The sequence below is a fragment of the Numida meleagris genome, chromosome 1 (genome assembly GCF_002078875.1).
Source record: "Numida meleagris isolate 19003 breed g44 Domestic line chromosome 1, NumMel1.0, whole genome shotgun sequence".
Taxonomy (NCBI): domain Eukaryota; kingdom Metazoa; phylum Chordata; class Aves; order Galliformes; family Numididae; genus Numida; species Numida meleagris.
In genome coordinates this window covers 174,262,038-174,510,599 of record NC_034409.1, presented here as the reverse complement: position 1 = coordinate 174,510,599, position 248,562 = coordinate 174,262,038, and the positions used below count along the sequence as shown (strand labels likewise).

General features: G+C 41.4%; 3 protein-coding genes and 3 long non-coding RNA genes across 19 annotated transcripts; 5 read left to right on the top strand and 1 right to left on the bottom strand.

Annotated features, from left to right (window-relative positions):
- Window positions 7-1,477, top strand: LOC110389134. Its single transcript, XR_002433071.1, has 3 exons — window positions 7-129; window positions 319-528; window positions 1,307-1,477. It is a non-coding gene; the product is annotated as an uncharacterized LOC110389134 (long non-coding RNA).
- On the top strand, window positions 5,912-71,034 carry CDK8 (cyclin dependent kinase 8; the record flags this gene model as incomplete). 3 transcript variants are annotated; one of them, XM_021379032.1, is given in 13 exon segments in its annotated part: window positions 5,912-6,214; window positions 22,924-22,999; window positions 30,256-30,366; window positions 31,855-31,995; window positions 49,302-49,359; window positions 52,128-52,259; window positions 54,720-54,863; window positions 56,853-56,922; window positions 57,983-58,055; window positions 63,526-63,623; window positions 64,992-65,070; window positions 65,193-65,348; window positions 69,745-71,034. In XM_021379032.1, coding segments are annotated over 13 exon segments (1,567 nt in total), but the record flags the coding sequence as incomplete, so codon positions are not given.
- LOC110389078 lies at window positions 80,381-107,714 on the top strand. 5 transcript variants are annotated; one of them, XR_002433066.1, is made up of 5 exons: window positions 80,381-88,238; window positions 88,447-88,652; window positions 96,028-96,117; window positions 105,082-105,150; window positions 106,854-107,714. It is a non-coding gene; the product is annotated as an uncharacterized LOC110389078 (long non-coding RNA). The 5 variants fall into 5 exon arrangements; XR_002433068.1 differs by lacking the exons at window positions 80,381-88,238; window positions 88,447-88,652 and adding exons at window positions 92,261-92,571; window positions 92,962-93,005; XR_002433065.1 differs by having other exon boundaries at window positions 80,381-88,652.
- On the top strand, window positions 116,127-183,165 carry WASF3 (WAS protein family member 3). Of its 6 annotated transcripts, XM_021378939.1 has the most exons (11): window positions 116,127-116,227; window positions 119,448-119,488; window positions 133,742-133,834; window positions 157,731-157,873; window positions 164,553-164,687; window positions 166,886-167,039; window positions 168,688-168,805; window positions 174,472-174,647; window positions 177,207-177,470; window positions 179,083-179,432; window positions 180,504-183,165. In XM_021378939.1, the coding sequence occupies exons 4-11, from the start codon at window positions 157,741-157,743 to the stop codon at window positions 180,659-180,661; spliced, it is 1,488 nt and encodes a 495-aa protein (XP_021234614.1). In that variant the 5' UTR covers window positions 116,127-116,227; window positions 119,448-119,488; window positions 133,742-133,834; window positions 157,731-157,740; the 3' UTR covers window positions 180,662-183,165. The 6 variants fall into 6 exon arrangements, with proteins under 6 accessions (XP_021234614.1, XP_021234633.1, XP_021234610.1 ...); XM_021378958.1 differs by lacking the exons at window positions 119,448-119,488; window positions 174,472-174,647 and adding an exon at window positions 176,333-176,499; XM_021378935.1 differs by lacking the exon at window positions 119,448-119,488.
- On the bottom strand, window positions 182,571-215,245 carry GPR12 (G protein-coupled receptor 12). Of its 3 annotated transcripts, XR_002433060.1 has the most exons (5): window positions 214,987-215,245; window positions 197,121-197,274; window positions 193,695-193,892; window positions 192,978-193,071; window positions 182,571-182,834 (listed from the first exon to the last, which is right to left on the bottom strand). XR_002433060.1 is itself a non-coding variant. In XM_021378978.1 (2 exons), exon 2 carries the CDS (start codon window positions 214,580-214,582, stop codon window positions 213,584-213,586), a length of 999 nt encoding a protein of 332 aa, XP_021234653.1. In that variant the 5' UTR covers window positions 214,583-214,595; window positions 214,987-215,175; the 3' UTR covers window positions 206,948-213,583. The 3 variants fall into 3 exon arrangements, 1 of the variants encoding a protein (XP_021234653.1); XR_002433061.1 differs by lacking the exon at window positions 197,121-197,274 and having other exon boundaries at window positions 214,987-215,244; XM_021378978.1 differs by lacking the exons at window positions 182,571-182,834; window positions 192,978-193,071; window positions 193,695-193,892; window positions 197,121-197,274 and adding an exon at window positions 206,948-214,595 and having other exon boundaries at window positions 214,987-215,175.
- On the top strand, window positions 214,602-216,816 carry LOC110389074. Its single transcript, XR_002433064.1, has 2 exons — window positions 214,602-214,866; window positions 216,459-216,816. It is a non-coding gene; the product is annotated as an uncharacterized LOC110389074 (long non-coding RNA).

The following is a 248,562-nucleotide window of genomic DNA, read 5'->3' as shown; positions in this document are numbered from 1 at the left end:
GGCTGCGCGGTGGGGGGCGGCTCCGTCGCGGAACGGCGGCGTCTCGCAGCGGAGCGATTGGAGGCTCGCTGCCCCGCACACGCTCGCTGAAGCTTCTAGCGCCCTTACCGGTCTGTGAGGCGGCCGCAGGTGATCGAGGGCGAGGACCTCGAAGAAAAGGCGTGGCGGATTTCCCGGGCGCCCCAGCTGTCCGCGGGCAGCCCGTGAGGTCCCAGCCCAGCGCCGCGCGGGCCTTCCCTGTCCGTGTCCGCGCTAAAGCCGATCTCCTCTCTCCTAACCTTGCCATTCTCTGCATATTATCTCTCCCTTTAAACACAGAAGGAAGTCTTTTTAGGTATTGGCATTTCGTTGGCCCCAACTCGCATCGTTATCTCCCGGTGGGTGTGAGCCCTGACTGAAGGCAGATAAACCTTCACGGGGAGGATTCCACCATGCATCCCTGCTCAGCTCTGGGGTATCCTCACGATACCAATGACCACTGCTGCATGTTAGTAAACCAGCATAAGACTGCGGCTTCAACTACTCTTGGTACTCCATAATCTTATTCTTTACAAGAGATTTTTTTTCCTGCACTTCCCTTCCTAGATTTTTTTCTTTCTTTCTTCCTTTTGCATGGGATGATTCTGTTTTCCACATGACTCTGTGCCTCTCCTTTCTGCCTTTCCATTTCTTTTATTCTTCTGCTGTTGTCTCCCTTCACCTTTTCCATTTTCTGAGAAGAACCACCAAGTGCTCAGCACCATCTCAGAAGCTGTGATTTCAGTCATTTTGTAGCATACAGGCTGTAAACTTTGCACACGAGATGCAAATGCTTTTACAAAGTTCACATGCACATTGCTGCTATGCTAACAGCATGCACAGGCTTTCTCTCCTGTGTTGCTTCTGCTGATTGCAGAATGAGGACAGGCTGAGAGAGCTGGGGCTGTTCAGCCTGGAGAAGAGAAGGCTGCGAGGTGACCTGAGAGCGGCCTTTCGGTATCTGAAGGGGGGCTGTAAGAAAGGAGGGGGCAGATTCTGGAGCAGAGTGTGTTGTGATAGGAAAAGGGGAAATGGTTTCAAACTAAAAGAGGAGAGATTTAGACTGGATGTAAGGAAGAAGTTTTTTACAATAAGGGTGGTGGGGCACTCACATAGGTTGCCCAGAGAAGTGGTGGATGCCCCATCCCTGGAAGCAATTGAAGTCAGGCTGGATGGAGCTCTGAGCACCTGATGGAGCTGTAGGTGTCCCTGTTCATGGCAGAGCAGTTGGTCTAGATGGCCTGTAAAAGGTCCCTTCCAACTCAAACGATTCTGTGATTCTACGCAGGGCAGAAGCTGATGGGCCGTGACAGAGGAGCGTTCCACATCACACTGAATCAGCAAAACAGGAGGATTTCATGAGGAGACCTCTCTAAAATCACCTAATTCCTAGGATATCCAAACTGCTGATGCTTTTGTTCAAATTTCCTTAGAGAAATAAAATATGGATATTGCGTAATTGGACTTGATGCAAAAACAATCCCTCACTAATGAGGGAGGTGATAGGAAGGGCTGAGGCCAGTGTCCAGGAAGACACTTCTGCTCCCTTCTTTACAGACTGCACAATTTGTTTATACGTTTTGAGAAAGGAGGAAGTGGTACATTAAGGTTTCTTACTAGTTTATACTTCTTTTTTTTTTTTCCCAGTACATTGTTTATATGTAGGCACCCAACAGGAGGGACACATTTTTAGCACCTAAGCTATTCTGATGCTCAGGGCTACTCTTTTCGACTAGGTGTATTCCCTAAGTTGAGCCCTTGTTATTCACGTTCCTCCAAGAATAATTAGTGATTGCTGAATTGTGCTTTGGCTTCCTTTGCCTGGTATAATTAAAATATGTCTTTCCTGAAGACAAATTCCAGTCTTGTAATAGGAGTCTGAGTACCTGCCTTGCATACAGAGTAATGCCCTGCTCCCTTGAAAGTAGTTAATGTCTTCACACGATTTTCTATTGTTCTCTTCTGGCAATCTTCTCTTACAGTCTGATGTTTAGTAATCACAGTCAAACTCAGCATCTTCTCTGGTATCAAGGCACATATGAGCTGCTCATCCAGAAGAAGGTTATGATATGTTTTAGGAAGATAGATAAATAAACCCATATTTCTTCATTCAAAGCTTAGATTGAAACAGTCCTTTTTCTACGGTGCAGAATTCTCTGTTCATTTCCTATTCATATTTATATTTCACAAAAGTACAGTGTAAGTATTTATTTTACACTCTTTTATGTTTATTTCATGCTCTTATTTTGTGTTAATATAGAAATAACAATAGTAACTCTTTCCTCTAACATTATTATAGTTCTGCAGTAACTTTCCCAACCACGAAGTACTTCTTCTAGGACGATAATAAAAATAGCCTGTAGAGGGCAGCAAACCTCAGGAAACCTATTTTAAGTTTCTTAAAATAAGATCTATAAGGCTGGTTTCATTTGATTGCTCAGTCATTTAATTTCTTTAGAAAGTAGCTTTATGCTATTATGTAGTGTTTTTTTTTTTAATTCGTGTTTTAAATATAAGCAAGGCAGAGCCTTTTAATCAGTTTTTTTAAAACAGTACCTTTGTGCAGATGGCACCAAAGTAATGAGATGGAGTTGAGATGCCCGAGGGCAACACTGCTGTTCAGGGTACCTGGGCAGGCTGCAGGCATGCTTGGGCCACCAGGAGCTTCCTGGAGCTCAGCAAGGACAAATGCTGTCTGCCATCTCCGACTGACCAATGCTTTGGGACAATACTGAATGGGGCTTACCAACTGGGTTGTGTTGCTGCAGAGAAGGGCTGGGGCTCCTAGTATGCAGCGGGACAGACAGGAAGCAAGAGTGCACCCCCACAGCAAGGAAGGCTAACAGCACAGATGGGTTGTTGGGAAGTGGTTATTTCGTCTGACTTGGCACTTGATTGTCATCATGTGGAATACAATGCCCTGTTAGGGGGGAATCTTCAATATTCACACTGAAAAATATTGACAAACTGGAGGGAATTCAGCCGAGAGCACCAAGATGGTCATGTGCTGCACACTTCTTTGTGAGGCTGTAGGCACCTGGGCTTGTCCAGCTGGGAGAAGGGGCAGCCTGCCAGCACTTGCAAGAAGTTGCTGAGAAGACAGAGCCAGACTTTTTAGCCAAGTGCACAGTGGGAGGACAGATGGTAGCCATGAATTTGGTAGATGTTCAGCATCAAAATAAGGACAAGCATTTTCATCCTGAGGACAGTCAGGTCTAGAGGGGCTGTGGAATCTCCCTCCTCAGAGTTTTTCAAGACAAGGCCTCAAGCAACCTGAATTTAATAGAAACCCTCCTTTAAACAGGATATTAAACTAGCAAACCTCCAGAGGTCTCTTGCCATGATTCTTTTTGTTGAAATAATATAACATTCTAACATAATAGTCAATATTAGGATTTATTTCCCTAAAGAAGGGCTCTTTTCAGTAATAAGAGTAGCCAGATGTTTTTTCCTAGGTAGAATTTTGGAGTTGAGACTCTTGAGGACTAACACTCTGGCTTCTTCAGGAGCATAAAACAATCAGACAAATAGTGACGATGGTCATGTGTCTGGCAAACAGATGTTCCACCGCATGCTGACACAGCTCTCTGAACCAGGATCCAAACAACGGATGTTTGTTTGTGTGTGTCTTGCACTCATGCCAGAATCTAAGACGCCTTGTTAAGCACATCACTAGTCTGATCACCTTACAGTAGAGTGCAGTTGCACACACAATAAGGAGTAGTTTATATACTGAACTGTTTGTAGGAGTAGCACTTCAGCTTCTTAAATGCTGTCAGTATTCAGCTAACACAGCTGCATGTTATCAGCTGCAAGGTTCCTCGAAAATGCTCACACTATACAAGTATGATTGCTTTTCTTTACACACAGAAAACTTAAAAAAAAAAAAACAACAAAAAGCAAACACCACATTGTTTGTTTGCTTTCAGCTTTCACTGTTCTAAGCAGAAGATTTACAGCATTTAGCAGGATTGGCTCTTTTTCACTCAATACCAAGCTGGGAACACAGCTACAGAATATCACTCTGGGGAAATAAGGAAAATTTTTAGCAGGTAGCTACTCTGAAATGAAAAAGTCTCCAAAAAGCTGAAATTCAGTCAAATGTGGCAAATTGGTAAATGGAGCAAGTGGACATTACAGTGTCAGGGGGATGTGTCTTGGTAATAGTCTCCAACCCTCTGCACATGATCAAAGCCAACATGGTAGCGGTTGCTCTTCTATGGAGAACTCTCATTTTCTTCAGAGGTGTGATTTCAAAGAAAAAATGTCTAAAGTATGTACGTGCCAGAAACATTAGAAACAACACAAACTTGGAATAGAAGGACATTAAAACGTAAGCCACAAATGTTAGAAGAAAAAAAGAGAAAGAGGAAAGTAGATGTTAAGAATATATTTTGAAATTGACTTCTGAGACAGCATGAAAGGAGAGAATGCAAGAAATGTTATTGATTAAAAGAGCCGTTGTGGGTACTTGAGGAATAGCAGATCGTGGCCTGGCCATCTCTTTCTTTTTAAGAATGGATTCCTAAACTAAACTTTTTTTTTTCCTTAAAATTATGTCATATTTTGACAGATTTTTTAAATAAATCACACAAAAATGTATTTTTTTTCATGAAGCAGAATAAAAAGTTGGTCTTGAAATGTCAGTGTTGATTTCTTGTCATTAAAAAGTTCAACTTGTGCTTCGTTTCAAATTTCTTATGACTTCAGAACCACCCTTATGAATTGATAAAACTGAATGTTGACAACAATTGAAGTACTTGAAGTGCAGAGTGAAGAAGCAGAAAAAATCCACTAGTTCTGGATGCGTGCAACCCCAGTGCTGGGAAAAGCTAATGAAAGAAACATCTGCAGAAAGGCAGACTTCTAAACATTCTTAGAAAAGGACTAAAAATCTAAAAGAGAAGAAAAAATCTTTTCTGTTGTGGTTTTGACTTGTGAGGTTTTATTTGTCAAAGATGGGATTTCTTTCCAAATGGTTTATGCAAAGAAGTCAAGGAGCACGAGTCTTCAAAAAGCCATCTGGCTCCTGCATCCTTGGGTTTATTCATGTGCTCATTGTTCCTCCTCCACGCCCCTTTGTGTTACATCTGGGACAGGCTAACCTCACACATTTCTACCCCCCCAATAACTGCATCTATGTGAAGGAGACTACAGATTTATTGCCTCTGTGACAATGCTGCATGATGTCATCCCAGGGCCGCGCTCACTGCTCACAACCGGGCCAGCAGAGCTGAGGGCTGGGGCTGGCCAGGAGGGGCAGGGTGCTGGACAAGGCCACGCCGGCTCGGTCCGCTCATGATGCCTGCCCAATGGCCTTCCCAGCGGGTGCCAGCTCCCTCACAGCAACACAGCAATACCACAGGCCACGGCGGGCCTGTAGGATAGTGCCAGCACAGGAGGCTCATACAGCCATTCCTCCAATTTTTGGGAATCCACCTGAAAGTGTAAATTAAACAGAAACGCTCTCAGAACGTTCCAGAAAACGCTGTGTCTTCTTTCAAGACCCGGGAGCTGGGCCCGCGGGACTACAGCTCCCAGCAGGCAGCGCGCCGCCCCGCCGCTGCAGACTACAGCTCCCGGCATGCCACGCGCCAAGCCCCTCCCCCGGCACTACACTTCCCGGCATGCCACGCGCCAAGCCCCTCCCCCGGCACTACACTTCCCAGCATGCCACGCGCCCGCGCCGCAAGGCAGGCCGGGCCGGGAGGGGGCGGGGCTCTGCTCGCAGCCCGCCGCCTTCCACGCGGTGCGCTGCCCGCCGCGCCCCGGGCCGGGGAGGCGCCCGCTGTTTGCGACGCTTCTTTGCAGCAGTGCGGCCAGGCGCGGCCGCCGTATTTCGCGCGCAGCCCGGCTGTTGTGCCGCGAGCCGGCGGACGGGAGGGGAGCGGCCGGGGACGGGGCGCGGAGGGAGGGAGCGAGCAGCCCCGCCGCCGCCGCCCGGCCCTGCATGCTCCGCGGGGCGGCCCGAGGGCCTCCTCCTCTTCCTCCTCCTGCTGCTGCTGCCGCTGCCGGGGGGCGGCGGGGCGGGGTGCGCGGCTGCCGAGAGGCGTCGCGGGGCGGCGAAGATGGACTATGACTTCAAGGTGAAGCTGACCGGCGAGCGAGAGCGGGTGGAGGACCTGTTCGAGTACGAGGGCTGCAAGGTGGGCAGGGGCACCTACGGGCACGTCTACAAAGCCAAGCGCAAGGACGGGTGAGTGAGGAGCGGGGCTCCCTTCTGACCTCCCCACTCCCGGCCCCGTCCCTGCGGCGGCGGCTGCCGCTCGGCCCCTGCAGCTCCTGCCCGCCGGGAGCGGGTTTCGGCACCACCGCACCCCCTCCCCTCCCCCCCGTCACCGCTGCCGGAGCCTCAGTGCCGGGCTGGCGGCCGCTGGAGGAAAATGCCACGGCTAGGATAAGGGGCTGCACCCGGCGGGTTTTCCTTTGGAAGGAGCGAGCAGTCCCCAGACGTCAGCCCGGCCGCCGGCTTCGTAAAGCCAAGCTCGATTCCTCTTTCTTTTTGAGTGCTTTTTGTCAGGTTTATTCCTTGTAGTCACCATTTTGGGTGGTGTTGGTGGCTGTTCCTGTAGCCTAAGTCTGCTTTAGGATGCTTTAAAAGGCCTGCGTTTTAGCACAGACCAGGGTAAATGAATTTCCCCGCAGAAATCCTGTAAAGGAAGGTGCAGGCGTGGGTCACCTGGGTCTCAGTGACACGGCATCGGCACCAGAACAATGGGAAGTGGGGAGCGAGGGCAGCGGGAGAGGCAGCGCTGTGCTGTAACAGGTCCTGCTGCTCTCTCGCACCCGGCTGTTCCGTCCCTCTCATTGCGCTCCGCTCTGTGTTTTGTCACTGAGTCACTGAAAGGATGTGTGTCTGAAAGGCTGGGTGTTATTTCTACCTGTGGTAGATCAGCTTAGAGCTGTGCTGTGGTCAGCTACGGCAGAAATGCGATCAGGTTCCCTTTATGTAAGCTCTCAGCGCTGCCTGCAGAGCGCTTGCGGTGGGGCTGGCTGCTGCCCAGCTCTGCACGCACCGCTGTTCATCGGAGTGCCGTTATTTCAGCGTGGGTTTGTCTGCTGCTGGGATTCAGCTAACTACTTCTCTTCTCACACCTTATATTTGAATCCTCCCGACTATTCACAGGAGTAATTCTTAGCTTGTCTGATGTTTTTTTTTTTGGGGGGGTGGAAAGGCATAAACTGTAGTGAGTTAGGTAAGCTGTTGCCTCAGATCTCCTTATCTGCAGGTGTTCTTCAGTGCCTCTTTTTCAGTCTCTTCCCACAGCACTTCTCATTTCTCTGCCAGATTGCTGAGAGCTATCTTTCAAACGTGCTGTGTAATTGCATTCTCTGAAACATTTAAGATATAACTATCTGTGGATGCTTTTGTAGCGTATGGTATAGTGGTACATAGGTGGCCTTAAATGATGTGGATGGAATTAGGATCGAAGTGAAAGATTCCATTTTGATTCCTTTATCACAAAGAAACGAATTGCAGCAGCAGATCTCTAATAGCAACTCAGTTTCCTGACGCTATGATAACGTATGGGTAGACATTGTACATCTTACAGTGGTGAGCGCATGGAAGGTAGAGCTCAGTGTTTGAGTATTGTTATATACCAGACATCACTGCTGAAATATTTCCCCGGATGTTATATAGTGCTGGAGAAGAAACCTTTTGGTTTGTAGTTTGTGCACAGCTCAAACTTTCTTTGTGTGTGATGTTCTTTCCATTGAATTTGTATGCGTTTTTCCCTTTAAGATATGCATTTACTTTAAATTTCATTTATGATTCTAAATTTTATTTAAAATAACTGGACTCCCATGTTTATTAATATACATGGCATTTTTTTTTAAAGAGCTTGTGCTACAGGACTGCAAATGTTTCATTAAAAATATTGAGGCTGCACTTTCTTAAATGACATTCTACACACGGATGTCTAATGAACAGGACAAACACAGAAAAGAACTATATTTTAATAATTCATCTTGCGCAAACATGTTTAAAAACTCTCAGTGATGGAAAATCCAGCTTACAAGCAGAAGGAGCCAATGCCTTCTGTGTAGCAGCGGTCTTCACCCCTTCTTGCTTATTGCCTTTGCAAAACTAGATAAGCAGCTATGGGTCCAAACAGAAGGAATATAATTGTATGTCATTAAACTACAAGAGGGTGCTTTGGGGGACAGTTACATGGCCGTTTTGATACAGTAAGGAGCCATAAAAGGAGTGAAGGAGGCTGTGTGTTTTTGAGATACTGATGAAGACATAACCTGGCTTTTATGCCCTGCTCCAACAAAAAAAGCCAATCCTGCCATGCCTTGTCCTTTGCTTCAAGGTGAGGCTTTGGGACTGGACTGGTTGTGTTGAGAATATTGCACAGGGAGTCACCAGGTGCACTTCCGTGGATGTTTCTAATGTATTCGCTGCCAAAACTTGAGCATTGCATCAGCTGAGTACTTACCTCTGCTGTAACAGCTGAGCTCTGTGTGGCACATGGCCTGTGGGAAAGCAAGTTCCCAAGTTCTCATTTCCATTCCTTTTGTCATCAACTTTGTAGCCCCTGTGTTTGAAAGAATCTTCCTGGCTTTTTGAGTGGTGCTGCCTTTCACCAGCGCAGTTCCTGCCGTGGACTCTGCACCTGCTCCAAGCAGGCTGACTGTGAATTGGTGAGTGCTGTAGCAGCTAAGTGCACGAGGTGCCAGTTCCTTCTAATGGCAGGAAGGGAGCGACGTGCCATGCTCAGCATCAGACTGTGCTTAAGGAAACTTGCTCTTGTCTCCAGTGGCAGTAGGACAGTTTACTTGTTACTGTCTAGAGAATTTCAGTTATTTCCTGCATTAAAGCTGCTCTGCGTGCCATTTAGGTGCTCATTCAGGAATGTTGCTCAACCCAGATTTTAAAACTACCTACTTGACTTACAGCAGAACTGGAAAATAGGCCTGCATTTTTTAGCTTGTTGGGCTGTCATACAGACTTGAGCGGGTTGGTTGCTTTAATTGGCAGGATCAGACTCCTGCAGAGTTCCTTGGAGAATCTGACTCCCGGCTATTGGCTTCACTGCACTGAGGTGCTGGGAAACCAGAGGGCTTGCCCTTGTGCCCTAGCGCATGCACTAGGCGCTTTGTTTCCTCTCAGACTGTGGTTTCTGTGCTGGCAGAGCACGGTGGTGGTGTGCTAACTCCTGAGCGGTGTCTGACTTCAGTGGAATTGATCTTGCACTGTTTTATTTGCTGTCCTTTCCCTTCAGTTCTTACCATACTGCTAACGTCTGAGGTCTCTGAGAGAAGCCTGTGGCGTCAAGCAAGGATGTCTGCTTCAGTGGCAGTTTGGAGCGTTTCCAAATACTCGTTCTTCCTGTTTATTGGTTGTGGTTTGGATGAGAATAAGAAACTATTGAATGTCACTGTTAGGCAGTGTCTAACTCTTTAATTACAACAGCAGAAAATGACATAATTGAAAATCCCAGTCTGTAGTAACATCCCCAATGTGTTATTGGAAGCTGTTCTTACTCTTTGGGAAAAGGGGACTTTGGAGGACATGCTTCTGGTAGAGAGCACACGATAAGTAAGCTCATGCTCCCCAGCTTCTTCTCAGGAAATGCAAGGAGTGATCTAAGTGCCAACAGAAGTACAACTGTTATTTTTTTTTTAAATTAATCTCATTTCAGCCATTAGTTCCATGTTGGAAGTATTTCTGAAGATGGAGGGACAGATTCTTTCTTTTGGATATACTAACACATCGTAGCTGAAAGCATGAAAATACATTCATGTATTGAACTTGTTTACCTTTCAAACCATCAAATCCATTCATGCTTTTTTTTTCCTTGAGAGTCTGCATGAGTTCTATTAAAAAAAAAAAAAAAACTAGTGGAAAAAGTAGTGTTACCCAGTGAACTACTGGTTTGCTTCATCTTCAGTATGATAGTAGTATGATGTAGTTTCTGCTTGCCTGGAAAAGGGTATTGTAAGAATTACGATGATTCTATCTCAAAAATTTGTGGTTTGAAGCTGAAGAGATGGAGACTGTGTTTAAGCTGTATGAAATAGTGCATGTTGTGGGTGAAAAGTGGTGGTGCTAATCTTGTTCTGTGTTCCCTTCTTCAAATTCTGTGAGACATGTTTTGCTGAGCAAGGAAATGTTTGAATGCAATGCGGATACACTGCACAGCCTAAAGGAAAATATAACAGTCAAGAGCTTAGTAACTATGTAACTTCCGTAATGTTAATCAAGAACAGTCACTTCTGACTGGCTTTTGTAGCAAGATGAATGCTCTGCTGCTCTTGAAGTTAAGCTGCTCTATTTGTGATCAGTTCAGGGCTGTGGGGCATGCAGAAGACTCCTCCTTTGGTTATGTCAGGGATTTTGCTTTGGGAAGTTCTTGGCCCTTTATAAGATGGATACTGGATTCGTTTAGCCACATTCCTTTTAGTTGGTATTACTGGATATGTGTTGATTGAGTTACTTGATATCATAAATCATTCACTTATTTTGGTGGTGTTAATATAAAAACTGACTTTGAGAGGAATGTGGAGTTCAGAAGTGCCACAAATAGGGGTAATGAGTGAAGGAAACTTTGGCAAGAAGGCAAGTAACGGATCGAGACTCCGAGCTTGTGGATTAATTCTGCATTGAACCTTTGCAAGAGCAGTATCATGGAGTTCATTCTGTTAGCTTTCAAACTGAACTGACAGACAGCTCGTCTTCTCCCTGTTTGAGAAACACAACGGATTTTTTTCTTACCTGTGTTCATGTATCAAGTAGAACTCCTTTGAACAGAAGCGGTGGGTGCAAATGATGTGCATGGAGTGAGCGCTGTGAAGTCGGCATGCAAGCACTTGGCTTGCTGCTCCCATGAACAATAGGATGGAATTTTTAAATGCCACAGACTTTATTTAGTGCCTATGTAATATGTCTGTATTATCTTGTTAAAATATATGCCCCGAGTCTCTTTTGGATCCATTACCATAGTTGTTAGAAAGCTCCTAATTAAATTCTATCTGCATAATGAGGTACGTGTGCATCGTTGCATCAAGTCTTGTGCTCTTCAATTTTTCCTGTAAAACGCTCATATAGCTAGATATCTTCCCATCTGCTTCCTTCCCTTCTCATCCTCTTAGGAGTCTCCAAGCTTTGTAGCTTTTAAGGTCAACTTGCCCATCTTCACTGTGAGCCCTTTGGTGACCCTTGTGCTTTCTTTGATATGATCTTTTTGCAGTCTTGCCACATGCCTTGATTAGTTTTGGTAGCCAGCAGCGAAGGTGGAGCTGGTGTAGCCTTGAGTGTTTCATTGCTACCTGAGGCCATTAGCAAGCACAGAGAGGAGGGTGTGAGAGCAGAGATCAGTATCTGCTTTATTCTAGGTTACAAACTGGAATAATAGAACATGTAAATAACAGGGCCATGTACTGCTGTGCCTGGTTTCTCATTAACAGGTTTTGAGGGTGCTGATTGTAGAGAAAGTGTGTGTTGTTGGAGAGTGCTGCCCTTGGTCAATGGCACTGAGGTAGTATGTTTGCTATAGTTCTTGGGTATTCTTTGATTCTCGTGTTTAAACGTTAGAGGTTGTTTAAAAAAGGACACAAAACAACTGTAATGTCCTTTAGTAGCAGTGGAGTTGGAAAAGCTGTAATTTGCAGACTGGAGTAGAAACTGTGAAATCTTTTTTCTTAATAGGTTTTTTTTTAGTTACAAAGTCTCTTCACTACAGTAGATACACCTATAGGGCACAGTAGCTGGGATTTGTGTATGTGAGGTTGTAGCCCAGCAATGTGTGATGATGGCTAGTATCGGGATAGACGCTTCCCCAGGACTCCAAACTACCAAAATTACCTCTCCAAATTAGAAGAGGTACTGGTAAGACAGTTTAACATATGGAGAATTCTTCTGACGTCCCCTAGTGCAGGTGTTTTGCATATCCTAGCAGAAGACTGTCTCAAGCATATGAAGATCAGGATGTCAAAGGACTCTTTTGTGATACTTGAACAGAAAGAGGCTTCTGTTCAGGCAACAGTTTCCATTTCAACTGCTTTTAACTACCTTGAGTGATAAGTGGTGAAGTGTGTTGGGTGGTTAATTCAGAATTTGCTGGAAAAGAATGGTAAACTGGGATTCAAGCTGCAGATATGTCTTTAAAGACCAAAATGTTCGAGAGAACATAGTGATTTTTATCAACTACAGATGATAGCCTAAACATCCAGAATTAAAATGAGTCTTGAAAAAAGCACATGTTCTGTCAATATGGAAGAACATAACTAAAGGTCACTGAGACAATCTGCCTGTTTTTCTGGGAATGCTCTATTCTGTGTGCTTGTAACACCTTGCGTACAAGATGTTGACATTTGAATAAAGGACACTTGAGAGTTCCTGTAAAAAAAGAAGACTCAATTCATTACTGTGTGTTTGAATAATATGTGCAACTGAACTCAAATACAAAAGGATCTGAATTGCATTAAATCACCAGATTGTGCCTTGTGTTTCTGGCTAAGATGTGTTTTCTGGGAGAGAAACCTTGTCCTGTGAATGATAGCCCTTGCTGCAGGTGTACTTTTGCATTCAGACACTGGATAATCCCCCAGTGAAGCTTCAGAAAATCAGGTTTCATGAACGCAGTTGTTCTCACGGAGCTACTGTACAAGGTATGGAGCATAATAAAAGTAACTGGGGCGAGTTCGGCCTGTGTGGACTTCAAGGCAGCAAGTTTGTCCCAGAATGTAATTTGAATCTTATCTAACTTCTTGTACTTGAACTGTTTGGAGTTCAAACTCTTTGCTTTTAGAGTGAACTGCAATCCTACTTAAGCAGGGTTGAACAAAGCAACCCCTCACGAGTGAGTGTCCCAACAGTGCCATTCACTCTTGGGTTAATTCAGTTTTGTGAAAGCTCAACTGGAAGCTTATATGACTGCCAGATGAGTGTCAGATACCGAAATAGTCAGTTCAACCCCCCCCCCAAAAAGTACCTGTTGCAACACTGGAATCTATATGGGTAGAATTCCAGGCATATGTAAGCCACACACACACACACACACACACACACACACACCCCATTGCAGCTGCATTTCCATCTGCGTGACTCTAGTTTGCCTGTGTAAGATTAGAGTGGCTACAGAGCAAGCAGTTATGAAAAGCTTGTTATCCTAATTTATTCAGGTAGATGCTTTGTCAGAGGGAGATACCAAGAAAATCCTGGGGATGGTGAGTAGCTCCTAATGAATCAGCTGGTCATGGGACCCACATCAGGAGAAACAACTCATGGCTCAGGCTGCAGTAGGATGTCAGAGCAGATTCTGAGTATTACGGTTGAGGGCTGTGACAAACATGATTTGTACTTTGCGTTTGGATGGATGCTGAATCTAAACAAGGTTAAGCAACCCACTAAAGTACCACATAACTTCAGTCATTCATTGATTTGTTTTTAAGAAAGGAGGTGGTGATGGGAGGAGGATACAGCTTCTTAAGGCTAAAAGAGAGCTGAAAAGGTGAAACATTGCAAGCTGCTTACTTGGTGGGTATGTATCACTCACCAAGATACTGTAAAACCATAAAAGAAAAGGATCTGGCATGGCTAAATAGTACAGCAGAGGAAGCCACTGTGAATGAGAACATATTTTCTGAAAAATTAAATATTACATTTTCTGTGTGTTACGAATGCAGAAAAGAATGAAAGTAATGATAGGCTAAGTATGAAAATGCAGTGTCATAGCCCTCTGGCCACCCCCTCCATCTAACCCTTCAGAACACACACAGGTCTCCTCTCAGTCTTGAGATGGGCATGAAATTAATCTTCCTTTTTTTCCCCTTTTCTGAAACATCTATAGTGCAATACTACCTGTAGAACCAGAGGACCACTGAGCAGGAAGCATTTAGAGAAGGTGAAAAAGCAGCAGGAAACAAGCTTTGCTTTTGTGTGTTACAAAACAAAGCACTGGAAGTTAAAGAGTGCCTCAGGAGATCTCAAGTTGCATTGTTTGGAGGAGGCACTGCCTGAACAAACTGAAGAGCGGTCACTTGTCAGGATGAAACATGTTCACGTAGCTGAAGGAGTTCAAAAATATAATGGATTACTAACTATAAACCATAACCCAGTGCTTCAAATTGAGCCATAGATGACTAGAAAGGGGCAGTGGTGACTTTTTCTTTTTCAAAGGAGTTATTGAAAAAGTGGAAGGCACCAACTAGTAAGGTGGGCCAACAGTGGAGATGGTGGACCCATGAAAGGTTCTGAGTTGAAAAGACAGCAGAAGTTTTACATGGTCTGGAAATTACTTGTCATAAATAGTTGGAAAACAGCTTTGCCTGGAGATAGTTATTTGGGTTAGTAAAGGTAAGGGCTGATTGTGAAGGCTCAGGGAAGGACCTTGCAATACTGAGGGATATCTTGGAGGGGGTGAATCAGCTGGTGGAGGAGTGTGGCACAGCTCAGAGCTGTCAGAAGGGAGGGATTTTCTGGCTCGGAGCAGGAAGGGGGAGATGTCAAGGAAAGGCTTTTCTTTTGACAGCAGCAAATTCTTGGGTCAGAAGAACAACATGTACAGTGTATCATTAAATTTACTCCTTTACTTTGAACTTCTTGCCAAACTATGTGTCGTGGCAAAAGGTGTTAATTAAAAAAATAAATCAAAGAACAAAAGGAATAAAGTGATAAATTGCCATTCACCATATAGTATTAGCTGTCTCAGAAGTGCGGTTTATTGGTTTGTTGTTGCTGGTTTTTCCTCCAGCTGTAGAATATGACATTTCCTGTGCTCACAAAAAGGTCTGATTGCTGGAGGATTTGTTCTGAAGTAGAAAATGCTCTCTGCATAAGCCTTGCTCTCTGATAAGAATAGTGATGCTCTTCTAGCATATCAGTTGTGCCATGTTCTGCAAGCATCCTGGTGATGCAGAAAGCCTTGAGTTAGACCTCCAGTTAAGAAATTCTGCAAGCACATCTTTCCCTGCCATGTTTTCTTTGTGTTACTATTTTGTTGAGTACTATGGCCTTTTATTTTTCCACGACATGTTGCAAATTTAGTTCCGAGTCCATGATACGTGCTTCAATCACAAACTGTGTTCCTTGTAATCTTGTATTCTTTTGTAAAGGTTTCTTTGTCTTCTTAAAGAACGCTATATCTAAAAATCAAATACTGAAGACTTAGCAAGATTGAGTGACACTGGAATATTTCAGGATAAAATGTATGTTTCTGAAGTAGGAGTGTAGTAGTAAAAAGAGTGCAAAACTTAGAATATGCTGTTTTACCTGTTCTCATTTTTATGATTAATAGACATACCTTAGAAGGAAAAGCATGCAAAGTTGTTGAAGTGCATCTTTTGTTTTTTTTTCCTGCTAGGTCATTTAGTATTTAAACTTTAATTGTGAGAAATTATTGGTGGACAGATAATCAGTGTATTACTTTCTTGATATTAGATATGTTAGTTCTCTAGATGAAAGGGAGAGAAGAAGGCAATTAAATGTTTCTGTCAATAATTTCTCTGAATTCTGAAATTTATTCACATGTATGTGAATACAAATGTGACTATCTGAACTCTTTCTGACTCTTTAAAATTACTGTGATCATGCATCACATAGAAACTTGAAGTGAATAACATCCACACAACTTGTGACAAGCCTTCATAAAATGAAGGGATGTAGTAATTATTAAACAGTTTTCCTGGGTCGTAGGAAAGGTCTACTGACTTGTCTTTGACGGTTAGCTCTAGCAGATCTTTAGAAAGTAAAGTAAGATGAGGGCGTATAGTGTTGATTTCCTAGTGACACGTTCCTGCTTCATCAGCTATCCACAGGTGTTGTCTCAGAGAGAAATGAAAATTAGGGGTCGTGGGTTTCCACTGTAGTGTTCATTTTCTGTTGCTCTTGCACTCTTTAGAAACAAAGGAACCTCAGACAAGAAAGAATGTGGTACGTATGTTATTTTTTACCTTGAACTAATTGTATTGATTAGTTGTTGAGTCTGTCTTTGTGGCACCAGACAAGATATAGCTGATCTTCCCAGTTGTAGTTGTGGTCCAGTGTCAGTGAGCGCCCTTGCACATCAGCGACACCTGGAGAAATGAAGAGATGCCCTGGAAGTACACACATTGTAGTAGCATGGCTCTGTGGGTGTTGCACTGTGGTCTTGTTATAGACCAGAACCCAGTGCCGAGGTCATTGGTGGTGGTGGGACCTGGGGTGAAGCTGCAGAGCAGGTGCTGATGCCAGCAGCCATGTCAGGAGCAGTACGAGGCTCCAATTCTAGTGGTAATCACAAACAAGTCATAATGTTTTGGCAACGGAATTTGTTGTTCTCTGCAGCTGAACAAGTACAGACTTCTCTTTATTCTCCTCACCTGTACCTGGGAAGTCTTCAGGTACCGAGGAAACTTCATAGTGAAGATAAGGATAGTTGTGAACTATGCTTCTGAGCTGACATCTTTTACAAAGTAGCTTTTCTGACTGGCAGACATTATCCTTCCTCATTTATTAATACATAAGAGGCTTTCATGACAGAATCTGGTTTTTATCTGATTTTTGACTGATATCTTCTGTGCAGGAAACAAGCAACAATCCACGCTGGGATGAACCATAAGCTGGTTGTAAATACTTTTAAATACTCTGGGCTTGCTTTCGTTGTATATCAGAAAATTTATAGTAGAGAAGACAATTTTGTTTTCTGTGCATTTAATGCATGCTAAATAACTACTCCCTTTTTCAAAGTGTTTTAAAATTCAGTCAAACGAAGAACCAGTTGTTTGACTTAATGTAGTTAATTCAATTTTGCTTCATCCAACTTGTTTTAGGTAATACAGTTTTCTTTTTCTTCTGCCTTTAAAAGTGTCCCATAGAAAATTCAGGGATTTTTAGAATTATCTCATTTTGGAATTGTATATGTAATGCAGAGAGTGCCAGTGAAAGTACAATAGCTTTAAAATGACCCTCAGCGAGAAGTACATGACGTAGTTTTACTTCAGGTTGTTTCCATATGTTGAAAAAAGCCTACTTCAGCCATATTGAGCTTTCCCTCATCATTGCAGTGGGTGTAGAACTCAGCTGCAGCTTTCTGCGAAGGTGAATGTAGTGTCTCAAGCTGACTTGGAAGGATGATACCAGTGCTAGATGTGCTAACTTAATCCTGAATGAGGCAGCTGTGCCTTTGTTACATCTGATTGATCTCTTTCTTCAGACCACTTCAGCACTTATCTGAGCATACAGCAGCCCCTTTCACCCTTTTGGTGAGGTTTTCCTCAAATCTTTTTCTGAAAGTACAAAGTCATTGATCAGACTTGCTGTGTGTGCTAATTAGTTTTGACAAGTGTTTGGATTCAAAGTGCTTTCTGGAAGTCAGGTGCCTAATATGCAGTTTCTCTGACTTTGTACCAACTGCGTTGTAACAAGCACTTTGTCAGTATGCAGTGATCTTTGGGGCTGGGGGTGAAGGCAAGGTATGTTAGTCAACTTCCTGTAGGGGTGGAAAGGATTTCATATCATCTTTGTGTAAGCTCAAAGTAGAGTAAGGTAAGTTTATGGGATCTAAGTCAAAGCTGTTGAATTCCAGCCCAGGCTATTTCATTAAGGTTGGAAAGACCACTAAGATCATGGAGTCCCACCATCAACCCATGCCTGTGACTGCTCTAGACCATGTAACTCAGTGTGACAGCTCTCCTTTTCTTGAACACATCCAGAGATGGTGATCCTACCACCTCCCTGGTCAGCCTGTTCCAATGCCTCACCACTCTTCTGAGAAGAATTTTTTCCTGATATCCAACGTGAACCTCCCCTGGCACAATTTGAGGCCATTTCTTCTTGTTCTATCGCTGCTACGTGGGAGAAGAGGCCGACCCCCACCTCACCACACCCTCCCTTCAGACAGTCATAGAGAGCGATAAGGTCTCCCCTGAGCCTCCTCTTCTCCAGACTGAACAATCCCTATGGGCATGTGTTTTGCTAATTTCTTCCTTCCATCTCACATGTGCAGTGAGACCACATAGCTGCTATGTCCAGCTTCTCTAGACCAATTTTCTTCTCCTCTCCTAACTTGAATGCTACAGTTTAATTTATAGAGTAATAGAATTGTTTTTAATTTCATGTTATCTCTTTCTTCATTGGTAGTAAATTAAATCTTTGCTATTGAAGGCCATTTTGATGTTCATCAGTATAATAAAACCTCTCATTCATCCATGCTGTTCTTTGAAGTTCTAATAGGTAGGTAGGGGAGCACTTAATGTTTCTTGCATGGCTTCCTAGCATATATGAAAGTTACTGTCCTTGTTTTACCGTCAATAGCGCGGACATTCTGTTGGTTGCATGGTTTTGGGTTCAGTGTTACTTGACATTCATCTGATAAGCTGTTCAAAGCTAAGATGTCTGTAGCACAAATTCACTTTCAGCTGGGAAAAGAAAGGGCACTGTCGGTAGAAGCTGGGGGATGTAAGAATGGAGCACAGCCCTGCCAAAAAGGACCTGGGGGTACTGGTGGATGGCAAGCTGGCCATGAGCAGCACTGTGCCTTCACAGCCCAGAAAGCCAACCATATCCTGCGCTGCATCCGAAGCAGCGTGGCCAGCAGGGCGAGGGAGTGATCCTGCCCCTCTGCTCTGTGCTGGTGAGGCCTCACCTGGAGTACTGCGTCCAGATGTGGAGTCCTCAGTACAGGAGAGACATGGAGCTGTTGGAGCACGTCCAGAGGAGGGGCACAAAAATGATCCAAGGGATGGAACACCTCCCTGTGAGGACAGGCTGAGAGAGCTGGGGCTGTTCAGCCTGGAGAAGAGAAGGCTCGGGGGAAACCTGAGGGTGGCCTTTCAATATCTGAAGGGGTGGCTGTAAGAAAGAAGGAGACAGACTCTTTAGCAGGGTGTGTTGTGATAGGATAAGGGGAACTGGTTTCAAACTAAAAGTGGAGAGATTTAGACTGGATGTAAGAAAGGTGTGTAGGTTTTTTTTTTTTTTGCAATAAGGGTGGTAAGACACTGGAACAGGTTGCCAGGAGAGGTGGTGGATGCCCTGTCCCTGGAGACACTCAGGGTCATGGATGGGACTCTGAGCACCTGATGGAGCTGTGGGAGTCCCTGTTCACTGCAGGGGGTTGGACTAGATGGCATTTAAGGATCCCTTCCAACTCAAACTCTGATAATGCATTCAGGTGATTTTAGATTAATACTGCTGAGACTGAGTCACTTTAACAACACTATGACAGCTGTACTTAGTTTTTTGTTATTTTTATTACTATTGATATTAATGGAATTCTCAAAGGTAGAATTAAAAAAAAATTTAATCCTATGTTGTATTAGTATCCTTATCTTTAATTATCAGGATTTTCAAGTTCTTTTGGGAATAAGAACCATAAACAATTAACAGGTTCATTAATTTTCTACGGAATAGATGCTGCATTTACAGTTCCTTTTGGTAGTTTTAAGCTGGTAGAAGCTGTTTCCCTCAGATATTTAACTGCTGACAAATTTTACATTTCCTTATTTTTAAAGAACCGTTCTTAAGTTGTGACTAGTTAATTTCAAATTTCTGACCTTCTTTAACTGTAATGTAAATTTGGAATAACAGCCACTGATTTTTAAGGCTTTAGTACTTTTGCTATTTTGATTACTCAGTTTTTAACTAATCTCATGATCAGCATTTAGGATATAGTATAGCTCAGTATCAGTACATTTGTACAACGTGCATGATAAGAGATGAAATAACAGTAGAATTGATGTTTATTTAAGGTGTCTTTTAGGTAACAAGCCTCCTTTCCTTCCGAGTGTAGGATGTCTTCTCTGACTTGCTTGACATATGTATTCTTAAAGTATCCTTTCTAACAAATGATAAGAACACCAGGCATTACAGTACTACAGCTTTGCAAAGTGCTTGCATTCAGCAGTCATCTCTTCCTACTCTTTGCTTCCCAGCAGTGGTGTGCCAAGGAAGTTCCTTTATTCTTGTCACTTGACAACTGTCTGTTACTCATAAGGAGTATTCCTGTGCTGAAGATGCCAGCCTGCTGAAATGCAGGAATACATGATTGTAATGGAATATAATTGTGCATATTCACCATCCGTTCTAAGTATGCTGTGCTGTGGAGGATATGCTTGAACTTACTTGAAATCTCACTCTCAGGCGACTGAGAAAGCGGTCACATTTTCCCAACAGGATCCTTGTGTTAGAAGAACTGTAGTTAAATTATGGTTTGAGTCTTTCTGTGCCCTTAAAATGCAAGCTGCTAGATAGCCACTGCTGTTGCTTAGTTTGCTGGGAAAGGTGTTTACAGTTTATTAGTTTTTTTTTTTCCTGCCTTGTCACACTGAATATCTTCATCATGGTTTTATGATTTTCGGTCATTGGTACTCCACATCATAACATCATGTAGTGAATGTACCTGGTTCTCAGAAGAGAAGGACTACTACATTCCCCATGGCACTTTGCTCCTCTGTTACCATTTTCCAGCCGAAGGGAAAAGATAAAAGCTCACAGTATAAAAACCTGCAGATCACGAGACCTCGTCCCTTTTTTCCGCCCGTCTCTCGTCTTGGCAGCACCTCGCTCTCCAGCCGTCTTATTGTCGGTAGTAGAGTAAGGCCTACCTTGATTTTGGGACATTCTCTCTCTCTGTATTGGATTTATCAGCTTAAATTGTAATTATATTGTATTATAGTGTGTTGTTTTGCATTCCGATATCTTATTTAGTAAATTAGTTTGTTTTCTCCTCAGATTGTTGCCACTGTTCTTTGCTCTCAGGGCCATCTCCTTACCCTTTTCCCCTTTTCCCTTTTCCCGGGGCGTGGACCCGTGGATCCCCTGTCCCCTTCGTCATGGAATCGGGCCTAACGCCCGTAAACTGTTGACAATCTTCAAAGAAAGTGATTGTCCCAATGCAAAACCACAGGGAGGCTCTTCGGAGTGTGTTATGATAAAAGCAGACTATGGGTAAAGTGTTTCTAGAAGTTGTGTAAAATAAGCTCTGTCACTTTGACCTTTCCTTTGATTTCATAACACTTTTTGAAAATGTCTATCCCTCCCTTTAAAAAATATTTTCCTAATTCTCACAAGTCCCAAGGAATTACAGTAAGCCAATCTAGCTTGGCTCGATCAAACTTGGATTTTCCTACTTTTGTTAATGGAATAGCTGATACTGATGGTGTAGTAGGTAACCATAGCAGGTTTCTGTTCTCAGTGTAGAACAGATGTTGGAGGATTAAGAACTGGTTTATTGCTTTGTAATTCAGCTACATGTGCATCATCTGGTGAATTTAAGCCTTAAGTCTTTTGTTATTTTTTTCAAGATCTGGAGGAGACTGTAGTGCAGCACTTAAAATGCACTTTACCCCTAAATTTTACCTTTTTCTTTTTTTTAATTTTTAAAACCATGCTTACATTTCCTCCAAAACATCTGAGTAGTGGAGAAGAGGGCAGAGCCTCCTTGCTCCTGGTAGCAGAGTGCAGCGTCCTGGCAGCTGGGAAGAGCAGAGGAGCGAGTGGTGAATGGCACACAGCCACGGAGTGTTGAGGGGTGGTGGGGGGTAGGGCAGGGCTGGGCGCGGCGCCTCGGAGCTCAGGTCTGAAGCTGCCCTTCAATGCAGAAGTCTTATTTTTCCAAACTTCTTATTTCATCCAATGTGGGTATGTTCTTGCGAGGAGAAAAAGGACGCAATGTTAACTCCCCCCTCTTCCCCCCCAATTAAAGTGATAATTGTAGAACACTCAGCATGAACAAATGAAAGTGTTTTTTTTCCAGTTTTGTTCTAGGAAACAGCTGAAGTACTTTTTTTCTAAGAATTCCCAGAGAAAATGCCATCTGGTATGGAAAATTTTGATCTAGACTTTTAATTTGGCAAAAATTTGATCAGTTAAAAATAGAGTTCTACAATCCTAAGTATAAGGGAGTCTTAATTGTAGTCAGTGCTACCAGAAGTGCTTGTAACACCAGTTGTACGGCAGCACTTCTCTCTATACTGAGTTCTCCTTCAAATACCATGAAGTCAAAGCAGGCAGGTCAGAGGGAGAGACCTTCAGTCTGAGCAGTCCTGCGCCACGTCCTGTCCCTGGCAGTGCTTGTAAGAGCTGCGGTTGTGTGGTAGCACTTCTCATGCAATAAGGATCTCTCCAAATGCCTTGAAAACTGGATGTATAAGTGAACAGAACAATGAGAATAACCTCTTGTCCAATCCATTTTGCTTCATATTTACATCCAATAGTGGCTGTAAGCCATTGCAATCTAAGGGAGGTAGAAAAGACAGAGGGAAATTTTTCCAGCTCAGCATCATTTCACCTTTCATCAGCAGCGTAGGAAAGCCCTGTGCTGGAGAGCTGAGGTGGTGCTCAGCAGCTGCCTGGAGTGCTCTGTGAACCCCCTGTCTGCCATAGACGTCTCATTTGATTTAAAGTCCACTTATGCTTTTCGTTCCTATAACAATGTCATCGTTAGGCACACGGTTTAATTATGTGCCTAATACTGATAGTTTCTTGTTTTCAGGCTTAACGCAGCTACTTTTCCCATAGGGTGAAAAATAGAGACTTGCTCCATATTTGGATGTTTTTCGTTATGTATGAATGAGATTGTGCTCAGTGTTGGCTCTGTTTATTTTCCAGGACAGAGAGTTTAAAATTTTTATCATATAGAAGCATTTTAATGCCTTCTGTCTTTGTCCTCTTTGCTCTTTTTTCCTGTGTCAGCTCTTGTATGTCCCCCTTTTATCTCTCTGATTCAATGTAATTGCCCTCTTACTGAAATCTGCTCTCGCCCACTCACTGTTTCATTCCATTCTTCCTCCCCATTAACCGTGTTCATATTTTCTCCATTAATCTCCTACTTTTTCCTCTTTTCTATTAGAAAGGTTGTTGCAAACAGTGGGTTGTCTTTGAGGCCTGTGAAAAATCTCTTGGATGGACGTGGTGGTAAAGAGCTCTCATTGAATTTGTAGTGCCATTTAAAAAAAAATTCTTTTCTTCTTTCACAGGAAAGATGATAAAGATTACGCTTTAAAGCAAATAGAAGGTACTGGAATTTCTATGTCTGCATGCAGAGAAATAGCAGTAAGTAACAGTTCTTTCTACTAGCAAACAGACTTATTAAAAGTACTGATTGAGTGCATGTTTTTGTTTGCTGAATCATGTTATTCTGCTATGGGTCCTATATTTTTATCATGGAGGTATCAAATAAATACAAATGTCATGGAAACGTGCACCTGCTTTACTTGCTGCCAGTGAATGGCTGTTTTTCAATTAAAGTTTACTGCCTGCCTCAGGGCAGATTAAAAGCAGAGTTTAGAGATGTGATTGGAGTCAGTGGTTTAAATGACTACTTTGTTCTGACTTTTGCATTACTACTTCAGTTATTTCTTAAAGAGATACTAATTCTTATTGGCTCAGAACAATTAAAACATGCTAGCTTTTATTTAAATGAAGATTTCAAACTAAATAGGCCTGATTATTGCCTTGGAGGTTGGAGCATACCCATGAATATTATTCTTGTATTTTCCTAGGTTATTCAGGTTTATATTTTTATTTTCTATGTTGTTAGATGAACAAGAATAACGTGTTCTAGTTTCTGTGCAAGCTTGTCACAAACCATAATTGAAACTAGATGGGTAAATGCAGTATGTAGAAGTTTCCAGTTAATTACCAATGTTCTTCTGTTGGGAAGGTGTTGGATTTATTGAAGTGATTAATGAAAGGAAATGCCCATAACCTGTGAGGGTGAGGAAGGCAGTTGCTTGTTTTCAGTCCATATTTTCTAAGGATTTGCAACCTGTGGATCTGCCTCAAATTTGTTTTTGCTTCAGCTGGGTACCAGGCTTGAAGCTGAATTCATAGATTCAAACAAATTAGTTATTGAACTGAATGAGATGAAAAAGAAAATGAGCTGAAAGAATATTCTTCAAGAGAAGGTATTTTTACCAGTTTTTGGAAGCTGACCCTTTCTGTCACATTAGACATCCATGTGGAACTGAAGGAGCTGAAAACAGGGTCTTAAATTCTGAACATTCCAACAATTATGACAGAAAATATTCCAAATATTGCAACTTCCATTTCAGGGGATTTGGGAAAACATTTTGCTTATATTTTTGCAGTCATTTCCCTGAAGAGTTTAAAGTTCGTTCGTTCTTCTTGAACTTGGCAGGAAAGCTTGGCTACTTTATTGGGGAAGTGTGGTCTTTTGACGCTAGAATGATACTTATGCAATTTGTATCTGTTACAGGAGAATTGCTAACTTGGCTGACAGTCAGGAGGGACTTGGCCTCTTTGCATGACTGTTGTTGAGCATCAGGGTCTCCTGTAGTGATAAAACATGAGCTAGAAGCAGGGAGGCTTCCTCCTTGCTCTGCGCTGCTGTACTTGCAGCACACACCCTTGGAAGAAAACAGCAGTACAATGCAAAATTGACATGGGAGAGTGTTAGAGAGGAAAAAGGGGGAATGCTCTGAAGGCACCAAAATCACAGTGGAAGTGCGCGTCAAGACCAAAGGGTGGAGTGGAGCCCAGTAGTTATTATGGAGATAGAAAGTTGGAGTAACCTTGAGCACTTGTTGGTTCTGCTTCGTTTTCCGTCTGGCTTTCACCGTGCTGATGTGGTTGAATTTTCCTGCAGTTGATTTAATAATTCATCATGGAATTTATTGTTTGGTTTATTTATCTCTTTTTTTCACTGTTCTTGTGACATTGTTTTTTGGAGTTAAGAGGAAAATTACCTCCCTATTCCCTCCAAATTCTTTATTCATTTTTTTAAAATTCTATTAAACAGAATTCCCTGTTCCTGTAAACTAATGTTGTAAGAAAGAAAACCAGGAGCTTCATATGGAGAAGGATCAAATAAAAAGTAATACCTAGATTGTTTATATTGATTATGTAATTGTAATGTATACATGAATGTACTAGTGAGTTAATCAGAAGTGTTGTGTTCTAAAATGGAATCCGTACATCTAATTAATGAACTTATTATTTGTCATACTTAAAGTTCAAGTCTGAATGACAGACTACAGCAATGTGTTCTAGACTGTTCTAATGAATGCTTTTTACGTGCACAGTGGTGTTGAGAGGAAGCTAGACACAAGCTTCTGTTGCGAGTGAGATGTATCCATTTCACTTTCTCTGGAGACTGAAGCTTTTGTATGTTCGTCACAGTAACAGAATCACTTAAGCAATCCCTATAATGTATATCAAACTGCAAACTAATTTTTTAGAACTATACCGTGAATTTTGTCTTTCTTACTACAAACTAACTTTAGGACTCAGGTAACCTATATGTATAAAAATGCCCATAGCCTACTTTTCTAAGTCATCTATTTGAGGCAGGCATCCAAGCTGATGTCATCAGAAAATAGAATAGTTACTGAACTACATCAGTAAAAGTAAGAGCTGTGACTAGGACAGGAACCAGAGCTTAAATGACTGCCTTGGTTATGGGATGAGCTCAACCTTGTGTGTGTGTGTCTGAAAGAGTCTTGCACTTCTGTACTTCGTGAAGCTTGAGAAACTCGACATAATGTTCCAGCTAATCTCTTGTCCTGTTGAAAGAAGAGATTTTTTTTGTTAAACTAATTAGTAGGTAGAATTAAGGGGTTTTGCTAATGATGCTAATTGAGTATAATATCAAGATAGTTGCAGTTGGAGACATTTGAGCATTCTTAGGATTTTGTAGTGTGGTACATTAAGTTCATCAATGGAAAGTTAAGTTTTGTTGGCTTTCCATTGTGTGAAGAAGCTGAATTGAACCCTCCTTCAGTCATAGCATTTCGGCTTGGATGTAATGCAGGCAATCTAATGTTCACATGTCTGAGTGTAGACAAAAGACAGGTTGATTTCTGTCCCCAGGGCAGGAGGCTCAGCGCCCACTGCAGCCCTCCTGCTGCCCTTACCTGAACAGAATGCCTCTGCAGCCATCCTGCCAGCTGCGTCATTGTGGCTTTCTGCTCCTGTGCCAGAAGGTGGTGGGGCAGTAGGGACAGGTGAAGCAGCAGGCCTGTGCCTGGTCGGGTGAGGAGGAAGCCTGCCTGCCTTTAGAGTCGTGATCTTGGCTGAATTGACTTCATTGGAAGAGGCAGGTTCCCCAGTTCATGGGTGGCTATCATGTTCCTTCCACATCAGCAGTGAAAGGAGTCTCCCACAAAAGAAAATATAGAAGTCATTTAGGTGAGTACAGTCCTTGTTTTAGAAGACAAGTAGTGGTTTTCTTGACAACTCTTCTGTGTGGTAAGAGGTGGGAAAACACGTTTGATTTGACTCCCTTGGACCAATCTAACGACTCTCACATACTATAGTTTAGTAGTATGATATGTATACAAGCAATATGATTGAGGGATTTTGTATAAAGGGAGGGTAGTAGTAGGTTTAGTGATGTGAAAGTGGAATAAAATACCTGTGAACAGCAGAATCTGTTGAGCCTGGTGGCAGGTGCCTGTATCACTGGGATTTTTCATCCAACTCCTTACTTCTAGTGAATCCTGAACATCTCAGTAACTTCTAATAGTTTGAATGTGCTTGGACATGAGAGATGCTGACAAATATTGACTTGTATATATGATCGTGGAAGACTCAATTGTTTTGGAAACCACAAAAGTTAAATCTGCAGTGTGCATTTTTTTCATGGGATGGCCCATCAGTGTGGAGTGAGTATTTCTGCATCTGAAGAAGGGAGATCGAGGAACCTCAGTATGAGCCCAAGACCTGCTCATAGGAATGTTGGTTCTCTTGCTGTATCTTGAACTACGTTTATGAAAACAAGGGCGAGCCCAGATGGGACGGACATGGGGGTTATGGCACTGAAGTCGAACAAGATGTATCATCATCAGCTGCAGATTTGTATTTCTTTGAATGTGAGCCAGGTTTCCGTTCCTAATCTAAGAGAAACCTTTCTGACTGGGGAAACAATCTTGAATCATCGTATTAATTGCAGGTGAAAAGGACAGTCATTTGCTGAGAGCCAGGTGAACAATTTTTGTCTACTTTCTCTGTGTTCTGTAGAACTAAACTAGAATATAGAAGGAGGTATCAGAGTCCCTAGACCAAGAAGCAGCATCTTGCTGGTTGCATACTGTGCTTCTTGCAATCTGTTTTTTGTTTGTTGATCTCTGTCAGCTGCTGGACATGAGGCAAGTCATTTGGTAGGAAAGGCACCTGCCATTTGTGCTCGAGTGGCCTGGTTCATGGAGAGTGAGGTTGCTGGAAATCCTGCTTACGGTCTACATCATACATAAGCTCTTCTGTCCTGCAGACAGCGTCTGCATTTATTGCTCTGTTAGCTCTGTCCTGGAGCGTTTCAGCCTTTCCAAGACAGTGATTCAGGGATCATCTGTCATCACTGCAGCAATAATTTCCTCATTCTGATGGTTTTGCTGATGTACATTAGCCATCCTGTTCACTGAGATGCTCGTGGCTGTCTAGCTTTGACCAAATGTATCAGCTTTTAAAGCGGGCTGTAAGAATATGTGGTTAACAGCTATTCAGCATAAAAGGCAAGGGTAAAAAACCAGCAGGAATGAGAACACAGATGCATGAATCATAAACAGCCTTTATCAATGGTAGTAACAAAAGCCAGAACTCTTACAGCACTGATGATAATGATGGGCCACAAAAGGAACCTGTCAGGCTTATCCTTGAATAGATTCAGTGAGGGCTTTGTAACTGATGAGGCGGAAAGTAGATTGCCACAGATGTTACAGGAGAGTGCAGAGATGTTACTTGGTATTTGGGAGGGATTCTGGGACTGTGTAGAATTTACTGTGGGATGGTCAGGGGAAGGACAAAAGTCAGGAAGGGTCGGGATCAAGGTGGGTTTGGGAGAAATATGCGTGTAGAAATGGAAAGGGAATGAGGATCTGATTTCATGTGAGCAGGCTGATGGGTATTGGCTCCTTGCTACTCTGTGGCTACATTGCTCAGGGTGGTGGTGAAGTTTCATGTCTAAACCGGTGCCTGCAAAGGAGGTGCTATTCTCTTGCTTGTGTTATCTGTGACTGGTCATGCGTACTCGGTGTTTTTACATGCACAAGTCTATATGTGTGCGCAGTTTAGAAATACACCCTCTGCTACTTACACATGGCCTCCGGCTGAATTTGGAAGTGGGAAAGCAGCAGCTTGGCATGTAGCAGATCAGGAGGAATGCTATGAATTTAGTAATCCACAGTATTGGCTATTTCTGGCATGAACAAAGGAAGATTATGTTTATGTTGCTTGGCTGTGCAGACAGGGGACCCTTCTGCTGGGTTACTGGAGGTTTCTCATCTCTGAGCTGTATTTTGGACCAGCTTTGATGATAGATTCTTTGTGTTCTTTAAGATGAATCCCATTTGATGTGAAGAGGATGGGTTTTTAAAGCTGATGATTTTTGTTATGTGGAGAACAAGGAGTAGGATGGACTTAAAATGTTGACTTTTTCTTACTTTTCCCTCCCAGTGGGAAGGCTGAAGGTGGGCAAGAAGCTGGGAGGGGTGACAGCAGGGACAGCTGAGCCAGATTGGCCACAGGGATAGTCTATGTCTTGTAACATCATTCTTGGCATTAAAAACTGAGGGGAGATGGATTTGGGGAAGGAGCCATTGCTGGGAGGCAGTCTGCATCAGTCTGCTCAAGGGAGGTGACAAGTTAGTACTTCTGTATTGCTTTATTTTCCTCATTCCTTCTCTTATTAAACTGCCTTTATCTTGACCCAAAAGTATTCTCACCTGTGCTCTTCCTCTTCTTTTCCTTCCTGGGGCTTAGCTGCTGGCTAGGGTCAGCCCACCACCAATGACCCCAACCTGTAACTGAAAAAAAAAAAAAAGCAAATAAGCATTTCTGTGGTGTTCTCCTCCCCGCCTCAATAATTATGTTGTGTAGGAATTATAGACATTTACAGAATTCCACACTTGTTCTTTCAGATCCTGCCTTAAAATTCCTCTATGTAATGCTTTTAAGCATTTTAAGAAGTTTAACATACTATAACTGTACAGCTCTCCTATGTACAAAATATTGGCAGGAAGGCTCAACCTCTACTGCCACACTGCCATTATCCACCTCTGATGTCATGGGCCAAAATCATAAAACAGGAGGCGTTACTTTTAGAGCAGCCCTTCTACTTCCTTAGTAGTAGCTAAAATGTTAACATATATGACTGAAGTATCAATGGAAAGGAACTAATTATCTTGTTCTCTCTATTATCTAAGGGAACAAAATTCTCCTATTAGATTCAATCTCAGACATAAAATACTAATTTTTATACTCAAGGACTAGTTTGAATTGTCCTTGGCTTTTAGAAAAAAAAGCTAGCCACTGCTTTTATTTAAAATGTCATAATTTCCAACAGACTTAACTGTTCCATTCACCATGTGTGAGCTGGCAAAGAGTTCTTCCAACCTTGTGTATCCATATTTGAGAATAGCTTGCTTAGATACTTGTAAGAAGTTTTTTTGTTTCTTTCCGCAATTGGGTGAGTACAGTAAAGTGTAGCATGAGTAGTAAGGCTCAGACTCATTCTCTCTGCATACAGTGTTTGTGCTGTCTTATGTTTTCCTTTTGGAGGTGGTTAAGCCTACAGTTTCTAAAGGCAGCTGAGCTGATTTGATGGCCCACTGCTGCTGAAAGTCCTTGCTCCAAGCTGTGTTCTGTCCCTTTGCTGCTGCTGGGTCTGCTGTTAGTGCCATGAGTCATTGCAGCTCCGTAACTCAGCAGAAAATTGCCACCTTTGTGTGTCTGGGTTAGTTTTCTTCTGAACTGGTGAACTGTTTGATGGATGGCTTCTGTGGGTGCCATAGCTGGTGCACGTTGTGGGAGGGAGCCGGGCTACCTTCTTTTGGTGGTGCTGGCCTTTTACATCAGCTGACTCCATCCTATGATCCACAGCTTCATTTAGCTGGCCGCATTGACAGGAGCTCCGTGAGTCATGAGCTTCTGCCTGGAATGACTGCAACCAAAGTGCAGGGTTTCCAATTTGGAATCAGGAGAAAATTGGATACCTCAAATGGCTGTATCAAAGATTAGAGCCTATGGGAAAGGGCAGCTGCCACAGCTGGCTGTTCAGGGAGCATTGTGATCCTGGATAATAGTGAGATTTACTGAGATTTAAAGGAAATGAATAGGAAGTGTGTGCTCTGAGGGGGGTTATGAATTGTGTGTTCTGCTTTGGTTTCTAGCTTGTGACTGATTCTGTCATTTAGAAAAAGAAAAAAGGGGGGAAAAGGTGCTGTTTTCTGTCAGTTTTTTTCTTTTTGTTGTTTGTAGAATACATAGCAAATACTATTATTATTCATTTTTCTAGCCCTTCCACAGCTCTGGATGTGTGGCTATAACTGTTATGGACTTTGTTTATTTTGCAGTTGCTGCGGGAGCTCAAGCATCCAAATGTCATTTCTCTGCAAAAGGTGTTTCTTTCTCATGCTGACAGGAAAGTGTGGCTTCTCTTTGACTACGCTGAGCATGACCTCTGGGTAAGGTGAATTACTTGTAGATAAACAGGCACAGAGTTTCATTTGCAGAAAAGAGACAAGGTCAGAGAGGAGGCATTGGTTTAGAAACAGTACAGCCTCTTACTCTCAATGTTTGTTGGAAACTTTTTCAGTATTAAAGGAAAAACAATGGAAAATGTTGGGCAAGCATACAATACAGTTAGCCTGTGAACTCCTTAAGAAGATAGGAATCTGCGTTCAGTCCTCAGTAGCTAAAAATCTAGTTATATACAGATATAATCCTTTGCTACACCTAAAATGACGTGTGTGGGAAAATGTAATTGATTATACAGGTGGATCGCCTTGGAAAAATGACAAACATTGACTAAATAGGGTAGTCTGGAGTTTTACCAGCAGTGCATGTCATCTATGATTAAAAGTCGTCAGAGTAAGAGCAGTGCACAGAATGGGGACTTCATTCATATGTTTCAGTAGAAAGAGCTTTCTACTCAGTCATCTCATGAAATTTCACACATGTGCCAAGCACAGCTAGTGCAGCAGTTCGCTATAATGAGACTTGGGAAAGGACACAGTGTATTAGAGGAGAAGCAGCCCCAGGGGTTGAGTGCCAGGTACCCAAGGGGCAGTTGGAACATGGAACTTGAGGAACGCAGGGAGAAGAAAAGACCTTCCCCACAGTAGGAAGAACGTGTGACAGCAATTTAAAGCCAGGTTTTGGTTGGATGAGGTGGGCAGGTCTGTTCTGATCTTATCTCTCTCAAAAGGACAGAAACACCGTAACGGTAACCAAGACTGGTGCACATTATGCTATGGTATAAGGCCATTAATGTTAGTGGCACCTGGGATTTGAGTGTCAGGACAACATGAGTTTTTGGTCTCTTCTATGTTGCTAGAGGTCATTGCCTGTGTATACGGACAATTGTTAAAGGTTTTTCTATGTGTAGCCTGGTGGCTGATGTAAATAAAGATAGACAAACTTGCAGATTTGCTCAGTCAACAACTTCTCTTCTGTGTGATGTTTTTTGCGAGTATGGATTAAGCTCAGATTTATTCCTTGTTTAATTTAAAATTATGAAACTCCTCATATAGTTTAAAAGAAACCCTAGTTTCTGGCATTAAATCTTGAATGTTAGTGTCGTGACCGTAAAAGAAAACCTAAAAGTAAAATGATACAGGAGTTAAGTAATTTAATTTTAATTCTGTGATACACAAAGATATCAGCCTCAAATAAAAATATTCTCCAGAAACTCTAGACCTACAAAAGATCAATGCAAGGCAATTTGCATTGATGATTTCATTTTTGAGAGATTGTGTTAATCTTACTTCATATAGTTCTCATTTCCTAGTACATAAGGGTACAAGTTTTCAATTTGGAAAATGAATGATGAAAGTTGGCAAAGAACTGTCATCTATGTAAGGATTTGCTGGCAATGTTTTTGTATAATGCTGTGGTTTTAAAAAAAAAAAATTACATTTTTTTAAAAATTTTGATTTCTCTCCTCTTTACAGCATATAATCAAGTTTCACAGGGCTTCTAAAGCAAACAAGAAACCAGTTCAGTTACCTCGGGGAATGGTGAAGTCACTGTTATATCAGATCCTAGATGGTATTCACTACCTGCATGCTAACTGGGTGTTGCACAGGGATTTGGTAAGTTGATCTGCAGTGGGTTTAGCACTGGGATGACTGAGGGCAAGGGTTTTTTTTTGTAAAAATCCCAGGGAAACAAACTTTTGTGCTAAGGGCAAGTAGCCCTTCATTAAAAAATAAAATGAATATTTTTATACAGTAGTCAGCCAGCCCTGAGTAGAAGAGCAAATATTTGAAGCCTGCTGTGTTGTAATAAGCTTGTGGAAGTGAAGTATATCAGACGGCTGGTTTACGTTTTTTGATTTTCTAAACAAACTATTTTTGAGTGTTCATTTAAATGGCAGGCATGTTGAAATACAGAATATGCCTCTGGTAGTATGACTGCAGGCCTGAGAAATAGCTAATACTGCATGCGTGTAGGTGTGAGAGAAGATGGTTGGCTACAAGAGCTGCTGAAATGAAAATTAAAACAAAAAACCTACCTTCCTAACACTGTCAGTTTTACTTAAGTTAATGGCATTGAAGAGTTACCTTCTTCTTAGAGTATTTATAATATATCAGAAATACAGCCATTCCAACTTCTGAAGACTTATGTTCATCCTAACTGCGATGTAAGCAAAGCATTTGAACCTGAACTAGTATTTCTTAACTAACAGATTCTATTAAGTGCTTTAAATGAGTAAGATTCACCAATTCTTACATATTTGCCTCTAAAATACTCCCACACTTTTGTTTTGGCATATGACAGTGTTCTATAATTCTAAAGTCAGGTCATTCTCCTGACCCAGTTGTCCGCACCTCTTACTCTGTGATAGCCTTCTTCAATGTAATATGATACTGTATGTGATACTTCTAATTACTGAAATTTCACTAATACATGAGAGCATAGTGAGTTTCACCTGTCATTCCCATGAGTAGATATTACCGGTGCTATTCTATGCGTGGTGCAATAAATCTGCCTTCCATATTGCTCCTCGGGTTTTTGTCACTTTTTGTCTTTGAAATAGCTTTAATAGTGTTCCTTGAAGTATAGTCAGTGACTAATTATTTGTCTTCTATTTTCATGCCTAATAGATGCTTCTGTAGTGTGCTAGTCTCTTTAAACTGATGGTAAAACATCTATATTTGAAAAATAATAATGGTTTCAGAACTGAAGTACAAGGAAGTTTTGTTTTCTTACAACAGTTGCATGGATATCGCTTCTAATTTGATCCTGGTTTTAAAAACAAAAGGTTCAGCACTGAGGGGAAAAAAAATCTTGTGATGGTTTTGTCATGACTCCATGAAATAGTGGAGCAAGAAGTAATATAAGAATATGTAGTATGTTACTGCTTAGACATTTGGTTTTAAACCAAAATGTAATGTCTTACCCTTATTACGTGACTGCAACAGTACTCTTCAATTTTTGAGGCATATGGAAAACAAATGACCAGTCGTCAAGAATATGAATTTTCTGCTGTTTTAAAAGGCTTCAGAAAATTTATGAACTTAAGTATTAAAGTATTAATGTAATTGAGTGAAAAAATAATGCATGTTGTTATCTGGATGGCTCAGGAGATTGGCAATTTATTACAGAGCCTTTCACATCTAGGTCTGTAGCTCAAATACGGCTTGCTGGCAACAGCCAAAACAAGTACCATCTCATTTTCTGACCTACGTGAAATGAGTTGGTGGTCTCAGTCCAGCAAGCAGTTTCCTTTCCAGCAATAAAACACCATCACAACTGAGTATCTTCTGGTAGTCTGAAGAGAAGGCAAAAGCTTGAGGCAGAGTCTGAGAGGTCATTTCACTGGAATCTTGTCAAGCCATTTTGGCGAGAAAGCATAGAAAAGCTGTTCAGGGGCTGCATGCACTGTCCTACTCAGAGAGACTGCTGGTTCTGGATTGTTGTTCTGAAAATGTTCGGTTAGATCTATGTGACTAGCAGAAAACTTGTGGAATATAGAAGGCATGTATTCCATGCAGCAGAAAAGACAGAATTGTATGTCAGGTACTTTCTTCATATTTTCAGTTTCCTGGAAATAACTTGAGTTAGGGAAGGGATTCTTCCTAAGCATATTGGTGCACGGTTAATGCTTATAAGTTGAGACTTTTAATAGCATGCACATTCCAATGTGAAGCAGAATCATCAAAGTTAATGCTTATTCTGAGGTGTTTCTGTTCCAGGATACCTGTAATATTAGTCTTCAGGAATGTTAGTCACCGGTTTCACCTCCTGACAGGGTTACTAGATGGATTGTCTTTTAAGTGGTGTATTTGTATCTGAACATATACGCTTGCTGACACAGTGTTGAAAGCACGCACGTTACTTGGTCATTTCACATGTTAGCTATGAGTGATATTGTTTGGGTGTGATAGGGAGCTAGACAATATAATACTTTAGCAGAAAAATCTGTTATTTGCTGCATCTATCTTGTAGGATAAGGATTTTTTGAAGGTTATGGTTAATTTATTGAAAAATTGACCTCTGAAGGGCAATTTTGTAGTGTGTTTTTTAAGCTGCATTATTGAAATTAGCATTAGGTAGGTCAAGTTTTGAAGGTTTTTTGAGATCTGATTTTTGTAACCAGAAACAAAACATAGTGTAGAGCAATGCTCTTGCTAGCATCCACAAAACGGACAGTGAAACTCAATGGTTATTAAAACCACATGAGCTTAGATTGTGAAATGTCTTCATAACAGGGGAACTGGAGAAGCTTAAATCATATGAGATTTGTATAAATAGAGTATATCCTGTATGAAACAGTAACTGCAGGAAGACATTTTAATCTGTTCTTTTTAGTCCTGAATTGTTTTTCACAAAGCAAATGAATGCAAACCTTAGCAATAACTTAACTGTCTTCCCTGTTTCTTTTTTTTACTACTTCTCAAAGCCAGTTCTCCATTTCTATCAGCAAGCAAGGTGCTGACGAACTTTGAGTAGTGCTGTGTCAAAGCAATTAGCTTTTTCATATCTTTGAAACATACCCATAAAATTTCTCAACAAATAAGTGTCATTCCTTTCAAAATTTCATATTTGACTTGCATATTCTTTGGCATTTTTAATTTCATGACTGCAAGCAATTGAAAACAGATTGTTTATTCATATTCTGTAGCAGGAAGGAAATAAGAACACTTCATATAATTACCACAAAGTGGATCAATTTTAGTTTTAATATTTTGAATTTAGTTATCGAGTGTGCTTGAAACACAGCATTTTGCTGACTACTTTTCCTCATCTTTGTTCTGCTTCATTTTATCCAAGTATCAGACTTCTTCCGGTACTCTAGAAGCTTATTCTACACTAAAAATAAGCGTAAGTAGAAAACTGGCCATAGATCTGTTTTCATCAATCTGCATCCTTGGCAACATAGGAAAGAGGGGATGGTCTTTGCAGCGTGTTTGGAAGACTTGAAGTACTGGACTCAAAATAGAGGTCCCTTTGCATGTTACAGCAACTTTTATGCTAACGTTGAAAAATGCGTCATTATTTAATGTTACTGCATGGTAGGCCTGCCCGAAGGGTCGAGTCCAGTCTCTGCTAAGAGATGAGCACTTCTCCATTGTTTTTGTGTGGTGACAGTAAGATTAAGCTGTGATTTAACTTACGTTGATTTTACGCTGAAAATATTTAATGTACTCACCTGGTACAGCAATGCTGAAAACAAAACAAGAGAAAATCTCATAGCTCTTCCTTTTAAGTTCTGCAGCTGAGAGACTGTTATGAAGCACTTTTTGTTGGCAAACGTTTGAAGTAGGTTCCCTGGCCTGTTACTTTGTGCATGATGTGAGTGGATGTATTACCACTTGGCAAGCCAGGTGTGGATGTTGGTAACAGTGTTTTTCTGCTTCCCATTCCCGTCACTGAACAGTCTCAGTCAGGCTTTGTCAATAACATTCATGTCCTAGTTAGTCTGCAATTGTGTTATGGCCTACATGACCATATGCAAACTAGTGATAGCATGTGATATTGCAACCTTTTTAATGTGTTCCTAGCGTGCAGCTCAGCTCAACGGCTGTTTTGAGATGAGCGCTGCTTGGTAATGAGCTTTCAGGTGGGTAAGCTTTAATACAGTGCTGGTTGGAACCTTGCTTCCTGAGACTTGGGTGCTTCCCAAGAATGCCTCTTGCCAGATTTGGGATCAGCAGGAATATTGAAGATATGCTTTCAACAGTAAGTGAGGAGAAGCCTCTGCCAGGGTGGTTTTTTTGTGGGCCAACATCTTAGTCACTTTCCTGGCTCTGGTTGTAAATTACTTATGTGCCTTAGGCAAAGTGAAATATATGGAGCTTTTACAGTGCCAATTCACCATTTTCCACATTAGAGCTCTTGAATCAAAGGATGTCACTCTCAATCAGTATTCAGGCACTACTTCAGAAATGCAGAAATGCCCTTCAGTCCTGCTCTAGTGCTTACAAAACTAAGGTCATTTACACTGATAAAAGCTATACCCATTACTAGGAAGTAGTTAACACCTTTTAAAAGCAGGGTGGTCTTTCACTCTCTTTACACCTATAACCAGGTAATAGGCATTGTTTCCTAAATGGTGTTTTACTGACTTACTGGTGATTTACTTTGAAAGGAGTAAAACAAAAAAAAAATCACAACTTCAGTTGTTATCTGTTGCCTTTCCAAAGTTCTTGATTCTAAGGTATGCTTTTCATTTCTGTGCATTTTCTGTGCGTGAAAGAATGCTTCTGGCAGAAAAATTTTTTCTTGCTTAGGTTATAATAACTTAGGCTTTCCTATGAATTGTAATTTACTATAATTCTGAATATTCTTCAAATACTGTTGTGTAGTGTTTATTAATAAAAATCTTTACAGCAGTCACAACTACTTCCTTGCCTGCCTTTCTGAGTGGTTTTTTTTCCTTTTTTTAATATTAGACTAAAAGTTCAAAACAGTTAAATAGAGTGGAAAAGATCAGAATAGACTGCAAAAACAAATATCCCATGCTCATATCAGTGACTTTTCAAAAAAAAAAAAAATAGAAATAAATATGTTGAGGATCTTTACTGTTTTTAAGACCAGCTCTGCTAACTGGAATCCATTTGACTTTGTTTTCTTCTTGGCCCTTGTTGTTGACAGTGGTCTCCAAGGTTAAAAAAATGGTTCATTCAGTAAAGTCTGTCAGTGTACAAATATGTGCAAATGCAGATTTGAAGCTAGAAGTACAGTGTGTTGCTACCATACTACCAGCCTTGTGGTCAGAAAAGTGGAAAGCATTCTTCTCAGATCTTTGAATTCACCATTGAAAAGCCTACAGACATATATTAAATCACTAGCTTCATAAAATCAAGTCATTGTAAGGCCACTCTTTGAAAGGTCATAGCAATCAGTGGAGGTTCCTGGGAGGGGGGGAAAAAGCAAATGTCACTCCAATGTAAAGAAGGACAAAAAGGAGGATCTGGGAAACTACATGCCACTGCTCTCACCTTGATCCCTGGGTAGGTAATAGATCACATCTTGGAACCCATTTTAAAACATAATGAAAGACATGATGGGAATTGGGAGTAGTCAGCATGGATTTATGAAGGTAAAATCATGCTAAACCAACCTGAAAGCCTTCTGTGACAAAAATGCCTAGCCTGATGAATGAGAGAAGAGCACTGGATGTTGTTTATCTTGGCACTAGTAATGTTTTCAACACTGCATCTTGTAACATCCTCATGGACAAACTTAGTGAAGTACAGGTTAGGTAAATGGACAGGGAAGTGAATTAAAAACTGTTTGAGCAAATGGGCTTAGAGTGTCATGACCTGCATCATGATGTCAAGCTGGACACCAGTCAGTAGCAGACAATCCCTAGGGGTAATACTGGGTCAATACTGCTTAGCATCTTCATTAATGATCTGGATAATGGGACAGAGTGGACCATTAACCAGTTTGCAGAAGATTCCCAGAGGTGCCTTCCAACCTCTGATTGTGCTATACATTCACAGATATGTTTAGAGAAGTTCACTTACTGCTTTCTCAAAATCTAAAATCCAGCTCGTAACAAATTAGTTAAAGAGATTGGGATGGGAGAAGGATTGGGATAGGTGTCAGTTAGAAAATGAACGATGAAATAGCTTATACAAAATGTGAAGACAGACATTTTGTATTGAAATACGAAACCTTTACATCAAAAGAGAAAACTTCTGCTATTTCTCCTGACTGTGGCAGGGTAAGAGAAGAAATATATAGTTTTGATTTTTATTTTTTTTCCCTGGGGAAAAAAGATGCTGTATCCCAAGAAATGTTTTTTGAAAGCTGTGTGGCCATGACATGAAAGATGTCTTACTACTGGATTGTCAAATTGCGTGAGAAAGTAGGAATTCGTAAGTGGGAGAAGGTCCACTTTTTATCTGAATCTTTAGGGTTTTTTTTAGCCAGGAATTCATTGTCTTTTCTTTTAAGATGCTAATTAAATTAAATATGCTGAGCATCATGGTGACTCATTAGTAAATTTCTTTTCCAGCTGCTTGCTGGGGGAAAAACAAAAACAAAACAAACTTGTCTTTATGTGGCTTTTTACCTTTATATATTTGAGCCAACTTTGACTATGAAAAACTTCCATAACCACAGTAGCTCTAGGAAGAGATACTTGAGTTCTGAGAGAATAAAAAATGAACAAGTTCTATATAGATAGAAGCGTTACTGAATTTCGTATTTTTAGAGCTCTCTTGGATTAGCGTGCTCTCTTATTCTTAGCTAGAATATTATTCCTACTGTGCTAAAGCTAGTTATCACTTTTCATTTATCTTTTCAAATTTGATTTCACAGTATTCAAGTGCTTCTCCATTGGTACGTGGATTTCCATCACTTCATTTATTAGTGTTTTTTTTTTACAGATGGACTAGATTTTTATAAAATTCATAGGTCAATTCATAGAATTTAGAGGTTTCTCATCTTTAATCTTGGATGTGAAACTACAAAATGGATTATAATGTGCAAGATCAACATATACTTGAAAATAAGTTTTTTATCCATGCAACCAATGCTCATGAAAAATGGGAAACCACTACTAAACATGTTTGATCTTTTATCACACAGTGGTGTTAGATTCTTGTTAAGGCAAGTGCTGAATAGGTGGACTTTTGGTAGTGAATTTTCTGATTGCAATTGAAAAGCTTGTCTAAAAAGTTCATTCACGAGTGCAAGGGAAGGTCAGAAATGTCACAACTTCAAGATCACTTTCCAAATCCACCTCTTTTAGATTACTGCTTTTATTCCAGACTATATTGACTTGCTGATGAAGTCCAACCTTATCTGACTTATCATAACAATGACTAAATCTATTAAGCCTTTCATTTTCTTATACTGATAGAGTCTGACTCTGATCGTTTGTCATGTATCAGTATTGAGTTGTGGTTATTCTTTTTTTTTTTTACTGGAACCTAAATTTCGGTTATCAATACCTGTCATGGTTTTTAGTTCAGTATTTTTCTTTGTAAATAATTTTAAAAATAATTAGAGATAATAGCAAAGTCCAAGATCATTGTAATTTTCAGCTGACAGCACTTTGGCTCTATGTGAAATTATCTTACTTTGAAACTACAGTAAACGCAGTCTTTGCCCAAAGCTTAAACTACAGATCAAGGGGGAACAAAATTATAAGAGGTTCGCTGATTAAGCAAGGCAATAATGTGAGCAGTTTTAAACTGTTGTTACTTTGAGTAAATGCATTTAAAGATTCTCAATTTGGAGCTGTATAGTTAGTGAAAGCTTTCACATCAGCAACATACAAGGTGTAAAAAAAGGAATGGAGAACAGAAGGCTGCTTATTGACCACCAGATGGCTCAGGGACCAATGATTATTTGGAGACATGAAGTTACATTGCACTCACCTAACGGTGGGGATAATACTTGCAAACCTGCTGTCATTTACAATTTGTTGATATTTCTTTTGTGAGATTTTTCACTTATCTGCTGCGGTATTGTCAAACATCAGCAGTGCACACAGCATACGTTTTCCTGATGTTTCAATGTCATTGCAAATCAAATTATATTTAAACTTTGACCTCAGACCAGTTAACAGGTAGTGAAGAGTCTTACTACCCGTAGAGGAATTGCAAATCAGGGTATTGCTTTTTTTCTTTCTCACCTCCTTCCACAAGAGCCCTTCAGTGCAGGATGGAATGTTTCAGGACTGATGTTTAAAAATGTTCACATCTTCTCCTTGCTATGAAATCAGGGAAGGCCTTTTCAATGTCCCAAAGAATTAAATAATGTCTCTGTATTAGTTTTAGAGAAGTTTGTCCTTGTTCAGTGGAACATATTCAGTAACAGTGCTACAAACGTCCTTGTCTGCTTATTGTTAACTGATTTCTGTAATGAAAACATGGTGGTACTTTAGAGCTTTTTAGAAAAAATGACAGCATTGCTACTACAGTTTCTAGCAAAGTAGCTGGAACAATGTAAATGGTGTTTCTTCCACAATAACAAGCCTTCATGTTGGTCTCCCAATATTGTGTGTCTTCAGCCTGATTTCTTAAGGAAACAAAGCTTAAATAGGCATGCTGGTTTTTGCTAGTTCCCCATGTAACCTTTGTATTTATCAAATTTCAAATATATTTGATGAAAAGATACAGTATCAAAGCCATCAGGTTCTTAGAAACTTCACAAAAAGAAGTGGTCAAATAAAGGAGGACATGTTCTGGAAGTAATGCATTGAGAGCTGTAAGAGGGCCATTTCAAGGTGGGCTTGCCTTCATTCCCATGACAGTGGTTCACTGGTCATTTATACCACACACCTCTCCTGGCTCACTTTACTTGGTCATCAAAGCAGATAGGGGATGGGAAGGGTGCTAGAAGATTGTGGATGTGGGCAAGGAAGACAGGATGGCACTGGAATGTGTGCAATGTGAAATGGAGGGGAATCTAGGACTTCGATGCTGAGAATGTAATGTTGCCTTCAGGAAAACACCTCCACTTGTTAAGATGCTTCAGACTGAAATATGTAATGATACAATAGAGAAGACGTGAACTAATTAATATATTAACTCTGTGGAAGTTTTTTTTTTTATTTCTTTTCAGTGAAGGCTTTTAAGATTCCATGTCTTTATTCTTTCTTGGAGTTATTGAAAGCTCACAACTGTCCTTCACCTTTTCCCCAATAGATTGAGGACTGCAGTATCTTGATTGGTGCCTCAGACATTAAATCTGCCAGAGTTATTACCAGCTCCTGTAAATAGTTCTTGAATGCTCAAAAGGGCTCCAGTCTATTTAAAACAGTGCATGGTGTATCTGTTTTGTTGGATCTCTGACAGGATGGAGTAGCCTTCAGGAGCCTGATTTAATTGAGAAAGAAGGGTAAATAAGTGGCAAAGCAGAAAATGGAATACACTGACAATTCTTTATAGCAAAAGTAAACCGCTAATGCAAAAAGTGCTTGGAAGGTGTTTTCCAAGTATTACTATGTTTAAATGGAAAACATTAAGGATATTTGTGGTGAATGTTTGGATAAGAATATATAGAATGGAGAAACTTCTTTAAGAATACGGAAAAGTGTTTGAGGGGATTTTTTTAGTCCTTATATTGCTTACAAAAGCAATACATCTTACATTCTATGTAATTGTATACTGTTTTTTGTTATTTTGATCACGAGAGGAGAATTTGACCATTGAAAAGCTTTCCACAAGTATTTTCCTTGGGAAGATTTATGAGCTCTTTGTGGAAGTTACCTTCACTGTTTAACTGTCCAAAAGGCTTGGGGTTTCTATTAATGGCTCTCTGCTAAGCAGCTTTCACAATTGAGTGTTTAAAAATGCAATGTTCCAAACTTCTTTAGTCAGCTGCCCAAAATTGTCTGACAAATGAAGGATCCCATCTCTTCATACAGGCATTTTCAGTCAGTCATAAACTCATTTAGTAGTAGTTATTGCAGCAGTCTCACAGGCTGTTTTTACTGCTTCCACAAGTGCTTCAGAAGAGAAAAGTAAGTTGTTTGCAAAAGGAACGTGCATTAAAAACTGTGCTTACTTCATTCTGCCATCCTATACAAAACATGGAAGCAAGGGGAAGAGGCAACAGAAAGATGCATCTGTTTGGATGGACAGAAAGATGGTCAGATGACTGTACTGTTTTCTCACTTGTAGTCCATTTCCTGAATGTTTATTTTGCAGCTGTCATGTTGAATGTTTTCTATATTTCACAGCTATTTTTAACTGAAGTGTTAGAAAATGTTCTACTTTCTGCAAGTTTCAATAACTGAAGATTTCTAATCTATTCTGATGCTTGATCTATAGCTGAAGATTTCAATAGCTGCATGGAAGATGCTTTCCAAACAGGTGCAGTTATTATATTATTCTGTCCTGGACTTTTGCACCTTTCAGAAAGCAGGAAGACTACGTGCAGAACTAGCATTTTTTATGATGCTGTTTTGTCAAATGTGCACTTTTTAAAAATACTTTTACTACTTTTTTTTTACTTCCTATGGATTGAAGTATATTGATAATTGAAGAATTATCTTAAGTGTTATATAGGTAATATATTGAAGGATATAATTCGTGTATGTATAATCATATCTATATCATTTATATGTGTGTTTGTGCATATATATATATGTATATTTGCGTGTGAAGACTTAAAAGTAACTTGAGTGTTTTTGTCCTTTTAATAGCAGAAGTTCTGCCTGAGTTAGGTTAAATTCTTGGGATGCAAATACATAAACCAATGGGCAGGCTAGACCAGATTTTTCTTGTGTATAGTTATAAACCTGTTCTTTTGTTACTAGCCTGGTTTTTCATGTGATGGCTTTGCAAACTGACCAGATACCTGATTATGATGCTAGGCAAAGATCCTGCTTCCAGTGTATTCACAGGAAGCAGCTGTCCAGGCCTACGGAGATGGTGATCACTTGCAGCAAAATACACAGGAAATATATATTTTTTTGCCAATGACATCCACCTTTTTGTCTTCAAAGACTTTGCACAGAAAGTTGCACCTTCCAGCTTGTCCTGATGTACATTTTTAGGAGATGGGACAGTTAGCCTGAAAAGTGTAATTACATTTTTTTTTCAGTATAATTCAGATCTAATCAAAATGATAGAAAAGCCTGCGTATTAGGCTATGCATGGATCTTAATAAATTACATTCCTCCATGTTTTCAGTAATTGAATAACAGTAACTGAAAGACATTCTTGAAGCGTGTTGAAAGCATAAAAAATGTAATAGTGAGGCCAGCAGCTTTCATCAGGATGAAACAGAGGTGGAATATGCTGACAGTACCTAGCAGAAGGATTCCCTGGCACAGATATGGCATCCATGTAACTTCTGTCCTATACAAATACCTTTTGTACCTTGAAAATGTAACAGTTCCTGGTTTAAATGTTAATTTTTAAATGTTTGAATATTTTCGTATCTCCAAAACAAAAGAAAAAACCCACAACACACAAGAAACCAATAGCAAAAAAAAAAGAAAAAGAAAAATCCTCTGAGCTTTTTTATAAGATAATTAATATGTTGTTAACAAAATTCATATACTTTTAATTAAAAGACGTCAGTGATTAGATTTAACAGATGTTCGATTCTGTGGAGTATTGTTTTCCATTGAATGTTACATTGTTTATGGTGGTCTTTTGATAATTCATTTTAAAGGCCAGCTCAGTTAATGTATCACTAAAATTATTTTATTGGTAAATGCACATCTTTTAATACAAGGAAAGAAATTAACATCAGAAAATTGCTGATGCTATCAGCTGAATACAATAGTACTGACATTTTCACTGTGCTACAGTGCTGTTTAGCATCGCAGTATTGAGTTTTTTTCAAAATGGAAATGTAACTGAATTATTTTCTGTGACCATAAAATGCTGAAAAATCAGGTATAATTGCTAAGAATGCAATACAAGCACATCTCACATGGAGGAGAATATTTTTAGTGTATGTTATGATTATTTGAAGACCAACAAGGTTGCTCACAAACCACTGTAGCTTAAGAAGTGCGAAGCTTTGCAGGTCACAGACCGTGAAATTGGGTGTGAATTTTACCAGGCCAACTGAAGGCTCCATTTTTTTTTTTTGGAGTACAGCTTTTCTTGTTACAGGACCTCACTGTGAAGTGATAAATAACATCGGGATTTTAGATTTCTGCCTCGGTCACAAAAATTGTTTTTCCTGAAAGGTAACAATTTGATACTGGAAAGCCCTTGCAATGGGCAACTCCTTGTGGAGTTGTCCAATTGAATCTCTTCCTATATGACTTAATGCTTAAGAGTGAAATACTAAGAAGTGATTAATTCTAAATCTTAATAGAACCATTGCTGAAACTGATTGCAAAGGCAAAATAATTTAGAGATAAAACAACTGTGCTTAATATTGTTCTTAAATAAAGCTGTTGTTTCAAATGAAAACAAGTGTTAACTTTTTCAGCTGTCTTGGCTCATCGCAGTTAGGGAATACACGGCACAATCAGTTCTGAAAACTGGCAGTGTGACCATCAGTGACACACAATTGTTAGTGGTCAGCAAAAGTCAATGCTGTAAGTCACCCCTCTACGGTTTTAGTAGCCAAACTATGGGATCCTAGAATTAGGATAAGACTTAAACCTTGATAGGAGGTGCATTAAAATGGAAGTAACAAAGAAGGTCAGGCTATTCTTTCTTTCTGTGTCAGACTACTGCAAACATTTAATAAGTGGCAAGCAAAAAAAAAGTCACATCTGCATTATAATACCATAGATAAATCAAAGGAATTCTGGTTATTCATTGATAGATGTGTTTAGCCTTTAGAACAAACCAGTTCATATGCAGCCTAGAAGCCAACAATATGTGGAGTAGTAGTTTCTACAGTCTGGTTCAGTGTTAAAAGCAGTAACGAAACAATGGTTAAGCTTTCCAAAACCTCTATTTTTTCCCTCCTCACTGCTTTGAGTGAGACTTACTGAAAGTAGATTCTGACAGAATGCTTTTACTGGAGCACAAAAAATGCCCCGTGATTTCCAATCACCTAGCATGAGGACATTGAACAAGTAATCATTTCCTGCTCTTATTTATAACTCGCTGCAAGCAACAAGAATGTCTTTTGATATATGATTACATGTTGTCAAGACGGATTGGTATAATTTTCAGGTTGTTTGCATTTTTATCTTCAAAATAGAAAATGGAATAAGTTTTAAAGCCCAAAATTCCCCTCTGAATGAACCTGAACGTTTTCAGTGTATGTTTAGAAGCAGTATTGGAGTGTAATGTTTGTTCAAATGGAGGAATGTTTTTAAAAAGTAGTTGTCCTGCTGGAAAAGATGTGAAGAAAATGTATGGCTCATAATCTCAGTGAATCAGACACCTTACATGGCTTTGCAAAACCATATACCCTGCTCGGATTGTATGTAAGGGAAGATGATATGCCAAGCATGTAAAATAATCGCTTGTATTTAGCATTAGCGAAGCCTCAACAGGAGCAGTGTGCAATTTGGAGTGGTTCCAGTTAGAACAAATAGGTGGCCGTGAGGCAGAACTGGAGGGAGGGGAATCTGGAAAAAAAAAAAACCTATTAGGAAACACTGAGCAGAAGAGTTCTTTTAATCAAGATAAAGGGACTGAAGAGAGATGTAGGTCTTCAAAAATGTAAGAAGTTGTTGAAATGAAAGGGTGGTTATCTTTCAGCTGAAATTTAAGAAAAGAAGCAATGGGTACAACAACATTGCTTACATTAAAAGTTGAGGAAAGTTATTGCAGTGATGAAAAGTGAAGGAAGGTAGACTGCCTGGAAGGACTGCGCAGGGGTCGGGGTAAGGAGGCAATGGTATATATCACGTTAGATGAGGCAGATGGAAGAGGAAGACTGCCTGAAGATCTTTGATCCTATCAGTATATTCTCCATTTCGTTTAGCTTCTCTATTTGATATTAGCTTGCATCTTAGGATTTGTATTCAGTTTGCAAACACTGATTAAAACAGAAGTATATAAAAATATTTCAGTGAGGATCTTTTTTCTCTCTTTAAAGATATAGTGATTAATTGCAGTAGATAGGTCCTGTCTAGAAATCTCACAACAAGTCCTTCAAAGTGACATTTTGGATAAGATTTAGTGCTCTGCCATGGTCACAAACCCGTTTGCCCATGAGATTGAATTATTCCTTTACTGATGAGAGTGGGGAGGGGGGGGGGTTGGGTGAGGAGGGATTAATTTTCATCCTGTAAGGCTATCAGAATGTTGTTTTATTAGTCTTTGCCAAGTACTCAGCTCTGCATTGCTGCATGGCTCTTCACGTTTGGTTTAGGGTCTCAACAGCTTACTCATTTGTGTTTGGCTGGCATGAGCAAATTGTTTTATTTGAAGGCAAAAGTAAATATGTCTCTACTGGAACAAAAACAAGTGACTTTCAAAAGTCGTTTATTAGTCATTATAACAAAAGATTACTGTTTTAAAATAGTTTGCTTTCAGAACTCAGTGTAAAAATTGCTGTAAGATTTTTTCTTCACTTACATAGCCCAAGGGGGTTGAATAAGCACTTTAAACTTTCATTTTCTCTGAATAATGAAAATTAAATGAAAACGAAATTAAACTGATGTTTGTCTGGGTTTCTCCCTTCTGTTTCTAATGATTGCTTATTTTCCTTCACAAATAAATAGAGATTTCTCATATGTACTCAATTTCTTCCAGTCTGTCTCTTTTGGCAGTGCTTTTTTCTCCAGATTGTGGACTTGGGTTGGAACTAGATGATCTTTAAGGTTCCTTTCAACCTAAGCCATTGTATGACTTGAGACAAATCTTTACAAGAATTCCTGACCCGTGTTTTGGCTTTTGTTAGTCGACTCAATTGTTTTTTTTTGAGAGTTTCCAGAAGTTATGTTTCAGGAATGCCCATGCTGTCCCTGTGCTGCTTTCTGGTAGAACCTCCGCCATAAAATTTAAATGTTGATGAACAGGCTTGTTTGGAAAATTCCAGGTTTTAATCCTTGGTTTCACATGTGATGTTGTCTCTCTTTACAGTGATAAATATTGTCTACAATAAGAATCTTTTTTTAAACAGTGCTTTTTCAGAGAAGGGCCTTTGACTCTAGAAAGAGGTGAACTGCTATGAATGGTTATTCAAGATTGATAGCTGAGATTTTTTGGTAATTTGTGGCTTCCGAAGACTGCTACACGGAATTTTAAATTGTCTGTGGTTTTAAACTTTTTTCTGTAAATCCTGAGAGGAAAAAAAAACCCTGAGTATGAATCAAGTTACCTGTTTTACTGTTACCTGTTTTGCTAACCAGTTCTGTCTCATCTTTGTTTTCTCCTTTGTACCTATCTTGAACTAAGGGTAGAAGCTTTTGGTGCAGGAGTTGTTACCCAGAGCTGTGCTGATTAATCATCTGGTGTATTGGAGCCCGAGTGTGAGAATGGCTCCTTGCCCCCATCACAGTCCTTGTAGTAAAATGTTTTAAGGTAAAAGCATAAAGAGGATGTTATAAGCATTTTTATAATGAGTGTTACCAACTTGTGAAAGTACAGGGGAAGAAATAATATTTCAGAATAACGTACTATTTACCTGAAAAACTTTGGTGCTTGTGTAACCTATCTACTAAAAATGTAGAAATTAGGCAAGTAGCTATTTGGGATGCAAATAATCCCAGATACACTGAAGCTGCTTTCATAAAAGAAATGCATATTTTCTCCTTGAATCAATGTGTAGCAATAGGATGGTTTATGTGGTGGAATTGTCTTCCTTGAGTAAAAGTTTGAATTGCTTTAAACTTCAGCATTACCTCTGGGTTTGAAGATTTATGTGGCTTGCTTATTTCTGGGACTTTCCTAGAAACAACCAAATTTGATGCTTTGTGGGCTGTGTGCACACATACTGTGTTCTTTTTTGTATATGTTGAAGCCCTGCTCACATGGAGTGTATGCCTGTAAGTAAAGAATGAATAAATATAGTAAAAAGAAAAAAGTGGGGTTGGTGGTGTGGGACACAAGTTTTTCTGCACATCACTGAGCCGGTACAGCTCAAGTCTGCTCTCTTGAGCTGTAATTGCTGTTGGAAAGTCAATGGCATGTACCTTACCTCTTTGATCAGCCAAGCTGTAACGCCTGCTTCCATCTTCAACCTGCGCTCCGAGAAGAGATGCAGCAGCTCACGTTCCATTTATGTATTCTGTACATGGGCTGTACATCTTCAGAAACCCACGTTGGAGCTTTTCATTGGCTATAGTAATAAAGTTTCCCAAGAACTTTTTTTTTTTCAGTTATTACCTTTCACTTGGTTTTGTTCAATATGAATTATTACTAGATCAGTATTAAACTGTGGTCTTCTAACTCTTTGAATGCGCTTTATGCCAAAACCTAATAGAATCTGTAATAGTGAATGTTTGGTAGATCACACTTCACTCTCTACAAGAGATACTAGGATTTATTCTTTTAATTTTTAGGTAGCCTAAACTTTCTTGCTAGACCACTTCCTTTCTTCAGATCCAATTAAAGTGGGAAAAGAAATCTAGAGCAGTAACTCAGCCTTATTGCAGATCTTCTAATGATTAGGTCCTGATTAGGACCACCTGTTTTGTCCAGGCATTATAGTATGAGTAGGCATCTAAATCACTCAATTAAAGATAAAATTTTTTTAAAAATCCACAAATCGGTATAAATTTAAAATTTGTGAATTTCCTGAGTTTCTTCCTCAAAATAAGCAGTGCAGGCTTGATTTATATGCACCATGTTAGCATTTGAGGAATCTTCTGACTGCAGGTACAGAGACTGGGCTACAAGAGCTTAACTTTTAGAACAGAAAATAGAGGATGGGGGAACGGATTAAGGAGCGAGTGGTTGTCTTGCTAATCAGTTGAGCTCCAGCTCAGTTCTGTAAATCACCTCTCTAGTAAAAGAAAGAAGGGGAAAAGAAGGGGAAGAATTGGTATTTTGCTGTCAAAATAACGGAGAGAAAGACAGCACTATGGGAACGCTTTCTGATTTCACAGCTGTCTAAATTGGTGTACGCTTGAAAATAGGAATAATTCAGATGATTTTTGTCTCCCATATAAAACTGTATGGCAATGTATTTTCTTCATGGAAAATGTGTCTGCAAAGGTACCTGACGACTCCTGCGCCAGTGCCCTAGGCCAAGGGGTACTGAGCAGCCACGGATGGGCCTCCTGCCCAGCTCGCCAGGGGCAAATACCAGGGGTTCAGTAGGAATGTGGGAGGCTGGAGAGTGCCTGCTGGGGCGGGCTGACAGCAGGGCATCAGCGTAGGGAGCACAGTGCTGGAGCGCAGCCGTGCTGGGAGGAAACATGATGGAGTTGCAGTCAGGGAGAGCCCGTGGCTGGGTCCTTGCACAGCTTTCCCGTGGCGGAGAAACTTGTCATTTTGATCAAAACAAAATTGGTTTAAAACTGGCAAAACAAAGCTTAACTAACTTTTCAGAGACTGATGTTTAGGTTTATCGTGGTATATGTATTGTATATTTATTTTTTTTTCCACAGAAACCTGCTAATATTTTAGTTATGGGTGAAGGTCCTGAGCGAGGAAGAGTAAAAATTGGTATGTTGATATCTTTGATAAGTCCCAGTGTAGCATTTAAGTTAGAATGTTCTGGAGGTGCGGTTGTACCCCCTAAAGTAGTTATTGTCATACTAGTATTTGCTGGAGACATTGTCTAAATGCTGTGTTTGAGTGACTGGCTTCTCGATATTAGATCCCTACCCAGTTCTGCCAATGAAATGTGGTAGCCTCACCAATCAAAACTGGAAAATGTCGATATGCTTTGTTTAAGTGGGTGTTTGTGTGGGGTGGTGGGTGTTGATGTGGGGGTAAGGGAGAGAGCAAGGGGGGAGAGGAGGAGAAAGAAATGGGGTTTTAAAACTTCTTCCGTTTGCCTCTGTAACGTCATGACATTATCTTGCTGCTGATTCCAGAATCTAAATAGGAACTATCCACTCCTACTCCCAAAAACCTTAAAATTTTATAATGAAATCAGAGGTGGCATCAAGCCTACAACATGTTCTTGAAAGGGTAGTCAGGTCTCTTGGAGATGAGCACAAAGGATCCTGAAGTCCAGAAAACACAGAAATTCAGACAAAATGTTTGCTGAGAACTCCTGCTAAATGCTCCAAATGAGCTGTAACTGGGTAGGAGTGACCCAACGCTTCCCCACCACTGTAGCATTTTTTCATGGGAATTACTGCTCAGAGTGAGGGGATAATTCACAGAACTTCAATTGTTTTAAATTAAAGTAAATAAATACATAAAAACTAACTGTAGCCTAACAGTACTAAGTGATACCAGGCTATGCATTAGTGTGGCAGTGCTGTGGGAGCAGGCTGCTAATGCACAGCCTCCTTATATCTGTTATGGTAATGCAGCCCCATCCGAAAGGCTTTTATTTTATTTATTTATTTTTTTAAGATAGTTCATCATTTTCACTTCCCTCTGGCTTTCTTTTATGAGGTGATTCTTCTGCATTGTTGCTGTGTACACTTACTGTTTTGTTTATCTGAACTATAATGCTAATCACTAGTGTAAAGGATAGGGCTAGGATTTCCTGGGAACATTCGGTGCTGCTCTAGCTGTGCCCTCCCTTCTTGAAACCCAAGGAATAGATAGGCCAGGGCTGAACACTTCTGCACATCCTACCCTGAAAGATTTTAAGGCCCTTCTGAGCTTTAGGGTTGACAGCAGAACTCGAGGTCTTCTGTGTACAAAACGGACAGCACAGACAGCGGAGGTGACTAGTTCTTCCTATGCCATATTCTTCATGGAGCAGTTGCTTCCAAAATGGAGAGCGTAGGTCATTCTCTGGGCACGTGCAGTTTCAACTGTGGAGGTGGTGCTTGCTGTACACAACTATTTGCTAGTAATTGCACATAGACCACCCATTTATTTCTTAATGTATAGTTTTGGATTCATTTGGGAGTAAGTTAGAACACAACCAAATTTAGTCAGACTGATTGTGGACAGGTGAAAGATTCTGTATTGTACCACCAGTCCTCTGAGCCATCCATTCCCGGGGTGGGAGAGGGCGGGGGACCCTGCATTTCTAAGGCTGTTATCAAAATGTAGATTTTTTTCTTATATTCTTAAGATGTTACCACAGCAGGAAAAGAATGCAGAAGTTATACCCATACCAAGGGCTTCCACTTTTCCAGTGCAACTAATTTCTCTAAAAAATACATAACTGGCATTTAACTTAAAATAACTTTTATAAGCTTTTTGTGTCATTTTGAGTCAAAAAATTTTTCTGCAAACAATTTTCTTAGTTTTTTTATAGATGCTAGTGACTTGATTGTATCTTCAGTAATCTATAATTTAGAAAATTGTAAAATGTTTCTCTTTTTAAATGCATTAAAACAAGCATAAATAGGAATGCATATGAAAAAGTATTTCAAGTTGTCTAGTCGAGTTAGAGACCCACATTACACTGCAGATTTCCCCCAACCAGTGAGCTATAGCATGTATAACCCTAACCTTTGCCCTCAGAATGGCTCATCTCATTTCAGTCTTCCTCAGCATATGTATATCCCTGGAGTCCCTGTTCCTTGGGATTTGGGGAGTGCTGGGTAGAGAAGCAGATCCAGTAGGAGAAATTGCTAAGTTTAGTCTCTGCCCATTTTTTTTCTTGTATCATTTATATTATTAGCTCAGACAGCTTTCTAGGAAGATATATATTACCAATTCTAAAAAGCAGTTTTTAGTGATACAATCCCCCAAGCACAGCTTAAAATCATAACCTTAATGGTGTCTAGTACTGTTGTCTTGGTGCTGGAAATAACTTCTTGACAGAATGTTACTAGGGAGGCAGGTGCTGTAGGCCTAGTTGCTTTTTCTGTGAAGGAAAACTTGCTGCAGCTAACTTCATGAGGAAGTAGCTTTTGTGGCATGCATGTATGTATTATAAATCATTCTAACCTATGCAGAACTTGCGTTTTGCTCACGTGTAAAATGCTTCTTGAAAGACCATGCAGAATAATGGATTATTTTACCGGAGAACATCAGGTAAAATGAGTCAGGATTTACCAGTGTCCTGAGAGAAGTGAATGATACGCTTTTTCAGAACAATGGTTAATTCTTTGTTCTAAATGGCTCGCGTTAGTAATGATTTATAATGATGTACTTTGTAGGTGATGGCATCCAGTAACTTCTACAAAAGCTTTAAGAACATGAAATCTGCTCACAGAATTCCTATCTGCTACAGTCTGTGTTTATTTAGCACAGTGATGGTAGCGCTAACAAAGTAAACTCAATCAGTTCATTATAAAAAAGATACGACAGTTTTCCTAAAAGTCTAAAACACCTCTCTTTGAATTTTGCAGCTGATATGGGCTTTGCCCGATTATTTAACTCACCTCTGAAGCCTTTAGCAGACTTGGATCCAGTAGTTGTAACGTTCTGGTATCGAGCTCCAGAGTTGCTTCTTGGAGCAAGGCATTATACCAAAGCTATCGGTAAGTAACATGGAGCATAACCTGCTATACTGCTGTTCATGCAAATTGTACCCAACTACCTAAGCACTGTTAAATAGTGCAAAGGACAGCAGCTGTGTTACTGGGTTCTTGGGGAAACATTTAACTTTGACAAGTTATTTGTGGTATCTGGCTAGCTGTAGGAATGAAACATTTCTGGGTTTGGTTCAAAGTGCCTGCAATGCTGTGTACTAGCTTCTACTCAAGGATTTCTTAGATGCTGTTAGAATTAATACGTGATAGGGATGCATCTTCCAACTGTCAGTAAAATCCATGTGATGATGAGACATAGTACGTTAATTTCATTGCAGAGATTTTCATCTAGTTTTATAAATGCATGAAATATACTTGGGGGAGCACAGGATGGAGAACGTATTGGCTGCACTGAAACTAATCTGTAATAGTGAAGTTTAATGCAGTGTGGTGTTTTATTTGCTACTCCACACTTCTGCACCTGTGAAGAAAGTATTGAATTTGCTTGTGAGAAATTAGTAATTTTAAGTTTGCTATTTGGTATGTGTTTCTCTTCAGTAGATGGAAGTTGCCAGTAATAGGTTCTGCTCCATCAGGCCTGTGTTTTAGCCCCATCTTTGGAGGCATTCAAGGCCAGGTTGGGTGGGCCTGGGCAACCTGATGGGTGTCACCCGGCCTGTGGCAAGGGGTTGGAGCTCAGTGATCTTTAAGGTCCCTTCCAACCCATGCCATTCTATGATTTCCTCTCTGTCTTTTTCAAAGCACAAGAGTGCCTCAGAATTGCTTGAGGCAGTGGGATGTGGCCAGTGCCCTGCACCAGGTGCAGCTGTGGGCACACCCAGAACTGCAGCCTCACAGAATGCAGGTGTTGTGAGGATGGCATTCGTTCCATCAACCTAATGCTGCCAGCTCCTTAGTTCATCACTCCTACTCGCCAGCCTGGGTGGCCATCACTGTGCTGGCCTCTCCCCTTGCCACTGGGCGGTACGAGCGTCCCCAAAGGCCGGAGCCATGGTAGGCTGTGGCTGGAGGCGGGGGAGCACACTGGGGCAATGTTCACCTCAGTGGGGGAGTGAGAGACTCTAAAGAAGAGAACTGGGAAGTTTTCCCTCTCCAGGCTGCTCATTTTTAAATCTGTGTTAAAGCTTGACAAACGTTTCTGGGGAAACAATTTCCCCTGCGGGGCTCCGCTTATTTTGCACAAACGTGGAGGCTGTGCGTTGGCATATGTTATTATTTCTGTAACCTGATGTTCTCTCCTCAGACTTCTCCATTCTTTTCCTAATATCATGTCAGTGCTTTTGTCAGAGATTTTAATCTTTGACTCAAATGTATTTTCAGTAACTCTGTTAATACCGTATTTCTTTTATTAAAGATATTTTATATATTCTTTTAAACTGCTTTTTTTTTTGTAGTGTATGCATGTTCTTTTGCTTTATTGGCATTTCCTTCTGCTTGCAGCATGCGAAACAGCATGGATAGCCATGGCCTTTAGTACATAATTTTTTTCAGCACTGATAGAAACTGAGTGTATGCAAGCATTGAGCAATGGGATTATGCTTTCTGCATCATTGGCTTTTGTCCTTGTTCCTGATCTTTCCTTGCTCATTCAAGGTTCAATGTGGCTTCACCATGTATAACTTAGAAACTGCATTTGTATATACTAGAAAAAAATGGGGGAAACAATTCAGAAAATTTAGACTCTCTGATTTTGTGGATTGGGACACAACGGTTAAAAATGAAAGGTGTTTTTTTTTGTTTGTTTGTTTGTTTTAATAATAACAATAAAAAAATACTGAAGGTGGGAAGAACATTGTCCGGAAAGAAAAGCATAGCAATTTTTTTTTTTTTAAAGAATGTTATTTTTATAAAAGAAGGTAAGATGCTTGCATGTAGAGCAATTGTATTCTTACTCTTTTACTGCAAAGTTTTATAGATAGAATTTGACTTGTTTCTGTATCACTGCTCATATTTTTAGGGACCTTTTAATATTTATTACATGGGGGGGCTGATCAGAGAGAGCAAATTTTTTGATGGAGTCAGTGTCACCTTGAGCAGGTGACGTGTTGGTTGGCTCTTCTTCATTTGTGTTTTGTGTGGACAGCTACTCAAATAGCTTCTGTTGTTTTTTTAATTCTTTTTAAATCAAACTCATTTTTTACCATTGTGGTACTTGCGCTTAAAAACAAGCAAACAAAAATAAATGAGGAGCAACAACAAACACACACACACAAAAAACACTAGAACAGGACACACAAAACAAACAAAATACCCCACTAAACTTGTGTGGTACTTGTGTTACTGAGTTATGAACCTGTAGCTAAAAGGGAAAGTCTAGGCAGCATTGTACAATAGAAACTTAAAATTTTCCATGCAGGAACCTTATAAGTGAAGAACTAACATTTTACCTCACCAAGATGCTTTTGGAAAGATTCATTTGATTTCTATTTCTGTTCTCCTTTTCTAAAGATATTTGGGCCATAGGGTGTATATTTGCAGAGCTGCTAACATCAGAGCCAATATTCCATTGTCGACAAGAGGATATCAAAACTAGTAATCCTTATCACCATGACCAGCTGGACAGAATATTCAATGTAATGGGATTTCCTGCAGGTACATGTTGTATTTTTTATCACTGCTGTTCAAAGAAAGATATCTGTATTGTATTTTTTGCATATAAAGGTGGCAGCTGACCAAAGCAACAAAGCTGTTTAAACGTAAACTTTGTCATGAGTCACCTAGAATGTAATAATCATATCTGATATTTTTCTGGTTATTAATGATATGTTTATCTATGCTTATAAATGTATCAATTTTTTATGTTTTTAAAAGATCTTGTTTAATGATGGGTGATTAAAAACAATGTAGAATATTTCTGGATTTCTCCAGGACTGATTTTATGTTTGAAAAGTGACCCATGATTGTATAACACCAAGAACAATCTCTACATTTGCTGAATATTTTGCAGATGCTATATTAAAGATGACATTTGGAATTAGAGGAGGGTATTTTTTTTTTTCCCCTATAATAGGGTTATCTTCTGGAGAAATAATCTTTTGTCCAAACCAGAACAAAGAACTGATCACATGAACCAAAATAAATTACAATGTGGATATCTCCTGTTGCGTTTTCCCCTCAGTGTTGGTCATATCTTTTATTCTACAAGCTATCTTGAATACTTTCATTTAAATATTTGTCTTCTAGTATTTACATGATTGCAGATGTCTGAATAACAGGGGGCTTATTATTACCTTTCAGTCATCTTTCTGTTCACTGCTTGTGTTCTCTGTTGTTTCTATTCCCATTTAGTATTAATAATCTCTTTATTTGTTGCTGTGGTAGACTTTCTCCTCCTCACCGCACAAAGTTTGTGGTCTTTATTTCTGTGTGGTTATAGAACTTTGTTCTTAAAATTATTCTTATCTTTCCCTTTGACTATCTCTTTTCCTGTATTTAGTTCCTTGCTTCCATACTGCTGTTTGAGATTGCTGGCAGTGTTGTCTTTGCATATGAAGTGTTTTTATTGTCATGAAAATCCCCCTTAATCTATTTTCTTTAAGCAATACTTAACTTTTCAGCTTCTAGCCTGGAATTTTATCATTTTCTTGTGCTTTTCCTTCCTGGAGTTTATATTGACTTTGTGTAGCTTACATAAATAGATAATAATTGCATTGTTTTCTTTTGGGTTTAAATAGTGCTGTCTTATGGTTTATGCTTGATTTTGTGGGGTTTTTTTCTCATGGCAGATTTTTTTCAATTAATGGCAGCATTTTTTTGCTTTTTGATTGACGCTTGCTATATTTGAAAGTTTCAAGTGTCTTTAGAAGGGGTAGGGAGAGAAACAGAACAACAGGAAAAGAAGAGAATATTCATGGATTTATTTATTAATTTGATATTTCTGAGCTCCAAGTGTTTGAAAATACGATGAGTTTTGGTAAAGATTTGACTTGAATTGAACTACTTGTCCATAGAATTTTTTTAGTAGTTACAGACAGTAATCCATTCGAGGCTAAGAGGTGATGTTACTGAGTGTTGTTTTAATTTAAAGGCATTTCAGGCTTTGTCCATATAAGGAGTTAAGATTAAATATTCTTTAATTGGAATGTGCTAATGTTACTTTACTTTGACCTTTTCTTGACAAACAGGATTTCTCTTAGGTTGAGACTGGCACAGGTTTACACAGTAGCTCCATGCATTTTCCTGTAACAAAACACAGTGCTATCAGAATGAAAATGAATGTTTACTAGACTCTGGTGTAATCCTGCCCAGAGATCACTATTATTCCTGAATAAATTAGGTATCAGTCCTGAAGGGTGCAAGTGCACTGGGCTGACATGTTTTTCTTCTGTGTTCTCCTTTGATCGTATGGAGATCTTTACTGTGGCTGGTAGTTTTTTTTAGAGTTCTTGAGTTACACACAAATGGAATGTCTTAGATGTTGGGAAGATTGATTGTGAAGAGGTGATGAAGGAATACAAAGAAATAAGTAACTACAAGCTTAGAGTAGCTGAATGAAGAAAGTAAGGTCTACAGCAATACTTTAAAAGCCTTCCTTGTAGTTAGGAAGAAGAAAAATAAAGTAATAAATACTGATTTTTGCAGATAAAGATTGGGAAGACATAAAAAAGATGCCTGAACATTCAACTCTAATGAAGGATTTCCGAAGAAACACGTAAGTCTGTGTTGAGATGAGCTTTCTTAAGAAAGCCTATTTTACTTCTCTCTCCTACTCTATAAAGTTATTATAGCATAGGTTGTTTTCTGTCCTAAGCAGTGACTATGAAATGCTTATTTCTGAAGAAGTAGAAAGTAAGTTGATTTTTAATGGTGAACTTGATCTATTGAGTTGGTGTGAATCATAGAAAAGTGGGAAGACATTGACTGCAAATGAGTGAGTAGCAGGTGTGAAACTGCTGATGCCAGTAAGACCTCAGACAGATGTGAAGATTACTAAGCATAGTTTTTCAGAGCTGTTTCCAAAACTGCAGTACTAAAAATGATTATTCTATAGCTGCATGTAAGTAGTGTAGCAGCCTTATAATGTTTCTAACAAGCTGAGTATAACTGTCAGTCTTGATATCTAGGGTAGCTTATGAAGGAAAGAATATCTTAAACATTTTGCTGTCACGTTGCCGGATTCTAATAATTGCCCTTGAGACACCACCGCTGTTGTCTTTTTACTTCCCTTCTGATCAAATTGAGGGATTTGGGGCACTACTATTATATATGTTTCTTGCGCCTGCAATGCTATTGCAACAAACCATTTAGAAACCTTGTTTTTGAGCTTGTCCTCAAAAAAAGTGAGATCATGAATGTTCTTGTAACAACCTATACATTGTAGGACACTGTTAAGATAGATTTGGCATTTATCTCCATGTATCCTGGCATTAGAAATATACCGAATTCTCTGAATAGAATGAAACTGTGCAGATGATACAGTAAAATGGCTAAAAGGCAGTTTAAGTCCAAGTGATAGTTTGCTGACTGTATATGGTTTAAAAGTGCGCTTTTTGTATTGATGTGATGTGTGTTACACAAACATGTAAGGGGGAACAGATGAATTTCTGCAGCGTTTGAATGGATTTTAAGCAGTCTTCTGGTCTTGGTAGTTGCTTTTTTTCTGTGCTTAATGGATTAGCAAAGACAGTTATTAATATGTTTCTTGAGTGCTAAGAAAGCTCTGTGGTATCGATGCTTTGACTATTAGAAATTTCATTTTTTTTCTTCTCTAGGTACACCAACTGCAGCCTTATCAAATATATGGAAAAGCATAAAGTTAAACCAGACAGTAAGGCATTTCACTTGGTAAGTTCCTGCATTCATAAAATAAAATAAAAATCCTTATGCAAGTTAAAATTGTTTAAATTGGTAGCCGGGCTAGTATCAGTTACTCTGTGACTAACTTTATTTTATAAATATTATACTTTATGTTTTAAATAAAGTTAGCAATAAGTGATTTACAATTTGAAAGTTGCAAAAACATGCTGTCTTCTAACATTAGTATAATTCTGTGAGCCATTCATTGGATTAATTCATTTATCAAGTGTATTAGAAGTTTTCAGTCCTTAAATTGTATTAAATGTGCAGTTATATTTGCAATATTACTGTAGTTTTAGCTATTTCACTGCTTTAAATACTTCTAATAGCCTATTTTTTATTTTAAAAATATCCTTAATCAGATTATTTTCTATATATTCATTTTAAACTTACCACTCGTGCCTGTTTGAAAACAAAAGAAAATGAATTAAGAAAATAGCTACCAAACAAAAAAACCCCGACGTTTTACTTGAGACTTGAATGTTTAGTTTAGAAAATTACATTATGTGTGTGTTCCCAGTGCATTAATCTTTAATAGCTTTTTTACAGAAACTTCTTAGTATTCTTCAGTATTCTTACAATAGTTAGTGATCTCTAGAACATAAAAGTTATTTTTGTTAAGACTCCCGTTAAAATGATACACTTGTAATTGTAAAACATCCCAGCTAATTCCAGGATTGGTGAATTCATAGATAAGTGTGGTTGCCAAGGATGAAATGCTTTCATTTATCAGTTTGAACTAAGTAGAGTTTTTCCTTTCCTGACACTGATGCACGAGGATCCTTGTCACACATAGAAGTGATGTTACATGAGACAACTTTGACTCCTTTCTGGTTTTTCAGCTTACCTTTTTTTCCCCATTCTTTTCTTGGTTTCTATTATCCTATTTAAATGTTTGTGCCCTAGAACATGGAGACCCAGCTGCTGCTCCTGGTTGATTTAGTGATGCTTATTTTTCTATTTATCCCGTAGCATGCCGTCACAAAGTCATATGAAGTATACTATATTTTTATTATGTCATTCTGGCAGGTGATCTTCTGGTTCAACAGTTCTTTATAGAAAATATTTGTAATGCTAAGTGAAAAATTCACTTCTGTTCTCTTGCCTGAATAAGGGGACGAAGTAGTTTTCATGTCTCCCACATGATAATGGCTACACAGTCATTAAACTTCTCTTGTGGTTTCTGTTTCCTGTTACTGATTATGACAAAGTTTGTTCACATCTTGTCTGCATATGATGGAAGATTTCATAAGCCAATTCCAGATACAGTGCCAGAATTTTGCAATGTTTTTTATGCTTGTGGTGTTTTTTCAGTGTGTTGGCAATTTTCTTTTTTTCCCTTATTTTGACTCCTGCAATTACTTTTGAGCTGTTTGAGAGAACAATTCTACAAAAACTATGTGCAGACTCAGGGAGTTGAAATACCTGTTGTGACTTCTGGTCAGTGACATGAAAAATGAAGCTGGATTGATGGTAATGCTGGGAGGCCTATGCCAGGAGGTCTCCATGGATCAGCAAAGAGCTCCTGGACTTAATTAAGCACAAAAAGAAAGTCTGTAGGGAGTGGAGCGGGAAAGGGTTACCTGGGAGGACTACAAAGAAGTTTTCCTAGCAGCCAGGAATCAGATTAGGAAAGCTAAAGCCCAGATAGAATTAAATCTAGCCAGGGACATAAAGGGGAACAAGAAGAAATTCTACAGGCATATCAGTGATAAAAGGAAGGCCAGGGAAGATGTGGGCCCTCTCTGGAAGGAAACTGGAGACCTGGTCACAAGGGATACGGAGAAAACTGAGGTGCTCAATGACTTCTTTGCCTCAGTCTTCACTGGTAAGGGCTCTGACCATACCAGCTAAGCTACAGAAAGCAAAGGTAAGAACTTGGAGAAGGAAGATCTGCCTGCTGTTAGTGAAGATCTGGTTTGAGACCAGCTAAAGAACCTGAAGGTGCGCAAGTCCATGGGACCCAGCGAGATGCATCCATGGGTTCTGAGGGAACTAACGGATGAAGTTGCCAAGCTGCAATCCATCATGTTTAAAAGGTCATGGCAGTCTCGTGAAGTTCCCATTGATTGGAAAAGGAGAAACATAACCCTCATTTTCAAGAAGGGAAAAAAAGATGATCTGGGAAACTACAGGCCAGTCACTCTCACCTCTGTGCCTGGCAGATCCTCCCGAAGGCCCTACTAAGGCACATGGAAAACAAAGATGAGGTGATTGCTGGTAACCAGCATGGCTTCACCAAGGGCAAGTCATGTCTGACAAACTTGGTGGCCTTTTATGATGGAGTTACAACGTCAGCGGATAAAGGAAGAGCAACGGACATCATCTACCTGGACTTGCGCAAAGAGTCCCACATTACCTTCTGGTCACCAAATTGGAGAAGAATGGATTTGATGGATGGACCACTCGCTGGATAAAGAATTAGCTGGATGGTTGCACTTGGAGAGTTGCTGTCAATGGCTCAATGTCCAAGTGGAGACCAGTGACAAGTGGCATTCGTCAGGGATCAGTGCTGGGACCAGTGCTGTTTAACATCTTTGTAGGTGATGTGGACAGTGGGATTGAGTGCACCCTCAGCAAGTTTGCAGACAACACAAAGCTGAGTGGTGCAGTTGACATGCTAGAAGGAAGGGATGCTATCAAGAGGGACCTGGACAGGCTTGAGAGGTCAACCTTACGAAGTTCAACAAGGCCAAGTGCAAGGTCTTGCACCTGGGTCGGGGCAATCCCAAGCACAGATACAGGTTGGGCAGAGAATGGCTTGAGAGCAGCCCTGGGGAGAAGGATTTGGGGATGTTGGTTGATGAAGGATTCGGCTTCAACTGACAGTGTGTGCTGGCAGCCCAGAAGGCCAACCACATCCTGGGCTGCATCAAGAGAAGCGTGACCAGCAGGTCAAGGGAGGTGATTCTGCCCCTCTACTTGGCTCTCGTGAGACTCCGCCTGAAGTACTGCATCCAGTTCTGGGGCCCCAAGCACAAGAAGGACATGGAGCTGTTGAAGTGGGTACAGAGGAGGGCCATGAAGATGATCAGAGTGCTGGAGCACCTCCTTTATGGGAACAGGCTGAGAGAGCTGGGACCCTTCAGCCTAGAGAAGAGAAAGTTCTGGGGGGAGCTTATAGCAGCCTTCCAGTACCTGAAGGGGGCCTAAAGGAAAGGTGGGCAGGGACTTTTTCTAAGGGTGTGCAGTGACAGGATAAGGGGAAATGGCTTTAAACTGGAAGAGGGTAGATGTAGACCAGATATGGGGAAGAAATTCTTTATTGTGAGGGTGGTGAGACACTAGAACAGGTTGGCCAGAGAGGCTGTGGATGCCCCCTCCCTGGAGGCATTAAAGGCCAGGCTGGATGGGGCTTTGAGCAACCTGGTCTAGAGGGAGGTGTTGGAACTAGATGATCTTAAAGGTCCCTGCCAGCCCAAAGCATTCTATGATTCTATGATTTATTATGTTCTTAACCATGCCATTAAAACTGAAGGCTGAGGAGAGGAAATGTACTTTCTAACTTTAGATGTCTGCAACGTGGAGGTCTGCATCGTGGTAGTATATGCCCACTTAAATACCTAGTGAAAGGAGATGACCAACTCATACATACATCATGACACTAGATTTTTATTAAAAGGTTAATTTAAGCTCATGGGAAGTATGAAGAGCAAATGTGAAATGTGCAGAAATTACATATGTAAATAGCATTCATCTTGTTAGATGGATGCTTATTTTTTAAAATGAAGTGCTGTAAGCTGAAAGTGCAGCATTTCTTTTAAAGATTGTTGTCTTTGACAGTACGTCTAGTGGGGAACATCACTGCCCATGGCAGGGAGGTTGGAACTGAATCATCTTTAAAGTCCCTTTCAACTCAGACCGTTCTATAATCCTATGGTCGTGATGTAGTTTTGACTTAGGTGCTGTATTCCATGATAAAATATGAAGGATTTCTATTTTTCTTTCCCATTAATATCTGAAGTTCCACTCATTCTGCTCATAAAAACTGTGTGTCTAGCACAGCTATATTCCACAAAATCACTGCTGGATGGATGGGGAGAAACAGATATATCTATATCATCCTTTTGAATAAGAGACACTTTTAAAATGCAGTATTGCTATTTCAGTACTGGAGTTATACAAAACCTCTATGGTCTGCATTTCCTAAACTAGTGAGAGATCTTAACACACATGGAAAGAGCATTTCTAATGTGTTTTTTATTGAAAATTGCTGTTGAGATGCCACAGTGGCAGATGTGTGAAGTCCAGACAGCTTCTGAAAATGTTCAAGTGGTTGTGAAATGAGAGTAGAACAGGAAAACAAGTTCAAGAGTTGTTTTTCAAACCACCTTTCAGTCTTTAATGTTATGCTGAATTTAGACTTCATGTCTGTTACTGGTATTTTAAGTTGGTATGGATGAGATTCTGGTTATGTATCCTGAACATTTTTCAAAGGCCATGCATCTAAGTACCTATGTTTGAAATTCTCTCCATATACTTGGTTAGCAGTTTTTTTTTTTTAAAATTTCATCTTTGTGTGTTACCTTAGGATTTTTGATGTGTTCCCTGTCACTGAAACATCTTGTACGCCATTTTAAAAAGTTAGGCGTAGGGCAAATACCACGTGTTCTTCTTAGCCGTCTGTTGATACATTCCAACGAGAGCTGGAGAGGTGCCATCTCAGAGGGTGAGGTTTTGCTGTTTTTTTAGTTGAACTGAGTTCAGCTATTTTTCTGAAATATACTTTGCATTGTCTTTTGCATCTTCATACTTTATGGGTGATGGTCATCTTCAGTGTCTTTAACCAGCACAGATGTTCTGAATTTTCTTTTTTTCATGTATCTGGCATTTGATCTGATTTATCAGTTTTACAAAGATAAAGGCCTAGGTCTTGAACTGATAGAGAAATGGCACCAGAGCCATTTTAGCATAGCAACAACGTGTAGAAAACAGATGTGTTGGAGAGTCTGTGTTCACCCGAAAAGATAAATACATGCAGGAGTGGGTGATAAATGTTATCTGGCCAGGTGGAGTTTTTGAATGTGCTGATGGCTGCTTTACCACATTTTCTGAAGAGTGACTTTATAGATCATCTTTCAAATACTGTGGATGACAATGGAGACATACAAATGTGGCAGTGCTAAATAAGGAATAATTAATTTGGCATCACTTTTGCTTATCAATTGCTAAGTATTACTTAAATGGATGTGATGTTACTTTCTGCTAAGTGTAATTAAGAAACCGATTATGCACGTTGCATCTTGCGGGAAGTGAACAGGCCGTTAAAACTGATGGTTTGTTATGGGTGCTCTTTGTATGGAGCTATTTTTTTTAACAAGAGAGAAGAATGTGGTTCCTGCCATTTATGGTCAAGGTTCAGACACATTTGTATCTGTTGATCTTTCAGAAATAATGCAGTGAAGATTCTGTAAACAGTTTTGATGATGCAGAGCTTTTTATCTTTAATTTTATGTAGCTTCAGAAATTGCTTACTATGGATCCAATAAAGAGAATTACCTCAGAACAGGCTATGCAGGATCCCTATTTCTTAGAAGATCCTCTTCCCACATCCGAGTAAGTGGTCAGTTTATTAACCTATCAGTACGTCCAGGGATGCTTTAGAAATGCATGCTTTCTCTGCTGTAAATGTTTGTGATTATTGAGCTGAATGCGTACTGTCTAACATCCAAGGAAAGCTCTAACCACTAAAATGCTGTTTGAGGTTTTTGAAATTAAGTAGCATTCTTATTAATCTCTTGCTTTATGGAACTTTGATCGTGTTAGTTGCAGCACTAATCTTGTTATTCACTGACAGGTTGATTATGCATGCTACAGATCTTTGTAGACAACTGCTAAGTGCCCGCAGGTCCACTTCTCTGCTCCAGAATGCCAAGTGACACTCACTAATGAGTTTACATTTTTCTGTTGTAGCCTTTGCTGTAAATTCAGTGGTGAAGAGTGTCTCTGTGTTGTCATTCTTAACAACTTAAACCTATTTTCTGTAGATGCTCTTTTTTGTTTAAACAGTGTGATTACAAAAGGAAGAGAATTTAGAGACAATGAATAATTTCATTTTTAATGAACTTCTTCTCCCCTAAAAAAAAAAAAAAAAAAGACAGAATGTGAATGTGCACATTTTTAGAAAAGTGATTAGTGCATATTGTGTATCATTCTCTACGATTATTTAAGGAAGAATTTGTAAAATGTGGTATGTATATTTAAAAGCACTTAATTAAAATGGCACTACTTCACTAAAATCTACTAAATTATTTATAACCTGACCTGTCTCTGTTATTTAATGTTATCATGTGAATGATTTGTTTGTGCATAAACTGCTTTTAGGTCAGTGTTTGGCTTCTTTCTTATATTAAGTTGGCATTTTACAGCAAATACACAATGAATAACGCTAACAGGTGCACAGGAACATTATTACAAGTGGTTTCTACTGCTTAAGGGCAGATAAATCTTAGCTTGCGCTAGCAGTAGCAAATTATGTGGTCCATGAGATATGAATTGACAGATGAAACTTCCAGTTATTTTTAAGCTTTGTTACAGGTGGTTTTATTAATAGGCAGTGGACTTTACAGGGCAGTGTTTAACTAGATCTCAGACAATGAATTACGGTGTGGCTGGGTGAAGGTAGTTCTGTGAGCCTCTGCAGATACCTTTCCAGCCATCAGTTTCATCACCAGTTACCGGAAACACTGAAAACTGTTAGGAATTTAGACAAGTTCATCAGAGGCAACGTAAAATTTAAAATTAATGTGAACAGGTTTACTACTTCTAGTGTATGATGAAAGTAAGAAAGGGAGAACAACTCCATTTGTTGTAGATACAAGGCTCTCAGTGAGCAACTTGAAACTAGTGTGGGTGGAGTATGGATCTTACAGGTCTAACTTTTCTGTTCTAATACAGTGATAAATAGACTTTTCTGGGGGGCAGTGTTTTTGCAGGTTGTCAAATCCCTTATCCAAAACGAGAATTTTTAACAGAAGAAGAACCAGATGATAAAGGAGACAAAGTAAGTACTGGAAGAACGGTATCATTGCGCTTCACTGGCTTTCACACTATTTCCTGTTTTCATGTTTTTTCATGTACTGCTTTTGAGTTGAAATTTTTCTTTGTGTTTAAACAATTGAGAAGAACCAGCAGCAGCAGCAGGGCAATAACCATACTAATGGAACTGGTCATCCAGGGAACCAAGACAACAGTCACACACAGGGACCCCCACTGAAAAAAGTGAGAGTTGTTCCTCCTACCACTACCTCAGGTGGACTTATTATGACCTCAGACTATCAGGTATTTTTTTTTCTTATATTGCGCGTTTGATTCTCATGTTCACAACAATATTTCTTCAAGCTAAAAAAGTAATCTTGTAAATGGTATTTTTTTGCATCCATCAGATCAACTGCATTTAGTTGATGGTTTGCCTGTCAATTAATATGCTGTTGCTTCTTAAGTTTGCAGCCCATTTTAAGAAAATTAGGATCAGAAATTATTATAGCTACTGATTATTGCCTTTGTATTAGGCAGTGCTGATTGTGGATCAGGGGCCCGTTATGCTTCTCTCCCTATGACCTAAAAATAACATTTCTTATTTTGACAAGCCTGCAATGCTAGGAGGCAAAGGATATTGCAGTAAACAAGCTGAGTCTGAACAAGAATTTTAGTTGGGCAAATCGGTTGAAAAGCAGAATTTTGGGTGGCAGAGTTGACATGACTGAAAACCAAGTGACGTCTCAGATTGAGTAAGCCCCATGTTACAGATAGGAGGCGACAGGTGGGGTGGTGGCAATGAAGTAAGCGAAGTAAGCGAAGAAGTGTCAAACATTAGGAAATCAAAAGAGTTTGGGGTGGAAAAATATTTGAGTCTTCCCTGGAAATGTAATCTGAATTCATAGGGTTGAACAAGATTGCTCTTTAAGAATTAAAGACAGAACATTTAGTTAAAGCTAGCTAAAGATTACAAAAGAAGAGCAAGGAAGGCTTTTTTATGAAAAATAACGATCTGGAACTCACTTAGATATCCTTATATTCCTTAACAAGACTTAAGAAGAGTCTAAGAACACTGTTTTTTTTCACTAATAAAACTGTTGTTGTCAACTTGCTTTTCAGTTTGATAAGCTGTTTCTCCATAAACACCAGTGGGTGTTGAAATCTTGTGTTTCAGAATTTGTTCATGAGAGTATCAAGTGTCCCAAAAGGCTGCCCGGGCACATTATGAACATGGGTATAGTTTGGGTAGCGTGCAAAACTTGAAAACACATGGAAATGTAAAATAGAGTCATTTTCAGAGCTTTATTGTGAGACCCTTTGTATAAATCCCAATGTGCCTTTGTTCAGTTCATCTCAGGACATCAATAATTTACCAGTTTTCAAGTTGTTCTCCTTGAATTATATGATTTTTAGAGCTGTTTGAAACCGTGGTCAGTCTTAACTACAGTGCAGCAGAGTTGAGTGCTTCTGAATATAAAGATGATCTGTCTTCTAGTTGGATTATGCATCACAACACCCTGTTACTGGAGATGCATCTCTTTCAATTTGTCAAGCTGCAAAGTTGATCATAGTGCTCTTAGCTGGCTCCTTCTACTACTTCTGTGCATTTATTTTTAAGGCAGCATGTGCAGCTGTAACCCTCTTAATCTTCACATCATCTTGAGTCACACATCTGGGGAGTTTGATATGGAGGTTGCATGTATTGTGTCAGGGAGCCCCATTTACTCGCCCTGTTTAAACATCCTTCACCTAATTTTGCTGGTGTAGCTTGGCATTTGGAACAAACTCACGCTTCCATTTTTGTGAGCAAGAGCTGAGGTTGCTACTTCAGAAGTCAGACTCAAATTGCCTTGGCAGGAGTTGAAGTAGTTTTGTGTTCAGTTCATGTTCATCAAAAGTTTTGTGTTCTCTGATAGCTATCCCAGGACTGTAGATGGGGGCAGCCCTTGTCAACAAACTTAATTTCAGAATACTTTTGCCTTGAGGTAGTGATAACAGCTGCTTCACTCTCTCAAGAGCTCTTTTTAGTAACCTGACTGCTCCTAATTAGTAGTTTTGCTCTCTCTTCAGGAGGCAAAACACTTGGTTCTTTAAAAAAATCAATGAACAAACGACAACTACAACAAAAAGAAAACAGAAAGCCTCTGTTCTTCCTCCCCTCACCCCGTCCTTTCAGTCTTGCATGAAGGAAATGGGTTTTGCTCTGATTAAGTTATCTGGAAAATACGGTAAGCGAAGAGAGGAGATGTGCACTTACTGGCACTGGAACAAAAGCAGTTAAATGCTGCCCATTGGCGGTTTCAGGTGTCCCTGAAAACATTCCTCAAATTTCTTACTTTTGATCCTGCAACTCAAAGAGACAGCAAACAAATCTTACAATACAGCCCTCTGTTTTAATCAAACACCTATTCTTTGTTCTTCATTTCATTTGTTGAAGTTCCCCTCACGAAGAAGGATTGCCATCTCCTGGGCAGGACAAACTACAACAGTTTCCACTTAGAAACCAAAGTACTCTCTGCAGGGCAAGTTGACCTTCTAATTTTTTTCTGCTATGCATAAAAATAGTAGACACATAGCATACAGACATCCTTGCCTTCTCCTTATATTTGAGACATGACACTTCTGAAGCTGATGTGACTAAATGAACTGGAGCAGTTCCAGTACTCTGCACTTTTGCTAGCAATAACCCTCAAGGTGCTTAATGGTATGTAAAGAGTACTGGCTATTTACATCTTGTCTTAAAACAAAAGCTGTTTGTTGCACTAGGTTCCATGAAAAACATGACTTCTTTAATTAGCCCCCTCTTATAAAAGAAAATCAGTTATAGAAGGAGAGATGCAGAACAAAAATTGTGAGTTTTTAAATGGCAATACTTGTGATATTTTCCAGTTTCCTATGTACAAGAGCCACACTTGAGCAAAAAGACTACTGAGGTTTTTTTTTTCTCTCTTGTCCTGTGTTCGCTCTATGAAGAGGGGTGACCCAGAATTTTAACACTTCCACTGAATCCATCTATACCCAGAGTTTTAACACTTCCACTGAATCCATCTATACCCAGAGTTTTAACACTTCCACTGAATCCATCTATAAAGAGCGAAGGCAGACGTCATAGAAGTTCTGTCACTGTGTTAATGGTGAAGCTCAGCAGTGCTGATGTGTTCCCGCTGTCACTAAGTGCTGCTCTTTCCATTTCTTCTTCTTTACACTATGCACCTCCAGAGAATTAGCTCCATCCAGTGAGCATATGTTAATAAGTAGAGTTTGGCTTTTGATTTTTCCATGCTGTCATCTCAACATCCCAATTATAGTTTCTGCTCTAAATGCCAAATGGCAGATAAGAAGCAAACAAACAAACAAAAAAGCCGAAAACCAATGCTGTTATGTTGTGTTCCAGCTGATGAAATTGTTAAAGCTATTTTAATATTTTACTTTTTCAGGACAGTGTTTAACCTTAGTTTAGTGTATTCAGATCTCGGTAGCTACACCTTGGCCCTGGAGTACTCGCTATGGAGAAGTTTCCCAGACCTTTAGTAGGAGCTGCTTTTGCTAACATATGTCTTGTGGTATCAAGAGTTCAGGAGTTGCACAGCAGTTTCCAAAACCTTTGATTTTTGTGTGTGTAAACCTTAATGTTTACTTGAAACAGCACAGTAGTTTAATGAGATTGTGTAGTGCGTTAAATGCTAACAAGTGATCATATGCTTACATTGAAAGTCCTGCATGCAGTCCTTCCCCTTCATAGTTCCAGTTGTGTAAATAACTGACTTCAAGGCTGGAATTTTATTAGACAGCTGCTGACTTGCTCAGATCTTCTTGCGATGATAAATGTTCCACTTGGTAAATAGTCATAGAAATGCCGGGTGAAAGGGGCCTCTGGAGACCATCTAGTCCAATGCTCCGCTTGAAGCAGGACTGTTGCTTAGGCTGAATCAGGCCAGCTGAGGCTTTATGTATCTGAGTCTTGGAAAATTCCATAGACAACCACAGAGACTTCACCACGTCCCCGGACAAGTTGTCCTAGTGTTATGCTGGCCTCCTACTGTATATTTTTTCCCTAATGTCCAACCTGAACCTCCCAAGCCCCAGCCTGTGACGATTTTCCCTATATATATGTCCTCTACTGAGAGGAGCTTGGCTATCTTTAACCCTCCTTCAAGGACTTGTAAGGCTGCTAGATGGCCCCTTAGCCTAAACACTCATCGTTTTCTAGCCCGTGCTCCCAGGCCAGGCAGAAGGGTGGTGAGCACATCCTTTGTATCAGAAGGTCTGAGTGATTCTGACTGGCACATCAGCAGTGAGATGCACAGATCTGAGCTCCAGCCCCAAAATGCTTTCTTGGTAGGGTAAGGGAGCAAGTGGAGAAGCCCCCGATGTGGCCGATAGTAGCTTTCTGTAACATGCAGCTGTGCCGTATCTATTTAGAGGGCTGAGCTGGGGTTTGGCCCTGATGGGTGTAGATTCCCAAAAGGTAATCCAGGGTGAACGACTGACTGGTGGTAGTATTGCCTTTCTTATCTACTATTCCTGATGTTCACATCTGTCCCTGCTGTAATCAGAATAAGTGAGAAGAGTATAGAGACTGCAGCTGCTTTAGGACTGCATGTCCTTGGTACCTTTTGAAGAAGCAACCCTGTAGACCAAGCTGCCCCTGCTAAGAAGGATTCTAAGAAGGGTTTTCTCTGCTTTCACCCCTTTCCAGCGTTCCAATCCCCATGCTGCCTACCCCAACCCCGGACCAAGCACATCGCAGCCACAGAGCAGCATGGGATATTCAACTACCTCCCAGCAGCCTCCACAGTACTCACATCAGACACATCGGTACTGAGCTGCATCCGAATAATGTCAGTGCACTGTTGCTAATGCTGCAGGACTGCGCAGCTGCCTGCCTGGAACCTGGCCTGGGCCACAAGAATGTACTGTACAACCACACCTTCAACACGTCTGATCGCCAAGTTCCACCACCTTTCACAGAATGGAGTAGTGGCTCCCAAATTGTACCTGTTTTTGGGTTAGACTTGAAAAGAAAGTGCTAGCACAGTTTGTGTTGTGGATATGCTACTTCCATAGTTTACTTGACATGGTTCAGACTGACCGATGCCTTTTTGTTCAGTGACAGTCTGTAGCAGTTGAAGCTGTGAAATGTGCTAGGGGCAAGCATTTTTGTTGTCGTATGTGGTGAATTCTCTCGATGTAACAACTTTATCTGACCAATAGTACACGACATCTTTGAACTGGTACTTGAAGCATACAGTAGGTGTTAACATGGCAAAAAAGCAAAATAACCGTGACTCCAACTGAAATGATTTTGATATACATTTATTTTTAGTGACTTTTGTGGGTTGGTTCATTTTCCACGTAGGTCAGTGTTTTATGACCAACACAATTGCTACGATGATGTTTTTTTAAGAACATGAAAACGTTTGCATTTTTTCCAGCAATTACAAACGTCCCAAAGATTAATTTCCAGCATAAGTTTTTGGTTTTGTTTTTAAATCTATGACTTGACTGGTATTAAAGCTGCTATTTGATAGTAAAATAAGTATGTTGTCATTGATATAAACATGTTTGGTTCAGCAAACAAGTGAAAATGATTGTCATAGACAGTGTTTTATTTTTTTCCTGTTGGTGTTAATGATTTGTGAGCATGCTTTGGGATTAAAAAAGCATGAGTGATATTTCCTAAAGAGGTGTGGCATCCGTTCAGATATTTCGTCATGATTTTTGAGAACCAGCTTGGTGTTGTGGATTTTAAATTTCCTTCAGTTACTTCTTTTTTTTAAAAAAACATCCGCACGTTGATTAGGGATGCCATTCTTACAGCAGAGGATCAAGGTGTTAGGAGAGCCTTAGAATTTATGAGGAAGAACTTACATACAATGTACTGTATCAAACTATTTTACATGAATGACGCAAGTATTCTGAATAAAAAAAAATCGAACATTGTTAAAACAAGGTGTTATGTAATAAATTTATTTTTCATAAATCTGCACATGATCTTTGCCTGTATTCCTTCGATCCACAGCGCCTCCATCTCCCATCATAAATTTATATTGGGTTTTATTTTCAGAAACAGCATTTAACCAGCATTTCTTCTGCTTTTTAAATAGCAGAAAAGATAGATGCCTTCGTAAAATGGCATTACCTCCTGTTGGGTACATCTGGTTGGTCAGCTGGAGGTACACTGAATATGGGTCTACTGCCAGCTGTGTTTTATAGATCAAACCACTCATCTACAAAATCCAGAGACCTTCTTGCTTAAGTAGTTTTTCTAAGGTTTCTGTCCCTTTCTTGTGACCTAATACCATACCATGATTTTATCTTTTGCAGTATATGCAGGATTTTGTCTACAAGTGTTTCATGGAGAGTGAACATCGAGTTGTATGATCTGTTTGTTGTGTGAAAAGGGCAGAGAAGTTTGGCAGAAAAAAAGGAACCAAGTGGGGGCGGAGTGGGGGCAAAGGAGAAACAAATCTGTAGCCAACCCGAAATGCAAACCAAGGGTAAAATTGAGGTGTAGATGAAAGTAGTGGAATGGAGAAGAGGTTTAAGTATTTCAGAGATTTAAGACTAAAGAAAAAAAACAGAGTCCAAAGTTTATGCTGCTTGAGAAAGAGGAAGATACGTTCAGTAATAGTGTGTGATTCATAGTGGGATTAGTAGAGTCTAAGTCTGGCTTTCTCAAGTCTCTGGCATAAACTTAAATATGGACTTGGGAAAGCTGTAAGCTTCTTTCTTCTAGTTTCTTTTCCCATGAAAGCTTTTTCCTCCTTTCCTGAATATTTATGTAGACTTTGAACTTGCACGTTTAGTGGCTCTTACCAGCTACTGAAGGGGTGACGAGTAATGTTTATACAATTTTTACTTTTATTCAAGTTCTATCAGCCTAGATTTTATTTATACTTATGAATGCACGAGAATTAGTATTATTCATATTAATGCAACTCTTATTTGATACCGGTATATTTTGATGTCTCCCATGCTTTGTTTAAAAATAGCAGGCCAACTTTAATTTATTTTTCTAAAGAGATGTGCTCTCAACTGACAAAAAGAGCCCTTGCCATTAGTTTGCACTTGAATTTAATTTTCCTGTTGAAAAGATTATTTGAGATGCAGACACAGGTTATCAACTGATAATAGTAAAACTAAATTATGCCTTACGTGTCATTATAAGTAGTCTGTGCTTCTGTTTGCGGTCATTTCATTCATTCTACTCCATTTGTGTGGACGTATCACGGATTGCTTCAACAAACTGCAGTCCTGCAGGGCAGTCACGTTTTTGTATTGGGCTTGTTCTGATGACTGAGTTGGCTGGTCCTTCTGGAGGGTGAATTTCTTTCTCCAGAATGGTGTAAATAAAAGGTTGTCAGTACTTGGTGTTACCTCTGCCTTTGAGAGAGGGTCTGCCTGGGGGTAGAGTGGCCCTACAGAGAGATCTGGACAGGCTGGATCTCTGGGCTGAAGCCAATGGGATGAGGTTCAACAAGGCCAAGTGCCGGGTCCTGCACTTCAGCCACAACAACCCCAGGCAACGCTACAGGCTTGGGGCAGAGTGGCTGGAAAGTTGTGTGGAGAAAACGGACCTGGGGGTATTAGTCAATGCTCGGCTGAGCATGAGCCAGCAGTGTTCCCAGGTGGCCAAGAAGGCCAATGGCATCCTGGCTTGTATCAGAAATAGTGTTGCCAGTAGGAGTAGGGAAGTCATTATCGCTCTGTACTCAGCCCTAGTGAGGCCCCACCTCGAGTACTGTGTCCAGTTTTGGGCCCCCCACTGCAAAAAAGACATTGAGGCCTTGGAGCGTGTTCAGAGGAGGGCGACGAAGCTGGTGAGGGGTCTGGAGCACAGGCCTTATGAGGAGCGGCTGAGGGAGCTGGGATTGTTCAGTCTGGAGAAGAGGAGGCTCAGGGGAGACCTCATCGCTCTCTATAACTACCTCAAGGGAGGTTGTAGTGAGCTGGGGGTCGGCCTCTTCTCTCTTGTAACTAGTGACAGGACGAGGGGGAATGGCCCCAAGTTGCACCAGGGGAGATTGAGGCTGGACACTAGGAAATACTACTTTTCTGAAAGAGTGGTCAGGCGCTGGAACGGGCTGCCCAGGGAGGTGGTTGAGTCACCGTCCCTGGAGGTGTTCAAGAAACGTTTAGATAAACGTTTAGAAACGTTGAGAGACATGGTTTAGTGGGGTTATTGGTGGTAGGTGGATGGTTGGACTAGGTGATCTTGTAGGTCTTTTCCAACCTAGCTAATTCTATGATTCTATGATTCTATATTTCTACTGCTGCTAAGGCTAATCTTGTCATGTTGGTGACAGTTATAAAATGATCTTTTGCATCAAATAAATTTCTTAATTCTGTCTAAAGGAAGGCTGTAGGCAAGGCGCTAAATTGTTTTCCTGAACTATTCAAAAATAAAAGCATAAATTCCTTCTGTCCCCGTTTTGCTTTGAGGAACTTTTAATGTGAGGGCTAAGGGAAGGTAGGGAAGAAGAAAACACCACTGAGATCGCTGTAATAGAGAAGTTGCAGGCTGGTGAGAGCAGCGAGGCAGCGACAGCTGGCGTGCGAGCTGCAGCTCTCCTTGCACAGCTGAGCACTTATTGTGAGATTCAAGAAGTTCAGAGCTTTTCATTTTTCATCAACAGTTCTCTGGCCAATCTGAGCATATTTCAAACACCTGGAGCTGGGGAGCCAGTTCTTGTTGCTCTGATTAAAGAACAAATTATTTTCCTAGAGTAGGCTTATGCTGAAAGTGGGCTACAGGCTTAACTCGATCATTGGGATAAATACACTTCTGCACTTTGGTTCACCTTGGTACTCGCAGCAAGCCAACGCTCTGTGAAACAGAACTTACGGCAGTCAGACTTTATTGTACCTGCTAAGGACACATCTCTCTAAGAGAAAATAGATGTTTTTGCAAAGACCCTTTTTGGAGAAGGTTTCAGAGTTAATGGAGGTGGGAGGAGCAGCAGAGGAAGGAAATGAGACCCTTTCTGCCCTTTGCTTTCCTGTGTCTGTGTATAGGAATTGAAAAACACTCCATGTACTCAACAGAGCTGCCAAGGCAGTGCCCTGCTGGGTGGCAGGCAGTGCTCAGGTTGGGCTTTCCTTCAGTTTGCTTTTTCCTTCTTTCTGGGGGGCATGGCTGAGTCGAGCCTGCTATGGGTTGGGAGGATTCATGTGGAAGTGGCAGGTTCCTCCTTAGCAGGCTGCGCAGGAGTGGTGGGTGCAAACACCACTTCCCTTTCTCTCTATAGTGCATGACCTTAATACTCTGAAAGAACAAGAAAGAGCAAGTGCCTTCATACTCTTGTGCTGAGGGTCATGAGCAGCCCAAATGTCTCATCAGCGACCTTGTAGCTTTGCACAGAGCCTTCTCCAAAACACTAAGCAACATGTTTCTGTGAGACTTCATTGCCCCTTAGCGTGGTGTTTGATACAAAGCAATGGAAACTGAACTCCATTGCCAACTGAAGTGAGAAGACAGCAGCAAAGCATGAGTGGAGCACGAGTGCCATGTCATGCTGAACCATCTGAAGATGTATCAAAAAGGACCTTGGAAGCTCTTCCTATTTTTTTCATCTTGTGGTTTGTCTCTTGCCTGCTCAGACCCAAGTGTAAGTGGTAATGAGAGCGAGGGCTTGGGGTCAGTTGCACGTGGAGGTTTTATGGGAAGAAATTACTTGTGCTGTTCCCCCGTGTCCATTGATTCCTTTCTGAAATTGTTCCCTAAACAATGAGCCACTTCTTCTGCCTCTTCCCAGGCTCATCCTGGCTCTGCTGAAAGGCTTGACCTTTCATGTGTGGTGACTACTCGTGATTTTATGGGCACTGTTAGGCAGTTTGACTGCCACCAACTGGGATAATTGGGATAATTGGGGAGGAGGAGCTTGTATTGGTTATTGCCTTTCAAAATGGAAAGGCACAGATTGTTTCTTGGAGCCCACTGTGAAGTTGCAGGCCTGCCATTTGGACAAAATGTTGTTGCTATTATAAGTTGAGAGTATTTTCTGTGGAAGGACTGACTAATGTGGCGCTCCCCGCATGCTGCTTTAGTTACACCTCTGAATGGAGTCATCCTTTTGTCAGGTAGCATAACCATCTCAGCATCTTCCTTGAGGTTGAATAGTAACAGACCTTCAGGAAGCTGCTTGTGAGGCAGTTTAATAGCTGATATCCCCTGAAACTAAGGTGAATAAACTTAGTTCAGCATAATTTCTAGTCACAGCTATGGATAAAGAACATACTTTGTGAACACGGCAGGCATCTGAATGACAGGATGTACAAACTGCTTGAGCAGCGTGGAGGCAGACTGCAGGTGCTTATCCCCTGAAAGCGAATCAAATGCAGCTGCTTCTTCCACCAGGGCTGCTGTGGTAAGTTCTTCACAGGAACTTAAAGCAACCTGTATTTTGGCTGGCTTCAGCAAGCTGTCCCTGAGCAGTTAGGAGGGTCCTGTGCTGTGAAGCTTGGCACTGGTGTCAGTGAGGCTGTTGCCCTGGGGCAGCGCACCAGCTCAGGACATGAACCCAGGACGTGAACATGGATGGGCTCCACCTCAGCTCAAACTCTCCCGTATCGCAAGGTGCCAAGCAGTACATCCCAGCCTGCCATGGTCGGTGTCTTTCCTTGGCTAATTAGCCTTTGCATTTCAGGCCTTACTTAGGGACAGCACACCCTACAGCCACATGAGATGGAGGAGGGGTGTTGATGCAGGAGAGCCTGTTATTTAGGCAGCGCAGCACACATTGTGTGTCATTCCATGCCTCCACAAGCAGTGGGGACATGCTCCTGCTTTCTTGAAAGTTTGCTGCTGCAGCTGGGGGTGTGGCTGTGTGTTGGCCACATGCTCCTGAGGATATGTCACATTGCTCACACATCCAGCGTACCCTGGGGAAAGCCTCCCCACAGGTAACTTCTATGTCTGGGTGCCAGCAGCAGTCACCTCAGCACTGTGTGGGCTGAGGCGTGCTTATCTCCACAAAGACAGTTCCCACGTGGCTCAGGCACTCCTCATGTCCTGTGCACAGGGTCTGGGCTTCACCCTGGTGCTCTGTCCTGTGTGTTCTGCAGAAGATTGGGAAAAGGTGAGAGGGGTTGATGCTGCAGCCTGGAAACTTAGAAATCCCTTTAGAAGCTACCCGTGTGTCCTACCTCCTTGCAGGTATGTGGGATAGCCATGCATTATATTTGCATGCTGGACAAAACCAGCTGTTGTGAAACATCCCCATCATTGCTCAGCTGGGCAAGCTGGTGACATTTGAAGAGCAGCCTGCATGTCCAGTGTCATAGGTAGGTGGATGCAGTAATGTGTCCACAGTCTGGGGCTGATGAGCAGTTGCTGGGTCAGGTCTCATGAGGTTCAACAAGTCCAAGGGCAGCATCTTGCACCTTGGTCATGGCAATCTCTGCTATCAGTAGAAGCTGGGGGCTGGAAGGATGGAGCACAGCCCTGCCAAAAAGGACCTGGGGGTACTGGTGGATGGCAGCTGGACATGAGCAGCTATGTGCCTTTGAAGCTCAGAAAGCCAACTGTATCCTGGGCTGCATCCAAAGCAGCGTGGCCAGCAGGGCGAGGGAGTGATCCTGCCTCTCTGCACTGTGCTGTGAGACCTCACCTGGAGTACTGCATCCAGATGTGGAGTCCTCAGTACAGGAGAGACATGGAGCTGTTGGAGCACATCCAGAGGAGGGGCACAAAAATGATCCAAGGGATGGAACACCTCCCTGCGAGGACAGGCTGAGAGCTGGGGCTGTTCAGCCTGGAGAAGAGAAGGCTGTGAGGTGACCTGAGAGCAGCCTTTTGTTATCTAAAGGGCGGCTGTAAGAAAGAAGGGGACGGACTCTTTAGCAGGGTGTGTTGTGATAGGATAAGGGGAAATGGTTTCACATGAAAAGAAGGGAGATTTAGACTGGATGTAAGAAAGAAGTATTTTACAGTGAGGGTGGTGAGGCACTGGCACAGGTTGCCCAGAGAGGTGGTAGTTGCCCTGTCCCTGGAGACGATCAAGGTCCGGCTGGACAGGGCTCTGAGCACCTGATGGAGCTGTAGGTGTCCCTGTTCACTGCAGAGGAGTTGGGGCAAGTGACCTTTTAGGGTTCCTTCCAACTCAGAGATTCCATTATCTCATAAAACCTCGGCTTGGTGGGCACAGAGGTGGGGCTGTTGTCGGCCATCATGCCTGGTGGGCAGCAGCACATCACACTGGATCACAGCAAGCCAGTGGATGGAGAAAGGCTGTTGGGTTGCACAGGCCGCACAGCTCTGTGTGGCTCAGCCCATGGGTGCAGGAGTTGTGTGGGAGCAATTCAAAGTGCCACGCGACCTGCTGCCACAGGTCCAGTCTGCTGGGAAGAGAGAGGAAATCCCTCACAGAAAATCTGATCAGAGCAGGGACAGTGGGTGCTGTGCTCACTTTCAAGAGTGGGCACCTGAAGTCAGACACCAAGTTTGCCCAAGCAGGGTCTCAAGGAGACAAGACAGGGTGCCTGCTCCTGGGGCCGCAGCGTGTGTCATCACTAACACCAGCTCCCTAGTGTGCGTGCCCATGGGCAGCCCCCGTCCCAGTGTCCATGTCCCTCTTGGGAATGAAACACCACTGGTGGGGCTCGGTGCAGTGCAGGGAGTCCTGAGTGGGACATGGGCACAGGCAAAACAGCTCTGCTCTGGCAGAGCTCGGAGGGTTGTCATCAGCGGCGCGGAGTCTGGTTGGAGGCCTCTAACTAGTGGTATTCCCTGGGGGTCGGTGCTGGGTCCTGTCTTGTTCAACATCTTCATCAGCGACCTGAATGAAGGGACAGAGTCCATCCTCAGCAAGTTTGCTGATGATACAAAGCTGGGAGGAGTGGCTGACACACCAGAAGGCTGTGCTGCCATTCAACAAGACCTGGACAGACTGGAGAGCTGCGCAGGGAGGAACCTGATGAGGTTTAACAAGAGCCAAGTGTAGAGTCTTGAACCTGGGGAGGAATAACTGCATGCATCAGTACAGGTTAGAGGATGACCTGCTGGAGAGGAGCTCTGCAGAGAAGGACCTGGGGGTCCTGGTGGACAATAGGTTGGCCATGAGCCAGCAGTGTGCCCTTGTGGCCACTGGTATCCTGGGGTGCATTAAAAAGAGCATGGCCAGCAGGTTGAGGGATGTGATCCTCCTCCTCTACTCTGCACTGGTGAGGCCACATTTAGACTACTGAGTCCAGTTCTGGGCTCCCCAGTTGAAAAAAGACAGCGATCTCCTAGAAGGAATCAGCAGAGGGCCACAAAGGTGAGAAAGGACCTGGAGCATCTCCCGTATGAGGAAAGGCTGAGTAAGCTGGGTCTGTTCAGCCTGGGGAAAAGAAGACAGAGTTTCTACAGATATTTTGCCCATTTTTCAGCAGGCTGAAGAACAGACTGAAAGCACCATCCCTTTTGTATGATTGCAGGAATGATGTCAAAGGCAGCTGATAGTTTCCATAATTCTGTGGATGAACAGAAGTGCACAAAAGGGTGCGTGGTTTTGGGTTTTGTAGCTGTCTGCAGAGGATCAGCACCTACAGGAGGGGTTCTGCACAGCCTTAGGGGGGGACTTTGTGCCTTTACCTTGCAGATCTCAGGCTGAAGCTCAGCTGGGAAAGTGTACTGAATTTATAGCATCAACAGCTTACAGGTGTGGAATCAGGATCCACCAAATAAACAGTCACCAGAACCCCTCGGGGTTTGAATTCAAACAGGATGATGCGATAGGAAAAAAAAACTCACAAAAAAAAAAAAAAAGAGAATTATCAAACCACAAGGCAGGGAAGGAAATAAGCTGAAATGATGTCAACTGTGAAAATACCAAAGGTGAAACCATGGTAAGAAAAGTTAATAGGGATGCAAGAAGAAGAAATAACTAGGGGAAAGGGCAAACTGCTGGTCTGGAGATGCTCAGGAGCCAAACCCATCCCTGTTGTAAGTGTGGTGCTGGCGGAGGCTGTCCCTGGCCATCAGCTGGGCTGGCCTAGGCTGCGGGGCATGGGATGCTCATCCTGGGGCCGTGCGATGCGTAGGGCCTCGAGTTGTGCTACAGAGGTGGAGGAGTGGAGGTGAGTTTGCCTCATGACAGAGGTGCTCTGTTTGGAGTCTTCTTTTGTCACCCTGCCATCTCCTCTCCTCACCACCATCGTGGACATGAGCATGGGACATCAGAGGAGACCCCCAGTGGGCGCAGCCAGAGTCCTCCAGGACTGTGGTTGTGAAATGATGGCCATCCTGGGGAGATGCTGCTGAACCTCAGCAGAGACTTAGGGCCTGAGGTCAGGGCAGCCCCCAGGCTTGTTCCGGGGAGGCAGATGGACCCAGTTCACTCATTCAACATGAGAGCCCAAGCCCCAGCTCCACTGCAGTCCTCCTTCATCCAGCATGGCTTCACCAAGGGCAGATCTTGCCTGACCAATCTTGGTGGCCTTCTACGATGAAGTGACGGCATCGGTGGATGGGAGGAGGGCGATGGATGTCATCTACTTGGACTTCTCCAAAGTCCAAGTGTACCCTCAGCAAGTTTGCAGATGACACCAAGCTGAGCGGTGCAGTCGATACATTGGAAGGAAGGGAAGCCATCCAGAGGGACCTGGACAGGCTGGACAAGTGGGCCCACGAGAACCTAATGAGGTTCAACAAGGCCAAGTGCAGGGTGCTGCACTTGGGCCAGGGCAATCCCAGGTATTTATACAACCTAGGGAAAGAAGTACTTGAAAGCAGCCCTGTGGAGGGGGACTTGGGGGTCCTGGTGGACGAGAAGCTGGACATGAGCCAGCAGTGTGCGCTGTCAGCCCGGAGGGCCAACTGTGTTCTAGGCTGCATTAAAAGAGGAGTGGTCAGCAGGGAGAGGGAGGTGGTGGTCCCCCTCTACTCGGCTCTTGTGAGGCCCCATCTGGAGTACTGTGTCCAGGCCTGGGGGCCCCAGTACAAGAAGGACGTGGAGCTCTTGGAACGAGTGCAGAGGAGGGCGACCAAGATGATCAGAGGGCTGGAGCACCTCTCCTATGAGGAAAGGTTGAGGGAACTGGGCTTGTTTAGTTTGGAGAAGAGAAGGCTCCGGGGAGACCTCATTGTGGCCTTCCAATACTTGAAAGGAGCGTATAAACAGGAGGGGGATCGATTGTTTGTGAGGGTGGATAGTGATAGGACAAGGGGGAATGGTTTTAAACTGAGACAGGGGAGATTTAGGTTAGATATTAGGAGGAAGTTTTTCACACAGAGGGTGGTGACGCACTGGAACAGGTTCCCCAGGGAGGTTGTGGATGCCCCGTCCCTGGAGGCATTCAAGGCCAGACTGGACGTGGCTCTGGGCAGCCTGGTCTAGTGGTTGGTGACCCTGCACTTGGCAGGGGGGTTGAGACTCGATGATCTTTGAGGTCCTTTTCAACCCAAGCCATTCTGTGATTCTATGATTCTATGATTCATTCAATACTGCTCCGCCTGAGAGAGAGTCTAAAGTGAACAAACATGTCTCCAAATCCATCCCAAGTTCTTACCACTTGAGCCTTGCACAGAGGTTGTTACTTCTAATGAATATTTTAGACTTCCTTCAGAGGCAGCTGCTGTGCCCCAGTCGCATGCTGTCTCCCTGGAAGAAGCCGCATTAGCTACTTTGGGTATTCAAACACTTGATATATGGTATCTGTTCTATGGAAAAGTGCCTCAGGGTGAAATGTGTTTAATAGAGAGAGGCTAACATGGTAGTGATTTATCTCATTTTGGTAAGTTCATGCCTGTAATTCAATAACCCCATGAGCTACACTTAACTGTATTCAATAAAGATGATCTAAAGGCGCTCTTCATGCAGGTGAAGGATTCAAGAACTGGAGGAAAAGATGTTAGAAATAAATGGACTTGAAGTAAACAAGGAGCTCAGGCAGAACCCTTCCCCGTGATAAATGTCTTGAGCATCATTAAACCGGTACAAATGGCTCAGCGAGAGGCAGAGATTTCTTCCTCTGAAAGGAAAAAGCTGTGCGAGGGACTTTCATTAAAGAGAAAATACCACGTTATGCTCCAGCCGTGACCCAAATCCTGCAGCAGCACTTTGCAAGCTGTCATCGTGCGGAGCACTCCTGGGAGAGCGTGCTGTATCATCACAGAATAAGGATGTGCTGTGAAGGCGACAGGAAGCCTGGTTGCACGCAGCCAGATGAAAAAGAGGTGATAGACCACGGCTTTATTCTGGTTGTGCTTTGGAAACCTTTAGCCAAGTACCTGGGCGCACAAAGCACTTACTTGCAGACAATGCTGCATGCAAACCATACAGCAGTGTGAGAAGGAAATATGGTACCTAAACAGCTGCTCGGGGCTGTAATTGCTCAGTTTGAATGTAAATCCAAAATAAATAGCACTGGCAGCTGAGTCACACAATTGCAGACCTGAAGCTCTTCAAAGTGAGCTCTAAAAATACTTGGTGTGCTTTAGAAATTAGTGGCTGCGTGCAGAGGAAATGGGCACTGAAAGCACAGTATCGCAGCATCGACAGCAGCTGTGCAAAGGACTTTCAAACAAGCTGTGGCTGCTGCTGGTGTTCAGGGCAGTCTGGGGAGAAGAGCAGGTGGGCACAGGTCCCTGCTGCCCAAAATGGGTGCATTGGCACTTGTGGGTCGTGGTTCCTCCCTGCACAGACTGTGGTCACTCAGCTGTCGCTGCTCTTCCCTCACCATCCCCAGTGAAGGGAAAGCTCAGCCCAGCATCACTGCTACCAGTGCTGGGACCTGCTGTCTGAAACCCAGTGTTCAGTGTGGCCTTCACAAATGGGAGGTGTTGGGAGAGAAGAGCATTTCTGGACTTCATACGCAGTAGGAGTGGTCGGGCATTGGAACAGGCTGACCATGGAGGGGGTGGAGTCACCGTCCTTGGAGGTGTTCCACAAAATGTGGGGATGTGGCACTGAGGGACGTGGTCTAGAGCAGTCACAGGCATGGTTTGATGGTTGGTCTGGATGATCTTATTGTCTTTCCAACCTCAATGATTCTATGATTCTGTAAGGGAGGAGCCTTGGTCACCATGGCTGGAGCACTGGAAGATTTTCCAGAGCACGTGGCAGAAAGCTGACCGCTCTGTTTTTCCTGCTACTTCCAGGAGGGACCTTCCTGGGCAGTGACCTCATCTGTAGGACTCAGTGAGGCTGTCCTCATCCCTCGCCCCATGTGAGACACTGGTTGCCAGCAGCACAGCACTTGAACCTCTGCAGGATCCAGGGAAGAGACACCTGGCCCCGCCAGCCCCACTGCCTCCAGCCCAGTGGCTGCAGGAGCCCAGAGGCTCAGGAAGAAGCCCAGATGTTTTCCAGTGAGTGGGTAAAATGTGTGCAATTTGAAGTGTGTTTGTGGGGGGGACGGATGATGAAACTCAGCAGCTAAACCCAAAGGAACAAGTGTGAGCTCTGAGCCCAGGACAACCTCCAAGTGCTTCTCTGGGTCATTTTTTATGACTTTCCAAATGTTTTGGTAAGTACATTCTTCACAGCTGATTCAAACACAGAATAGAATCAATGTTTTTTCCCAAAACATTCCAAAAAGGTTTTTAAGCAGAGTTGTACGGGCAGGAGGGGAATCACAAGCTTGCACAAAGGACCTGGGAGGCAGAAGGCTTCCGGTCTGTGTTGTATTTCTTCCTCAGCCCTACAGCAAACAGCTCGTTGAGTAATCTTTTCCCCTTTGGTTGTCATTCTTTCTAGTTGTTGAAATGTCTGGAGCTTCCATTTACGTAAAGCACTCCTCTAATGCTTTTCGCAGCTGCCTCTTCAATCAAAATCTACCAGAATACTCAATGTGTCAAGCCCTGATCTGCCACTGCTGTGAGTGTTCTTCTTTGGACACTTTACATGTTTTTGTTCACAGAGCATTCCTGTTTTGCCTCTCCCCACTGCAGCCATTCTGCACCTTCTGTTGCCCCCCAGCACTGCACGGAGGTGCCCAGGGAGGCGGCAAATCTCTCTCCTAACACATCTGAATACACCAGCCACTATAAATATTCAGAGCAATAAAACCGTTAATGCAGGATGATTAAAAAGTTATGGTTCCCCCAGCAACATGAACCCACTGCCTCACGCATGCCAAGGCTTGGAGATTACCGCTTTGCTGTTACACGAATGCCTCCATCCCTCTGCACCGTGCAGCCGGGCTGGGGTTGCCATGGGAATGGGAGGTCGGGTTTTGTGCTGGTGTGGATGCAATGAAACTCACTGGTCCTTTAATGGCCTGTTTTAATGCTGCAATGGCCTGTGTTAGTGCTGCTGCTCCGCAGTGCCTGGCTGGATGCGAACTGAATCAGTCACAGGATGGCTGAAGTGGAAGGGAACTCTGGAGGCCACCTGGCCCAACCCAGCTCCAGGAGGAACACCCAAGCAGGGTGCCCAGGGCCACATCTGGGTGGCTTTGGGAGGTCCCCAAGGAGGAGACTCCATAGCCTCAGGGCAGCCTGTGCCAGTGCTCAGCCTCCTTTGCCACACATTTGGAGTGGTGCAGCCGAAAGCTTCTTCTTTGCTCTTTTCCCCAGTCCTGGAGCCCACAGATGCTTGCCTCTGCCTGGTGCCTCCATTTCAACCCCTTTGTCTTTCTCTTTCCCAGTGCCATCACTCCCAGAGCACTCACATTTTTGAAAATGTCACTTTTTTTGTCTTTCTCAGGCCACATTTCCAGATGTGTCTTCACAGACTGCCTCCAATTTTCTCCTTAATCATCCCAGGATCAGTCCTTTTATTTACTTCCCTCTCCTTCTCTTTTCCCCTACTGCCTTATTAGGAGAGCATCCCTTTCTGATGAGGGCTCAGCAAATCATTTACGTCAAAATGTACATGAAGAATACAATGAATATTTCAGTATTTCCAAAACTCATAGATGATTCTACAATCCCATCTGAGATGTGTGCTCAGGACTACCCATGACCCTGTTCAACAAAGAGTGAATGTTCCCTATGCCAGTCAGTCACTAACAGATAGAATGCAGTACTCGGTCTGCTTTTTGCAAGGGAGCTCTGCCAGTAATGTAACTAAATGACAGCGAGGAAAGGAGCAAACCCCAAGTGAGAGCAAGGTATGAATTTTGAGAGAGTAATTAGCTTCTAGGAGATCTCATCCATGAGTTCTCTGTCACGCTGGGGCTTTTATCAAGACAGAGTGTCTTTCCCTCTCAGCCACAAATTGCGGGGTTGGATGCAGGGATCACTGGCTGTGAGTTTATGGCTGTGCTATACAGGAGGTCAGATGAGATGATGGTAATAGCCCCCTCTGGCCTTCCAATTTATGACTCTATGAATTTCAAACTGTTCATTCGGTTGTAATGTTAGTAATTTATCTCAAATTAAATGTCATCCGGCAGGTGACCAGAACCAAGCCACCTGACTGGGGCAGCCCTTGTTGGGGTGAGGCAGCCTCTGGCACACAAACCGCTATTTGCTGTGAGCTGCTCTCCAGCCACCACAGCCCGTTTTGGAGGAGTCCTCCCCACTAAGAAATGACCAAGGTCCAAATGTTCCTTCTCAGTGGGACCTCAAGTGGAACGGGAGCATGGGGAGAATACTGAGCTTGAGCAAAGTGCGTGGTGATCTTCACTCTTTACAAATATTCCTCCTCTCCCTCCCTTTCCGTCACTGCCTCCCCTAGAGTAAGCATCCTTCTTACTCTTCTCTTCAGCTTTTCTTTCTGTATTTTCCATGTTAAATGACAATTTCAGCAAGACATGGCCACCTCTGCTTGCAAAGTGCCACCAATGAGCTGTACCATGACAAACAATCCAATTCCATAACATCTCTGTGATTTATTTCCAACCATCACATCTCTTTACAATATTACTCAGGGATCATTATTCCAGAATAGCAAATAATTTCTCAGTCTTTTCCCCCCCCATTTTTCCAATAATCTGAATGTGATCGGAGCTGTACCTTGTTAAGCCACATAGGTGAGAGGCCAAGAGAAGCAGTTTGAACTTCACCCACAGGGCAGGCAGCAAACAGTAGGTGGAAAGGAGCCTTTGTCCTGGGGAAACACGCAGTGATCAGCACGGCTGTTTTCTCAAGCGGAGCCGGGAGCCTTGAGAACCCCTTGCAAATGAGGGTCCAGGGTTTACAAATAGCTATCTGCCACTTTCTGCCTTGTTTTTGTGGTGATTAATGTGCCTGGGAGAGCAGGGATTTGATATAAAAAGCTGTATGGCTGGTGCGAGGCTTGCACACCAGCCATCACAAACACTCCTAATCATATGCAGTTTCTCCTGGAAGCACTAGAGGGAAGACAGCTGAGTGGTTCCAAAGTGATTTGTTTCCAACCCATCCCCTGTGTTAGTGGGAAGTCAGGAGCTACACTGCTTTTCCTAAAGATTTAGCCCATAAAGTCATGTCATTACATAAGAAATGCAGTTTTTTTTATTTATTTATTTTATAAGGGAAATATTATAATATATTTAGAAGGGCAAAATTGTAAATAAAAGGCCTTGCCTGTATTGAGATATCCTGATAGGAAGTGTGGCTTAAGGCGATTTAATCCAGGGGCAACATTTCTCTGATGAGGACTGGGCATGGGGACAGAAGCATTAACTCCCAGGCCCCCTCACAGGACAAGGGCATTCTGTTAAATTCTATTAACACTTTTAATTAACTGTCCTATTAGCAGAGCTGCTGGTGATGCTGTTGGAGAGGGCAGCTGGGAGCTCATCTGCATGAGCTGCACAGGGGATGTGCTCCAGTGTGCACAGCTCGGATCCTGGGCTGCATCAAAGCACTGTGCTCCCCTCCATTTTGTATGCTGCTGATGTTGACTCCACAGAGCCTTGCTTAAGGGTGTCTGCTCAAGCACTTGTGAAATTTATGAAAATCATAAACTGTGAAGAGCAAAATAAATTTTCTACACTGAGTGCAACCAATCACTGGAACAACCTCCTCAGGGTCGTGGCAGGATCTCTGGTACCGGAGGTTTTCAGGACGCAGTTGGACAGGATGCTCGATAATCTCATTGAGGATCCTTTTTCCCACAAGACTTGGACCTGATGATCTTTCAAGATCCCTTCCAACCTGGGCTGTTCTATGATTCTAAAAAGGGGATATCTCATTTTGCCTCTGGGCAAACAGCCATGTTCTGTTCACACCTGCAGCATCCTTCTGCAGGATGAAGAAACGCCCTGAGGAGGGACCACAGACACACTGAGCAGAGCTTTAGGGAAAGGAACGTTCCTGGAATTGAGCTGAAAAGGACTGACTGGGAGCTCCGCCTCATTGATACCGGTCCTCAGCGGCCGTGGACAGTTGCCTGCTCTTCACTCATAAACTGAACAACTTTGTCATCTTCTTCTTGCCCTCTGTCTTCTCCGCTAGCAGTTGCGTCTCCTTCTCATTTCCAGCCCATACATATCCATGCCTATTTTGGGTTCCTTCATGCTTGTGACAGTTCAGCTCCCGTGTTTTCCACCCATCCCCTTGCTTGCTCCCCAGCTCAGGTGGGCTTCCACCTCTGTTACTTCTGAGCCCTGTTGGAGCAGCACAGGTTGGAGAGCATTGAAATGAGCATGTTTGTGTAGTACAGGATCACACCATAAGAGGGAGATGATTCCCCATGGATTTTCTGGGGGACCCAAACCCCTGTCATGACCAGTGGGCGTCAGCGTTTGAGTGGAAAAGTGGCTGATGGAAGCTAGAGAGGTCTGTCAGAGAAAACCAGAAGGGGACACAGCTGGGAGATGTGCACTCATGTCAGGAGATGAGTGCCCCGATGTCCTTCCGGTGGGCGAAGCCTCCACTGGAAACACACTCGTGGATTTTCCAGTCTACCTTCTGCCATCCATACAGATTTATTCTGAGAAGCCTCTTTACATTCTTTCAGATCACTGTATTCCCCTTCGTGCTGCTTCATTTATTCTCAGGCCAGAGGAGGCCCTGGGAGAGCCCCTGTGGGCAGTTCTGCCCCAAGCTCAAAGGAACTATAAGGGGCTGATGCTACAGGAGAGAAACATGGGGTGTGAGTTTCTGCCCTCAGTCCTGCTCTGCTCGCTCTCACTTATTAAGGATGCTGCCTGGGCATGGGCAGACTGGGACAGAGAAAATGGCTCTCCAGGGAGCTGGGGATGGCATCTGCCAAGCTGCCACTGAATCAAAGGGACGCACTGTGGCTGCACGTCTGTGTGTCTGTCTGTACCCACTTGGCTCCTGTGGAATGAAAACTTTGGCTGCCTGAAGCACAGGAGCTGGAGCAGGGTTTGTTCAGTAGGTCTGGGAAAAGCTGTTGCACCTGAAGAATTCCAGCGTGTTTTAAATATGATTCTTTGTAAAAAAATTTTTTATAGCACCACAGTAGAAAAAATGAATTTTATCATAAAACTTTAGCCACCCTCCAAGAAGGAGCATTTCTCCCAATATCTGAAGTACATATGTGTGCTTTATGAATCACGTTTCTTCATCAAAAGAAGGGGAAAAAAAGGTCATCTGAAAAATATGTACCAGTGAGGGAATCTGGCATTATCACCCATGGCTTTCTTGAACAACAACCCTGTACTCCCCTGTACTGTTGATTTCTGGAGCAGGTTTGAATTTAGCATCAAGGTGCAAGACATTTTTTAAAGTCTTCATTACAGTGCTGAATGACTCCCCTTTTCCCCTTTATTACACCTTTTTCTTTTTTCTCTCCAAGTCTTGCTGCAGGAGGTCAAGGAGCAGAATTACATCAACTCCCTTTTCTTCCTGTCCACGTCAGTCTCCTGAGCTTCAGACACTGTTTTTGCCAAGACTGTTGGAAACTGGAAAGGGCCTGAACTTGGCAAAGCTCTGAAGTTTCTGCAGAAGCCTGAAGTCAGACTGAGGCGTTCAGCATGGTGCCCAGACACCTCCTCCCTCTGCTCCCAGAGATGATGTGTGTGACCTCCCAGGCCACGTCCTCCCATGGGCTCCCCAGTTCTGCCCATCTCAGTGCTGTGGAGAAGGGATGGGACAAGGGGCAGAAGGGCATTCTGCTGCTGGAGGGTACAGAGGAGACCCCTCCGCACCTCTGCGAGTTTTCAGGGCTGCCAGGCCCTGAGAGGATGGGAGAAGGGCAATGGAGAATTAAGAGCTGCCAGAGAAAGTTGGTTGGGCAGGTACTAAGCAAGAAATTTCCTGGATGAATGGGATCAAGAGAGCCTTGGAGGGTAGGACTGCAAGGAAAGGATGGATATCCATCAGGCTGGGTGCCCCCACATTCCTGTTCCACAAGAGCTTGTGTCAATGAGGTAAGTACTGGCCCTGGGCCGTAAGAGCTGTGGCAGCAGTAGTAGAGCCCTCCAGTTCAGCACTGAGCACTTCCAGGAGAGGGAAGCATCCCTCCTCCCAGTTCTCAGGGAACGTCACACCAAAGCAAAAAGAGGTGACCATTGTACCATAGCTGCTAGCAAATTTGCTCAGGGTAACAAAGGCTAACTCAGAGTTTCTCCCATACAGTTCACTCAACCTTGGAGCTCCTACATGACATGATGGAAGTGGCAGCAGGACAGAGACACTGCAACATCACCCCCAGAACTTCACATTTTATGTTACACCTTAAAGAGAACAAGGAATGAAAACAGTAAAGGAGGCAGATTGGGACAGCAGGACAGATGGAAATAACCAGCAGTGACTTTGTGGCTTCAGCTCTATCTTTCCCTGAGGTAAGAGTGACACAAATCTAATCTTTCCTGCAAAAACCATCAGCTCTGACAATTCCTCAAGCTCTTTGGCTGTTCGCACTTTGACACCTTGGGAAAAGTAAGTAGTTCAGTACTTGCTAATTCATCAGTATTGATCCATCTCCCTTCCTTCTCTGAGAGCAGGAACAGAGCAGCTCCAGGAACAACCACTCCCCAGGTGTGATATCAGGTGGGACATTGGAGCAGCAGGAGGTTGACTGGCAAATTTGCCATGGCTTTCTCTCAAGGCAAGACTAGGAAATGGGAGCTGTAACACTACTTTGCCAAAAAATAGGATTCTAGACAGGATTCTCCAATAACCCTCAAAGAGAAGCAGCTTAGCAGGACACTCATCTCCTTTGCAAACAGTGCTGCTGATCTGTTCCATTCATGACGTTACTCTCCAAATGGTTGCCATATTTCTACAGGACTCTCTAGTTCGAGAGTAGTTTCTACTTCATTATGCTGGGGGCAAATCAGGACATGAATCACTTGGACTTGCCTTCCCATTATGACCAGGATGCCATACAATTGTGAACGCTTGTTCTCTACAGCTACAAACTGGCATCAGTAAGGCAGCTCCTTTTGTATTATCTCATTAGAGAAACTGGCTGAGTGAGCAGCCTACGAAAAATGATAGGACCATCCTGTTCCACTACTAAGCATCCACTTAGGTCACAGAACCATAGAACCATAGAACAGCTGTTGTTGGAAAGGACCTGAAAGATCATCTAGTTCCAGCTCCTCCTGACAGAGTTGCCACCCACCAGACCAGGCTGCCCAGGGCCCCATCCAACCTGGCCTTGAACACCACCAGAGATGGGGCATCCCCATTTCTGGGCAGCCTGTGCCAGTGTCTCACCACCCTCTGAGTAAAGAATTTCTTCCTAACATGTAACCTAAATTTCCATCTTTTAGTTTAAAGCCATTTCCCCTTGTCCTATCACAATTAGATCATATAAAAAAAGTTGGTCCCCCTCCTGCTTATTAAGCTCCCTTCAAGTACTGGAAGGCTGTAATGAGGCCTCCCAGGAGCCTTCTTTTCTCCAGGCTGAACAAGACCAACTCCCTCAACATTTTTTCATAGGAGAGCTGTTCACACTCTCTGATCATCTTCGAGGCCCTCCTCTGGACCTGCTCCAACAGCTCCACATCCCTCCTGTACTGGGGGCCCCAGACCTGGACTCAGTACTCCAGATGGGGCCTCACGAGGGCAGAGCAGAGTGGGATAATCCCCTCCCTTACCCTACTGGCCACCCCTCTTTTAATGCAGCCCAGGATACTGTTGACCTTTTGGACTGTAAGAGTATACTGCTGGCTTATGCCCATCTTTTTATCCACCAGAAGCCCCAAGTCTTTCCCTACAGAAGGTCAGAAATTTTTTACACTGGGCTCTTTCCAAGAGCAGAAGAAGAGCTGAAACATCTTGATGGAAGAAATGAGGGTGATTGCACCCATTGGTGCAGGCAGAGCGCACCTGTAAAACTCCCTCATCAACTCCCTCTGGCAAAAGGCAAAGAAATTATTTAGCCCCAAAATATGACATCTATTTTCACAAGAATGTTTTCATTTTAATTTCCAGACGAATATCCATTGAAACTATCTCTATTCTTCAAAAAAATGAGGATTTTGACAAATATCTACCCAGAAACAAAAGGCAATGTGAAGTCGATATTTTTTCACCAAGCTGTAGTGTTCTGATCGAATTCTCCTTTACAGCTGTGCCCTTGGCCCAGTTAAGGAATCATGGGAGCTGCTCGATAGTCACCAGCTGGACTGGGGCTCCAGTGACCCTGGACTTCATCTCATGTCTGTGAGGAAACAGTCAGCATGACATTAGCTTGGTAGCCATGGAGTTCACACCTCAATTTGCCACTGCCACCACTGGTCCAGATTCTCCTCTATTGTTGTGGTCGGGCTTTACTGATTAAATTCAGTGCTATTGTTCAGGAAGAACAAAGTGTACCTTTTCCTGGGAGTGAAGAATCTGTTACATCAAGTTTTGAAATTTGATGTTTGTTTCATTGTTTGAAGCTGTCACCCTAAAATACAGAGGAAAATGTTGGGAGGAATATTTAGGCTGTTCTTATATCCATGGAAAGCCCAGTGAAGAAGACCAGAAGAATCATTTCAAATGCTCACTTGGGATACAAGCTGAAACAATAGTGTAGACGACGAATGTCTACTTCTAAGAGGAGTAAAATTGTCCACAGGAGTCAGAAACTGCCTTGACTACAAAGGCAGAACAGGCAGATCCTTGCAGGAGAACGCCCAAATGCTCCTAGACCTTGCAGGAGAACTCCCAAATGCTCCTAGACCATCTCCCACACACAAACTTATTCTGTCACAGCATACCCCTGGCCAAGCTGTGTTTTCAACTCATTCATTTGTGTACCACAACTTTCATGTAGAATATACTGAAGAAATCTGTAGTGATGCAAGGTCAGAACCAAGGACACTTCCAACACTCTGAGGACACCATGCTGAGCCTTTGCAAGGCCACTGCAGTCCTTCCAGATGAGCTGAGATCTCCAGAATGGTTTTCCTTTCCCTTGTTCTCCCCATTTCCCTTGGGAGAGGACATTCTTCTAAATGAAGCTGTTTGAGCTTTCGCAGCCCAAAACTGTGTCTGTGATTTGACAATAGCCAGCCCAAAACTGTGTCTGTGATTTGACAATAGCCAGTCCGTGTCTCCTGTGGATGGTGCCAGCTTCTCTTGATGTTGTGTGGTTGGGGAGAGTCATAAAGATGCAAATTGTCCTACGATGACCCCAGAGAAACATCAAGAGATGCTGTTTTCTACCTGTGATGTTCACATAGCCCAATAAATAGGGTACTGCCATTTTGAGTAGCAGGACACCAAGCTGAGTGGTGCAGTTGACACGTTAGAAGGAAGTGATGCCATCCCATCCAGAGGGACCTCGACAAATTCAAAAGGTGGACCCACGTGAACATGATGAGATTCAGCAAAGCAAGTAGAAGATTCTGCTCTTGGGTCAGAGTAATCCCAGATACGTATACAGACTGGGAGAAGAAATCCTTGAGAGCAGCCCTGCTGAGAAGGATCTGGGGGTCCTGGTAGATGAAAAACTGAACATGAGACAGCCATGTGCACTTTCAGCTCAGAAGGCCAATGGTATCCTCAGCTCCATCAGAAGAGGGGTGGCCAGCAGGGAGAGGGAGGTGATTGTCCCTCTCTACTCTGCCCTCGTGAGGCCCCATTTGGACCACTGCTTCCAGGTCTGGAGCCCCGAACACAGGAGGGATTTGGAATTTTTGGAGATAGTCCAGAGGAGGGCCACAAAGATCATGAGACAGGCTGAGGGAGCTGGGTTTGTTCAGCTTAGAGAAGAGAAGGCTGCGGGGTGACCTCATTGCAACCTTCCAGTATTTAAAAGGGGATTATAAAAAGGAGTGGAATCAACTTTTTACTTGGGTAGATAGTGACAGGACAAGGGGGAATGGTTTTAAGCTCAAGGAGGGAAGGTTTAAATTGGATGTCATGGGGGAGTTCTTCACAGAGAGAGGGTGAGGTGCTGGAACAGGCTACCCAGAGAGGCTGTGGATACCCCATCCCTGGAGGTGTTCAAGGCCAGGTTGGATGGGGCCCTGGGCAACCTGATCCAGTACTAGATCTGGAGGTTCATCTGGGTTGGTGGCCCTGCCATGGCAGGGGGTTGGAACTTGATGATCCTTATGGTCCCTTCCAACCCAAGCCATTCTGTGATTCTATGATTCTATGACACAGGCTTTCATGGTAACTGAACAATGTCCATGCCAGGCTCTGTCTGGAGCAGCCATAGTCAGGAGCTCATGTTCACTTGTTGAGCTGTAAAAGCAGTTGTCTAACAACGAAGTGGCCACCATCATCTTTGTCGGAGCTTTAGCTTTTCCTTGTGCAGTGAGTTTAACATCCTAACTGTGAGATATTTCCATCACTAACAGAATACCAAGTCGTTCCTCTGTGCTGAGTGAACTCCCAATGACCCCAGAGGATGCTGTTTTGCTGCATAACTATTTTACTCTAGGTATATGCAGGGGTGTTTGTCTCCATAGCAAATGCAATGCAGAATAAGCCCCTAAAAGATAGTTTAGATCCATGATATAAAAGCTTGTATTTAATTGTGCTTGCTGACAGAGAAAAACCAAGAAAACTCCCCAGTATCTGTTAATTAACAGCATTATGTCATCTATAAAGCTGCAGTAGATCAACACTGTGCAAGTTTTCTCCCACCATTACAGCCTCAGAGCACTGTGGTTTTGTTTTGGTTAAGAAAAAGCATCTTTCTAGGGTTGCTGCCTGTTAATAAGGGTTCTGCTAGCGCACAAAATTGGGTAAGCTAATTATTCATGCCTTTTGTTTGAAAATTTATACAACTAGCAAGTCAGAGTTTCTTTTCAGAGGGTTTGAATGGTATCTTTTCAAGAGGTCAAGGGTGGAAACTTGAAATAATAGAGCAAAACCAAATCAGAATCTGCCGCTTTCAAGTGCAGCCAGGGGTTACAGTAGCTTGAATGTGATTTGGGAACTGAGGGATTTCTCATTGGCCTGAAAATGGTGTAGTAAAAAAGGCAAAGATAGAGGAGGGAGCTTATGAATAGAAACAATAGGTGCTTTACCGGTAGCTGATAATATCTCTGCAGAGTTGGGACCTGATTCTTGCTGGTGCTTGAAGCTGGGTTATGCTGCAGACACTGTTTTGTGTATTTATTCACTTAGGGCCATAGCCTTGCAGATGGAACAGTCTTTCCCTCTATCTGCATCCAGGGGTGTAATACACCGCATAGCCCATGTAGCTTCCTTCTGTTTCTAACACAGCAGTAAACATGAGAGTGCTTTTAAATTCTGGATGCAATGTTCCAGCTAACAGCTGGGAGGGAATTTCACAGCTATTAGCCGACCTATGGAAATCAAAGTAGTAGAACTTACAAGGGCACTCAGAACCCATAATTCTCTGAGCTGCATGCTGTCAGAAGGAATTCATAAACATGTACCGTGGAGGTGTCAGTCAGGAAATGTATTGTGTCTTTTAAAGCCAGCCTTTTCAAAACATGACTATTTCTTTCTATTGACTGTGCATGGTTTTGTGGTACAAATGAGTGCTGCAATAACTCATTGCCTCTGCAACAGCTCTGCTCCATTTCTGTCTCTTCTCCACTGTCCTGTCCCCAGCAAGGGTGGCTGTCTCACCCTCCTCTGTAGGCTCCAGCACTCATCCATCCCCTGCCAGGGTCAGTTACCCCACTGGCTCAGCAGAGAAGCATTCCCTACTTGCTTGGCCTGTGAAGACTGGCTTTGGATCCTGGGAAACAGGGGGTGCTGGGTCTTGCATGCCTGACCCATTTCCTACTGTCGTTTTCAGCCTAACTGACCTAGAGATTTCACCCCGAGCTGTCAGCCAAAGCTGACCCATGTTTATTCAGCTGCGTTAATTTTCCTCCCTAGCAATGCTTCCAAGCTGCAGCCCATTGGTACTGTTTGGGTTGCTTTGTGTTATCAGAGAAAAACAAAGCCTTCAGAAACTCCGCTCTGCTGATTGTGACATTTGCTGGAGGGGAGGAGAAACAAAATAAGACGTTATTTAAATGGGTATCCGAGCTGAAAGTATGCAGCAATTCACATGAACTTCACAACTTTTTTTTCTGTGATCAATTATAGGTGAAGTATATAACAGCAATGTCACCTCATACAGAGACCAGAGGAAAGATAGTACGTAGATCATAGAATCACAGAGTCATTAGGGTTGGAAAAGGCCTCTAGGATCATCCAGTCCAACCACCAACCCATCCCCACCATGCCCACTCACCACATCCCTCAGTGCCATACCCACACGGCTCTTGAACACCTCCAGGGATGGTGACTGCACCGCCCCCCTGGGCAGCCCATGCCAGTGCCTCATCACTCCTCCTGAGAACATATTGTTCTGAATATCCAGCCTGAGTCTCTCCTGGCTCAACCTCTCATCTTATGTGCTGAGAATGGAGGTCCTGGCCATTTTGTTACTTTCAGATTTAATAGCCAGTCCTCAGATGGCAGATAACCAGGCCATCAAAGACCATCTGCAGAACTTTAGATCAAATAATCAAACACAACTCCCTTGAGTAATAACACAAAAGCAGTACATACATAGAGCAACACTGCAGGATGTCAGAGTGATCAAGACAGTTTTTGTTCCAGTGTTGTTAGCATTTGCACATGTTTTATGTATGTCATGTATCCTTTTAAAATAGCTTATTCTGTACTGTCATTGAGGGCAGTTTCGTCGGGCTGCTAAACAATACTATACTATTAATTGGTCCTTAGTTTGAATACTGTTTGGGCCTGCTATCATCCTGGGAGAAAAGGCTGACCCCCACCTCACCACAGCCTCCTTTCAGGCAGTTGTAGAGAGCAGTAAGGTCTCCCCTGAGCCTCCTACGGACTGAACAATCCCAGTTCCCTCAGCTGCTCCACACCAGACTTGTGCTCTAGACCCCTCACAGCTTCCTTGCCCTTCTCTGGACATACACCAGGGCCTCAATGTCTTTGTTGTAGTGAGGGGCTCAAAACCAAATATAGATATTTATCTGGTTTTCTTTTCTAGTCTGACTCCTAAATACTCTCCTCAGTATTTGCTTCTATCTCCAGCTCAATTTCTACAGGCCAGATCTGTGCAGGGGAAGAGCTCTCTGCATCTAGACAGGAGGGGTTGACACTGGGATGGTGGAACAGTGCTCAAAGCCTTCATCCCTTTCTTCTGGGAGGGGCACTATGTCCTGTGTAGGAGAGACTAAGCACACATTGTGTTGCACGGCTGAGATTAAAAATCGTATTTAGGCTTTGTTGGTAAACTATTTGCAATCTTCTAACAGAAAACTGACCTTATTTCTTGCTGGGCAAATGGGGCTTTGTCCTACCAGTGCCTCTGTTGACTCTTGAGTTGGGCTCAGACAAGGCAGACAAGGTGAGGAAGAGGTGCTAATCTGTAGTTATCACAAATATTTTGATGAAGTAGCTGGCAGATGTGATGGAATCTTCACCCTGAGGTGCAGTTTGTTCCCTGAGGACTGCTAAATACCTGCAAAAGCTGTTCATAGGCCCAGCATCTCTTAATGCTGAGTGCTGGTAGAAACCTGTCGTTAGCAGGAAGAATTCTCTTTCCCACCCTCCCTTCTCCTCTAGGAATTAGTAGCTGAAATGTCGCCCATTGTTAGAAAACCTGAACTATCCCTCTGTCTAATCCCATCGTGCCCCCACCAGACAGGAGCCTTGTGAAACAAAGCCTTCTGAAACCCATCCAACCTGCAGCCCAGCATCAGAAATTTGCATGTTCTGAGGGTAGGGCAGTGTTTCACGAGAGCTATTGTTTCATCTCAGATCGACAATATTTATACATGTGGGAGATGAAATCCCTGCTCACAGGCAACCAGGAGGAGACTGCATGTGGCCAATGAGACAAAGCTGAAGGTAAGGACAGTAATGATTCTCCAGCTGTTTGGTTTGGGGTTTGGTTTGCATGGATTTCACAATGTCTTCTGCATTTCTCTGCTGCTACAGAGCTGAGAGCTTCCTATCTGATGGTATTTTAGAGGTACCAGAAGGCATATTGTATGTATGAAATGACTTCAAGGTGTAAATATAATAATGAAAAGGGAAAGCATTTTAGTTCTGTTATACTGCAATGAGTTAGGATATGGGTAACACTTTGCTAGATTTATTCCTGACCAATCACACAAAAATTACCAATAGATCCTACAGCTTTCTTTAAGAAGAAATCGTAAAGCAAAATAAGCATTTTCTGCTACTAGATTTCTTTAAGCAATCTTACAAGTCAGTCTGTACAGCTTTCTCTCTTTTGTGCTGCTGAATTTCTCAGCCTGGCAGAACAAGATGGCAATACATTTGGAAAAGAAGGCTTCAGCCAAAGAATTGCTCTGAAAATACAAATTTTCCCTAAAGCAATCTAATTCATATTTTTATTTAAAATGATATACAATGGTCTATTCATCAAAGCATGTGAATAATTTTCTAGTATCAATTAACAGTGAGCTATCTTTTAATTCTATAATGTCAGTATTTAACAGTGTCATTCACATTAGCTTTACAACATCTTACCAACCTTACTCTTGAAAAATAAATACAAGTTTATAGATGTCATATCAAGCAGCCTGACTGCCCAGTCTAAGCAGATATCCTTTAGCAGACCCAAGTCTCTACTGATCTGCTTTTCAATTAAATACTGGTATTAACTGGTATAAAAAAATTAAATAATTTACATCCCTATTTCTATTTTACCAAGTGAAGCAGATTCCACCATGGTGGCCTGTTGAGAGCCCTTTTTATACACATTATCAGATTTAGAAAAAACTTATCAGATGAACGATGATGACATTGAAGAGCACAGCCCAGTCTCTGCCAGGTTGGATTAGAGTTCTCCGTGAAGTCAGATGAGAGGTGTAGCCTGCATGCCTCCCCATGTCTTATGATGCTATAAAAAGAAGGCAGACATGGGATATAAGACAGATTTGGCGTTACTGTATAAAATCTATTTATAAACCCAGTGGATAAAATAATATTTTAGGGTAAAACATAGACTCTTCAAAAAGGAAATGTTTTATTTTCACAGCACAAGAGAATTGTTGAGTCATTTAATATTCTTTCTCCAATGAAAAGGTGTATCTGAGCTATGGAAAAGAAACATACTGGAGCACAGAAGAGTAAGAGTGTAACTATTTGAATGTAACACTCCAGGTGACACACTGGGTACTGACACAGTGCAGAGATACAGGAATAATCTGGGAGACAAGTACTGTGTCATGGATCCTGAGCAATTGCATGTGGGCCATGAATAACAGCACTGCAGCAGAGCTGAGTGCTCCCCTTCCTCAGGAGGTCTTTGATGACACAAAATAATGTTTCTGGAAGGAGTCATTGATGGGAAAACACAGCAATGCCAGAATCACAAATCAAACTAAATTCAAAAAAAACCCAACACCCTTGGATTTGGCAAATGAGGTTCCTATGTGGATTTGTTCAGTATCATAATTAGAAGCAGACCTCAGCCTCTAGGCTCAAGAAGCAGCAAACGTCTGTCCTTTGAATCCTACCTGCAAGGCTGTGTGCAGTGAAGCCTTTGCATACGTCCCTCCTTCCTTAGAGGCAAGAGATGATGCATATTTTACTTGAAAAACCAATGAAGTAAAACCTTCAGTGGAGAAATGACCTGTTGTGGTGTGAGGGTACGCTTTCCAAGCTCATTCCATGCTGGCACAGATTGCACACTCTCAAAGGAGCCTTAGGCCGCTTTGGGTAAAGCCCATCCATTGAATCCAAATCATCTTCAGACAATTTGATCTCAAAATACCTCTGAGATCTGTAATGGAAAAGTACATTTTGGAACAATAAATTGCAGGTCTCTGTTTTGCTTGCTAAAGCTATTTATATAGTTACTAGAAAGATCACATACAACAGGTTTGAGTCATTGCCGAACAGCTGAATTACAAAATTACTAATCTAAAGGCTAATTGCACCGAGGGTTTGTTATGTCAAGTTTTATTAGACACGTGTGGTTTATTTGTTGCCTGATGTAAACAAAAATGATTTTTCCTGGCACTACCCACTCCTACCTTGTACTTACTGCCTCTAGAGACTTAAAAATAGCTGCAGTAATAAAATTTTAAATATTCTTACTGTAATCTCTTGCTTGAGGGGCTAATGCTGCTAAACACAGAGGACTTTGTAAAGCATTGTGTGTAATGAGGGATGATCTACAAGAGAAGAATTGAAGTAACAATACTATTATCACCAATGGCAAACCTCTTCAGAATCATGTTTGGCAGTAAATTGTAGGTTGTCTGCAACTTCCTTTCTGCAGCTCTGAGTTCACTGTTTGAACACACAGCTTTAAATTACAGGGCAGAGAGAAAGATGGGAAACACAAGTAAAATGCATGCACATTGTAAAGACATATATACCGCACGCAGGGGATGGCTCCCTGTTCCCACTGACCACCCTTTCTTCATTGAAATTCCCCTTTAATTCTCTTCTTCTGCAAAGGATTTAGGTGCTAATCTGCCAATGAAAACTTTTTAACTTACCAATAATTGCATTTTTCCAAAAGCAACCTGAAAATCTCTGCAGCAGACAGATTTGGCATCCTCTTCACCAGAGGGTACTGTTTCTCCTGAAGACATTCTCTCATCTTATTTGCCATTATCCTTTCCAGTTTGCCCGTAGCCTGACATTCTCGTATTGCTGGACTTTCAGAGGCACCAAATTCCCACTGAAGCTCTTGCTGTTGAGTGAGACTTGCAGGTAGCAGCTTTGGAAATCCAGTGGATTATTCAGATGATTTCAGAAGGAGCTGCTGGAATTTTCTTTCCTGAATTGATCTATTTCAGCTAAGATTTGGAATTTTCTAAGCAAATGTTGGAAGTGCTGAAATAATCAAGGGAAAAGCAACTCCATGAAATCCGGTTAGTGTTACAGGGAGGAGTAGCCTGAGCAGCGTGCACTTCTTTCAGTCAGCCTGCACTTCCACCTAGATGCTCAAAGCCCTTTGAACTCCAGATCACTGGCTTCTTTTCTTGGTGCTGCTGCACCTGCTTTAGACTGTTTTCTCCAAGCAATAAAACTAGCACAGTTAGGAAGTGACTGCCTTCATGGGCAAGAAATTGCTGTAATGGATCCTCCATGTCCAGTATCGGCTGGGGTTTTCTTCTGCTCTGTGATCCTTGGCTGAAGACCATTTTGATAGAGCGTACAGTAGCTTTGCCATCATGCAGAAACAAAGATGCTGGGTGTTTTTCAGTCATCCTATCATACTCAAATCTTGGAAAACCAGGAAGAGCACATTAAACCACACAGCATGGATTGGTAGGAGTCAGTGGGAATCATCCATATGCACTGCAGAGTCATGTGAAAGAGTAATGTTTCTTGCAGGAATTAGTAATTTATACCAGAGTGGGTATGTAGGGCCTCAGTGCAGGTGCTGCTCCGGCTGAGTGGTTGTAATGTGTGCTCTGTGACTGCTGAGAGCCTTTTTCCTCTCTTACTCACATTGCTCTGGGAGAATGATGATAACGTCAGTGCTTTCAGGTGTCTGCTGTGCAGAGCTGTTGGCAGGGAGAGAAATCAAAAATTGCCCAAGTCTCCAAAGCATCATGGATTTACTGTGTGTGTTAAGCTCAAAATCTTGTTATGGGCAAAAAAGGAAATGCACTTCATATGCAGAACTAAAACTCTATTGTTTGCATAATTCAAATCCAAATGATCTAATCAAAGGACAGTTATTATTCTTGATCTAATTATTGCAGAAAAGGAAAAAAATAACATGCAGAATGCTACTGTAGAAAATATTTCAATAATAATAATAATACAGCTATAATTGTTATATCTAGTCTTAATACACAGTCTTTTTCCCAGTGTTTTGCAGCCCCTCTCACTACCCTTATAGGTGCTAAGATAACTTCAGTTGTGAGTTCCTTGCTACGTTGGTGGTTTCTTCCTCCTCAGTGACCCCTCTGGGTTCGCTTCTCTGAGTTTGTGAACTTATTTCACACATTAGTTTGCCAGACTACATTACAACCAAATTTGTATATACAGTAACTCTCATTTGTGTTAAATACCCGTTCTTTGCTCTGTTTTACACCTCAAAAACATGCTTGTCCAGCTTCCATGTCTTCATTTGTTAGACAGATCACTGACAAGTTGTTTACTGCCCTGGGCTCTGCCATTTCAGCCCTTGTCCTTTTTTTTATAATCCCATGCCTACAAACTGTGTCCTTTGTCTCAATTTTCAAGGCCCCTGCTACCATGCCCAGCTTGCATTCCTCTACACAATTTCATTAAGTGAGTCATAAATATTTTGTTCTGCGTAGAATAGCTATTTGTTGCTACTGTCGATGTAAACATGATAGTTATGCTATGCAAAAATAAGCAAAAGTAAAATGAATCAGGAACACCCATCTGGTCATTTGAAAAATTGTGACACGGCCAAACAGGCCAAACAGAAAAGCTCTCGCCAAGTTCAGACAAGTTCAGGAAATACAAGCCTAATGAACCTCAGTCCTAGACTTTGGAAACTCAGCAGAAAGCCTGTGGCCCACTGCGAGCAGAAGTGATGCTATACGTACTGGGCTATAGGGCTACAAGTTGGGGTACTTGATATCTCAGACTCTCAAGAAAGCTTAGCACATGCAGAGTTTGGCTATGAAAAACTAGTGTAGGAAGGGTATAAAGCTGAGCTACTTGGACATTATCACTCTTGTGCTGTGTTGGCCTCTCCACAGCAAAAGCTCACCAGCGAGACCATTTAGGTGCACATACAGTTGCATGCCACATGTGTGCTTATAATAACAGCAAACTGACAGTTAACAAGAAAGAATCTGACGGTCGGGTATTGAAGAAACCAGACAATATTTCTAAGATGAAAATGTGTTAGTGATTTATAAAGATCTAAAGAGGAAGAAATGGGAAGTGGACTAATCATTCAAAAGCTGAAGGTGTATAAAAGGCAAGGGAAAAAAGAAGGTTTTCTAATAGCCAAAGTAGCTAAGGAACACAAATGAGATAATGTTATTATCTCTTCATCCATTGATCTACATTTCTGGAGTAGCTAGCTCAAAAATTTCTCTGTGCTAGGACATGGAGTAGGACAGCAAAGGCATCAAAGGCCATTAGAGCTCTCAAGGTGGAAATACAAGTACCCAGGGGATCTAGCACACCAACAGAATAGTTAATAAAGAAGGAAAGGTCTCTCGGACAGTCTCAAAGAACTTGGGTCAGGTGAGCCTTCTGCAAAGTGCACAAAAATGGCAGCAAAGGAGCTTAGAAAGATTCTGATCCAAATACAGCATTTAAAATTTCATTGGAACTTCAGCACTGAAAAAGAAAAGGGCTCCTGGGAAGCTCTGGCAGCTTGTGCTATAGTTTTGGATCTGATCTTTAATTTGGGTTACCCTATCTCATTAAAACACTGCACTTAGAGGGCTGGCTGGCACACAAACATTTTCTCTTGTCAGCCACATAGGGTAGGTACGTGGGTGACAGAATAGGCTATGCTTCAAGAGAGCTGTGTTGGCAAAGCAGACATTGCCAGTTGCTGTGGGACCACTACAGGTTTCAGGAGATGGCAGTTCTCTGTGCTGCACCCAAGAGTTGGACTTTATTGTTAAAACATCATGCTGGAGAAGTTGGACAAGTTTTCAGGCACAGCTGGGCAAGAGCACCTTGTGCTTCTGCCTTTGGTAACCTGTGGCACAGCCAAGCCGTGCCTGTGGAGTGGAATGGGAAGATCTATTCAGCCCTTTCTAAAGAATGCTGGCAGCGAGGAGGGACTTTGGCTGTTGGAGAGTGGGGCACTCTTCTGAAGACAAAAATAAATATTGAAAGGGAAGGTAATTATAAAGCTAAAGCAGTAGGAGTAATCTGGGTCTGTGTTGTGCTTTCTTGGAAAACTTTCAAAGCCTTTTTAAGCAGTTGGCATAAAGAGTTCTTGTGGATATTAAAATCCCTTTTGAGAATCATCTGCCATTTTCATTTTCAGAATTCATCCTTTCAATAGGAATATTGTACCCATTGAAAGTGCAGGCTTGCTTGTTGGCCTGAGAGAACAGAGCTCAGACCAAGCAACATCAGTAGGTGTCTCTGCATTATTCCTGCCCCACTGGTATCACAACCCTGCCTTGAAGAGAAGTCTCCTAGAGAGAAAAAGCAGGGCTGTTTGTAAGGCTGTTCCAGTCCTTTGCATTTCTGCTGACCACGTATGAAATGAATTATGGCTGTTGTAGTGGCTTTGATTGTGGTATTTGTTCAGAAGGAGATACACAGGGTCAATAAGCTAATTTAACACTGATGCAGTAAAGCTAGATGACTATCATTTCTGGCTGGATTTAAGCCAGCAACCATGATGCAGGGCACATTCTCACTAGGAAAGCACATCAGTGTATGTTACATTTCACACAAGTTTCTGCTCCACTGAAGCGAGTGGGAGCTCAGTGTGTAATAGATTTAAGCGTATATTTAAGTACTTCAAAAAATGCAGTTCTAGTCATGGAAGACTAAAAGCTTCCTCTATTTCTTTCTTTATGCTTTGCACAGCTTTGAAGCTGGAAAGTCATCTTCATGAACCATCACTAGAACAATCTACATCCCACATCAAGTTGTGCCCAGCACTGTCCAGGCTGCTGCCACAACATGTGCACAGGCCTTCCCTACACTGCAGCAGTCCCAGGGTGCTAAGCTGATTTCTGAGACAACTGAAAATAAATGAGAGCAGACCTGAGGCTGCGCTCCTCAACTTCAGTGCTCTTAATAGTTAGCTAGACTCCTTTTCTAATAAATGGAGAAAGAGAAGGACATGAAGTTAGACTTCTACTCTGGCTCAGCTTTGGGAGCTGCTGGTGTTTCTCCATTCCCAACAGAAGTATAATCAGACATGCTAACTAAGTGAGCTGCCTAAAATCATTCCTCCTGTGTTCCTAGATGTGCTCCTGTGCCAAGCCCAGCTTGAGTAATCAGTGCTTCTGTATTCCACCAGCAGTTCTTTAAGCTCTTCAATATCCTCTTTTGAATGCAATGTCTTTTTTTATACTACTAACATGAGTGTATAATTCAGTGCATACGTTTTGGTAGTGGGGAATCTATGAGAATGCCAAGCAAATCAGAGAAGATTTAGCACATCTAAGTCTTAGCACATGCAATGCCACGAGGCATTTATGTATGCCTTTTTGTAGGGAGGAAAAAAAAAAGGGGGAAACTTATATGTGTATAATAAAATTTTATTTGAGAGGAAGAGTTTGCATCTGAATTGCATGAAGTCTATTAAAATTTTGGCCTTCTTTAGACTAATAGGATTATGCCATTCCTGAACTGATTGTTTCCAAGCAACAATGCAGATCCTAGTTTGTTTGCTTATCTTTTTAGTTTGCTGCTATAGCAGAGAAGCTTCCAAAGATAGCCCCAAAACTGATGCTATCAGATGTTACACATAATTTCAAGACTATAGCATTGTTTGGAAAAATGGTGCATTTATTCCTTCTTTGGGAACTGATCTAAAGGAAAGCATTGGGATTTATATAAATTTACCAGCAAATGATTATTATTATTTTTTTAAATGAAAGAAATTTCCTAAACTATCATCAGACTGCCATGCTTCAATATGTCATTTTCACTTGGGTACAAAAACTTCAGTCAAGGGGAATTGCTCTTTCTGAGGAATAAATCCTAAACTGTAGCTATTAAAAGGGGTGCAGATCTTCAGAAACCACAGCTATGTTCTTCAAATGTTTTCATGCATGGCTGTCTGAAGGGCCAAATCTCCCCTGCTTTACTAATTGAAATCTCCCTTCATGTATTATAAAGAAATGTGTGGTTATATAGCCTCATGTAATAAATAATAAATAGACAGCTGCAAATGACATTGCTATTTTATATTCAGAACCATCCAAATTGTGTGGAGATTTTGAAAGGTGCATTAAGAGGAGATTAGGGTATTTTCTCTCTTTCCTGGCTGCTTTTGGATTTTATGACACTACAGAATAAATATGATTTAGGAACAAATATCTACTATTTTGGCTTTCAAAAAGGTTTCCTAAAGAGCTCAGTTGCTAAGTGTCATTAATGCATTTTGTGTTAGAGTAGGAAAATTGTACATTTATACATAATTCAATATGAAGAAAGGGTTTTTTAGAGTTCTCTGCCATCTACATAAAAAAAATATAATGCAGCTCTGTGTACATCTGCATTTCCATAGAAGAAAACTGATCACCTCAGAAGAGAAATAGATCAGCTATTTAGTGGTGCAAAGCAACAAGACACAAAGTTTAGAAGTGGAAGTGAAAATACTATTATTGGTAGAAATTTTAGAAGGAATTCATTGTAGCAAAATGTGATCACCCAACTGGATGGAGTTCTATGATTTATATTTATGCCTGTGTAAAATGCTTTCAGATTATTAATAACTAGTGCAATCATTTATACTCATAATAACACTTGGCAGAGCACAAAGCACTGTAATGATCTGTCACTCCGGTTATTGTGTTATTGGCTACATAAGATCTGCTGCATTAGGCTTGCTTGGAGACTTGTGGCTAGTGAGCAGGCAGATGCAACTCCATTACTATTTACACCATGGTATTACCAGAGATCTAATGAGGGATCAGAGCCCAGGTGGACTAGATGCTGAACAGTACTTGAAATGGAGGACAGCTTTCCCTTTCAGAGTTCATAATTTAATTATATCATAGGAATAAATAAGTAGATAGAGCAGAAAAGGGGGGTTGCATCATAAGAGTTGTGACATTTCATATAATAAACACCAGCCAAAGTCCATCATCTGTCTACACTTTTTACAAGACCACTACTTGATGAAAATAAGATTATTTTGCATATATATTGAAGACAGACAATTTCTTTGTTTTTGTACAACAGCAACAGCTGAAGATGATCTGCCGAGATTCTACCACTCAGAGTTTGGTTGCCCAGTGAGTTGCAGTCAAGGTAAGTAAAACATACGAAACTCTGAAAATATAACATAGGATGGCTTTCACCCTAGTTTGGCTCCCTGATTTTTTGAAAGAATTGAGGCGGTGAGGAAAACACGGGTATGCTTTAGCATTTTCCATTCCTGGTTTAATGTCTGTGTAAAACAACTAAACAGAATAATGACATGAGGGAGATGATATATGTACGAGTGAGGACACAGTAGAGGAGAATGAGGCAGAGATTGATATGAGGAGAGTAAGGCCACGATGAAGACTTTGGAGGGACATGTGAAAGGCCTATGCACAAAGATGGAGGGTGTCCCAAGGAAATTAGCAGTGCAATGACACCTAATGTCTGACAGTCTTTGGAGACTGTTTCTTGCATTTGTTTAAGCCATTTTTGTCACTGCCTTGGACCTGAGGATGGCAATTCCCGTGCCACAAAACAGGACTTGACATTTACATGCAAAATTACATTGTTTCTTAAAGGAGTGATACCATATTCATGACAGTGAAATAAACTGTTATTTCTCAATTAAAGGAAAAATGTGGTGAAAAATAAGGTGAGAAAAAATGTAAAACTTAAAAATTAGTTTTAAATCATCAGGCTCAGGCTTGACTTCTTTGGTACTGATGAAGATCTGGAAAAAGAAACCAGTGACAGTGAGAGAGACACCTAGATTTACAGCAGTGTAACAAAGAGAAAAAAATGATATTCTTCCTCTCGGAAAGACAGTAGTTTTGGGAAACTCATTGCTTTGAATGGTCCAGAACTGGCTTTATTTTGTGCATGACATTGGCTGAGGCTTCATATCTTGACAGAATGCACACTCCTCTATTTGCCTCTTTTTTTTTAATTTACGTTTCCCTCATGCTGAGGTCTTCTCTGTCCTCCCCCTTTGCAAAACTGCCAGGCTGCAATATATGCGGCATTAAAGAAAAAAAAAAAAAAAAAAAAAGAAAACTCACAACCATTTTCACATTGACCTTTTCAAAGGGCATGACGAGATATGGAAAATAAAACAGAGGCTTAGCCATAAAACAAATGCAGTAAATAAAGAAGTGCCATAAAGCCTGCTGCCCTTCACGGCTGGCTCTGACAAAGCCTGAGTGCCTGGGTTGGCAGCGGGGGGGCGTGAGGCAGCGGGGCCTACCTGGCCCAGGCCTCGATGGTAGGGTTCGGAAGGCTTTCACTAAGAAAATGACTCCAAGCCAACCGCCGGGGCGCCGTGGGAGCGTCCCCCGCGGGTACTGTAGGGGAGGCGGCGTGCCCGGGCCGCTCTCCCTCCCTCCCCATCCTGGGTGGCGTGACCTGTCCATGGTGCTGAGAGGCGGCCGCCGTAGAGCTGAGCGGGCAGGAGCGAGCGGGCAGCGCCCCTCACACCGGTCCCACGCTGGGCTTCGTCGTCAGCAGAGGAATACCGAGAGGAGTGTTTTCCTTCAGGTTGCATATGCACAAACCCTGAATCACTGACGTGCGCACTGTGCAACAGATGTTTGCCAGACTGGATTTTCCTCTTTTAGCCACTCTAAGAAGCCAGGGAGATTAATTAAAGCCAGAGTTTCCATAGGTGAATTGCTCTTCACATGTTTACAGGGGCTATCTCACTTTTCCTGTTTATATCTTTATCAGTTGTTTACATAGGATGGATGATTAAATCAACACTCTGAAAATGGCTTCTGCTTTCATTTGTTTACATGTTTGCTTTTAATTTTTAGGATAATGGCAGAAATAATGAGAAACAGCGGGGAACAGGAAACCGATTGAGATTGATCGTTTTTTGTAGTCAGCTTGTGATGACCTTTGGGGAAAGTGGGCATTTAATTTTTACTGATGTTGTAAAGGCACAGACAAAGTCCTGACCTTTCTGATCCACGGTGACCACTATGAGCATCCCACTGAGAATTAATTACAATTGCCTGGAGCTGCTCCAAGAAGCCTTTATTAGAGTACTATAAATGTGGTAAAAGCGATCAGTATGTCTGGGAGAAGCTATTCCATGCGCCTGCTGTGATATCTAAAAGAAGCTCAGACTTGTCAGCTTGTTGTTTTGTTTTGCTGTTCATTAACAAGACTGAAACTGGAAAGACAGCCTTAGAACTCCAGGGCAAGTGTTTCCCATCATTCTACTCTTCACACAGATACTTTTGTATTAGATTAAAGCACAATAGATGATAGAAATAGGCAGTACAAAAATCAAATATCCCCCCAAGAGACAAGACACAGTACAGTTCTCTACTGAACAAAGCAGAATACATCAGCTTCTTCTACTAGCTTCCAAGCAATGAAAAGTGGAAGTGAACCAAGCATGCCACACAAAACTCTGAACAAAGAAGTATTTAAATTCAAGGTATGCTACAATACTTTTGTATTTCAATGACCAGCAGAAAGCCAGGGCTATTCGTCACATGGGAATTTGCATTCCTTTCCCCTAGAGATCAATCTAAAAATGGAAAATCAGACACTTGTAGAAACTTGAGGAAGGAGTAAACCATACAAGATACAATGATTTTGTCAGATACTTTGCCAAAAGGACTGGAATTCAATAAGAAGGTTTAAATAAAAACTGTAAAACCATCTACATTTGTTTTGGAAGAGAGTTTAATTGGGAATGATGATGAAAAATCCAGAAGTAGATTAACCTAAAATAGAAAGGGCAGCCAAGTTACAGCAGATGTCTTTTTATTGTACTTTAAGTGCCTTATAATAAGGAAAATATGCTATGTAATCGCAGTTGTTTCTAAATTGTCTTTTTTTGGGAGGGAAGGAGTTTGGGTTTGGAGGGGAGAAGGAGGGAGGAATAAGGTTTCCAGTGAGGCATTGGTTGAAAAAGCAGAATCAAAAAGACATAGCTGCAGACAGTCTGTATTGAACCGTTTTTATTACAGAGTTCCGGAGTTCAGTTTGATGTATGGTAGGAAAGACAGCTGCCTCTGATTCCAGCTAAAACCCAATGAGCAAACAGCCTCTATTCCTCCCTTCCGCCTTGCCTTCTCAAGCATCTACATTTCATAAGGGCTCTGTCACTCTCTTTCTCTCACAGAGCTTCCCAGTAACCCTTACTGTGGGTTCACTGAGATTTCTTTATTCTGACAGGTTTTTGTTCTAACTTGCTGTAATCGCTTTTCTTTCTCTCCTGTATCAGCTAAGAAATCCTCCCCTAATGCTGTTATCCAAACAATAGATTTTCCTACAGATGAAAAGCTGCTGTTAAGCTTTACTTAAAATCTCCCCTTCATTCCGTTTAAAAAAAAAATGTTCCACCCAAAATGGGGCTGAGGGGAGAGGGAGTGAAGGACCATAGAAGAGACAGGCTATTCTATAAGACATATGCTCAATTTCCCAGCAAGGCTTAATTACTATTGGAAGTTTGCACTCCTGTTCCCTTTGACAAACTGAGCACTCACAGTGCAGTGCAGTGCTCTTGCCTATTACAGTTTGTGTGCACACAGATAAGATCTGCCTGTGTATTAGGGCAATTGACATTAATTGTGTATGAGAACAGAGACTGTAGATGTCTCTTCTGAAGACTGTAAGCATACATGCACATTTCAGGCAGAGTGAAGAACCACAGAAAATGCTCCTTCTCATGTTCCTTTAATATAGGTTTAGACCTGCAAGCAATTGAGCTTACTGAACCAGGAGGTACAGGTGGAACTTCTGAATCTACACATTGCTCAGCCAAAAGGCCCTAAGAGGACAAGAGATTTTTTCTATTGGCAGGACTGAATGCATGACTGAGGAGGCTCACACCCCGTGCTCTGTGGGTGCACAAGTGTAATTGGCAATGAGAGGCTTCAGATACAACATGCAAGATGGACACCTAACACGGTGTCTTCTTTTCAACTCTGCATAATGAAATGTGCCATTGTGCTTTGAGGAAGAGAATTATTTTCCTCACATTCTAATGTAAAACATACCTAAAGTGTTCCAACCAAAGAACAAAATAAAGCCTACAGAATTTAAATGCCGAAACTATGTGTTTAAGGACAGCTACAAAATAAGCATAATAAAACAAATCCAAGAAATGCGACACTTTTGAACTTCATTAAAAGAAATATTGCTGTTTTCAAGATTAAAAACATGTTTGCTTGGGAAAATAAGCCTTTCTTTCCTGTTTTCAAGCTCTACATTTTAGACTATCTGCTGCATCTCAGCTTTAGCTAATTCCAGTAACATTCCACACCATTAGGTAAGTTTATTGTAAAAGAAGAAGCACTAATAAGTTGTTTAAAGTGTCTTGATAATTAAACAGTTTAATTTTATATTTATTTACCAAAAAAAAAAAATCTCCAGTGACATATTAATTATGCATAAAGCTTTGCCTTGTAAAAAAGTCGGTTGGTTTTCAAGTACCCATCTCATCTCTATTTATTTTTGGAAAGCTCCTCTTTCAAACTGACAGCATTTCAACTATTTTAACACTTCGACAGAGATCTAAATTTCCCTCTGATTATTTTTTTCAAAATTAATACTGAGTGGCTTTTTTTTTTTTTCTTTTTAATTCAAATGCAATCACTGTTACTTCTGAAGCAGCAAAAAGCTTCACTTTTAATCTTGGTCTTCATTCAGCCTTGCCCTATTCGAGACACCTTTTCCCAGAGGACTGCTCAAACGATGAGTTCAGTCTGTAATGTCTGGAGCTGCCAAGGGACAAAACCTTTGGCTTATGGTGGAAAAATATACTTAGAGCAACACAGCTCTTTGAGGGGAGTAGTGTGACTATTGAAACTTCCTGAAGACTGCTAATGTTCCAGTCTATCACAACAAATTTAAGTGGCCAGTCTCTGCAGTAATAATATCATACTCCTGATGTCAACTAACTCACTGCTCACGTTCAGGCTAATATTTTCAAGGAATGCAACATTGCCAGATGCATTACTGAGAAATGCTAGGAAAGCCTAGGGAAGTGATAATTTGCAGTATTAGAGATGGAAGGAGGTATTCCAGTTTGAGTAAAAGTGACACTGGCCCTCAGTCACGCAAGCAAACACTCAAAGACGAATTACATTACTGCTCAAAATCTAAGAATCTTACCATCATACATGTGCAGCTTTTGCCTGCTGGTGTCCAAGATGACCAGCGCTCACTGACAATTCTGAAACTTCATTTGGTGTCTCTTATACAAAAGTGCTGTATTCTAGATACAAGAAATATTTAATAAATATTAACACAAGTATGACTATTAAGGAAATGTTTTACTTGCTTAGAAAATGCTGGTAATTTTACATCGCTATGTGACATAAGCAAGGTGGAGAAGAACTTGCTGAATGATCTTTTTTAAGATGCTGGAGAAGATTGTTTGGAAAGAAATAATCACAGAACAATTATCAAAAGTTACAAAACTTTTACAATACTATCGGCTGAATTTCTCAAAGGATATGTCCTGAGTTTGATGATGTTTAATATTTTCTTCAGCATCCTGGATGGTGGAATATAAAGAATGCTTACCATATTTACAAATGTCTCAAATCTGGTGGCAATCAAAGTGATCTCGATAAATGGGACAGCTGGTCCAAAAAATAGGATGAACTTCAAAAAAGAAAATGCAAGGTCTGCATTTAATCTGGAAAAATTGAGTGCATTAACACAAGATGAGAAACAGCTGACGAGGTAAAAGTTTTGCTGAAAAATACGTTGAGGTTACAGTGACTCATAAGTTGAACATGTATCAACAATGTCATACTATTTCAGCAAAAGCAAACATGCAGCATTGGTATTGAGTGCTGCACGTCCAGTTCTGTGCAGCGAACTTCAGTAAGTGTGGAGGCAATCCAAAAGAAAGAAAGGAAAATGACCAGAAAACTAGAAAACATGTTCTGTGAGGCAGAGCTGAAAGAGCTAGGGGTTTAATGTATTGAATGAATGACTGGAGAAACATGAGAAGCCTTCAAATAATCAAAGGTTATCATTTGTTGTCAAAGCCCATTGTGAATAGAACAAGAAAAGAATGTGCTAAAATTACATCAGGGAAAAATCATGTCAGACATTATTAAAAACTTTCTGGCTATAAACACTAGGCAAGAAGGCAGGAGGAAACTGTGAAATCTGCTCTTTAGGTTAAATACTTTAGTCTTGTAACAGGAGGGTGAATCAAGATGTCATTTTGCTCCACTTTCTGTGCCTGCATCACCGAACTCCCTGTGTAATTTCAGTGTGAACTTTTATATTTGTAGTTAATTTATACATATTTTTGAAATGTTGTCTCAATAAAAATCCATCTCACCTTGTTCAGACCTATGCATTTAATTTTCTTCTGGTGCTCCCCTATCGTTACCTCCATAACTCAATTATTTATATCTCATCTTCTTTCACTCTGGAACCCCAGATATTAAGTTCACTGGGAAAGGGGAGCTGAAGAATGCATGCCAACTGGAAATGCCCCTTAGGAAGGCACTGCGAGAAAAGGAGCTGGGCTATCTGCAACCCTGTGTCACTCTCCTGCGATATAACAGAATATAACAATACATATTACAGTGCACATGTCATAGGTCCCCACTGGTCTGGGGAAAAGTTCAGTAGTGTTTTGTGCTAGCTCTTGTGCAAACCTACACACACATTTGGTCTCCGTCATGAAAAGAAGGTAATCTAAGAGACGGTTTATAAATGGCTGTCTGTGTTTTGAATTTGATTCCAATGAGGTCTGTAAAGAAGGTGTTACTACAATGTGGGTTTTTTTTTTTCTGATGAGTTAAGCATACTTGCATGGTTGAAAGACTGGTATTATATTTAATTGTCCATATTTTCTGCATTTGCATTTTTGTAGCTGTGTTCCAGGTTCTTGAACAAGGGTGAGTCTGGATCTGAAGTTCTGCTGAAAAAAACAAGGTATTCCTACCTAACTGTGTAGTTCCCAACTGCCCCTTTCCATGGCTCTTGTTCTGACCCACAAAACAAGGCAATACTGTAGTTTCTGACTCCCTTGACTGAGAATTTCATTAGCACTATCAATTCCAAAGCCTTAAGCATGGAAGAGAAAAAAAAGAAATTAAGATAAATGTAAACCTTGTGATGAGATAGTTCTCTGTATGCATCAAGAGAGTTGCAACAGACGTTGCATGGAAAACAAGGAGCAAAAGAGTACTTAGAAACTTGACTTTTTTTGAAGGGGTCAGTTTCTTGTATCATCCATGCGTCACATGTCTTCATTGGAAGCAATTCACAAAGGTTCAAATACAGACCAAAGACACACGATGGTCAGATAGCTTATGTTTTATGCTCTGGTTGTGTCTAACTGTCCCTCTGATTTTGTCAAGGAGAAAGATGTTAGCAGAGTATAACACTGACTGATGCCCTGACTCATTTGTGGGCTTCTGTGAACTAGAAGAGAGATTTCCAAAGGCACACATGGGAGTTAGATGAGAAACTCTTGCCGAAAGTAAGTGGAAAATGGACGATTGCAGCGTGTGTTGGTAAATCTTACCCATGATACTACAAGAAAAACAAATCAGATGGAGTGAGGCTACTAATATCTATTGGACATCAGGCTGGGAGCAATCAAACATAGTTGTCATAAGTCTTTCAATATCCATGTCTTTTTATGGGATCGATAGAGTGAGAAAGCAGCTAGGGACTTCCCAAAACTCAGCTGCATAAATCCTCTGACACTAAGCAACATGCTGCTATTCCTTACGCTTTCATTTGTTATCTGGAAGAGCTGATTTTTACCCACTAAGAGATTTTTTTCCCTTTGATGCTATATGTCCATTATGATTGGTGATCATAATACAACTTTAGGAAAAGACTGCTAGGTCTGTAAAAAGCATTCAACAATAGTGAATCCAGACAGGAAAAACAGAATTTAGTTCATCCTTAGCTGTTGAAAAAGTGTTCTCTACAGCACACTTTGAAATGCCTACTTAGAGATTTGTGAGCTTACCTTCCTTTATCTTCTTTCATATTGGATATTTACACTTTTCGTTTCTTAGTTTCATCTCATTAGTCCTAACTGCATCTTGCATAGTACAGCAGCTAAATCAACAGTCTGTTACTAGTTGCGTCTTTTAGTGTTTCACTTTTTAGTCTCCAAAGAACTTGGAACTGAGTCTTTTGTGTGCTTATTTTTTAAAAGGAAGCTTATTCAACTGACAATGCCATAAAACCATTAAGAGACTGTGTCCACTCCTGCTTCACAGGATATCCTAATCCACTGCCGTACCAAAGTGTCAGAACCAGCAAAGAAAAACGAGTGTTTTGCATAGCAAATCATTCTTATGACTTACAGTTAATGGGCCTTACTTTTAATTGGCAGAATTACAACTTTTGTTTGGTTGATGAAAGTAGCTGTCTCGAAAAGTTATTGGCCTTCCTTTTGTTCTTGTTTTCCTCCATTTTTCCCCCACAAAATTGATTATACACAGTGCCTCTTTGAACTTAGATTGAATATTTCCTTTGAGGATCCACTTGCACCTTGCTTTCACAGGCTTAGTTAGTTTTTCAGTACTCCAGAAATCTAGATATATTAAAATAAGAAAAAAAAAAACAAAAACAAAAAACCACAAAATAGTTAATAGTCCCAGGAAAATATTCCTGAGAAATATGAATAGTATGAAGATATCAATAATGAATGTAATATTGAGTATACTAATGGTGTAAGAAATATTTACACAGGCTTATCAAGGCTAAATAGTTTTGCGTTAATGAAAAAGAAACTCCATTAACAGAGACGTAGTAACTCATGAAGCATCTTCTGTTGTGCATCGCATATATCCTCCGGCTGTCCTAAATCAGTTACCTCATTCACAACTTGGAGGCCCTTTCTATAGGGTGGAACTGTGGCTGGAGGCAAAGCAATTTTTGTTGCAAGAGCTGATTCAGCAAGAAACTCTTCAGGGGCCTATCAATGATCCATTAATAATCAGAGACGCTGTAATGATTATTGGTGGCGCTGTAAATCATTTGCATAACATTATTTATTTTAACATTACTCAGCAACTTGGTGTTTCCTGAAAGAAAGATTTCTCAATCACGAAATACGCTCTTCAGCAGGAAGCAACAATAAGTATAAAACTTTCAAAAGATTCCTTCTTCTTATGCTGCACATTTTTGGAGTGAAACCAACTACACAAGAAAAGGAAGTCCTTCCAATCCAATCTAAGTCACTGTGAGCACTACTAAGAAAATTTCATGGTCACTTCTGCTAACCCGTCTTGATTTTGGTGTCCAGTAACTCTGCCTTTTCATTACTCTCTGAAGCCTGATTCTGCCTTCAAATGAAATTAATAGCAAAAAGATCAATCCCAGACATCTCTTGGTTCGTCAGTTCAAACCTGAATCTATTGGCTTCAGAAGGATTTTCTGCAGCATGATTTTACCTGAAAATTTTAACGGTTAGACAAAGGCTGACAGAATTATTCCTTGCAGATAATTTAACCACTTTTTCTTTTTTTTGCCTCATGATGAAAACTTAGTACAGATTAAATGCAAATATATTTGCCTTATTTGCAAATTCCAAGGCAAGGGCAAAATTGCAGTAATAAAGCTCTGCCTCAGTTCCATTTTTACAAGATTCAGATATTATTAAAAATAGCTACGGGTGCTGAAATGTCACGAATAGAGAGAAGAAAAATGAAAGCTGAGAAGAAATCCAAGGGACTGGAACGCAAGTGGAGCAAAATAAACACTCTTTAATATCTTCCATCACACAGGACACTTGCTTGTGTTGACGGAGCAGAAAAAAATAACTGGTAGAGACAGGACTGCTTGAAATTAGCATTTTTCCAACTTCAACAGCTCATTTTCAATATGGAAAAAAACTGCCACCGAATGAGTATTAATGCAGCAGTGTTTTAACAACGCAAGGTCATTTAACATCAGTTTTATTTTGCGGTCTCTGAGGAGTTTCCTCTTTCCTGCTGCATGTCATAGGGGAAACACCCTCCTTTTAACACAGCGACTTTTATCTCCTTATGATTGTGTCCTAGTGAGCCCTTATGCTGAAGAAATAGACCGTCGCTCCCTTCTTTCGCGTTTTGTTACTCGGTGACTCCTCTCTGTTTGCTTTGCCAGCGATCTTAACGCCGTCACCATCTGCACTACAAAGCATAAGTAAAGCCGCACGGCTTAATGCTTTTGCCGTATAACCTTCTGTGATTACATCAGTGGTTCTCAGCTGCTGCCTCTCACCACGGCTGACAGCGGCGATTTGGGATCATTTTTCTCCAACTGGCAGCAGCACCGAGCGCTGCGCGCTGTCAGGAGCTGCCTGCGAGCCCGGCTGCTGCGTGGAGTTCAGCAAACTTTGCGATGCCCCGAACGGTTGACTCGGGGCGGCTTCAGTCAGCCCGCTTCCAGCCGGGGTCATTCCTCGGCGCGCCCTGAGCCGTCTGAAGTCCGCGAGGTGATTGTGCCGTGTCCCCCACGCCCCCTGAAACCTCATTCACATGGTAACATCGGGCTTTTTTTCTTTTCTGAAGGCTTTGCGGCGGCCAACAAAAGCCCCCGCTCCAGGGAGCGCCACAAAGGACGGAGAGGGAACATTGTCTGGGCCGCGCCGCAGCTGCGGCTCGCACGGCCCGGCCCCCGCCGTAGGCCCCAGGCCTCAGCGCGGGTGGGCACGGGCCCGCACTTGGGATTCGCTGGGAAGTGGGTCAGCAGGGCGGGCGGAGGGCGACGGCACGGCTGCGGGGTGCCCGCCGCCAACGAGAGGGAGGGAAGGGGCGAGAGACGGGCTGCGGGTAAGCCGAGATCGCCTTCCCGAGGAACGGCCCGCCGGCACCCCGAGGCCGGGCTGCGGGGCACGGGGCCACGCTCCGCCGCGTGCGGGAAGCAGAAGGCCGGCAACCCGCGGACAACCCTCTTGCGAGCCCCAGGTAGGGGCCGCTGATTGACAGCTCGGCCCTCCCTCCTGGCGTTTCCATTGGATGCTTTCACGCCAATCAACGCGGGGCGCGGCGAGATATTGGCTGTTACTCGTCGCCCTTGTCCCGCCCCTCTTGGCACGGGCCAAAGGGGGAGGCGAGGGGGCGGGGCTTTCGGCCGAGGGGCGGGGCGGCGGGGCGCGGAGGCTCAGCCCGGGAAGGCTTTGCGCGGTGGCAGCGGTGGCTGCGGCGGACGGCGGCGTGGGATGGGATGGGATGGAGCGCGGTGTCAGGTGGGTGAGGGGCCGCGCCGCCGCCTCCCCCCTTGGCGGTGGTCTGTAGCCCGAGGTCTGCGCGGTGGGGCCGGCGCCGGCTGTGGGATGCGGCTGTGAGGTTCCCGGGCAAAGCGCGGTTCGCGCGCACAGGCGGTGCGGATTTGCGCTCCGTGCGGGAATAGGAACGCGGCGTCTGTCTGCGCGTCTTTGTGCCGCTTTTGTCAGCGGCGGGGAGCGGGGGGCCAGTCCTCCCGGCAGGAAAGAGGAGGCGGACTGGGACGCAGCCGGGAACTTGGGGGCACTTAACGTCTGAGGGGAGGAGGGGGTGGCTGTGCTTCGCTATCGTGCCGGGCTTCTTATTTTGTCTTTAAAGCTTTACGCGGGGCATCAGAAAGCGTTGTGTTTGCGTGAGATAGCGGTGTTGTTCTGACTTGGCCTGAGACAGTGCTTCCCCTGGTAGCACGGTGCTGCTTGGAGAAGGGAATGAAGTAATGGAGTAACGCTACGGCTCTTATTCTCCAGCGCGCTGCCCTGCTCCACAGCCCGCATCTCGGGAGCAGAGACATCCGGCTTCTGACACGGAGATCGGTGTGACACGGAGATCGGTGTGACACGGAGATCGGTGTGACACGGAGATCGGTGTGACACGGAGATCGGTGTGACACGGAGATCGGTGTGACACGGAGATCGGTGTGACACGGAGATCGGTGTGAGACAGAACTATTGCGTAGACTGATGCGCAAGTTGCAAACCTGTTAAGGGTGAATTGACAAGTTACAGCGCTTGCAAACTCGAGGATTCAAAGGATTAAAGCCCGTATTTGAGCTGAGGAAATGAGCTTTGTTAGGTGTTGAGCCCAGTTAGCGCTAGCTTACTTTTGCATTTAAGGAGAAAACAGATCAACATGCGAGGACAGTCACCTGCCTACGCTGATTTGGAGGCCCTAGGTTGTTCTTGCTCTGTGAATGTGGCTTTCAAGTAGGTCCTGCCAGAAGGATGCTTTATCTGCAGCTGTTCAGCCTGTCACCGGGACCAGACTGTATTCCTGCTGAGCAATGTGGAAGTGAGATTTATTTCCAGAAGCATTCTGGGGTTGTGTTGTGCAAAGCAAACTCCTCTTGCTGCTTACTGTGACTTCGGTGTTGTTTTTTGGTGTTTGCGTGGCTTCTGGAAACGGGAACGTAGTTACTAGGCAGTGAATGGAGAGGTTTTGTTGTACGTGATATAATCAAGTCAGTCCTTTTTCTTCTCCTTTTCCACAGCTATTTTCTTCAAGTAAAGAAGATTAGAAAGCACTTCTTAATCAGATGCTGAAACAATAGTCTTGATTATACACAATAGTTACGGAAGTTATGCGGTCTTTGCTAATCTTTCTGTTTGTGGAAGTAATGAAAAATGACTATTTCAGAATTAGAATTGCTTGTGTTTTGAAAAGAGACTTTTGTAGCAGGAGTAAGTTAACAAGGCTTCAAGGTTGATGTATATGGTTCAGCACGTACTATTCTCTATAGTTAATAGTAGTGTAAACCTGCTTTGTTTTTTAGTATATGCCCTATCTGTACAACGTACCTCAAATAAACAACGATGATGATTTTAGGAGCGCTAATACCAACTTCTTACACACTGGTTGTTCTTTGGTGACTAGATTAGCTCAGATGTACATGGTTTATCCTTCAGTGAGAAGAAACATACCATGTATTTATATGAAACAATGAGTGTCTGCAGGCAGTATGCCTCTGCAGAGGAAAGCAAAAGAAAAGCCATGGATGTGACAGATGATAGTAATGTTTGCTCAAAGCTTCTTGTATGCAGTGATTAGTAGAACAGTGTTTGTTTAAAAAAAAAAAAAAAATTATCTCCAGCAGATACTGGAGAGAATTACAGAAAAGCTAACGGCAGATGAGCATTTAAGTCGCTGTATTGGTGTCACCTGGATGGTGGATTAGCTCTCACGCCTGTGCAAGTATTCCCATTTTGTCTGAACTTCCCGCATGGGCAGTTCAATCTTGGTAGAAAGCAGAGTGAATGGAGTAGTGAAGTCTGCCGGAGAGAACTGGTTACCATATAGTAAGTAGATGTGGCTGTTAAGGACGTAGTTTAGTTGATGTGGTGATTGACAGTTGGACTAGATGATCTTAAATGTCTTTTCCAGTCTTACAGGTTCTGTGATTCTGAGATAAATGTATGCAGTTAAATCTTCTTTCTTTTGAGCCCTCCCACAGCGCCATCTTCCAGAACTCTTGACTGCTTATAGAGAGAAATGGGTGAAAAAGAAATTGTTCCAGTGAAGTCTGTTCTTGCAGACCTGTCTTTAGTTGCTGTATGCTAGCAGCACAGTCTTGTAACTGAATTTGAAATAGATTGTGTAGCACAGCACTTCATGATCTCTTTCGTACAGAGTTGTATCGATATCTCACCTCATTCATGGGTGGCACCAGTTAAGTTCTGGATTTCTTATGGTTGTTACTGAGAACTTGCTGACTAAGTACGGATGGGGAACAGTGTTTTCATCTGGCTCATGCCTTAGCTCTCTAATTCTAAAGTCATTCGGTAAAAAGAAGGGCCAGGTTGGGAGCGGATGTCTTCCCATGTTAAATGCAGCTGCACATCGTGTTCAGAAGCTTCCTTTCCAAGGGGTGCCGTGTGTAGTGACTGCTCAAAAGTAACTGCTTATTCTCTTAAGAGCAGAAATTGAAAGAGGTAGAGGGTATTTCTCTTCCTCTATGTCAGACTTGTACGGAATTTTTGTAACGTATGAAAATTGATGGCTAAGAGTTGCATAAAGGCATCTTGAACCGTGGCTTTGCAGCAGGACTGCTACACCACACATATTTTCTCCTGAGAACCTAACCTGCATTTAGAGGTAATGATGAATTAACAGGAAAAAGGACCACGTTTATTTGTTCAGCATTAACCTGTGAGTGCTTTCCTTCACGCTTACTGGTATTTACATCCAGCTGTTCAGAAGCCAACTTGTTGTAAAAGCCCCTGAAATGTTGCGCTAGAGCGGCTGTAACTGGAAAAATGGTGTGGTTTTTCTCTCCTCTCAGATCTCAAGCGACTGAAATGTTTTTAGCTGCTGACTTCTTTTTCCTCCCCTAAAAGGAGAAACAAAGTGTTTGGGAAGAATAAAGAAATGTGTGCATAGAAGCAGCTGAAGATGAAAAGGGAAGTCTTTGTGGTCATTTAAAGCAGTGAAATCAGAGCTTATCTTGTTTAACTTCTTTATTTTTGTCAGGTGAAACTACCGGAGAATTTCTGTGAAGGCTTATTAGGATGGTAAGCATGTATTATGCTTGTTTGTGCTTTTGAAGACAAGTCCAGTTGCATTTGTGATAGGGATTTACAGAGATTCTTAAACACTTGGCAAATCAGTTTTCCACTGAGATGTCCGACCATTAAACTAACGGTGATTTCTGGGTCTGTGGACAGTTGCTCTATTTTTACTTATTTATTTATTTATTTATAGTAGAGTTCTCTATTTAGCAGAATTCTGGTTACTCATTTTCAAGATTTTGGAGTGCCTTCCTACCTGCTGATTACACACATGGCATGACCTGTTTGTTCTCTTATGGGTTTGATAGCCTTATGTGTTTGTAGGGATTGAGACTGGGGGACAATGTGTCATTCTATTAAGTGTCGAATATCTTCATGCCAAACTGATTTCATTGATGCTGTTCTGCATTAATTGTCTTGTGTTTTAAAAGCAGAAAAGTTGAGTTACTCAGGTTGAGCTTGATTAATGCTTGTGTTTGTTTTAAACACAGAAGTCAGTCAAAAACAACAACAACAACAACAAAAGCATTTGCATACTATCAGACAGATTGTATTTAAAATGTATTGGTTCTCTCTTAATCATTCATAACTTCAAGTTGTTTGGCAAGAGGTGGTTGTTTTGTTGCTTTTTTTTTTTTTATAGTTTGTTGGAAGTGCTGGAAAGAACTGGCATGAAAACTTGAGTGCTGAGTAACAGAATTGACTAAGAATTAGCGAACATAGTAACATAGCTAAAATAAACATCTTGGATGTGGTCAGCATGCAAATATTTTGGCTTTAGCTTCTGAATTAATCTTGCATTCTGTAAATAGTTAGACTTTTTGTAATAGTCTTCACAATGTGATGCAACCTTTAGTGTCCTGGTAAGTGACATCGAGTGCATACAGATATCGATAGTAATTTGAATCTGCCCAGAGTTCATATTTTATGGTCATTATAATTGATATAAATAGGGGTAATCTATCTGAGGCAGTCCTAACTTCCAATGAATCTGTCAGAAACAGCATTTAAGGTTGACTTAAATTCTTTTTTTTCTTGTACCGGAATAAAAATATGATTTTCAAATGTGGTGCATGGAATTATGGCCTGATTTGTTTTCTCTCTGGTTCCATAAATCAAACTGTTTCACTGTTTCTTTGGTGTGACGTTTTATTGCGCATCCCTGTTGCTGAAGTTGGCCCAACACAGAAACTATAAAATAATTTCTTGTGGTAAAACTCTATCATAATTATTTATTTGCACAGCAGTATGCACAGATAAATTCTCATTAATGAAATGTATTTATCACCATTAAGTTCAAATGTCACAAGTTTTCTTGGAGCCTTGTGCAGTAATCGTCTCCTCCTGTGCAGCTGTAAAAGCATAGTTTGGCAGTTGTAATTAGTGTGGCTATGTTCTGGGGGTGCTTTTTTGGTGTCAGAATATGCACTTTGTTTAGAATGTTATATGTATTGTGTTTTTTGTGCCCTCTGTCTTACATTGCTTGACAGAACTTTGAAACTGGGAAGGAAAGTTCGAACTGTAAATGGTGAAAATGCTATTTTGTGCATGATCTAAATGCAGTCAATAGATAAATTTCTCCAACTTCGTGGCAACTGCTGCTAATGGTTATAATTGTTCAGACATTTGAAGTTGTTCATGAGCTTGTTACTTGATGTTTTCAGGTAGGCGAAGAGTGATGACATCTCTTTACTGTCGTTTGGCCTTTCTTTGTCTTTTTTTTTTTTTTCTTACTGACATTTTCTTGAAGGTCGTTCATCTGGCCTTTCTGGGGTGGTGTCATGATTTCAGGTGTTCGTCTATGAGCAAATGAAGCCACATCTTAGTACGCTATAGTTGCTGCCGAGCAGTTAACTACTGAAAGAAGCTGCTGGTTGGAGTGGGGCTATGCTAGCAAGGTGTAGAGGCTTCTCCATCTTCACTTGAAGTATTCTGTTTGGATGAGTGTGCCTCTAGGAGTGTGCATGCTGGATTTGCCCAAGTGGAAGCCCTCATCTTCTGGGGTTTCTTTCTATCTAACGCAGTACTGCCCTGCTGTTAACGTGTTTGCAGAACCACGAATCTCTAACACTTTTGTCTGCTTGTTGGGAATTGGGTGATGTTGGATTTTCTTAGGATGCTCAACTTTGTTACTTCTGCTCATATTTTTCAATGTTTTTCTTCGGTATCTTGTCCTTTAGGTTGCTGGGTAAATAGATATTATAGTGCAGTAATATTATGGATTAAATGAGCATGCTTACTTCCTGGTTTATGAAGCCTATCTAACAATCCTATTGTTCTGGTAGATTATGTAGGCAGAGGTCACTGATGGCATAAACGTACCAGCAGTGGAAATGCAACGTGACAAGGACGATGTAGTGGTGTTTTGGAGGCCGGATTTCCACAGACTGCTTACAAGATAGCACATGCAGTGTGTGTGTTGGTATGAGAGCTTCAAAGCCAGACATTTCTGAGCTGCGACATGTTAGAAATGTCTCCTTGACATTAACAGTGTCAGTGGAGTGCTTGTCTTTGGCCAGAGACCCTGCTTGCTTGTTGCCTGACCTCAGTGGTGAAGCTCAGTGTTCTGGTATGATAGCACCTCACCAGAAAGTGATTCTCAGGGCACGGGCTGTACGGGATGTGCTGGCCAGAAGATGATATGGTTTCCTTAAACACTGTAGTTCCAACTGTCTTTTATGTGCTGTGTATGAGGAGAAGGTCTCGTTTATTTAAAGGCAGGGTATAGATAGTCAAATTATTTTCTGTATGCTATGGCTGGTAGATGCTTGTGTGTCCGTATCCTTGGGCTGATTAGATCATCAAAGCAGAAATGCGTGCTAATGTAACAAAACTTAATCTGTCTGTAGTCTAAAAGGACGAAAATATTTCCTTTTATTGTTGGGAATTCATGGAAACTAAAGCTGAACAAAGCACCACATCAGTGAAGACTGAGAAGCTTGTATAATCTCATCAAAAGTGTTTTATGCAAGTCTAGCTGCTAATGCAAAAAGGGCCTAATGTTAATTAAGACTGCGTGTGAAGGACAATGAGCATAAGTTGGGAATTGCTGGAACTCTGCCATATTTATAGTAGAGAACACGAGATAAACTGTAACCATTGGGACTGTCTTCCCTGGACTTGTTAACCATTTGCCTGCTCATCCCTTGCTGCAGAAGGGCTCTTTGTAGCAACTGGAATCTGGGGGTGAAATTTATTCTGATCCTGGTTGTTGTAATGGCCTGCAGGAGTTTTGTTCCCTTATTTGAGTGTTTCTAGTTAACACATATGGTTGTAGTTGTTGTCTGCAGCTGTTGCTCACTCATTCTTCTCCAGTAGCTTTTTCTTGCAGCCTGGAACTGTGTTGCAGTGCCTTCATTTGAAGGTTGAAAAAGGCTAAACTGTCTTTTGTCTTGCACTTCTGATGTCCTGTAAGGTAAGGAGAGTGCCTTTGTGTTACTGTTGTGCAGCTGAACAGAGAGTCCTGGTAAAGCAAGTGAACAGTATATAGCCCTTGTATCTAGAACTCCCTTCATTTAAAAAGGAAAAACGAACAAACAAACAAAAAAAACAACCATTAAAAAAAATAAAGGCTGGTAAAGGTACAGATTCTCTTCTGTATTCCCGTGACTTGGAAAATTAATTAGCATTAGGATATGTAGTTTGCTCATAGCCTGAGTCTTCAGTTCTTTAGCTGTTGTATCCCATGGTTCCTGTACATCTCCATAGTGACAATCACTTTCTTAGTAATAAGCAATAGTTGGAGAACTTGTATTTGTGATGGGTGACAGACATAAAATATTTGAGTATGATAACTATATTCCAGCAAATATTGGAATTGTTTTTTTTTATCTTTGCTTTGCAATCCTGTGGTGGAAAAGGTCATTATTCTGTAGTGTTGCACAAAGCTGTTCATGTGCCAGGAAGGTGATGTTTTCCTATCAGAGTAACAGGCAACTCTAGAGACTCTTGTGCTACAAGACAAGGTGTGGGAGCTTGTTTTATTTAGAACTTTTATATGGCCTTTGGAAAAACTTTGAGAAGCTTTTCTGCATATCATTCCTTGGGAATGAAGAAATGAAGAGTTTAAACTTCTGAATTAGAATGGGAATTTAGTGAAAATTTGTCTGTCTTGTTTTCTTGTAGCAGATGCAGCTTGCTGCTGAGCTTCCTAGCAAATGCTGGAATCCTCCGGAACTTCTATCAGCATAGGTTTATTGCAGAATTATTTCCTGAGAAAGCACTGTTTTTCTTCTAAAGGCTGACTGCTGCTCTGAATGCTTAAACAGATGTAAACATGGAGGAGATAGCACATCACTTCAAATAAAGTCTGCATTTGATTATTTCTACTTCTGTGCTGGATTTCAAGATGCTCGCATGTATTGCTGCTTGTTTGCACACGGCTTGAATTTTGAAATTCCTTCCAGCCTCCATGTGCCAGCTTAAAGCTGGAATGGGGCTGCAGTTAACCCTAAAATAGATTTTAAGCAGGTTGTCTTGGTACGGTTGTACAAGTGATTTAGCATTAGTTCTAGGTTATCTGTGTAGTAGAAGGGCATTCACCAGGCTGTGCTGGACAAGCAGATCTGCAGGTATACAGAAAGCATCATGCTTTGCCCACTGTTCTTTCTACAGGAAGAAGCAGGCACGAGAGTTTCTTTCAGCGTTCAGCACCTTCATTTTTTTCTCCGTGGAGGAGATGTCTCCTTCGGCTCGGCCACCTTGTTTCCCAGGAAGCTCTCCGTTCTGCAGATCCTACCTATCTTGCTCATCTCTGCTGAAGCAGTTGCTTTACATATATAGCAAGTAAAGAGTTGGAGACTTGAAACACTGCCTTAATATTGTGCCTTTCTGAAATGCACAGGAATAAGACTTTAAGAAGTATTTAGTGTTTCTACTGCTTTCGCTGTCTCTTAATCTGAAATGACTTCAGCAGTGGTGAAATAACCGCCTTTGGAGGGCAAGTTCTCGTGGTTTGGTTTGTCCTTCTGCCCGTTTCAGCAGCAGCTGAAAACCCCCATTTCAATCTTTTCTTCTCTGTCCTATATTTTAAGATGAATCTGCTAACACGTTTTGTTGTGTGGCACTTCCTCATTTGGATTTTCTGTTCCCCTTCCTCATGCTGCAGATTCTTTCCTAAGCGTTTCTTCTGATTTCTTCTGAATTCTTCTTTTGCTTCCCTCTCAGTCTTTCTTTCATAACCTAGTATTCCCCTTAAGAAAGAACTGCTTTGTGGTAAAATTCTGCTTCGTACCATTTCTGGTAAAAACCCACAACCCACAGATGCTTTTTGTATTTTTGAAGAGTGAAATGCTTGAAGATTTAAAAAAAAACAAAAACACAGCACAACAAACCCTTCCCTCCCCTGCTACAGTCATCCCAAAAGAAACTTAAAATGGGGGAAAGTAGATGTAAGACTTCAAATGCATTGCCAGATGTAAACCCTTCTTTCTTCTTCCGAGCAAACTGCCTACTATCAGATATCTTTAAACCACAGAATGTTGTTTTTGGCAGGGACATCAGAAAGAGAATTCTCTCTTCTAAACAGTTGTTGTTTGGAAAACAAGCATATGTCTGGCATCATCATGGATCTTTAAATGAGGAAAAAGTGATTTTATTTTCAAAACGTAGTAAAACAGTGTTTTCAGCAGAACCAAATGTTAAATGGTTTTTGGAAGCTGAAATGTAATGGTGTGTCATTACAGTTGATTACCGAGGTTGAAGCAACAAGCGCCGCTTGCCTTGAACTGCAAAGTGTTAACCACAGCCTGGCAAGGCTTTTGCTCAGCCAGCTTACTGGGCTCCAGAGAAGCGCACAGCCAAAAACAAGGCATCTTTTTGTAACTTCTCAAAGCCAAAATTAAATATTGAGGCTCAGATGTAATTTGACAGCTTACTTATTTATAAGTATCTGTGAAGTTAACTTAAGAACCTTTGGCTATGAATGTATAGTTTGAGCATCTCCCTTCTTATTAATTTTGGTTAAAGCTATTGCTGTTAATGAAGCGTTGGAAAATACATTGAAGTAAGCTTTGCGTACCTAAGGGGTGACAGTCTACACAGTGAAAAGTTTTGATTTGTTGGTCAATGATAACTTTATGCTGTGTTACAAGTGAATAGATACAATATATAGCAGTTCCAGATGCCCAAAGAGGTTAGTTTAGGCTCATTAAATTACAGGGAGAAGGTAAGAGTGGAGAAAAATAATATGCTTTAGCAGTCAGTGGGGAACACTAGGGAGATTTAACAGTGAGGGCTGGAAATATGGGTGTTGAACATGGGGGAGGAAAACCAGGCATTGTAATTGATGGTTATTTTAAGTGATCATATTCTCTTTAAGATGTTCAAACTCCCGATATTTTTAAAACTAAAATATATGTGGGAAACCTTGAAACTAAAACTTGATTGAAATACAGACCTTGAAGGACCAATGCTCTTTTGTTATAAGTGTGTTTTTGTGTCTTCTAAATGAACTTTGAACAAAACATAAATGTCGCTGTGGGAAAGACAAGATTTGTAGAAATAATTAAAGTTATTGTGGATTAATTTGCATGATATTCCTAGTATTTCATTAAAAATCTTGCTTTTTTGCTCATTTCTTCAGGTGTACAATATAGTGTCGATTTTCTGTGTTCTAAGCATGCAAGACTTGCTGATTTAAATGCAATTCTTAAAGATTGTTAAAAGAAGAAAAGAATTACCTTGATCAGAGTGGGAAAATTGCATGTTATGATTTTTCTGGAGGCATGAAACAACTTTTGGTGACTTTTTGAATAGAAAAATGTGTGACCTATTGAATAGCTGGTCCTTAAGGATGAAGTAGTTGCAGGTTCCTTATCTGCCTCTGCTTTCCCCTCAACTGAATTTATCTCCCACCAAAAAAAAACCAACCCAAACCCAACAAAGAGTGTTAGTTAACCCTTTTGTGTAAGATTAAGATTTATAGCAGTTTTATCCAAGAATGGTTACTGATAATGTAAAGGCTTAGAAGAAGGTGAAGACCACTTCCTTATTAAGGCGTTGTCTCTGCCAAAGAGATTATTTGTAGTCAAAAGGAGACTTCATGTATCAGTCATCTGGTCTAGTAATAGTTTTCACCCACTCTATTTATTTTTAATAGCTTTTGTTGCTAATGCATGAATAAATTGCTCTAGAGCTTTTTGTGCTTGAGGCTGATAGTGCATTATCACTTCCAGCCATTAAATCAATGTTCTCATCTCAGAAAGAGGCGGCAAAGTTGTGAAGGGGCATGAAATCTGAAAATGTCTTTTGTGTAGTTTTGCATTCTTTTACTTGAAATTTGGTGCATCTCGTACAAGATCACCAGTAGTGGATCTCTGCTAGTGGGTGGTGGGCTTCTTCTTATACTTGTTTTTCTGCTTAGGGGAGGACATAACTATTTCTGTAGCAGCAAGATTATATCTGTGATCCAAGTTGTAAAGTCTTAAACTTCAATTTTTAGTGAACCACATCCGGGCAAGGACTGTTGTATGGATACTGGTTATTGTTATTCTGACTCTTTATTGGGAAGATTCCCTCCCTCCATGACTGTTTATTTGGTTCCAGCTGTTTTTGTTTTAAAGGACTTAAACATAGAGCTGTTGGCTATCCTAACAATAACTTATCTACTTAAAGTTGCAAGATAACCTTTTAAAGTGGCAGTTTTGATGCAGATCTACAAAGTATTTTCATGATAAGCTGGTAATACACCACTCCTAAACAGAAAGCCTTTTGGCATCTCTGCACTGTTGGTGTTCTTGAAAAATTTTGTAGCCTATGGGATCAGGTGATACTTTAAAGTGGTTCCTCGTAAAAGAGCTTTTAAGGAAAAGATTCTATACCTTCTCAGCCTGCTTTAATTCATTGTGCTTGATGCCGAATTTCCAGGAATTTTGTAATTTGTGAGATTGTATGTGGTCAACTCAGGTGACTGTGGTACTTGTACCAGTGCAGCAAATTTTAGTCACAAACTCAACCTATGTAGAGCTGTATAGGCACTTCAGTCACTTGTGGTGGAAGAGTGAAGATTTGATCAAGCATCGAATTCTCAGTCTGGTGTGCCTTTGCTTGCTGGCTTTCCTAAATCCATAATACATATGCTTTTGTTTCTGAGCAAACATGTAATGCACTTAACACCAGCAGTTCTCAAACTTTTAACCAGACCTCCCTTTTCTGTAACAGCTTGTTTCTATGCTGCTCCTCTGCCAACCCCAAGCAGCTGTGAGGCAAGAAGGGGAAGCTCTGTGTCACAGCTGTGCTGCTCAGTCTCTGTCCTCTGGGATGTGGAGCTGGAGCCCCAAAGCACTGTGTGTTCCTGTGTGGTGATGGGAAGACTTGGATCTGAACCTGTGCCAGATTCCCTGCTGTCCTTCCCTTCTCCTTCCCGTTCTTCAACAGAATGGTCAGTAATAACCAAAAGACCTGATTGCTTCCATTCTCAAGCATAAGCCACACCCTTATTTTGGACCTTCCTCAGCAGGCATGGCGTCATGTTAGGCACATGGCCTGTTTTCTTTCCCTTTCTGCTTAGTAGTAAAGAGTAGTTTTTTCTCTTTGAATGAAAAAGTTAATATGGATTTATTGACGGCTTGTGCCTTTCAGCAAACAGTTCTCACTTTTTCAAGGCTTCTAAGGTTTTTTTTTTTTTTAAGTTAAAATATTTTGCGTACTTAAATTCTACTTGCAGTTAAGTCTTACAAGGGAGGTCAAGGGCAAGAAAGGCTTTCTTGAGTAGGTCAATAGCAAAAGGAAGACTAGGGAAAATGTGGGTTTGCTGCTGGATGAGGTGAGTGCCCTGGTAATGTAGGACATTTGAGAAGGTGGACTTACTGAACTCTTTCTTTGCTTCAGTCTCTACTGCTAGAACTGCCCCTCAGGAATACCAGACCTTGGAGATAAGAAAAAATCTGGGGAAAGGAAAGCTTACCCTTGTTCAAGGAGAATCTGGTCAGAGTAGCCAACATGGATTCACCAAGAGGAAATTATGCTTGATCAGTCTAGTAGGCTTCTGTGGTGTTGTGGTTGGCTGGGTAGATGAGGGGAGAGCAGTGTATGCTGAGTACCTTGACTTCAGCAAGGTTTTTGACACTGTCCCCCATAATATCCCCATGGGTGAGCTTATAAGATGTGGGATAGATGAGTGGACAGTGAGGTGGATTGAGAACTGGCTGACCAGAGGTAATCAAAGTCTGCCTGGGTGCTTTCCTGTGTAACCCTTTCCTGTGTAACCTACTCTAGGGAACCTGCTTTAGCAGCGGGGTCAGATTAGATGATCTGCAGAGGTTCCTTTTAACACCTGCAATTCTGTAATTATGTTTAACTTGTGAAAATGTACATTATTTGTGACTTTCAGACTCTTCAGTAGAGGGGCACAATGGGGTCATTGAAAATGTAGTTGAAAGGGGTGTTTTTATGGTTGTTGGAAGACTGAAGAAGGATCATAGGCAAGAGACTGAGTGACAAAATGATGGCGTACCTGCAGTCGCATTAATATGGATTCATAAGGGAGATATGGAATATACGTATAAAATATCATACATACTAAGAAATACAGATGTGCACTTAGTATATTAGACTTGGTTATCAGATCTAGATTTTTTTCATTGTATCAAAATTTCTTCATGGAAATTGTTTTTTTAAGATTCTGCTTTTGAGAGCAGCTTCACCTAAGTAGAAATGCCCCCCAATAGAAAACACTGACCATGGTTGGTTTTTTGTTTGTCTCTCTGAAGAGAGACAAATATTGTTGTTGTTTTTTTATAGAAAGCATGCTTTTTTATCTTTTAGTATGAACTTTTGTGATAAATGCATGTATAAAGTTTGTGTAGATACCTATTTCAATCACTAAATGGTTTTTCTATGTGATTAAATCAACAGTTTAAAAGGAGTTATGAGAACCGTATCACTCACTGATATTGTGTGGTATATTTTGACAGTAAGTTTTAGATCAAGACACAGTGGATTACTGTGCTGAATGGTGTATACCTATAAGTACATAATCTTACTGCTGTCTCCTTCCTTGTTGCACGTCTTCGTATATCTGATGCATTTTTTTAAAAAAAAAACATGGGAAATACCAGATTTATTTTACTTTTTTCTTTTTCCTTTGGCATTCTGAAGCCTTCTAAACTTCATTTATTGATCTTAGTTATTAGGTATTTCTTCTTAGGGGTACATATGTGTGTGTGTGGTATTTTTGACTTAACATTTTTCAGTGGGGCTGTGACCTTGTGTGCAGGTCATGCTTCTACCACTTTTCTGTAATGTTGTATCAGTCAGCTATAAACCACATAACCCTCTACTACTTAAAGAGTAATTTGAACTAAATGAAGTCTTAATTCTGGGTGGGGCAGTGGGCAGCTCCCTTATTTGCTTTCAGTGCTGCCTGTTGGCTATCTGAATGTTCTTTGTATTTCTTATGTTGTCACCATATCCGCTGCTTTTTTTAGTGAAGAATTTAATTTGAAGGCCTGTATCTGTCTCCCATCGAGCTGTGGGTGAATATATTCAGTGATCCCATGGGTTTTTTTTCTGGCTGGAGTACTTAAACATGTGTAGCACCTGTCTATGTTTGTTAGTGATTGGAGAGTCTTTTCTGTTTAGATCTAAGATGACAGGGTGAAAGAACTATACCTACGTTGTGGTTGGTACGGGTGCGGTAAGAGACCTAGAAGGCGGTTGTATCTGTAGCGTGATGTTATCTTTGGATTTGGCTTTGTTTGTAGTGAAGAATCAGTACTCGCTGTTCAAGAGGAGTGTTGGCCTGGGCAAGCCTCTGACTGCTGAGGTGCCAAAGAGGTGACATTTAGGGGCTGGTCAGTGCTAGCGTGCTTCTTACCTGCCAGGAATGTCTGGCAGACCAGTGCTGTTACTGTCTGGCTCATGGTCTTAGCAGCCTATCTTTTCTAGATGATGAAATCTCAGAAAATCAAGTATTTCACCACAGCTAAATTCCACAAGATGTTTGTTTAAGGTTTTGCTAGCTTCTGGTCCACACACATCTTCTGTCTAATATGGTCAAGCAGTAAATATTTTTACCATAATCCAGTGAGTGACAATGAATAAGAGAGATACTGGATACAGGTTGAATATTTTTACTTTGTCGTGTGCTTCAAGGAAAAACTCCAAGAGCATAAACTCACTTGGAAGAAATTGATGGCAGTGGATGCACTAGATGATTTAGCGAAGTCTGACCATCAGAGCAATTCTCAGGAACACGGGGAGTAGGAAGCTATCCTTAGGGAGCTGAGGAGAAGACAGATCACTCTACACAGTCTAAGGACAGTGTATGTCCTAAGTCTGCATCTCTAGATGTCTTTGGAGGCTCAGAGTTTGGACAGCAGCAGCTAAATCTTACGTTAAGGACCACCTGGAAAACATGAGCTGCTGTGTCTTCCTTTGTGTTGCAGCTGTCATGTCTGAGTTGAAGACTGAGATCTGGCTCAAACCCAGTCTAAAGAGAAGAAACTTAGTAGTTGTCTTTATCAATCTCATGAAAACTGCTGAGGATGGGCAACTATGAAGCCCCTTGGTTCTCAGTAATTGTTTTCATTACTCTTTTATAGAAAAGCCCCTCATCCCATGTAGAAGTATTTCATTCAAACCACTTGTTGATATGTGGTTCTGCTCTTCAGAGACCCTAGCAGCTCTTTGGGTTTTCCAGATGACTTCTGTAGAGCTTCAGTAGTTTGTAAGATTTTAGTTGCATGCTTTTGAGTACAGGAAATTATAAAGGCAAATCAATACTGAAAATTTTAAACACTTCCTTCTGTGTGTGTGTAACAAGATAACAACTGCTGTTTTAATTCAAACTGCAGTAGTAAGCTTTGGATGTCCATGTATGAAACCATGTTTTAAAAACCCTCCCCCGCATCCTACAAATCAGACTTCACCGTAAAATCCTTTTTTCACCATTTTGATGATGACCTACTGTTCGAATACTTTTAATCCTCAATCTGCATAAAAGTTGTGTTTTGCATTAAATCCTTTTCCTCTGTGGATTTCTGAGGTAATCCTCTGTATGCCATATAGCTTGTTCTTTAAATTGCTTGCATACTAAGAGTTCTGTTTAAAAGTTTTAAAACATTGATTTTAAATGCAATTCAGCTGTTTATGTATTTCTATCCAGAACTCAGTGTTACACGTTTTGTCTTTCTAAGGTTGTATCTTATTGAAACTGTTGAGTGCTGTCTCTAATTTGATCAGTCATTTTAAGTCAAATGTGGTTCTTGGTGGATAAGTCACTGATGTACTAGATAATGTATGGATTTCTTTTCTTTAAATGACTTCTGTTGGGATTTGTTTCTTCTTGGAGATCTTATGGAAAAGAGAATCCATTCCAAAGGAAGTGTGTATATTTGGTTGTGCTAGGAGATGGAGATTTGGACTGTTAAGGGTGATTATTGAATATGTATTTTCCTATATCTCATACTGCATGCATCCGCGATGTATTTTTCATCATAGTTATCTGTCTTAAGTATAGAACACACAGTGAGAAAGTCCGTAATTTCTCCTTGTATTCCATTCCTGTGTTCTCTGCCTTGTCATTGGTTTTTGTTTAATATTTTAGTTAAAAATAAATTAGGAAAATGTGAATTGAAAAGACACAAAACCTCTTGATGTTGGCCATGTCTTGATGTTTCATTTAATGGTGCAAGGATTTATACAGTCTGCTGGAATAAATGCCAGGATAGTTGATATTGTTTGACCATGAAAAATGTGCAAGATTCTCATTGTCACAATCCATGTGGTAGTTCTTGGCATTCTTCCCATCACTGTATGTTCTACATGTTGCTGACCTGAGCAATGAGTTCATTCATCAGAGGGTGGATTCAGTTCTTCTATTTATATAGTGCAGCCCTACAGACCATTGTGTTGAGGAAACTGATGAAAGTGGTGGGCTGCAGTGAGTAGCTAGTGTGGAGAAGTGACTAGAAATTCATAAGGTACTTCTGCAAAGATTAATGTGATGTAAATACGTCCTCAGCCATCCTAATAGCGTGGTACTAGAGGGTTTAAGTTCTTGATAAAGGTCCAGTCACCTTGTACTAGGCTAATGCTGTAAAGACCTATGTTTTGTAGGATTTCTTTCAGGCTAGATCTAAAGCAGATCTGCTGTTTCTCGAGCCATGAGTATAACTGAACTGAGACTGTTGCCTCATATAGGGTGCTTATTCCCTTCTAGTTCTGCTAAAAGGAGCAGACTTCACTTTCCAATTGCAGGAGAGTTTGCCAGGTTTCTATGTTTCCCTCGATCAGATACAGGAGTTGCTAGAAAGGAAGGTAAGCTCCCTGTGAACAACTGCAAAAACTGTCTTCTCAACATGGGTGTAGTTTAGTGGGCATGGTGCTGATTGGACTAGGTGATCTTAGTAGTCTTTTCCAACCTTTATGATTCTATGATTCAATTCAAATCACTGATTTTTATAGGGTCCTTTGTGACATAAATTTAGTCAGGTGTGCAGAGCTGCATTTCAAAGGCTCCTCTTGCCCATGTAGTGCACGTATCGTGGTGATAAGATGGAAGACCCTGAGTACGAATGAACTAATACACATGAGCATTTTATTATGTGTAAGTGGCTTCAGTACAGTTCCTTCTGAAATCATTTGAACACTTAAGTGAGGGTCAAGATCTTAGCCAACTGGCAGATATTGGTAGCAAACTAACTGGAGGGAGAGCGTTGTTTGCAATAGATGTCCACGGCACTGCTGCTTATGGGAATTGAGAGGGAGAGCAGCATGCTGTTAAAGCTCTGGTACTTTGAGGGACAATAAAGGAAATTTAGGGAGAGCGGTGAACTATTCTCTTGGAGCTAAAATCTGTAATACTTTCATGGAGACAGTATTTTATTTTTGCAAGAGCTGCTCATTATATTTTTAGTTGGTTTGTTTTAGCAAGTATGTATCTAAGTAATATTTGATCTTCTGTGAAGTGTCTCAGTGGGACTCAAACCTGTGTTTTATTATGCTTTACAATAAGCCATTATCTTCCATTTTCCCATCCCCGTCTTTAAGTGGGTCAATCTTACTTCCTCTCTAGTTATTTCTTATTAAAAACAGGGGCCTTAATTATGAAATAACCAAGCATTTTTCTGGCCTTTAAAAATATAATTAATCTCTAGCATGATCTTAGTCTTTAGCTTAATAGTCTCTCTAGAAACTCATACATGTTTTTAGTATTTTAATTGATCAGAGAGCCCGGTTTTTAGTGTATATACAGTGTGTCATTCTGATATTGAGAAGTCAAAATTACTGATGATTTTGTCTTTCTGATTGCAGATAAAACCACCTGAGAGTACTAGCAAGTTACAGAACAACCATCTTCACAAACGAGTAAACAGAAAGGATATTCTCTGTTCCCCTTTTTAAATGGTGAGTTGGTCAAGGGAGCTCTTATTGAACACACCTTGTCATGTATGACTCAATTATTAAAGCTGTGATAGACTTCTTAAACTGAAGACCAATGCTGAAGCTTGGAAACTGTCCAGAAGTTTTTGAATTACAATTGGGAATGAGGCTTATATTTCTCTTATGTTGAAGACGGGCTGTATTAGACACTGAAACAAATGGCAAAACACACTGATAGCCCAGGAGACTGTTATTATTTAAACATTAATCTTGTTGTGTAGAAAACAGAAATAAATTTATTGTATTCATGGATGCTCAGGAAATACCGGATTTTAAATTTGCATCCATTAATTACTTTTACCCTCTATAATCTGTACTTTGCTGATGTGCTGTCTTAGAGATTTAAACCAAATCTGCTGAGGTTATATGTTTGACTGCTTGCCTCAAAAAGTGCAATGGATAAAAAAAGATTTCTATTTATTGATATTAAACTAGCTTTCTGTGGAAAAGCCCTCTTTCTCCAGTCTGTCTTGGCTGGGATGTGCTCATACACCCCAAATTTCTGGGTGCAGAACATCTTTTGTGTTTGTGGGAGAGCAAGAAAAAACTGAATAGCACCTGCTTCGTTGTGATGATGCAAGATGTGGGCTGTGCTGGTTGATGCTAAAAAGGACTTCTGTCAAATTTTAGGCAGTTTTGTTAGTATAAGTAAAGATGTGCTGGTTTTTAAGGGTTTGCAGCTTTTCTACATCTGTAATGGGAAGCAGAGAAACCTTTTGATCAGGAGGAGAATCTGGAGGGCAGGTTTAGCGTTCTTCCTTCTGAGAAGATGAGTAGGTTGAAAGTAGTATTTAGCTATTTGTGGGAGAGACCCCTTTCTTCCGAAGTCTGTGAAAAAAGCCTGTTTTGTTTGTATAGTAAGGTGTTTTCATTTTAAGTTGAATCATTCTTATCATCACTTAGGTTGTCATTGTGCGTTGTCTTTTCTCACTTCTCTGGATTTCCTAGTGTGTTTTGCTAATACAAACAGCCCAATAGTTGTGATAAAATGCAGCTGTTAAATGTTTGTGAAAGGTACTGATTCCTTAGCGTGCCAGCTTTTTGCTGACTGAGTAGTCCAAAATTCTCCTACTGTTCTCTAGAAGCCTGTTTCTTTTTCCTGCCCAACTGTAGTAAACCAACGAAAAACACTGGCTCAGTCAGCTCAGTTTGCAAAAAGATGAATTTCATTAATTATATAGCAGTGTTGGGAGGGTGGGGCAGGGCAGTGTTTCTCATATGAGTGCCCTGTGGAGGTGGGGGGAATGCCCTGTAAGAGAGGAGAGAGTGTCCTGAAATCTTTGCATTACAAGTGGGTGAAGTCAACTTGAGGTGGATCTATTTTTGAGTTGAGCTGACTTAAAAATCAAAGAAATGTGATCACAGATTCTGATCTTAATTGAGAGATGCATGCATTGTTCTTGAGCTTTTGATGTTTTCTGATCTTGATTTTAAAGGATACTGAGTATTTAGGCTTAACTTTTCTGTGTATTGGCTTTGGATTCTATGCAGTGTGCACTTATTTCTCGTTGGGACTTCATAGAATCATAGAATCTTTCGAGTTGGAAGAGAAGGCCATCCAGTCCAACTCCCCTGCAATGAACAGGGACACCACAGCTAGATCAGGTTGCCCAGGCCCTGATCCAGCCTCGCCTTGAAAGTCCCCAGGGACGGGGCATCCACCACAACACTGGGCAAACTGTGCCAATGCCTCATCACCCTCACTGTAAAAGATTTTTTCCTTACCTAGCCTAAATCTACCCTCTTTAAGCTTGAAACCATTTCTCCTTGTTCTGTCACTACAGACTCTGCTAAAGAGTCTGTCCCCTTCTTTCCTGTAGCTCCCCTTTAGATACTTGACTGATGCTTGGAGTTGAGGGACTTTATTTTTGAATTGTAGCCTGGCGAAATGAATTTGATGGTTGTATCCAAGGTGGAGTAATTTGATAAAAGTGGCATCTGTGCAGTGAGAGACCTAAGTGTGCCCATCCTGTTCAGGGCAGTGGTTTGAACAGATTCTTCATGACGACTGTATATATGAGCAATTCAGTGCTATGTCTGTACTACAAATAGATGTAGTCACTGGCTGCAGTCACTTTGAACTCTTTTTGTGATTGGCATCACAGTAACTCCCCTTCAGAATTATACAGCTAGTATATGGGAATTGCGCGAAGATGAGGTTTAAATCTTGGTTGTCTGTGCAGTGATTTAACTGAATCAGTTTCTAAATTTAAACTGATGTGGTTAAATTGCTTCTTGAACTGTGCGTAGATTAGTCTCTGATGGCTTGATTTTTCCATATGTGCAGCTTGTCTTTGTAGATTACATTGACTATTTGAAGTGTAGTTGAAAGCAATGTAAGAATTGATTAGTTACATAATTTGGTGTGTGAAGGGACAGTGTAATCTTCAGGAGACCGTACTGCTCTCTACAGCCTGAAAGGAGGTTGTGATGAGATGGGGGTTGGCCTCTTCTCTCAGGTTATGAATGGACAAGAGGGAATGGCCTCAAGTCATGCCAGGGGAGATTCAGGTTGGATATTCGGAAGAATTTCTTCTCAGGAAGAATGGTGAGGCATTGGAACAGGCTGCCCAGGGAAGTGGCAGACTCATCATCCCTGGAGGTGTTTAAGGAAAGAGGAGATGTAGTACTTAAGGACGTGGTTTAGGTGGGCAGTGTTGGTCATAGGTCAGTGGTTGGACTAGATGATCGTAGAGGTCTTTTCCAGCCTTTACGATTCTTAGATGACTTGAATGATACTTCTTGAGAATTGGCATCAATGCCTTTGTGCTTAATGTTAACTTGTTAAATCCAGAGAACATCTGGTTTCCAATGCATTTGTACAAGCTTTGGTCAGTTTGTTGTGATTCTTAAACAGCCTTAGGCAGGGTGCTGACAACCGTGATACTGCCTGCCTTCTGGGGCCTCAACACAGAGTTGGTGAGAGCAATTCTCATTCACAGTGGCCAGCTGCTTGCAGCCATGGTCAAAAAGCCCTCTCCTCTTGGCTTGTGGGATCTCGCCAGCTCAGTGGGATTTAAACTAATAATTGCATTTCCCAAGATACTATTGTACTCACCAGGATAACAGCAACACCAGTGCTGGGATGGAGGCATGCTTCTTAGCTTGTTGAGGCTGTGAAGCTGGGAATGTGATGTTCGAAGGGAAGGGCGAGGAGGACCTGACCCCGCTGTCTGATGAGAGGAGAGGGGGTCCTGGCTTCTGACTTTGCTCATAGAACTGTTCACGTTTCCTTTTTAAAATAGTGGTATGTTTAGACAGAAGTATAGAACTGGCCCCGAAAAATGGAGATTCTATTTAAAGGTTTGCAACATGGACATGATGGTTTTAGATGAGAGAACACTTTGGGGGAAGTGAGCACTGATGCATGATGCAGTTGGGAACTGATGATGATTGTCTCTGACTCGGTGTACAAAACAAAAGATGATGATTATTGTGTTACGTCATCTTTGCAAAACTTCTTGTTTTTAAAAGGCATGCATTTCACTTAAGGGAAAACTCTCAGCACCTTCATTGTAAATCTTCTGTGACAGGCTATACGTAGAGACCAAAGGCATAAGGAGAGCCTTTGAGTATTCTTTGCATTCCCTGGATGCTTTCTGTCTAGGTCAGCTGAGAAAAAGAGTGGAAGAGAGGCAGTAGGCAGAGACTAAAACACAGGAAGTTCCCGCTGAACACGATGAAAAGCTTCTTTACTATGAGGATGACAAAGCACTGGAACAAGCTACTCAGAGGGGTTGTGGACTCTCCTTCCACCTTTCAGAGTACTGTATATTTATTGAAACAAGCATAAAAATCATTTGATACTTCATGCCTTTGAAATAAATTTGGTCTTAAGCATTTATAGGTAAACACTGTTTTTTTTTCCTTGCAAATAAACCATTTAAACCAACATATACCACACAAGCATTCACTAAAAGCATCTTTTTATGAAAATGATGCAGATGTGAATTAGTTACATGTCTAGCAAGAAATAGCATTTGTAGTGTATGCAGGAGAAGTGTCATGTAACACAGTCCTTACAAAGTGACAGATGCTTCTGTGAGTCTTGGGAATAAATGTGTAAGAAATAGCTATTTTCTTCTGTTCAGTGGGATTTTGTTGATCTGGGAACAAAATCTCTTACTGGGGCTCCAAAGTGATTTTTGGAAATGGGACAACAGAGGGTGGCAGAAAATTGCAACAAGTCTGAGCTGTTTATCGTAATTTAAATTCCTAGTAACAAGAATGATGAGATTTAAATCTTCCTCCAATGATAGTACTGATGCTGTTTCTTGCAAAAGCTGTTACTAATCACCCAGGCCAATATATATTTCAGGTCTAGTTTTGACATTAAGTAATCACTTCTGTTTAGCTTGCTGTTCACCTGCACAACTAGATGGTTGGACTGGATGATCTTGTAGGTCTTTTCCAACCTAGCTAATTCTATGATTCTGTGATTCTGTGTAGCTGGTCTTTTCAATGTCTCTGTTCTGTTTCAGTATGAGAGATGTTAACTTGAGTTGCTAGCTGTTTTTCTTTCTTTTTTTCTTAGTACTGAAGCAGATTGAGCGCTCTCACTATCACTTACGTAGTCTCGGCTATAAGGGCTGTAATTCCATAAACTGCTTTGGCTTCTTTCCTTTGGATTATGTTTCTGTTTGCTTACGTCTGATTCCAGCCTGCAAGTAGCTCAGCCAGGAGCAGCAGCTATGACAGCAGAGAGGTTGAAATGGAATGGAGAAAATAATCCATTTAATTAAATCAAGGAGTAGTTGGTTCACAGCTGTCTTAAAAAGCACTACTTTAAGTGGAGTAGGTCCTAAGGCAATATCTGGGTTTTGCTTCTGAGGAAACATAACTCACCTTGTAGTTGAAACATTTATTGCTCAGTATTGGCGTGATCTACGTCCAATTTCCAGTCCTTCTACAGTCCCTGAGAGCCCGTAAGCATGATCAAATAGCTTTGTCTTCCTCAACTATATAGCTGAGATGCTGCTTGCTTTTCTCAACTTTGGAGAGTAAATACAATGCCTTAGTGTACAGATACTGTAGTAACACAGGTACTATGCAACCTTACTGTATCAGGCTTTCTGGTGCTCTTTTGCAGTGGTAACCGAGCCAAACTTGGGCCGTCCTTTTCTTTAGTGTTTTTTCATTGGCCTTACTGCCAAGGCTTTGGTATGTGGTTTGCTGCCAGCAGGATGGCTGCCAGCTAGTGGGGAAGATGAGGTCCTTCCCCAGGCGTTCGGTGGCTTGTATGTGTTGGAGGGAAGGAGGTAGATAAAGCCGTGAATTCTGTGCATAAAGTGTCTTTATTTCCTTCTTTCCTGTGAAACCTTTGTTCACAAAAACTGAGTGAGACATAACTCAAAGCCATTATGTGGCAGGTTTTCAGCCTTGAGATGATAGTTTTTTTCCAAGTGTTTTCCTTTCCCTATTCACCTTGTCCCCCAAAAAGGAAAATAAATGTAGTTCTTTTTTGACCTTTACATAGTGAAGAGGCTTCTTAGCCTATAGCAATATGCTGTCATTTTGGTTTGGATCCTCTTGGAGATCTGAGGACTCCATGTGTACAATAACACAAGTAGAATTCAGTTCAGGTCTTTGATCATAGTGGGAGAACACTCAGACAGCATCTCCCCCTCTGCTCTCCTGTTGTCTCCCAAGTGACTGCAGAGTCACTTGGGAGCAAGTGCAAGAAACCCTGACCTCCAAATTCTTAAGTATTAATAATTCTAGCACCACAATCAGGCATATTTTGATGATACAGATCCCCCCAGTTGTGGAGTGTATGAATGATTTTCTATTTCGATTAATATAAAAATGTAAGGTGCTCTGTAGGAGCATATGTAGTAGTAGTGATCAGAATCTAATGGGTCATGATACTTGGAGAGCTTGTTTGGAACAAATATCTCACTTCTCTTTCAAAAAACAGGTATAATGCAGACATGGGATCATCAGCACCCCCTAGTCTGCTCCTGTTGTACCACACAACTTGCTAATGCCATCTCTAGCCACAATTTCCTACTGCATATTTCCTAATTTCTTTTGAAGTCTTTGAACATCCCTGGAGGTCTACAAGCAGAAAACACTGGTGGGTGGTGCCGCTCTTTCTTGCAGGCTCTGTTTATTTAGTTCAGGTCTGCTTTTACTCTACTACTGTGTTATGCTATTCTATAATATTACTACACAGTATAATAATGCAGTATTATACTACTTTATTTTCCTCCCAGCTCCTCAACGGTTGATATTGACATGGACTAAAGGAAGAATTGGAGATGGATGAAGTCAGTATGATGCTCCCCAATGCTCAGTGTTAGTTTCTCAAATTTAGTACTCTTAAAAAATAATATTAAGATTTTTCAAAACTGATACGTATGTAAATTTATATATCTATATAATGTATATAAATATATACAGCATATGTATAAAAAAAGAAAAGAAAGTAGATTCTACCTGTGTATTTAAAATAGGTTCCATAAAATATATTTAGTTGCGCTAATTTGAAATACTGGAAGAAAGCCAACTTTAAAAACAATTTAGCATTATCATTGGAAATATCTGTATGCCCAGTAATCTTAGCTAAGATTTGATGACTTTAACTGGAAAAAGTTGCTTAATCCTCTTCTAAATGATTGATTATATATAGTGAGAGTGTTCTTTTTCCTTGAAGCTGGTTTCTGGAGCGCTCCTGCCCTGCCAGCTCCATGGAGATCTGTTGATGCAGTGCCAGATTTCACAGAACATAGCTTTTCAGCCTCCCAAGTCTTGAAAGAGGATTTTTAGAGAAGGTTAACTGCTGTATTTGGTCTGAGACTTATGATGGTTTAATAGTAGCCTATTTATCTCACAATGGGAGTTACTGTAAGCGTAGTGAGGAAATCTCTTAACGGCTGCAAATAAGGTTTTGTAAGCCAGTATTACTGCATGTTACGTTTAGTAATGCTTGACATTCATTTTAGGCTTCATTTAAAAAGAAAACAAAACAAAACCAAACAAGGACTATAGATTGAATTTTTAGGAAGCTAATACAGGGCAGAACTTTGACGTACAAGTTTGGGATGCTGGTAGAAGGAAGAATATGTAACAAAAGAGCCAGAAACAGCATGGGAAAATGTTTTGTGTTTGGGGAGATAGTTGTTTATTAATGTGCTTCATGCATTAATAAGAGAGTAGATGTATCACATGTATTCAGATTTTTTTCTGTATTATACTGCAGTTTTTTTCTCTCAGTATTCTATTCTTGGTGAAAGATACAAGTTGGTATCTATCCAGGTAACTTAATTTTTTGAAAAACGTCTTCAGCGGTGATGAGGCAGGAAAGGCATATGGTCCATTTTTATTTCTGCTGGACTGTAGGTGTATATGGAGCTGATGTGCCTTTAATAGCTGGATGTTCTGCTGTGCTAACTATTACTATTTTATGTTATGAACTGGAAAATTATGAATTGCTAGCTTCTTGTTTCAAAGATGAATTGTATTTGTGGTTAATCTGAAGATGGTAATGATGTGGAATGCAGAGAGGAAGAAGGTTACCTGACAGAAAGGAATTGCATCATTAGTGCTCAAGTTTATGAACACTGGCAGATAAAAGTGTAGGAAAGATATGAAAAGTATTCATGCTCTGGGAAACCTCTAATCAGAGCTCAGCCCTCTTTAGGTAAAACAGCCACATAGAGCTGCAGAATCATAGAATGGTTTGAGTTGGAAGGGACCTTGAAGATCATCCAGTTCCAATTCCCCTGCTATAGTCACGGACACCTCCCTCTAGACCAGGTTGCTCACAGCCCCATCCATCCTGGCCTTGAGCCCCTCCAGGGAGGGGGCATCCACAACCTTAGTGGGCAACCTGTTCCAGTGTCTCACCACCCTCACAGTAAAGAGTTTCTTCCTAATATCTAGTTTAAATCTACCCTCTTCCAGTTTATACCTGGCTATGTTAGTCCTGGTGCTTAGTAAGACTGTGTGTGGGTTGTGGTGAGTGTGAGTTTTTTTGTTTGCCACTATTGTGATGCCCTTCTATCACTCATAGCATCTTTCTTGTTTTATGTACCAGTCCTCGATTGCACTACACTCTGTGGTATGCTCTGGTCCATCTTGTAGTGACTGGCATGCTTTGTGGGAACAGATGGCACGCTTGGCTCAGGATGAAAATAGTTGGGAATTCTTATGTTGCTTTGCTTAGACTCAGCTGTTAATAATAGAATCTAAACACAATATTTTGTTAAGTTTTTCCTTAAAATGAGCCCAAATAAACAGGTTTTCCCCACATGGACTTAACTGTTCCTTCTAGATTTCTAATAGATAGGGAAAGTGAAATACTGGTAGTAGCTTCACAATCAGGAGGACTGGGAAAATCTGGAGTTTAGAGCTGAAATCATAGAATCATGGAATGGCTTGGGTTGGATAGGACCTTAAAGATCATTGAGCTCCAACCCCCTGCCATGGGCAAGGTTGCCAAGCACTAGACCTGTCTGCCCAGAGCCCCTTCCAGCCTGATCTTGAGCGCCAGCAGGGATGGGGCATCCACAGCTTCTCTGGGCAGCCTGTGCCAGTGCTTCACTGCCCTCTGAGTAAAGAATATTTTCCTTGGTAGGAGTGGATAGGAAGCTCTGCCTTGAGGAATTTTAGCTTAAAACGTCATGAGCTCTCTGTGTACTGGAGACATATGCTGGGAAACTTATGCTCAAAGACCTTGGTTGTTCAGGTGGACATTGAAAAGTTACTTGCAAGACATTTTAAGCATTGTGATATACTGTGGTGGCCTGATCAAACATTGCTACAGCTGCTTTCCAGTGGGAAAGTCTGTCCTGCCTGGTGAGAACTGGGATTCCAGGAGGCACATCAGGATCTGAGGCAGACAAAGATTGATGCTGAATTGTCAGGATACAAAGTGTTTTTTCTCTTGCAGTTTGACCTGTGTAATTGCTCTCATCCATCTTCCTAGGGTGCCATGTGCATAACAGCTGTGTATGTGTGCATATATATATGTCAAATATATGCAAACGCACTGTATATGTGTATATATACAACAAAAAACATGCATATGCATGTATGATTTTTTTAAATGGAAAACAACTGTGAGAACTTAACCCATCCCACTGACCTTTTAGATTAACTGCTGAGGGGAAAGGTTGAAGAACAGCATTTTTTTTTTTCTGAAAAATGCCGTTCTGAAAGCATTCTTGTAGTAATAATTATTAGGCCTGTAAGGGAAGTAGGGAACACAATGTGTTGCCATATAAGTGGGTATTATTGGGCATGAAGTGGATCCTTCGTCACTTCTGAACTTTCCCCCGCAATTTAAGGTTAATTGGAATCCTGAGAAGCAAATTACTGAATTTGCTTCTGGTTTAGCTTAAGGTGATTTGAGGATTTGAACTGCATGTTCTCACCACATGCTGGATCCTGGAGGTCTTAACGTTCAGCCTTCATCACGTGGGTTGTGACCCAGACAGGTATTTCAAGCACTTTAAATCCAGCAAGGCTCTGTTAAATGGCTTCAGGGTAATCCAGCAAGGCCTAACTGCCATCTACGTTTTCTTCAGATAATCAAGGAATTAGCTTCTGATAACACTTGCTGTTTGTGAAGGTGGAAGGCTGGTACAAGTGTGTTCTAAATGGACTCCAAGAACTGTTTGTGCATTATTGTAGTTCAAGTGTGTGAGGAGAAACACATTTTTAGTGAAAACGTTCAATATTCTGTTACAGAATTTATTCCAGTGTCAAATTGTCTAAAGTAGCATAACATACCATACAGTCATAATGCTACTGATGTTCATATATTAGCAAAATATTACATTTCTGTAATCTAGATGAAAGGTAACTTTCCATAATTTAAACTGTGATGATAATATGTATTAAGGCGCTTACTTTGACTGGTTTGGGTGCCTGACAGTCATTCATCCAGGAGACCTTACTGAAAGAATCCCAGTTACAGTAGTCACTTGATAGCTGAAAATAACAGCCGCTCTGTGCTCTCAATTTCACAGGAGGGAATCAGTGTGTTTATAATACTTTTTGGACTGCAGTCCTATCAGATCCTGCAATAGGCAGATGCCGAACAAGGCAAACTTCCTCCAGATGAGAAGGAAATGTCCTGGTATGCTTGACTTAGCTAAAAGCATTTGTGGAAAAGCAGTTTTCTTGTCACTTTTTGATTTTATTACCTTGTTCTTCAAAGAGAAACAGTTTCTAGAAAAATTTAGTGGTACTGGATAGGTGGCTATCATTAATATTTTAAGTGTACTGTGAAGTGTTTGAGCCATGGTTTACGTTAAGGCTAGGAATGCTTCTGCTGGGTGGTATAAGAGTGACCTGAGAATGACATACAGGCACTTTTCTTGCTAGCTGGGCTATTGACTTTGGTTAAAGAGAGTGTGAACTGTGTGGCTCTCTCTCCATAATTGACTCTGTAGTCAAACTTGATGAGATCCATGGAGATGACATCTGGAAAGAATTTTGACCTGGTATTGGAGGACTGTGCCTTACTGAATTAGCTTGGTGATATAACTAGCTTTCTGTTGCTCTGTGATTTTACTCCTTTTGACCTCATACAGCTTATACTGCTCATTAAATGTTATCATTTAGGTCACAAAGGTGAAAACAAAATTAGATTTGACAAGATGCTGTTTTTCCAATCAGTGTTGTTGTCAGTTCTTGCACGTTTTCATTTGTGTAACCACTGGTTTTTCAGAGTAGAAAGAACTGAATAAATTTAGCAGCCGTATGGTTTGCATGTGCAGAGATGATGCAGAAGCAAGACAGAAGATTATCAATCTTAAGTCGTCTTCCTGTGCTGTTAGACAAAGGTTTGCTTCCGCTTTCTTAACTCAGTGCTGAGTTTCTTCTTCTGGCTTTTCAAGAAGTGGTATTTTTGAAGTGTAAATGTTACTTGAGAGGTAGACTGTATTACAGTATTACAGTAAGGTAGCTCTGTATTTATTTCTTTCACCTCTGCTTGAAAAAAAGAGCTGCATGTTTTTTGTATATGCCCAAGGAAAATATTTTCAAGTTGCTGTGCAGAACTATTGAGATAGAACTGAAACAAACTCCGACAAATGCATACTGTGTATCTTTTCAGTGAAGTCAAACAGAAATAAAACTAGAAATGAAGGAAAATAAATGGTGACTCAATTCAGTTCTGTTTGTTTGAATAGGAGAAGAGACAGTAAATTCTTGGAGCATGATACAGATTTCAAGAAAGGTCATATGAAAGAAAAATGTTTTCAGTGCAGCATAAGTACTGGAACAAGTCCATTCTTAAGATAGCAAAAAGCAATCAGATGCTCTTACGTGACTTGAAAAGCCATTTTTCTCCTGTGTACACTTGTAACATTTACAATGCATTTGATGTTATCGGGGTATTAGTTTGGAATAGTAAAATTAATGGTGGCAGTAAGTTTTTCCTGTTGTTTTTTAATGTATGAAGGCAGCTGAACAGATGTTCAGAATGGTATGGAGTATTCCTTCTTCCCCATACCACCATTCCTCTCACACAGAGCCATCTGGAGGAGGCTTGTGAAGAATGAGCAGCCATCGTGATAATAGCAAGATTAATGTGTCAGCATCTTTTGTTGATACTTTAAACTGGGCACTGTTTGTTCAAGGGGAAAGCAAGAATGTGAGCTGTCGTCATTGTGCATGTAGTTAATTATCCACATGCATATGGAAAGAAGTTGAGAAATTGTGTTTCTACTGAATAGTAAAATAAATTTATGGTGACCACTCTGGACTTGGACCCATACAGTTACAATCTGACTTTTTTTCCATGACTGTGGTGTGACTGGCCACCTTTTACCCTTAAGTACGGTGTGAGGTAACGCTGTCCTGTTACATCAGATTTAAATTTACGTGTTTGGGTTCAGCAAAAGCTTCTGTCTGTTTTCCCGGAGTGTTCCAGTCCATGCTCTTAGTGTGGTATTATTTTCTTTAGCCCGCTGTTGGTGGTGGTGTTTTCTTCCTCCCCCCAGCAACAAGTACACGTGGTAGATGCCTCCCAGTTTAATTAGCTTGACTTCTTCAGTACCCTTGCTTCATTTGGGGGAGAGGAATCGGTGTTTTGGTGTAATGAACAAGATTTCAGTTAGGAAAAGGACAGCTTATGGGAGACTAGTTGAGTGTGAAGGTGTCCTGGTTCATCTGTTTTCTGATACAGGATGAGTACAAAGGAGTGGATGGAACTGATGCTGGCAGGGTGATTGAATTCAGGAGAGTGAGCTATTGTATTCTGCAATCTGTGAACCTCTATTTAATTTCAGATATGCAGTTTTTTTCCTAAATAGTTATCTTAGTAGCACTGACACATTTTAATCTTCCTTGTTAAGCTTAACGAATGAGAATCTTATTTCAAAACTTACCAAATAGTTTCAGTGGGACTGCCTTGTTTTTCTTTCATTGCTTTGTGTTCCGCTTTGTGAAAAGAAGTTCAAAGAATGGGAACTCAACATTATATTCAAGAATGCTACTTGGACAGAGGTGCTTAAAGCCTGAAACTCCTGCTCTAGTGTAGTAAACTGCTCTGAGAACATGAATTGTAAGAAGGAGACAGCCAAAAATTACTTCAGATGGCTTTTGGGGAAAGATGAGCATAGGGAAAGGAGGAAAGGTTAAAACTAGCTGAGAAATGTTGTATAATCTATTGATTTGGATGATAAGATCTTATTTCAGGAAAAAAGAAAAGATATTCTGTAGATAATGTCCTAACTGAACCAGAGAAGAGCTGTAGTGAAATTCTACAGAAATGAAAATAAAAATGCAGTAACCTTAGTTATGCTAATGATTGTCTGTGTGCTAGCTTAATTTATAGAGAGCGTGAAATATCTTTATTTCTTTCTTTAACAATGGTGAGGCTACTTAAAGGATCATATACATCTCATACTTACTTTGAAGCAAAAGATGAAACTTTATCATAATCTCTATCAAAATGACACAGTTTTTATCTCCTTGTAAACTGCTGGGGAAGAGCATTGCAATGGAGTGAAGTTAGTGTTAGGATTGTAGTTTTGGTATGTTTTATTTCCATTGAGAAGGAAGAATTTAAAGTAGTAACATCTCTGTCTTGTTCATTGTGGCATGCTTACTAGATGGTGGACTGTAGAAAATCACAGAAGAACCTGTATTGGAAGGGATCCACAGGCATAATTGAGTCCAAGACCTGGATCCACGCAGAGCAACCTGAGAATTCAACCATATATCTGGGAGTGGTGTTCAAAAGCTCCCAGAACTCCAGCAGCTGAGGGCCGTGCCCACTGCCCTGGGCAGCCTGTTCCATGCCCACCGCCCTCTGGTGCAGACCCTTTCCCTAACCCCCACCTGCCCCTCCCCTGACACAGCTCCACGCCGTTCCCTCGGGCCCTGTTGCTGTCCCAGAGAGCAGAGCTCAGCGCTGCCCCTCCGCTCCCTGTGAGGAGCTGCAGCCGCCATGAGGCCTCCCCTCAGCCTGCTCTGCTCTGGGCTGAGCAAACCAAGTAATTGCAAATTGAAATACTCAGTTCTGTGGAGATCTATTTACTTTTTTCTCCCAATGCTTATTAATTTTCTGAATTAATGTGTTCACCTTTTATTGGTTCTGTAAACCTTGTGTTGCTGGCCCACAGTATATCAGAGGTAACTACTGACTCAACACTTCTGTATTTTTCATGGAATTCTTGAATATGCAGAAGGTTGACTAGGGAAACTTAGGCCTATAACATGCATTTAGGTTTTAAATAAAACCAAACACCATCTCCTCCTCTTGATTTCCTTTATGATATAACCAAGCCATGATGTATGCCCAGAAGAGCTCAGGGCGGAGAAAACCCTTTCCAAATAATAAAAAAGAAAACAATCCTCTAAGTTTGTAAGCACTGAGAAGTACTTCACTGCAACAGCAATTGCAGGAAGGAGCTGTGTTAAAGAAACAAAATTGCTTGGGGAATCTCAATGCTAATTTAATCATCACTACTAGGTTGGTGTGATAGGAAGATCAGAAGTGATGATCTGGTTCTGAGAAGACAAGAAGTTTTCATTCCAGCCTTGGACATCAATGCCTTTTTGAGGTAGATTTGGCAGTCAGAAGAAGGATTTCTGGAAGTGATGTTGGTAGACAGTTGATTGTATGGTAAATTTCACCTATTCTTTTTAAGGTGGGTATTTTCTAGGCATTTCGCTTTACGTGTAATGTCTTGTCCAAAGATGTAGTTTACTAGGGATAGGAGAAATTGTTCTTGCTTTTTAGTTACCTTGAGGAGGAAAATTCTATTAGACATTCAGTGTACTTCTGACAAATGGTTGCCCTTGTCTGAACAAATAGTATCAAAATCAAGAATTGCATTAAGAAAAAAAGAAAACATGAAAAAACTGTGCATTTACTAACAAGAAAAGAATACACTTGCGCTTAAATAAAAGTATAGAAGAAAAGCACTTAAAGCACTTATGACTTACGATCATGGTGTTTAGTCAAAATATTTCATTTTGATTCTTATTCCATAGTAACACGATTGACACAATAATTGCATGCTTGATGGATCTTCTAGTTATTCACAGTTCTTTTAAAAACTTGGCAGTTGCATGTAATCTTATTATTCTGGGCCATGTAAACAATGGTATACAGTAATTGATGGCCAGGTATTTTACATACTTTTGCAGCATACAAAATGCTGATCAAAAGTTTGGTTGGAATGAACTTAGTTTAAAAAAAACACACACACACACATTGTTTTATTTTTTTATTAGAAAGGATAGATTAGTGACATCCAGATCATGAACTTAAAATAATGATTTCCACATTATCTGCTAGTTCTCATTTTCTTGTCATTACTGACAGAGAAGTAAATGAAATTCACAAATGAGTTGGCAAAATTCCAAAACAATGGATTCCCAGTTGTTGCAGTCTTTTTTTTGGATGAAGGAAAACACAGTGGAATGTGTGTAAAGGGATGTGCATTCCTTTCCTTCTCTTGAGATAAGAGAATTGGAGTGTGTTATCCATGTAGCCCCTTTACATCTTCAGTGAAGGATGAAGGCCTTTGGAGAAAAGGAAGATCTATGCTGGTAGTGGCTGGGGGATGAGAAATGTGAAGAAGGGATAGCATCAGCAAATCTAGTGCTTTGGGTCTGTTCATCTTCCTGCTTTTTCCCTTCTCTTCCTGTTTAGCACACACCAAGTATCTCGAATTACAAACTTGAAGAACTCAGATGGAAATTTAGGGTGTTGAATGGTAGGACACTAGGTATGGCAAAATATAACTTTGCAGGCATCTGAAAAGCTGAATTACCCTCGGCACAGAAGCAGTGTAGTTAGTATGTGAGAGTGTAATTAGATTGTGAGAGCATTTCTCTGTTTTTGGTGAGGTAGTATTCAATTCTAGGTTTAGACGCCCAAATTTAGGTAGCTGCATAGCAGAGTTTATGCATGAAGTATTTGATCTCACCTTATTGTACTTGTATCTATCTATTGATAGATGCAGCAAATAAGTTGTCCTCTTGGCTTCTGCAGACCTCTCATAAGGAATGTGGACACCAAATACACTTATGTAATATCAAACTCCATTGCTTTCAACAAGCTGCTTATTCAGTCCATCTCTTTCTTTTCTACGGAAAGAGAATTATGGTAGTTCCTCTTTTTAGGGGGCTGTGAGATTCATCAGTGAAAGTTCTAAAGCCTCCTAAAAGTTAGATATTCAGAGAGAATTAGGATGAATGTATGGAAAGCGCTTTTTTGAGGCAAGTACATTCAGCTTTGTTATATTCTACTAGAGGGCATAAGAAAAAAGCCTCCTTTTAAGAACTGAAAAAAAAAAAAAAGAATTGAACAATGTCTTTGAGAAAATAAGGAAACATTCACAAGGAGGATTGTATAATGAACTGGCATTCACTTTGTATTATTAGTGAACATATAAAGAACTTGAATACTGCAAGAATCACAAAATCCAGCTCCATTTTTTTTAATGCTGTTGGTATGTTTTTAGTGTAAATGACAATGCCTTTTGGGGGATGTGGAAAGGCAGAGGCACATTCTAGGAGCAGCTGTTGGTTTGAGTTTTTGCCAGTTGGTCAAACACTTGAAAACTCAGCTTGCCTTTTATAATAGCCATGCTCTGCTGTTGTTTAGAAAGATTGTACATTGTGTTTGTCTTCTTTCATCTTTGTTACTGCACATCTGCTTTCTGCTTGATTTTTAAATCTGACTTGCCAAGGCAATGTCAAGCTCCCTGCATGCAGTTCAGCAGCTGCTGGCTGCAGGAAGGTGGTCAGAAGTGACCTGGGGGGAGGGGATGCTTTGCAAGAGCAGGAAAAGCCTAGGAAGAGAAGCTCCAATTCCTTAGTTATCTCTATCTGTACCTTGATTACCTCTAAGGCAGTAACTGTTGCTAAGTGCCTTCTAATTTTAAAGTATGAGGCAGTTAAGCTCGTTATTATGAGCAAGGGGGAAAAAAGGGGAAAAAAAAAGAAGTGGGAATACTGAGGGAATGTATCTAATGTAAATTTTTAATGGACTGATCTAAGCTAATTCAAGTTTCTGATGTGCTGCTCTTTCCAAATGTGCATGGAAATAAAGTTAACTGCACTTGCTGTTGTCTGTAGGGTTTGAAGAGTGATGTTTGTGCTCGGGTCAGTTTGGTCCAGTGCAATGTTGTCTCTGAGCATCCAACGGATGGATTTAGGGAGATGTTAGTGACATCCACCCTTATGTTTCCTTTCTCGTCTGTTGACTTCTGCTCCAGTTCTTCAGGTCTAGTGCTTGTGTCTCATACACTTGTGGTGCAGCCTCAGAAATGTTTTCTGGGCCCTTCATCTATGGTGCCAGATGCAGAGGGTGGGCTGACGCCGTGGCACCACATGGAAGCTGATCCCTCCTGTGCTTGAAGCAGAAGAGTGAATTTGTGTTCAGTGCGACTAATGGTGTGCCCACTGTGCAGACAGACTTCTGGATCGGGAGCTGTGTGATGCCCAGCTGAGGCTTGGTCCCATTCATCCTAGGAGCAAGTCTCTGATTGAGGTATCTTCTTAAAAGTAAAACATAGACTACTGTGATTGGTCCCAACCTTCTGAACTGGTACAAGTTTTGGAATTAATAACAACTCTTTATTTTGTTTTCTGTTTATTTGGGAGTGGATGGGAAGAGAAGCTGTATTAAAACTGTTATAAAATCCAAATGTGGTCTATCAAGTATCTGATTCAACATGTTTAATGTAGTGACAGATAATCACAATGAGTATCTCTGCGAGTAATAAACTGGGGCTGAAGAGTAACCTGAAATGACAGAGGAACGTGGAACTCAGTGAACCACCATTGCAGTAACTGCATTCACTGTACAACACAAACCTGGGAATTATAGACTGATACCATAGAGTCACAGAATGGCTTAGGCTAGAAGGGACCTTAAAGCCCATCTCCAAGGATGGGGCTTCTCTGGGCAGCCTGCGCCGGTGCCTCACCACTCTGAGTAAAGAATTTTTTCTGAACATCTAATATAAATCTCTCTTCTTTTAATTTAAAGCCATCACCCCTTGTCCTATTGCTATCAGACCGTGTAAGAAGTCACTCTCCCTCCTGTTTATAAGCTGCCGTCAAGTACTGGGAGGTCACAGTGTGGTATCCTCAGAGCCTTCTTTTCTCCAAGCTAAACAAGTCCAGTTCCCTCAACCTTTCTTAATAAGAGAGGTGCTTCTATGCCTCTGATTATCTTTGTGGTCCTCCTCTGGACCATCTCCCTCAGCTCAGTGTCTTTCTTGTGCTAGGGTCCTCATCCATCAGGAACCCCAGCTCCTTTTCTGCAGGGCTGCTCTCAATAAGTTCTTCTCCTTTTCTTTACACATACTTTGGTTTGCCCTGAACCAAATGCTGCATCTTGCCCTTGGTCTTGTGGAACCTCATTAGATTCACATGCGCCCACTTTTCAAGACTGTCCAGGTCCCTTTGGATGGTGTCCCTGCCTTTTATTGTGTCAGCTGCACCTGTCAGCTCAGTGCCATCAGCAAACTTGCTGAGGGTGCACTCTATCCCACTGTCCAGGTCATTAATAAAGACATTGAAGAGCAAGTCCTGAAATGGGTCCCTGATGATACTACTCTTGACTGGTCTCTGCCTAGAGATAGACCTGTTGACTACAACCCCCTGGCTGTGACCATCTTACCAATTGTTTATCTGCAGGATAGTCAAGCCTTCAAATCTAGATTTCTCCAATTTAGAGTTAAGGATGTGGTGTGGGACCACGTCAAAGAGTTTGCACAAATCCAAGTAGTTGGCTTCAGTTGCCCTTCGTTTGTTCATTGGTGCCATCACTCCGTCATAGAATGCCACCAGATTGATTAGGCACAATCTGCCCTTGGTGAAGCCATGCCGATTGTCTTGTATCACCTTCTCATCTTGCATGTGTCGGAGCATATCTTCTGGTCTTTTTTGATCTTCTCAGGCACAGAGGTGAGGCTCACTAGCCTGTAGTTTACCCGGTCTTACTTTCGTGTAAACGGGAGTGATATTTCCCATTTTCCAGTTGCCAGGGACTTCACTTGACAGTTGTAACTTCTCAGATGTGGTGGAGAATGACTTGGCAACCACGGTAGCCAGTTGTTTCAGGACCCTGGAATGCATATTTTCTGCCTCCAGTCTTAACCTCTTTCTTGATTTCCTCCTCATTGGTGAGTACCAGGTCCAGTAACGCTTCACCTCTTGGTCTGTCAAATAATTAGTTCGGGAAGTTATCCTCAGTGGACTCCAGGAATCTCCTGGATTGCTTGCAGCTGTCCGTGTTGTTTTCCCAGCAGACATCTGGGTGTTTGAAATCGCCCGTCAGGATGAGAGCCTGCAAGCACGATGCTCCTTTTAGCTGAAATAAGAAGGCCTCATCAACAGGCTCTCATTGATCAGGTGGCCTGTAGTAGACCCCAACCATCAGGTGTCCTTTATTGGTGTGGTCCCTAATTTTAATTCACAAGCTCTCAACTTGATTGTGGTTGTTTCTCAGAGGCAACTCTCAGGGAAGCTTTATTTAATTCCTTGAGGGTTTTTTTTTTTTTTTTTTTTTTAAAATAATGACTGGCTTCAATTTCTTGGGAAAATACAGCATCTTAGTTTGCCAAATTACACTTAATATGTAAATTAATCAGAAGGGAATAAACTTGCTGCTGTTTCTTTCGTATACAGAGACTACTTCAGGTCCTTGTAACAGGAGTTACATGCAGTCGCTGTTCTGGAAGGCTGGAAACAGCAATAGAAAATACAACTAAAGAAAACATGATATCTATGAAAGTCCATCTCTGCATGTGTTTTTCATCTGGGAACGGTTCTGTAGGACTTGGGCTAAAAGTGTTCATGAAAGTATTTAGCATTCTGCATTCACTAATTGGTCACCTGATTCCTGAAATGCTTGATTTCTATTTTTCTGTTTCCAGCATCATACTTTCCTCCACCCTGGTTAAGCCTAGTGAAGCCCTGGTAGTTGAAAGGCTTATTTTGTCTTGATTTCAAGGCATGTGTAGCAGAAGATGAAACATAAAGAGTTTAGCCCCACTTCTCATGATTTTTCTTTAAGAAAGATTCAGTTTTCCAAAATTCTTTGAGTTGTTTGCCTTAAGGAAGAAGGTGATAGTTCTTTAGTGGCAGTGAAATATAGTAATGTAATGAGAGTGTTTTTTGTTTTGTTTTGTTTTTTAAACTTGCCCATGAGATGCTATCTTGCCTTTTTCTTAACGTGGCAAATAAATGTGAAGAAGGGATGTGATTCTAATGGACAAAGACAAGCTTGCAATGTGCTGATAACTGCTGCTGTTGATACTTAGTAGTTAAGGTGAGAAGTTTTTACAAAATATTGTACATGCTGAAAGCTGAGTTCATCTGTAAGATTCAGACAGTTGAATGTTTTAAATTAGAGGAAGTTTATTATTGCAATTGCAGGTCCCCTTTTCTCTGATCAGGATCACTAAATGCAGTTCTTAATCTCATTGGTGTTCATCTTACCTTTTGGAATTCACTTTGTAAAGAAGGAGGTGGATTATTAATAATTATGCATTCAAAAATGAAACTTGTGCAGAAGTAGCATGTATTTCAGCCTGGCCTTTTAATGAATTGGGATGCCTTGTTGGTTTCAGAATGCATTTAACAGCTTCGTAAAGAATTATGAAGAATTGGTGAGCAAAGGAAAAACTCACACTACAGTGGCCAGTTTTCTGCAAGATGTTGCCACGGTGTAAAATGAGACCTGCTAGGAGACCCACAGGGGATGTCTTTTAGCTGTCACTTCAGTATTAGCCTGCGGGAGGGACTGTCCTTTCCCTTCTCAGTAGTTCTCTCATTAAGAAGACTCAAATGTCAAGTAGACTTTATAAGGTTCCTACATCTACATCTTGCTTTGTAAAATGTTTGTGTTATTTTCAATTTGCCTTTCATCTCTATGTGGTTTTGTGGGCTTTTGGAGGATTTTTTGTTACTGTTGTTGAGGGATCCTGTACTTGCTCAGGGAGGTGGTGGAGTCACTGTCCCTGGAGGTGTTCAAGAAGTGTTCAGGTGTTGTACTAAGGGACATGGTTTAGTGGGGAGATAATGGTGGTAGGTGGGTGGCTGGACTGGATGATCTTGGAGGTCTTTTACAACCCCAAAGATTCTGTGTTTTTTAGGAGAGGAAGAATGTTATTTGGAGAAGGTAACTTAAAAGAGTGCTACTCTCGAAAGGAGTTTTGCTGATGCTTAGTACCGTAGGTGTTTTAAGAGGCAGCAGGCAATTGCCTTGGCAGCCTGCTCTCAGCTTCTGAATGGCATCAGCACCTCATGTGGGGTGAGGGCAAGAAGTTGCATAAACTGCAGAAGGTGGGAGGGGCTGGATCAGGGAGTGCTAGACAGAAAGCCGTAGGAAACCAGATTTTATTCTGCTGGTATTTCTTTTTAATATTGGAAGTAATATCAGTTAAAAAATTAAGAGTTTGAGCATGTATAGCAAAAAAATTCAAAATTACTGTCTTTAAAAACAAAACCACCACCATCACCAAAATAAAAAAACCAAGAACAAACCAACCCCAAACCACAATCATCACCAGTACCAAAACAAAACAAAACAAAACAAAACAAAAAAACAAGCTCCAAACTACAGTATAATGGCTGCATTCTTGACTGGAGCATTTCCCTGAAGAATTGCATGTGAAAACTGGTTCAAAGGAAAGAGCACTCGGAAGTACATTAATTACCCATCAGTATTTCAGAAACATTGTTGTCTTGTTTGTGGGAAGCATTTATGTCCTCAGTTTGCATGGCAGTGGTCTTAATGTTGTTATGGAGAAAAATAAAAAATGTATTCTACATCTTGGAGTAATACCAAGATTTGGAATTGGCTGTACTAATTTATGCTCCTACTAATTTTTGCTAACTGGGTTTACAACCATTTCTTTGCATAGTTAAATAAATCCTCATAGGGGCTTGTTTCCTCCATAGCTGCAACACTACATTGCTAAGATAGTCCTTAATTATTGTGAATTTCCAGTTTGTACTTATTGAGCTGAAGTTCAGAAAACTGATGGCATTGGCTACTGAATAACGTTTTAAAATATCTGTGTAGAGAAATACATAAATATAGAACAGAAATAAGAGGTATTTTGATAGTCTAATATAGAATAATAATTGTTCCTCTGTTATCTCTGATATTGTTTAAAAATTAGCAGACTGAACTGGCCTTAAATTATCACATGTTCAAATAAACTGTCTCATATTAAGTATAATTCCAAACTACTGCTTAGAAGTCATGAGCCTATTTTTCTGTAGTCTGTTCTGAAGTCACTTATGGTTAAAATAATTTGCTTTTTACTAATTAAGTTGTGTCACTTTCTTACAAATGCTCTTGAGAAGAAAATATTTTAAGCTTTCAGGAGAAAAAGTCATTACCAAAATTTCCATACAACATCTAAAAACCAAATAGGTTCTTTTTTGATTCACAAATATGATTTTAATTAGAGAAATGAAAGCTTTTTAATTGCTTTAGTACAATTTAAAAAAAAAAAACCCAACTCTTAAGTCTCTTCCAAATGAACTTATGCCCTTGATAGCACTGAATTTTTCATTCCGAAACATTTTAGTGCTGCATGGTCTTTAAATGGAATATTACTCACAAACAGTGCATGGACCTTGAATTGACAGTATTGAAAAAGGCTGATCTCACTGGCTTATAATTGTGTTAAGCAGTTTTGTTTAAAGGGGGCATTAAGGCTCTTTTGTACTTTATGCTCTCATTCCAATTCTGAGGAGATCTGGTGCCAGTTGCACATCCTTGCTCTCAAACTGGTTTCTATAGAATAACATTTCTTACACCCTTCTGTGATGCTCTGTGATCTCTTATTGATATACAGCAAATTAAACACAGGAGAATGATGGGTGCTGCCATTGGGATGGAGCAGTGCTGGACATGGGCACAGACTGGAGCCGAGTGGCTGAGAGCAGCTCAGCAGAAGGGACCTGTGGGTGCTGTGACAGCAGCACAGTATGAGCCAGCAGTGTGCCCTGGTAGCCAAGGGGCAAAACACAATTTGGGGATCATTAATACAGCCAGCCAGTCAGAGGAGATGATTCTCCTTCCGGGTTCAGTGATGGTGCATTCTCACTTCGAGTATTGTGTGTGTTTTTGGGTTCAACAGTGTAAAAAGTATGTTAAGGTGCTTGAATGTTCCCAAAGGAAGGCACCGCAGCTGGTGACAGGGCTGGAGCCATGTCCTGTGAACAAAGGCTGAGGACATTCAGGCTGCCCAGCCTGCAGAAGAGGCCAAGAGGTGACCTCACTGCTCCCTGCAGCTCCCTGAGGAGAGGAAGCAGAGGGAAGTGCCAGGCTCTGCTATGGGGAACCAACAGCAGGTCAGGAATGGCACAGAGCTGCACCACGGGAGGGTCAGACTGGGCATTAGGAATCATTTCTGTATCATGAGGGTGGTCAGACACTGGAAGAGGCTTCCTAGAGAGGTGGTTGATGTGCTGTGCCCATCAGCGTTCGTGAAACATTTGGACAACACCCTCAATAATATGCTTTAACTTCTGGTTAGCAGTAAGGTGGTCACGTAGTTGGCCCCAGTGATCTCTGTACGTCTCTTCTTCCTGGAAGTATTAATTTCCACTAGCTTTCCGTAGTTTGTTCTGTGTATATGTTTGTTTGTTTGTTTGTTTTCCCAAGATGACCAGTTCTAATAGCCTTTGTTCTCTCAGAAAAATGTCTTCTCTTATCTGGCATGTGTCCAAACTCTGGTAAATGCATGCTCTCACCTCATTCATACTGTCATCTAGCAATACCAGTGGAAAACAATCTTTCTCTTCACACAGAACTTCTCTTTCATTCTCACTCAGCCTGTTTCTGTTCAGGTGCCGTGCCCTTATCTGTCAGATGAGTTCATCGTTTTGATAGAAAACCTGTTGGGATGAGGGTTGGTCAGCATCTGACGCAGTTATGGGGCTGTAGTGCGTGGACAGCCAGTCTGTGACCCGCTGGGCAAACGCTCTGTGCCAAGGCAGTGACCTGCTTGCTGCAGACAGCATCCTTTCCTGTGAGTCCGGGGGGAACTGCCAGTTTTTAAAATGCAAATGTGCACTGAAGTCCAAGGATTCTGTGAAGCACTGGCACACTGTAGTGCAGGTCTGCGTAGCAGTAAGTAGCATACTTCTTGCCTTGGAATTGGTGCGTGTTGTCTATGTTGACTGCATGCTCTGTGTATACCTGCAGTGCTCTTGTCACATTCTAGCTTGAGCACATGACTCCAGTGCCTTTGTAGAAATGGTACAACATCTTACAACGGGAAGACTGAAACAAGTGCTTTGAAAGAAGAAGGGTGAAATATGTTTTGCAAAACAAAGGCTGAATGCGTGCTGAACAAATTCATTGCTCTTATTTCCACCGTTGTAAATGCAGTCTCTCTTTTTCTGTAAATTCTAGGTTGTGAGCCATGCCTTTGGTGAAAAGAAACATTGAACCGAGGCATCTCTGCCGAGGAGCTCTACCAGAGGGAATTACTAGTGAGCTGGAATGTGTAACAAATAGTACCCTTGCTGCTATCATACGCCAGCTAAGCAGCTTGAGTAAGTATCTGCAGCTTCTTTCAAGTTGTTGTTTCCTGATGAAAAACTGAACAAATGAAAGGCTCTGAAATAGCTTGTTGTAATAGCCAAACTGATTCAGGACATTGCCGCCCATGTAATACAATATATTGTATATATTGTAATATAATAATATAATAAGTATTGTGCTAATTCATTACTTTTATGTTCTTTTAAATTTTTAAACAAGCAGAGCCTCTCTAACATTTTTAAGTGTAAGGAAGAAACAACTATGACATAGTAAACTAGAATTTTTTTCTAAGATGTGAGAAATTGGTGCTAGAAACTGAACTAGCACTTGAGTTGTTCTTGGCTTTCAGTTGTCAAAGATGAAGACAGCAAACTCTTCCGCCTCTTGTGATTAAATAACAGATTTGACTGAAATTTCAGTTTATTTAAGGTGTTATTATTTCTTAGGGCTTTTTTTGATGTGTGTGATCAAATAATATGAATGAAATCAAACATATTAAAACAATGGAATTTGCCATAAACAAATCTGCAGGCTACTGCTAGCATTATCTCCATACAGAACAGCCTGCACAATACACCTCTCAGCTGACAACTGCAGCTAGCAGTTCTAGCAGCAGGTCTGGAGTGCTTGCAAGAAGAATAATACTTCTTAATAATGAGAAATCTGTCTTCTTCAGAAAGCATCTCACAGTCAACAGCTGTTGTTTGTGCTGATAATTCTGGTCCTAGAAAAGAAACGATCAATTCATCAGTTTTTTTCACTTTGCAAATGTAAATGGTTTGTTAAAGTCTACATGGTTAGACTGTGGATCCCACTAGACTGATGTTCAGTTTGTGATGATACTAAATAGCCTGTGCTTAGGGAGAGAGTACCAGATACACCTCATGTTGTGCTTTCCAGTGGTCAGTGATTTAGGGATTTTCTGAGCTGGAGGTTTATCTGAATCATGCTATGTAGCAAGCTTTTGTAAACCTATCATCTCTGGAATTGTTTAGATGTGCTCAAATAGAATTGTGCATTTTTCATGCACAATGACCTGTGGCAAAATGTCCCACAGTAGAAATTGTTCCCTTTTTTCCTTTTGATACCTCTGAAACATAATAGAAAGTGGTTACCTTTCATGTTTTTCTGTTATTAGCTGTGATTTTATAAATCATTATTGTCCTCCTAGTGATATGCTGTAAGTTGGAGTGTCCTGTACTGTTAACATTCTTTTCAGAATGAAATCATTGTGTAATTCTGTTGATGTTTATTTCTGTCAGGGACATTGAAGTTAGAGGTTTTTTTTAATGTGGAGTTGCACTGTAATCCAAACAGTGTCACAGTGACTTTTTGTCATTAGTTCCCTAAAAGTTTAAGGAATGTTGGTTTTTGACTGCTGCTAGACGTTTGAGTTGACATTTTCAGGGAAGTATCTAAGTGATTGTCAAATTGTGGTGGTTTTTTTTCTTTTTGAGCAGTTGCCACTAATTTAGAGCTTAAGGTTATTTATAGTTAAAGCATATTTGCGTTTACTATCATTACCTTCAAAAACTATTTCATTTGGCAGTTGCTCTGTATTGAGTTTCAGAAAGTGAAGAACGGCTGATGTTTCCTGATGACATTCAAGGATATCTGACCTCATTTTGGTGTTGTACAATGATTGCCAGATTGTGGTTAATAGTTCCTTAACATCTCTGGCTTGTTAAATCTTGCTAGGAATGCGAAGCTTTCACTTCTCCAGATACAGTGCTGGGGCTAGTAAGTCTGTTACCTTGCGTATTCACATCCTCTTACGACTGCTTCTGAGGAAGCAATTCATGTCTGCTGCTTAGCAGATTTCTCAGGTCATCAGAAAGCTTTTCAGACAGCCCCGATGTACTGTATTAGGGTCCGGTTAAAGATCTGTGTGGGTAAGTGATGCGTCATTTGTTTTAACAGATGAATGTGATTTTTAATGAGTGAAGTCTTACAACCAGGCTTATCCACAGTCTAACAGGAAAATTTGTCATGTTTGCGGAGCATATTTTTCAGACGGCACTTGTTTTTTTTTGCCTGTTTCAAGCCAACTGGGAGCAAGGAAATGATTGTAGAAAAATATTGTGCTTGAGCTAATGTAGTATGTCTTGCTGACAGTATCAGAGCTTGTGGGTGCTCCCACAGCATGAAGCATGGAGAGAGCAAGTGCAGGTCCATCTTGCAGTCATACTGTGTTTTAGTGTTTCTCTGTAAGCCCACCGTAGATTCTAAAAACTGGCAGATCTGTGCTGTTGCTTACAAATTGGGCTTGCTTCTGCTCTTTTCACAAGACGTGAACAAGCACTTATCCAGAGGGAATGTGATCTCAGTGGAGTTTTTATTTTTTCTATTATGACTTCAGATTTGGGTTTGTTTGCAGCCAGCTGGCTTGGAGCACAGGCAGAGTAAGCAGAGTTCTATATGGAACTGTGCTCCTTATGTAAGGCAAAAGCTTGACTGCAGGATTCACCTCCACTTGGAGGAAGAGAATCTACTGTGTCGGAGGACTTGTGAGCATTTACAGCCTGTATTTGTAAGTATGATGTTTGCTTTATGGGGTAAACACAATGAGGGAAGACCTTGAAGAAACACCTTCCTTAAATACTCTCTAACTTTTGGCAGTGGAGTTTGGACTGATGGCAGCATGGCTCTTACCATTGAAAAAACTGATCTCTGCAACAGGATCTGTTGCACTGTGGTTTTGATGCTGACTTAAGGTTATGTGTAAGAAATAATTACGTCTGATTACCTTTGAAGACTAAGTATTAAAGCCATAAATGTACTCCTGTGTTGAACATTTCTTAATCAGATTTCAGCCTGTGCATTAAAGTACTTGTTATTTCAAGTTGGCATTATAACTACTTGGCTTTCCTTTCTTTGAGTCTTTAAATATTTCATGTTTCTTTATCTTTGACTTCTCCATTGATTCATATACTGTCCGTGAGGCTGAAATTTCATTTCTAGATGAATATAAGCTGTGGCAAGTTCAGAGCTCCTTTCGTTGACCTATATGCAAGTTTTACTATACAACATAAAAATAGAGAAAAATGTCATCTGTGGGGATTTGAAGAACATTTTCCTTCATGGAAAGAGCAGCGCCTACCAACTTACTTCCTTATTTTTTCTTGGATTGGCCATTGGCTCAGAATTTTGCTGTTTTGCACAAATATGTGAGCACAGTGTGTCCTGCTTGATGTGACCTCTTCACTGCTCTAAGTTGGATCAAGTTGTAAGGTTGGTTATTTTACTATTGGATGCCCTGCTATAGGGCCCGTGAGGAAGCAGGTAATTAACAAGACCTGGTCAGAAACAGCCTACTGCAATATGTGAAAATCAATTGTAATCAATTCACATGGTGTCATGTCTAGGGATGTTGTAAGCTGATATGTCAAGATGGTGTTCCATGGAATCACTGCAGAACTTGAATAGAGTTATTATGATTTCAATTATTTGGGAAATCCCAGAAATATTTAATGGTGCTTGGAAATTTATTTTGTGGTTTCTTCTCTCTGGTGACAATGACAGGACTTGAGAGAACAGTATGGAGCTGTGTCAGGGGAGGGTCGGGTGGGTGTTAGGATGAGGTTTTTCACCAGAGGATGGTGGGCATGGAACAGGCTGCCCAGGGCAGTGGGCACCAACCTGCCAGAGTTCAAGAAGCATTTGTGCAATGCTCTCAGACACAAGGTTTTAGTTTTGGGTGGTCCTGTTTGGGAGTGAGGAGTTGGACTTAATTATCCTTGTGGGCCCCTTCCAACTTGGGATATTCTATGATCCTGTGATCAAATACATAGCTGTATGAAGATTACCTGTGCAAGTGCTAGAATGGGGCACTCCTGTTAATTGACATTAAATAATTTTGAGAAGAGGGATTTGGTGAGGCAGTATCATGACTACCTTTCCCCTCAGCTGTTTCTGTGGGTAGGGGAAGCCTTAAGAAGGACAAACTGCATAATTACTATTTTTCAGCAATTATTAAGATTGAATGTTGGGATGTACTTAATGGCTTTTACATGAAATCTTACAGTACCAAAATCAACTCTTCAATTGAAAGATTTATACTTGGAACTTAAATAGCTTTTCAGCATGTTTGGGTACTGATCAAATTTTCACTTGCTGAGTGGAAAGTGGTTGGTTTTGTTTTTTTTTTTTTAATTAATCCCTATTAAAAGTATATTCACAATCAAACTTTGACTTAGTCTACTGACAGATAACAGACAAGCACGCATCTGTGTGGCCTTTCTAGTGATGATGTCTTTGATCTCAACATATTAAGGTAAACTAGCATACATTGAAATGTAATGATGTTTTGAGCTCTGAACGCTGGTGGCTGAAGAATGTAAGACCTGCTTTAGTTAGTTAAAGAGTTGAAAAAAGCCCAAATGAAATTGAATCAGGCCAGGATGCAGTGGGTAACAACAACTAGGGAAAATGTGGGCCCTCTCCTGGATGAAATGGGAGACCTGGTTACATAGGACAGTGGAATGGCAGAGGTACTGAATTCCTTATTTGCTTCAGTCTTCAGCTGCAAGACTGGCCTTCAGGAATCCTGGGTCTCAGAGATGAGGGGGAAAGGCTGGAGCAAGGAGGGTGTAACTTTTGGTGAAGGAGGATTGGGTCACGGAATGTCCAGCAAACCGGACATTGACAAGTCCGTGGGCTCTGATGCAGGGCACTCATAGGTTCTGAGGGAGCTGGCTGATGTGATTACAAGGCCATTTTCTGTGATCTTTGGTCAGTCATGGTAACTAGGAGGTGTGCGAAGACTGGAGGACAGCAAGTGTCTGGCCTGTTTCCAACTAGGCAAGAAGGAGGACCCAGGGACCTATGAACTGCCAAGAGGGTCGATGGCACTCTTATCTGCACTAGGCAAAGCGTGGCCAGCAGCTCGAGGGAGGTGATCCTTCTCCTCTTCTCAGTCCTGGTGAGGCTACACCTGGTATGCTGGGTCCAGTTCTGAATACCGCCAGTACAAGAGAGGCATGGACATGCTGGAGAGAGGCCAACATAAGGTCATGAAGATGCAGAAGTGACTGAAGCATATCTGCTAACGTGGGGGACTAACAGAGTATGGAAGTCTTGAGATACTCGATACAGAAATAGTGGGTGGAGTTAAAATTTAATGACAGCAATGTCTTTGTAATGTAGAAGTGGGGGCTGAGACATAAGTAGGTGCAGTACTATCAGTTTAGTGGGTTGGTGGAATCTGAAATTTGTAGGAGAATTTCTGGTGCAGGGAGAATGTTAAAATGGAACTGAGAGAATGACCACCAAGGCAGGAGGTGAATGAGATGGATGAGGGTGTCTAGTACTTTGGGAGAAGGGAGGTCTGGGGAGGGGATGGGCAAACACAAGATCCTGTGTGCCAGAAAGGGTTCGGTTTTGTCACGTGGCAATCCTATCCGCTGTAGCACATTTAATTAGGATAGGATTTATGACTACAGATCTAGACTTTACTAAATGCTGTTATAGTGATTAAGATAACATGACGATTGAAGGGGAGGCTGAAAATCATAGAATCATAGAATTAGCTAGGTTGGAAAAGACCTACAAGATCATCCAGTCCAACCATCCACCTACCACCAATAACCCCACTAAACCATGTCTCTCAACACAACATCTAAACGTTTCTTGAATACCTCCAGGGACGGTGACTCAACCACCTCCTGGGCAGCCCATTCCAGCGCCTGACCACTCTTTCAGAAAAGTAGATTTTCCTAATGTCCAGTCTAAATTTCCCCTGGCGCAACTTGAGGCCATTCCCCCTTGTCCTGTCACTAGTTACAAGAGAGAAGAGGCTGACCCCCAGCTCACCCAGCTCACTACAACCTCCCTTCAGGTAGTTATAGAGAGTGATAAGGTCTCCCCTGAGCCTCCTCTTCTCCAGACTGAATAACCCCAGCTCCCTCAGCCGCTCCTCATAAGGCCTGTGCTCCAGACCCCTCACCAGCTTTGTCGCCCTCCTCTGAACATGCACCAGGGCCTCAATGTCTTTTTTGCAGCAAGGGGCCCAAAACTGGACACAGTACTTGAGGTGGGGCCTCACCAGGGCTGAGTACAGAGGGAAAAAACTGCAGATTCTTCTTTTGCGCTGTGTCAACTTCAGGCAGACCATGGTAAATGTGGGCAATGTCATCTCAGTCTCACAAAAGGCTTCAGTGACAGAGCAACATGTAGGAGGAGTGTAAAGCTGAGTGAGCCATCTTGTCGGAGAAACTTCCTTCAGTTTGCTTCACCTTTCCTTCATTTTAATGTTGGCTTGTGCTCGTGTCTATAATTAAATAAATGTTCATGACTGTAGGTTACTAGATCTTAGTTTTCCGAATTTACTTCAGCAGTTTTTGTAGACAGCAATAATTTTAAGTCTTCTGTTTCATTGTGGAGGCAGGTTTTTATGAGCAGCTTTATGACGCTTGGCAGTATGTGTGCATTTTTTGTGTACGTGGGATTTGGGTTTTTTTTGTTGTTATTTTAAACAGACGGCCAACCTGGATGTCCAGAATAGACTTAAGGTAACATTTAGAGTACGACTTGAGACTTTGTCCAAATCTGTTGCCCAAAACTTCGCTAAATGAAGAACTATGCTGTTGCAATCCTACAGATAGTGTTTTATTATAACTGCATGATATTGAAGCCATTTGTCTTGTATTTTGTAACTCTAGCAAAGAGATTTCCTTGCCTCTTCTTATACAGGTAAACATGCTGAAGACATATTTGGTGAATTGTTTAATGAGGCTAACAGCTTCTACATCAGAGCAAATTCCCTTCAAGACAGAATCGATCGCCTCGCTGTCAAAGTTACCCAGCTGGATTCAACAGTAGAAGAAGGTAGGTAATTGCATGAAGGCGTTGAGCCAGGAGCGATGTTGACAAGACCACTGTATTTAATTACACAACAGTTTCTCTCTTTTCAAAGTAATCCTGAACCAATATTTCATCTTGATTTTTCCCAGCGTGTGTTACTAAGAAAACATGTTTGAAGAGCGAGGGGAGGAAAAAAAAAATCTCAAGTCATATAACTGTCTTCATTTTTGACTTAGTATTACTTGATGAAACCCCTAAAGTAATGGAACTATTAAGCTGCATTTGTCATGAGGAGAACTTTAGTCTGTGAATAAAATAAATCGTAAGTGAAGAAGTCTGCACCTTACTGGAAATAAACTAGTAAATGTGAAAAAGTTTGAGACAGTAAATCTATTTATTTCAGGATAGGGTGGTAACAAACTGTTTTACTAGTGTCTGTTCAGGATCACTGGCTACAGTTACCAAAGATTTTAAAGTACTTCTTATCTAAAGGAATCACTGCATGTCTGCTTTGACTAGCTGAAATTCTCTAGGAGGTCCTAGTCACTAAAAACAGTAGTTTTTGCTGCTGTGTCCTCACTTGCTTAAACATTTGGTTATTAACATCATAAATCATAGAATCGTGGAATCCGTAGAGTTGGAAGGGACCTTTAAAGGTCATCTAGCCCAACTCCCCTGCAATAAACAGGGACATTACAGCTAGATGAGGTTGTTCAGAGCCTGGTCCAGCCTCCAGTGGATACTACTTGTAATAAATTTAATAGTATTAATTACACAGCTTATATATTATATTTAATATTACTATTCATGCCAATATTAAATGGTGCTATTAATATTTAATAGTATAATATTTAGCCTTCCATTTCTAGCGAGCTGGTGATTGGAAATCATTACGTGATGCGTATTTTTTCTGTTTTGAAAAATGTTAACTGGAAATGAAATCACGAGCTATATGGGAACATAAGCCAAGCTCTTAGTGAGCCACTAGTGAGCTTAGATTTTGAGGCGTGTTGTGGTGGTAATACAAGCAAACTAGATGATATTTGTAGGGTGAACTTGTTCCATGTTGAGATGGGTGATGTTAGACTTCATGATTTTCAAACGTTATTTTTGGAATAACCTCCTCATTTGAGGTTTTTTTTGTGTGTGTGTGTGTGTATATGCTAAGGTCTCATTTGTATTGCGGGACACCTTTTGTTAGTATCCAGAGTTCTGAGGGTTATTAAAAAGAATGTTGAAAGGGGAAACTAGTGAATGGGCTGAGATTATCAGTTCTTATATTAAGTTGTCATCAGTTTATACTTTTGCTATCACCTTCATGGTAATAAGCTATATGTATATGAATATGCATATTATATACAATAAATTTCAGATATAATGTCATTGTAGATAAGGCAGTGAAGACTTCAGTTCTCTGTTTGACAGTCAAACACAACACTCTCCCCTCCCCACCAAATGTCTGGTTGCCTAAGAATAGAAGATAACATAGCTTACTGTCACATTTAAATTGTGATTGGCATTATCTGGAGCTTTTTAGTAACGGATGCTCTCTTTCAGGGAAATACATATTAAGCACAAAAGAAAGTCTAGCTACACTGACAGGGCTGTGTACCAGAAAAGATGCAATAAAAGTATGTTATTGGAATGTACGAACCTATTTCCCCCCGTAGGGAGATGAGGAAGACTTAAGATTGAAAGACATTATCAGTTATATGGGAACACTGGGAATTGAAAGATAGTAAAAGTCGTGGAATGCTCTCACAGGAATTCCAGAGGCTGTAATTTAATCATTAGAGTGGGATTGAATGCTGATGGATACCAGATGTAATTATAAACCATGCTGCAACAGAGGAATATCAAACTTTGTGTTTCATGGCTGAAGCCAGGCTGTCTGCTATTAGAAATCCAGGCTGAACCTTGTAAAAAAGAGGGGACTATTGCACATCTGCATATGGCAGGATTACTTCATCAGCTTCCAAGGCAAACAGTTCGTGTTCCTGTTATTTCAAGTGGACTTATGGATCAAGTGGGATGTAAATTTGATTTATTATATCAATTCTTACATGCCCGTGTACCTATATATCATGATTGCTCCTGAAAAGTACAAACAAATCTTTCAGTTTTCCTTCTATGTTTTTTTCTACAGATATTTTTAAATAGTTAACATAAAATGAACTTGCATTTAATTTCAGATGTATGTTAAGTGTATTTTTTTTTAACAGTATCACTACAGGATATCAATATGAAAAAAGCATTCAAGAGTTCAACAATTCAAGATCAGCAGGTAGTTTCAAAGAACAGCATTCCTAACCCAGTGGCTGATATTTATAATCAGAGTGACAAACCACCTCCTCTGAATATTCTTTCACCTTATAGGTATGGAAACATTGAATGATTGCATTCTTCTATTTTGTATGAAAAGAGTGACTACAGTGGATGGGAAAAGCTTTGTTGGTTATTGAGATTTGTTTTTGTTGAAGACTTCTCTGTTCATGAAAACAAAAATTGCTGTTACCATACTGAAAATCATAGGTTGTACCTGACAAAAAGTCACTGTATTTCAGTATAACAGTGCTCCATGGCAGCATGAAATCAGAGAGCAAGTGCCATTCATGATGTAAAAAGTGAAAAGAAAATTAACAATACAGTAGACAATGCTTTCTTTGGCTAATTTATCTAGAAATTTGGTTTTGTTGCTTTTGCCTTCCGTCCCTTCTCCCAGTATGTATGTACATGTGTGCTCACACACTCTCTTTTTTTTCTCCTGATTTCATGTGTTAATGAAATTGGTTTCACCTGAAGGGTTGCAGACAAACATATTTTTACTGCATCCTTTAACTTTTGATAGGTACTGGATTATGAGATTTGTGAGATCTGTATAAAGCAGGAACTCGATCTCTGTGGTAGCTTTTTTGAATATTTTTTTTAGGAATGGCATAGAACATTTACACTTATTTTTTTCTTTTTTGTAGCTTTTACTTGGAAGATAAAATTATTCAATTTATAGCTGAAGTGCACTGTTTTACTCACTGCTGCAGACAATTGTGTTCTGTATCTGTGGGCATCCAGTGATTCTTTTATCAATCAAGTGTACTGCACAGCTGTGGTCCAGTTTGTATCGGGATAGTACTGTCAGTGAGCTTTATTGCCTTCTTCCTTTTTTATTAGGGATGCATTAGTGAAATTTACTTAAACTTTAAAGTCTTTTACAGCTACTGAATTTAAATTATTTGCTTTGGATGAAGTTTAAACTAACTCCAATTTGTAGTATGATCAAAGCTGAAGGGATGGAATAATGGCCCCACGACTTCCTTGAATAAGTTAGATCTTAGTAATGAGGAGATCTAGTGCACAGAATGTAAGGAGATAGCCACTGTAAGACCAGGTAGTATGTAAGATCTGTTTTCTGTACCCTGATCCAGCAGTCTGGGTGATCCTGGGTGCTGCTGCCAATTGGAGCTACCAAGCTCATGTCAGCTCTGTCTGAAATCCTCCTAGAACAGTTTGACAGTACACAACCTTCAGTTGCTACCACCTTCCTAGCTCTTCTGCCATTCAGAGTAGTGATGATCTTGTACTTCCTATCATAAAGGCAAAGGTACTCAGACCTAGCTTTTCTCTAAATTCAGATCCTAAAGCTTGTCCGGATTGAACCAAATACTCCTTTTCCAGTTCTTCTGAGTCAGCTGAGTTCTGTGCATAACTTAGGCTCCTCTGTCTCCTTCGCATCCTATCTTGGCACTGATGATCTTGTAGCTGCAGGAAATTTCACGCTAGCAGTCAGCTTCCACTTGGGAGCATGCCTCCTGAAAGGCCGTGGATTTCACCCCAATTTCCTGAAAATCTTGGAATGAGTCAAGCCAACTGCAAGTTGTTAAGTGCCAGGAGTGGCATTTCATGCACTTGACATGCTGTCATTTCATGATGCAGAAAAAATAAATTTGGATGTTCTTTGAAGGTAAGGTTTGTTAGTTTAAAAAGGCTGGTTCATATTTTCTTAGCTTCTATTCTACTGTATTTCCAGGGATGATAAGAAAGATGGATTGAAGTTCTATACTGATCCTTCCTATTTCTTTGATCTTTGGAAAGAAAAAATGTTACAAGATACTGAAGACAAGCGGAAAGAAAAGAGGAGACAAAAGGTAAAAGCAGAAACGTAATAAGAAATAAATGTATTAAAATTTTGTGTACACTTGTCTGGACATAAGAATTGCTAGGCCATAATTGGTTTGTGTGCACGGAAGGATTTTTCCACTTCATGAGTGGTTGTAGACTCTGAGTCATTTCAGTTTTTATAGCTCATAATGTCTGTTTTAAGTTGGCAAATTGAATGTTAGGAGAACTATAGTTGTCTTCCAACATACTTTCTTTAATCGTTTGCCAGTAACTGCATATTAATACTCAGTGAAATGGCCCTGTTGTACTTTAGGAAAAAAAAGACCCTGTGATTTAGGGGGGGGAAATGAATTAGAAATATGGTTCTGTTTTTTTAGTTCTTTATCCAGATGCATCATCTGTAGCAAAACATGTGCTTATTCAGAAGTGTGTACTCTGTTTTTTAGGTCCTCGGTAGTAACTCTTCACTTTTCTACACAAAACAAGATAGTGAGATGATAATACTCAGCCAAATTATGTGCTTTAGCACCAAGAATAGACTTATTTTAGGTATAAGATTCCTTACTTCCTCAAAGTTCAAAAACAACAACAACAACAAAGACTTTTTCTTAGAAAAGTGTCTTCAGTCCTGGATTCTTTTCAGCAGTTTGCTTGAGATGTGTATATGAAGCAATCAAAATGTCTTGTTTAATGGTTTTTAGCTTTGAATGGAGAATTATGTTGCAACTTTTGGAGTTTCTCTCCTGTAAATTTTTGATCAAATGTGAGGACCATAATATTACTGATGTCCTTTCTTTCTTTCTTTTTTTTTTTTGAAGAGAGTTTTACGCATTGACTGCCTATCTTATCTGACAGCAGGTGCTCTTCTAGATAAGTTCAGTGAGAGATAAAGGATTTGAATTAAGATGTAACAGGTGCACAGACTTCAGAGGAAATAGAAGGAAAATACTTAGTTTTCAGTACACGTATATACACAAACATCATAGATATTGGCACCTGTATAGGAATAGATGTGTGTAAGTATAAGTAGGTGTTGTATATCATGGCACATACATACACCTGGATATATACTAATATGTATGATACCTGCTTAGAAATCTATCTGCAGGACATGACTACAAGGGAGTTTTACTATTGTAATTTTATCAAATGACATTTATTCCTTGTTCCAGTGGCTAGACAAAGCTTTCTGACTACAACATTTTTAAACAAAACATGAAGACTTAGTTAACTGCTTGAATTCAGCAGCTGTTTTAGTTCATGATTCTAAAAGTTTTGGAAACAAATAACCAGATCTTCCTGTAAGGAGCATGAGTCAAAACTGTTTTCTGTTTTGAAAGGTATCTCAGTACTAAATACAGTGGGAAAAGCTAAGTAAACATTTTGAGTACAAAATATTGTCTGAAGAACAACACTTGGTTATGTATCTGATTACATAAAAATTTATGTGCAGGGTTATAATCCTCAGTATGATAAGATATGAGTTGACTGAGAGATGGGAAGCAATTCTAGCAGCTTTTGTTTTTGAGTATTTTATGGGGAAAAAATGTATGGGGTTAATTAAACCTTTGAGGTTTTTTCCTTCCAGCCCTTTCTTCCTCCTTCAAATCTAGAGCTTTTCATTGGAGAAAGAGATAAAAAGAAACTGTCAACTGTTAAATTTTTCATTCTGATTTGGTACTAAAAAAGGGAAAATGTGAAAGCCTTTTTTAAGTTTTTAACATAACATCACTTGAAAATGTTTGGATGCCTGTAGAGATTTTTACAGAACCTTTTATGTCGAGACTTGCCGTCAGACTATTTTTGGCAATGCGTCTCACTTATTTCCACCCATGGTATATTTTTTGTAGATTTTAATTGCCATATTACAGTCTTCAAACAAGATGCAAAATATACTCTGTTCCAATCATGTAGAATTATAGCCATGCATCTCAGAAACAGATCTTCATAAATTCTACCTGGAGTGCTATTTGATTTGATTGCATGTACAACAAGATCAGCTAAGAAGAAAGCAACGCAGATGGAAATTTGCATAGAAAGATGTGGCTTTGACAAGTAGAACTCAGGGTTTTTTAGCATTCCAGAAGTTGATGTGCAAATCAGCATATTATCCTCCGGAATCTTTGGAGAGCTGCAGGGTTGGGTTGAGACGTTCACTCCACAGGTTGCTTGAGACTTCCGTTTCTTTTGTTCTTGTCCCTAAAGTGCCAGTGACTGGGGATGAATCCAGGGCATCTCCTAACAATTCTGTGGTTAAAGTTATACTTTGGATCAACTAAGAATTGTGCCAACGGTTTATACTTTACAGGAGCACGAAGTATAAAGCCCATTGAGAAACTGAGCAGAATAAATAGATATGTATTGTTTAGCGTATTACTAACTATGCAGTCCAACTAAGATGACCAAATGTAGCTGGTTTTTAGCCTCAACATTTCAGGTGGTCAATGAAGATTAAGAACACTCTTTGCACCAAAAGGTGTGTTTTCCTATGCTATGTTGGTAATTTGCCTTAAATGTTTGAATAAATCACAGCAGAAAGTTGGTGAGGCGTTTCATCTTCCTGCCTTCAAATATCACAGGTCTTCTTTCAGCTGAACTGTGGAGAATTTTAACACAGAATTCCTCTGATTTAGCTATTTCAGCTCCAAATGAAGCTGTAATTTTATTTACAAGTTTAAAATATGCAATATACTCCCTGGTTTTTTTTGTTTGCATTTTACTTTTGAGCTTTCAGTGGATTAGTGCATAAGGGTACAATAAGTTAGAGTTCGGCTTTCATGTAGCAGTAATGGGAAGGGTGTGACTGTAGACCAGTTGTTAATCATTCAGTCACCCAAAGGAAGGTTGTTCTACTTTGCTTTTTAGTGTTCCCCAACTTTTCATTAGGAATAATTAGTTATTCAGATCATTAGAAAACTCTAAATTTGGGGGGTTTGTATACTTGCATTTCAAACATCATTGATGACTTGAGATGGATGTGATCTTGTAAATTTTATGAAGTCAGGAAAATGTTAGGCTCATTGATCTCTTTTTTTTTTTCTTTGAAAGCTTTGAAAATAGTTGCTGAAGCTACTTTCAGTTACAGGCTGTTTTTCCTTATAAAGATGCTTGAAATATTATTTGCTAACTCTTGATGTAAATATCAAACTTAAAATTAACTTAACTCTGAAGGCTGTAATATGCTTGCTGTATGACTGAAGCCACTTCCAGCCAACAGATGAATGATGTGCCTGCTTGCTGGCTTAACCTATGGCATTTCTTTGTCTACCACAGCTTCTATTACATTTAATTAAGAGGAAGTAACTCTCCTTAACAATGCTTAATTTTCATTTAAAAAAAATGTTTCTAACTGTAGTTATTTTTGAAGTCTTCAGCTCCTCTAAAACTGTTTACTCATTAAACCTAGAACTACTGCACATTGTTCAGTGCATGGAAGTGTTTCTGCAGTGTGTAAGGGCTAGTAAGATCATCCTCTGTTCCTGGAACAGCATAAAGCTGCTCTACCAGAGTTCTATACGGTTTGTCTGCTGTTGCTATTTGCCTCGCTATTACTGAAAAAAGTGTTTTAGAGATGCCTTTAGATAATAATCTAGAATTCAGTACAAGAAGAGTTTAGTACAGTTTGAGTAAAAGGGATTCCAGCGTATTTATTGATTTAGCATACTTACAGATGATGGTCTGGGAAACCTATCCAAGTCTGACCCAATAAAATCAAACTAAGACTTGGGTGTATGTTATTGTTTATTAATAGACACACATGTATTTACCTTTTTTCATAAAAACATGGTGATCTCTTAAAATTAAAAAAGAAAAGCAAGCTCTTAAATAGGTGGTGATGTGTAAGCAGTCATGTAAGCACTCTTGTTTGTGCAGGAATTGTGCTGAAATGATTATCTTCCAGGGAGTGTTGTACATGATTCCAAAGGCTGACATTTACTTTAGAAACTTAAAGAAAATGGATAGTAGTGACCCTCAGAGGGTGGAATTACTTTTCTGTGAGGGGAAAACACTAAAGCAAGTTTACAATTAACCTGTAGGCTTGCTTGTACTTCTCAAATACTTTGAGTTGGTAACAAAAGTTAAGGAAATGCATCAGGATAAAAGATCAAAATAAAAACAAATTTAATTTTGCAGTGATCAAATGAAAAAGACAGATGTGAAGCATTTAGCAAGCGTGGGGAATAGAAGAACTTCGTGTATTTAAAATAAAGCACAATTGAACCTGTCTCCCTTCTGCTCTGATTCCCATATTAGAAAATGCTGGTATAAAGAAATGGCATTAAAAAAGAAGGTAAAGTGTTGCATAACCTGAATAAATAAGGGAGCAATGCTAGAAAGTTTGAGAAGGAAAAAGAATTAATAGGCAGGAAAAAAAAAGGAACCAAAGTGGTTATCTTTACGTAACATAACATTAATCAGACTAAAAAGAAAAATTACTCACTGCAGGGCCAGGAACAAGAAAGTGTTGTCAAGAACATTTGATAAAGATTTTTCTGTTCTTGTTAATGCTAGCGAAGGTAGCTCAGCAGGTCCATGATCCAGACATGCATGAGCAAGCCAGAGATCCAAACAAAGGCAAGCAAATATTTGTTAAATTTTTAGTTGCATAATGCCAAGTAAATTGCTTCAAAATTATTTAATCCATGCTTTTTGACAGCTTTGGGAATTTATGTTCATCCATGAGATGAACATAACCATGAGAACCATTATGTTCATCCATGAGATGAACATAACCATGAGAACCATTATGTTCATCAATGAGATGAGATAACCTTTTTCTCTTTTCCTTTTTGGTTGGACTCTGACTTACCAGCAATCCCTCATACCTTGAAGGTAGAGACTCAGGAATAAAATGCTTGCCTGTCCACATTTTACTTCACTCCTGTCTAAATACAGTTGATTATGCTTGCATTATCAGAAGATCAATATAATTATTTCCTGAGAATTTTGTAACAGCCAAAAGATTAATACCAAATTATAAATAAATAGATTAAAGAGGTTCCATCTATGAGTTAGTATTGTAAAATGTGGATTCTTGAGCTGATTTTAAAAAATAATAATAATAATCCAATGCCCTTGTAAGTATTGAGGAAAAGAGTAGCACATAAATACCTCTTTCAGTTTGGCATGTTCAAACTTCCTTATTTTCCTTCCGAAGCATGGAGTTAGGGAAAGCATGGAGTCCCGCTGCTGGGAGATCTGATAAATAACCACTGACGTTGACTGGGCCTGAAATAGTATAGAAAGATTTCAAAAGCTAAGCCAACGGAAGTAATCAAGCTGTAACATATCGCTGGCCTGAGTATTACTGACACACTGCAGGGAGAATTAGTGTCATTTGAATCATTTGTATGTAGGATAATCAGAAGCGAGACAAGGAGAACCAGGAGAAATGCTGGTAATTTATGAGATCTATGAAAAGAGGGCATGTTAAATAATAAAAACAATAGGTCCATGTCACACTGGGACATGCATGCTACAGAAGAAGGGCAAAGTGGCATTTTTCTGCTTATGGGGTTCATAGCTTAAGGAGTTCTTGACGTTTTCAGTGCAGAAAAATTTTATGAAGACTTGGCTTCGTCTGTAAATCTGGTCTTATTTTCATGCACTCTAACTGCATTTTAACCTGCTTTTTTCCTTTCCTTTTTTTTTTCTCTCTTTGCTTGCTTTATTTCTTTTGTTTGAACATCAGGAGCAAAAGCGTATAGATGGCACCACCCGTGAGGTGAAAAAGGTTAGAAAAGCCAGGAACAGACGCCAGGAGTGGAATATGATGGCATATGACAAAGAGCTTAGACCTGACAACAGGTTGTCTCAGAGTGTGTACCATGGAGCATCTTCCGAGGGATCCCTGTCCCCAGATACTAGGTCTGTTTACAACCAAGCTGTTTCTTACGCCACAGTTGTACGTTCCCAAATACTGAGTAGAATTAGATGTTTGTACAGGCTGGGAGTAGTTAGAACGGACAAAGCATACAGTGCGTGTTTTAAAGCTCTTCTCGTAGATAACAACGTAAATTCTGTAACTAATGATATTTTCCTTCCTTAGCATCAGATGATCATTTTGTCATCGTAATTTGTTGTGCATTGGAATAAAATAAGTGCTTTATGCTTTGTATTCGATCTTAAGTAGCTGTAGTTGCAAAAGCAGTTCAATTGCATTCTACCAGATAATGGCAGTACTTTCTTCATGTCTAGTTTGTCTATAAAACAAACAACAATACCAGATGTAACATTACTGCTTGAAATAGATCTCTTTGAAGAAAAATCTCTGCTTTGGGGTACGCAGCAGAACTCATTTTCATTGTATGAGATTCCCTTTGAGCTCAGTGGGAGTTACCTACTCCCGTTGCGCACAGAAGTCTGAGTTAGTTCACTAAGCTGGTTTCACGAAAGGATTTGCTCTTATTTTGTTTCTGTCACCGTTAATTGCTAGCAGTAGTGCTAGGAATGAAAGGAACCAGTGAAAAACATCAGCTGAGGCTTACATTGTTGAGTGGCCAGGATGAGGAAACAACCACCACTGCAGAAGTGTGCACCGATACCTTAAGTTCGCTGAGCAGCTGAAATGAACAGTTACGCGTCCAAGCTGCTCAGAACTCTGTATACCTAACTTTCAACCTTAGTGAGGATCAATAACAACAAAATAATAACAAAATTAATACAATGCAATAACAAGAAATGGAAAGAAAATTGCTACTGCTGTTTCAATAGTATGTTCAGACTCTCTCTAAAATCTTCTAGCTACAGTTCCTACTGCAAAATGTTATCTCTTGGTTGCCAGTCTGCTACATTTCACAAACACCATGCTTGCCATAGGTATCTGTGATAAGATGACATTGATTTTTATCTGCCAAGTGCAAGATGTGGATTTTTATTGTCTTTGAGCTCTGCCTTTCACACATTTCAAGTCCTTTTTCTGGCCTTAACACCTCGCTTCCAGGATTCTCAAATTTAATTACTGACGTAGAAATTGTCTTTAATCTCCCAGCAGTGTTGAAATGTATTCAGCTATTTGCAGACATCAACAATGGTTGCAATCTGCAAGATATTCTAAGCAGAAATTGTAAAGATGCATCATTGTGTTGGGTATAGATTTTTTGGTATGACATACCTTGTGCTTATTATTAAAACTTTTGAGTACTTGTGAAGAACTTGAAATTTCAGTGAAGCCAATATTAGCAATTAAATCCTGAAATCTATTTTACGTGCATGAAAGGTTAATTTTGTGACCAGTAGTGAGGTGGAGAGAAGACTGCTTTATCTTGGGGTAGTCTCACTTGTGGGAACTAAATTATAAAGCCATGATGCATTCAGAAATAGGTACTGGCTTCAGAGAGGTTCTTACACTGACAGCTGCTGCATGAGCAGTGTGTTTCATTTCTTCAGGACCTTATTTGTATTTATCTCTGTATTTTTTTTTTAATTCTGAAATAAAAAAGCTCACATTTGACATAGCTTGCTAATTGTAAAACTTGCACATTAAAGGTTGATACCCAAGCGTCCAGACTGTGGCAATTTACAATTAATTTGTTATACTTATTGTACTTCAGAGAGAGAAACACAAGCTGAATCCAAACAGAAACCAGCAAGTTAATGTGAGAAAAGTAAGAACAAGAAAAGAAGAGTGGGAGAGAAGGAAAATGGGCATTGAGTTCATGAGTGACGCAAAGAAAATGGAGCAGGCAGGAAGCATGAAAGAGGACAAAATGCCCAAAGGGTTTGTCATTTTGCTTTACTCAAAGCCCTGGCTTTTTGTTGCTTACCTTGCTTCCAGTCTTACAGATAAGTGCACCAGTTTCCTGAGTTCACTAAAAGCCAGGCTGCACGATTGTTCATTACTAATACGGTTCAGCTCTGTGCAGTAATGGGACGAAGGGATTCTTTTGCTCCCTCTCTTGGGCTTGTTTGAGAGAGCATCCTGGACTTTGTATCTTTATGAACTCTCTGCTCAACTAATATTTACATTTCCCAATTTCTCTAAGCCTTTGCAACAAAGTTATTTGTGCAAAGAAGCAGCGTTTCCTAACCTTTGAAATTTGTTTCCTCTGCTTTGGTGAAGAGTAATCTTCTGCATATTTGAGTGCTTGCAATATTGCTTTCCTTTTTCTGCTGCTGTTGTTAACGTAAGGCCAACCTGATAAGTAATATCATTTCAAACAGAGCACTGTCAAAATCATTGACATTAAACAGCGTGCTTGCTCACTGCTGCTAGAGCGTAGTAAAACCTGAAGAAAATTCCTTTTCTTTTTTAAAGTCTCTATTCCTTAGTGGACTTAGATGAGAATGGTGCTTGGTAGTCAGGGAGTCTTGCTGCAGGAAAAATAATCCTGATGGCATTCTTTCTAGGTTTTCTTGTGAACTGTTCAGATAATACTGTTAAACTTGCATAATCTGTTCTTCTGCATCCATTTACTTTAATTTTAGGTCCCATGCATCTGACGTTACAGATTATTCTTATCCTGCCACTCCGAATCATTCCCTCCATCAGCAGATAGCAATGCCTTCCTATGGAACAGGAGATGGTTCGCAGTACGTGGGTGTATCCCAAAGCCATGAACATGAATACAGACCACCATCTACCACAGTGCGACACGCTACTTTAAACAGACCTCAGCAACCACCTCCACCTCCACCCCAGCCTGCAGATGGCCAGCATAGCTCAGTACCTGTGGTACCAGCAGAATATGGGTAAAACTCCTGACTTACTCCAGTGAATTCTTGACAAAGCTAGAGGGACGCATGCTTTTCATGACCATCAGTATAACGCGAGTACAAAGAGTCCCAAGTACCTGAGTTATCTTACTGCGGAGGACAGAACAAGTTTGGTATTATTCTTATGTATGAGGTGAATTTGAGTGAGGAAATAAATAGTGAAAACAGAAATAATTATTTCCATATTGAATGTGATGAAATCAATATGTTAGTAATACTAAAGGTCCCTAATATAATATTAAGGAGGGGACAGTTCTCCTTTATAGCAGAAAGTAGTTAGGACAGGTAGAACATAATTTCTGTGATGTTTTAAATTCCAGGAAAGGTGCAGAAAAGGTATTGCTGAATGTGATAAACATGAATCTTTGGATTGCATCACAGAAATGATTTATAAAGGAACTGGTGATTGAACTAGGAGGGATCTCATCAGACACAGAATCGAGTTCCCTGCTGCCACAGACATCTCTGTTATTGAGTTTATGAATTTATCAAATTCCCATGTAAATATTTTGCCTGAACACGTTGTGAAGAAAGATGTGTTCTTTGTGTATTGGCTCTCTGATAGAGGGAAATCACCTACTTTCTAATGAGTCTGTACCAGTTATTTTCTTTTGCCAATATCTTTTTTTGCTTTAGTAACCTAAAACTTCCTATCGCAACCCCAGTTAAATTATATTTGCTCTTCTCTGGATCATTTTAAGCTAAGCCAGCCAAGCTTTTTCAGCTTTGGTTGATGCATCCTGGGATAGCATGTGCCCAATTAATGATGGTATCATGCTGTAGATTACTCATTCTTGCTCTGATTGATTGCTCCAACCTGCTTTTTGTGTTATTTCCAGTTTATAGCAGGAATACTTGTGGTTAATTCCCAGCTACATGACTGTTGGCAGTGTATTAGAATTGTTGTTCACTGACATGTATCACTGAATGTCAGTAACTTTCCTTCAACTCCTGTCTTCTGTATCTAGTTCTGTACCATAGCACGTATATGAATTTCCCATTTTTCCATTTAACATTTCCATTAATTACTTGTTTTAATTAATTGTTCTTCTTTAAAGTATCCATCAAGTTTATTAATCAATTGAATGATATTTAAGTTGATAAACTTGACTAGAGGAGCACATGAGATTCATGATTGACCATTGGGTGAAGCTGTCCAGTCCTGCTTTCCATTATCCTCCACGCCTTATCTCTTATCTCCTAATATTTGTGTAACACTACCTTCTATGGAAGTGGTATTCGTAGTCTGCACTTTTCTTGGTCCATTCTAAATCTTAGGTAGTGTATGTAATGTTCTCATAGATGTTTAGTAACACATGTAGGTGTTAACTAGGCAGGAGTAATAATATAAACTACCATTTTTTTTTTTTTGTGGACTTCTGAAAGGAGTTGCCCTTCTGCTTTAACAGAGTATTATCAATATGTGGTAATTTACATGTTTTATAATTGTTTGCATATTTAACTCAAAATTTTAAATTTCTTTCAATTTTTTGTTTTAGCTGAGGTTGGGTGAGAGCAGTTTGAGGGGTGACGATGTTGTACGTCCTAACTTCTGATGTATTAAATGTGTTTATTTTGTTTTATATAGGATGCTTCCAGCTCAGATGGTGGATTATTACAATCCTGCAGGCCCTCCCCCTCCTCCCCCTCCCCCTATGATTCCATCGGCACAAACAGCATTTGTTAGTCCCCTTCAGCTTCCTGGGCCACCTTCCCATTCTGGACTGGTGACAGGCTGTGCATACGTATCCGCTCATCCTCCTCCTCCTAGCGGGCTTGTTGTCACTGCTCCTCCCCCGCCAGGCCCCCCTGCTGCAGCTTCCTCCCTCTCTTCCTCCCCCATGCATGCTCCTCCAGCTGCTGAGGCAAAACGCCACGAACTTGCACAGCCACCAGTAAGTGATGCGCGAAGTGATCTCCTGGCTGCCATTCGGATGGGTAAGTGCACACTTACCCATTTTAACCTTTTTTTTTTTTCTTCAATGAAAGCACTGTGTTTTCCAGTGATCCAAACCAAGTTCGTGGCTTCTGTTTCCCGCTAGGCAGAATTTCTTTGAGAAGATTGGTTTACCACAGGTGCCACATGCATACTCTAACCTTAGTCATCATGACTTTTAGAAACAGATCCAAGATCTTGAAGCTTTGCTAAATGCATGCTAGTATTTGTGTATACATAATAAAATGAAAACAATATTTATGTATATTATGTGCAATGCTCCATTAGAAGTACACAGATTATTTGGTTCTATTCAGAACGGAGGTATCCGACACCAGGTTCCAGCCCAGTGAATTTTAATCAGTGACTAATAGCTACTCTTGACTTTGTTTACACTATGGAGTAGTTCTACTGCTGTTTCCAAGTGCACTTGTGAAAACTTTCCTTTTCAGATCAGAAGGATACGTACAGTCTTACATACTTAGGTCTTGTATATTATTGCCATGTTGTTCAGCCTGGAGAAGAGAAGGCTCCAGGGCGGCCTCATTGCGGCCTTCTGGTACGTAAAGGGAGCTTATAAACAGGAGGGAGACTGACTTCTTGCATGGGCAGATACTGATAGGATAAAGGGGAATCATTTTAAACTAGAAGAGGGGAGATTTGAGTTAGTTAGATGCTGGGAAGAAATTCTTTACTCAGAGGATGGTGAGGCACTGGCACAGGCTGCCCAGAGAACTGTGGGCGCCCCATCCCTGGAGGTGTTCAGGGCCAGGTTGGATGGGGCCCTGGGCAGCCTGATTTAGTGGTTGGTAACCCTGCCAGCGGCAGGGGAGTTGGAGTTAGGTGATCTTTAAGGTCTCTTCTAACCCAAGCCATTCTATGATAAGTCTAGAAGAACTCAACTCTTTGAGAATGGAGTCAAGTCTGCCTTTTTTTTTTTTTTTTGTCTTTGTCTCTTCCTTGCTCAGGAGGGCACTCTAATTCAGTGGTTTCTTTGATTTCCTTTTTGAATATGTGAAATAAGAAATTAAAGAGGTTTGAAAACTTAATCTGGAAAAACTTAATCTCCACAGGAATACAGCTGAAAAAGGTGCAAGAGCAACGTGAGCAAGAAGCGAAGCGAGAACCTGTTGGGAATGATGTGGCAACCATCCTTTCAAGACGCATTGCTGTGGAGTACAGTGATTCTGATGATGATTCAGAATTTGATGAGAATGATTGGTCAGATTGAAGCTGGTCTGAGCGCAGTGGCACGTTCACAAAGTACTTGGCTTCAGCGATTGCTTTGATAGCAAGATGTAAAGCAGGATGTTGATGTGTATTAAGGCTAGTGATCGAAATGCTAAAATTGAATTGATATTATTCAGAATGCTGTAGCTTAGCAACTCTGGTAATAATGTGATTATGCTTATGCAGATCAGAAACTTGTCTTACTTTCAGTATTTACCGCATAATACTTAAGTGCCACTAAATGTAGCAAATCGTGCTGCGTGCAAAACATGCTGCAGTTGTTGCACTGTTACAGAACCAGCATTTTATTTTACTTTCCTGATCTTTTGAGGGGTAAAATATATTTTTTGACTTTGCATCTTATTCCTTGAATTATGTAAACAACGTAGGTACTTGTGAATTGGTCTGCTTGTTAGTCTTCAAGGTCGGTTCACTATATAACTGGATGAAGCGTTGTTCCATAATTATACAACTTTTAGCTTTTTATTAGATGCTAATTATGCCCATGTTAAAGTGCAGTAGACAGACAGTAGCTAAATACCTACTTAGTCTATTTTTAAGCACTACTGGGCTTAGATTTTTGCATACAGACTTGATTTTATACAATTTAACCTCTTTTTTTTAATCTTAAAAATGTAGCAGATAATGAAATGTATACTTTGAAGAGTGAATCCCCTTGATACCAAAATTAACATGGTGAGCAGACTGGATAAGTTTGTAACAGTAATAGCTCTAGGTTGCTGGCAGCTTGTTGGGTAGGGTGCTGGGAAGTCTCACGTAGGTAGTGAATGTGTGCCCATGTTACAAAATAAAGTTAAAACACCTGTACAGCTTTTCAGTTGCATGATGTGGATCAATTAGACACAAAGATTTCAGGATAGACGTGATGGAAACAACACGGTTATTCCAGCGTAGAAAAGGTAACAGTATTGTTACTAAAGAATGGAACTTTGTCGGTCTAGATCTAGCAGTCGGATGCATTTCACAAGTATTAAACTTGGTCCTTGTGCCTGTAGGTACAAGTGCTTGTAAATAAGTTTTTTGTTTGTTTATTGATTTGTGTATGTATAGTCATGAGAGATTGTTTTCAGTTTCCCGTAGCGCACTTACCCAAAGCTACCATTATTCTGAATGTATTTCCTGCCTAGTACATTGCATCTCTGTAACATTTGGCAGTTAAAGCAGTTTCAGTGGCAATGGTACTATGCCATCTATATTCATTCTTTTTCTCTTCCCCTTGGTAGGGTTGCTGACATACAGTCTGCTTTGGCTGTTTCTGTTTTCTCTGAAAATAATTCATGTTTTTTTCTCAGTACAGTATTAAAATGTTTTTTTCTTCTGGACTGAGAGTTGGGCTGCTGCTTGGCCTAATGGGGCTTTTAAAGGCGTATTAGGAAGAGGAAGAAGAATTCTTTCCTTAACAGATTGCAGTTTTAATCTTTGTAACAGAAGTCTGTAATTCCAGGTCTGAACATTTGTTAAAGCTCCTTTGTTCTGTGAGACCCCATCTGTTCTTAAAAGTAACAAAGAAGGGGGAAAAAAGTACGTGAAATGAAGAAATAAAAAGAAGAAATAAAAGACATCTCACCCGTGTTTACACAGTTACCAGTTTTATTCTTGAGAATGTAACAGTCTGACATGATGTTTGCATGAAGCTACTGGCTATTTCCCTGCTGTTTAATCTGCGTATGACTTTTCAGTCTGGGCCGGTTGTTTTTATGGTGGGGTGGCCATGTGCTGCCTCAGTATCGATACCGAAGATTTATCATACCAAGTAGAACCAATCTCTGCATAACGGGGAGCAGCTACAGCTCCCGTTTAGTGGCGGCAGCTGAAGGCACTCATTGCAGTGTGTTGGATCCGATTGTCTTCGCCTTAAATACAGAGCTCAATTTTGCTTTATTTTGCGCTCTGGAGCCTGAGGTCTGTGTGCACACAGGGCAGAATTTAGGCCACAGCTTGATGATGGTGCCGACTAATGCATGACAAGGGGTTAGTTCTGATCGTAGTGATGCACTTGCAGAGCAGCTTGCAAAATGATTCTTCACGTGAGTTGGATGGAAGCGCGACTCAGGCTGCAGTGCTACGTTGCTGTGCAGGTGGGGGAGTGCTCTCGGTACTCTCGTAATACATGTTGCAATGAAATATCCCAGCAGTCCTTTCTTTCCATTCTACTGAAATTTGATATGACAGAAGATATATTTTATGAGCACAGAGGCTTGGGTGTATCAAGAGTTTTGTAATTTGTGTTGTTTTTAAATAATAAACATGAGACAAGCAATCAGTTGTGACCGGTTAAGATGGTGTAGATTTTTCAGTCACAGTAGCCCCCCTGTTTTCCTGAACCTGCAGTGTTGTCATTTTCCTTTCAGTATTTTATTAATACAAATGTGAATTGAATTTAGTGATGTAAACTAACATTCTAGGCTGTTTTTATCAGTTTTATCATACTTTGGGTTGTGAATAACTAACAAACATGAATAAAATCTCACTTTTGAGCCTGTCTTTCTTTCCTTAGATTATTAAGATTTTGCTATTAATCTTCATTCCTTCCTGTTAAATAACTGAAATGAAAATGTAACATTTCCAAATGCTACCTGTGATCTCAGGAGCCACGATTTTCCTGGGACGTCAGCTGGAGTCCGCAAAAACCTCACTTAGAGGGTGGTGACACACTGGAACAGGTTCCCCAGGGAGGTTGTGGATGCCCCGTCCCTGGAGGCATTCAAGGCCAGGCTGGATGTGGCTCTGGGCAGCCTGGTCTAGTGGTTGGCGACCCTGCACTTGGCAGGGGGGTTGAGACTTGATGATCTTTGAGGTCCTTTTCAACCCAGGCCATTCTGTGATTCAGTGAAAAGCAGACTTCCTTCAGGCACTGCTGCTACTCCTAACTTACGTTGTTTTTCCTTATTTTGCAGCCTTGATTCAAACTCTAACTTAACAGTTCTTGGCCAGTGTAAGCTCTTGTTATCTTCCCTCCAGGTAGCTTTATTTTCAGTGAAAGACAGTAAACAACACCTTGGCTCTCAGAAGGAGCAGGGCAGGAAGCGGTACTACCAGCCCCTTCCCCCTCCCCCCTTTTGTAAGGATCTTTGTGGATTATTGATGCCAAACACACTATTGTACAAATGCAAGCTCATACGTACCTACTACAATAATATTTTTAATTTAATCTTTTAACAGATTTAAAACCTCATATGGTAACAGTAGAGGCTTCCCATCATTTTGGGAAGAGCTTGCGTAAGCTGATTCTGTAACCTGGAGTAGCCTATTGCACATTAAATAGATTTACTTACGCATCTTAGGTGTGCTTGTTTCCTAGGAAAAGGAGCTCTTCTTGACTCTGTTCAGCTGAAAATTCCAGTCCCTCTGGCTCACAGTTCTTTTTTTGGCTGATGTGTATGAAGTCTGAGTTGGAGTCCTTTCCACTACCAGTACGTACATAGGTACGCATGCACACATGCACGTTTGCGCACCCGTGGAGTTTCAGCAGGATCTTGGGGTGGCTTTGTATTCATGTCCTGAAGCGCTGTTGGTGTGACCAGCGATGCATGGGGAATGGAAATAAAGGATGATCCCTGCTGGAGCCCATCAGGCCCTGGATCGGCTGCAAAATAGGAGTGACTGAAGGTTGTTCAGTGGTGAGCTTAGTTCTCTGGGACTTGAAAGGAAGTGTGGGTGCTTTAGAAGGACTCGCTGTAGGTTTCCAATCAACCATCCCTTTTCTTTGTACAGGGAAATAGAAAGACTTGGGCCACTGGAAAAAAATATTTGGCATAGAATAGGAGGAAGGAATTTTATATTTGTCTTCTCTAGTAATAGCTGGAGGCAAGGAGTGATTTCTCATGTGCTGTCAAATATCTTTTGTTTTCTCTGGAGCAATGTGTTCTTGTCTGTGGGTGACATGAGTGTGTGCTCATACATATGGAAAGCAACCTCATGTGTTTGTGCTGGATCAGGCATTTTTTCAGCTACGTAAGAGAACAAGTAGCCTTTAAGAGAATCTTAGCTAAATATAGTAGTCTCTTTGGAGATTAATTCTTAACATTGCAGATGAATAAAGAAGTTCTTATCTGATTAGCTGTACTTTGCTCACGGTGAGAGGCCACATGCAAAGTACTTTGGAGATTCGAGCTCAGGGCAACTGTTTCTTAGGCGTCTTAACAGCTTGTCTTAGTTCTTACGTGGTACAACAGTGTGTTACTGGTGGAAAAGGCTGAGCGACCTGGAGAGGTGACACGTCTGTCTGCCCTGCTCAGCAGTCACTTGTGCAGTGTAATGAAGGATGGGTGAAGGAAGAGAGGGCCAGGCGTCTGGCAAAGTTACTCTCAGACCAGACCAGTTAGTAGTGGGCAGTTTCTCCCACTACTACTTTGAGGCAGGGATCCTACTGAGTATACTGAAAGAGATGGGGTAATGCAAAAGCTCCAGCGCTTCTGTGTAAGTTCTACTGATCCCAGAGAATGTGCACGGAGCAGAGCTCAAACTCATCAGTTTAAAGGAGAGGTTCTTGCGTTACTGGGGCAGGCAGCCAGTCAGTCTCCGCCAAGTTCTTGGTACCAGTGGCAGCCAACCAGTATAGAGTCTGCCCTGCAGATACTGGTGGTGGCAGGCCGGCGAGATGTCTGCTTAACCCCCTTAGTGTTAGAACCACGTGTATTATACGTACAACAGCAGGAGGCAATAAAGCATTGCGTATCAGCATATCCCTCTGCATCCTTCTCTGTTTTCTTTCAAATTTTGTAATAGTTTGTGTTATCAGCCAAGGATATTCCCATTCACTGCTGCAGCAGGGTTTTTGGTTTGGTTGCTTGGCTGGCTGGGGTTTCTTTCCCTCGGATAGATTTGTGTTATCAGCACAGTGACCGAACAGCGGGTGTTCCAAGGGATGCCGTTTCCAGCTACAAAGGCTTTTCTCCTCCACTGAGGATGATGCCGACAGATGCAGGATTCTTTATCCTAGACTTAACTCAGTGCTGAAACATGAATCTTTCCCAAACTGCTGCTCATTCCGTCAAGGAAGGCCTCGCCTTGGCTTCACGTGGGGCATGCTTTCAGGTTTGTTCATACCTGGCCTGCTCTTGTGCTGTTTTCAGCTATACCTGCATCAGTTCATTCTTCTGCTCTGTTTTTTTTTTTTTTTTTTTTTTTTCCTTCCAAACATCACATGATTTCTAGAATGTTTTCTTGTGTTGCTTTCAAGCATCTGGCTAAACTTATTATCAATATGTTGTGAATGTTATTTCTGTATTAAAGCAAGAATTTTCCTGTGTGTTTTATGTTCTCAGAATGACTACTAAAGAGACATTGCCCAGACTTTCTGTAGAAGCTTCCTCACAGATGTATTTCTGTGCAATTTCTTTTTTATGACGCATCCTGACTAGCAAATGTTTGGAGGCTTTGTTTACAGCACTTACCAGGCTCTTGGTCTGCTGTGAAGTTCTCCCTTAGACGTTCATCAGAATATTTGGTTGTGACTAGAGAACTTCTTTATGCTAAGGTATGTGATGTATAAAGTGGTATACCTCGGTGTTTTAAACTGAAATGCATACGCCCAGCTCTGAATTATTTATAAAAGAGAATGGAGTGGTTCCTGGGAGCATTTGGAGTTTCACTTAACGTGTGGATCCTCCTGCCTGGCTCATTGCTTCATTTGATGGATCACTGATTTGCCTTAATGGCTGGAAATCACCATCGTAGAATCATAGAATGACTTGGGTTGGAAGGGACCTCAAAGATCATCTAGTTCCAACCCCCCGCCACATTTCAAGCCTTTTTCTGAAGATACTCAAGATCACCTTCTTCATATCCAGCTGGCTTACCTCAGACAAATTCTTATCTGGAAAAGAAGTTATAGTTTCTTTCATCCTCTGTATTCTCTTCAAAATCCCCAGTGACTGTCAAGTCACCCTTTGCTTTGTAAATGATTTAAGAGCCATCTTCATTCTTTCAGTTGACGTAGTCTGTCTAAGGAAACAGAATTTAGATCTGCCACATGCTCCAAGTAAAGGACGTTCTGTCCCTCTCCTGTGATGCCCCTCCTGACCTATATTCCTTGCTATGTTTCTAGAATCTATATGAATTATTTATACGGCATGATAGATTTACTTCATTCTTGGCTGAAAGAGATAATAAATCCTCACTTTAGGGATTTTCAAATCTTGTTAAAATATACCAAAGCGCAAGGCAGCTGCAAACAGCTAGAATTATTTCAAATAAGAGACGTGGGGGTTGTCTAACTGTACTGTTGCTTTTTTCTTACTGCGGTACCTAAGAAAAAGCATTAAGTACAAGGTGCCTCCCCTAAATGGGGAGCATAACACTGCAGGTTTGTGGGATTCTTTTCTCTCTTAAAAGGGAGGTAGGAGAATAGAAATTTTAGGACAGAGATGGGGGAAAAAGATCCTTACTATGCTGAAGAATGAGAGATGTTTCAGTGAATAATTGATGATAATTCTTTGTTTCACTCCATCTCCATACAGAACCCCTCTATGGATGGTGAGGAGTTTTAACCTTTTCCCTGGAGATTACCTTACATATTTTATTTTCTTCACCTTATCAGTTCCAGTATGTGATGACCTTTCTTTTCAGTCCATCCATTTGCCTGCTTCAGCTTTTATTTCCTTCATTGATCAGATGAGACGTGAGAGTGCAAACAGCGCTGGCAGTGCCTTGCTACCGGATTAGGATGAGTAGACTTAACATGACATTTAAATGATAAATAGATCTCCTTTAAAATTCATGAATACAAGAACTGTTAAAAGGAGTCCAGTGAACCAGGAGTGTCTTCTGTGCAGAAAGAAAAGCGTGGGTTCAAGGTGGAAGGATATTTAAGGAGTTTGTGGGTAAAACACAGAATGATAAAATCATTAACATTGGAAAAGACCACTAAGATCATCAGTCCAACCCCAGCCCATCCCCCCACTGACCGCGTCCCTCAGTGCCACATCTCTATGTTTCTTGAGCACCTCCAGGGACGGTGACTGCAGCACCTCCCTGGGCAGCCTGTGCCAGTGCCTCACTGCTCTTTCTGAGAATTTTTTCCTACTATCCAACATGAACCTCCCATGAAGTATACTTGACGCATTCATAAAGCGCAACTCTCAATCTAACGCTTCTGGTTGTGAGATTTGCACAAATACAGTAATTATCAGTCTGCTGCAGGAATTGCTTCTATCTAGTTTTTTTTGTTGTTGTTCTTTTTTTGTGGGGGGAGAGATGACCATTTATTCTCATCCCTCTGTATGCTGAATGCCAACAGAGATCCCAGTGCTGTCCAGCAAAGTTTGTTAGATCAAGAAGCAGAAGTGCAATGGCAATGGAGAAGTAGTGGGAAGGCAAGGGTAAAGCTGAGAACAAGCAGGAGGTTTTCCTCAGAAGTGCTTGTGATCCAAGCTAAAATGGACAGTGCCTGAAAGGTGGCTGCGCTACGAGCAGGACTGCCCAGCAGCTGTTTGCACATCCATTTATGCTTCCAGGACACATGCACTTTCATCTACTATTGTGATTCTTCAGCATTATAGGTCGCTAAGCTGTGGAGAGGCACAAAGCCACCTCTTTGATGCACCTGGCAAGGTGCTGGTGATTGATGACAAAGCATTGCTGATGGGTTTTTGAAAACTGTGTGGTGCAGCAGAGCTCTCCTGCAGCTTGTGTAGCAGCCCAACCAGCCGGAGGCTCTGGAGCTAATCCTACAAAATGAGCCAAGTAGGATTAACTAGGCAGTAAGAAATCTATCATCGGGCAGCTACGCTTTAGCGTTTGTTTAAAATACAAGGCCAGGTAATGCAGTAACGGTGAAAATATTTGAGCACGCTTTTTCAGCAGGTAGGAATTCCCTGCCCAGGGGGGTGCTGATGTACGTGGGGGGAGCAAGGCATTGGGCTGCACAGCTCTGCAGCTATGGAAGGAGAGCTGAGAGGAGCCCTGCAGCCTCTGTCCTGCTGGAGCCTGCTTGGCACCTCGGAAAAGAGGAAGTGTGCAGTTCATTGAATTCTTCATGCGACATTAGTAAAATGCCAGCTTGATTGAGAAGGGAAGTGCAAAGGGAGATGTTCCCTTGGCAGTGCTGGACCCAGACTAGGCTTCTGTCTTCATTTCACTGTACCAGAAGCCTTAAAATCCTATGACAGAAAAATCAGATGCTGCTACAAGATTGTTCTCCTCTGCAAACCCTTACACCAGGTAAGAGGAACTGTATTTCTGTAGGATACTGACCTCCAGTGGACAAAAGAGGAAATCTTAAGAGCTTATTCTAATTAAGATTAATCTCTATGATAACTCGCAAGAGAGACGAAGATATGCAGATTCATGCATTCCACTATTCCCCGAACACTCAATGTCATCAGTATGTTCTCCTTTGCAACTACAGAGTAAGCATTTCTACGTAACCTGGTGAGATTTCAGTATCCTTAAAATTGTTGATTGTCTCACTAAAGCCACATACATCTAACCTCATCCCCACAAGGAACCCTTCCTTGGCTGTGGAGGTTCTGAAGCAAAAATAAACTCAGCTGCGAGCACAAGATCTTTTGTGAGCTCTGCTGCACTGATTTGATAGCTCTAAGGGGTGAAGATCCTGGGCTATATGCTTGAACTCTAGGGAAGATGAGCATCTATACTCAGTGCTGCTGAGTATAGATTACTGCTCAGTAATGACTGAGTTAAAAATGGTGGAGTTTCCTCTTTCTGCAGGGGAGGTTGTGCATGGCTGGCAGTGGGTGTGCTGCTTTTCTTCTGTTACGCAGTAATAAAAATCACTGACATAATTAGTTGTGCATACTGCATTTGCACAGTAGACTTTCAATGGCTGTAGCTGAGGTGAATGTGCCCAAACCAGAAAACCTTGGTGGCTTCTGTCTAGCCTTGCAGAAGTGCAGTGAATTTTGCTATGCTCAGAGATTTCACAGAATTGCAGTGGTTGGAAGAGACTTCTGGAGATCATCTAGTCCAGCCCCCTGCTAAAGGAGGTCCCCTAGAATTTCCTACCTCAGCAGCCTAATGAGCAATAACCCGATTGGCTTGAGAGGGCCATTGTTCGAGGGAGAGGGGAGAGTTGTGTGTCTGCATATTAGAAAAGGACTGGAGAGGCAAAGTGCTCCACCTTCATAGAATCCCAGGATAGTTCAGGTTGGAAGGGACTTTAGATGTGCAGGTCACACCAGAACTGTACCAGTCTTTGGTGTCACTGCTAAGGCTGTTCTCCAGCACGTGACAAGGGTCTCCAAGATGGGTCTAAGTTCCTGAAGTACAGTGACTGATCAGCATTGGCTCCTGTCACTGCCTCCACTGTCACTCCGAGAAAGCAAATGGTTCCCGATGTCCGAGGGAGGAGCTCCTAGGAAACGCCCTCAGTGAGGCACAGTTGGAGCTCACTTGCAGTGCCTCCGTTCCCTACTCCCAAAGAATGCAGGAGAAGCATTCTCTTAAGGGAGAAGCCAGCTGACATGTTGGATTTGTACTGTGCGAAGGATCCTGGTGCATTTATATTGCTTCTTTTTTCCCTCTCTCACTTCTGGAACTTCTCCAGATACTTGAAGGATTTGAATGGTTGGTAGATGGAAGATGTTGGCATCTTCCGCTGTCCCTCTCCAGTGGAAGAAAATGGGGATAATTCTTCCCCTCAAACGACAAAGGCAACTGATGCTTTTTGAAGCATCATTTAAGTGTAGCACTCCTTTCATTGTCTGGAACTTGTCAATATGTCACCCTGCTGGTATAAGAATAGATCTACACTGGAATGACAACTAATCTTTAATGTGAAATACGTTGTAGAATCCTTAATTTACATAGAGATGAAGCCTGCTTACAGGGAATGGAAATCAATAGTGGCTTTTATATCATCCTCTGGGCAGAATATTAAATCGGAAGCTCTGTGATGTCTAAACTGCATCAAGAGATTACAAGCCAACAGTACTAACAGCATAAAAAGGATCCGTTTTGCCTTTCTTAATAAACTTGATATATTTGCAGTTTCCAGATGGTTTTTTTGTTCTTTCAGGACAATAAATGTGTTGCAGACGTTGCCATTTTATTAGCGTTTGTGGTTATGGCGAGAAGCTTGCAATTCCAGATACCATATAAACACATGAAAAAAGAATGATGATCCCTGCAGTCTATCCCAAATTGGAGGGATAATTGGCAGGCATCAACGCTACCTGAGCAGGAGCCTTGGCCATTTTTTATTTAAAAGTCCTCCCATGAGCAGAGAGATCTGCCGTAGACCAAACTACACTGAGTGTTACACTGCAGTGATCTAAAGCAATGAATGGGTTTAGGTTAAAAGAAGTCATTTCAGCAAAGATCATGCTGTCAGTACATGCACGGAGCGTATGGCTCCATTCCCAGTACGGCTTCCTGCTGGGCTGGGTCTGTCCATAGTGCAACCCCAGCAGTGCTCTGCACCGTGTCTGGGAAGGGAGCTGCTCTCTCTTCATTTTGCTGTTCTTTCCTCCGAGCTGGCAGGAACCGGGTAACAATCTGCTGCCACAGCTCTGTTCTTCAGGCTCTATTTTTCTACAGTTTGCTTTGATCTTGAACAGATGAGAAAGGTGACAATGAAAGAAAACATTTCCATCAGAACAATGTCGCTTTCCAAAAGCTTGTCACAACATGAAACACAATTAGGATTGACTGAATGCCCACAGTTGGTACATAAAATTGTATGCTGTGCAGTTCATGGTGAGTCACAGGAGCAGAGCGCAATGAGCATGGTGCGCCAGGGCATCGGCACTCCTGGCCAGGTGTCTGCATGCTGCTCTGCAAGCATGAGCTGTGCTTGGGAAAGGCCCTGGGAACCAGGGACAGAGCCCATTTCTTCAGGTGTTAGTCTGAAGGGAGGCAGCCACGGGTTGCTGTGCTTTGTCAAATAGCTCACCTTGTAAGGAATGTCAAGCTGGGCTTCTCATTCGGATGGCAGTGCTGGGTGCGTGATGAAATTTTGGAAGGTTCTACAGGCAGGCTGTTTTAATACCTTGAAAAATTACCTTTTTCAGAGTATGAACACTGATTTCCAAGAGAATTATTCAAAATTATGACTTTTGTGGGTCAAGGTTTTCTCTACAGAGTCTCTTGGAGTACAGAAATGAGAACTGAGCCAGCTTGACTGACAACCATCTGTAGTGCAGCTTCTGCATGTGCAGCAGATGCATGTCCAGGCAGTGTTTCTTCAGCAAAGCTACTCCTCTAGTGCAGCATTTAAAGGCTTGTATCTTATACTCCTCGTTTCTTAATTTTTCATGCACTCATGGGGAAGTCCTTTGATTTCTTTGGTTGTGCTCTATCTAGGCAAATCAAGTGTGGAAGAAAGCTTTAGATACCACAAATTCCATTGAACAGATCAATGGTTTATGGAAAAGGGAGTGGATTGATACTGTTTTGTTTGGCTTGTGGTTTTTTTGTTTGTTTGTTTGTTTGTTTTGTGTGTGTGTGTGTGTGTGTGTTTTAAGATGCATCCAATTAAATTAGTTATTTTGATGAATGATTTCTTTCAAGGTAATTTACTTCAGTTTACCTACAGATAGTTCTGTAGAGACACCCAGAGTTTGGATTCTACAGTAGTGCAGCCAGCAGGAGCAGGGAGGTGATAGTTCCTCTGTACTCAGCACTGGTGAGGCTGCACCTTGAGTACTGTGTTCAGTTTGGGGCACTTCACTACAAGAAAGACATTGAGACCCTGGAGTGTGTCCAGAGAAGGGCAATGAAGCTGTGAGGGTTCTGGAGCACAAGTCTGATGGGGAGCAACTGAGGGAACGGGGATTGTTCAATCTGGAGAAGAGGCTCAGTCGCTCTCTACAGCTGCCTGAAAGGAGGTTGTGGTGAGGTGGGAGCTGGCCTCTTCTCCCAGATAACAATGATAGGATGAGAGGGAATGGCCTCAAGTTGTTCTCCGAAAGAGTGGTCAGGCGCTGGAATGGGCTGCCCTGTGAGGTGGAGGAGTCACTGTCCCCAGAGGTGTTCAAGAAACGTGGAGATGTTGTGTTAAGGGATGTGGTTTAGTGGGGAAATATTGGTGGTAGGTGGATGGTTGGACTGGATGATCTTAGAGGTGCTCTCCAACCTTGGTGATTCTGTGATTCTATGATTCTTGAAGTGATCTAAACCTAAAAAAACTCATGTGAACGAGTGGCAAGAAATGCAGCAGACTGTTCATCATTCTGTCCTGCACTATTTTCCCAAAAATGAATCTTTCTTAGGATGTGATGTCAGGAGTGTACACGCTTTGCTGCATTTTCATTAGCTTCTAGAGAGGATCCACTTTCTCTGATGAACATCTGTGCAATGCTGGGTGCTGTGTGAGCTCACATACACAAGCTTACCATTAAGTGTGTGCCTGACACATCCCTAGCAATGTACTGGCTGTTCCTGTCCCACCAGTAATTTCAGTGATTCAGGATTCATTGAAGAATGAACCTGAAAAAAAAAAACTCCATCAGAAAGACTTTCAGGGGTTGTGAAACGCACTCCACACTGATAGGAAGTTCCACCCACCTTCATTTCCCCGTGCACTCAGAGAGTGATGTAAGCACACCACTCCCAGTGTGACTTTCTGTCTCCTCCCAGTGGGAGCCCTCTACTGAACCGATGGGGTTTTGGTGGCCAGTAGTGCAGCTGAGGTCAGAGAGCCCAGGGCTCAGACTCTTGTTCTCTGGAGCTGATGTAAGCAACCTGATCCAAGTCACATAATTTCCTTCAGCGCCACTTTTCAAAAAGGGCAAGGGGACAAAAGCATAAAACCAGATTAAAAAGCAGTTTCTGAGCAGGCTTCCTCGCAAGTGGCTTATGCAGTTATCTGGGGCACTAAAGCAGCAGCTTTAGTTACAGCTGCAGTTACATGGGCATTTGTCAAATGGGCAGGGAGGAATTTCTGTAAAGTGTGGGTTCCCAGTATTTCATTCTATTATTGCAGCAAAATTATTTTTAAAGACATGATGCCAGAGATGCTGGAGATGATGTAGAAAATAGTATTAGGGAATATATAACAGTTCAGCAAAACACTGGATGCTATAGAAATTTTGTTTCATAAACATCAGTACCTGTTCATCAATGCTAGCAGTGTACGGGATTTGTTTGGTTTGTTTTTCTTTTCTTTTCCTTCCCTGTGTATTCAGCATTATGAAGTTGCCATTTTGGTAGTCCTGGAGATGGAAAGCCATGCTTCACCTAGGAACTGTGCCTTCTGCCTGTGCTCAGTTACGTCACTTATGTGCACTCAGCTCTTTTCCAGTCTGGCACTGTGAATAGAAGAGCCAAATGTCAGAGCAATTGTTGGTCAGTCCCTACCAAACACACGGACACCACCAGGTGATTTTCACTGGACTGGAAAATCATGGTTAATTGATAATGTTTAAAGTTTGCATGATGTATAGATTATCTACATTAGATTCTAAGGTGAGGACCAGGGTATATCATGCCAAATTCTCTGCAGAGACAGTGTCCTCCCTTGACTGTTTTGGATGATCTGGCCTGGAGGACATCAAGTACCCCTACAGCTTGGGCTGGAGTTGCATGACTGTGATCCGTGTGGTTTCTCAAAGGACACACTTGTAATGCTGTCTTTCTACCTGTTCTTGTCTATCTGCCGCAGAGACAGACACTCAAGTGTTAATTTTTTAATTTGAAAAGCTATTTCTGCCTCTGGCAGGGCATAAACACATTGTGGACCAAGGAAGACCTCGGACTAATTTAAAATAATGTTATTTCCAAAGCTTGTGCCCCATGGTAACTCTTTTTGCAATACCTGAAATTACAAAGAGCATCATATGTAAGTGGAAAAAATAAAAGGCTGGAGGCCCATTGTACTTAGCCTGTGGAGGCACTGATGTTACTGTAGGTCATTGGTTCCTGGTATTTTATACCAGAGAAGGCCATTAAACCATGAAGTCAGACCACCAGTATTTTAAAGGCTCTTTTATTTTACACTCATTTATTCCTCTACAGAGCCCAATGGCCCAAGCCATGCCGTCATCAGCTATGGGAACCCACGTTTCCTGGGGACTGTCACCCAATGCTTACATATCTGGATGTTGAAGTAGACTGAACTTGCTTCAGATTCCATCCATTAGCTCATCTTGCATCATTTTTTTTTTTATTCATGGGCTCCTCAGATCTCCAGTTTATTCCAGATGGTATTCCTAACACACTATACTCATGTCACTTTTTAGCTTTCATTGAATAAGTGAAATAGCCTGTGTTCTTCATCCTCTTGCTGCCCATAAATGTTCTTTTTCAGACTCTTTCTGATGAGAAAAACACTTTTACAAGCATGAGAACAGATTGGGTGGCAATGTTCAGCACTATTCTCATCTCAGTGTAAGGAGAAAAAAAAGGCAAAATCATTGCATTCAAGGACTTTATTAAAATTGGTTCAAGACAACCAGCCTTGAGTTCCCAAAGTGTGTTTGTCATTGAGCACCAATGCACAGACCCAAATGGAAGTGTCCTCTCTGAATGCTGCTGGTTGGGGAAAGTAAAGGTTTTATGCCCATCTTCAAAAAGGGCAACAATACAGGGAAATACAGAAGGCATCTGGAACAGGCAGCACAGCTTTGGCAAGGTCACAGCTACCTCTGTGGTGGAATAAGGGAGAGCAGTGGGGCTCGTAACCTTGTCGTAACCTTGCGGCTTCCAGCATGGTGTCCCCATTGGATGCTCCAGGAAGGTATGAGAGGATGAGTGGACTTGCAGTCTGGAAGGCTGTCAGGCATGAAGGGTCATTTGATTTGAAGTCCAGCTGGCAGCTAATGACAAGAGCTGTTCTTCACAGACTGACACATGGGCCAGTACTGCCTAACATTTTCATCAGTGACCTGAATGGTGGGACAGGATCCATGTAAGCTCACAGATGACACCAAACTGGGAGCAGCAAGTATGCTGGAGGGCAGAGCTACCGTTCACAGATACTACTGTTTTTTTGAATTCATGTTGGAAAAGACTTTCAAGATCACCAAGTCCAACCTTCAGCTCGACCTACTGAGTCCCATCACTGCCCCATGTCCCTTAGTGCCATGTCCATGTATCTCTTACATATCACCAGGAGCGGGGATTCCACCACTGCCCTGGGCAGCCTGTTCCATCCCTCTCCATTCCAGTTTACGGAATTCTAAAAGCTCCTCCTCAGCTCCTCTCTGTTACTAAATTTGTACTATATGTTGGTGGGGTGTTGTCTCAGGCTACCAGTGCCTAGGGGACTGTATCCCCTTCTCACCATCTGTTTGCCCTCCCTACAGCTCAAAGCACAGGCATCAAAATAAAATCCTTCCTGTAGGCTGCTTCCCAACCACCCCTCTGGCTTCCCATTGTCTCCCCTCACAGGCATCTCACATGTCATCTCCATACCTCACAGGCTGGTCCTGATGGAGAACAAGAGGGAAAGCAGAGCCAGAGGTTGTTTCCTAAAGTCTTTTATAATGTTCACTGTAGAGAGGACAGGCTCTCACAAAATACACACACTGGCTCATTACTCTGTTTATTTCTGAAATGCCATGTCTTAGCAGTCTGCGATGATGTGCATGCCTGGGTGCAGTTGCGCTTTTCTACTTGCACACTTGCTCTCTTAATGGCAGTGGAATTTCTCTGAGCCAAAACCAACCTGAGGTCAAGCACTGGGCTCCTGTTTTTTCCATCAGCAACAAACCCATATCCTCTCCTGAGCAGGATTTTGTTTCTAGTTCTGTTTCTCATCGTTAGCTGCTGCAACCCAAGGGTAGTCACAGGGCTATACACAGCTGCTGGGTGTTTTTTAGATGGAGTTTTAAAGATTGTTTTTGACTTGGAAAGCTGCAAATGGTCCTCGACCTTTCTGCAGGAAATATTCTCTCTGCTGCAGTTGAACCAACTGATGCTGGTTGCAAAAAAACCTCTTGGGCTCTGTCTGTACCAGAAACAAAATAAAGCCATTCTTCATCTGCATTAGCAAAGCCCTACTGTGCATGAGGCTTTCTGTAACTTCCATATTAACTAAGAGGTCAAGCAAACCATATACTTCTTACGGCCTTTAACCTGATCCAGAAGCTCCCAGCTGCTGCAGCTCCAGTTGCATTTCCACTAGCTGGGACTGGAGGCATGTCTGCAGCACACAATGGAAGAGAGTGCCCAGAACACAAAGCCCCACAGGACCCACAAAGCATCAGTTTCTTTCCTGCAGCCTGTTACTGGAAGCCTTTCACATTACTGGCTCCTTTTTACATTGACATTTGCTTCTGCATCACCAAAAGGTTGACACCATCCCGCAAGGTGGACATGGTCATTTTAAGTTGTTAGGCTTTAAAACTAGCACGTGGTGGTGTGCTCTTCTAGATGATGTAAGGGACTGACAGGGCGACACAAAAGCAATGTGGCGGAACCTGTCGTTTGCAGGAGTGGAAACTGTTCAAAACTTTAAAAAAGAAAGATGTTAAACTTACTGTATTAATTCCTGCTAGGCATTCATCCCACAAACACGCAGAGTAAGCTGCCCTTACCTGCCGCTTTCTCGCAGTGAGTACTAGGGCAGGCAAGCAAGAAGGACGAGCAGCAGATCCTTGTGTTTCCCGTGTGCTTCACGGGACCTCTTTCTGCTCGTGTTGCCATCTGCTGTGAAGTGCTTTACACGTGCTTGCCAAGGATTCCTCATCTCTGAAAAAAAATATCACTTCTTTGTCACAAATGGCCTGAATCATTCTGCGTATGGCCTCACCTTTCCGTGTGCACTGACATCCTTCGAGGTACGTGGCTGCTGCTACGGATTCTTCCTGCTGGTTTCCACTGTGAGGATCAGTGCCCTGCTGACTTTTATCTCAGAACTGCTTTCCAGAAGGAAGCGCTCTCCACAGTGATATAATAATCAGGGACGCTGTGCCTACTGCTGCAGCACAATTCTGTCTGATGTTAAATACGGAATCCACAGATATTTTGACACATGGAAAAGACCTGTGCTTCGGGAAGTCCTTTATCGTATGATTAAGCTGTCATTTAAATGGTGTAAAAAATAACTTCTAAGTGGAGGAAAAAGCAACAGTCGTCTTGCAAATCACTGCTGAGGGTGAGATGATTGAAAGGGAAACAGCAGCATTTTGTTCTGTTTTTAACTTGACTAAAACAAGGTGTAGCATCACTTTGTGAAGCAGTGGAAAAGATGGAGATTCCACTGCTTAGATCTCTGGAGAGGGACGTGTATGTTCAATGTGTGCTCATTAAAACAGCCTTTAATAGAATCAAGTAGAAGCAGAAAGATGCTGAACGGAATACAGGGGAGTACTGGGCTCTGACAAATGCTTCGTCTCATCTCTGGAGAAGAATACATTCCGTGGTAAGACAAATTAAGAGTAAATGTGAAGAAAACAACGAGTTGACGCGAGCTGGAAATCCAACAGCTACTGTGGCTCTGCTGTGTACGTGTTTCCACCAGCACTGCCAAGCTGCACATCCATGGGACAAGTCTGCCCTGCGACACGTCCACTGAGCCTGGTGACTTCTCCCCACAGGAGATCCATCACAGGCGTTTGAGCAGCGAACACATCCTGGACAGGTAAGTGTCTGTCTCTGCACCTGCTCCCTAGCTGGTGTCACAAGTGAGAGATCAGGCTCTCTGACCACTACCAGCAGCAACCAGCACCCTGGGGCCCCAATCCAGGCTCCCCTTCTGCGAGCAGAGAAGACCAAGTTTAGCAAATGCATGGTGGGGAGCAGAGGTAGGTCACTGCTGCCATCTGAGGAGGGCTGCTGCCATTCCTGGTGAAAACTGGGCCAGCCTGAGCTAGCTTGTGAAAACTGTGGTGGCAGACGCAGGGGGCTGCAGTGATCTAAGGCCGAGCGCTGCCATCGGTGACAGTTTTGGCAAAGCCGTGCCCGGCCGAAGGCAGAGTAGCCCTGGCCAGGAAGAGCCTGATGACTGAAATGGACTGAGCATTAAGGGGTCGTGACATTTTTCTGTGACTTCTCCCGAGAAGGAAAAAAAGCAAACACAAAACCAGCCTCGGCACAGAGAACTACGGGGACTGAAAATATGCTGCTTAATTAAAAATAAAAAAGCAATCATCAACCACAACAACAAAACCATCTGCTTTATTAGTTCTCCCAGAAAGCTGTCTGAAGGGATTGGGAATCCAGCACTGACAATAAATCCTACAGTCTATTTCAACATCCAGACTGCAGAGGCAGCCAAAACATTAAGGCGAGGTGAGCGGCTGCTGCTGCCTGGCCCTGCCTGCACGGCCCACACACTGCCTCGCCAAGCAGTGCACTCAGCTGTGTCTGCAGAGGAACGGAGCCAGGAGTGAGCCCACGGGGTGTGCAGGACCTGGGAGAGCAGAGTGGAAGCTTGCCTGCCCTTGCTTCTCTCTCAAGAGCAGGGCATCTTACTGACCACTCGCTTTGGTGTCAGGAAGGAAATCTTTTTCTGCTGAGTAAAACTGGCCCATCTAGAGCCTGAGACTTTGGGGCTGTGAGGACAGGCTCTCTTACCCTAACTTGCTACATTCTCTGTGTCTTTCTGCATCCCTTGCCCTGTAAGCGGAATGATCTGGAGTGTGATGATTCTTGTCCTGAAAATCCTAAGAGAACGCACTTGAGCTTGACAGACCAAAATGATAACGATGGCAAACTCACTGCATCTTATAAACATGTTTATTTAGGCTCTCTGTCAAGCGTGATTTAGACCTCGTATGTCATGATAAAAAATAAAGATGAAACCAGTTCTGCTAGGCCACCGATGGGAAGGAAGTGTCCCCGTACAGCAAAATACCTTTTGTTGCCAGATAAAGAACCCACTGAGTTGAAAGGCAATCTTTACAATTAGCACAACTTAATGCAAAGTAAAAGGATAAAATGTTTTGGCAGATATATAGATTTTGGCTATGGGCTGAAGGGGTTGAGTTGCTGGCTTCAAAAGCAGTTCTGCAAAGATTTACTTAGGACCATTTAAAAATAACTTTAAAAGGTGGATATGATTTGGAAGCTTTTAAAAACCTGAGTATCTGCAAATGGAATTGTCTTTGGCGTACATAAAAGATCAATGGTATTTCTTATATAGTTTTCAAGTGATGAGGGTAAAATACCCACTGAGTGCACAGGCCTCACACTTTGAACAGATATTGAAATTCAGGCCGTGGGACAGCGGTGAGGTTGTAGGCGCCCTCTGGTTTCCTGCTATAAATAGAGCCATTCACAACCACTTAGTAAAAAGACATGTGCTCTACTTCGTCCAAATGTCCACCCAGCCAGCAGCCCGTCTCCGGCCTACAGACACATAAGAATGTAGGAACAGGCACATGCACCTGCAACACTGCAGCTGAGTGTCCTTGAACCAAAGGGCCACACTAACTATAGCTTTAATTTCAGCTAGTGAGCCTAATGCAACAACATTTTCTTTTGTTTACTACAGCATGGCAATTATTCGATGTGCCTGACGGACAAATAGCTTCCAATTACTTTATCCTTATAAACACACTTACTAGTATTGGCCACGAAAGTTTTTGGTTGTATATCCACGATTAACAATTCATCCATTTCCCTCTGTTTAGCTCCAGATGCAGCTGACAAAAATACCTGATATCCAACCCCAGTGCATCAATGCTACACGTTTGGAAAGGAGGCACAAGTTGCTACTGGGGATCCAGGCATTGCCAGTGCCTTCAGTTCTCGACAAAGATGCAGCCAGGATTTCTACCAGTTCCTTAACACCATTATTCCATTATTTTAAAAGGAATCCCTTTACAATTCTGGCTGAGTACCATTAAGATTTGGCAGGTTTTTACTATTATTTGATTTATTGATTTTGTCAGCTGCTTTGCCCTCCTGATGAGATTTTCATGTGAGACTGCTACTTTAGACTCGTGGTCATGCACAGGGTTGCCCAAGGAGACCTTCAGACAGCCCTAGCAATGTGATGTGAATGGTGTTGTCCATTTTCATGCTTCTTCACCATCTTTTTCACCATTCATTTGTCCTGCCCACTTTCTCCACCCCAGCCTCCTCCCATACAACCTGACCCTAACTACTATTTCACTATTGGTTCCCATTTTGACACGTGTATACACCAATTATTATTTCAGTACTGTTACCTAGGTCATTTCAGCCTTCTACAGTACTACTGAGGTGCTCACTGAGGCAGCGTTGGGCCTGTAAGACTCCAGTATCAAAAGATTCCCAGCATCACTCCTCAATGACCTGCAAAGTTTGGTTGCTTCCCACGAAACTCCCCTTACCCTTCTGTAAATTCCAGCCACTCTTTGCGGCATTGCCTAACTTGCTTACACCATTAAGTGTCATGCTGAACAACTTCTCCCATTTCAGCCGGTGTTTCTCCCACCCTGCTCAGTGAGCTTAGCCTTGAGCCATCTTCCTGCTGCCCCAGCAGGCAACTCTTCAGACTCTTCTCTCTGTAATGGAAGTACCCAACGTGTGAAGATTTCCAAGTCTCTTTTAAAAAGAATCAATGCAAGTAATTAATTTTACTTTCCTACACAGCTTTTTTGTGACTGCCCGTTTTTTGTAAAGCACTTTCTGTATCCACAGACTGTCTGGGCAAGCTTCCTGCTTGCCATAGTTTTTATTAGAAATTTCTTTATGCTTGGACATGTTGTGCTCTTCAGAGTCTTGTACGTTTCACCTTATTAGGACGATACATTTAACTAGTCAGAGGTCTTTTCATTTTGGACATTTTGCTTCTAACAGCCTTCTTAACCTCTTGCTTAATCTCACACTCTTTTTGATATCCTCTCAGCCTTTTTTGAGAGGAAGAATACATTTATTTGAGATGCATTATTGGGGGTCTTAGAGGAATCTGAGAGCTGCCTGCCAGCCATTCACCATTCTAGCTGCTCCTTTTATTAGAAGCAGAATTCATCCTTACAGCATTACCTCATTGAAATGGATATTACTGCTTCTCTTCTAAGGGTGCTGAATTTTAATAAATAGCTGTTGTTACAGAGCATTTATTTGATAATTATGTGTTGAATCTCAGCCTTTTTCTTCTTCCTGCTGTCTCTACCAGCAAAGACAGAGAAAAATGTGTAAAGGAGAACAAGATATTCAAGAACCAAGCCTCTACCTTTACAGAATTCATTTGATATCAGTGTATTATATACTGCTTTCCATATTTATTGTAATGTGGTTTATGACACAATGTGGCTTCTCTGTTAGATGAAATATTTATTTCTCCTCCCTCCCTATTGTTTCTTCCCATTAATTTTTATTCAATTTCCAGTTTAGTAATTGGTTGATGGTAGAGTCCAGAGGTCTAAATTGGTGTAGCTGCTGTTGATGTTTAGCTAAATAAAACCTGTGTATCCAATACATCCTTATCACTATTGTGCTGCAGTAGTGGCTGTAGTTTAACTGCAGAAAGAGAAACTGGCATGCCCCAGCTTGCCCCCTGCTCCCATCCATTATATCAATTTCTTTTTTTCTAGAGTAAGCAGCTCGTGCCCACGTGTCTGATGCGAGAGCTGGACAGGAGAGCTGTGTCTGGTGTGAGCAAATATCACTGGGATTTCCTCCAGCTGGGGAGGCAGAAGATACAGCTGAGCAGCAGGACTGCAGACCTCCATAGTACAGCCTCGCTCTCCACTACTTACCTGAACGTGTCAGTCACTAGATAATTTCAGAAGTCAAGTTTTCATTGACTACAATATGGAATAGTCAGCTTTAAAGTTAGAGATGTAGCTCTTTCCATCAATGTGTGTGCCTGAAAAATAAGATGGGCACTCAAGAAAATAATTCAAAATACACACTCACGCACGTGCACTCTCTTTCTCTGAAAATGAGACAGTTCACCATTTTCTTTTTGTCTGTCAGAGTCACACTGGAAACACAGAATGGATCGTGCACCTGATTTGGAGCTATTTCACTGGAAAATCACACCAAGTGTAACTAAGAAAAGAATTCAAGTTAACGCAGTTTCTTTCAACTCTTATCTACCCCAGTCAGTGATCACTAACTGAACTGAAACATCCACGTAGCATATCCCCTACATGGCAGCTGAATTTTCTTCACCAAAAACTGAGCGTATACAATGAAAAAAAATGGCAGAGGGCCAGAAAAGAAGTAGAAATTAATTAATTTGGATTAAAAAGGTAAAGTTGAAAGGGTGCTTTGGCACAACTCAACATTCTAGAACTCCTTTAAGCTCTTCTTTCAGACTTTCTGCAGAAAACTGGAGTTCCTGCTATTTCCTTCCATGGTGTCAGGGGATCAACAGAAGTTCAGCTGAAGTCTGCACATCTGAAATTACCCCCTCTCCCAATTTAGTTAGTAGCTATCTTCTGCCATCTCTTTGTATTAGAACACAATTTTATATTTTGGAAGAATACAGTTTTATGATATTTGAAATGTGAAATTCAATTAAACGAACAATCCTTTTTTTTTTTTTTAGAAAGGAAAATTTATTTATGGTTACATATACCACATATAAAATTAACATTTAACTGAAACATGTCATCGTTTCAATCATTTATGACTAAACACTTACAATGTTGACTACAAAACTGTACAGTTCGTATTTTGTAACTGATGCTTACAGCATAGTGCAATTGTAACATTTTATAAACAAAATAATTTGTGCCTTTTTTTAAATAAAGTGCATTAAATGACTATCTTGTATACAACAAGAAGCTCTGTAGGTTGCAATCCAAAGCTTTAATCTTAAGGGAAACTGAGGCAAAGATGTTTTGCTTCCCTTTAGAATGATTTTATATACTGGCAAGCTATGGTTCAAGCTTCAACCACAGTTAAAGCAAAAAACCTAACTAGTATAAGAAATAACCACAGGCCTCTACGTCCTAAACCAGTAACTGGTCCTCGTATGAAAGCACAACACGCAGAATTCAAATTATTGTTTTAAAGCCATTTGTCTCCTAATGGGATGTGTAGAGTGAAAACAATCCCTGTGCAGCTGCTTTTGCAAAAGCTTTTAGAATTCCAAATGGAACCACACTGCACTCAGGAGTACTGGGAGTTTGCATGAAGTGTGTAGCGTCTCCTGGGAAAAGCTCTCTAAAAATTCATAGATGGGCATGGTAAACCATAGGTTATTTTCAGTTGTATTTGGCAATAGAAAGAAAGTAGGGGTCTTGTTAGTAGGCCTAGAAAACTATGAGTGGTTCTACCGGCCCAGGGTATCCTAAATTCCATGGCCTGGAGAGAAACACAGAGTTTTAGAGCTTTATTTCAGAGGCACAGTTATAACATTCTAGGAAATTCCTTTGTAAACACATTTACAATCAACTTCTGTAGGTTTTGGCTGTGACAATAAAGCCTAGACCAAAAAAGGACAACGTGACGTAGCTTTTAGACTAAAAAGATGTAGGCATGAACAATGGATAGAAGTATAACGTGGCTACTTCTAGAAATAAAGACACAAAGGAGGAAGCCCTTTTCTTAGAAGAGTCCATGTTCTCCTCCTTCAAACACACATGGGACCGCTATCAGCTGCAATGGAAAAAACATTTAAGCACAGGCAAGTAGCCCTAGAGACTGCCTGAATGCTTTGCTGCGTACGTAATCCATTTACCTGTCTTTTCAGCTGCAATACCCATTCCATGCTATTGGCACAAATCACAAGCACTGTTTCCAGATTTTGGAAAACTACATCCTGCTTCTGGTCAGGTTAACCTGTGGGACCAGCCTGAGTCCAGGAGCAGTACCGTGCCTTCAGTGTGCTCTGGGACAGCAGCTGTTTAAAAAGCTGCATGCTGGGGTGTGCTAACTTCCTACAGAGTGAGTTATTCCCCTCCTCTCAGACTAAAGGCAGCCTCTGCTTGCAATGAATGGGAAATGCAAAAGAAAAGAGATGAAGTTCGGTTTAAAGGAAGAAGGCTATTTCATATCATGTAATCAGAAAGATCTCTTCTGCTAGCAAAGCCTGCTTTCAAAACCAGCATGCTTTGACCCTGGGATTAACACTGAAAGCAAAGCCCTACCTGCGTGCCATTTTCTTGTGAGCTCTGTTGGGCAGGGGCACGACAAGAAGGACTGAGTGCGGCTCACGTACTGAGGGAGTAAGCTGTCACAGTGGAACCAAAGAGCAGCAAAGCAAAAAACCACGGATGGAGCACAACTTCCTGAGCTTCACAGGGACACAAAAGGGACACGGCTATCTCTGTTTCCAGAGGCCCAGCTCATGCTGCTTTCATTTGTGTTCTGTAGAATAACAACTCATCCTTGAATGCAGAGGAAACTGAATTCCCTATTATTTTGGTGAGTTTCATCTTAACACATGCTGCAGTAAGACAAAACTTCAGTGGGAACCAAAACTAATCAAAGCATAAATAGCTCCATACCTTGGTCCCAAACTTTACAAGTCTTATAAGGAAAAGCTGAGAGAGCTGGGACTGCTCAGATTGGAGAAGAAAAGGCTCAGGGGAATCTCACTGATGTCTATCAGTACCTAAAGGGAGGGTGCCAAGAGGCCAGAGCCAGGTTCTTCTCAGTGTGCCCAGTGTCAGGACCAGAGGCCACGGGCACGCATTGACACACAGGCGGTTCCCTCTGAGCACCAGGAGCGCTGCCGTGCTGTGCAGGTGACAGAGCACGGGCACAGGCTGCCCTGAGGGTGCGGAGTCTCCTCCTTGGGGACCTTCCAAAATCACATGGGCATGGCCCTGGGCACCCTGCTCTGGGCGTCCCTGCTGGAGCAGAGATGTGAGCAAATGGCTTCCAGAGGTTCCTTTCAACCTCATTCTTACTGTGGTTCTGTACTGTCTTTTCCCAGAATGCTTCTGAAGCACATATGTATTTGGTGTGCCCTTTAAAAATAAATACATAAGAATTTTCAGATACTGCAGTACCCTGCAGGTTAGCGTCAGTCAGCATAAAATGTGCACCTGTGTCAGATGACTCAGCAGGCTGTTGTTCAGACTCGTGATCCATGCAGTCCTGTTTCCAAAGCATTTATGAAAGACAGAGAGAGAGAGAACAGGGAAAGGTGGTGCACAGGAACATGTAACTGCTCTATAGGCTGATGTTAGTGGTAAACAACCCTCTTGTACTCTGTCCTAGATGTGGCCACGTAGAAAACACCTGTAAATTCCAAAGATAGGATATCCAAATTAAAGACATGAGAATTCACAATCACACAGAATGACAGAGGTGGTTAGGGACCTCTGGAGGTCACCTGGCCCAACCCCTGCTCATGCAGGGACACCAGAGCAGGGCGCCCATGCCCAGGTCCAAGTGAAGATCCCCAAGGAGGAGATTCCACAGCCTGTGGGCAGCATGTGCCAGTATCTGTGGGCATCACCTGCTCAGTAAACAAGTGCTTCCTGATGTTATTTTTTTAAAACAAATCTATTTTGTGGGAGTCTATCTCTTGGAAGTATGAGGTCACTCCATTTTCTACAGTAGATTGTTGAAGGACAGAGTCTTCACCATATGCAGTTAGACTTCCTTTTTCTGTGAGAAACCAGGATCATGTCTGATCACAGACACCAGAGTATATCATATATTTGGGATCAAATGATTTGAAGGAGTATCACCAGTATAAAGAAAGCATGAGCAGCTCATTCATTTTTTCCTGTGAAAGTAAATCAGGTAAGTTTTCAGTGGGAAGCAAATGCTCAAAGTTGTTCAACTTAAAAGTGCTGCTGATATATTTGAAAGAGTTAAATTATAAAATCTTGGGGTCAAGATTGATTCTCTGGCTCTTCTCAATTAAGAAATCTATTTATGAAGCTTTACAGAGCTATGAATTTATCAGTGTATTGCCTTTCAAAAGGTTCCACTGAGTAAAAATCTACGAAAACCTTTGTATAGGAGCTTTTAAGTAAGAATGTCGCACTGTACTTATGCAAGAGAATGAGGGAAGCCTTGAAATAAAAAGGACTGCTGGTATTAAAAGAGAGCAACCCTATGGCCACCAGTCGAATTATTCTACACTGCTGGTTTGATGAAGCCCTTAAATGTGCAACAAAAGTTTCTAAATACGCTAGGGTTTTAAAAAGGTCTGTTCTACTTAGAGATGATCACAGAATCATAGAATCCTTAGAGCTGGAAGGGACATCTAAAGGGCAGCTAGTCCAACTCCCCTGCAGTGAACAGGGACATGCACAGCTCGGTCAAGTTGCCCAGGGCTTGGTCCAGACTCACCTTAAAAATCTCCAGGGATGGGGCATCCACCACAGCTCTGGGCAACCTGTGCCAGCGCCTCACCACCCTCACTGTAAAATACTTTTTCCTTATACCTAACCTAAATCTCTCTTCTTTATGCTTGAAGCTATTTCTCCTTGTTCTATCACCACGGACCCTGTTAAAGAGTCTGTCCCCTTCTTTCCTGTATCCCCCCTTTAGATACTGACAGGCCGCTCTCAGGTCTCCCTGGAGCCTTCTCTTCTCCACGCTGAACAGCCCCAGCTCACCCAGCCTGTCCACACAGGGAGGTGTTCCATCCCTTGGATCATTTTTGTGGCACTCCTCTGGACATACTCCAACAGCTCCATGTATACAGAAATCACTTCAGTAGTTCTGGGACAGAAAAGTCTGCCCCCAGCTTAGGGGGAGACCCATAGTACTGTATCTTATTCAATACTCAGTTACGTCAGCAAGAGTTGTAAAAATTGCCTTTGTGTTTGCGGAGTGCAAAACAAAAGATGTGGGGAAGTCAGGAAAATTTCCTCAGAAGTTAATTCAAGGAATTTGGGATGAAATGTTTGACTGAGAGTTTTATTCTCAATCCATTCGCAAAACCTCCCCTGGAAAATTTTCCCATATCCTTCCAATGGCACTGAATTAGTTTGCATCCCGGTAGTGAGGCACTTCCTAATTGTAACACAGCTTCACCTAACCTACATTCATTATTATTTATCTTCCAGAACAAGTCTGTGTAACAGTGAGATATGCAACAGTTTCCTTTTTTAGTCTGCCCTACAAGATCCAGAATAGTTTTGTCAACAAACTTCAGCACAGATTTTTAGTGCAAATGCAAGTTGTTTCTGAAGACAGAACTCCTGTAAAGTTACTGGCCCAGATGCCCCTCAGAAAATAAAGGAATATACAATGATTTACTGTGAAACAACCTGCCCTTGGCTCTTTTAAATATTTCCTATACTTATCCACAAAAATCTTCGCATTTGCAGTGGAGCCATTTCAGACTGTAATCATCTGAATAAAGCTTGTGAGGCTGTGTTTTGCAGGGAGGAGCACTTCACTTCTGAGCGTATTTTCTCCTGGCTGTTCTTGGGACACCTTCGATGGCGCAGGGACTGCTGCGCTACGCCCCACAGCAGCAGCTCTGTGGCATCCTTCAGGTGCTCCGTGTATGTTGTGGAAGGCTCAAAATGCACAGCTCAAAATGACCACCCCTCCCAGGGGATGCTTTCATTCAAGCATCCTTCCTAGCCAAGCTCAAGCACCAGGCACTTGGCTGATTCCCCAAGCCATAAGGACTGACTTGTATCCCATTTTTCATCACCTCCTTAATGTGAAAGCAGGGATCATTGAGATTTTTGATCCATTAAAAGGATCTGAAAGTTCTTGGTCCCAAGACGTCTTTCATGTTTACTGGGAGTCCTATCATTTTACTGAGAGACAGGGAGGTCCCCACGCCTAATTTACCTTCCCTGCGTCATTTTTTACTTATTACACATAAAGCACAACCCTTCCTTTTAGTTTTTTCCTTATAAACAGAGATTGCGAGGTCTTTTTTCTTCATTGCAGACCTCTGGACTACCACTAAGCCAAACTAAATGTGACGCTTGAAAGAGAGGAAAAACCACCACTTTACAAAATAGCATTCAAAAAAAAAAACAAAAAAAAAAACAATAAAAACCCCAGAAAATTCAAATATTTTTTAATTTTATTTCCTAATTATAGGAATGCACCATTATCTGCAAACTCCTTTATTTTATAAGCACCAAATTCCACATGCTATTGAGTAACTTGGCTGCCTAATCTCAATCAAGTTACACTGGGACTTTTCCTAACGTGCAATGACTTGCTCTGTTAGGACTCAGTTTATTGCACACTATAAATTATTTGAAAATTCTGTATGTCATGAAAATGCATACGGATACTTAACGCTATCCTTTACTTCTTCCACAGATCCAGCTGCATTCTTCATCCTCCCCAAGAAGCATAACACTGATATCACTTCCAGAACAGCTGGCCAGCAGCACTTTACAGTATTCTCAGTGTCTCTTAACACAGGATCAGTATCCAGTGACAGGCCAGCTGATATTGTCTTCTGGCAGTACAATGACTCAATGAAACGCCGGTCACCGCTTCCTGGCACTACTCTCACACACCTAGGACTTGACCTGTCTACAGCTGATGTGCAGATAGAACAGAGCTGTTCTGTCAGACTGCTTTGTACTGGCAACCACGCCGGTCCCTCTCCTCACGCTGCAAAGCTTTTGAACTGACCTGTGGGCACGCAGGATTATCAAGACAGTTGCCAGGCAGCAGCTAGCTTCTGTTTGAAGGACAGAGAACCGCTCAGTATCTCAGAAGTAACAGAAGAGCTGGTGTTTTTTAAACAGCGACCACTATGTATAACTGTTCCTCTTTCTTCACTGTACATACAAAAGGCAGATCAACACTTACTTTCTCTGCATAAAAATCAGGGCTAGCAGTTTGAAAACAGGGTTCTGAATGCTACGGAGCACCAATTTTTAAAGAAATGGGTCTGAATTTTAGTGACGCTATTTTATCCCAACATTCAATCACAGTGCAGGTTGCTCAGTGCTTTAGAGAAATGAATACAGGTATCTTATTTTTAGAAGCTGTGTGCCCTAAGGAAACGAGGCAACAAAAGAATAACTCTTTGGGGATGGAACAGCAGCTGGCCTAAGCAAAAGCTCACTACTGCTCGTGGAGGGATCGCAGTCACTCCAAGACATTTCAAGGCTGTTCCCTGAACGTGAAGGATGGATGCGAGTGCTTCTGTCACTGGCTGTCCGTGGCTGGAAGATACAGCAGCCACAGCAGGCCTTGCAGCTGGCTTGTATCCACATATCCCAGGTACTGGCAGGGGGTTTCTTCAATGCTGCCATAATCTTGTTCTTTTAAAAACCAAGCTGTCATCAGAACGGGCTAGCACCAGTTATCAGATCCATCTTGATATACTCACCTTGATGGGCATCACAAACTTGGGTATTTCCAGAATTCACTAACAATCAGAAATGCTGAACACAAGTCATTTATCCAGAGACTAACGTACAACTAAGAGCCCGACACAGAACAGAATAAAAATCCCCACTGCAGCACGTAGCTCTCTCTTGCGAACAGCATGAATTCAGGATCCAGAAACTAAGGTAAGCAGCTAGTGCTGAGTAATCCTACTCAGCAATGCAAGGACTGTAACACAAACCAACCAGAAATAACGTCCCACGTCAGTCCTACAGCACCTGCTTAATGAAGGAAGACTTCTCCTTACGCAAATTATTTTTTGTCTAAAGAATGTATTGCTTCCTCCCTATTGCTCTGAGGTTACTCAGCAGTTTATAGTACCTGCAACATGGAGGATTTTATTGCTGTTATACTAAAACCATTTGTCCCTTATTGCTGGAATTCTCGCTGTTAGGAGGAATGGTTAAAATAATACAGTTAACATAAAGGCTTTGAGGTTGAACAGATGACAAAAACAACTACAGCAAATTTAACTTCGGGTCAGATACGTTAATAAATAAAAATGAACTTCAAATCTTTAAAATGAATGACTCATTAATAAAAAGAATCTGTGGACATTATGATGAAGATACTTCACTGTACCTGGCACGGTGAGTTTTGATGCTCACGTGTGATTCAGTGGGACAACAGAACGACAGATTCCTGCAAGCTGTCCAGATTTCTGCCAGTTTCAGAGGTATCTCAGATGGATATTGGCACCTGACCCTAAGGAATGGGGGCCTGCGCTGTAACTGCCTACGCACTCTAACACAAAAGCAGTAAATTTCCTAATTTCACAGTCTGAAAAGCAGCTGTCTTTCATGCATTTCTTCTTATGGAAGTGAGGTAGGTGGCTTTGTACCCACAGCTCGGCCCCTGCTCTCAAGAACTCATTCAGAGGCACGTTTAATAGCATCTCACTACTACCGTAAACCATGCTAGAGCTTGATCTGACAGCTATGGACAAACCAAGGTCACTGACTTCCAGAAGGATTTTCTGGCCTGTGCTGCACGGTCTCTATTTAAGACCACTTCTCGAATAGCCAGCATCCTCACTGCTACTGTCACAGCAGTAGCTCAGGAGGCAAAATCATGCTTCTCACCTGTCTGCGGTGGAAGGTAAACGAGTTACTCATCAAATGAGGGCAAATCATGCCACTACGAGCCATTTTTTTTGTAACTTCTATAATTAATCCTTCTCTTTTTGACTCAAACTGCTCCTGAGGAGAGGAGCTTCCAATTACAAATCTCTGCTCTGGCACAAGGAAAAGGTCGGCTCCCCTGACGCTCTTAAGAACCGCTGAGGATTTAAGCAGCCTGTGGAGTGCGGAAGATGACAAGGAGCAGTATGAAAGAGGGGATGACATTATTTCCCTATGTGCCGTTTTCTTTCTTTCTTTCTTTTTTTTTTTTTACTAGCTTCCCTACCACCCAGGTGTTGCAGAGAGAAAAACACTTGTGCCTGCGAGGCGATCCAAGGAGATGAGAATAGGTCTGCTTAAGCAGCAGAACAGCTGCCCTAGGGACTGCATTATGGTCACAGGTGTAGCTGCTCATCCTCATCACACTTCCTCAGCAATTAGATTCAGAGGAACAAAAAGAAAAAGAAAACAACAAAAAGAGGGGGCTAGACTTTGTATGACGTTAACATATCTCATCTGTTGTTTTAAGAAGTGCCACTCTATATTGTTCAGCCTCTCTGCATTATTCAGTTCACGCCTTCTACCTCCATTTAATCTCAGTACCGTGCATACTTGCAAAACTGCTCGCACACATAGCGCGGATATTTACGATGTGATTATTTCTTATACAAAAATCTGTAACAAAATAGGAACCTGACAACGACTAGAGTTTCATGAGCATTCGTAAGTAGATAAAGAGCACCAACCCCCTACACGGAGTAGGGGCCACATTCTAACCGTGCTGAGGATCTGTAAATGGCAGTGAAGCCACGGGAGCTGCGAGTTCACAGCTCCACCAGACCATGCCATGCAATTATTAAACTAATCAGGTTACAAAGAAAGAGCCAAACATCGTGAAGGTTGAAGCAGGTAGATCACAGAATTTGAACCCAGCATTGCAACTTAAATTCGTTATTGCTCGTAAAACCTCTACAGAGCCTTGTTTGCAGACAATTCATTCACATTTGAGATTCAGCACTGCGTATAGCGTATGGTTCTTAACGTCACAGAAACTCTGCCACAAAAAGCTACAGTCATCCAAACATCCATGTGAAAAGGACAGGTTCCATCTGGAAAAATCCAGACCAGCAACACAGTTGTCTCTACTATTTATACTACACAGGTATATTATTTCATTGAACTGTAAATATTGCTGTTTTTACACTTGAGATTTTCTGTTTTAACTGCAATTGAAGATACTGAAGCAACAATACAGTATGCCGACTGCGACATTCAAGGGAATAGAACATCCTACTGACGCCAGGGCATTAACACATCGAGCTCCCATTAATGCCAGTGGAAGGGGTACTGTGAACTCCTGTGCACTGACATTAGAATAGACATTAAATTTCATGAATCTCCCAGAAAGATTTCCACTCTGACAATCAAGTCTTGAAATTAGAAAGCAGTGTCTTATTTCCATTGCATTCTAATGTGGCTCCAGTAAAAGGTAAGAAGTAGCTCTGAACTTAACCATTCGTGAGGGGAAGCTCTGCTTTTTAGACCAGAACTATCATCTTATAACAAAGAGAACTGACATGCATATAGCGAGAAGAACCCCAATCCGTAATGGACGAAACTGCCAGAAAGGGAGAACATTTTGATTCACGTTGCAGTTCTGGTTGCATATAATTATGAACCGGATACGCTCTGAGAATTTACAAACTTCTGTATTCTAAATTACAGCAGAATAGTGAAAACAAGTGGCAATTGTTTTGACTTGGTGTGTTCCAAGTAATGCTTAGGTTATTTCATTTGATATTTCACTATGGAGAGACAAAACTTGCCTAAGATACTTAAAAGTGTCGCATCCGTCACAAATGTACAGTCTATAGAGACCACGTTGATTCATCAACTTTGAAACTCCCCAGTGAGTTCTTTTAAAATTAATAACGTAATGAGGCCTCATGACCCACATCTAAGAGAGAACATAGGAACATAGGTCTGACTTTTGAGCAGAAAGGCAAAGCCTACCGTCTGTTTCAATATCCAGTCAGAACTCGGTAGAGACCAGGGAACACTTTAAAAATAATGATCAGCCTAATTCATGCCCAGATGTAAAGTAAAAGCTACACGAGTACTTCCTCACTTACAGCAAATTCGTTGCACTGAGATTATTACAATAAACACTATTAAGTCAGTACAATTGGCCATTATTTTGAAGAGTATTCTGATGAAATAAAAATGGGTTTGAGGTAATAGGATGGTATTTTTTTTCCTTCTTCTATTTTTTTTTCCTACCGTTTTAATAAGAATTAAGAGGGGAAACATATCCTAACGACAGACTGTAACGTGCAGTATGGCTGAACTCAATCACATAAACAATTTCAAATGAGGTATGCTGTTTAAATCCATTTTTAATTAGCAAACTTAATGTAAAATCGTGGCAAGCATGGCAAAGTCTGGGTTATATATTTATAACAAAAAGACCCTGAGCAACGTTATAAATCTATAAGAACACCGATTACTTTGATTTTGGAAATCTCCCTTTTAAACCACTCGCTTCATTTTGGTCACTGGGGCTCGCTGCCTACAAAAGGTCAGCACATTCTGTGGTTCTGAGCGGAACCCACCGCACGCCGCTTAATGAATGCACCTAAACCAAAGACACGGTCACAAGGATGGCTGGGAAGGAAGGTGTTAAGGAGCGTCCTGCCGGCCGCCAGTCAGACATCACTGGGCGATCTCGCTCTCTGAGACAGGTTAGAAGGAACGCAGCCACAGCAGACGAGCCACAGCGCTTTCTGTATCTCCTGGTTTCTAAAAGCATATATTACAGGGTTGATGATGGAATTGTAGGTAGCTGGCAGGAGGGTGGCGTAGGTGTATATAGAAGGATAGGTGTAATCTGCTATTAAAGAATAGAGCGTGAAAGGCATCCAGCAAGCAGCAAAAGTCCCCAAAATAATGGCCAAAGTAGACACTCCTTTCCGGGTGGTCACATAGTGGGAAGTGGCCAGGAAATGGTGTTGCAAGGCAATCTGATGGGCATGGCGCATCACGATTTTACAGATCTGAATGTAGAGCTGCAGCATGAGGGCAAACATAAGCAAGAACGAGACCGAGAGGACCGCCGCGTTATTTTTAGTGAGCGGTCTGATAACACTGCAGGTGGATTCATCTCTGAGGCAGTTCCAGCCCATCACGGGCAGCAGTCCGATACAGATCGCTGCTCCCCAGAGCAATATCAGCATGACATAGGTAAAAGTGACGGTCCTCTCCGAATTGTAAGTCAGAGCGTAATACAGGGAGAGGTACCGATCGACAGTGATGGCCAGCAAGCTGCCAACGGACGCTGAGAAAGAGGCGACGATCAGTCCGACCGTCACCAGCTTCGTGGCTTCCGACCGCAGCAGGTACGCAAACACGAAATTGACGATCAGTCCGACCCCCGCCAGGAGGTCCGCCAGCGCCAGGCTGCCGATCAGCAGGAACATGGGCGCGCGGAGGCTGGGGTTATGGAAAATGATAAGCACCACCACGGCATTCTCGCAGGAGATAAGGGTCCCCGAGGTGCACAGGACAATGTCCCAGGGGTTCACCCACAGCTCGGGCTCCGGCTCTACCACAGGAACCAGGGAGGAGCCCGAGGCGTTCTCGGTAGAGCTGGCTTCCACGCGGTCCTGAGGCAGCCAGCTCACATTGACCGTCGGCTCTTCATTCATTTTAACCCCGGTTCTTCAACGGAAAGACACGGTTTTACCGCCCGCACGCGGCACTGCGGGCAGCACCCCGAGCGCGCAGCGCCCCAGGGCGCGCGGCACCGCCAACCGGGAGGGCACGTGTTACATAAACGGCACCAGATGGGGGGCACCCAGAGCTGCCCGAGCACCGACCCCCGCGGAGGGAAAGGCACCGCAACGCAACGCAACGCAACCCCCGCCTCGGAACGCCGCAGAGCCGCTATGCCGCAGCCAGAGCCGCGGCGAGCGTCCCTCCCCGACCCCCTGTGAGGAAAGCCCCGCCCGGGGTGGGGGGGAGGAGGGGGACGAGGTCCTCCGAGGGCTCGCAAACTCCGCGCGGGCACCGCAACCCCCAAGCAACCCCCCCCCCCCCGGCAAGCACACACCTGGGCTCTCCCGGAGGACGGGGGACGAGGCTCGCAGGGTCCCTCCGAGGCGGCCGCCCTCCACCGCTCGGCGCGAGGGGCCGAGGGCGCAGCGCAGGTGCGCGCGCTCGCCCCCCCCCCCCTTTCCCCTGCGCGCGCAGCGGTTCGGGTGAGGAGAGGAGAGGGGGAGGCGGCGCGCGCGCGGCCACGTGGGCACTGCGCGGGAACGGGGGTTTGCCTCGTGCCCGCGCGCCTGCGCAGGTGCCTCCCGCTGCGAGGCGGGAGGGAGCTCAGTGCCTAGTCGGCTGGGTACGAGAGTTCCGTGTGCTGGGCTGTAACAAAGGGTTCTGTGATACAGGGAGAGCCATGAACAGAAACCAGGACGTGATGTTGGGAGTATAGGATGGGCAGGAGGTGGACTGAAAGCTGGGTGACTGGCAGAGCTCAGGGGGTTGTGATCAGCAGCACATCGTCTAGCTGGAGGCCTGTAGCTAGTGGTGTTCCCCAGGGGTCGGTGCTGGGTCCGGTCTTGTTCAGCATATTAATACATTGGTGACACGGATGAAGAGACAGAGTTCACCCACAGCAAGTTTGCTGATAATGCAAAGCTGGAAGGCTGTGCTGCCATTCAGCAAGACCTGGACAGACTGAAGAGTTGGGTAGAGAGGAACAATGGCAACAAGGGCAAGGGCAGAGTCCGGCAAATGGACAGGAATAACCACATGCATCGGTACAAGTTGGGGGCTGACCTGCTGGAGAGGAGCTCTGCAGAGAAGGACCTGGGTGTTCTGCTGGGCAGCAGGTTGGCCATGAGCCAGCAGTGTGCCTCTGTGGAAGGCCAGTGGGATCCTGGGGTGTGTTACAAAGAGCATGGCCAGCAGGTGCAGGGAGGTGATCCTCCCCTTCTACTCTGACCCGATGAGGCCACATCTGGAGTACCGTGTCCAGTTCTGGGCTCCCCAGTTCAAGAAAGACAGGGAACTGCTGGAGAGAGTCAGGTGGAGGACCACAAAGATGATCAGGGCCTGGAGCATCTCCCTTATGAGGGAAGGCTGAGAGACCTGGGGCTGTTCAGTCTGGAGAAGAGAAGACAGAGGGGATCTCTTCACAGTTTATAAATATCTGAGGTGTGGGAGTCAAATGGATGATGCCAGGCTCTTTTCAGTGGTGTACAGTGACAGAACAAGGGGCAATGGGCAAAAACTGGGACACAAAAAGTTCCATACAAACATGCAGAAGAACTTCTGTACTGTGAGGGTGACAGAGCACTGGAACAGGCTGCCCAGAGAGGTGGTAGAGCCTTCTTCGGCAATATTCAAGACCTGTCTGAGTGCTTTCCTGCTCAACCTGTGTTAGCAGGGAATCTGCTTTAGCAGGGGTTGTACTGGATGATCTCCAGAGGTTCCTTCCAAGCCCTATGATTCTATGTTACCTCTGGACAGGGCGCTGATGAGATTAGTATTTGAAAGCTGGATTCATTTTTTTTTTTTTAGATGTACTGAGAAAGAAGAGAGAATTCAGAGAAGAGGCACTGAAGACCTGAGAAACTGTCTCACAGTGAAGGATTTATAGAAGTTACTCTTTTCGGTTTCTCTAAAAGAAAATTGAGAGATGACTGGATTGCAGCATTCTTACACCAGGATTTTATATGCCTCTAACAGAAAAGGGTATAATGCCTGGAAGCCAAAGTTAGAGAAGTTCAGATTCAAAATCAAGCACATTTAATAGCAAGATAATTAAGCACGGGAACAACACGTCCAGCACAAATGATTTTCTCTTAATACCTTTTAGGAAGATGTCTTTATGAAATAAAAGTTCTACATGGGCAAAAGACAGAATAAAAAATGTACACTAAATTAGTAGCAATTAATTTTTATATCTTTACAGGTTATGATAGCAAGGAAAATTTTCCCCTAACTCACAATTTGTTCTCTTTGGGTAAAAGAACATGATGGTCTTAGATGTTTGAAAGCCATCCCTTCTCTCTTGGGTGCCAACTGCTCTCTATAGCCATGACTAGTATGAGCCATCCTCTGTCAGAGGACTCTGTTCTTTCCTATCTGATAATTAGTTCAGTATTTGGAATCTTCAGCATCGTCTGACTTGAGGACATGTTTCTCTGCATGTACGTCTGCTTTTTTTTTTTTTCCCCCAAACTACTTTGTCTCTTTCCTTCTTCCTTTAACAAAGCATAGTGTTTTACTTCTTCTCCATGTGTACATTAAGTAACTTTTTTTTTCCTCCTCTTTTTTTTTTATTTATCACAGCTGGATTATTCTGGATTTGTGTACAGTGCACATTGTTTATGCTTTTGTGCATCTTTCATCTATTTTTGTTACATCTACAAAAAGTGCTTTCATGCCAGTCTCCGATTGCTAAATGGGAGTAAATCTTGAGACAAATATGATATGCAGTGAGCATCTTCAGGACACCACAAAGTGGACACCTGAAGTTCTTCAGAGGACCACAGAGGACATTGGTTGTGTGCTCACTTCTCAGAGTTTTTAAAACAGAAAACAGGATATGCATAATAAAAATACTGAAAGGTGTATGTTATCATGGAAAAAGTCTGTACTATGAATCATTATGCTGAACATGCTTAGGTGGAAAGGCTTGCTTCCAGCTATATTAGGTTGTTCTGTTTGCTGGCAGAGTAATATCTCAAAGCTGAAAATGATTCAATGCGCATTGATAATCCTAGGTATTTAAAATGAGATAACGGGCTGAGTCTTAAAAGCATGGGGAATATTTCTGAGAACATTTCTGAAAGATGTGTTCAGTTATAATAGTTGAGACGACCAACTTCTCTGACAGAAATATGAGTGTCTATACTCCTGCAATATGTATATGATGATTTAAATGTTGAAGCTTGTACCTTGATGGAATCTGTGGTAATGATGCTTAAAGGTATGTTATCACACCTGAATGCTGGAGCTGGCAACTATTGGAAGCAATACTTTCACGATTTTCTTAACCAACTATATAACCTATATGATAGTCATGCTGCACAAGAGAGAAATGTGAGATACACACATTGATAATCTGAGCACTACACACCTGAAGCTGTTATTAAACTCACAAATGTCTTTTAAAAAATTCTCCAAGTGGAATGTACTGCACTGCATAGCAGCAAAATTAGCTGTTAGGTGGTGGTATGGAGGGGCTGACCAATGAGATGCTCTCTTTATGCAGAAACACTAGAGTTACTGTTTCTTGACTGCTTTCTGTGACGTGATGTTCAGTGAAAGAGTTTTAACTGTGAACTTGCTTGGTGGCCAAACAAACTGAATGGAAGGGTTTGACTTCCTCTTTTGTATCAGAGGAAACTGTCTGAGCAATTCTTGACAGATCCACCAGATTTTTCAAGAATTATTACCTTTATGAAAGTGATGCTCCACTTCAATCCATGTTATCAAATGAAGTTAGAATGTAGTTTGGGAGGAATCCACTGGCAAGGAAACATTAGCAGCTCTGCTCTGAGATGCTCTCTGAAGCACCTTTCTGAATTGGTGCCTCTCAAGTTTCAAATATAAGATGCTCATTTTCTCTTCCAAAGCACCTCGGGAAATATTTGATATTGAGCAGTATTCATCATTCCTGGTTGACTTATGGAGCCAGCCTCCACTGCCCACATGCAGACAAGCAACTCAGTTTGTACTACTTCCTGCGCTCCCTTTGGCTCTTAGCAGCGGCTATCTGTAAGACATCTCTGCCACTATCTTTGTATCCTGTTTCAAGTGACTTGTTAACAATGTTGACTGATTTATTCAAATCTAAGGATTATTAGACAAAGTCTTACAGAGGTCAGATTTGTTGGTCCAAAGATTTCTCTTGGCCTTAAGTGCTAAGAATCTCAAAGATTTCTGAGTTTTATTTGATGTTTGTTCTGAGTGCTACTTTTATCTGCTTCTATTAGGTAAGTAGCTGGATATGTTTGATATGCTTTACTTTAGTATACCATACTTCCAGAAGTGTTCTTATTTTCTATAGAAAATAAATATTTTCTCACAATTAATGTGACATCTAATAAAATACCGTCTTCAGAATCCTCCCTGCTCCTCTGACTGCTTTTACTACATTTGGCTAGTACAGACCAAATTAATACACAAACAAAACTGTTATTGATAGTGCTGTACATTAAACAGAACTTAATCTCAGTGACAAAAAATCAGGCATCATCACATGAGCTTTTAATTTTTAATTACTTCTGGAATTCCCTCTCAAAGGCAAAGGTGTGTTAACGAGAGCTTTTTCCTATTGGTTCATTTCCAATCTGATGTGAAACAAAAAGTAATAGAATTAAAATACCAATGTACTTTCCATTGATGTTCTGACCATGACACCCTTTGGTTTGAATCCCTAGCTAAATGCACTTATTTTCCCCTTTAAAATACAGTGAGTTCTACCTAGCCTACAAAACTAAATCCAGTCATTCCTGCCATTCTCTTTTAGACATTAACTTTCGGCCTTCCCACACTATCAGAACACCCACTGGTGTTTGCTGAAGAGCTGCATACGCATGGAATACATTGCTGGGCTCGAGTATTTTACTGAAATTGTACCGTTAATCATAGTGATAATTAATAACTTATGCTGAATTTCCACGTGATTGCAGAACTACTGAAATTTATAAGGGCCAGGTTTGTTGATGCATTTTCTTTTGGAATGTCCATCTCAAGTAATAAGCACTTCTGTACTTTATTGAAGTATTTTCTAACTTACAGGCATATACTAATCAAATGATTGAACTTGGCATTTAAACTATAAGCTGCAGAAGTCTCTAGAGTAATCACTGTTTCAGAAAGAGCAAGAAAATGACTTTAATAACTCTAGGGCTAACTATAGCCTATGATGAATTATAAACTAGATCATAGGCTTCTAGTATTTTACTATCTGGACAGTGACCCAGAACAACCTCCTTCTGTGGCCGTAAAAGTGATTAATTTTCATGGCTCGTTCATCCATGGAAATATTTTCAGCTAAGATGACCAGTCTCAGTAATGAGAGTGATTTTAAGCGAACAATTTCTGGAGTTCACAGAGAATCCACTCAAAAATCAATTACTTGTAACCAGTGCCAATTCATACAGTGGAATTTATATGCATGCATGCTAATTGTGCATTTACTCATGTTTTTGGTTTAGCGATCATGCTGATATATCTTTTATTTAATACGAGCAACAGATCTCATTTAAATTTTAAAATGCTTTAAATTGGAGAATTTAAATTGTGTATATTAGGGTTGAAATTAAAGCTTGAAAATGACATGCTTATTAGCAGCTGTTGTCTAAAGATTAGTGCATGGTCATAACTCTGGGGAGTTGTTATAATGCTGGTGTTTCCGGAGATGTCAAATGCTTTATATGTCTGACATTCAGATGACAGAAAGAGGAACAGTGAACTATGCGACCACAGAGCTGGTAATTGAAAGCTGGCCTTAATAAGTCAGGTCCACAGGGCTGGGAGGCTGCTCGTAGATGCATTAGGTATGTGATTAAGTATCTGAACCTGGGAAGATTTATAAGAGCAATCATTATTCACAGCAGTCATATGAATAAAGAATAATACTGTAAAGAAGATTTTAAGATCATTGGGAAAAGGGTGATGAGCAGAACTGGTAGCTCATCATGATTTCACTTACAGGGCTATAAATCTATAGCCTCGCGATGTCACTTTGACATATTTGGGATCAGTGTCTGTTATTTAATTATCCCACGGATCTGGTAGGGAATTTGGGGCTGATGCAGAGACAGTGTAAACAGTGCGACTGTATGGCTGCTGTACTTGTGTACAGCTGTATATCATGGAGCTGAGAACATTGGGCTGCACTGGCTTACCCTTATGGAGCAGTAAATACATGCCCAGTAAATACAGACAGTGTTTCTATTGCAATGAAGCATAGGCAGAGTTCTTCCATGTGTATTTAGAATATGTCAGTGATCTCTGTCCCTTGCTATCAAGAAAACTGAATATTCAAGAAATTCCTGGGTTGAAACTGTTGTGAGATTGATGCTTGATTATGATGATGGCTCTATCCTTCAACCTGGTGGTTTGCAGTGTAATTTTATCTGCTCATTCTGTTAAAAATTGCTCACTGGGGAAATCACAACCACTAAAAGCATTTGGGGATTTCAAGCCTGGTAGAAGGATTTTTCTCTCATTTGTCTCTCTCTGGCAAGAGCTAAAATGTAGCACTTCTTCCCAGGGTTGTTTGGGGGGGGGGATGAGTGGGACAAAAGCAATTGGAAGTGGTTCTCCTAGGAGCCTTCCCAGGGGAGAGCACCACTTCTGAATCTGCAGTAATGCTGTTCCGGTGCCTTTGTGTAAAATTAGTCCACGCTGATAGCTTAACACTCTGTAACAAACTCATTCATGGCACTGAGGAATCTAGCCTCATTTTTATATCTTGTTGTTTCCTTTGATGTGGGGTTGGTATCTATCTCTCCTGGCAAGTCCTGGGCTCTGTTTTTAACAGTCTTGCTACATAGGCTGCTATAACTCATTAGGCTTCAGCTGATCCCAGGAGAACTGCCGTACGTGCCGATAACCACCCTAGCAATGGCCTGAAAAGAAGCTGTAATAATACTTCATTCTCATTTATGGATGCAGTGACTGATACATTTCTTCTTTCCATCTTTTTCTTTCTAAACCTCAATGGCACAACGACGATTTATAGTACATGAAACACATCAGAAGACAGCGAAGTGGTCAGATGAAGAAGTACAGGGCTGACTAACTGCAACAAAAGAAGTTTCTGAATTCCTGCATGGTGGCTATTGTATGAAAAAGTAAATATACCTTTGCTTACTGTCCTTACACCTCTAATGTTCCTGTAGTAGCAATTGATCTCAAGATCAATTCAATCTTTTTTTCCAGGTGAATTCAGATCTGTGGCTAGTGGAAGAGGAAAATCCTGGACCACTCAGTAGAACTTAGTAAGAGCCTTACTAGAAAGCTCTAACCGTTATGAGCCGACTTAATATATATTCATTTATGCCTGGAATGTGCTTCTCTGATTCTTTTTTTTTTTTTTCTCTAGGTACGTCTATTTTTATACTTGTATGAAAGAACAACAACATAATGTAAATCTTCAGTACTCTTGATATAAATGGTTAAAACTCACTCACATCCATTTTCAGGAAACAAATGTTGCCCACTAAAGAGAAACCTCCAAGGACTGGCCCACTCCCACTGACTTGTACTCTTTATGAGATATATATTATTTATTTGACCTAAATATTCTTGTATGGCTTTCCAACTTGTAAAAACAAGCACAAGAGATTGTGTGGCCAGTGTATTGACAAGTTGCCTGGAACCACTCATCTAAGCCATAGGAGGACTCAGGTAATACTTTTTTTTTTTTTTCCTCAGTAGCTGCCGTAGTGCTATTGTGTATCAATTCCACAGGCTGCTTTCTTTGTTCTGTTTATCTTTGACATTTCATTGCCTGCGCAGTATGTAAATTGTGATTTCCAGAGTTAAACAATATTTGGCATATTTATTTTTAAGCATTTCTGTTCCCCTTTAAGTTAGTAGATATCTGAACTGGCTAATTAGAAGGATTTGAGAATGAATAGAAACGTTGAAAAATGTCCAGGTTTGTAAAAGAAAAGAATCTTCCTCATAGATTTCTCAGCTGTATGCTTTCACAGCATACAAAGACAAGCCTGGCCGAAACTAGAACTTTATCCGAATTTCATGATTGATTTACTTGTATGCTGTCAAACTGTTACAAAAGTGAAATAAATAAAATCTCTATGTAAAATCCATAACACTTTGGCTGCAACTCGGTTTCCAAAATGTGGAATACATTTTAATACTAGTTTAAACAGGCTTAGAGTTTGGCCACCCTGCTTTTGTCTGTTCTGAACACCTGTTTTCACTTAACTGCATGAGATGAACTAAAATTCTGCTCTAACTTTACACTCAGGCAACTCCACTGAAATCAGCGATACCATTTGATTTTGAACACAATCCATAGTATCACACTTCATTTCTTCTGGAAAAAAAATGATTATGGAAAAACTACATTGTAACAAGCCAAACTGATGGGAATTTTGGAAGGCAACAGTAACACTTAAAAACTAACTGTGATTTTGTGGATTCATTCTCTCCATTCTCTTTAAACGCTAGCTCACTTTCTCCTGCCCTTGTGCTACTTGGAAGTTGCCACATTTCATGCTGAAGCTCCAGGAAAGATTTGTGATAGAGGATTATTCTGAGGAAAGAGGAGGAATGTAAAGTAAAAACAAGTAAAATTATTTTTTACAAACCTTAGATGTGCAAAATTACTCAACTGGAACATTTTAGTCCAAAAATCCAGGCTGTTTTTTGACCTTACATTTTCATGCATTTTTGAAAACATTTAGTTGCGTGTTTTCTTTATAATCTAAGCAAGTCTGCATGTGTGTGAATTATGTAAACAAATTTGTCTCATCAAACAAATCTCTGTCTGAATCCAGCTTAGGTGTAGATGAGCTGCAGGAAATTTTAACGCATTTGTATTAGGAAGGACCAGTCAGCTTTTGAAAAAGCTTGCTTCTCTTTCTGTTCATAACAGAGGGAACTTATGTTACTGTTATGGATGTCTGAAATCCAATGAGATGAACCACAGCCTTCCTGTGTCTCAGCTCCTCCTCTGTAAAATGAACACCGCGGTATTATCATGCCTTGGGAAGCTGCCACAATGATGTTAAAAACTGTCATTCAATTACAACAGAAGTTACTTGAATATAAAGATTTATCTCACAGAAAAAAAAGAGAGTTTCTATCTCTGTCCACTGAAGTCTTCCTTGCACTTTTGCATTTTATTAAAGGTTTGCTACAGTATGATGTAAAAAAGGTTTTTCCATATAGAATATGGAAAGTGTTCATTTTTATATATTGATATAGGAAAGATATTTACAGGCTTATTTAAAAACCCAACTTTGATGCTGTTATTTTACCAAGCCTTTTCAAGGAAGCTCTGGCCCTTAAATTGTCTTACAGCACCTTGAAAAAAAAATCAGCAATCCATCTCACCACCATTTCTGTGAAAAGCGCCAATATGATGGGCAACCACAAGGAGGGTTTTGAGCCTTGCTAAATACAATATGGAAGTTTTCTTCTTCACCATGAACTTCCATGGACATTGATGTTCTGTTGTGCCATTTATGACAGTGAGTAAACATCTTAAAATGCAGTGGGTGGTTCATGATGACCTCATGTCATCTTGCAGTAAAGATAGGACACTGCACAATCCAACTGCGTGTTAAGCTGGAGAAAAGTATTTCAGAAAACTTTCATAAGTTTGCCCGATCTCTTCTTCTCCTTTATCTGTCTGTCTATCTATTTATCTATCTACCTACTTTTATATGAGACTGCATGGAAGGTGACCCACTCAAATGCCTCAGAGTGAATCATCATAGCCAAGGAAAATAATGCATGTAGTGGTAAAACTGATGGTAACCTCAAAATCACTGCTGGGCTTTGCTGGCGTTCCAAATAATGTTCTCTCTCTGTGTGGGAGTGGATCTGAGGTAAATCCAGGCTTTCTGAAGCTGATTCTTGCTCAAAGTGAGTAGTACAGCCTGTGAATATGTCTATATACAGGAGGTAGATACTGGTGTAGAATGCTTAATGGGTGTCCACACTCCTGCATATGGAATTGCGTTCACAGTACTGTATCACTTATCTTTATATCAGCCCTTGCTTTTTCAGTTTTATTGCAACTCAACAACTGATATATTTAAAATAAATGTGCAGCAGTATATCCCTACGGAGCAGATGTTTAAGGCCAGTGTTTAAATATCAGAATCCCACAGGCACAAACTAAAAACAGTTTCTCCTTGCAACATGTACAGCTCTTTTTCCCCATTAGCAAGAGCCAGGCATTGTTTCCTGCAATGTCACTGTTGCTGCAGATGAGTAGTGGATGTGACACTAATTAAGGAGAGCAGAGGAGACAGACAAAAGCACTCCTGTCGAAACTTCAGCAAAGCCACAGTCAAATATGGATTTGACCCTACCGCTGGATTTTGGACACCTGTGTAGAGCACTTGTCCCTGTGCAATCAGTTTCTAACCCACGTTACTTCTCTTTTGTTTACCTACTTCTGTATCAGCAACCTCTTGGAAACATTTAGTTCCTTTTTCTATGGAACAAGCTGTGTTACTCACGGAAAACACGTTTTATTTAATGTGCATTTTTTTAATAAGCAATTTGCTCTTTTGTCTTCAAAGCAAGAATAAGAGTAGTTCTGAAAAACTTTAAGTTAGAGCCATAGTTCATATGAAAACTAATGGAAATCTGCAGTACAAACAGGACGTATTAAATGAGAAAGACAGTACTGAAAGGCAGTATGCTCTCACTAATCAAAAGGAAATATTCTGCATTGCAACATTTCATGAAGGGAGCATCCCATTTCTTTATCATTATCTACAAAAAACTTCTTGAAACAGCCAGGACTTTGGGAAAAGGCCCTGACCCACCTAGATTCTTTGTTGTACAGCATTGACCTGAGGCTGTTGAGATGTAAACTGAACTTCAAAAAGTGCCAAGAGGTCTGTATGAAGGATGTGGATGTGTATCATTACGCTGCTGTAAGGGGAAATTCACCTGATCCTTGGAGTCTGGATATGCTTTGTTTCATGCCCTTTCTTTATTCTCTTTTAAGCTGGATGGTCCCCTGTGAAATGCTGTCCTAGAAACCAATGCCAGTGATCAATGAGTGTTTTTTATTTTTAAGGTTGTTGACGTTCAGTATCTTGGATGAGCTTGTACAAAATGGGGAGATTAAGCATAGCAGTCATTGTTATTTTCCTGATTATGCAGCTTTAGTTGGATGCAATACTGAGCTGGTAAGGGAATAAGTAATTGGGATTTGTGTGGCTGTGCCAGTAGGCAGTATTGAGAGAAACACTCAGATGGGCATGGGTTCTAGGGAGTTGCTGTGTTATCCTCAAGAGTCTTCGGTCTTTGCCCAAACAGTCAGGTCTCTTTAGAACTGAGGTCCAAGTGAAGAGAACTTCCCCAGACACAGGAAAGGAGAAATTCTTTCCAGTAAATGTTACATAGAAGTACAAAAGAAAGAAAATCCTAATGACGTTAGCTTCTTTTTCCTAAAGGAGAGGGTTATGAATACTCAGCTTGCTTACTCGGCACCACAGCTGTATGATGCAGGCTTGACTGGGACAGATGGAGAAATTGCAGATGGTTACCCAGTTGCTTTATACTGAGGTCACTACCTGTTTGGACACACTGTCTTCTGAGGTGTACAAGTGACACTCCTCTGCTCTGTATGGAAGGAACAAAAATCTCCAGGTTTCACACAGTTCCCTTACTGCCTTACCTTGCTTGCAGAGAGCGACTGGATGTGGAATTGCTGTTGTCTTCTCCATAGAGAGATTATAGGCTTAAACGTTTTGCTTACTTCAGCATTACTCTCATGTTTTTCAGATTGTCATCTGTCTGGTCTCATTACTGGCTGTCACAGCATGGTCCTTACAGCATTGCAGGAAGTTGTCACCACTAGAGAGCACGAGCAGGCTTGTCTGTTGTCACCTTCCAAGAGATCAGTGCTTTACTGATTAGTGCTGGAAAGATGTGTTGCTGTGCAGATAAAAAAGTTCAGCACTGTCTGTGACGGTTTAAATGGTTAATTGAGACAAGAGTAAAAATCCTGAACAAATAAAAGGCTGGAGTATCAAGTTTGTTTCCTTTAGATGAGTGAATTCAGCTGATTCTGGTGAAAATTGTACTGTTCCAGGATCCTGTTATTTTCATTCTACTGCTAACTTTGTTCATGCCTCATTGCTGACACGTGCCATTTTGTGCTAGTTGCTATAAAAATATGTAGCACATCTTACAGTGAAGGCAGTGGAAAGCACAACAGATGGATGGGGAAAAAAACAGAAACAGATGAGCCAGCAAACAGGTGGTGAATGTGAGGAGGGATGAGATGACACTGCAGCAGGTTTTTCTGTACCTGCTGATTAGTTGGGCACATGTTGCTCTCTACTAGATAGACTCAGCTAAATCTCACAACTGAGCTCAAACTCAAGGAGTTCAAGGCTGTAGTGGCTTGATGAGGGAGATCTTAGGCTGCGTACAAAGGGCAGAGTCAGGTGAAGTGCTGACAGGAAGGAGAATTTGGCTTTCAGGCAGAATTTACCCTGTGAGGTTGTATTAGGACAGCGAGGAGGCAGTAAAGGAACCCGTGGTTTAGGTGATCAGGAAGGTCACCCTCACTAGCTAGAGGCCTCATGGATCTTTTATTATATTAGGACACAGATGGCAGCTTTTAGTCTTTTGTTTCAGCGCTTAATTAATCTGTAGAGGTACATGATGTGACAATTCACTGTACAACTGACTCTGAGGTCAGAATCCCCTTTTTTAGTTTTCTTTTCCCCACACAGATGGTGCTTATGTGCCTTCTTCTGACAGTGCAGTGCTCAGAAGCAAAGTGCACCTATATGCTATTATCTAAGCAGCAGTCATAGTGTTTGAGACATAGCATTACGTACCAAAGAGAAAGTGAGGAGAACAAGAGGATTATGAAGAAAATACACTAGAATTCTTTTTCTACATCCAAGTCCTAAAGTGAAGAAATGTTTCTCTTCTGGTCAGCCAAGTAAGCGGAAATTCCTGAGAGGTAGGAAGCAAACAATTCCCATCATAAATGAAATGTGAATTATATTTGCAAATAACATTTGTAATTATGCTCAGCACATCTGAGCCTCCAGCTGGTGGGAGCCCAATTTAAGTACTGATAAGCCAGAAACAAACCAGTTCAGTGTTCACTGAGTGCTGTTTATTGTTTCTGTTTAAATTGGTAGGTTGTTTAACTATTCTCTAACAAAATTAAAGAAAAAAATAAGTAGGTAAGAGTTTTGCTGATTCATATTTTTAAATGTACAGATTTTAAGGATAGCAGTTCTTTACACACTGCAAAATCACAAAGAAGGCTGTCAGTGAAGTAACTGCTGCCCCACTCAGAGGCAGCAGTAATGAAATACAAGGGTAAAGTCTGTAGCTCCATGCGTTCAAAATCCTGGCTCACAAATTTAAAACTGATGAGAATGGCCTGCATGCTAAAAGGGCTTTTTGTGTGTTTGTGTGCATTTGTTTTGCTTAGTAATAAATTAGATTTTTCTTATTTACCCTCTGTGTCTTTGAGCTGTTTGGATTCACAGGAGCTCACAGCCCACATTTGTAAGATACTTCTTGGTGCTGAAATTGTCTCTGAAGAAATGCCTAAAAAATCTTTAGCTGTTTAAGTGTGTAGTTCTCACTATTTTCCATGGTAGGTACTAGCCTAAATATTTTGAGCCCCCAAAATTATTGTTTCAAAGGTGATGAACTGAGGTGGAGAGATCAAGAACGTTCTCCCCTTCCATTTTCCTGGAGGCTGTAATTATGACTATAAGCTGTGTGTTGCAGAGAGGATTCTCTTCATCTATATTGCACTGCGTGTAAGACAATGCCACTGGGATATAAATAGTAAATACTGATGATATACAAATTCAGATAACTAAGTAGCTGTCTCTGCCTTTGTTGCTTTGAGAATCTGAGTCTTCTCTTTAGCAAGGGAATAGGTCAGATGTGTAAGAATTGAAGTTTTCTTTTCAAAAGGAAGCTTTGCACCTGATGCCTGAAAGATATTGTGATTATTAAGATCCTGAGAGAAATTCAAGTGTCTATGCCTCAATTTGAAAAATTGCTTCTTCAGGCATCCGGAGTGCCAGTGCCAATTCCAGAGATTTTGTTGGTGTTAGGGGAAAGAAAGTAAACAAACAGAAAACTCTAACTTACTTTTAGAGAAACCCAGGAGACAGAAAACAAAACATAAAAACCCACCAACTTAAATCTCAGAAATACAGAAGATTTGTGAGTAGCCATAGAAACAACCTATTTATAGGGATCACATTTTATAAATAATTGACCAAATTCTGGTGTATGTATGTTTTCCCATCTATTGTTCCCATGGGGCTTTGCTTGGTTTAATTTCTGCTGTTGTATGCGGCCAACTTGACTTTCTGTTGAAATGCAAGTGACCTGCCAGCCGGCAAGGTCCAGGAACAGCATTTTTAAGAAAACAACGCTATTTATTCTGTGAAAGGCGTGTCTGAATCACTTAAAACATTACAGTGGAAAAAAAAAATCCAATGCTTTCATCCAAAGCACTAAATAATAAATGCAAAATGCTGTACCCTGACCTGGACGTCATTCAGAGCAGAGTTGTGGAACTCTTGTGCTAGTTACCAAGATAAATACAGATGTAATGCGTATTTGATTGGTTTTGTTTGAATCTATTTTTCCTCATAGGAGAGCTTGTCTCTAACTCAAGGGTTTTCATAATGTATGAAAATACCTGCAGTATTCGTTTTCTTGCTGAAACATGTTTTCTCTTTCATTTTGAGTCAATGCCCTCAGAAATGCCATCAGACAATCAGCTATTACCTTCTAGCTTCTATGAATACTCAGATTCCCCACTGTACTGAGAAGTACCTGAGTAATTTTTCTCTCTCTCCCTCCATCTCAAACCCCGCATCCACTACATCACAGCCAGCATTTCCTTCTCACTCCAGGGGTGCTTCTCTCGGCCCTCTGCCAGCCAGTGCCTGCCAGACCTGTGACTGAAGAAACACTGCCAGGCTGTCCTACAGTCAAGAAGGAAGTGGAAAATTATAGAAACATGCTTCCAGTCATCCACAGGCTCTGTCTGCGCAGGGGCTGTCAAATCAACCAACAACAAAACAATGGGCCCTGGCAGGATGAAAGTGGAAATGACCTCCTCTCAGCTGAAATACAGTAACTGGATACATCTTCTCAGTGGCAAGAGCGAATTACAGAGTCACAAGTCTGCCATCGCCCACGTTTAACAATATGGGTGGAGGCTGCCATGGCAGGTTGACCAACACACAATAACTTGTCATCCTACAGTGACTTGCCTGGGTGCCTTAGGCTTCTCATTTTTAACTGTGTTGCTAAGCTACATCCAAGGCTGCCAATGGGCAGGGTAGAAGAGTGATATCTTAGTCAAAAAGCATCCTTAAAGCACGATCTCTCCGAGAATGGCAGCTAGAAACCCGTATAAATTCACTGTTTTATACCCTCCATTAATGTGCTGGAAGGGGAGAACATGCAGGGGGAATCTGTCCTGGTGCAGGGAACTGAGGACCAGGTAGATGAGCAGAGATGTAAAGCCATTTCAGGATGTGCTGTGCTGCAGCAGCAGGTATGTTCATCATGGCTGTGAAGGGAGCTGGGCATGCCCATCCAGGAATGAGGGAGCAATAGAGCACTGCAGGCTCCAGCAAAATCCCTGCTATTCAGCTCCTTTGTAGCTCAGTGTAATAGGACTGCAGGAGCAGCATCTCCACTAGCTGAGAGGAACGGAATGTTCCTGGCAATACGTTTTTGGTGAGATGATATGTCAGGACTGATAGTGGTGTGTCTGGAGTCCCCAGTCTGCACTGAGCACATAGCACATGTGTAATTTGCTGTATCTGTCTTTTTTTACTCTCTGCGCACCATCACTTTGGCTGTGGATTCGTTTTTCCTGTGCCAGACAAAAACTCCCTTAAAAGTAAATGAATGGCAAAAACCCTAAGTCTTCATTGCGTTTCTGAGAAAGTAAAGTCTCTCTGAAGTTCATGTTAATCTTATTTTTTAAGACTATCTAGCAACTTATCCAGAGGGTAAAAAAGAAAACCCATCATAAATGGTACTTAAACATTTTTTCCATTCCCCACGCTCAAGCCTAATATTTATAGCCCCTCTCGTGTCCAGATCATGGATGCATAAAACAATTGCTTAGACTTGGGGTGCTTTAGTGCTGAAATAGAAACTTATAGCATGAGAACATAAAATAGATGTGGGCAGGGGTGAAAGGGGTCTTCTGTGGGTAGGACCTACTGTCACTAGGGGAGATTCACTTCTGTATTACTGATCACTCTTTTTGGGATTCATGTATTAAAGGAGGTTGTTTGCACCTCTAGTTCTCATTGTGTTTCCATCCTTCAGCCAAATATTTCAGTTCTGGAAGTTCTGCTGAAGGCTATGAGGAAATAGTATGATGAACAAATGAGCACTTGCAATGGTTTTCTAAATTTTCTTAATTTTTGTGTGCCCATGTCTTTCCATCTCAAACACTAGCCTCCATCCCAGTTTTCAAAGGAGTTTTTCACCACAGACCATTTATGAAACTCTCAGCCTCTGTCTGAAGCTTGAAGGGAACTGATTTCCCTTTCCAGTTCTATTTCATGGTGCTGAAGTCTTCCTTCTGTGACTATCTTGGCATTCAGAACACAACAGCATCCTTGGGTCCAAGATCCTTGGGTCCTGACTAGTGCTTGTTCTAAGCAAAGGCTCTGAACTGCTCCTGGTATGGAATCAGGTCTTCAGTCCTGTCTGTTTTCTTTCACAAATCCATTTTTCTCCTCACTACATCACAGGTAGATGTTACTTTAGCCTGTGTATAGCCATTAATAGATCTTCCTACAGGTTTTCCATAGTACAGAGTTTTTGTTGTGGTTGTTGAACAATAGGGGAGATTTAGACTGAATATAAGGAAAAAGTTTTTTATGGTAAGGATGGTGAGGCACTGGAACAGGTTGCCCAGAAATGTGATGGATGCACTGCCCATGGACCTTCAAGGTCAGGATGGACAGGGCTCTGAGCCCCTAATCTAGCTGTAGATGTCCCTATTCGTTGCAGGGGAGTTGGACTAGGTGGCCTTTAAAGGCCCCTTCCAACTCAAATGATTCTGTGACTCAAATTACAACTGCAAAACCAGAGGTTTAAGGAATCACCCTAACAGAGAGAATCTTAATTGAGAAGTGCCATCCACAATGTTTAGTACAGGTATTCCACTCACTATCATCTTAGGAGAATGGGTAAAAAAATAGCAATCTTTTTGGTAGGAGCTTTGTCATTAGTATTGCTAAAGTACTATGGTTTGCTCAGGCTTAAGTCTGCAGTGAGAGGAAGATTAATGAGAATCTTAGTGTTGCTCTTCAGAGACTTAATTAATAGATGCAGACTTCATGTGACACATGGATCTTTAGCCTGAAGAATGAAGATAAACCTATGGAACAAATCAAGGAAATGAAAGATGTTCTTTAAAGTAAATAGGGGATAACCTGACCTGAAGCTATCTTTAAATCACCTTACTCGATGAAGTTTACAGGCTCGCCTTGAAGCTGTTTTATTCAGCCTTGCTCATTTTATTTAGGTTTCTAGCTCATACCTAACCTGCTGATGAGATGATGTGATCTTTTCCAAAATAATTTTGTAGTTACCTGGACGCTGCAGCTATTCTCAAAAGCTGGCAATATTGTTTGTCACATTTAATCTTTCATCTTCTTATTTGTCTATACTATTTTCTCATTTTCTTGACACGTAACTTACTTTTCTTTTATGTACTTTGACATAATTATGTATTTTCCTGAAAAAATCAGGTGTTCCCCATAGATCCCAATTAATGTTTCAAGGTTGAGTTTATGACAAGAAATAGCTGTTGTGACAATGCTGTCATCTTAAGGGGTTGGGAGAAAGAACCTAGTATCAGCTGAGCAAACATCTCCAGCTTCTGTAGCCACCACTTAGAAGTCAGTCTTTGCTCAACACACACTACCAGCATCAACTACTTCTTGTTCTATGCTGAAGAAATGAGCATCAGTGTGTGGTTACTGATAGCAAAAATGAAGCTGTTCAAGTAGGAGTGCTAAGTACCAAAGCTGTTTCTAGCTGGTTGATTGTCATACTCAGAGTCGAGCTGAAATCAACTTGGTGTTACAAATAGACAGTGTAATGTTTCCAGACTTGCCTTGAAACCATTTTGCGGCAATCTAGTTATTATTGGAATCTTGGCTCACTCCAGAGCTCATCTAAGGCTGTTTTATAAATGTCTTCAGTTTGCTTTTGTGATGGTTAAGCGAGCAGAGAACTTAAATGCAGGCTCTGTTCTAAGCGAGGAGCGGTCCCATGGAAACCAATCAGACAGTTCACAAGTTTAAAGCTAATCACTCTTAAATGCCTTTGTCGAGTGAAGCCCAAGGTCACCTTGATAACATTTATCATTTAGTATAAAGGGCACCTCTCTTTAGCTACTAGTGACTTATAAACTTATAAAATCTCCCTTTAAATGTCATTTTTAAGGGCAAAAGTCTCTTCATTTCATTCTTAGTGATCACCCCAAAGATCTCTCACTGCAACAAGTTAGGGAGAATAATTTCTTCATTAGAAACTGCTGGATAAAATTCTACTGCTTCTACATGCCATAGTTATGCAAGAGGTAATACAGGCCAGATGATGCCAGAAGTCCCTTCAGGCTCTAAAATCTATTAACCTACTGGATAATTTACAAATGAAACCATTTATGGAGTGACTGTCTGTCTATAGTGCGTGAGGAATGAGAAGTTAAACTCTGCCTCGCTCGTTCTGATGGAGACCCTGTTTACACAGTGTGTGCGTGCTTGTTGCAAGGGAGCAAGAATAAATTAGTAAAGGGTGTTGAATGCTGATGCTGAATGCTGAATATTAATCAGGATATCCGGAAGCAACAATCTTTAAATTTTGTGTTGTTGTGTAAAAAATGCGTTCTGCAACAAATGCAGCAACATGGAATATTCAGAAACAAAAGGCAATGATAATGAAATATCGTGGGTGGGCAAGATGGGGACATTGACAAATGAAAGTAATTTGCAGCAGTGGTAAAGGTTTAGGCAATTGCAGTAGCCTACAGCACTGCAGGCTGGATTCTTCAAAGCAAGCTATTCTTGTAGCTGCTTTCAAGAATCTGCTTACAGCAACAGACTTTTAAATTTTTAGAAAAGGAGGGCAAAAGACATTATAAATAAGTATGAGCCTATCCCATTCGTTTTAATGAAATCTGATAAGCTGGAGTGCCTGAATATTTACAAGTAAGCTACTGTCAGGGCTCTGGGAGCACTAATAGCCCCTATTAGCCCTGCCAGGCCTCCTCGATGCTCCCTCCACGTGCCTAGTGCCCAGGACCTCATGTCAGCCCCAAGACCATCAGCCTCTGCCTCAGCAATGCTTCATCTGGGCTGGGCTCCACCTCCCACAGCATTGCCCTGCCAGTTATTGGCCCTGTGGACTGCTGTCCCAGCCTGTCCTCAGTCCATCCCCATCCCCACAGCCCTGCCAGGACATCCTGGGACTGTGTCAGGCCCAGGGTACTGCCATTGGGCCTGACCCTGACCTGAGGATTGACTTCCCAGCTTCACCTTGGATCTATCTCAGCATCACACACGTGCTGTCTCCACATCTGTCCTGCTTGCCAGCATGAGCAAGTGCCAAAATGATCTATTTCCACCACCACCGAACTAGATGATAAAAAGGAAAAATGATCCCAGTGATTTAATCTGCTCAGTCTTGTGTTACCTGGGTGGTCAGCCCATCTCCCAGCCTGTTTCCAGGACTGCTCTGAACAGATCTGTGTTAGGCAAAATTAGGCTTCCACAGTGAGTTGGATGTGAGACAGGTACCTTCAGAGATGTAAGCCTAAGACATAAGGGTTTCTTTCCTTCTCATAGAATTACAGAATGGCCTAGGTGGGATGAGACCTTAAAGCGCATCCAGCCCCAGTGCCCTGCTGTGGGCAAGGTTAGCACTCACCAGACCAGGCTGCCCAGGGCCCCATCCAACCTGGCCTTGAGCACCTCCAGGGATGGGGCACTCACAGCTTCTCTGGGCAGCCTGTGCCCGTGCCTCACCGCTCTCACCCTCTGAGTAAAAAATTTCTCACTAACATCTAACCTAAATCTCTCTTTTTTTCCATGGGCTATAGGTTGCCATCCTCCTCCTTGAAGTACCTACAGTTTAGTCTGGTTAGTGTTCGTTTCCTAGTAGATCTAGCAGTATTTTCCATGCACTTATTTGCTGTAAATAGCAAAGGCCATGCTGGCAATTCCTGCCTAGAGATTTGGTCACCTTTCTAAACAATAACTATTTCTAATAAATAAACAGCTTTAAATACTTCCCTAAACGTAAGTTTTCATGGTGAAAAACTGCCACAGGGCTACAGAGATAGCTTTTGTTAGCCCAAGGAGGTAGAAGGATCTGGAAAAATGTGAAATGGGAGGGAACGGGAATGGGAAACAGTCTCTGTTAGTGCTCTCTGTGTTGTGAAACATGCTTGCTGCGTGAAGCTGAAGTGTATTATGCCAAAATTGGAAGCGACATAGGCTCCAGTGTAAACTATGTGTGAATAAAAGACTAGGATTTGCAAGAATTAGGTTACAGAAAGGTGACTATAAGAAGATGCCTGTACATCATCCGGTAGGAATCTGGTTTATTCTACTTTACTTCTTACTAGTTGGTCTTCCGGCCACTGGATGAGGCCTTTAGTCCCACCCAGAGCCTTACACATAGTAAAGCATGGTGAGAAATGAGGTTCCTTGGAGGTGCCGCAGTCCTTGCTTAGCCCTGGGCAGCCCATAAGCTGATGGTCAGTCAGCTCCTGATCCAAAAGATTCAGTTAAAAAAGAAGAGGAGGAAAGGGCTCTGGTGCAAAGGGAAGAACAGGCAAAACCTCTGTTGTTCAGTGAAGGAAAGTGATGAGAAGGGCAATAAATGAGGAAAAAGAGGAGCAATGAATAGAAGATCATTAGATCTTTCAAAACCATCTCATGTCACCATTTTAATTACATGGAGGAAATGCTGGTTACTCAAGATCATGCTAGACTGATAATTCTTTTGTCTCTCCTTGCTTCTTTGCGACTGCTCTTGGACTGTCACTGTATCTTCATCAAAGTCGATGGCAAGTAGCTTTAGGCAGCACCTGAAACACCGCGGGAGGGGGCTGACTTTGGGACTAGACAAATGCTGGAGGCTTTCTGTTGCTGTGAATGCCAATGCCAAACCACATCTCAGAGCTTTCTGTATGCAGGCCCTTATTGCACTCTGGAGAGTATTTTTGGAGTATTATTTTTCTTTAGTGAAATAAATATCTTCCACTCTGACTTCCCTGAGTTGTGCTCAAAAGATTTTGGCATCATCCAAACTGAATCTGGAAAGCTGACAATTTCTGCTTAGCATTCAGCCTAGAAATAAAAACACGTGGGGAAGACTGAAGAAACGTGATTGACTCAAGAGCTGGAATATTTGTATGTGCTATTGTCACTTGTACCAGGAGGTACCAGGAGAGATGGGGAGAGGAGTTTGTCCCCTAGGGACTGTTTGTATTACTCTCTATGTGACAGTCCTGTTGGAGGTGTGCTTATATGAGTTCATAAAACATTTGTGTTTTTTGGTACTGCAATTCTGTTATTGGGAAGGTAATTATCCTCTGTCTCAGAGAAAGCTATTGAGGACATAACCCGCCACAAGAACAAGCTACTGCTACAGGATCCCTGCTATCCCTCTGGGCTGGTGCCAGCATAGTAACAAAGCTGTGTGTTTAAATTATACGGAGGCAGTTAATGAGTTTTCACCTTGTCAGGAGAGCAGCCCAAGGTTAAAGAATGATGTGTCCCAGAAATCAGAGTGAGAAAAGCTGAGTTTTGAAAATATGCAACCTGCTGGGTTAGCCAGTATTTCAAAACAAAACTGTTATAGGATTTCCCTTTTTATGGAGGCAAAGTACAGCATTACAAAAGGCAAGGAAGGAGCACTCTGATTCTGAGTGCAGTGTGGCAGCTGAACAATATTTAGCACATTATTATGTTATCAGTGGAAGAGTTTAATGAGATTTGGTAGATGTTCCCAAAGCTGCCCTGTTATGTTTATGCATTCAGATAGGAGATGTATGAAGTGACCTGTGATTTATTTGGTTGGCAAGACAGGACAGAGTGGTATTTCAGTATTTCAAGCTATGTACCATTGAGCAAATCTGTTTTCATTTTTTTTGCTGAGATTATAAATATTACAAATAAAGAGACTGGAGCTGATGCAGTTTCTTAAGATGTTGGGAGGTATCTTTCTTGTTTTCCTCCTTTCATTTTGACTGACAGGGTAGACCTGCACAATATGAAGAACATGTATGCGAAATAGGTTAGTAGTCAGTTATTTGGTGGAGGTGAGAAAGAATCGTATTTACCCAAAAATGAGGTGGAGGAAGAGAAAACCCTTGCATGCAAGAAAACCCTTTTGGCTTTGCTATAAGAGTGTCCCACTCCTGCTGTGGCACACCCTTAAAGCCGTGGCTCCCACATCGCCCATCCTTTGTGCACTTGGATCAGAAGCTCCATCCTCTTCTCTCTTCCCAGACCCACAGGCCAGAACCCAAATCAATGTCCCCACCTCCCTCACTGCCCTCTTTCTCTATTCCTGATAGTTTCAAGTATTCCCTGTCTCCACAGACCTGATTTTTGATTCATTTTTTGTGGAGGTTGTGGTGGGCAGTGAGCTGGGAGCATCTGCCTCACAGTGGCACAAACTGCTGCAGCTCATTAACTGTCACTCTCTACCCATGTAAAAGGTTTTTCTCCATCCCAGTATTTCTATTCATATTACACTGTGGCTTGTTTTGGCTTAGCACAGCCGTACTTGAGGCCAGACTCACCAACAGACTTCTCTCAATTGCTCATTGCAAGCAAGATGTAAGTAGAGGATAAGATGTATTTTTAGAGCAGTTTTCCTAGAAACACCTTAAACTGCCTTGAATTTGAATAAATCTAGAAGCTTTTCATAGAGAATCATCATCTGATTAAGATGTGTCTCATGAGAGTCTTCAAGGCTCTGTACAAGACTCAGTACTACTCAGTATGTTTAGTTTTCAACTGGAAGCCAGGATAAAACTTGCACATCTCACAAAGACTGTAGAAAAACCTATAGAGATTAGGAACCAGACCTACAGAGCAGTCTGGGTTGCTGGATGAGTTGGGCTTGCTGCACAAAATGTATTTAACTGTAATCAGATGGTCACTAAAACTCAGGAAAGCAATGATGCTGATAAAATTTTAAGTATCATAGTGAGAACATGGTTGAACATGAAATCATAACTTTGTGCTACAGCTAAAATGACCATGAGACGATAAACAGAAGTCCACAGAGTCAAAAATGAATTTTGTGGAACTCTACTTAGCACCCAATTTGTGTATTCATGCTGTTAAAAGAAAAAGGAGTAAGCATACTCAGGGGATGCAAAAAAAATTGCATAATTTTTCTAAAGAATATGCTTTATAGTGAGAAATATAAAGGGCAACTGATTCTGGATGGTTACCGATGTTCATCTCTGTCACTTTATCTCTGTACATTAACACTTTGCCTGATCCAGGAGATGCAGGAGCTACAAAGGACAGGAGGCTGGGAGCAGAATCAAGGCAGGTTTTAATGAATGCTTATCCTGTTGTCATACTCTGCCCTGTCCCAATGGAGGCAGGATGCTGAACTAGATAGACTATTGCTCTGCCTGTGGCTGTTCTCATGTTCCTTACAGTTTATCCAAGACCTGATATTTCCTTTAAAAAAAACTAAACTTTTGGCTCAGTATACAACTATGAGCCTGTCTGGAGAGAAGAGTCAAGTAAAGAAACATAACCAAATGGAGATGGGAATAAACCTCCTACGATTACACTGGCAGCTTTGTCTTTCCCTTTAGAAAATCTTCTTATAGATTTCATGAGTCCTGTAGGGTCACAAAAACAGAAAGGTTCACAGAAGTGCTTGATGATGATGAAGGCTAGATGTAATTATTCTAATGGAAGGGTGGATATTCTTGGGCTCTCCTCCTATTTCTTCCCCTGCTACCGTAATTAATGTACCTAAGTCACTGTCACCAAAGATTCATGGTCAGGCACACTGGGGAAATGGTCTGTGTCACTACTACTTCCTTTAATTGAATCGGATGCACATTAACTGGCACAGTCTAGACACTTGTGTCCTACAAAGACAGTATTTAAATCAGAATTGAAGCTAGAGAACACAGCTGTTAAAATGCAGCCCTTTCTCTCTTGATTCATCTCTGCATTCAGTGTTTGCATTTTAGAGTACATTCAGTTATCTAATTGTTATTTTACAGTGTCTTCTTTAATGCATACTCTTTTACGACCATGCCTTATGAATTAGTTATCAGTGACTGCAGAGCTGTTGGAGCCTTTAGTTTTGACAGTACTGTAATCGTATAACAAATGCAGTCACTATTGCTTTTATAACCCATTTTTACTGTTCAGATCACATATTCACTAGTTTATTTTATTACTATGCACCTTTTCCAGCTGGGTTTATGTGATTTTCCAACCATTATGTTTGTAGATACAATAATGAATGTTTACCTTTAATGTCTGAAAGGCATTTTTCTAACGGGGAAGTTCAGAAAGCTGTTTCCTATGTCTTCAGAGAATAAATTAGAGAAAAACATATGACAGTGCTGAATGATTTACCAAGCACCTATTAGGTGGAGAATCTCGACAGAGACATTAGAGACATTTCTGGAGTCCATTAGCACCTTGCTACAGTTTTGGCTGCAGGCACAAGAGAGCTGGATAGATTACCATATATCAGAAAGCTGCTGGCTCTTGAAAGTGAATTCTGCAATCAGTAAGGCTCTTCCTGTTTTTTAACCATCCCATTGAAATGCAGCAAACACTAGGAAATCTCTTGATATGTTTTGTGTGCCTATGTAATATTTCTTCTGTCTTGGAGATTTCAGAAACTAATTGTCACAAAGAAAACCTGGTCCTGTATTGTCTGTTTAGACAAGGAGAAGCAGTTAAAGGCGTACTAAATCTCTAACCACCACAAGGCTATGTATAAAACATAAATATTCACAGCTGAACATTATCATTTGAGCTTTATGTTGTGTGTGTATTAGTAGGAGTGAAACTGGGGATTGAGTTTATGTTTCGCAGTCTTTCACACTGGGTTGGAATAATAATGTTAAAGTTCTGTGTTCAGACTGCAGATGACTCCCCAGCAAAAGGCTTACATGCCTGGACAGCAGTTTCGTTTCCTTATCGCTGGCATCAACAGCAATTTGGGATTTATTTCAGAAGGAAAGAAGGTAGAGTCTCCCTGGTAAACAGTCACAAAAATGGGCTTGACTAATAGGTGCAAATCAAATAACTTATCTAACATAGCAAATTCTGTGCTTATTTACAGATGAGGCAGGCTTATTAATCACCTGTTATTTCTAAAGGGTATGTTTTCTATGGCATTCAGCATAATTTAAATGGTGAGGGGAAATTTGAAAACATTTTCAGTCTTGTAAGAAGATTTGTACTTCACTTTCTATGCAATTTGGATCTATGGGGAAGGAGTGAGTTAAAATTATGTTTTATGCTTATTGATTTGTACTATTTACACCCAGACTGTACCCAGGCCTTCCAGTGTTCCTATTCCAAATTATTTTTGTGAAGAATTGTAAACTATGGCTTAAAGCTCAATTAGGCTGGAAAACAAGAGATACATCTTATGAAAAAAAATCATTTTTTCCAAAAGGAAACTGCAAAATTCTCAAAATACATTCACTAAAAATGTATGATGTATGATGAGACACATAATGACGAGAGAATCCTCTTGGGATGCAAAGTGTAGAGATGTCACTGCTGCTCAGTTTGCGCACAGGCAGGGCTGGAACCTGGACTTCACATTAGCCATGCTCATTATTGGTTATTCTGGGCAGCAACTGTGAGTGCATGGCATTTAGAGCACGTTTCAGCCTTACCACTTAGAATGAACAAGCAGCATCCAGATTTTGCAGGTCAGATGAGGTCTTTCCCTCTCTCTGGCTTTTATTAAAACATCTACCCTCACTTGGACTTCTTGCAGGTTCCTTGAGATAAATACGTTTCTGCAAAACACATTGGTTTTGCCAAACTGGAGTTTTCTCTGTCAGCTCCTGATTCTGTTCCACAAATATCTGGCAGCTTGGATAAAGCATTTGTAATATATTCCAGTATGCATGTAACTTCTCATTTTCTCCCCTGGCTTAAGAAAGAGCGTAAGAGAAGTTTGATGTCACCTATGGAAGACTACTTGCTGGATGCCTTGATCTGTGTGTGAAGGAGCTCCAGATGGATACCAGCAAAGCTACCTCACTGTTAGTATTCAGGTTCCCCTCTGAAACCGTTCCTCTGTGACATTTTCAGAAGTGCTGGCGCAGGTTATACAGAGTGTGCTGAGGATGCTCTTGCTCTGTTACACCCTGCTGTTTCCCCTGCTCCCCTGCCAGCTGTACCCATCTCTCGTGCCTCATATAGGCCACACATCATAGGGCAGGGGCTGTCTTTTTGTCATAGATCTGCACCGTTTTTAACTGATTAGCCCTAGGGACTCTGCATGCTAATAATGACTTTCCTGCTAAAATGAAATTGGGAATCTCAGCTTAGTCACCTTGCCAGGTTTGCCTAGTTTTAGTGAGTACTAAAAAGCTTTCCTAAGGTAAGATAGAAGCATGGGCCTGATTTACATTACAAACAAAATCCTTATCCCAAAACATCCTGTTGTGTGGCAGGGTTGAAATCTAGACAGATACAGCCTCAAATATTACACACGACTCCAGTCTTTTTAAGTGGCCTTCCTGTAACAGACTCCAGTCCTGCAAAAACTAAGGATACACTTGATTTCTTCTTTCTTGCTTGTTTGTTTTGTGCATGCACACCATCATTTTTGAAGCTTTTAGTCTTGTACATGGAAGATCTTAAGTTTGTTGGAGCATGTTATAAGCTTTTTTTTTTATAGCTTGCATTTGTCAGATGTGCCAGAACGGATGTTATTTATACTTTGTTGTTATGCTCCTGGGACCTTCCTTCCAGATTCAAGCAAAAGCGTAAATCATTTCATCTGGTCCTTAGCATCTTGCCACAGTAACAGGCAAATTGTATTTTAGTGCACTGGGAAATGATATTACAACAGCTTTGAATGTCTTGGTACCCCAGCAAAGACAAGTGATGGAGTCTAAAGAGGGAGTCATAAATAGGCTGCCCCATCATTCTGTAGAGGGCTTGGTGCGATTCCTCTAATATCCTGAAAAAAGAAATCATTAAGATATCATGATCTCCTCATGTATTTCAAATTAATTCAGTGAAAAGATTGCCAAAATGCATAGATTTGAAATGTGACTGGATGCATTGCCTCACTGGATACGTTGCTGAAAATCTATGGAAAAAAAAACCAGCAGGCTTTGTGGGATCTCTTCCTTCTCACTCTGCATAGGAGCTCTGGGAAACCAGGAGCAAAGTCAGCCAGACAGAAAACAAACAAAAAAACCCCACCCTCAACAAAAACATGGAACTTTCTGTGATAATACTCATAACCAGCTATGTATAAATACGACGGAGAGACACATAAGAATTGGGGGCATGTGGGTAAGACGAGCAAGACAGGGGAAAGACAAGTGCAGAGCTTCTGCTGTTATCCCTGTTCCTGTCACACCGACATCCTTGGATAGCCTGAGGAAGGAGAACGAGGCTCTGACTCCTTCCTGTTTGGGTGCCTGGACTCCTGAGCACAGACCCACGCTCAGTCTTTGTTAGCTCTCCTTTCAGGCACTGAATGTCTCCCTGCTCTCTGGAACAGAAAACGTGATAGGAACAGCAATGGGGAAAAAAAAGCCCTTCTTGGAAGGCAGGAAAAAATGAGACAGTCAGGAATCAGAAAAGGAGATGTCTGGAGAGACTCATAGGTAGCAGGATGTTATAATGGTGTTTAGTGAGTCCCTGACCCTCCACTGACACAGTGGCACATTGATAGCAGTGCCTGAAGGAGTGAGGAGCAGCACTGACTGAAGGAGCTGGAGTTGGGCCTGCACCCAACTTGTAATAAGCATGGTGGTGGTGGGGCTCATCTCACACCAGTCTGCTGCAGCTATCGCTGAGATGCTGCTGTCTGTAGCTTGTAAATAGGAATTTGTACATTGCACTAAGGCAATTTGTTGCTGCTTTTTCCTTGTTCCTGTTGTTGAAAGTCAAAGGGATTGAAGAAGACAGAAGTGTAAGGAAGCAATGCAGACAGTAAGTAGGCTTTTGAAGGGCTTTCTTCTTCTGCAGTGACCATAAAACAGCTTTCACTTCTTTACAAGCACTGATGGACTCAGGATTTATTTTATGGCTGAAGAGTTGAATTAGAATTCACCTGCTCAGTGGCTGGTTCTGCATTCTACATATGCAAAGAAGCCCCGGTGCCTTTGACAAGGATATTACCTGAGGAAAATGATGGTTACAGCCATGAAGTCTCTCTGTCTGCCCAGCTACCTGCAGTGTCTTTTTCTTAACAGATTCTTTTATGCTTGAGATGCAGCTTTTCTGGGTGAATTCATCATGTCAAGAAACTGAACATCAGTATTCAACCTTTGCAAACACATTTCCATGCTCTTGCTCTTTTTTTTTTTCCTCCTCAAAAGAACTGGTTGGGACTGCAAGTAGATCTTTCAAGATTTGATGAGACAACATTAACTCTCCTGGCCTTCTGCTGCTTTCACTGAGTTATTAGGGAGACAAGGGGAAAGCAGCAGTAATTGTGGTGAGCAGACAGGGTGATGAGAGGAATGCATTGAGGATTTATGGGGCAGCAAAAGCTGTATTTGAAACATTAGCATAGGAGTGATGTGCAAGACAGAGATCTGTGCTGGAGTGATGGCCACAGAACTGCTCAGGAGCCTGGAAAGGATCAGGAATGCATGGCTTTACACCCAGTTTATCTTTGTTCCCCATTCTGAAACTGGAGAAAGAAGGCACCAGAGGAGTTCATGCGCTGTTGAGCATGGACACCCGTGTTGTGGGCTACCACGGCTCAGGGAAGTCACCACCAACAGAAAACTGTGGTGGCAAGATCTGGGCAGGATGAAGAGGAGTAAATGGATCTGTGAGGTAATGGCACTCTGCAAAGATTCAGTCCTATCGCAGACCTCTCTGCCAGCCCTGCTCCTGCCCGCCATGCCACCTTTCCACAGTGCCACACAAAGAAGTTGGAACTTCAAAACTTTCATTGACAGCAGTCAAAATTTCTGGTTCTGTGTTCAGCAAAAATGCTAAAACTTCAGTAAACAAGTCCCTAGCCTCCATCTGGAGGCTTCATGGATTCATCCCTCTCCCGTTTCTAATTTGGCAGGAACTTCACGAAATCTGTGACATCTAAAGTCGCACTGATGCTGTGGTAATTGGTGAAATGAAATAATTTACAGACTGACAGCAGCATTTTAACTTTCTTAAAATACTTGTGCACTTTCAAAGTACGCAAGGTTAGTGTGCCGCAGAAAGTACTCAGGGCTGGTTTTGGATATATAGTCAGGCTACTTCTCTGCCAAGTTCCGTGCTCTGAAATGCTGCCAATGTTGAGTTATTCAGGTGGATAAAGGACATTCTAATGAGACAACAGTTTATTCACACACTTGTGCTGGTAAAGTGGCTGAAAGTTATCTTCATTAAACGTTTAAAACCATAAAAGCTTTAAAACACCCTGTTTAATTGAAGGTTAGAGATGTTAAAATAGAAAATACTTCAAAATCCATGAAAGAATAGATTTTATACAGTAGTAGAATTGAACAAACAATCTGTGCTTTTCTTTTTCCAAATCATCCACAAAATGTAGTTACTTCAATTTCATACAACTTAATCTGAAAATTGGTATACATTCATGGTTTATGACTGCAAACCTTTCTGTTTCATTACAGCTCTTTGTATGGGCAGGCATAACACAACTAGTTGCTTGGAGATGGATTCACCTATTAAAACTTGGAGAATGTAATTTTTTACACCTGAGTTGCTTCTCTAGACTCCATTTAGAATTAATGCAAAAAAGAAGCACTTTTAATGTGTAGTTCACCTAGACAAATGAAAGCTGTCAGATAAGCTGTGCTCTGTAGTTGATGCTGCTGCTTTTGTTTGTGAGGTCCTGAAAGTGCGTCCTGTTACTTGGACTGGCTTCATCAAGTCCCCTCCTGCACAGCTTCACCCTTGGAGGGTCTAAGCTGCCATCCACACCTTCATCCTCGAACCCTAGGTGATTTCAGATGTTCTTGGAGAATGTCACAAAGTGCTGTGATGATAGAAGTCCTCTTTGTAAGCCACTGCAGAGTGTGAAGCATGGTTTGGAAGCCCCTTCTTTAGCACAGCAGTAGTGCAGGTTGCTGTCATGTTTTCCATAAGGCAGTAGTGAGCCCAAGCATAAAGTAATGCTATGGCCAATCAGGAGGTGAGAAGCTGCATGTAACTCAGGCCATACTGCTGTCAGCTGGGGTGGAACATAGCCTCCTATCAGATCAACCAGATCAGAGAACAACCTGCCCAAACTTCGCTAAGTCCTGAAATAGCTGCTCTGGAAATCAGTGCTATTCATGCTCTGCCCTGTCCTTTGAATGGTATCATTTACCCAGAATATAGCGTTGCACCTAGTGCTGCATCTTGCTGTCATTGAAGAATTCCTCATTGTATTTCTCAGTGCAAAGCTTCTATAGAAAAGGAATCTGAGACCTAAGAGAAGAAGACAACAATCTCAGTAAACCTGCCAATTCAAAGGTATATTTAGAATATATGGTAACAAAAGAACTGTCAAACTGAAATCTTTGCTTCTCAAGGTTTAACATGGTCATGGTTCATGGAAAAGGGAATAGAGCAGGACATCTTGGCTTCCCCTACACTCGTAAATTAAACAGGTTGAAGAAAAAATTTTGGAGCTTAGGTCAGCTTGGAAATCATCCTGATAAATTCTTTCCATCTCTAAAACAGAATGGCTGAATGGAGGGGATTGTTCTTGGCAGGAAGAAAATTGGTCCTTTAAAACCTGCCCTTTAGCAGTAGAGACGGGTCAAGTCCCCAAGTTTACCTCTGGGCAATGGTGAGCTTAAAACCCTTCTGTAACTGAACCCATGTTAGAGTCACTGAAGAGGTTTGCTTCCTGAGCATGTGTCCCTGTGCTGATGGAGCTCAACATATCTGTCAGGGATGCGTGTGGCCAGTGCGGCTGAATTGGAACTGTGGAGTGGGGTGGAGTAGGTATTGCCCAGTCTCAGCTGTACCACATCTCTCCCATCTGTGCTATGATAAACAGGTGGTCAGCAAGCCCTGTTTATCATGAACTGATAGTATTTGTGCCCTTGGCAACTAACACACTGGTCTGCAGCCAGTCCGTGATAAATTTATGAAAATTTGGAAGAAAATTGGTCTTGTGAGGAACAAATACAAAAAAGAATTATTTAAAAGCTGGTAAGAAAATCTGTTCTGTGGGTGCTTTAAGCAGTGAGAAAACCTTGGACAGAAGACGTGTATGTTAGCCAAAGTGTTGCTGTTTTTCTTATGAGCTTTTAGATACTTGATTGATTAGGCAGTATGCTATATGTAGAACAGCCACTGGAATAAGTGATGATTTTAGCCAGATCTTTTATGCTTTGAGATAGCAGATATTGCTGGCACAGACACAGGGAGAGACAAAGAAAGTGAAATGCTTGAGATCTGCTGTGGCAACTTTAGAGTACTATAGTCCTGCAGCTGCTCCTATGGCTCAGTGAAGGCCAGAGAGGTGAAGGAGTCTGTCAGGGGTGCTACACGTCACAACTTGTCAGACAATGATGATGGGTGAGTCAAGAATATTGATAGCACTGTCACTCGTACATGTGGAGGCACGTACCTCCCCTCTCAAAATCTGTTCAGATGAAATCCTGAGGTCTCTGCAGGACAAACAGTTAGGCTGACCCTGCAGTAGTGAGAACAGTGACAAATCAATCAATTGACCTATACCCACTGTTTCTGAAGGGATGATGAAACAATTTTCTGACGACAGTTGTGTTTCTAGCTATATACTGTGGCAGATGGGTGGGGATTTGTTACTCTGCTTTTCATTCTTTCAGTTCTATCCCTTCATACTACCCACAATAACTACTACTATTACTGTTTCTATCTTTTCTACTTAAAAAAAAAATGATGAATTGAACTTGGTTTCTGTGACTGGTATTCTGTAATACTGAACCAAAAAATCATGATAAGCAAAAACATTCCTGATATTAAGAGTTATTAGTTTACAGACATATTCAAATAATAGCATATAAAAACAGACATTTCTAGTGATAAGAAAGATTTATGTGTGTTGCATACCTGCTTTCCCTTGCAGTGTTCCCAACTGCTAAAAAACAAATGTACAGCACACCTCTCATCTATTTTTCAGATCATTCTCTAACAAGGCTTAAGAACAGATGCTGTTTTCTTTCTACAGTAAGCACCTTGTCACCAAAAATAGATGAATTACAAAATGATGAAATTAGAAATATTGAAATGGACTAGCTCCGTGGATTCTAATTAATTATGGACACCAGTGCTATAATCAGAGATTGTTCCTTGAGTAATGGAGATATTTGGTTTCACAGAGGATAGTCTTTCCCTTCATGGTTTCACCCATGCAATTCAAAAGGCTGAACTTGGGAAACTTAATTCAGAATCAGGAACAACTTCTTCCCTCTTATAATCATACTCAGTTTTATGAGAACACTTTTTGAAAAGTGGTCATTCTGTGCAAGCAGCTTGCATGATGTTGAGCACAGTCACCTATCTTGTGACTCAACTAGATATTATCATGGTCTTCAGTATGCTTAATGCTTACAGAATTGGTGTCAGGCTGTGTATATGCCTCATCCCAGCAGGGAGATGAGATGGAACACCTGCAAGCATGTGACATGTCCCATTGGGTGGGATGCATTTATCTGGAGCTCACTCAGTGTGGGTTAAAGAAGCAAGGTTTGTATTTTACAAAGAGGCACTGAAACAGCGGGCAGTCAAAATGCTTCCCCAGGAATGGAAAGAAGGCTTCAAGTCCTACAATGTCTCCTGGCCTTAAGCCGCACTCTTTTGTGCGTTCTCATTTAAGGGCAGAATTTGATAAGCAGGGCCAAGCAGACTTTCACAGCTTGAGCGTCCAGATGTCATAGAGAAGACAAGTTCCATCAAAAGCACTGGGGTGGGTGCAGGTCACTTTCCCACTTGCTGCTATATATTCTGTGCCTCTGTCACAAAAGCTTTTACGATGCGGTCTCATACAGCCTGAGCACGTATAGCTTCCCAAATAGTTGTATTAAAATACAATTGCATTTTTTTTCTCAGAAGTGACAGGCATTTGAATTTAAAACATTTTGATCCAAGTCAAAAGCTTCTGCACTCTTAATTCTGTTCAGCCTCCCTCTGAATGCTCTGGCTTCAACTGAGTTCACAAGAACAGAGATGTTGGAAGATCTCCTTTTCTAGGAATATTTTCAGTTTACTAGAGCCAGTGGGTAGTAAAAGTCTTGTCAGAAGCCAAAACTCATGAGATTTCCAAACCAAGAAAGGTTTTGACAAGTTCAGCTCTTGAGCACTTGGCTGTTCTCCTGAAACCACTCAAAATCAGAGGTAACGCTGTTTTGTGATTGAAAGTGAAAATGACAGGAGTCCCACTACCACATCCCCTAAAACGTTTGTAGAGCACTTAAATTTGGTCTCATCCCACTCATTCAACAGAGTGCTTTTTTCCCATTTGTTGTGGTTTTGTGATTTTTGGTTATCGATATTCCACATCATAACATCATGTAGTGCACTGGGAGTTGAAGAGTTAATGCTCCAGCTCCGTGGATCGTGGATAGTTCTGGGTACCTGGTTCTCAGAAGAGAAGAACAACTACATTTCCCAGAGGACTTTGCTGTTCTGACACCATTTTCCATTCAGAGGGAAAGATAAAACTGTTAGCAGATCAC

Excerpts from the sequence above, each read along its gene's own strand:
- WASF3 (XM_021378954.1), top strand. The coding sequence starts at position 157,741 with ATGCCTTTGGTGAAAAGAAACATTGAACCGAGGCATCTCTGCCGAGGA. Across the intron at positions 157,874-164,552 it reads ACGCCAGCTAAGCAGCTTGA|GTAAACATGCTGAAGACATA; the intron begins GTAAGTATCTGC and ends CTTCTTATACAG. Across the intron at positions 177,471-179,082 it reads GTGGTACCAGCAGAATATGG|GATGCTTCCAGCTCAGATGG; the intron begins GTAAAACTCCTG and ends TGTTTTATATAG.
- GPR12 (XM_021378978.1), bottom strand. The coding sequence starts at position 214,582 with ATGAATGAAGAGCCGACGGTCAATGTGAGCTGGCTGCCTCAGGACCGC.